This window comes from Musca autumnalis, unplaced genomic scaffold, assembly GCF_047663935.1.
Source record: "Musca autumnalis isolate F117 unplaced genomic scaffold, ASM4766393v1 scaffold_1, whole genome shotgun sequence".
NCBI classification, from domain to species: Eukaryota; Metazoa; Arthropoda; class Insecta; order Diptera; family Muscidae; genus Musca; species Musca autumnalis.
Genome location: NW_027411644.1, coordinates 309,081,880 through 309,330,741, shown reverse-complemented (window position 1 = coordinate 309,330,741; position 248,862 = coordinate 309,081,880). Strand labels below are relative to the sequence as shown.

Here is a 248,862-nt window from a genome sequence, read left to right as displayed (position 1 = left end):
TCTGAAGCAAGTTTAGCGCCAATTTTTAAAAGATAAAAAACATCAATTGGTCAGGTCAATTTTTTAAAGATTTTTAGGAGCAACCGAAATTAACAATAAATGTGGATTTTTTAAAGATTTTCAACAGCAACCAAAATTAAAAATAAACATGAATTTTTAAAGATTTGAGGAGCAAGCAAAATTAGCGATAAACGTGGATTTTTTAAAGATGTTCAACAACACAGAATTAACATTAAAAGTGGATTTTCAAAGATTTTTAGGAGCAACCAAAATTAAAGATAAACGTGGATTTTTTAAAGATTTTTAGGAGCAATCAAAATTAACAATTATTGTGGATTTTTTAAAGATTTTCAACAGCAATCAAAATTAACAATAAACGTGGATTATTTAAAGATTTTAGCAGCAACCAAAATTAACAATTATTGTGGATTTTTTTAAAGATTTTCAACAGCAATCAAAATTAACAATAAACGTGGATTATTTAAAGATCTATAGGAGCGCCCAAAATTAATAAAAAACTTGGATTTTTTTTAAGATTTATAAAAAACGTGGATTTTTTAAAGATTTTCAACAGCAACAAAAATTAACAATAAACGTGGATTTTTTAAAGATTTTCAACAGCAAGCAAAATTAATAATAAACATGGATTTTTTTAAGATTTTCAACAGCAACTAAAATTAACAAAAACATGGATTTTTTAAAGATTTTCAGGAGCAACCAGAATTAACAATTATCGAGGATTTTTTAAAGATTTTCAACAGCAATCAAAATTAAAAATAAACGTGGATTATTTAAAGATTTCTACATCAACCAAAATTAACAATAAAGGTAGATTTTTTAAAGATTTTTAGGGGCAACCAGAATTAACAATAAACGTGAATTTTTTTAAGATGTTTAAGAGCAACCAAGATAACAATAATCGTAGATTTTTTAAGATTTTTAGACCCAACCAAAGATAACAACAAACCTGGATTTTTAAAGGTTTTTAGGACCAACCAAAGATAACAATAATCCTGGATTTTTTAAAGATTTTTAGGACCAACCAAAGATAACAATTATTCTGGATTTTTTAAATATTTTTAGGCCCAACCAAAATTAACAATTACACTATGCAACACTGAAAATGCAAACAACTTCTAGTATGGATTTTTTGAAACCCTAGTTGGGTTTTGTCCTGTCAGATCCAGTTCGGATTTTATGGCCTTATCTAAACCGGGCTAAAACTACACTTTTTTGCATTTATCAGGCCTTCATCTCAGAAAGGAATAGAAATTTGGCCTAGCTGTCTTTAGCAACATTGTAGCCCTAAACTAGTAGAACTTATCTGTTAAACAGACCACCTAAGAAAAACTTCATCTAGGGCATCAAAATCGATAAAATATAGAAAATGTTACATAGCTTCTGGAATTTTGGTCGTTATCAGCTAAACTATTGGGAGTTGAACCAAGTAACCTTTTGCAAAAACCATCCAAATAATGTTTTTAGCAATTTTTCAGAACATTCTGAAACTCTAAAATGCTTATTTCATGTTGCTTCAGCGGTGTAGATTCCTAAAATTTTGCACAAATGTTTCTTATATTAGTGGACAGTGTGGGGCTCAAATTGGGCCACATAGACCCGCGGTTTCCTGTAGCGCTACACATTTTTCAATCGATTTTGATGCAAATTGGTATATTGAATTTTTAGCGGATAGAAAACTTATGTTCAAAATATTTTCAATATAGGTTCGCGTTTTGGAATAGCCCCCACATGCCGGGTTCCTTCATATTGGGTATTTTAAAGGTTAAAGACAAAAATTGCAGCCGATTTTGATGCAAATGTAAATTTTAAGATGTTAGCGAATAAAAAACCTCCTCCCACAAAAGCTGTCAACATAGGTCCACTTCTGGGTGAAGCCCCACAACCCTACACATCTTTTAAGGAGTAAAATGTCAATATTTTATGTTTTCATTTGTATCTATAAAGTTTATTGGTTATTCAGCGGGTCTATACCATTAATTTTGTTAATAATGTATTTCAGATCAAGTTCGTGTCTGCACTGCATTACAATTTTTAACGTATTTTGGTATTTGCACCACAGCATCTAAAAATGTTGCACTATATGTAAATCACCGACATTTAGAGGTCAAAACTATGAAAAATTGCGAGAGGTTTCTTAATTTTACAGAAATTATCACTGATAGAATTAGTGAGTCCATTTCTTCAAAACACAGTCAACAATGGCGTTCATTGTTGCGTTTACCTTCCACTTTTGGAAAATGCAACTGAATGAAATTCCCGAAGTCTTTTTAGAAAATCTTGAATATCTCCAAAGACCGCGCGATACCGCAGCAGTTTTATAGCTTTGAGAACAGAGGAGAATTCAATCTTTCAGATTATATATATCTTAACACGTGAATGTACGGAAATCACTTTTGAAATGTCCACGGAAAATAAAAAATTATAATTTTGAAAACTTAAAAAAAATCACTTCTTTCCGACTAAAATTGCAGCAAAACATTACGGGTTTTTTGCATTTTCTTAAAGTGTAAAATATCATAATTGTTTTGTAAAATATTAAGAAAAATAAATCATGGCATACTGACTTACCACTTGTCCGCGCCACTCCATTTTTTAATGAAATAAAAAATACATTTCTTAAAAAAAAAAAATTAAACAAAAATGCAACTTTAAGTGCATTTTTAAGTCGTTTGGTGGTGTAAACCGGCAAACTGAGTATGGACCATTTGCAGTGGAGTATTTAGCTAACGAATTCAATAAAAGTTTAATTAATTTCATGAACTTTGAAAATCCCTTAAAGTTCCACTAAACTTCCCAAATTTCGCACTGTGCAACAGTTTATTCTCACATTTCTGTTTTCACCACATTATTGAGGTACTTATTAAATCTTCTTAAAGATGACAAAAAAAAAACACGAAATAACAATAATACAAGGCGAATTTAATGCCAAGGTCGGAAACCAAGAAGTTGAAAATATTACGGGAAAATATGGCCTAGGCGAACGAAATGATAGAGGAGACAGACTAGTGCAATTTTGTCAGGAATATTGTATGAAAGTGACCAATACGTATTTTCCCCTACATCCCAGACGGTTATACACCTGGAAATCCCCACAGGACAATGAAAACCAAATTGTGAGAAACCAAATAGACTACATAATAATAAATAAAAGAAATTTAAACCATGTTTATATTATAGCCTTTTGCAGGGTTAACCGGCTCAATGAGGATTTATTTGACGTATACTCAAAGGAATTGACATTTGAAACCCAGTGGGTTTGTTAAATCCGGTTATATATAAACGTACTATTATCCAGCGTTACAAAATGTTCGACCTACCCAGGAGCAGATGTGCCATCGGATCACAACTTACTCGTCGCAAATATACGAATTAAGCTCGCATCAAATCGGACACAACAGCCTCAAAATAAAATGAATTTGAAAAACTTAAAGACTCGGCAACTAAACATGAGCTGCAAACAATATAAATGGACAATTACAACAGTTGAATGAAGAAAATATGCACGCATTGTGGAACAAGGTGAAATATGATATAAACACGACTGCAAAGAACACTCTGGGAAAGCGAACAGAACAGAAGAATGGATTACCGACGAGATTCGAGAACTATGGAATGAGCGAAGCAAGTACAGAAATAAAAACTATGAAAAATACTGGGAGATAAATAAGGAGATACGATCTGCGACCCGAACAGCCAAAAATGCGAATTTGAATGCCAAATGCCAGGAAATTGAATTTCTACAAAGTATACACGATGATTTTAACCTCCACAAGAAGCTAAAGGAAGCCGCCGGAGTATATGGAAAGAAAATAATCAATCCAGTTCTAATTAACAAAAACAATGAAGCTGTATTTGACTTGGAGGGAAGGAAGCAGATATGGGAGGAATATATTACCAATATTTTTACTGATAGCGAACGATCATCTTATGAGGATGTTTCGGAAATTCCAAGAAGAGGGACGCTTATAACGCAGAGCGAAGTAGAACGCGCTATAAAATCATTGAAATACAGAAAGCCTACAGAACCGGACGAAATCCCATCAGAATTACTGAAACTTATTGATTCCAACACCTACTAGTCAACCTTTTTAACTACATATACAACACTGGAAACTAACCAGAAGAATGCCTAAAATCAACCTTCATCGCAATACCCAAGAAAAATAATGCAAAACAATGCAGTGACTTCAGACTCATTAGCTTAATGAGTCATGACTTGAAGATATTTCTAAAGATTATTCATAGTAGAATATACAAAATATGTGAAGCACACATGGGAAATACCCAATTTGGGGGTTTAAAGAAGGAATGGGTACAAGGGAGGCATTATACTGCATCCAAATTATAACACAAAAATTTAGGTATGCCTAGAAAAATGTATTCATGTGTTTTATTGACTACGAAAAAACATTCGATACCGTCAAACACGATAAATTAATGGAAATATTACATGATATAGGAATGCAAGACAATGAACTTATGTGCATAAAAAGTCTCTATTGGAATCAGTCGGCAAGAATTGAAGTAAGTGGAGAACCAACAAAAGAAATTGGCATCTCAAGGTGTGTTAGACAGGGCTGTCTTCTATCGCCCTTACTATTTAATGTATATTCAGAGGAAATATTCCAAGAAACGCTAGAAGAAGAAAACGTCGGAATAAAATTCATGAGAAAATAATTAATAACATAAGGTATGCGGACGATGCCACGTTACTGGCTGGAAGCATATCCGGTCTCCAGAATCTTGTAGAGAAACTTGCACGTGTAAGTGAGAAATATGGCCTTAAAATAAACATGAAGAAGACGAAATATATGGTCATAAGCAGAAAAAATCCCCATGCAGATGTGTCCTTAAAAGTACAAGGTACAGAAATAGAAAGAGTGTGATCTTTTAAATATCTAGGGATACTAATAAACGACCAATGGGATCCCTCGAAAGAGATTAAAAGTCGTATAGAGATGGCGCGAGATGCTTTTTGTAAATACAATAAACTTATCTATATATATAAAAGAGCTTAGTGATGACTGAGTGAGTGAGTGAGTGACTGACAGACTGACTGGCATATCATCGCCCAGACGAAACCGCTGAAGCTAGAAAGCTGAAATTTTGACTGTGGGTTGCTGTTGGTATGTAGGGGTGAGATAAGGCTGGGTTTTTGGAAATTCGACCTAGAAGGGTACGAAAAGTACAAAAAGGTACTAAATATGGTACCCTTTGTATTAGGCAAACGGGAAAAGCTAGAATTCTGAAATTTGGAATGAGCATAACTGATGGAGAGTTAAAAAGATGTACCAAAGGGTTTTTCGAAATTCCACCTCTAAGTGTACGAAAAGTACTAAAAGTTAAAAAATTTAGTACCAGTTGTATATTTTGAACGGATTTAGCTAGAAACTTGGAATTTGGTATGTAAATAAAGGTTGGGAAGTGGTGTTATAAAAGGAAATGGTTTAGGAAATTCGTACTCATGTGTACGAAAACTACTAAATGGTACTAAATTTAGTACAGTTTGGATTGGGGTGAAAGGATAGAGCTGGAAACCTGAAATTTGGAATTAAGATTACTGACGGAGTATAGGATTGAGATATGGGGGTAGTTTTGGAAATTCGTACTTATGTGTACGAAAAGTACTAAATGGTACTAAATTTAGTACAACTTGGATTTGGGTGAACGGATAGAATTCGAAAACTGAAATTTGGAATTAAGATTACTGTTGGCGTGTAGGATTGAGATAGGTTTGGAAATTCGTAAATTATGTGAACGAAAAGTACTAAATGGTACTGTATTTAGTACAACTTGGATTTGGGTTAACGGAAATAGTTGGAAACCTGAAATTTAGGATTAAGATTACTGTTGCAGTGTAGGATTGAGATATGGGGTAGTTTTGGAAATTTGTACTAATGTGTACGAAGAGTACTAAATTTGGTAGAATTTGTAATTGATTGAACGGATAGGTCTGGAAACCTGAAATTAGGAGTTAAGGTTACAGTTGGAGTGTGGGATTGAAGAAGATTTGGAAATTCGTAATTATGGGTATGAAAAGTACTAAATAGTACTAAATTTGGTACAATTTGTATTTGGTGGACGAATAGAGCTGGAATCCTGAAATTTGGCATTAAGATTACTGTTGGAGTGTAGGATTGAAGTGGTTTTAGAAATTAGTACTAATGGGTACTGAAAGTTTTAAATGGTACTAAATTTCGTACAATTTCGATTTGGGTGAAAGGATAGAGCTGGAATCCTGACATTTGGAATTAACATTACTGTTGGACTATAGGATTGAGGTAGTTTTGGAAATTCGTACTTATGGGTACTAAAAGAAAAAAATGGTACTAAATTTGGTATAATTTGTATTTGGTGAACGAATAGAGCTGGAATCCTGAAATTTGGAATTAAGATTAATGTTGGAGTGTAAGATTAAAGTAGTTTTGGAAATTAGTACTTATGGGTACGGAAAGTTTTAAATGGTACTTAATTTCATACAATTTCGATTTGGGTGAACGGATAGAGCTGGAATCCTGAAATTTGGAATTAAGATTACTGTTGGACTGTAGGATTGAGGAAGTTTTGGAAATTCATACTTATGGGTACGAAAAGTACTAAATGGTACTGAATTTGGTACACTTTGGATTTGGATGAACGGATTGCGATGAAATCCTGAAATTTGGAATTAAGATTACTGTTGAGTTGTAGGATTGAGGGAGTTTTGTAAAATTCGTACTTATCGTTATGATAAGAATTAAATTTCGTACAATTTAGATATGGTTGAACGGAGAGAGCTGGAATTCTGAAATTTGGAATTAAAGTTACTGTAAAAGTGAAGAATTGAGGTACTTTTGGAAAATCGTACTTATGGGTACGAAGAATACTAAATGGAACTATGTTTCGTACAATTTGATAATGGACGAACAGATACTGCTTCAATTCTGAGATTTGGAATCAATATTAATGTTGTTATTTTGTATAATTGTCAGTGTAGGGTTGAGACATGTGGTTTCCAAAATACGTACGATAAGTTTACGAAAATTACTTAATGGTAATCAATTTGTTGTTGGGTGTGGGGACGGAGCTGGAATCTGTATTTTTGGAGTTAGGGTGAGTATTGGTGTGTAACATTTGTATATTTACGAAGAGTACTAAAGATGTCTAAATGTTGTATCGGGTGTAGGCACGGGTGGAACTTTAAACTTTGTTTTTAGAGTCACTGTTGGTATGTGGGGTTAAGATATGGAGATGGTTTTGGAAATGCATACTATAAAAGGTAGTAAGTGGTATTGAATCTATCTATATATATAAAAATGGTGTAAAAAATGTATAGTAATTCATAAAATGAGAACGGCTAGGCCGATTTCTGTAAAATTTTTTGTCAGTTATTCGTATTTTCGAGGAGAAGGTCTTTACGGAAGAAAATTTTGGAAAATCTCTCTGGAAAAGTCGGAAAATTGGAAAAATCGAAAATTGAGTTTTTGTATGAAATTTTATTCCTTAATAGCGAGACGAAGTTCGCCGGGTCCGCTAGTAACTTATAAAAGCCATAACATAAACGTAACAACGAAAGTACGTTTTATAAAATGATATGTTTTATAACTGCTATATGGAACAGAAGTTTGGACGCTCAAATCCTCTGATGAAAGAAAATTGGGAGCCTTCGAAGTGTGGATTTACCGGCGAGTACTGAAAATACCATGGACTGCGAAAATTTCTAATGACGAAGTACTAAGAAGGATGAATGTAAGCCGGCAGTTAATAACAACAATAACAAGTAAAAAAGAATCAGTCGGCTTTGCCGACAGAGATATACCCTCAGCCTATGTGAATCGAAATATAAATCTACGGACAGATCGAATGTATTTCGGGTCGTTTTAGAATTTTGTGGCCATTTTGTACTTTGAACTTGCCGACGATAATGTGGATTAGGATTAAAGTTTTGCGGAGGGGCTACTTAAATGAATAGACGACATAGGAAGTGAATCTGATTTTGAGAGCCATATCTTTTTGATATATATTGGTGACACAAGTTATTTCGGTGGGTCATCTTATAACTTTGGACCAGTATGCCAGGAAGCATGGACTTGTCCACAGAAAACATAATATGACTGCAAACAGCAGGACCACAATGAACAGCATCGGCATTAATTTCCAAAGCATCTTCGAAGACCCTAAACTGCATTTCGACACGAATGTTGAACTTTTGTGGGGGAGAAATTTTCGAGCTCTCCAGAGACTACATATAGGGGTTTTTACACCTTTTAAGCTGTTTCCTCAAGAAGTACGGAATTGCCCCTGAAAAAACATTTATCGTCGTAATTGAGGTAGCGAAAGCAATTTGCTTCAACAGAAATCAAAGTGTCTTGACAACAGGTCTTAAAGTGAACCTCTCCGAAATTTTGGAAGGGAGGTACCCGAGGGATTGGACAAATATAGTCCATATTTAAACCTGATCTATATCTGGTAGATGTATTAAGATGTGTAAAGTATGGGCCAAATCGTTAATTCCCTTCAAGAGTTATCGTGCGCACAATTTTTCCGAACATTTTTGAACTTTTGTGGGGGAGGTACCTGAAGGAATAGACCTATTTTGATTATCTTCGAACATAAACTATGTTTGGACAAAATATTACGAAAGCCAAATTTTGGACTGAATCGGCAGATCCGTTCGAGAGTTATTTGCGCTCAAACCATTACATACGGTGTCATAGGGTTTTTTTGAACCTTTCAGGCTATTTTCTCAGGAAATATGGACTTCCTCCAGATTAAACTTGCACCGTCGTATAGAGAGCACTGAATATACATTCAAAATCAAAGCGATTCGAGACCAGTAGTGCGATTCTCTAACTCATTTTTTGAGTTACCGACAATTGTCGGTAAAATTCAAATGCTTATAATTTCGGTAATTACCGATGTTTTTCGGTAAGTTAGCGACGAATAAAAAGTAGTCGCAAAGTTCTACCGATAGCAAGAGTGTTGTCAACTTTTATTTGAACTTTTAATTCATAATTTTGCGTTTTAATTTTACCGATTTTTGTCGGTAACTCAAAAAATGTGTTAGAGAATCGCACTACAGACCCTAAACCGAACTTTTCCGAAATTTTGTGTGGGAGGTACCCGAAGGAGTGGACCTATTGAGACCATATTGGAACCTCATATTGCTCTGGTAGAAAGTTTCCGCTATACAAAGTATGGACCAAATCGGTCTCTCCCTTCAAGAGTTATCGTGCGCATAAACTTTCCAAACATTTTCGAACTTTTGTGGGGGAGGTACCGGTAGGAGTGGACCGATGTAGCTCATCTTCGAACTTAGACTAAGTTTGGCCAAAATATTACGAAAGCCAAAATTTGAACCGAATCGGTTCATCCGTTCGAGAGTTATCGTGCTATCCAGCCAGCAGGACAGACAGACGGACGGACATGGCTAGATCGACTCCAAATTGTCTGAAACACATTTCATCAAAACATACTTGGGGTCTAAAACCATTATTTCGATGAGGCACATGTTCATCGTATCAAAGTGTATATACCCTCTTTAGCCTAAAGGCTGAGGGTATAAAAAGGCGCAAAATAGCATATCTTGGACACGTATTAAGGAACAACAAATACAACATTTTACAAGCAATTTTAAAAGGAAAAATTGATGGAAGGCTTGCTAGAGGAAGAAAAAAAAACATGTTGGCTCAAAAACATCATGGACTGGACAGGTTATACCGACGAAACTGATCTGCTGAATGCACAAGACACAGAGAGCTGGCAACCACTATACAATAACATATGATCTGTTCCTTTACTTCTGAAAATGGTAAAACCGGCAAAAGTAGTAAAAGTTGAAAACTGCTCCCATATGAATTGTATTGTGTCTGAAGTAAAGGAACGCTTTTCGAGTAAAAAGTTGTAAAACTTGAAGATTCTTGAACGTAAAGGAACAGGGCTATAAATATAATGCGATAAATATTAAAAAACAAAATGAATTGTACGATCACTTATATCCGGATAACGGATGAGTAAATAAAGAAGAAATTAAATCTTCGTTGAAAAATATGCTGAAAACGACGTGATGGAGACATTTTACATCAATGGCATGTTCTGAAGAGATGTGTATTATATTCTAGCGAACATTTTTTTTCAAAACGAAACATTAAGAAAAAAATTACAGTTTTTGAGATATAGTTCGAAATGTATATAAATTATGGAATTTTTAGATATATTTTGAAATTTGAGGCAATAAATGTAGTTTTTCGAGTTCATTATTTCTCCGAATATTTTATTCTTGTTCTTACCTACAAATTTGCTTCAGAGGTCAGAAGAAGATTTGCATTGGTTTCAGAGATATAGCCCCGAATTTCTTTAAAAACTCAATATTTAACCATGTTTAGATGGGGCCATAAAATCCGAGCTGGATCTGACACAACAAAACCCAACTAGGGTTTTTTGTCGTTTGGGTCTATACTTTCAAAAAATCCTCAGTTCGAATTGTTTGCACAAGATTACCTTAAAAATGTTGCACAGTGTTATTCTGGATTTTTAAAATATTTTTAGGCCCAACCAAAATTAACAATAAACGCGGATTTTTAAAGACTTTTAGGACCAACCAACGACACCAATAATCCTGGATTTTCTAAAGATTTTTAGGATTTTTTAAAGTCTTTTAGGACCAACCAACGACACCAATAATCCTGGATTTTTTTTTAAAAAAAAATTAGGACCAACCAACGGCACCAATAATCCTGGCTTTTTTAAAAAAATTTAGGACCACCCTAAGATAACAATAATCGTGGATTTTTTAGATTTTAGGCCAAAACAAAGATAACAATAATACTGGATTTTTTTAAGATTTTTAGTACTAACCAAAGATAACAATAATCCTGGATTTTTTAAAGATTTTTAGGACCAACCTAAATTAACAATAAACGTGGATTTTTTAAAGGTTTTTAGCAGGTGGATTTTTTAAAGATTTTTATCACCAACCAAAACTAACAATAAACGTGGATTTTTAAAGATTTTTAGCACCAACCAAAATTAACAATAAACGTGGATTTTTTAAAGATTTTCAACAGCAACCAAAATTAACAATAAACGTGGATTTTTTAAAGATTTTCACCAGCAACCAAAATTAACAATAAACGTGGATTTTTTAAAGATTTTCAACAGCAACCAAAATTAACAATAATCCTGGATTTTTTAAGATTTTTAGGAAAACTCATTTCCAACCTCTCGCATAATTGTCACGCGGTCACATAAGTTTAATATCCATTGCACGCATGCATTGGAACGATTACTTCAGCCACCTTATTATCACCTGTAAAATATGCGTTGGTTGGTGCTGTTGTTTGCAATAAAAGAAGAAGAAGAAAAATAGCATTAGTAGTCATAATTATCATAAAAACAATAGGCGAAGGTGTTAGGTGGCTATGTTTTCTGTTGGTCCCCTTTGTCATTTCATGGTGTTCCATACCAAAATGGAATTTGTTTAGATTGACGTTGTCAAATTTTAGAGCTAATCTTTCCTAACGGCAATAACTGTGCATACAAATATGAAAGATAATTGGCTTACATACATACAAACATATGTAAATACAAAATAAATATTATTTAGGCTACAAGATCAATTAGTAATTGTTTTCAAATATCAAACAATTATAAGCGATTTTGTTCGCTAGCAGAATAGCAATGAAAACAAATTTGCTTGTGTTTCTTTTACAAAGGTTTTTGTTTTGACTTGGGTTGGGTTTCAAATGGTCTGGCAAAGATTTAAGAAAACAAAAGGACATTATCATGACAATGAATATTATGATATGCACAATATACAACATGTGTCCACCTTTTTTAATTTCTCCATTTGACCTAATTCTTGTGGGAAATAATATTGTAATCTAAATCTCATAAACAAATCAGCCCTCATACAATTAGTTTTATTTATTTAAATTTAATTTGTATTTTTTAGTCGTTTATCAAGTGTGATGTTTCAGTCAGTACTGACTGGCGTTGACCTTTTTTGCTCCATTAAACCGTTGACGTTTTGTTTTGTGGTATTTTGTTATTGGCCATTATTCGAGCGGTAAATAGACATTTATGGATGTGTGGTAATTTGAAATACTCATTTTTACACAAATTTGTTTATTTATGAATGGATATAACGTTTTGTCTTTTTGTTGTTATTTGTTTTATATGGTTGGCGTCTAATTAGCATTGAACGCGCACAAACACATGACAATTATTTGCATTCATGTGTCAGTTACATTTTAGATCAAGGATTTAATTTCTTAGATTTTTATTTTTTGGTTGTGGGAATCTATTGTTTTGTTTTAACATCTTTCGAAATGTGTGGTTACATTAATTAACAGTTATGAAATAATTATTTCATAATTTTTTATTAATATTTATTTGTAGTCTAAACATTATGATGTTCAATTAAATTTAGATTGTAATGATAAGGTCAATAATAAAAAAGTTATTAGAACATAATTTATATAATTGACTATTAAATTAGAACTGTCAAAAAACACTCTTGAAGCGAGTAAGCGAACTGGATTTTTTTAAAGATTTTTAGCAGCAACCAGAATCAACAATAAACGTGGATTTCTTAAAGACTTTTAACAGCAACCAAAATCAACAATAAACGTGGATTTATTAAAGATTTTTAAGAGCAACCAAAATCAACAATAAACGTGGATTTTTTAAAGATTTTTAAGAGCAACCAAAATCAACAATAACCGTGGATCTTTTAAAGATTTTTAGCAGCAACCAAAATCAACAATAAACGTGGATCTTTTAAAGATTTTTAGCAGCAACCAAAATCAACAATAAACGTGGATCTTTTAAAGATTTTTAAGAGCAACCAAAATCAACAATAAACGTGGATTGCTTAAAGATTTTTAGCAGCAACCAAAATCAACAATAAACGTGGATTTTTTTAGAGATTTTTAGCAGCAACCAAAATCAAGAATAAACGTGAATTTTTTAAAGATTTTTAGCAGCAACCAAAATTAACAATAAACGTGAATTTTTTAAAGATTTTTAGGAGCAACCGGAATCAACAATAAACGTGGACTTTTTAAAGATTTTTAGGAACAACCGGAATCAACAATAAACGTGGATTTTTTAAAGATTTTTAGGAGCAACCAGAATCAACAATAAACGTGGATTTTTTAAAGATTTTTAGGAGCAACCGGAATCAACAATAAACGTGGACTTTTTTAAGATTTTTAGGAGCAACCGGAATCAACAATAAACGTGGATTTTTTAAAGATTTTTAGGAGCAACCGGAATCAACAATAAACGTGGATTTTTTAAAGATTTTTAGGAGTAACCGGAATCAACAATAAACGTGGATTTTTTAAAGATTTTTAGCAGCAACCAAAATCAACAATAAACGTGGATTTTTTAAAGATTTTTAGCAGCAACCAAAATCAACAATAAACGTGGATTTTTTAAAGATTTTTAACAGCAACCAAAATCAACAATAAACGTGGATTTTTTAAAGATTTTTAGCAGCAACCAAAATCAACAATAAACGTGGATTTTTTAAAGATTTTTAGCAGCAACCAAAATCAACAATAAAGGTGAATTTTTTAAAGATTTTTAGCACCAACCAAAATCAACAATAAACGTGGATTTTTTAAAGATTTTTAGCAGCAACCAAAATCAACAATAAACGTGAATTTTTTAAAGATTTTTAGCAGCAACCAAAATCAACAATAAACGTGGATTTTTTAAAGATTTTTAGCAGCAACCAAAATCAACAATAAACGTGGATTTTTTAAAGATTTTTAGCAGCAACCAAAATCAACAATAAACGTGGATTTTTTAAAGATTTTTAGCAGCAACCAAAATCAACAATAAACGTGGATTTTTTAAAGATTTTTAGCAGCAACCAAAATCAACAATAAACGTGGATTTTTTAAAGATTTTTAGCAGCAACCAAAATCAACAATAAACGTGGATTTTTTAAAGATTTTTAGCAGCAACCAAAATCAGCAATAAACGTGAATTTTTTAAAGATTTTTAGCAGCAACTAAAATTAACAATAAACGTGGATTTTTTAAAGAACAAAGAACAATAAACGTGGATTTTTTAAAGATTTTTAGCAGCAACTAAAATTAACAATAAACGTGGATTTTTTTAAAGATTTTTAGCAGCAACTAAAATTAACAATAAATGTGGATGTTTTAAAGATTTTTAGCAGCAACTAAAATGAACAATAAACGTTGATTTTTTAAAGATTTTTAGGAGCAACCGGAATCAACAATATGTGGATTTTTTAACAATAAACGTTGATTTTGTAAAGCTTTTTACTTCACTTCACCTTTTCGGCAACACTGTTTTGGCGATTTTTCCATAGCATACGTTTAGGCATTTAAATCATTGGCAACACTTTTCTTTTAGAATCCTTATCTTCCCTCTACTCTCCACTCAAATGTTCAACATTTCGAAAATCTTCTTGAAATGCACACTGTAGAACTATCTGGGTATGAAGAAGCTTAAGGGATGCGGACTCTGACAATCGGTCTATAGCCCGATGGGGCTGTATCGCTTGACGTCTTCCAGATGTGTCGAGGGGGCAGTTGGTATGCCAAACGGAACTGTCGAGTAAGCAACACATTATGTTGCTGCACATACGGTAACCTTGTCTCCTGATACAGATGATCAACACTCGTCATCCCGGTATAGGTGCGAAGGGTGTCACTAATGAAAGAAGTTATACGGGTGCTGCATTGTTAAGGACAGATGGCTTTATAGTTGGCCAGTAATACCTTTTTATACCCTCAGCCTTTAGGCTAAGGAGGGTATATACACTTTGATACGATGAAAATGTGCCTCATCGAAATAATGGTTTTAGACCCCAAGTATGTTTGGACGAAATGTGTTTCAGACAATTTGGAGTCGATTGAGCAATGTCCGTTCGTCTATCTGTCTGTCCTGCTGGCTGGAGCGCACGATAACTCTCGAACGGATGAACCGATTCGGTTCAAAATTTGGATTTCGTAATATTTTGCCCAAACTTAGTTTAAGTTCGAAGATGAGGTACATCGGTCCACTCCTTCCGGTACCTCCCCCACAAGAGTTCGAAAATGGTCGGAAAGTTTGTGCGCACGATAACTCTTGAAGGGAGTGACAGATTTGGTCCATACTTTGTATAGCGTACACTTTCTACCAGATTAATATGAGGTTCCAATATGGTCTTAATTGGCCCACTCCTTCGGGTACCCCCCACACAAAGTTTCGGAAAAGTTCAGTTTTTTGGTTTAGCAACTTGTATTCACTGCTCTCCATACGACGGTACAAGTTTCATCAGGGGCAAGTCCATACTTCCTGAGAAAATAGCATAAAAGTAACAAAAACCCCTATGACACCGTGTGAGGTGGTTGGAGTGCAAGATAACTCTCGAACGGATCTGCCGATTCGGTCCAAAATATGGCCTTAGTAATATTTGTAAAAAACATAGTTTAAGTTTGAAGATAAGCCATATCGGTCCACTCCTTCAGGTACCTCCCCCACAAAAGTTCAAAAATGTTCGGAAAAATTATTCGTATGGTAACTCTTGAAGGGAGTGGTCTGTACTTTACACATCCTAATATATCTGCCAGATATAGATCAGGTTCAAATATGGACTATATTTGTCCACTCCATCCGGTACCTCCCACACAAAATTTCGGATAAGTTCACTTTAAGACCTAATATCGAATCACTTTGATTTTTGTTGAAGCAACTTGCATTCGCTGCCTCAATTACGATGGTAAAAGTTTTTTTAGGGGCAAGTCCATACTTCTTGAGCAAACAGCCCGATGAGTGTAAAAACCCTCTATGGCACCATAAGTTGTGGCTGGAGATCAACTTCCATAACGGTCAATGTCGATCCATTCCTTTCAGTATCTCTTTAATCCTAATAAACATTCTTGTCGGTTCAAACGCCCAAAATTTTTAAAACCCCCTAAATACATACGTTTTTTGGGAAAAATTGTTTCAATATACACAGGCTGAGGATATATCTCTGTCGGCAAAGCCGACTGATACTTTTTTATTTCTTCAACCTTATTCTGAATGTAAATTCCCCGTGAGTTTTCACACTCACTCATTAAAGATGAAACGGCAGAGATACAAAACTCATGGGGGTTTTACATTGAAAATAAAGCTTATTACTTGTACCCCACGTAGTCCTCGTGATGACATTGGGTACTTTATTCCCTTTCTGGACTTTGATCTTCAGGGCATGACGATAGTCTGAAGAATATTAAACTGGCTGTCGTAGATAATTCCCAGTATTTATTCGTTTTCGACAGTTGAAATTGCCATGTCTCCAATTTGGATATTAAGCTACCGTTTCACCTGCTTCGTCCATGTAGTATATATGGTTGTTGTTGTAACAGTATTTGCTATGTTGTATGTTCGTTTTTCGGCTTAATCTGGGTTTATATCCAGATCTATGAATGTGGCTGCATCGATGGGGTGTAATCACAAATCTACTGTTGAGTAGGTTTACCAGGATGGTAAAGGTGCATTTCGTTGTGCGAGACTGTGTCCCACGCTAGCAAATGTTTTGCGCGGTATCATCAATCCTTGCCCTATAGGAGTTTAGACGGCTGCAACGTTCTGAGCATAGTTGAGACAAAACTACTCTGGTTTGTCGTGGCCTTTAGCTGCGACAGATGGGGTATATACACCGACCACCACATTCTCAAGATAGTTGTTTATGGAATCTGCGACTGCATCTGTGTTATTGCTATGTAAACCTGCTTGATAGGCAGAATACGGGAGTGGTAGATGTTTAGCAGTTCCAGAGATATCACCCCAGCCTGAGGAACTATGTGTGTTCACTCTACGGGCTTGGACTTCTTGTTCTGAATTACACGTACGAATGGCGTCCACACCTACAAATGATTATCTAACTTTTCAAATTTTGCCAGAGGGTAGTCTGCTCGATGGCCTCAAACAGCGTGGGGTGCTTGACAATACTGAGCACATGGGTTTTCCTCCGTCCCGGCACGGACCAAAAGAATCCCAACACAGAAAAACGATACAAACACAAATATGTGTACACCAAAGTGGCAGCGCTGGCTGAAACACGGGTGTTGTTTGATTTCGGGTCAATTAGGCACCGAAGAACCCGCCGACGTGTTATTGAATATTAAAACAACAACAATCGGATTAAGGCATACTAATAAAAAAATTGCTACAGCTATCCAATAAAAAACGCCACCAATGTTCTATTTTTTTCAATCTTACCTCGGAGTCCATAGTGATTGAATTGCATTTTCACGTCTTTCCCGTGTTTCACTAAGAAATTGAAACAAAATACTTTGAAATTTTGTTTAAATTTGTATATTTGTTTAAATTTGTCATAATGTTGCAGCTAAATTATAAATACACATACATAAATAGACTTACTTTAATAAACATCTCAATGACTTAGAGCACATAATTACTTGTCTATAAATGCATTGTCAAAAAAAAACTTAATATAAGTTAAGTTTATGCTCAAACAAAAAATTACAATGCTTATTTTGGAATGAAATCTAATTAACTAAGTTTAAGTAAATTTGAGACCTGGCATTTGAAAATAGCGCTTCCAACCATTTGTTGTCGCCGTTTTTATGGCCATTCATCAATTTGTTTTGCATATTCATAATCATGTACAGTGTGAAATGACAAGCCGTTACCTTCCGGTTTATGCCAAGAAGGCAGGAGCACCGTACGCCAAAATGTACTGTAACATAAAATGGGAAATTTATTTGTTATTTTTTTAATTTTATTACTCGGCCCGTCACTTCTTACCGTCCTCTAACTAAACCCAAAAATAAACGCCAATTCTTTTTGGGACCAAAATTATAAGGATTTATGTAAACCTTATTTTGCGCTAGGTAACGTTTACGTTCCGACTGATTTATGTGAGCCTCAATGCTGGTTTCTCCACGTGTAATTAGTTTAGCATGCCAGCTGCAAAGTGTACCGAGAGCTATTACCACAGCCACACACATAAATGCCATAAACCATAATGCTCTTCTTCGTGATGCTATGTGAGAGCTGTTCAAGTCATACGATTCTGCTGGTGTGGGTAGGTTATGTTGGGCGGGTAAAAGTATATCTTCATCATATTCATTTAAATGTGTCTGGTGGGGAGGGTTGGGGAAATTGAGATAGAGTCATTAGTAGATTCTGAGGTGATATTTTTAAGAACTTACCACTGGTATAATATGACCACTTAAGTTTAATTTCACTGGTTGTCCCTCCAACGGTTCAGTCTCAGTCCAATTTTCACCATGATCCAGCCATAAATATTTATAAGCAATTTCAACACCAAATATAATTAAAAACAAACAACCCAATGTGGTGTAGAGCATATAGAGGAAAAAGTAACGATGATTTCCGTAACCAACGCAATTGTTAAGCCATGCTACGAAGAAAATATTAATACAAATGAAAATGAGTGCTTGCTTTTGTAATATATGTATATTTTTTAATTGATAATTATTTTTTATGAATACGATTTTAATTTACAAATTTATACTTTTTAATTTTGAGGTTATAAGCGATTATAAGCACTTAAATAATACTGCGCAACAAATGGAGTAATAACGGGCATTTAATTAAAATAGGAGGAGGAGGAGATTTCTTCAAATCCTAGAATTTTAGGTATATAGATGAATATTTAATTTTGAGGTTATGAACTGCAACACTGAAAATGAACAACCTCTAGTATGCATTTATTTAAAGTACATATTGAGACTACACAAAGCCTAGTTGAGTTTTATCCTGTCAGATCCAGTTCGAATTTTAATGCCTCATTTAAACCCGTCTAAAACTACATTTGTCTACATTTATTGGGCCTTTATCTCAGACACGAATAGGAATTTGGCCATGATGTAGTTAGCAATATTGTAGCCCTAAACCAGTAGTTTCGTAAAATATTTTATTCTCGTCCTTATCTACAAATTTGCTTCAGAGGTCAGAAGAAGATTCGCATTGGTTTCTGAGATAAAGCACCGAATTGCTTTAAAAAGTGATTATTTAACCATGTATAGATGGGTCCATAAAATCCAAAATGGATCTGACAAAGCAAAACCCTAATAGGGGTTTTGTCCTTGGGTCTGTACTTTCAAAAAATCCTTAGTTCAAACTGTTTGCACAAGCTTACCTTTAAAATTTTGCACAGTATTACAATTGGAATATGCATTTTATAAAAGAAGCTACTGTGCCAAAACATAACCATGCATAACATGATTCTGTTTTGTCAACACACAAACATAAAAAAGAACTTAAACCATCATAGAACGCATCATCATTGAATGTCAACAATTTATTTTCCCTTTTAAGCAGTTCTGATTTTCCATGTTTCCTATGAAAAAATCAGCATTACATTCTTAAGCATAGTACGATAGTGTGTACTCCCTTTAAGGTATCATTGACCAAACCTCTACTGAAAACCAGTTTTTTATTCTTGAACTTGAACTTGGTGGAAATGTCGACCGACAAACACATTGCCAAATATGGAAAATAACAAAGACTATATAAAAGGCTTAAGCGAATGCAACTCACAAGGATAGTTTATAAAGTAACGTTCAAGAGAAAACAAGTCAACGAAAGCAAAGGCACAGTAGCAATATGAAGGTATGTCTTTTCTCATCAAAGAATCCCAAATGTCATTTTTAATATAAAACTTATTACAATTTTAGTTTCTCATTATTTTTCTAATGCTGATTCAATATATTTGGGCTGCTAGCGTATTATTGCCGCTCACAACAGTTGTTCGTACACCTCAACATGATACAGCCATTGTGGAAAGTTCACGAGTTAATGGTAATTTTGCGTATAGCACTGTAGAAGGACATGCCTATGAAACTTTGACACCATTAATTGGTCATGTGATTGCTCCTGATCCTCTAACTCCAGTTGTGAGTTATGTGTATGTTCAACACTAATCATATTTCCACAGTTATTATAAAATTTATATGGTGGTATAAATAAAAATTATATATGAGTGAACGCAAATAAATGTAAATAAAGAAAAAAAAATAAATAAAAAAGCAAGCACATTTAATTAGGTACTTACGACAATGATGATCCATTTTCAGTATACATTTATTGCACACAGAACAATGATGAGTTCGTGGTGGCTTTGGAGAAATGCATTTCTTGCAAATACCAACAACTTCTTTTAAAGAAGCTCCCTGAAATGGAGGATAAGATGAAGACAAATATTATTTTATTGCTGGTTGCTACTAAGAATTAAAATATTGTTTTCTTTGGATGTTCCTTAAAATTTTTTTAGGTTTATTGACCTCTTAAACAGGGATTACGCTAACTTGGTAAACAATTTTGGTTTCTTCGTCTGTATTTTCCAAACTCTACGGATAGTAGCTACATGAATCAATGCTTATTATTTCAAAAAAAAAAAACGTGGTTATGATACCATAGGATGCGGAAGACGGTTTTAGTACGTGTACTACCCAATGCACTTCGATGAAAGAAAAATACTTTTATTCATACTAACCTCAGGTGGCTCTCCAGCTGGCGTTATCACAGCCATAACATAATGAAATACTACATTCAGCAATAGCCAATTACCAATTATTAAAAGAATAACAGTGGCAGTTTGACTTTTATCCCACCAGAAAGGTAGACCAATCCAATAGGCAATACTAACGACGGCAGTGGTTAACAAGGCAACACCAACAACAAAGAACTGGAATAAGATTACAATCATGTTTAGAAAAGGACCAGTTATGTGGATATCAATTGCTTCCTTACTGGACCCAATAGATGTGTATAGTTGTCAACAATCCAAAACACAGGTTCCATACAGACATCTGTAGCATAGGAAGCATTCATGTGACTATTAACTGTTAACGAATGCCAACAGAGTTTCATGTAGGACCATCGTAATCGGAAATAATTACTGGAAAAGAAGGAAGAACATGGATAGATATTGGCTAACAAAGGAAGAATTTGTAAATTGTAAATAAAACTTACATTAAGCCGACAGTCTTTTTGTGAAATCTCCAGTTTATCCGGCCCATTGTGATGCTAAATTATTTACCTATATTTTTATATTTTATTATTATTTTTATTGTTATTTATACACTGGATCCAGTAACAAAAAGAAATAAACGATGAAAACCTGGAGTCAAAACAAAAACGAATAATAGATGGTCAACGCAACAGCTGATTATGTTTATCTCAAAGTTAAGAGATCGTTTACATCATGGTGTTTATTACACCACTACTAAATCCTGTTGATTTCAACTTCAATTCCTACTCAGCAAAATGTTAGCATCCGCGGATGCAGTTGAAATACCACAAGTGTACAGTACCAATGCCCTTGTAATACATCTTTTTCTATAAACTCACTTATGAATTTTACAAGAGAGAGCGCAGCTAGGATGTACTCCATTTTGCTTTCACAGCACACATCACTCGATTTCGATCCAAATCACGTCTCTTTATGTAGTGCATTTTATTGAATTTAAAGGCATAACTAGTTCAGCTTTCCATATGGACTCCAACTCCACTCCATTAAAAATTTCCGTCTCGTGAATTACCGAAAAATTTTCGCAACCAAGCGCATCTGATTTTGCTTCATCATCCTAAAGGTTTTTTATGTTGGATTCCCATAAATAGTTCTGCTTTCGAAATGGACTCGAACTCCACTCCATTAAAAATTTCCATCTCGTGAATCACCGCAAAAATTTTCGCAACCAAGCGCATCTGATTTTGCTTCATCAACCTAAAGGTTTTTTATGTTGGATTCCCATAAATAGTTCTGCTTTCGAAATGGACTCGAACTCCACTCCATTACAAACTTCCATCTCGTGAATTACCGCAAAAATTTTCGCAACCCATGTTTTTATTATATCTTTATTTTAAAACAAATTCTTAGCATTGCATACAATTTTTTTTTTATTTTTGGAAAAAATGATTTCGCCAGCGGCGGGTAGGGATCAACCAACTCTGTTTTTATAGGGATGATTTTATAGGGTATACCCAGGGCGTGTAAGGTGAAAAAAGTAGAACACATGTATTCTTATGAGAACTACCGAAATACGTCGAGCGTATACTTTTTCTAAGTTGAGAAAGTTTAACTTTGACAGAACGTTATTGTTTGTATGTGTGTGTGTTTTGTATTAAAAAAAAAAAAAAAACAAAAGCCCAACAAAACATGAAATACAATTCATTGCAAAGGAAAATTATTTGTTTTACGAATGAAAACAATTACGTAAGTTTCGGTCGCGGATTTTGTGTTTTAAATGTGATTTGGGACTCAACGTGTTTGGGTAATACGGACCCGTTGTAGAGAGCGTTGTTTTGGTAGGTTGGTGAAATATTTGTATACGTCCCGTCGTTATTAGGTTTAGCAGTGAAGCAACTGCTTATAAATTGTATCCAAAGGAGTACATTTTTCATAACTCCGTGTGGACTACATTGAAGTATATAGTGAAATCATAAAGGCCTGGATGCATAAGTTTTATAGTACGTTTATATATAAACCGGTTTAACAAACGTCAATGCCATTGCTTATATTTCAAATAAATCCTCAAGTTCTTGTAAATTAAATTTGACTTTGAAAGGAGAATAGAATGCTTTTCGATTTCTTTTTTGTATATCTTCTATTAAACGACGTTATAATTTGAGTACGGACACGCTTTTCTAGTAAAAATTCGCTGTGGAACACACATGGTACAAATACACAGGTAGCCGCATCGGCAATTGTTGGTAACATAAGATGTCAAAATTTGACATCAATTCAATGCAATTGACACATTATGTTACCATCAGCTGGCTTGATAATGCTACCTGTATTATTGTACCATGGGAACACAACACTGTTTTAAAATCAAGGAATTTGGCCTTATTTATACGGGGCTCAATTAAAATACATATGTATGTATGTATATATGTGGTCTGTTCCTTTACTTTTGAAAATAGTAAATCCGGCAAAAGTAGTGAAAGTTGCAAACTACCCCCATATGAATTGTATGGTGTCTGAAGTAAAGGAACGCTTTTCGAGTAAAAAGTGGCAAAACTTGAAGATTCTTGCACGTAAAGGAACAGGGCTATGTATATTGCCATTCTTTTTTGTCCAGTTCGTACCTATCAGCTGATTTTTTGTCATATCTCTTTCGTAAATAAAAGATATAAGCGGTAATTTGCCTTTGCGTTCATCTTTAACGCCTTTTACTTTGACTACCTATTCGTTATTTGTCGGGGAACGTTTTCCAGTTTGTTCGGAACGCACAAATTGCTATAAAAATAAAATTTCCTGCAAATAATTAAATTTGTAATAACAAAAACAATAATAATTACAATTAAAAATAATGGATGTTGATGAACAAGCAGATCCCAATGAAGGTGGCGTATAATTATTGGAGCAAATTACAAAGATATGCTATAAATCAAATCACACAATTTGTTTTCTGTAGATACTAACATAAACGAAGCAACAGAAGGAGGAGACCAACATATTGCGTCGCATCCCAATACCAGAGAAATTACTGCCCCAGAACTCCAAAATGAAGTTATTGTTCAAGAAAAAATGTCAAAGGGACCTACCAACATCAATAATTCTGTTGAAGAACAACCCCATAGCCATAAGGAAAATGAAACAGCTGATGGTGTTAGTACTAGCAGAAGCCATACTTTGGATTTGAGTCCCGAAACAGGAGAAGAAGAACAGCAAATAAAAGATGCTGGCATTGATCCGAATTACCCACGAATATTAGTTAGACGTGTAAGTTTACCATCCAACTATGATGCCAATGCAGAAGAACCCTCAGCAATGGAAGAGGATAATGTTGTTAATGGTGGCGATAACGATGAACCATCCATGGTAGTAACTCCACCAAACGTTTTAGATTTATTTCACATTGACCGTGCCGAAGGTGATAGTGATGAAGGAAATGTTGCCGATCGTGCTGAGAATGAGGATTCCAATGGACAACAATCTATGACACAGGACCCTGTTACTAATGGCGAAACTCCACCAAATAATTTACATTTGTATGACCATGCCGAAGGCAGTGAAAATGGGAATATTGCCGATATATCAGATGAGAGAACAGAGGAAACCGTTGCTGATGTTAGTAGTAGCAGAAGCCATAGTTTGGACTTGAATCCCGAAGCTGCTAATGTCCAGCCAGGAGAGGAGGATCAGCAAAATGAACAGCAAATAGAAGACGCAGGCATTGATCCGAATTATCCACGCGTATTAGTTAGACGTGTCTCTCTACCATCCAACAATGATGCCAATGCAGAAGAACCCTTAGCAATGGAAGAGGACAATGCTGTCAATGGTGGCGGCGATAGCGATGAAGAAATTCCACCAAATGTTTTAGATCTACTTCACATTGACCGTGCCGATGGTAATGATGATGGAAATGTTGCCGATCGTGCCGAGGATGAAGATTCGGATATAGGTTCATGGTCAGATGATAATGAAGATGAAGCTGCAATAATTGAAAATCCTAATTTACGAGAATTTAGTAATCATTTTGTTGTCATACGTAATATGATTGCCCAAACAAGACGTAGCATGGCTGAGACTGAGGCCAATATTGGGCCATCTGAGATATTACCTCGCAACATGTTAATGCAACGTTTTCGCCGCATACTCTTCATACTGAACAATCGACGCAGGCGTCTTATACGTTTGGGCATGAATACCCCAGACGAAGAGAACCCTGAAGCAGAAGCTAATGCCGAAATGGAAGCAGCCAATGAGGAAAATGCATCACAACAAAATGAACAGGAAAATAATGCTGAACATAGTCAAAGTGAAGAGGGCAATGAGGAAGACAATATGACAATGGAACAAGAAGAGGAAATGAATGAAAATGCAGTACGTTTTGATACAAATCTTCCGGCAGAGCATTCTTATTTGGGACCGAATATGAATCGTGTTTCTGGTGTCAACTATTTAGATGCCGATCAATATATCAAATTGCGTTTATTTATCCATCAACACGTTTTGTTTCCCGGTGAAGTTCTGCCGTTTATGGTTGATAGTTCCACTACCATAATAGAAGGTGACATAGATGCACAAAATGGCATTCTGTTTGGTGTTTGTTTTCCCACACTGACAAATAACAATGCCGCAAATGCTGAGAGAAAAAATGACCACTTATTGTATGGTGTTACTTGTCAAATTTACGAGTTGGGAACCGATGATCGTGGCAATACATTGATCAAGTCTAGAGCATTGCAGAGATTTGTGACAAAAGTTAATGATTTGACAGTGTAAGTAAGCGGGGGAAATTTTGAGAGAATTCTACTGGCTAATAATCCAAAACATATTTTCCTTTCAGACCGCTTGAATACATAAATTCACATCCCCGCATGAAATGTACGGGTTTTGTTAAAATATTACCCGATATTTATCTACCCGAACCATTGAAACAAATGAATATGGGTTCAATGAATCGTTTTCGAGATAATCCGTCAATGCAAGAATCCTATAGACGTTTTCAGGCCGCCACTACACCTTGGCCGGCCCATGTCTACGAGACCCATAATATGACAACAATTATTGAAAAAGCTCGTACGCAATTGGCGCAGCACAAAATCGACACAATGCCCACAGATCCAACCCAGTTGTCTTATTGGTTAGTGCGTAATTTACATTTGCCGGAGAAAATGTTGAAATCAGTATTCTTGGCTAATACGGTGAATACACGTTTAAAATTAATTGCCAGTACATTTAAGGAGGTGAGATTTTCATGAATAGATTGGGGGTTATTCTGAGTGAAAACTCCCCGTTAGTTTTTGTTTTCAATTTCTCCTTTAATTTGAAAGGGCATAGAGACAAAACTCTCGGGAAGTTTTCATTCAGAATAACCCCCTTTGTGTTTTCTGGAAAGTGAAAATTTTCTTAATTATTTTTAGGAAGCCGTCTACATTTGTCGGACTTGTGGCACCCACATAGCAAATTGTCGAGAATTGTTTGCCATGTCCAAGCATGGAGTTCAATCCCAATATTGTAATTCTGGTATGTATCAATGAGAATGTTTTGTTGATTATGCTAATTATTCGTGTTTGTTTTTTAGCCGGTTATATCCATGAAACCAATACTGTCTATCAGGTTAATCGTCAAAATATTCTGTACAGTGGATCACCATCTACGGAATTCAGTTGGTTTCCGGGGTAAGTAGATTTTGTTAAGTTCCCAAAAAATGGAACCGTTGAGAGTAAACTGAAATATTTATTTTTGGAACAAACCGAATACTCTACCAGTTGGCAAAACAATCGGCTTTTTCCAAAATTTTAATTTTTTTCTAAGTGGACGGCCTTCTGCGGGATTTTTAAGACTTGTCCATAGTAGAGGACACATACAAATCTCGCGCACGGGAACAATTTTTTCTGATTGTAAATTTATTCCAAGTAGCAGAACTTTACACTAGGGAATTTTCGGAAATTCAGAGACCCATATCTCGGGATGCATGGCCTTCCTACCAACGAACTTTATATTTTTGTAATCAGGACGAAAAGATCTACCTGTGGTAAAAGTTTAGATTTTTCCGTCAGCTGGGAGAGTATTCAATTTATGACCATTTTTTCTAATCTCATTCTCATCATTAATTTTTAATTTCTACTTTCCATTTTAATTCATAACCTTTCTTCTTTTATTGTTCCAGCTACCAATGGCACATTATTGTTTGTAAAATATGTGAACATCATCTTGGCTGGGAATTTAAAGCAGTCGAACCAAATCTTATACCCAAACAATTCTTTGGTATCTCATCGGGCAGTGTTCGAATACGTTCGGCCAGCGAGCATGCCGATGATAATGTTCGAGGACAAAATGCTTTTTACAGTTTTATACGCCTCATGAATGCCGGTGTAAATATCGAATGAATGAGGTGGGGCACAGTGAAGCGTTTTTTCCATAAATGTTGGAGACGTTGCTGTAGTTGTTGCATAAGAAGAATCTGACGATCGATCACACACAAGAGTTGCATGTTAGAATTGTTAGGCTAAGGAGCAGAAGAAGGGGGGGAAGTTAGCGAAGGGACAGTTTTCTCCCCCATCATAAGGAAAAATTGTTTCATCTGTGCAGCGTACTTTTTCTTTTGGAAGTGTCGCAACGACATGGAAAAGCATAAACACAGAATAATTCTTTTAAAGAAAAACAAAAACACTAATTGATAAGAAGCTTAACGATTGCAAAGGTCGTTTAATAAAATATTGTTATTTATTATTTTTACAAAAAATTCTAATTTCGAAAATGTTTTGAAAAAATAAGAAATTATTATTAAATTAAATTTTTCACTTGTTCTAATAAGAAAAAAAATCTCCCTATTATTTTTTACATTATTTTTTATTACCGGAAAAGGACATGCATATTTGGATTAGGAAAGGCTTTAGATGCCTTGAGACTGGCATATAGATTTAAATAAAAAAATAATTAAATTAATTAAAATTTAAACAAAACATATTTACCACATGGGTTGAATGTTGTATTCGGTCAAGACCCTATTTCAAAACTAACTACATTATATACTAATTTAACAACAAAATATGTGTAATGAAAAACAAAAAAAAAAAAATAAGAAAATAATAAAATATACATTTGAAATGGAATTATTACAAAAATTAATTTGTGTTATTGTGTAGTTCGCGGTGTCAATTATTTGCGCCAAAATAATAAAAATAGTATAACAAATTTTCAATTGGGGGAGAGGCCATACACCTGGATTTTTTCTGAATTTTCATTAGGTCACTTAGAGAATGATGAGTACCAACGAACGTTCCTGATCGAAATTGTCATAACAAGGTTTAATATGAACGACTCCAGGACAACATAAATACCTAATAAATACCTACCTTACTAAAGAAAACTTATGTTTCATTCACCGAAATAGCAAAAAGAATCGACGACGACTTGTCGACCTAGATGTTTTAGATTTACTTCATATTGATCTTGCCGAAGGTAATGATGTTAGACATGTTGGCGACCGTGCCGAGGATGAATATTCCGATTTAGGTTCATGGTCAGAGGATAATGAAGATGAAGCTGCAATAATTGAAAAATCTAATTTACGAGAATTTAGAAACCATTTTGTTTTCGTACGTAATATGATTGCCCAAACAAGGCGTAGTGTTTCGGCCAGCGGTGGTCAACCCCATATCAAACCTACCAGTGTTCTGAACCTTCAGCTATTAATTTAATTGTAAAAAAGTGTAAATTTTAATACGGAAATATTAGTATTACTAAATTTGCTGTGGGCAACAAAACATGAGTTGTGTTACTATCCATGATCTACCCCTATGATGATATTTGAAGTTTGCAGCGTAAATCAGTAAATGCAAAACCACCTTGAGTGGCCTCTTTTGGAAATTGGACTTTTGTCCAAGAGGTGTATGTAGGACATACCCTAAATAATGGGACATTCCGAGGCCTAAATCTTTCATACCTGTTGCTTGTCATATCATGATCATAAGGACTACCAGCTACTACAATTTCAACGCGATCCGAGAAGAGGACTATACTAGATCGAAGCTTTCGGGTCTTTATGTCAGGCTGTATGGCTTTCTCCACGAAAAATAATTATGGGTTTATTCTGAACGAAACTTCCACGTATTTTTTTCTTTTTGTTGTTTCAACTTAAAGGAGAGAGTGAGAAAACTCACGGGGAATTTACGTTTAAAACAATCCCCTATATCTTTGTAAACAGGACCATTAGAGTTCCTTTAATAAAAATTTCAAAACGTGTGAAAGGTACTCGAAAAATAAATTTAAAGCGGGCCATACACTATCAAATTGGCTTGTCCATTCGATGAACTCCTTCTGTACGTGTGTGCTTGATAAGTGTGTAGCAAAGCATTCAATCAGCCTTCAATCTGCAACAGAAATCTTCAAATTTTCCTCTAAAAAACGAACGAACTTAAATTTTTTATTTCTTCCCAAACACAATGTTTTCTTTTTTCAAAATTTCTTTTTGACAATTTGGAAAATAAACCATATTTATCGGCATGGTAGAACAAGAAAAGGTAGCAGCAATACCCAGCTGACTGAACTGGGCTGTAGTGTTAGTGTCAAATTCCATACGACATTTTATATATTTATTTCTATGTTCGATGTATAATAGGGATATATATTTTTTGAAGAAAAAAATTATTCATCTGAAATAAAAACAATTTCCCATAAAGACTCCTTCATATCAATGACATGTAACCTCCTCCAGGTCCGAACGACATGTCGCACACTAAAACACCACTTATAGAGGCGGTACAATATTTGTTAATATGTGTGGTATTTTATTAAACTTGAAAATAATAATGCCCTAATAAACATGTGCTTTTTGTTTTCAAAAACAAAAGATTGAAACAGCTTCTCTTTTTTCAATGAATTACGAGCGACCCCAAACATTTTGGCAAGAATTCTACTTCCTGCGTGATATTGTGTATTTAGTGGAATGATACGGAAACATTCAAACTGAAAATCTAACCAGTTTTCATTCATGTTTTTCAAAATATTCAATCAAATGTGAAAAATTATTAGTTTTTTAAATTCCAATAATTTATAGACATTTCCTTATTTTGTTTACATTTATATTTGACACTAACGTTCCAAACAAAAACAAATTCCTTTGTGGTTGTTGTTCGAGTTGTATTTGTTGTAGTATTAACTTTACCTTGTATTTATTCTACCATGATTTATCGGATTGATTGGGTTTCATTTTGAAAATCAAAACTATTTTAATATTCCTCAATCCATAAAATACACACACACATTCTCATATTTTGAAAAATGTACACATACTATTACAAACGTTGACATCAAAATTTGACAGTACGGCACACAAAGTTTCGGCTAAATTGGATACTCGGTTCGTATATCATGCTCATCCGTTGCCGGCAAGGTTTTTCGAGTTTTGGGTCATTATCTCAGGATGTAAGGGCTTACAAACGAAATACATTACGGCTGGCTTCCGTATTGTCAATTGCTTTGTATTCGTGCATGAAACTAGGGGTTCTTAAGGCCTGCGTACATAAGCTGCCTTGCCTGCTTACCTTGCTTACTTCTGATAAAAGAATAAAAAAGAAAAGGGCAACCCAGTTCGAAATTTCCTCGGCCTTCTTTATTCTTTTATTTTTATTATGTCAAAAATGAAGCAGGAAAGCAAGGCAATCAGGCAGAGCAGCTTATGTACGCAGGCCTTTAGGCAGAGCAGCTTATGTACGCAGGCCTTTAAATCGAGTTCTATACTAGTCTTATGTCAGACTATGAAAATTTTCGTTGAAAACTCTTTGTCAGTTTCTTCTAATATTTCATTTGCATCCACACACATATATGAAATCAAATGAAAATGTTGATATTTCCGTTGCTTTACATTGGTTTGAGAGTTACGAATTTAAACACAAAGAATAATTTCAGATTACAGAACCTTGTGTACAGAGTTTCACCCCCTTCACACCTCTTGCCTATAAACTCATTTTCACGTACATGAAAATGTTCATAGTCTGGCATAAGACCTAGAGTAATTTTATGAAATTGCAGTAGTGGGGAAATCGATTTAAGAACCCCTAGTTTCAAGCACGAATACCATGGTGGAATAATGCTTGGTTTACATTTACGAAATCCACTCGATTTCAACTGTCAATTCCATTGCTTAAACATCAAATTAAATCCAATTGTTTTCAGATGAGATTTCATTTGACGTATACACAAAGGAATTGACATTTGAAATCGACTTGATTTCGTAAATGTAAATGTACTATAAGAAGGTGTTATATCAAATCATACCAAACGTTAAATTTGATCACAATAATGCATTGTTGTGAATTTCTTGTTTACATTTTGTATGCGATTTTATTCACAATAATGCATTTTGACAACTAATCTGAAAATCAGCTGTTTTTGGCGCTGTACCTTCTTATTGTGCCATGACGAATACTATACTAGAGTAATTTTATGAAATTGCAGTAGTAGGGAAATCGATTTAAGAATCCCTAGTTTCAAGCACGAATACCATGGTGGAATAAGAAGGTGTTACATCAAATCCAACCAAACGTCAAATTTGATCACAATAATGCATTGTTGTGAATTTCTTGTTTACATTTTGTATGCGATTTTATTCACAATAATGCATTTTGACAACTAATCTGAAAATAAGCTGTTTTTGGCGCTGTACCTTCTTCTTGTGCCATGACGAATACAAAGCAACTGACAATACGGAAGTCGGCCTACTTCAATGTGAACAAGACGGCAAGGAGCGCCTTCGGTAAATTTTTCAAAATGATCCCCGAACAGCTCTTAAACGTAACTTAATTGTAAATGTTGTAAGGGAGTTGTTTGATTTTCAAACTGTAATCCTAAAATCCTAATCGTATACTTAATGTTATCGCTGACAAAGTTCTCGTGCTTATGCTATTTTAGAGTTTTTGAACCTTTGTTCAGGAAGTATTATAATCGGGACCATCCATAAAACCTTCAATAAACTGCAAAAAAGTGAAAAATGTTAACTTTTTTTGGGTTAGTTACGCGATATAGTTTTTCCATATAGACCTTCTTGAAGCTTGATGTACACATAGCCCAGAAAGTCTGCGTTCACCTTACTACTTTTCAAAACTGATGCTAAAATTTTAATAAATAGGTAAATGAGATCAGTTTTTCTTTCATAAATATGTTATTGGCACTCTTTAGTACCAGAATAAAAAGAAAAATTCCAGAAAATATATTATTATTGCGAAGATAACGATAAAAAAGTATTACAACTGCTAAATTAGAGCCCCAAAAAGTCTGCGTTCACTTTGTATGTTGCAATAATACCGTTAGTTTTTTTGATTTTTTTTTTTGCAGTTTTTTTCCCATTTTTAATCAATATTAGGTGTGTTCGTTTACTCAAAAATTTGTGCAAATTTGTACAAGTTCAGTAACTTCTTGTAATCGGTTAAGGTCTTTTGCATTGTACTGTAAAGTAAACGAACAACATCCAGTAACAATTTGTACAAATTGTAAGTAAACGAACACCCTAATTGTCACAACTGATCATTCTGTGAGGTCGTTTGCACTCTTAACTTAAAAAAGTAAAGTATTTCAAGAATGGAAAACAAGGGCAAAGAAATTGGCATCGATAAAAGGAAAATTCTAGGTAAATAATGGAAAAAGCCATCGAAATATTGACGAAACTGTAGGTAGAACATATTAGTCTATACATAGAGTGATAATTAACTATGAACAAGCCGTTAAAACCCAGATCTGGGCATTATATAGGAGCCAAAAACCTTACAATCTCAGCAGTATACTTTGAAACGTTATCTTGTTGCAACCAAAATTTCGTAGCTAAGCCAAGTTCTTCTGCATTTTGGTTCAAATTGCGCTTCATGATGTTTAGGTAACCATACTTGTCCATTGTCGATTCAATAAATACAAGTTGGCCCACTCCAGAAGCTGCTACACACCCCCAAACCAAAACAGCACCCTCGCCATTTTTTACAGTGTAAACCAAGATTTTGTTTTTCAGGCGCTGTTCGAGTTTTCTCCAAACAGTTTGAAGTCCTTTTATTGCAAACATATAGAACATGCTTTCGTCCGAAAATATGACTTGATTCCGGAATACTGGAGGCTTGTTTATGTATTCATTAGCAAATTCAATATGCTTCTGCCTGTTCACTAGTGATATGTACGGCTTTCGCCGTTCGACTATACCGTGATATCCAGCTTTATGCAGTATTTTTTTGGATGCCATTTTCACATTTTCAACAATTTTCGAAATAATTATCGGACTGTTTGTTTTAACTATAGGTGTGTACGATAACCCAATAATTTGTACAAATTCGTACAAATTTTTGCTGAATGCTGTTCGATAACAAAATTATCCAGCAAAAGAGAGCGAGTTTGGAGAGATTTTTGGAGAGTTTTGTGACTGAGAACTTGCAAATTTTTGCTGGGAAAATTTAATCACCTGTTCAATGTAAACAACTCGAAATGTTAACATTTTTGCCCAAGAAAATTTCACAATTGCACATTTTTTTAGATTCTAAAGCGTTGTGGATAGGATTAAAGCATTAAATAAGTAAACTGCAATTTTAAAATTTATGTTTTTTTCCATTTGTTTTAAAATATCAAAAGAAACCAAAACAAATTTCAAACATTTTCGGAAACAGCTGACTTTCTTGCAAGTTTTTGCAAAATGCTGTTCGATAACTTTCTGCAATTTTTCTTGCTTGAGAGAGTAAATTTCACTGAGAGAGGTTGCTGGAACTGACTCAGTAATTATTGCTGGGAAAGTTATCGTACACACCTAATATTTATTAAAAATGGGAGAAAACTGCAAAAAAATTTAAAAAAAACTAACGGTATTATTGCAACATTCAAAGTGAACGCAGACTTTTTGGGGCTCTAATTTAGCAGTTGTAACACTTTTTTACCGTTATCTTCGTAATAATAATATATTTTCTTGAATTTTTTTATTTTTTATTCTGGTAGTAAAGAGTCCCAATAACATATTTATGAAAGAAAAACTGATCTCATTTACCTATTTATTAAAGTTTTAGCATCATTTTTGAAAAGTAGTAAGGTGAACGCAGACTTTCTGGCCTATGTGTATGTTTGTAAGATATAGTACGCGGGTACTCAACTTACGGCATTTGAACTGCCTACGAAACTGTGTGGCTGACTTCTGTAACGTCAGTTGCTTTGTTGTCATGAAACATTTCTGATGAAATTAGGCGTTCTTTATTTCATAAGATTTGTTTCATGACAAATCAACTGACGTTTCGAAAGCAAGTATATCAGTGTGAATGCTTTCCAAGACAGACTCGTAGATCAAGAGGTTTCCATTTATGCATTTGGACCTCTTTCTCTAGATCATGAAGATCTCTAATGACGTGCATTGGTGCAAGAAGTCTGTCCACAAGATTGTTCATGATGATAACGCAGGTACTGCATTTTGTTCCAGTACATAGCGCTAACATTTGCATACCACACAAGCACTGCATAGCTTGCAACAGACTGGTCTATTGCTTTATACGACAAGCTGCTGAACAGCGACTTGATAACCTCGTTCCGACTTAAAATTGCTATAATGTCAAATGTTGCACCCAATATCTGTTGGAATCTGTACACCATCAACAAATAAGTCCAGAGGGAGCCTAATTTCCGCAGTTCAAGTGGTGAAAAGGGAGACAGTAGATTTAGCGGTGGATATTTTCATATTCCTCGGATAAACAAAACTGAACGATTAAATATCTATATAACTGTAAGTCAGTTATATAGATATTTAATCGTTCACGTATGTCATTGACGAAAGTCAAGATCGTACAATAGTACAGGTAGAAATGTTCCGAAGATTTTCTTCTTTCTCTCTAAACGTCTTCGACTTCTTATTTCTGGATACCACAAACGGCTGTCAAACACACATATACAGTTGTATAGCTGACTATTCAACGTTTCAAACACGGCTGGAGGGAAGTCTTCTCGATGCCCTTTGTAGTATACAAATCAAATGCCTTTTTATCGATCGTTATCCATCCTTCAAGGTTGTAATCAATTTTATTCCAGCATAAACCTAACAATATTCATATAATAATATGTAGATAATTATAATAAAGTATATATAGAATATATTAAATTTTCATTTTTCATCGTATTCAATGTATAGTACATCTAACATAGGATATAAACCAAAGGCATACTAGTAGATAACATATTTGTGTACGTAGGTATGTATGAATATACTTTAAGTAATTTTTATATATGATATTAGCACGAATGTAGTCACCATACAGGTGATTCAAAACAAAAAAAAAAGTTAATTTATATGTATTTTACAACAAAGTGTTTTCTTTTAGTTAATAACTCATTCAGTCAATTTCTGCTCCAAATAAAAACCAATATAAAATAAAGTCTTCTATGCATTTTTCACATTTTTTTTTTTTTTTGTTAAAGATCAAAGCAAAAATTTGTCACATATAAAATCACTTTCGAAACAACCCGTTTCCATTCTTGTTTCTTCGTTTTTTGTTATGTCGTCTCTACAGTCTATAGATCAGATGAAAAGTAAATACGATTTCTTTTGGGTCAGAAATCACCAACAGTATGTGATATAAATTCATAATTATTTTCCATACTGTGCAGCAAATCAAGACTTTCATCGCGAAAATGTTCCTCAACATGTTCACAAAACGATTCAAATGGTATGGTACTATCGTATAATTTACCACACATTGGACATATTTTATTGGCTTCATCAGCCAAGATTTTTTCTTGTAGAATATTCAAATGATTTGTTGTTGGTGGTGGTGAAGCTTCTTCCGGGTGTTTCTCTAGGACTAAAGGAGTCACACTAGCTATACCTCCCTTGGCTGGTAATTCATTGAAATTATATGAATGATTATTGTGATTTATATATTTGGAATCATTATTTAAACTTTCATCGGTTTCGAGGCTTTTATCAGCCATTTCAGGTTTATGGCTTTTCTTTGCGCAATCAGGGCAGGGTTGTAGAGCTGGAATTATAAAACAAATGAGAGAAAAATTAGTGATAATTGAAAAGAAAATCAGAAATATTTTAGTCTAAGAAAACTATAAACGGAGTACGTCTCGTTTTTGGGTACCTCTCGGAACGGGCTGTAAAGTTTACGCTGATCAAAATAATGTATATACTTTCTCGGGGACATCCAGTAAAATGTCAAGACCCATATCTCGGGAAGTATGGACATCCTCGGTAAAGCTAACCGGTTCAGGTTCCTAAGAACCACAATGGTAAAAATGTCACCTCGATCCGAGAGATGCCCATAAAGAAGGCAGTGGTATTAAAATAAGGCATTTCCGAAAAGTCAAGGCCCATATATCGGGAAGTATGGACTTCCCCATGAAAGCTATAAATCGTTGTGGTCAGGGTCTCAAGGACTACCTATGGTGATGGACTTAAGCCCTAAAAAGAGATCTCTGGATGAAACCGGGAGACAATAATAGTATGACCAAAGAGAAATCACAGGTCATTTGTTTCACCAGGCAACAATATGTTTATGTCTGACGAACGGTGGTATTTCCCAAAAACTCCGAGGGGAGCGTATTTATTCACCGGAGCTCTCAACCACCACTACCTTAGGTTCCCCTAAACCATATTTAAGCTCTCCAGTATAGGATAGAAGTTTCCACTTCTCCTTTAAGCGGCGTTCTAGTAAATAGCTTTACATTCAATTACTTACCAATTCGACTCTCTAGTAAAGCAAATACGGAATTTAATTCCTTTTGTTGTTTCATTGCCTCTTGACGCATTTTTGCCAAATTCTCAATGCATTTCTTTGTTTCGGCATTGAAGTCTTGTTCCTGCGTGGCGCTTGAGCTATCATCATTTAAGTAACCAAAACCCATGGTAACCTCTGAAATTGCTTCTTCATTGGCAGTAGTCATCACTGGTTTATTTGTACAATCACCATCACCATATACCTCCAATGCTTCCCCTTCTTCCAAACTAATATCACGCATATCCGATTCACAGCTTTCGACGGTCTTTTGACGTACATTAGGATTGGGTGAATTAACTGATTTTAAAGTGAATGTTTTTGATCTTATTAGGTTTTGATTCGATAAACCGCCACCACTATTACCACCACGGGGACTTCCCTCATTGGCTGACGCTGTCGCTTGATCGGATGTTTCACTCTCTTTGGCTATTTGTGAAAGTCTTGACCAAAGTTTACGATTTTCCGATGAAACCATATTAATATGGGCCTGCAGTTGTTCATTGAGACGTTGTAATTCGGATACTTGAAGACGTAATTGAAACGTTTCAGCAACTCCACCGCCAGTATTGGAGTTTGTGTTGCAATTGGCATTTTGTGTCAGACGTTCTCTTAGTTTTTGGTTTTCTTCTTCAACATCTTTCAAGAGTTTTTGCTGAAGAATACATCGATCTTTCATAGTATCCAAAGCGACCCGCAGGGCCAAATGTTGCTTTTGTTGTCCATTAACATTGTCCATTGTAAGCGAGTTTGTCGTATTTCTTTAGCCAAAAAGTCCAAGAAGATATTCCAATAGTTTATAAAACATTTGTAAACTGCGTAAAGACGATGAGTTTCCGAAAGAAGAAAAACAAGAAAAACACAAAGAAATACTGGGGCTGGGATACGCAAACCGAAGTGTAGGGTACCATAGATTGAAAGCAATGTTGGCACCATTCGTAAAGGCCTCGGCACATACGGTCCGTTGAGTGTCGCCTTACGCGTCAAAAACAACAACAACCACATGAAAACAGTTAAGTGATGCTAATTTTAATTTTATTGCGGAAATAGCAACTCTAATTGTATTATTTTTTTGTAGAACAAAGTTGAAAAAATCCATTTTTTGTTATATTCTTTTTTATATTTCATAAAATACAACATTTTTGCTTCCTTTGTCCCTTCACTGGCGGACAAATTGTTTTGTTTTGGCAAGTCAGCTGATTGTTTTCTGGTTTTTACTGGGAAGGTGTCTGTTTACTTTTTACAAATTTCTTGCAAAAGAGAATAAAAACTTTTTTGAAATTTTGCCTGTTAGGGCGAAGATCATTTTTTTTAATGATTTTATTAATTTTCTCGTTTAGAGTTAAGCTTAATGATCTGAAATTATTTGCAAGTGAAAAAGGAAAGCCATGGACTCGAACCCACATAGTCACCAAATTACGTTACCTGGTTTCATTGGTGGTAAAGCAAATCTTCGGACGTATCGACTATGTAATGGCTTCTCTGTCCTAGAACTTATCGTTTTTCAAATGCAAATGTGTTTTTATACATTAACGGATATTTGGCCGTTGAAATGTATTTTGAAAAACATATCAAAAAAATGTTGTCACGGCGTGTTAGCGTTCAAAGCCAAAACTCATAACTTCAAAGGCATCGCAAAAAGCGGTTGTTGTGAAGAAAATACATTTCAACGGCCAAATATCCGTTAATGTATAAAAACACATTTGCATTTGAAAAACGATAAGTTCTAGGACAGAGAAGCCATTACATAGTCGATACGTCCGAAGATTTGCTTTACCACCAATGAAACCAGGTAACGTAATTTGGTGACTATGTGGGTTCGAGTCCATGGCTTTCCTTTTTCACTTGCAAATAATTTCAGATCATTAAGCTTAACTCTAAACGAGAAAATTAATAAAATCATTAAAAAAAATGATCTTCGCCCTAACAGGCAAAATTTCAAAAAATAAAAAATAGGCTGAGCCCGGCTGGGATTTGAACCCACGTCCTTGAAAAACATATCAAAAAAATGTTGTCACGGCGTGTTAGCGTTCAAAGCCAAAACTCATAACTTCAAAGGCATCGCAAAAAGCGGTTGTTGTGAAGAAAATACATTTCAACGGCCAAATATCCGTTAATGTATAAAAACACATTTGCATTTGAAAAACGATAAGTTCTAGGACAGAGAAGCCATTACATAGTCGATACGTCCGAAGATTTGCTTTACCACCAATGAAACCAGGTAACGTAATTTGGTGACTATGTGGGTTCGAGTCCATGGCTTTCCTTTTTCACTTGCAAATAATTTCAGATCATTAAGCTTAACTCTAAACGAGAAAATTAATAAAATCAATAAAAACTCCTTACTCTCTGAGAAAGTTCTTGCTGGACAATTCTTGCTGGAAAAGTAACCAGACTCACTAATGGCCATACGGTCCGTTCTACGTCGCGTCACGCGTTAAAAACAACAACCACATGAAAAATGTGTGAGTGATGCCAAGTTTGTTCTTGAAGTTTTCATGTGGTTGTTGTAACGCAAAGCTCAATGCGCCGTATGTGCCCCGGCACCTACAGTCCGTTGTGTGACGCGTTGCGCGTTGAAAACAACAACCATATGAAAAATGTGTAAGTGATGCCAAGTTTGTTCTTGAAGTTTTCTTGGGGTAGTTGTAGAGCAACGCTCAACGCGCCGTATGAGCAGCGGCCTTTAATGGCCCCGGCACATACGGTACGTTGTGCGTCGCGTTACAACAACCACATGACAACTTCAAGAACAAACTTGGCATTACTTACATTTTTTCATGTGGTTGTTGTTTTTAACGCGTGACGCACAACGTACTGTATGTGCCGGGGCCATAAGAGCTCGGCACATGCAATCCATTCTGTGACCCGCTAAGCATTGAAAACAACAACCACATCAAAAATGTGTAAGTTATGCCAAGTTTGTACTTAAACTTTTCATGTGGTTGTTGTAACGCGGCACTCAACGGACCGTATGTGCCGGGACCTTTAGTAGGTAAACTCGGCTTATGGCTTTTTTTGTTATTGTGGCCTATTCTGTCATCTCTCAAAAGCAGTGATGACATTAGCTCTGTTCCTTTACGTTCAAGAATTTTCAAGTTTTACCTCTTTTTACTCGAAAAGCGTTCCTTTACTTCAGATACAATACAATTCATATGGGAGCAGTTTACAACTTTTACTACTTTTGCCGGTTTTGGCATTTTCTGAGGTAAAGGAATAGACCAATTTTTTACTGTTGTTGGCATAATGCACAATCGCTCAGTTGAGAGCCGCGCGAAAAAACTTGGCATCATTTACACTCTATTCACCAAAACAATATCAGCTGTTTCTCGTAGGAATATTTTGTGGGAAACAATGCTTTTCTCGCGTAACATAATAACAAATTGCTTTAAATTTAAAAGAAAACTCTACCAAACGCACAAATATTCTACGGAGGCCAAGAGTCATGGTCTTAAGGTATTGTTTTTTGGTACGGATAAATTTTCCCTGCCCAGTTTGAAAGTGTTACACAAGCATAATCGAAGGTTAGTAACATGATGGCTTCTCTCAATCCGTTTATGAACATAATGCGATTTCTTTATTTGAAGCAATGATAGTTTGGGAGTGGTGACATCTTTCAAGAGTCCGGCAAATTGTGTACGTGTATATGCGGAGCAACAGAAATTGCCACTACATAAATGGCCCATTACACCGGAGCATTGTCAGCCGTTTGATTTGGGAGTTGTGGTGTCATTTGGTCACCTAATACCCACACATATTATAGAAGCATTTCCCTTGTAAGTAGTTTAATGCAATCCCTATTAACAGAGAATAACGATTTGGAATTGTTTGCAGAGGCATGATTAACTTACATGCAAGCTTATTGCCTCGCTGGCGTGGCGCTGCCCCCATTATCTATGCCATTATGAATGGTGATCAGGAAACTGGTGTTAGCATTATGCGTATTGAACCCAAACGTTTTGATGTTGGTGATGTAGGTAGGCAGTTTCACAGTGGGGTGACCAGTTTTAATAACATTATTCTTTTAAATTGTAGGTGTTTGCCCAGCAGAAAGTTAAAATAGAACCAGGTGTATTTATGCCCGAATTACATAAGGAGTTATCGGAAAAAGGTGCAGATCTACTGTGGCAAGTTATATCTGGCTACCCTCAGAGTTTTGAAAACCCCATGAAACAAAATGATCAAGAGGCAACACATGGTAAGTGGATATTTCTTTAAACTGTATGCCGGATATTGAATGATTGTGAAGAGGAAATATGAGCTTTTGGGAAGGGACATTTTTTCTTTCTTTCTTTTCTATGATTACGACAATCTTTTAGTATCTGGCATAAATTTTTGCAATTATGATTTCAGAAAACAACTGTGCCTTCTTTATATTTCAGCTCCCAAAATAACACCGGAAATTTATGAAATCAATTGGAATAACTTAACAGCCCTGCAAGTGTACAATCGTTATCGTGCATTATATAGCTTTAAATCTTTGACATCGAAATTCCAACAAAAGTCTATAGAGTTATTGGAAATAACTTTACCTCCTCAAACGCCTTCATCGGTTAACTCCAGTTCATCACCAGGTTCTTTGTTCTATCATAATAAACGTAAATGCTTGCGGGTACAATGTGCCAATAATACATTCATTGAAGTCCACCGGTTACGTATTGAGGGGAAGAAGGCCATGAGCGCCATGGATTTCAATAATGGATTCCTTAAGAAATTACAGTCGAATGAAATGGAATTTCATTATAATAAAGTTGTTTGTTGCTAGTAAAATTGAAACATCAAAATAACTGTTCTTATAGTAAGTTGCATGTGCCATGGTAAGTAGTTCACATTTAGGAAATTCACTCGATTTCAACTGTCAATTCCATTGCTTAACCGTCAAATGAAATCCAATGGATTTCAGATGAGCTTTCATTTAACATATACGGAAAGGAATTGACAGTTGAATCGAGTGGATTTTAACTTGACAGATCAAAAAATGACCTTGATATGCTTCATTTTGTGTTGCGGAGGGCCATACTTTCCGAGATATGGACATTCAAAGTTACGCAAGTACCATCAAATTGAATTTTTGGTTTGAAAGCCAACCAAGTCAATATTGGTATTATGTTAAAGCCTGGGAAGACTAGATCATAAGTGTTCGTTGGTGGACAGAGTCCAACATCGGTTGGCATGATAAAATTTCCTTTTAAAAGATGCAAGTTTTCGTGGGTAGATACATACGGAACTTTGAAGTCCCGTATATCGGGTATGGTCTTCCGCAACACAAAATGTACCACCTACCACAAAGAGATCAGCGATCAAGCTTTAAACTTGAATTAAGCCAGGTGCCTTTAAACCGGCGTACTTTTTAAGTCGTCCAATATAGATGTAGTTTCATGTCGACTATCCCCAGTCAAGGTGTTTCATAGCAAAAAACATTGTTGCTCTATTCACGCATTATTAATCCCAATCACACCTCTACCACAAGATAAACGTTTTAACAATTTATTTAAACAAAAAAATTACACATTCTTACAATGACCACACTTTAGGCCAAATCATTGGGTTTAACTTCTTTGGAATTTGATGGTTGTTGGGTGGTTTTCTGCAATAGATTCTTCGTAAACCATACGGGACGTGGTTTAGGCATTTCAACAATACGTTTTCCATTTAAAACTTCCGATGGCTGTTCACCACGTTCACCTTCATACAGAACAACAACATCTTGTTCGACGGGATTGAGACCCAATTGTTCTTGAATTTTATCTTGCATTTGTTGTGTCTCCTCACGCACCTTGTTATAACAATGTGGACACAAGTGACCAGCTTCATAATCATGACCACATTGATTGCATGAACGTAAGTGCGTCTTAACACGCAACAATTTCCAATTGTATTCGGGATAACCAAATTTACGATTTAAACGTTTCTCCACAGTACGTCTATGTTTGGGCACAGCCCATAAGATACCATCACCAATGATGTCCTTCAATGAGCGGGAGGGAGTTTGATTGCGGGTGATGCGATCATATGTCGATGGTAGGCCGGCCACAGCTAAGGCTAGGTAGTTGGAAATAGTAGAGAATGAGCATTTTTGTAAGATGACATGTAAAACAGTATCAGTCGGCTTTGCCGACAGAGATATAGCCTCAGCCTATGTGAATTGGAACTTTCATCTACGACAGATCGAATGTATTTAGAGTCTTTTCTGAATTTTGTCTATTTTGGAAGTGGACCACTAGTCATTTTAGTGGGTCATCGTATAAATTTCGGACCAGTCCACGAAAACATAATATCGCTGTAAACAGGACCACAACGGACAGCATAGGTATACATTTCCAAATGATCTTCGAACAGACTCTAAACTGCACTTAGACACAAATGTTGAACTTTTGTGGGGGAGGTATCCTAAGGGGCCGATATGGGCCACGATAAACTAAATTTCAAAAGATATCGTGCATACCATTTTAGTGACATTTTTTTAAATATTGGGGGAAGTACTGGAAGTTGTGGGCCGGTATTGCCCATCTTCGAACTGAAACTAAGTGTGGACAAACAATGACGAAAGCAAACTTTGGACCAAATCGGTTGATCAGTTCGAGAGTTATCGTACTCTCAATCCACACATATGTCACTATAGGGGTTTTTACACCTTTCGGGCTGTTTTCTCAAAAAGCATGGATTTTCCTCTGGAAAAACTGTTACCGTCGTAATTGAGGCAGCGAATGCAAGTTGCTGCAATAAAAATCAAAGTGATTCGAGAGCAGGTTTTAAAGTGAACTTATCCGAAAGTTTGTGTTGGAGGTACATGAAGGAGTGAAGAAGGAGACCATATTTGAACCTGATCTATATCTGGTAGATATGTTAGGATGTGTAAAGTATGGACCAAATCGGTCACTCCCTTCAAGTGTTATGGTGCGAACAATTTGTCCGAACATTTTTTAACTTTTATGGGGAGGGAGGTACCTGAAGGAGTAGGCAGATAAGACTTATCTTCGAACTTAAAATAAGTTTGGACAAAATATAAAAAAAAAATTTTGACCAAACCGAGAGTTATGTGCGCTCCAGCCAGACAGACGGACGGACATGGCTAAATCAACCCCAAATTGTCTGAAACGGATTTCGTCCAAACATACTTGAGGTATAAAACCATTCTTTATATGAGGCACATTTTGTCCGTATGAAAGTGTATATACCCTCGTTAGCATAAATGCTGAGGGTATAAAAATCGATGGTGTTTTTGTTACCTGGAGGCAATGATCCCTGTGGAAATATGGCCGGAAGCAAAGATTCCAATCTTTGCAAGAAGTTTGAGATATATACCGCAAGATTTCGCGACATTTTTATTTAAAATTTTACCGAGTAAAAATAAAAATGCGGCGGCTCGGCTATTACGAAAACAATTGTCTGTCTTCAATTTTCTTTATTTCTGACATTTGGCACTAGAGTGTAGCCAGATTGCAATAGCGACATGGGATGTGCCACATTGTAAAGAATTTTTTTCTGGTATGAACACTTGGATTTATGCTCTCTTTCATTGGTCTGTTCCTTTACTTTTGAAAATGGTAAAACCGGCAAAAGTAGTAAAAGTTCTAAACTGCTCCCATATGAATTGTATGGTCTCAGAAGTAAACGAACGCTTTTCGAGTAAAAAGTGGTAAAACTTGAAGATTCTTGCACGTAAAGGAACAGAGCTCATGTCTGCTTTTAATTGGTCTGTTCCTTTACTTCTGAAAATGGTAAAACCGGCAAAAGTAGTAAAAGTTGAAAACTGCTCCCATATGAATTGTATTGTGTCTCATGGTATAAGTATAGAGGTAGATTTAAATGAAAAAAATCTATAGAACCCTTGTTTTTCCTGAATTCCTAAAACTTCAAAATTAAGCAACAAGTGGGTTTGTTTACAACACCAATTTTGAGCATTTTATAAAAATCGCGAAAAATGAATGAAGGACCAATGTTTCTCCGCATAATCAAGTTGTGGATATGATAAAATGTTTATTTCAATGATAACCTGACGAATTATGTACATACAAATGTTCCAAAAATAATTTTAAAAATCATTGAATTCGATTGTTTTTAAAATTGTTTGACATTTTATTCAAACACCACACACACATACACAGTTTGTGTATATTGTTTTGAAGTTTTAGGAATACTCGAATGAAAAAATTTAAATTGACATAAAGCTTTGGCTAACCTTTCTTATTAAACCATGTTGTGTCTGAAGTAAAGGAACGCTTTTCGAGTAAAAAGTTGTAAAACTTGAAGATTCTTGAACGTAAAGGAACAGGGCTAATGTATGGAATGTCCCAAAAAGCCATGTCTAAAGCGCTCGGCACATACGATGCGTTGAGCGTCGCGGTACAACAACCACATGAAAAAAGTGTAAGTGATGCCAAGTTTTTTGAAAAACAACAATCTGACTGACGCATTAAAGTTAAACATAATTTAACTGTTTTGGGACAACGCGTGTCCCAAAGTGTCACTAAAGCCCTCGGCACATAAGCGCTCGGCACATACGGTCCGTTTAGTGACACGTTGGGACACACGTTGTCCCAAAAACGTTAAATTATGTTTAACTTTAATGCGGCAGCCATATTGTTGCTTTCAAAAAACTTGGGTTCACCTACATTTTTTTCATGTGGTTGTTGTAACGCAACGCTCAACGCACCGTATGTGCCGAGCGCTTAAACGGACCGTATGTGCCGAGGGCTTTAAATACGTATGTAAGCACATACTAATAATCCTGCCTTCCATAGTACAATAATCTAGCCCTGCCTTTTGCTAACCCTGCGTTTACAAATGCCAGTATTGGCAAGACAATAGCAAAAATACAAACCTTTTTCACAAATACATTTATAAATTTTTAAATATGTATAGAGAAAAGTATGAATGTATTGGTGAAAATGGTTTGTAACTTTGCTATTGTCTTGCCAATACTGTCTGTGTGTAAACGCCTAGTAAACTACGGCACATGGTAGAATAAAGTAAAGGTAGGCCACAGCTAACAGCTAATTACAATTTTTTTATTTTTATGGCCTAATCTGTCAAAAGCAGGGTTGGCATTTTATACTGTTTTTGACATTATGCAATCATAAAGGTAGATGCATCGCTGAATTGTTCCAACAAAAAACTTCTGCTGTAACACTATATCGTAAATTGAAAACAAGGACAAAAAATATGTATTCGCGTGGCAAAAAAAATTGTTGATTTTTTATCAAAACTTACGAATGAACGATTTATTAAATATTGATATTAATTTAAATTTGTTCCAAAAGTACGGGAATGTAAAAATTACAATTTTTGTAAAAATTCTGCTGACATTTATCTGCAAATCGGATGCCAGCAATCACGATGTCAGATTAGCCAAACTTGTCAAGTAGAAAATAAGTGTATGGCATTTTTTCACAGTCATAAGTCCCAATTTACATTAGGCGAGTTTACTTGCGGCAATTGTCAGTTTGATGGAGAGAGAGGTGAGGCATATGGTAACCCTTTGCCTCTCAGCCCCCTCTCTCACCTACAAACTGACAATTGCCGCAAGTAAACTCGCCTAATGTAAATTGGGACTAAGTTTGGGAAGAACTTTTGCTATTTTTGGAACACTTTTCCAACAAGAATATTCTGGAGCTTAGCTAAAGAAATGTTTTTTACCAAGGCCTACAGAAGGTCGGCCATTCAGTGTTCTGTTAACAACTTTTGACAACAAACATACTAGATTGTTCATTATTGTGATTTGATTTCCTTTGTATTTTATGTCACAATAATGTATTTGACAGCAAACTAAATAGTCAGGGCTGAGTGTCCGACTGTATAGACTGTGGTTTTTACTCTATATGGCACTAACATATAAAAAGTGAAGCTCTAGGTTCCATATGTTTTTGTAATACGGGATAGCTATGCAGATTATTATTGTACCATGCCATTTGACGTTTATAGCCATGGCTGCAGGGTGGCATTTTTCAGTGATTTTCATACCTGGCCTACCACTACTTTATTGTACCATGCTACGGCAGATGAAAATAAAGAGTACTTGAAGTTTTGTTTATGCCTCTTCGTTCGAGTTTATCATATCTGCATTAAAGATAATAAACGATCCTGATATATGCTCTGTTTCAGAACCTGCAAGAAGCTACTACTTTTCACTACGATAACATTTTTTCCTTCATGTTATCGAAAAAATAGTAAAAATTAGTACGAGGGTGGTTCGGAAACTTCTTAGCCTATTTATAAGAAAGAATAGTTAGTTTTTCAAAAATATTTTTATTTTTCAATATAATCTCCTGAAACTTCAATACACTAACCCCCAGTTTTTGTAAAAATGTTTATTCTTCTCACACGAATTGTCAAATTTTGTAGATCGATTTACTCGCTTTAGCGCAAATGTAGAGCGCTGATTTTTAAATGAGGAATCCTTAATGATATATGGAACGGGTATACGAAAAATTAGATGTGTATGTCATCTGGGGGCTGAGCTATAAATGCCTAAATTATTACGAATATAGACGAACGAACAAAAATAAGTTACAAAAACTGGGGGTTAGTCCAACGCTTTTCTAGCAATTCTATCCCTTGATTAAAATAGTTTTCCTCAAGGTCTTCAAAATAGTGGTTTACAACTCTAATTGCATCTTCATTTGAGGTAAAACGATTTCCAGCAAGGAATTTTTTAGATTTGGGAACAAGTAAAAGTCACTGGGAGCTAAATCAGGAGAATAAGGTCGGTGGTCAAGCAACTCGTACTTTTATTCGTTGATTTTAGCCATTGTTAAAACACTCGTGTGCGCTGGTGCGTTGTCTTGATGACAAATTATTTTTTTGTGTTGTAAGCCAGGACGTTTTTCTCGAATTTGTACATTTAATTGATACAAAAGGTTGCAATAGTACTCTGAATTTATTGTTTTACACTTTTGCAGATAGTCAATCAATAAAATACCTTTGAAGTCCCAAAAAACCGTTGCCATAACTATACCATCCGATTGAATTGTTTTTGCCTTCTTTGGGGCACTTCCTCCAGCTTCAGTCCATTGTTTGGATTGTTCTTTTGTCTCTGGAGTATAGTGGTGGATCCATGTCTCATCAACAGTTATGAAACGACGCTTAAAATCCATTTTATTTCGCTTAAACGATCCAAACAAGCTTGAGAAATGTTCATTCTTATGCGATTTTGATCGACTGTTAACAAATGCGGCACCCATCTTGCAGAAAGCTTTTAATCTGTAGTTCTTCATGCAAAATTAAATGGACTCGATCATTTGAGATACCCATGATATTAGCAATTTCAGGCACTTTTATTCGTCGATCATTTAATACCATATCATGCACTTTGGCTACAATTTCTGTTGTTGTTGCTGTTTTTGGACGTCCACTATGTGGTTCATCTTCAATGCTTGTATACGACCACGTTTAAATTCAGCAACCCAATTTTTTACTGTTGCATATGAAGGAGCACTTTCACCTAATACATTCACCATATCATTATGAATTTCTTGTCCCGATAAACCTTTTTTATGAAAATATTTAATGACAGCAAGCATTTCTAATTTTTCCATTGTAAAAAAATTGCGGATGCGTCTTTTTTGAACACCTGTTTCTATATGAAGGAGTTGCCAGATCGAAACAAAATTTAACATGTGTTCATAACAGAGATGGAAGTTTCCAAAACACTTAACTTTTTTCTGTATATATACCGCGCTTTTTGTCCTAGGCATGGTACAATAATTCTTAGGTAGGCCACAGCTAACAGCTGATTACAATTTTTTTTGTTATGGCTTAATCTGTCAAAACCGTGTTGACATGCAGAGTTGATATTTATTATTGATCAAAAAATTCAACTCTGTTTTGTTTTCATTTCAACATTTCGTTCTTCTTCTTCTTTGTATACTCATCCGTTATCATTCATCAAAACAATTTTGACGTTTTAAGCCATAGCGACAGGGTTGTATTTTTTTTGGCGATTCTCATACCTGGCCTACCTATGAATTATTGTACCATGGTGCTAGGCTAAGAAGTTTCCGAACTGCCCTCGTAGATTCTTGCAGTACTGGAACATACCAAGACATATCTCGAATACTCAAAAGGTCTGTACGATAACTCAAAAGGTCTGTACGATAACTCAAAAGTTTGTACAAACTTGTACAAACTTGTACAAACTTGTACAAACTTGTACAAACTTGTACAAACTTTTACAAAATGCTGTTCGATAACAAAATTGTTCAGTAAAAGAGAAATGAGAAGTGCTTACTAGTAGTTGCAAGAACTTGCAAATACTTTTTACTTGCGAAGTTATCGAAGAGGCCTCCTGACAACATATACGACATTCCACCATGAGATGAGATATAAAGTACGAAAAATGGCCTAATACATTCGGTATGTTGATCGTCATTTTACGCGTCAAAAACAACCAACACGTTAAAAAGTGTAAGTGATGCAAATTTTTTACGTTTTCACGTGGTTGTTGTAATGCTGTTCTCAAGGAAGGCATTGTGCAGAGGCCTTTAAAGAATGAAGAGAGTTAACTTAACTTACGCATTTTTGATGTGGTTTTTGTTTCCAAAACGCTACGCGGCTCACAGCGGGGGCCACAAAGGGCTGTCGTTCAAAGCGACATTCCAACATTTAGGAGCCTAAATACATTCGGTCCGTTTTTTTGAGTTTTCATGTTTTTGTTTTAGGTCGAAACCTATAACTTTGCGTGTTGCGTGTGCGTTCAAATATACAAAAACAAAATGCGTAATGCGTAAAACGATACTCAATGGTCCTACTTTGACGAGGTCTTAAGCGCCAGTATAAACTTACTTTATTTCCTCTCCATTTTATAACAATTTATTCTTTAAAATACTTTTCTCTTAAAAACTTGACAACTGCCACTTAATTTCCGTACAAATTGCAGTCTCACCCTGGGTTATAATTTGATTTTGTTTTGACATTGAATTTCGCAACACATGTTTAAGTCAACTTTGAAATCATCTGTTTAGGTTACGTCAAATTTCATTTACCCCCCAATAGAAAGTTCCTATTTCTTCTTCGTTTAAGATAAATAAATAAGAAATTAAATAATTTGGACAAGAATCCAATTGGAAAATATTTAAAATACCAATGATAAGATAACCAGGCATTGTAAAATTACAACAAGGCAGAGTGTCAGTGAAAATTACTGAAATAAAACCGCTGTGGGCTGTGGATCTATTGGATAACACTACATCAACCAGCTATCAACCAGCTGTAAAAACTGTGTTGTGCGTAGATCAAGGTGAAAAGAAAGACAGAGAAATTGTTGTGCCAAACATAACAACATTGACAGCAAGACAAGAGATCAACGGAGTCGTCTTAACCATTTAAAGAATGCTTTACATTGAAGATTGTTGCTATTAATGGTGAAACAACCTGCCCAATCAAGTACCAAGTTCACATCAACAGGGAATTCGTTAAAATATTCACCACTGTACACGTACGTTTGCGGGAGAGAGGTAAGAGTTAACATTCAAAGCCTCTCTCTCTCTCCATCTCAAGCACGCCACGACGATTGTGTAAATCAATAACCACGGCTTTGATTTTTTGGTAAAGCTTTCTTGGCTAAGGCGCAGGCGCCTCTGCTTCTAAACAAGTTTCATCTGAAGGCTTAGCATTTTAACAGCAGCACACAGTCAACAACAGCCAGCAACTGCAAACTAGCGAGCGAGTTAAACTAAGCTCAGAGGCACTTGCAGCTTAAAACACGAAACACTTTGTTGAAGCTGTTGGAACTAAACGCAACAAAAATTGTCTTTAAGCCATCGTCCCCGGGTTGTCGCTGTGTGTAACCGAAATACAAAAAAATTAAAAGAAATTCAAAAGAAAAAAATATTTAAAATAAACCCAGCGAATCATTAGAGGTCACTAAACTTTTTCTTTAAGTAAAAAGTCCAAAAACGAGTAACCCCAACAAAAAACGAAAACAATTCTTGTGTTTTTAAAGAAAAATTCAAAAATAAAAAAAAGAAAATTTGAATAAAACGCTGCATGTGAGTGCTGTGTAACGTTCGAAAGAAAGTCAGACAAGAAATAACAAGAAACCAAATGAAGTCGTTGTCGTGATTTAAGCAACAAGTGTTTTTTCTTCTTTCTTTAAAATTAAAACAGTGTCCTTATTTTCTTTCCGCCGCCCCACCTTTATAACCATAAACAAAATTCGCAAAATTCACTTACGCAAACCTACCCACAAAGGATAATAATCATTAAAATATCTTAAATTTTTTGAGCAAAGAAATTGTCTAAAACAAAAGTAATCATGGCCTGTTTAAGTACTTCCGGTCGCCAAGGACTGTTTGTGGCAGTCGGTACGCGTCGTTATCACAATCACAAATATCTATGTCAACTTATGCTGCAACCGCAATTGCAGCAACAATCGGGCAATAACAACACCCACAACAACTCCTCGACCACGCGTAGATCATTGAGTAGTGCCACCACCGCAACCACCACCAACAACTTAACTAATAAAACTGGTATTGTTGCCACTACTTCAACAACTTCAAGGTTGTTGAGCTGTAATGCAATAAAAACTTCCGCTTCCTTGTCCAACGCACCAACATCATCGTCGTCATTGCAGCATAACTTTAAACGTTACTATCACGGATTAAAAGATGTTAACCACAATAGTAATGTCTTCAATGTTATGGTAAGTTGCATTCGTTTTTTTTTTTTTGATATGAGAAATAATACCAAAAGGTAGATTAAGTTATTCTTCTGTATTTTTAGAAAGTTAGAGTAGCGAGCTATGGTATGGGTTTAACAAGAAATTGAAATGTGATAAAAAATTCAACACAAAAGGGTTTACATCCGTTCTGATAACCAAACCGTCAAGCAGGACAACTCATGTAGAAATAGTACTGGATGATCTTCTGAACCAGTTCCATTTCAAATAACTCTATTTAAACATAATTTCATAACATCACATATTTCGGAGCCTCATGGTGATTCAGAATGTGATAAAATCACATACTTCAAAGTCGGGCATCATTTTATTTTACTGGCCAAATGGCGGATATTTGAAATATGATAGATGGTAGTAAAAAAATTAGTTCAACGCAAAAACACCTGTTTAGCGTGCTCCTGAAAACGAATATTTTAAGTTATTCTAGAACAAATGCTAATTTTGTATTTTATTTTTTACTCCACTTCTATATTTTATTCAAATTCAATGGAATGAAAGAAGCTTCCAAAGCCAAAAGGGCCAATGCGTTTGTTTCGGAAAAAAATATTTTACACTTGGATTTTAATCCAATTGCTCGAACTTTTTATACCCTCCACCATAGGGTGGGGGTATATTAATACCCTGTTTCACTAAGCCGATTCGAATACAGACTCGTTCGAATTACTACCAAACTCCTGTTGCTCTAGAAAATTTGTGTTTGATTGAAAATAAAACTGAAACATATATTTGAAAAATAAAAAACAGATGTTTATTAGTAGTTCGAACGAGTTTCTATTTGAAACAGGCCATAAGTTTGTCATTCCGTTTATAACTACTCGAAATAATCATTGTAGACCCCACAAACAGCGTGCAATTCTACATCAATATAGCCATGTCCGTCCGTCTGTGGAAATCACTCTAGCGTCCGAACGGATTGACGTAGGTGGATGACATTTTGGGAAAATCTATTATTTGTACGTTGGACTTTTGGTATAGAAAGCGGGCTATGTAAGTCCACGCTTTCGTATAGCCCCCATACAAAACGACGCGTGACGCGGTGGAGGGTATAAAAAATTCGGCCCGACTGAACTTAACGCTTTTTATATCCTCAGCCTTTATGCTAAAGACGGTATTTACACTTTGATACGATCAAAAATGTGCCTCATCGAAATAATGGTTTTAGACCCCAGGTATGTTTGTACGATATCCGTTTCACACAATTTTGAGTAGATCTAGCAATGTCCGTCCGTCTGTCTGTCGGTCTGTCTGGCTGGTGCGCACGATCTCCCCCACAAATGTTCAAAAATTTTCGCAAAACTTGTGCGCACGATAACTCGTGCGTGTAATTTCTACCAAACTTAGATTAGGTTCCAATATGGACTCAATCGGTCCACTCCTTCGGGTACCTCCCACACAAAATTTCGGAAAAGTTCAGTTTAGGACCTGGTCTCGAATCGCTTTGATTTTTGTTTACGCAAGTTGTATTCGCTGTCCTCTATACGACGCTGTAAGTTTCATTAGGGGCAAGTCCATACTTCCTGAGAAAATAGCCTGAAAGTTACAAAAAACCCTATGACACCGTGTGTAGTGGTTGGAGCGCAGGATAACTCTCGAACGGATCTGCCGATTCGGTCCAAAATTTGGCTTTCGTAATATTTTGCCTAAACTTAGTTCAAGTTCAAAGATGGATTATATCGGTCCACTCCTTCCGGTACCTCCCCCTCAGAAGTTCGAAAATGTTCGGAAATTTTGTGCGTACGATAACTCTTGAAGGGAGTCACCGATTTGGTCCATACTTTGCACATTATGAAATTTCTACCAGACTTAGATTTCGGAAAAGTTCAGTTTAGGACCTGCTCTCGAATCGCCTTGGTTTTTGTTGTAACGTCTTGTATTCACGGTCCCCTATACGAAGGTACAAGTTTCCTCAGGGGCGAGTCCATACTTCCTGAAAAAATAGCCTGAAAGTTGAAAAACAAACCCTATGACACCATGTGTATGGGTGGAAGCGCAAGATAATTCTCGAACGGAAATACCGGTTCCGGCCAAAAATTTGGCCTTCGTAATATTGTTTCCAAACTTAGTTTAAGTTCGTAGATAAGCCATATCGGTCCACTCCTTCAGGTACCTACACCACAAAAGTTCAAAAATATTCGGAAACATTGTTGGCACTCTTGATGGGAGTGACCGATTTGGTCCACACTTTACACATTCTCATAATATCTACCAGATATAGATCAGGTTCGAATATGGACTATATTTGTCCACTCCATCCCGTACCTCCCACACAAAATTTTGGATAAGTTCACTTTAAGACCTGCTATTGAATCACTTTGATTTTTGTTGAAGCAACTTACAGTCGCTGTCTCAATTACGATGGTAAAATTTGTTTCAGGGGCAAGTCCATACTTCTTAAGAAAACAGCCCGAATGTTGTAAGAATCCCCTACGGCACCCCCATGGTCTATTCCTTTAAGTACTTTTTCAGCAAAATTTTTGAACTTTAATCCTAATCAAAATTTTTGTCGGTTCTACGAGACCAAAATTTTGAAACCCCCTAAATACATAAGTTTTTTGTGAAAAAAAGTGTTTCAATTTGAACAGGCTGAGGGTATATCTCTGTCGGCAAAGCCGACTGATACTTTTTTACTTGTTCTACTTGTTTTTCTTCATTTTTATATCCTCAACTCTTAGCTTAAAGAGGGTATATCCAAATAATGGCTTGGAAGTATGATTTGACGAAATCCGTTTCAGACTATTTGATGTTGATTAAGCACTGTCTGTCTGGCTATTGCGCACGATAGCTCTCGGACGTATCAACGTATCGTAATATTTCTTCCAGACATAGATCTGTATTGGAATTATGTAACTCATTTTTTGAGTTATCAACAAAAATCGGTATAATTAAAACGCAAAATTGTGAATGAAATGTATCGGTAGGCCATGGCCACAACTTTATTTTGGTTGTTAAAATACCGAACATTTTCGTTAAATACCGAAATTCTCGTGTATTTTCTTAGGCACACTTCACCTTTCACTTAACGCCTCAGGCATTTTGTTCACCGCATTTACTCCCATTTTTTGCGAATACTCGAAAAATAAGCGACAAGTTTCCGATCGGTTTGATTTTTTTCGCAGAGGGTTGTCTTCGGGGCCCCTATTATCGAACATTTTCGTTAAATACCGAAATTCTCGGGTATTTTCTTAGGCACACTTCACCTTTCACTTAACGCTTCAGGCATTTTGTTCACCGCATTTACTCCCATTTTTTGATTTTTTTTCGCAGAGGGTTGTCTTCGAGGCCCCTATTACGGAAATATGTAAACATCGGTTGGAATATTATCGACCAAATTTTAATTAATTTTCGGAAAAGTGCGGTCTAGGATTTTTTTTCTCTAATTGTTTTGACTTTTTTTGCAGAGGGGATTTCTCGCGGACCTATTACAACGTTTCAATTTTTTGGGACATGTCCAAACTTCCTTATATAATGGCATAAAGGCTAAAAAAAACCTGCCGGCACCACTTAAAACGACTGGTGGCACGAAACTTTACACATCGTAAATCTTCTATCAAACGTACCTAAATTTCCAGGAAGGACCATTTCGGACAATACCTCTTTGAGTACCTCCCTCACGGATTTTCGCTTAAGCTCAGTTAAGGGCGGATTGGGGAATGTTTTGAATTTTTTACCGGAGATACTCTTTGTAATCCTGTTTACAAGGATATACTTTTTCGGGGGCAAGTCCGTGCTTCGTGTCATAATGACCCAAAAGCCCAAAAGATCCTACAATGACCAACTAAAATGGTTGGTGGACAGGAAACCTATAGAAAGGAGTTACTCGAACCATCGCTACCTCTATCACAAAAGTAAACAAATTTCGTTTAAATTCAGTTTATTGTCTAGAAATTTTCTTCGCATATAGTCCTTAGGATATAATTGCTTTCGTGGGTAAATCCATGATTCCTGACATAATGTTCCACAACCTTAAAACTCTACAGTGCACATCGGAATATTTATCTCAAAATTAAATCATGTTCCAAGATGGACTATATAGGACTACTCCTTCCGCTACCTCCACTACAAAAGCCCAAAATGTTCACATAAGTTCAGTTTAAGGTCTGCTCCAAAATTGTTTTGAAATTTTCATTGAAGGTAGTCCCTGTGATTCTGATTACAAAGATATAATTTTTTTTCGTGGGCAAGTCCATTTTCTTTGATATAATGATCCAAAATCTCAAAAAAAGGCTACGGTGACCAACCAAAAATGCATGTTTGAGACCTACGGTGACCAACTTAAGTGTCTCGACGCCACGATAACTATCTACTCAGGATTTTGATCCAACCTTTGGACATCGTAATATGTCTCTCAAACTAAAACTCAAATAACTCTTTCCGCTACCATCCTTATTAGACCCGGTCCACACTAGCGTGAATTTCATTAAAAAATTTCATGAAATTAGGCGTTCTTAAGTCGAATTCCCCACTACAGCAATTTTATGATTTTACTCTACTATGGAAGTCGATCTAGAGACTCATAATTTCATGCATATTTTTCAATGAAATCCCTCCAGTGTGGACCGGGACTAAGGTCCAAAATTTTCGACCAAAAGAAGTTTAAGGGTTTTTTTTGAAATGTTCTTCGAAGATAGAAAAAAACATACCCAAAAATATTGGCTTATAAAAAGTTACTTTTCCGTCTAAGTGCATTGTAAAGTCCAATGCTATTCTATTCACTTAATATTTAATTTAAAATCTTTAATTTCAATGCACAACAAATTGCGAAACGAAGTTCACTGGGTCTACTCGTTATTACCGAAAACATTAGCAATGTCATAAAATTAAACATTTAATTAACAAAAAAAAAAAAAAAAAAAAAAACATTTTAATATTTAATAATTGTACATAAAATTTAAAGAATTGGTCATTTAGGTCCAATTTATCTTGTTTACATGAAGCATGTCATGTCATGTTAAGGCCAATCAGATTGATATCTATTTGCCGCTAATTCATCTCCTAAAGGATCTAAAACCGAACATTTATTTGGATCATTGAACAAATATTAATATGATTGCACACTTGTCACTTTAGGGATGTTTGTGGAATCATACACACACTCGCATTTTTATTTGGACATCAGTAGTGGGATTCTGTAACTCATTTTTGCTGTTATCGATAATTGTCGGTAAAATTAAAATGCTTATAATTTCGATAATTAACGAAATTTTTCGGTAAGTTAACGATGAATAAAAAGTAGTCGCTAGCCTCTACCGACACAAACAGTGATGTCAAATTTTCTTTATGTTTTTAGTCATAATTTTGCGATTTAATTTTACCGATTTTTGTCGGTAACAGCAAAAATGAGTTACAGAATCCCACTACAGTAGTGCGATTCACTAACATATTTTTTTGAGTTACCGACAAATATCGGTAAAATTAAAATGCTTATAAATTCGATAATTATCGACATTTTCGGTAAATTAGCGACCGATAGAAAGTAGTCGTAAATTTTTACCGATAGCAACAGTGTTGTCAACTTTTGATTGAACTTTTCATTCATAATTTCGCGTTTTAATTTTACCGACATTTGTCGGTAACTCAAAAATGAGTTAGATAATCGCACTACATGTAACGTTACCCATTTTAAACTCAACACACACTTTTTCAATTTCAAATATCATTTAAACGAGCTCCGAATACATTTTGAAGTCATTTCCTAATAAATATAACACAAAGTTCCGCCAACACCCCAACAACATTTGCTCTTAATCCCATACAATTCATATTAATTTTGAAAATCACATAAAGTAGTTAAGTTCTTGTTTGGAAAATGGAAATCGTTAATCATTTTGGTCACCCAACAACATGCTACCATTCTCTTAAGACAGCGAGCGACTAGCTGCCACAGCTTATTCTAAGAATTTTGTTACCACTGGCGGCATCTATTGCATAATCTGGAGATCATTTGGCTTGGCAGTTTTACATTCAAATTCTGATCACTGTTTAATGCAACCATATCACGGAAAATATTAAGAGTTTTAACCATGAATTGGTATTATGCGAAGCGTGAATACTACTCCATTACAAGAAAACAACAACAGTTTAAGTAGCTGCAACATTAGGTTGATGTGGTGATATTGCTACTTGTGTTCCAAAGAAAAACAAAGTGTCAAGTTGAGACCAAAACGACAAAAATCTAACAACCAAAACATACAATCGTTTTTATTTGTTGGAAAAAATAATTACTTGCATTAATAAAAAATAACAACAAAAATATCTTTACTTTTGGCCCGAAAAATATGCTTAGTTTGGCTGCAGTAAATACTGTCTGCATTAGACAGACAAGTGACAGTCCTCTCTAAACCCCCCAAGTTGTAAAATGTTTGGTTGTGGTGGCTTGTGTATAGGAGCGCGGAGGAAGATATGTATGTGCCGCATAGTTCGTTGCCAGTGCGCCAAAATGAAAGTGAAATTTTCTACCATGACGGCCAAGTTGTAAATGTGGTGAGCTTCTGCTGCTGGCTTTTTCATGTTGTTTTTTTTTTCTTTTTTCTGCCCAAGAAAATCAGTTAACTAATCTGGGAATTTTTGCCATTTTCAAGAATTATTTATTACATGGGAAGTCGTATTTTTGTCTTTTTATTTCATTTTACTTGGCCTCTTTTTCTTTTCTTTTTTTAATAATTGTTTTATTTTCTTTGCTTGGCAAATTCATGGTTTTTGGCGCATTCTTGTTTTTTCTCTTTCGTCGTATTGTGAAATTGAATTGTGTGTTACCGACCTATTACAACGATGAACGAACGGATGATGCGATTTGTTATGCAATTGCAAGTTTGCAATGAAAATAAAAGAAAGTAAAGAAGAAAAGCGAAAAGCTTTGTGAAAACAGCTGATTGCATTTGTTGACATTTTTTTTTGTCTTGTTTACCACTTGTTGTGTTTTCTTTAATTTTTGCAGCTGACATTCAGTTGCTTTTTTCACTGCATTTATATGCAGCACAATGAAACAACGATGAAATTTACGCTAAAATATAAGAAGTGTGATGAAAAATTCAATGTTAGGGGTATGTCTTCTATGGTTTGAGAAAAAGTGCATGCAGTAAGTTCATGTTGCGAACGTTGTTGTTTTCGGATGGAAATTGAAGGATTTATTTAGCAAAATGAAAGGGATTTCCATTCCTATATATCTATGTGTAGGAGGTAACATCTTGGAACATTTCAAAATAATATTTGAAGAGAAGCCTCCCATCTCTCATATCAATAGGTGCACGCCGATTCATATTGGCTCAATGATGTGTAACCCAATTTTTATAGCCAAACCCTAACGGCATGTCCTACGAAACTACTAGAAGATTTTCATGGCTGGAATGCTCACGAAATGTTAGCAGACATTACGTGGAGGGGATTTGCCACCGCCGAAAATTTTGATGTCCTCGTCAGGGATTGGACCACAGACCTTCTGAGTGCAAGGTGGACGTGCTTACCACTGCACCACGGTGACTCCCGTCCTTGAACTGCAATTAAGTGAAAATTTTGAACTTTTGTGGGAGAAATACTCGCAGAAGATGTCCAATATAATCCATCCTCGAAATGGTTTATGTTTGAGAGAAATACTACTTTTGGCTCATTACACTGTGCAACAAAATTCAATTTTTTTCAAAATGATGGGAAAAATCGAATAGATTATGAAAGTAGAGCTAAAAATATGAGACACGTGTATCGGCGTTTTTAAAGTTTACGTCGTAAAGTAACCAAAATAGGCGGAGCAAATTCCGCCCATTTTTAATTTCTTCGAAATATTCGAATTAAGATATCTTGGAATCCTTGCATTTCAGGTATATAATGTCTTTGGCAACTTTACTCAGGAGGGTATGGGGAATATTTTTGATAAAAATGTTAACCCTCATGCGGTTCAATAAAGGGGTCTTTTTTGTCCTTTTTTTGAAAATCTTTCAAAAACTTCTTAAAAATGTGATCGTATCAAATCCAAATATTCTACAAAATTGTTCGCCATAAAATTTTACTATAGGTCTCAGAATACACCAAATCTGTAACTCTTGTCTAATCGCCAGGAATCTCTAAAAATGAAAAACACGTTTTAGGGTTAAAGTCAGACTTCATCTGAGTTTATTCAAAATTGTCCCACAAAACATAATTTTAGAGAGATGATGTCGGAGACAAATATATTCTTCATCAAATTTCATTATGGGTCACCAAAGAAATGAAATGTCTATTTACATTTTATAGCATGAAAATAGCAGTATCAATTTTGCTGAAAAAACATGAAAATATTTCCCATTTTTTTTGATGAAAAATTTTTCCTTCTTTTTTCGAGTTGATACATGGAAATAATATAAAACTTGGTTATAGGTGAAGTGTCAAAGGATGAAAAATTCCACACAAAATTTGACTATGAGTTTCAAAATAAACCATATATCTATGTATACTATTTCCTTAAAAAATTAGATTACAAATTTATATATATTAGGATGAAATTATATATTTTAATTTGGGCTGTTAATTTTACATAAATCCATACTGGATCAAAATCTAGCAAAATCCTTTACTTTTTGGGAATATTGTTAAAGAAAGAAATGTTCCCAAAGTAATTTCATTGTGAGTCTCTGAATAAAAGAAATCCGTAACCATAACGTATAACATTCTTAGCAGCCCTTGTTTTTGGTGTAGGGTTTAGGGCTGTATTTTACAATTTTTAGCCAGATTGTCGTTGTGATTAAGAAATATAAATATTTTTCATCAAAATTTTTCATTTCAATTTTTCAAATTTTTTTCATCAAAAAAAATGGGAAATATTTTCATGTTTTTTCAGCAAAATTGATACTGCTATTTTCATGCTATAAAATGTAAATAGACATTTCATTTCTTTGGTGACCCATAATGAAATTTGATGAAGAATATATTTGTCTCCGACATCATCTCTCTAAAATTATGTTTTGTGGGACAATTTTGAATAAACTCAGATGAAGTCTGACTTTAACCCTAAAACGTGTTTTTCATTTTTAGAGATTCCTGGCGATTAGACAAGAGTTACAGATTTGGTGTATTCTGAGACCTATAGTAAAATTTTATGGCGAACAATTTTGTAGAATATTTGGATTTGATACGATCACATTTTTAAGAAGTTTTTGAAAGATTTTCAAAAAACAGACAAAAAAGACCCCTTTATTGAACCGCATGAGGGTTAACATTTTTATCAAAAATATTCCCCATACCCTCCTGAGTAAAGTTGCCAAAGACACTATATACCTGAAATGCAAGGATTCCAAGATATCTTAATTCGAATATTTCGAAGAAATTAAAAATGGGCGGAACTTCCCCCGCCTATTTTGGTAACTTTCCGACGTAAACTTTAAAAACGCCGATACACATGTCTCATATTTTTGGCTCTACTTTCATAATCTACTCGATTTTCCTTGTCATTTTTTTGTTGTCGCACATTGTTATCTCAGGAAGTATGGACTTAATGACGAAAAAACTGTATCATTGTAATCAGGACCAAATGTACTGTACTATCATTGGTTAACATTTTTAACATTTTTTTTTTAAGTGAAAATTTTGAATTCCTGTGAGTCGTTACCCGAGGGAGCTGTACGATATAAGCCGTAAACTTTATTGAAGTTTTGAGTTTTCCTGCTTAATCTGGATGTGATTAATTTCCAGATTAGGAATGGGTTGTAACCACAAAGCTACTGGAACTAGTTGAGTACGTTTGGCAACATCTACCGCATGTTGTTTTGCACGTTGTCATCAATTGCACTAGTTGATAAAAACTTTGGTTTGTTGTTGTTGTAGTAGCAGCATGAAACCTACGTAGAAGCATTTGATGCTGGGTTGGTAGCCGCTGGCCGAAACACTGGTTTCGGGTCAATCCGGTAAGAAAGAACCCGCTGCCGTGGGATTGGTTTGTCGTGGCAGCTGACGCTTTTCAGCTGAAAAAGTTGGTGGTTTTACTTCGAGGAACGCATTCATACCATGGTTGCTTATGACATCTGCAACTGCATCCGTATGAATGCTATTTATTGATATTTACAAATATATAATATATATTTATCTAGTGGGTTCTATCTTGTAACGTTGGACTTATCTTTGTAGATCATGAATATTATCCTTGACCTGCCTAAGTGGGTTGAGCCTATCCGCCATATGGTGATTTGGGATGGCTCTCACAGTAACACCCGAGCAAGTACCTCAAAGAAAGCATATGATTATGTCGTTGTACTGGAAGAATCTTTTCCCACTTCTTGTAGATGGTCCACTGAAGAAATGACATTCTGACAAGTTTGAATATTTTTCCATCGTGTTGCACTTATATTAGCGGACCAAACTGGGGCCGCATAGCTTATCACAGACCGACCTATCTCGTTATATGTGGTCAACAAGGTTTCTGTATCTGCACTACAAGTGCTGCCGGCTAGAGACTTGAGGGCCTTGTCGCACATAGCTGGGGCATGCGCGGGCGACTTGAACATGCAGTCGAATGTGACCCCTTGATTTTTTGGGCTGTTTGTGGTCGGAATTCTGCTACCATCGAGCATGACATTCAGCTCTGTTCTCACCTCTGCCGCCCATGTGGTGAACAGACTTGTCGTAGACTTGATGGCGGATATTTATTTGCCTAATCGTCGCGAGAAAGCGGTGGTAATGTTGATCAATTAGATTTTCATTAAGGTTGTTTTAACTCAAAGGGAAAAATCGATGTCGGATTTTTTTGGGGAACAACCCCCACTCCCTAAAGAGTCCAATTTTATTAGATTTCAATATAGTTAAAGTTTGAGCACAATCGGAATATGTTAACACGTGTCACTGGGGCCTCGAAGTTTCCATAGTAATTTGTATGGGGCCAAAAACGAATTTTAACAAAATCGCTCTACAGACCGAACAAAATTTACCAGTTCTTTGTTGTGGCTAAAAAACTAATCCTACAATAAACTGTGAAAATCGGCACGCATTTTAATATTAGCTTTATAAAGGGCCCATGGAAACTTTTAGGCCCCGGTGGCACGTGTTAACATATTCCGATTGTGCTTAAACTTTGGCAATCTTAAAAACCGACGAAATTTAAAACTTCAGCAGCCAAAAAATATTCGACATCAATTTTTTAAAACCACCAAAGTGTTCAGCCTTTCACAAATGACATCAGGGAAGCTACCTGACGCCATGATCGTACAATCACCAACATACGTTACGATGTCAATGCCGTCTGGAGGGAGTCATTTGAAAGGAGAGATAAAGGTTAAATATTTTCAAACTTGCCAGAGGGTTGTCTGCTCCATGTCCTCAAACAGCATTGAGTCGAGTGCCACCATCTCCAATCTAGAGGATGTGGAATACAGGAAAGGTAGAGGAAAACAGTTCCCAAGATATCACCCCATCTTAGGGAACTGCCTGTTTTACTTTACGGTATTAGGTTACTTGTTCCTGAATTCCACGTACGACTGGCTTCCACATATATTATTGATTATCCAACGTTTCAAACTTGGCCTCAAACAGGTTGGAGGCTTGACAGTATCGAATGCTTTTGATAAGTCAAGCGTCACCATCAGGGTTCTATCACACGACTTGCTCTGTTTGAGTCTTCGGCTAATATGAGTGGAGATTGTGTGCAGCGCTGTTATCGTGCTGTGCTGCTTACAGAATCCATGCTAATGATCGGCAACTGGATAGCTCTTTCTCTTTCGAAGGACTAAAGCCTCAAGAGTCTTTTCTACGAAACCGCATCCCGTCCTTAATATTTTTAAGCTACTCTGTTTAAGTCATAAAATTTGTTATTTTAACATAAAATGTAGTATACAGCCCTAAGGTCGGAAGACTCGGCATTAAAAATAGAAAATAAATAAATTGAAATTGAAACCGGTCTGTACGATTTACCTTTGCTGACATCCTTATGTGGCTGCGGTAGCGGGAGAACGCTGCTCATTTTTCAGAATTCGATAACGATGGGGTGGCTAGCGAAAGGTTGAGAACTTTGGGGATATACTTGCACTCTATTCCCGGCTCATCCAACTGCTTCAGCATTATAATGGAAATTTCATCAGGGCTAAACGCTTTGGATGATTTAGCGTTCTCGATGACATTCGGCAGGAAGAGATCTAATGCGACGCAGTACTTTTCTCTTCGCCCTGCGACTCCCGGGCTGATCGAGAAACTGCTAAAAACTCTACGAAACTAGGCCAATTTACCATAATTGATGAAAGTGCAGCGTTCAGAGGTGAGCTTTCGAGCGTTGGAGACAATTATGTATAGGGAGATGGATTGTACGAGGGCTGCTCACAAAGTTTTTGGCCTAATAATTAAAACGCGAATATTTATCATCAAAAATTGTTTTGTTTTGTTTTCTAAAGTATGACTTGTACACTTTTGCAAGCGCTCAAACCTGTTGTCGAAGCACTTTTCCCACACCGATTGAGGCACCTCCAAAACATGGTTTTTGAACGCTTCGATAGTATCTTCTGACGAAGAAAAACGTTGAAAACGCATTTTTTCTTGATGTGCGATAATAAATTGGTATATGGCGACTGACCGATCAATTCCACGTTTTGTCCGGTCAAAAAAGCGCTGGTTTGAATCGATGTGTGAGATCTGGCATTGTTATGGTACGCAATACTTGTTCGTTTTCCGAAGACTTCAGGCAAACAAAAAGTCTGTACGATAACCCAAAAATGTGTACAAATTCTTACAAACTTTTACTGAATGCTGTTGCAGAGCTGAGCAAAATCGAGAGAGACTCTTGAGGCTTTTAAGAGAGAATTAATATTTAATTTTTCTTGATGTTTCATCACTTATTTCAAAATTTTTTAAACATTAATGTTGTCTAAAATCGTCCACAATGTAAATTATTAAAAAATGTAAATAAAAAATTGCATAAACTTTTAATTGTTTATGGTTCACAAAAAACTAAGAGTACGTTTTCACCATTTGCCTGTGTGCTAGCACACAGGCGTGCTCACCCCTACTGTTGGATAACAAAATTATTCAGCAAACTAGAGCGAGTTTGGAGAGATTTTTGGAGAGTTCTGTGACTGAGAACTTGCAAATTTTTGCTGGGAAAATTTGTCACTTAAAAATTTGTAAGTTCACCTGTTCAATGTAAACAACTTGATATGTTAACATTAAGTCTGTCTGGTTCCTTTTCCAGCAAGAATTGTCCAGCAAGAACTTTCTCAGAGAGTAAGGAGTTTTTATTCTCTTTCGCAAGAAAATTGTAAAAAGTAAACAGACACCTTCCCAGCAAAAAACCAGCCAGCAATCAGCTGACTTGCCAAAACAGAACAATTTGTCCGCCAATGAAGGAACCAAAGGAAGCAAAAATTTTGTATTTTATTTAAAAAAAGAAAATTACACAAAAAAGGAATTTTTCAACTTTGCAACTTTGTTCTCCGAAAAAACAATACAATTAAGGTAGAGTTACATTAGGCAAATATTTGCTCCAGCGACCGGCAGTGTGCGCTTACTGAGAGAAAGTGAGCATAAATTCAATGTATTATTAACACTCACTTGGTCTCATTAAGCGCGCAATGCCGGTCGCTGGAGCAAATATTTGCCTAGTGTGACCTTACCTTTAGACTTGTAAGAAAAGCTACTTAACTCGTGTATGATTTTTAAATTTTGTAGTTGTTTTAAAGCAAGCACAAAGTCAATATTGCCATGAAAACTAAAGTTTAGGTGTTTTTCGTTCGCAATCATTTTCTTTCGACATAGTGAAAAAGGCCCTCAGGTTTGCTATTTCCAAAAAAATTTAATTTTCCACTTTGCAACTTTGTTCTACAAAAAAATAATACAATTAGACTTGCTATTCCCGCAATAGATTTTTTTAATTTTCATAAACATAAATCAACGAATATTAAAAACAGACGATTGATTGTTTTCAGGAAGAAGAAGAGTTACAAGTTCTTGCTAGAAGAAATTTGTTCAGCAAGGATTTGTAAACTCTCAGTAAAAGAACTGTCAAAATGTCTCTCTCGAATCGCTCTCTTTTGCTGACTTTTTGTGATAACAGACGACTTCCAGCAACAATTAGTACAAATTGTTACAAATTTTAGGGAAACCAGACAGACCTCTTCTTTTTGACTAAAAAAATTTCACAATTTCACATTTTTTTAGATTTTAGAGCGTTGTGGATAGGATTACTGCTTCAAATAAGTCAAATGCAATTTTAAAATTTATGTTTTTGTTCCATTTGATTTAAAATATCTAAAGAAACAAAACCAATTTTCATACATTTTCGGAAACAGCTGACTTTCTGCAACTTTTCTTGCTTGAGAGAGTAAAATTCACTGAGAGAGGTTGCTGGAACTGACTGAGTAAATATTGCAGCGAAAGATATCGTACACACCTAAATTGTGGTGCATCACCCATAATTTACCGTTCTACGATGATAAAGCGGAATAGTCGCCACATGCTCAGTTCTGTCGAACAGACGACCATTTGCTTCGAAGTGCTTATTCCAAGAACAACTTTTGTTGGATTTTGCTCGTCTTCGAGATACACACTGCCGATTGCTGTCTTGTTTCGGAGTCATACGAATAGAACCACGATTTGTCATCTGTGACGATCTTATAAACGTCGCTTGAAGCACCGCGATCGTATTTTTTTACAATTTCTTTGCACAAATCGACACGATCCTTTTTTAGAACGATTGTCAAATTGTGTTGGATCCAACGAAAACAAACCTTTTTTACGAACAGGTGTTCATGTAATATCGAATGTATGTCGGTGGAAGAAATGGCCAAGGATGCCTTTATCTCAAACTAAAGAAAGTCCCAACAAATAATGTTCAAATAGAATTCCTCGCTGCTTAGGAATTTTTTAATTCAAATTACAGCGCACTTACATCAAGCAATATTTAAGGCAATTGGCAGCTCCCAACAAATAATGTTCAAATAGAATTCCTCGTTGCTTAGGAATTTATTTATTTTAACATCAAGCTACATATATTTATTGCAATTGCCAACTCGTGTTTTAGGTGCCACTTGGTTTAATGCGTTCGCAACTGTAAGGCCGATTTCACCTTGAGGGTTGGTTATATGGAAAACCTTCTCTAACCACAATATGTATAGCTTAGCTTACCTAGAGTATAACAACAAATACTAAAAATAAATTTTTATTGCCCACTTTTGCAAAAAAAAAAAAAACTGTAAAGGAAATTAATGTAAAATGGAAAATTTTGCCTGCTGTACGAAGCTTGTGAATGTTAATGGCCTTTTTAGTTGTTTGTAATTGTTAGACATACATTATGAGCGATGATACCTCGAGAGTATTTGGAGCATAAGTTAAAATGTCAATATAAAAAAAAAAAAAATAAATATGGCCACTGTATTTTTTATGATTTTGTTTTTGGCATTTTTCCTGTTTTCAATGTAATGTTTTGCATTTGCAGGGGGCTATTAATTAATGGACAAAGTTAAGTACTCTAGAAACTGACCTAAGTACACTTTATAACAAACGCACAACAGATAGGAGGGCCAATTACTGCAAATTCATTTTAAATGTTTTACTAAATTAATAATTAAAAATCCACACTTGCCGCGTGCACTGGCACTACTTGGGCTTGTTTGTGAGATGATAATGTACAAGTGACCGGCCATTTGTTTGACCTTAACATTTAATTGCACTTTCCAAGACACAAAAAAATCAAGTCAACTTTTTCCAAAAAACAGGTTAGTTTTTGGCCTGTAGGTTATGTGCGATTTTTTGTTTCAAAGTTAGACAAGGTCAGGGACAAATGTTGGAAAGTTTGAGAAGTTTTCTTTTATTAGATTTTAATTGGGAATAGATGGAGAAACGGTTGTAGAGGAGTTATGTACATATGTGAGCCGCTCAGTGCACACTTCGACTAACTCCACTTTTTGAAAAATTTGAGATTTTAGTGTCAAAGCCTTTGATATCGCCATATCTATTTATAATTATAATATCTTTCCTGAATAATAAAGATGAGCACCTTTAAATAACAAGTTTTTATTGACCACTGAATAATATGCATTTTTTTCAGTGCACACTTCGATTAACTCCACATTCAAATGTAGCTCTGCTCGCAACGTGTACATTTTTACATGCAATGCTCTTTCGGCTTTTGTTGAAACCATAGATGATGGCCTTTAGAAAATTATGACGTATATAACATACATTTTTGACGTATATTACATACGTCGGGAACGTCGTAAACCTAGCCATGAAGAATGACGCTAACATAAAGCTAACATGAATTAATTACAAATATTATTTTATAACCGAACTGCCAACATTAATTTTTATGTAAAACCAGTAATATATGTGTACAAAACTAAGTTTTTCGTTAATAAAAAAATTCAAGACCTAACTTTATTACTTTTTTCAGTGCACACTTCGATTAACTCCACCATTACCACAACATTACTAACGATTGTTTGTTGACTATTGTTTTTATTTTATTTTATATACCGTTAGATGAAAGCTATACCTGCTATTATGCATTCTACATTATATATTTGAATCCATATTATCAGGGGAATTTTAAAAAACAATATACATTTCACCATTGCTTATCTCAACTTTTTGTTTTATGGAGTTAGTCGAAGTGTGCTCTGAACGCCTCATGTGACTCAATTGAGCTCTCCTAGTCTGAACCCATCCATGATGCAATTACTTACTTTACTTACTTACTTAGCTGGCCCATTACAGAACATTTGTTCTATAGGCCGAACTAAGAAAAGATCTCCGATTCTCTTTGTTTAGTGCTTCGCTTTCTGGAATACCGCGCCTTGTCATCTCTTCATCCACTTGTTTGCGCCATCTATTCTTTGGCCTGCCAATTTTGCGTGCAGCGACAAGCGGTTCGTATTTACACGCCTTTTTAGCGGGTTCATCATCGCTCATTCTTATGATATGGTCTAGCCAACGCAATCGTTGCATCTCAATTCGTTTAACTACATTGATGTCGTTGTATAGCAGATACAGCTAGTGGTTCATACGACGTCGATATTCACCGTTAACGCAGATTGGTCCGTAGATCTTTCGAAGAATTTTTCTCTCAAACGCACCAAGCACTGCCTTATCTGCTTGCGCAAGTACCCAAGCTTCGGAACCATACATCAGCACGGGTAGTATCAGTGTTTTGTAAAGCATTATTTTTGTTTGACGAGACGTGGCTTTGTTTTTAAACTGCTTACTTAAACCAAAGTAGCATCTGTTGGCCAATACAATTCTTCTTTTTAGTTCACAACTGATGTCGTTTGTTATGTTTACGGAGGTGCCGAGGTAGACACAAGTCTTTTACTACCTCAATATTATAAGAACCAACTTCCACAGTCGGTCCGAGCTCAATGGACGCATTGCGCGTCGACACCATCAACTTGGTCTTCTCACCGTTTACCGCCAGACCCACTTTAGCAGATCCTTCGACCTTTATAAAGGTATCTGTTACTTCTTTTACTGATCGTCCCATGATGTCTATATCATCAGCATAAGCAAGTAACATGTGACTATTGGTGTATAATGTGCCACTTCTTTTGACGTTTGCCTCTCGTATAACCTTTTCCAGCAGGATGTTGAAGAGATCACACGAAATGCTGTCTCCTTCTCTGAAACCTCTTTTTGTACCAAACTCTTCGGAGAGGTTCTTTCCTATTTTAACTCGTTTCAGTCAAAGTCATTTTACAAAGCCGGGTGAGCTTTGCGGGGATACCAAATACAGACATGGCTTGGAATACCTTTGAACACAGCAGGCTGTCGAAGGCTGCTTTATAATCGACAAAAAGGTGGTAGGTGTCGATCTGCATCTCTTGGGTCTTCTCCAGGATTTGCCGCAGGGTAAATATCTGGTCAATGGTGGACTTGCCAGGTCTAAAGCCGCATTGGTATGGTCCAATTATCTCGTTGACCATAGGCTTTAGTCGTTCGCACAATATCCCTGACACGATATTGTAGGCAATAGGGAGTAGACTTATGCCCCTACAGTTAGAGCATACAGTCTTATCTCCCTTCTTGTGGACGTGGCACAAGATACTCAGGTTCCAATCGTTGGGTACTCGTTCTTCCTGCCAGATGGCGCTAACTAGCTGATGAATACACCTTATCAGCGTGTCGCCTCCGGTTTTGAACATCTCGGCTGGTAAGCCATCGGCCCATGCTGCCTTATTATTCGTCAGCCGATTTATTGCTGTCCTTACCTCTTCTTGGCCGGGCGGTATACATTCAATACCATCTTCTGGGATTGGATCTGTGGTATCTACGTCGACTTCGCTACTATCGGATACCAAAAGTTTGGAAACATGTTTTTCCATATCCCGAGCACACTATCTGTATCAGTTACCAGGTTACCTTGCTGGTCTCTATGGGAGGATGTGCCAGTGTCAAAGCCATCACTTTGATGTTTCACTCTTTGATAGAATTTTCGGACTTCATTCTGGCTCCTGTACATCTCTGCATTCTCCCGCTTATCCATCTCTCTCTTTTTCCTGCGGAAAAGACGTTTCTCCTCTCTCCTTTTCTCCCGATATCACTCTCGTGCGCTATGCGTTGCTACTGATTGTAAATTAGCTCTATATGCCGCATTTTTCTCTTCGGTAGCAGCACGACACTCCTGATCATACCATGGATTCCTTGCTGGAGGTCTCTGGTATCCAAGTATGGATCTTGCGGCTGTTTGCATGGAGTGGGCAATACTTTGCCATTGCGCTGATATGTTATCGGGATGAGGAGTGCTTTGATTAAGCAATTGGGCTAGTTGAGTGGAATATGCTGTGGCTATCTGTTGTGTTTGCAGCTTACCGATGTCTAACTTTCGTCTTCGTACTTTGTTTGCTACGTTTAACCGGGTGCGTACCTTTGCTGCAACTAGGTAATGGTCCGAGTCTATGTTTGCTCCTCGGAACGAGCGCACATCCAACACACTCGATGAATGTCTTCCATCTATTACAACGTGATCAATTTGATTTCTTGTTTTCTGATCTGAAGACAACCAGGTGCCCTTATGAATATCGAAATGATTAAATCTGGTACTGCTAACTACCATGTTTTTTTGCAGCTGCAAAGTCTATCAGTCTCATACCATTGTCAGATGTTTCACTGTGGAGACTGAATTTCCCGACTGTTGGGCCAAAGATATTCTCCTTTCCAATTTTGGCATTAAAATCACCTAGAATGATTTTAATGTCATGGGCAGGGCAACGGTCATATGTTTCTTCTAAGCGCTCGTAAAATATATCTTTGGTATGTTCGTCCTTTTCTTCCGTGGGAGCATGAGCGCAAATAAAGCTAATGTTGAAGAATTTTGCTTTTATTCGAATTGCAGCAAGTCTTTCATTCACTGGGGTGAAGCTGGATACAAGATGTTCTAGTCACCGACTAACCGCGAATCCGCAACCAAACTCATGCTTTACGTAATGGCAGCTATAATATAGTGCGTCACCTTTAGGTTTTGTTGTGACGCCTTTCCCTATGCATCGTATTTCCTGTATGGCAGTAATATCGGCCTTGTACTTTTCAAGTACGTCTGCCAATGCGAAGACTGCAACTTCTCTATAAAGAGTGCGATCATTCCAGGTGCAGATTCGCAGATCATGGTCCTTAAAACGTTTGCGGGGTTCGTCAACTTTAGAGGGGGTTGTTTTTCTTTTCTTTCGTTTTTTCATACTAGGCTGTTTTTTCTAGGGGAGGGTTACTAACCCGACGCCCAAACCCAAGTTTTTAACGTTCTTTAGGGTGAACGCGCGGCACATGTTAGCTCACTACCTTTAACTTGGGATGAAAGAGGGACCAAGATAAATCCTGGGCTTTGTCATGTTAAAACCGGTCAGGACCGTTGCTTGGTATCTTCCATCCCCTACGTTACCTATTTCCACAATAAAATCCACAATAAAATTGTTTTTAATTTTCACAAACATAAGCTTTGTTCCCGTACTTTTTAATAGCAAAACTCGTAAAAGAGAGAACGAGAGAAACATTGTTTTCACACAAAAGTTTTTTCAAAAAGTTCGGGAACGCAAAACGTCAAAAAAGCTGGAACAAATGTCAAAGTCGGCGAACCAGCCAATCAGACGCCGGCATCCATGTTACTATTTTTTACACATTCAAATTTGTCGAGTAAAATGTTTTTAAAGAGAGTGTCATTCAGCACCGTTTTTGTTTAAGGAGAAGTAAACATTTTACAACTTTTTTGTGTACGGGAACGCGCTATCGGGAAAAATGTGAAAAAGTCGTAAAAATTGTAAAAACTTTTTAGTTCTGGAACAAAGCTATAAATCACCGAATAATTAAAAACAGCTGATTGATAGTTTTCAGGAAGAAGAAAACTTACAAGTGCTTGCTAGAAGAAATTTGTCCAGCAAGAATTTGCAAACTCTCAGTAAAAGAACTGTCAACATGTCTCTCTCGATTGGCTCTCGTTTGCTGGCTTTTGGTGTTAACAGCATTGATGTCAACGCCTGAACGTTGTCGTAACAACAGAGAATAACAAATTCAAATGAGAGCTGTGTCAGTCGTTGTTTAACAAAGGGACATCACACTCCTATAAATTCTCTCTCATTTATTTTGGACACCAATGGTTAACAGACGACTTCCAAGCAACAATTGGTATAAATTGTTACAAGTTGTAGGGTAACCAGACAGACCTTATATTTCATGGGATTTTTTTTATGTTTCTGCAGATTTTGCAATAAGGAACGTCTGTAATGAGCTCAATATCTGGGCAATTAAAGGTGATGTGGTCCATAGTTTGGACGTAACCACAATCACATCTGTCTGAGCTGGTTATGTTAATTCGGTGGAAACAATGAATTTGATAGATTGTGTGAAATCAGCTTGTCTTATGGCTTTACCTTATGTATTGCATCATGTCTGAACCAATCTAAAAGTTCGTCTCAAAGATTCTTTGTTATAACCTGATATCTAGGATGTCGAAAAAATCTGCCCGTCGATAATCCCACCTGAGAAAGTAAACAATTTAATTAAATTTAAGTTTTAAAATTTTCAAAAAATATAATAATAAAAAAACAAATAATTTTTTTATATATTTCCTACATATTAATCAAGGCCCATTCCGCCAAAGAAACTGCAAAAAAATGAAGACATCAAAACTGAAAACAAAAAATTTTATTGTTGAATTAAAACAAAAATACCTACAAAATGCAGGCAGACTGCTGGCATACCTTCAACGTGACTGCTGTCATAACTTTCTCAAAAACGTATGGTAAGCTTCCAAAAAAAGCTCAAGTAGCCAAAACATTGTTGTAGTTGACACCACTTAACAACGAAAATATTTCGTTTGTGCTGTTTTGGCCAATTGTTATGCGCTGTGGCGTCGTTTTTCTACTGCTTCTCTTCTTCTTCTTCAGCTGGCCACTTTTCGGTATTTTTATTATTATTCATAATATGTTGATAACGAATGTTTAAATACAGCTCAATAGACCCCCTCCTCCTCCTCACCAAAAGAGTACCTTGTTATTGTTTTTTGATTCGTGTGGTGGAATCCAAAGTTAAATCACAAAAAAATAAATAAAATTAAATGAATCCATCCAACAGCCACTATTCAATTCCCGCTTCCATCTATCAACACTAAACAATAAATAAACGCAAATAGAAAGCGCACGTCCGCCGCAGTTGCGCATAACTAGCAGCTGAAACTCAACTCTAAGAAGCAGGCAAGGCAGCAAGCAGTACATAAAGAAATCCACACAACAACAACTGACTTGGATTCAATGAACGTTGGTTGTAGCCGTGCTGTGGTGGTAACATTAGGCGTTTTATAAATATAAACCCCACCTTCCCCCATTCCCCGACTTTCTTCAACGTTCTCTACCCCAAAAAAAAGTAAGGTGGCTAGTTGCCAGCCAGCCGCCCATTCACACCAGCAATAAATAATCAAAAAAAGTTTAAACAATGTTTGTTTTTTCGTTAATAAGTCTAGCTTACCCAAAGTTTGACTACAGAAACACCGCTTTCTTAGTTTGTTGTTGGAGAGGTCACCTGTCTTTCTTTGTTTACTTTTATTAGAAATCCCATCTCCCCGTTTTGGGGGTCGGCACAAATCCACCTTAAGAAAATAAATAACAAAACAATGACAAATTAATGTCATTGTTAAATTTCTATTTCGATTTCATTCATTGTTTTAAGCTAAGCGGCCATTGATAATGGATACCAGAAATAGAGAATTTGTAGGAAATTTGTAATGTTGCTGTGTTAACATCAAATATTGGAATTGTAGCTGTTATTTTTTTCGGAGAATTAGTTTGGAATCATTTGATGTCATTTTACACCATATCACTTTAAGATGAACGAATATGTGAACCGAAAAGGCTAATATTAATATTTACATATGTTCCCACAACATCCCCGAAGGGACAAGTGAGCTTTTTATACCCTCAGCATTAATGCTAACGAAGGTATAAACACTTTCATACGGGCAAAATGTGCTTCTTCGAAATAATGGTTTTAGACTCCAAGTATTTGCAGTTGATTTAGCCATGTCCGTCCGTCTGTCTAGCTGGCTGGCTGGAGCGCATGATAACTCGCGAACGGATTAACCGATTTGGTCTAAAATTTGGCGCACGATAACTCTTGAAGGAAGTAACCGATAACTCTTGAAGGTCCATACTTTGCAAATCGTGAAATGTCTACCAGACTTAGATGAGGTTCCAATATGGACTCAATCGGTCCACCCCTCCGGGTACCTCCCACACAAAATTTCGGAAAAGTTCCGTTTAGGACCATCTCTCGAATCGCTTTGATTTTTGTTTTAGCAACTTGTATTCACTGCCCCAATACGACGGTACAAGTTTCATTAGGTGCAAGTCCATACTTCCTGAGAAAATAGCATGAAAGTTGCAAAAAATACCTATGACACCGTGTGTGGTGGTTGGAGCGCAAGATAACACTAGAACGGATCTGCAGATTCGGTCCAACATTTAGCCTTAGTAATATTTTGTCCAAACATAGTTTAAGTTCGAAGATAAGCCATATCGGTCCACTCCTTCAGGTACCTCCCCCACAAAAGTTCAAAAATGTTCGGAAAAATTGTTCGTACGGTAACTCTTGAATGGAGTGGCCGAATCGGTCCATACTTTACACATCCAAATATATCTACCAGATATAGATCAGGTTCAAATATGGACTATATTTGTCCACTCCATCCGGTACCTCCCACACAAAATTTCGGATAAGTTCACTTTAAGGCCTGCAATCGAATTACTTTGATTTTTGTTGAAGCAACTTGCATTCGCTTCCTCAATTACGATGGTAAAATTTTTTTAGGGGCAAGTCTATACTTCTTGAGCAAACAGCCCGAAGGTTGTAAAAACCCTCTATGGCACCATAGTGGCTGGAGATCCACTTCCATAATGGTCAATGTCGATCCATTCCTTTTAGTATCTCCTCCGCAAAACTTTTGATCTTTAATCCTAATCAACATTTTTGTCGGTTCAAACGCCCAAAATTTTTAAAACCCCCTAAATTCATCCGTTTTTTGGGGAAAAAATTGTTTCAATATACACAGGCTGAAGGTATATCTCTGTCGGCACTGCCGACTGATACTTTTTTACTTGTTAATTTTCACAAACATAAATCAACGAAAAATTAAAATTAGATGATTGATTGTTTTCAGGAAGAAGAAGAGTTGGAAGTGGTTGCAAGAAGAAATTTGTCCAGCAAGAATTTGCAAACTCTCAGTAAAAGAACTGTCAAAATGTCCCTCTCTCGAATCGCTCTCTTTTGCTGACTTGTTTGTTAACAGAAGGTTTCCAGCAACAATTGGTACAAATTATTACAAACTTTAGGGTAACCATACGGACTTCTTTACATACATATGTTCCCACAACATCCCCGAAGGGACAAGCGAGATTTCACCCATATCAATGAGTGTACACCGATTCATATTGCCATGATATGGCCTTACAATCTGATATGGCCTGTCAGAAAGTGTGCCTTTGTGTTTACTTTGATATTGTTTCCCTCACGACTTTTCGTTAGGTAGCAGCAGGTCGTACATTATAACCGCAACACTGCTTATTACTGACACAACACCACAATATTATAAAAGGTTTACGACGTTTACTACTTTTTATACGTTTTATACAAGTATATGGTGTTTCCGACGTGCACAACATTTTGACAGTCGCAAACCTAAAATTCAGATCATACCGCTTACGACACCACTTGGAGAGAAGTTTTTCATGGCTGGAATACTTAGGAAATTCAAGCCAAAATTACTCTGAGGGGCTTTGCCACCGCCGAAAATTTTGATGTTCTGTTGTTGTAGTAGTATTTGATATATTCGTTTATACCCGCCACCATAATAGGGTGGGTATAATTAAATTTGTCATTCCGTTTGTACAACATCGAAATATTCATCGGAGATCCTATAAAATTTGAAATTTGATATGTAGTCATCATTTGGGGTATACAACTTTCCATATGAAATTTGTCGGTATAGGTCCACGCCTTCATATAGCCCCAATAGAACGGTACTACCCGATTTTCGGTATTTTGAGGGTTTTAGCCTCATTATCACAACGAAATGGCTGAATTTTGGTACTTAGTCTTCGTTAGGGGTATAAAACGTTCCCCCAGAAATTTGTCGGTATAGGTCCACGCCTTCATATAGTCCCCGCAAAACGATACCTCCCGATTTTCGGTATTTTGAAGGTTGTGGCCTCAATATTCTACCGAAATGGCTGAGATTTCGTATTTGGTCTTCATTTGGGGTATTAAACGTTCCGTATGAAATTGTTCGGTATAGGTCCACGTCTTCATATAACCCCATAGAACGTACCTCCCAATTTTCGGTGTTTTGAAGGTTGTGGTATCAATATTCCTCAGATATGGCTGAAGTTCGGTATTTTTTCTTCGTTGTGGGAATAACACTTTCACCCAAAAACTTGTCGGTGCACGTACACGCCTTAGTATAGCCCCCATAGAATGGTACCTCCCAATATCCGGTATTTTGAAGGTTCGGGCCTCAATATTCCACCGAAATGGCTGAAATTAGCTATTTAGTCTTCATTTTGGGCACTAAACGTTCCACCAGAAATTTGTCGACATAGGTCCACGCCTTCATATAGCTCCCATAGAACGGTACCACCCGATTTTCGGTATTTTGAAGGTTTTAACCGTATTATCACACCGAAATAGCTGAATGTTGGTACTTAGTTTTCCTTTGGGAATATACAACTTTCTCACAGAAATTTGTCGGTATAGTTCCACGCCTTCATATAACCCCCATAGAACGGTTCCTCCCGATTTTCGGTATTTTAAAGGTTGTGGCCACAGCAACCCACCGAAATGGCTGAAATTTGGTATTTAGTCTTTGTTGAAAGTTAACGCCTTTCTGACTGAAATTCGTCGGTATAGGTTCACGTTTAAATATAGCCCCCATAGAACGCTACCTCCCGATTTTCGTAATACTGAAAGTTGTGACGTCAATATCCCACCGAAAAACTGAAATTTGTTATTTAGTCTTCCATGGGGTTATAAAATATTCCAGAATAGAATTATCAGTATAGGTCCGCGGGTTCCTATATCCCCCATAGAAGCGTACCTCTTTATTTTCGGTATTTTGAAGGTTTTACCGAAATATCGGAAATTTGGTATTTAGACTTTTTTGAGTCTAAAAACTGTCGCCAGAAATTTGTAGGTATAGATCGACGTTTTGATATAGCCTCCATAGAACGGTACCGCCCGAATTTCGGTTTTTTTAAGGTTAGCCACATTGTTTTACCGAACTTGCTGAAATTTAGTATTTAGTATTCTTCACAAAACGAAAGGAAACTAATTGTTTCATTTTACTTCAATACTACTCGTGGTGGAGGGTATGGCCGAACTTAAAGCCGATCTTGCTTCTTCTGCTTAATCTGGATCTGGGTCTCTCTCCAGTTCTAGGAATATGGCTGTTACGATGGGTTGTAACAATAAAGCTAGCGGAGGAAGAAACACTAAACAACCAAATTCAATTCTCAGCAGTGCTATGGGGCGTATACCGCTTGCCGTTACTGATACGCTACCCATGAAGAGTGATTATTTTTATGGGTAAAATAGACTTCTACCAAAATTCACTCACAACAAGTAAAAAAGTTGTTGTTGTAACAGTGTTTTTTATATGTTTGTACGTTAATGTTCTGCTTAATCTGGCTCTGGCTTTATATCCAGATCTAGGAATGTGGCTGCATCGATGGGGTGTAATCACAAATCTACTGGAGTTAGTTGAGTAGGTTTAGCAGCATTGTTGAAAAGGTGCAGATCCTATGCCGCATGTTGTGCAGATGTTTTGCACGGTGTTATCGATCCTAGCCCTATAGAAATTCAGACTATTCAGAAATTCAGAATACCCTACCCATTTTTACTTTGGCAAGGGTATTTGCGAATGTTGACGTGACGTGTCGTCCAGAGGTTTTACATGTTTCTCGCATTGACGGCTCAAACTACGGTGCACCATTGCACGGAAGTAATGTCATGCGTCGTCCTGTGCTTCTTTGGGATTACCTAGAGAGTCCCAAAAGAGTGGTTGTCCAATTTGAAGATCCTCTGCATTGGTTCCACTTCCTTCTTGAGGTCTATCTTTCTCCACAAAAAGTATCCGGCCAGACGTCGTAGTAGAAAACCGGTAGTAATTACTTCTATACAAATTGGAATAATTCGCCCAGTGCGTGATAGGCACGATCCGTGAATAAGGAGAAAGTAACACATGATCCATCATTGATGAGTCTAATTACAACAATTACAGGGTCGTATCTTTCTCACTGCTGGAAGCAAGATCTATTTACCTATTCCGCTCTGGAGCAGGTGAACGGCAACCTATTTTTGTGTGAAAGTGCCCACGATAAGATTGTAAATATCTGTTATGGTGTGGATAGTTGATTATTCAATTCTCTACTCCACCTGCGGTACCAGAATAGGGACCTCGGGTTGGATCTCGTAACCGAGTTACTTCCAGTTTCATTTGACCGGGAGACTGGTAGACCCCTCATGCAGATGGTCCACTGATGACAGAAGGAGGCACCCTGTTGTAGTTCTCAGCAGGGGGGAGGGCGTTCTGACCGGTTTCAATATTGTTTCATCGCGTTGCACTTTTGTTCGGGGACCACACAGGAGCCGCAAAGCTTGCCACAGACCTACGTATCGCTTTATATGTTGTCAACAAGGTTTCCTTGTACCTCAAGTACCTCCGATTTGGGACTTGAGGACCATGTTCCTAAATTTCAGCTTGTCGCCTATAGCTGTGGCATGCGCGGACTACGTGGGCATAATGTCGAATGTTACCCCAAGAATCAATCAGCCTTTCACGAATGACATTAGGAAGGTAAATTACGCTAAGATCGTAAAATCAAAGTAGTCGGGAGCGGGTTTGATTGCGGAAAAAGTATAGATTAAATACATAGTTCCGGAGCTATCACAAAACTTTTGGGGAATTCCCTGATCTACCCTACGGCGCTTCGACTTTTTGTTCCTGAATTGCACCTACAAAGCCTTTCTCATAAGTCGAGCGCCACAAACAATGTATAATATTTGTGAAAATGGCGTGCAGCGCTGTTTTAGGAACTCATGCTGCGTAAGGAACCCATGGTGATGGGATTGCTATTTCTGACACGTGGAAGGATTAAAGCCTCAAGGGTCTTTGCCACGGGTTACAACAAAAAATGTGTGAAAATGGGAACCCATGCTGCGTAAGGAAACCATGGTGATGATCGACAACTGGATATCTATTTCTGACGCCGGAGAAGATTAAAGCCTCAACGGTCTTTGCTATTGCCGACAAAAGCGGAATCGGCCTGTACGATTCACCTTTAATGGCATCCTTTTCTGGCTTCTGTAGCGGCACCACCCTGGCCATTTTCCAGACTTCGGGATTGATGTGGGGAACTAGCGATAACATTCCTAAGTTATTCGACTGCCGGCAGATGCAGCTATTTTAGCATTATCATGGAGATGCAGTCAGGGCCTAACACTTTGGATGCTTTGGCGTTGTTAATGGCATCTTCCATTGTAAAATGTTGTGGTTCCTTATTGACAGGAAGTGATCTAATCCGACTTAGTACTTTCGGCAAATTGTCGGTTAAAAAAACTTTCGCAGCTCTACGGATCAGTCAGCGTAACGTCGTCAAACGTGACTTTCCCTTCATTCGAGAGTGATTTATCTAATTCGGGCTCCAATGCTGCAATTCTTCAGATGATCTAGCAACTTGTTCCGCTAATGTTCACCGATTAACATATTGAGTTCCAGTGCCAGTTGCCTTACTCGGGGATGACTGGGGTATTAGTCGACGCTCACTCAAAAACAATGTTCAAGACCTCAAAAAAAAAAAAAAAAAAAAAAAAAAAACTGCCGTTGTGCCAGATAACATTGATGCCGTGCGTGAACTGATAATGCAAGATCGTCATTTGACACACCGTGACTTAAAGGCATTCTTGGGCATTTCTTCCCCCCAGCATACATTCGATATTCCGTGTCCGTAAATAAGGTTTGTTCTCGTTGGATCCTGCACAATTGACAATAGCTCAAAAAAGGCTCGTATAGATTGGTGCAAATACATTTTAACAAGTAAAAAAAGTATCAGTCGGCTTGGCTGACAGAGATATACCCTCAGCATATGTGTATTGAAACACTTATTTCCAAAAAAAAGATTATCTATTTAGGGGGTTTTCAGAATTCTGGGTGTATAAACCGACAAAAACATGGATTTGGATTAAAGCTTAAATGTTTTGCGGTGGAGGTACCTAACAGAATGAACCGATATAGTCAATTTGGAAGTGGGTTTTATTTTGGGAGGCATTCCAGTTGTCATAATTTAGAGCCTTTGGACCCTTATGTCATGAAACATGCTATTGACTACGAAAAACATAATATCGCTGTAAAAAGATCCACTAGGAGTACCTTCTTTAAAAATTTCCAAATGATCCTCGCACAAAAATGTTGAGCATTTGTGTAGGTGGTATCCCAAGGAGTGTACCGATAGGGTCACTTTTGAACATAAACTAAGTTTGGACAAAGTATTTCGAGATCCAAATTTTGAACCAAATCGGTTCCTCCGTTTAAGAGATATCGCGCGCACCTTTTAGCTAATATTTCGAACTTTTGTGGGGAGGTACCGGAAGGAGAGGACCTATAAGCACCACCTTCGAATTTCATCTAATATTCGAAAAAATATTACGATATGCAAAGTGTGGACCAAAGCAGTATTCGGTTCCAGAGTTGTCGTGCGCACCAGCCACTCACTACACATGCTGGCCGTAGGGGTTTTTGTACAGCTTTCCGGTTATTTTCTCAAAAAGTATGGACTTGCCACTCAAAAAACTTGTGCCATAGGCGGAACATGTTCAAGAAAAATCAAAAGGATTCGAGAGCATGTCATAAACTGCACTTTTCCGAAATTGTGTGTGGGAGGAACCTGAGGAACCTTCAATTTTCATCTAATATTCGAAAAAATATTACGATGTGCAAAGTATGGATCAATTCAGATACTGCCTTGGAGAGTTATAGTGCTCACCATCATAGCGAAAAGTTTTGAACTTTTGTGGGAAGGTACAAGAAGGAGTGGATCGATATGTTTCAATTTTGCCCAAAATATTACGACTGTCAAATCACCATACATGGTGAAATAACGGGATTTTACAGCTTTCGGGCCATTTTCTCGGGAAGTATGGACTTGCCCCTGAAAAACTTGTACCGTCGTAATGGGGGCGGCGAATACAAGTTGCTACAACAAAAATTAAGACGATTCGAGAGAAGGTCTTAAACTTCACTTAATCCGAATTTTGTGTGGGAGGTACCCGAAGGAGTGATCCAATATTGTCCATATTCGAACCAAATAATACGATGCCGAAACCTTGGATCCAATCGATTGCTCCCTTCGAGAGTTATCGTTCACACCATTTTCCAGAAAAAATTAGAACTTTTATGGGGGAGGAACCCGAAGTAGTGGGCTTCGAAGTAAATGGTCGCCTGTTTCTTCGGCTAACCTGACCATGTGGTGACTATTCGGCGTGATCAACGTAGGATGATTAATTTTGAGCGGTATACTACAATTTATTTTCCTGAATTCTTCGGAGAAATTCAAAGAAGTAATAAGAGAAGACGAATAATTGGCAAAGCGAGCTCTCACACATCGATTAAAACCAGGGCCTTTTTGGTCATACAAAACGTGGAATTGATGGGTTATCCGCCGTATAGCTTAAGACCAAAACTGCCTGAAGGTGTTTTCCGATGGTTTTGCGATGTACTAAAGAGTTGTCAATTATTGTCTTGGCTAAAATTTTTGTCTTTCTGTTGGCTCGAAAATCTGGCTTAGCTGCTATATGTCAAAATATCAAAAAAAAATAAAAAAAACTGGATAAAAAACTTCCTCAAAATCCTGGGGCTTGATGTTCACCGTAGACATATGGTTTAGTGCACTTTTTTGCTCAGTATAACCCCAAGAATCAGAAACCAGGCGCCCGTTTACAGTTTGTTCCTTCAATACAAATCGCCCCGGCCTAATGTACACCGCCTTACACTCAGAAGGTCTGTGGTTCGATTCCTAGGCCAGTCAACATCAACATTTTCAACGGTGACAAATTATCCCTCAGTAATGTTGGCGACATTTCCTGAGTATTTCAGCCATGTAAAACTTCTCTACAAGTGGTGTCGAAAGACATGCCGTTCAGACTCGGCGATAAACAGTAGGTCCCATATCATTCAGCTAATCTGAATCGGGGTGCACTCATTGATATGGGAGAAGTCTCCCTTGACCCTTCTGGAATGATTGTTGAACAATTATATATTTTTATACCCTCAGCCTTTAGGCTAAAGAGGGTATTTACACTTTGATACGACCAAAAATGTGCCTCATCGAAATAATGGTTTAAGACCCCAAGTATGTTTGTACGATATTCGTTTCAGACAATTTTGAGTTCATCTAGCAATGTCCGTCCGTCTGTCTGTCTGTCTGACAGGCTGGTGGGCACGATAACTCTCGAACGGATCAATCGATTCGGTTCAAATTTTGGGTATCGAAATATTTTGTCCAGATTCGATTTAAGTTCGAAGATGGGCTATATAGGTCCACTCCTTCAGGTACCTCCCCCACAAATGTTCAAAAATTATCGCAAAACTTGTGCGCACGATAACTCTTGTAGGGAATAACCGATTTGGTCTATACTTTGCGCATCGTGTAATTTCTACCAAACTTATATGAGGTTCTAATATGGACTCAATCGGTCCACTCCTTCGGGTACCTCCCACACCAAATTTCGGAAAAGTTCAGTTTAGGACCTGGTATCGAATCGCTTTGATTTTTGTTTACGCAAGTTGTATTCGCTGTCCTCTATACGACGTTGTAAGTTTCATTAGGGGCAAGTCCATACTTCCTGAGAAAATAGCCTTAAAGTTACAAAAAGCCCTATGACACCGTGTGTAGTGGTTGGAGCGCAAGATAACTCTCGAACGGATCTGCCGATTCGGTCCAAAATTTGGCTTTCGTAATATTTTGTCCAAACTTAGTTCAAGTTCAAAGATGGACTATATCGGTCCACTCCTTCCGGTACCTCCCCCACAAAAGTTCGAAAATATTCGGAAAAATTGTGCGCACGATAACTCTTGATGGAAGTAACCGATTTGGTCCATACTTTGCACATTATGAAATTTCTACCAGACTAAGATCAGGTTCCAATATTGACTCAATCGGTAAACTCCTTCGAGTACCTCCCACACAACATTTCGGAAAAGTTCAGTTTAGGACCTGCTCTCGAATCGCCTTGGTTTTTGTTGTAACATCTTGTATTCACTGCCCCCTATACGATGGTACACGTTTTGTCAGGGGCAAGTCCATACTTCCTAAAAAAATAGCCTGAAAGTTGAAAAACAAACCCTATGACACCATGTTTATGGATGGAAGCGCCAGATAATTCTCGAACGGAAATGCCGATTACGGCCAAAATTTGGTCTTCATAATATTGTTTCCAAACTTACTTTAAGTTTGTAGATAAGCCATATCGGTCCACTCCCTCAGGTACCTACCCCACAAAAGTTCGAAAATATTCGGAAAAATTGTGCGCACGATAACTCTTGATGGGAGTGACCGATTTGGTCCATATTCTCATGATATCTACCAGATATAGATCAGGTTCGAATATGGACTATATTTGTCCACTCCATCCCGTACCTCCCTCACAAAATTTTGGATAAGTTCACTTTAAGACCTGCTATTGAATCACTTTGATTTTTGTTGAAACAACTTGCATTCGCTGCCTCAATTACGATGGTAAAAGTTGTTTCGGGGACATGTCCATACTTCTTGAGAAAACAGTCCGATGGGTGTAAAAAACCCCTATGGGACCCCCTATGGTCTATGTCGGTCCTTTCCTTTAAGTACCTTTTCCGCAAAATGTTTGAACTTTAATCATAATCAACATTTTTGTCGGTTCACGACCAAAGTTTGAAACCCCTAAATACATAAGTTTTTTGTCAAAAAAGTGTTTCAATTTGCACAGGCTGAGGGTATATCTCTGTCGGCAAAGCCGACTGATACATTTTTACTTGTTTTCGTTGCATTGTGAATTTTCCTATTTTAAATCCAGCATAACCTTTCATTACAGAATACTTTTATTTAGGAAATACATGCACAACAGGTGTCATTCATTGTCCGTCCCCTTGTCGGTCTATTTCCATTATGACCTAACCCAAAAGTAAAAAAAACAATAAAAACTTGTCTTTTGTATTTAATTGGCGTTGTAAATCTTGTTTAACTAAAATCTGGTTATCCACAGAGTACTTCTTTGATTTCCCACGGAGGCTGCTTTAATGAACTCAACCACATATTTTTTATAATACTTTGTTTCTTATTTTGGTTCGACTGTGTGAGTGTCTTTCATCTCTAGATTTTTATTAAACATTTAAATTTCACTTTTTTCGAAGATTTTTTGTTTTTGTTTTTTTTTACCAAAAACAATGATTGGCATTTTCGGGTTTCGGCTCTTCAACATCTTTTTTGTTTTGTATATCTGGTTGACCTTTTTTCCACGCTTCAACAATTTTGGATATGATATGACAGTCGGTTGGCCGTTATAAAAAAATTCAATGAATTCATTGATTCCAGCATGCTCATCTCTAAAAAAAGTAAGATTGGTTGGAGGTTAAAGGCGTGTCAATTATGGCATCCCGTACATATTACATTTGTTGGCATATTGGACAAATGTTATTTGCCAACATGTTGGCTTGTCTTCAGGTTGTATTGGATTTTTGTTTGTGGTAATCGATGCTTTGATGTTACTGTTTTGTTATTTTGTTCATCTTGATTATCAATGAATGACCTGTCTTGTCTCCATTTAAGTTACAAACATCTCGATAGGCTCGTATCATGTCATAAGATCTACACATTTAGTAAAATACCTCCACTCAGACCACGTAAATCGGCTTTACAGTTTGTTTGTTATTTTCCCTATTTTGTTTTTTTTGTTACTAATTTATGGTTATTTGTTGTTTTGACTCGATTGTTGTTGCTGTTGTTGTAATTTTCTACGCATTAACACTTTAATGTGAATTGGATTAACTACCAAATACCAAATCAGCCTTTACGAAATATTCTTCACATGCCAACCAACAAAGCCCAGCTATTGCCCAACTCTTAGGTTTTCGTTTGTTTATTTTGTTGTTTTTTTTTTCTTCTTTCTTGTTGTTGTATTGTTGACACCGTTTGTGTTTTGTTGTGCATAATCAAATAATGGTTGCTTAGCCATTTGGCTTAGCGGGATTTAGTTGGCTGGATGAATGGAATATGTACGAACGAACCTGTGTTCCCAATTTGCATTAAAGAAATCAAAAGTGAAACGCGCCATTTCAACTGTCAAGTTTATGTTAATCAGATATTAACGATGGCCAAAATAATGCGACAAGTGCGATAAATATTATTATGCCATAATAATTGAAAATAGAAAATTTTGATATTTATTTTTTTTTTTTAATTTCTCTTTCAAGATATAGTGATGCTGATAATTTAGTAGAATTCAATTCCATGATTTCAACTTAAGTAAAATTATGAATGAAATCCACACATTTTACATGGACATAAGTACGTATACGTTTTGACATAACTTATACGCCGACAGGCTTAAGTATTTTGCAATATGATGTGCTAGCTTTCTTATAACCTTTTTAACTTTGCGGTGCAGAGTTTTATTTGCTAAGAATTCTGTAATAAACTTAGACTTGATCCACGGTAGCTATGGGTTCTATAATACGTTGAATATATTGCAATATGCCTCCATCTAGTTGGTCTTTCTTCTCTCCCAGCTTTGTGTCCGAGAAGGCCAGGCTAATAAAACTTGTATAGGTAATCGGATGTCTGGCATTCTGGTCTTGGAAAATATGTTACAACGTTCGCTTTGATTGTGTCTTAAATTTTGATTTAATTAAATATATACAGGTCCAAAATCACAATATCTGATAAAATCCATATATTGAGTTCATTAAGAATATAGACGAAATAACCACTTGTATAAATTTATTTGTACAGTGAAACTTCTCTATAAGGAACAGCTTATAATAATTGTTTACAATAAGTTTTTCAATGAAACAAAATTTTAATTTCTCCACAATAGAGTAGATCTAGCAATGTCCGTCCGTCCGTCTGTCTGTCTGTCTGTCTGTCTGGCAGGCTGGTGCGCACGATAACTCTCGAACGGATCAATCGATTCGGTTCAAATTTTGGGTATCGAAATATTTTGTCCAGATTCGATTTAAGTTCGAAGATGGGCCATATAGGTACACTCCTTCAGGTACCTCCCCCACAAATGTTCAAAAATTGTCGCAAAACTTGTGCGAGCGATAACTCTTGTAGGGAATAACCGATTTGGTCCATACTTTGCCCAACGTGTAATTTCTACCAAAATTAGATGATGTTCCAATATGGACTCAATCGGTCCACTCCTTCGGGTACCTCCCACACAAAATTTCGGAAAAGTTCAGTTTAGGATCTGGTCTCGAATCGCTTTGATTTTTGTTTACGCAAGTTGTATTCGCTGTCCTCTATACGACGCTGTAAGCCTGAGAGTTACAAAAAGCGCTATGACACCGTGTGTAGTGGTTGGAGCGCAAGATAACTCTCGAACGGATCTGCCGATTCGGTCCAAAATTTGGCTTTCGTAATATTTTGACCAAACTTAGTTCAAGTTCAAAGATATCGGTCCACTCCTTCCGGTACCTCCCCCACAAAAGTTCGAAAATGTTCGGAAAATTTGTGCGTACGATAACTCTTGAAGGGAGTAACCGATTTGGTCCATACTTTGCACATTATGAAATTTCTACCAGACTTAGATGAGGTTCCAATATGGACTCAATCGGTAAACTCCTTCGAGTACCTCCCACACAAAATTTCGGAAAAGTTCAGTTTCGCCTTGGTTTTTGTTGTAACATCTTGTATTCACTGTCCCCTATACGAAGGTACAAGTTTCCTCATGGGCAAGTCCATACTTCCTGAAAAAATAGCCTGAAAGTTGAAAACAAACCCTATGACACCATGTTTATGGGTGGAAGCGCAAGATAATTCTCGAACGGAAAAATTGTGCGCATGATAACTCTTGATGGGAGTGACAGATTTTGTCCATACTTTACACATTCTCATAATACCTACCAAATATAGATCAGGTTCAAATATGAACTATGTATATTTGTCCAATCCATCCCGTACCTCCCACACAAAATTTTGCATAAGTTCACTTTAAGACCTGCTATTGAATCACTTTGATTTTTGTTGAAGCAACTTACATTCGCTGCCTCAATTACGATGGTACAAGTTGTTTCAGGGGCAAGTCCATACTTCTTGAGAAATAAGCCCGAAGGGTGTAAAAAACCCCTATGGCACCCCCATGGTCTATGTCGGTCCATTCCTTTAAGTACCTTCTCCTCAAAATTTTTGAACTTTAATCCTAATCAACATTTTTTGTCGGTTCATACGACCAAAATTTTGAAACCTCCTAAATACATACGTTTTTTGTAAAAAGAGTTTCAATTTGCACAGGCTAAGGGTATATCTCTGTCGGCAAAGCCGACTGATACTTTTTTACTTGTTTTCTGGCACAACGGCGGTTTTTGGACGACCGCCACGACCTTCGTTTTTTTGGCGATTGTCGGTCCCAATTGAATTCATTAAACAAGTTTTTCATAGTGCTATAGGATGGCCCTTTATCGATATACAAAAATTTTATTTGATCGATCCACTCTTGCCGTGATTATCCACGTCGAAAGTTGTGAAAAATGATCGGACGAAAATGTCCACAAGTAAATTCCATTTTTTGGCAAAGTGATTTTTACAGTGTTTTTTCAAGTCACTTTAAATAACACAACACACACGGTGCTCTTGAACCAACTTTAAATGAAAGGTGGTGGCACCTGGGAAGTTTTTGCGGATGCTGAATCTAAAATTTTTTTTTTGGCACAACGGCGGTTTTTGGACGACCCCCACGACCTTCGTTTTTTTTGGCGATTGTCGTCCTCAATTGAATTCATTAAACACGTTTTTCATAGTGCTATAGGATGGCCCTTTATCGATATACAAAAATTTTATTTGATCGATCCACTCTTGCCGTGATTATCCACGTCGAAAGTTGTGAAAAATGATCGGACGAAAATGTTCACAAGTAAATTCCATTTTTTTGGCAAAGTGATTTTTACAGTGTTTTTTCAAGTCACTTTAAATAACACAACACACACGGAGCGCTTTTTAAATAAATCGCGATTCATTTGAGATATATTAGTTTAAGATGGGAAATTGCAGTCATGACCTTGTTTTATAAGGAGACGATACTGTCAGTAAATTGTCAAAATTTGAACTTCTTCTCAAGAATGATAAAACCTACGAAAACATCATAAATGACAATGTTGTAGAGATTTTTCTCTGCTACAACATTTTCTTTAGTTCCTTTTTGATAGGACATGCGGTTTCCTAGCAAAATCGTAAAACCCTTAAAGAAGCTTTCCGGCGATTTTTTGTAGATGTCTTACTGCAACTCATCGCATATACATCATTTCTGATGAAATTTGTGATGACTGGATTCTGGTTCGGGCATTTTACTGTCAGTATTCCATTCTTCACTTCCGTACATAAAGACTGACATGTATGCTGGTTAATATACTGGTACTGAATTGAAAAGTGGATCGATTTCTAATTTCACAAATTATAATTAATTAATTACCAACATTTTATGGCAACAGCAAATTGATGAATTTAGAAGATTTTCTTTATTTTTTGGACTTTGGCAGCTTTTTAACCTCTTCTAAAAGTTTGTAAAAATGAATTCAATTTATGGACACAATTTATGAATTTGATTTGATAGTGTCATATCGGAACTTACCTCAATTTATTTTTTCTTAATCTATCTTTTTTCCTTTTATCGGTTGTATATTTCTAGCCGAGGTATTATTTCCCAGCAAAATGTTCGATGCCAAAGATGCCATTCAATCATGGGTGCAAGTGATCTGGCATGTCATCTTTTTAGTATCTTCATCGATGAATTTTATATGAGCGTGGACCCCAAAAGATGCTATTCATTTTTTGGATCCAAAGCATGTCATTTACACCAATGCACGATGGCACAGTGGTCCCACTTGTATGGAAAAGAGTGCCAAAAATAGTTCTAATACAGCTACCGCCTCCAAATTTTAAACATAGGTTTACAACAAGCCAAAAAGATAGAATACCATTTTTAGTGGATACAGGTCCACATTTCGGTATAGCTCCCATAGAAAGGTACCGCCCGATTTGTGGTATTTTGACGATTTTGGCCAAATTAACCAACCGATTTGGATGTTATTTTGCATTTTGGGTTCTGAGTGAATAAACTACAACCCTGCAAAAAATATTCAATGTAGGTCCACGTTTAGGTATAGCCGCCATATAAATGTACCCTCAGATTTTCGGTATTTTGACAATTTTAGCGAAATTTTCCAACTGATTTGGCTGTAATTTGGCATTTTGAGTTATGAGTGAACCAAATACCTCTATGCAAAAAATGGTCAATATCGGTCTACGTTTAGGTATAGCCCCCATATAAAGGTACCTCCCGATTTTCGGAATTTTGACGATTTTACCCACATTTTCCAACCGATTTGGCTGTAATTTTGCATTTTGAATTCTGAGTGAACAAAATACCTCCTTGCCAAAAATGTTCAGTATAGGTTCATGTTTAGGAATAGCTCCCATATAAACTTACCTCCCGATTTTCGGAATTTTGACGATTTTACGGGCGTGGTATAAGAGGTTTAACATAGCGGGTGGCAGATGGGGGCAGCTGGACTTTTTTTAGTCGTAAACTAAAGACTTTTCCCTGCATTCTAAAAAAAATTTCGAAACTCACAAATGCTCACAACATTAGTAAAACTCAACCTGCATTAATAGTAATTATATTAAAAATAGCAGAAAAAGTCATTTATTAAGAATTTATTTTTAATGAAGTTAGAAAACGAATTATGAATTTGTTTTTTCGTAAAAATATTACCAATGCCATCGCCTATAAGCTTCATTTTGAAAATTGCACATTTACCTCTCCAATTTTTTATAATTTTACTCATAACCTACGAATGCTTTGCGGATGTATTTTTCGTTTTTAAGGGCTCACATACAAATCACAACTTCTTCGACTTAACTTGGCGTATAACCGCTGTTAATTTACAAAAATAAGGCTGAATGTCAAAAATTTGATATGTTTAGAGAATATTTATTTCAATCGCAATAAAATTTGTCGCCATCACTTTTTCGATTTTTGTCCACGGGCGTAACCACTGTGGATGGGGCCAATGGCAGGTTTTCGAGGCAACAAATCACTGGGGCAAGCTAGACCTTCCAAATTTTGTACGGATGTTTATAATGGGCTTAGAAACTAATATGCCAAATTCGGTTCATATCGGTTCATATATACATATAGCTCCCGTATATATGTTCGCCCGATTTCAAGCAATTTATGGACCAAACACGCAAATTCCGCCCAATTTTTATGCGATTTGGAAAATACCACGGAATAAGGACTACATATAAGTTTGCCAAGTTATATTGAAATTGGTTCAGATTTTGATATTGCTCCCATATATATATTCTCGCCCGATTTTAGGTATTTGGGCACCAATCCCGCTATGTATATCCAATCTTGATGAAATTTGAAATGTGTGACGGATTTTGGTCTTTAAACATTTTTGACAAATCATATTGAAATGGGTTCAGAATTGGATATAGCTCCCATATATATGTTCGCCCGATTTCAGGCAAATGATTGACCAAGCATGCTAATTCCATCAAATTACAATAAAATTTGGAAAATGTTACGGAATTCGGGCTACAAATAAGTGTGTCAAGTTATATTGAAATCGGTTCAGATATAGAAATAGCTCCCTTATATACACATGTTCAAATTTCATGGTTTTGTCTGTGGTATGTTATAAGTTAATAAAAAAGGTTCCAAATTTAGTAAAAATCGCCTAAGATTCCGCCACAAAAGCCAAGTTTGTCTGCGATACCTTAGAAATTATATATTATTATATACGTCTATTAAATTTTTCCGAAATCCAATTGATAACATCAATGGGTTCCTGATTATTCTCCAACCAAAACATAAAAATGTCCATATTTTTTAATTTTATTACGACATCTGAAATCAGATTTTTATGAAAAGGCGCAGCTAGGCGCAGCTAATTTTTTCACAAAATGATAGTACACATTAATACCTTTCACCACATATATATAACATCCTAGATCTACCTAGATCTCAAAAGTTATACTCCAGAGAACACATGGATAACAAAGCAAAATACTCCAAAAAAGACATAACATCATAACTCAAAAATACATTTACCACACATAACATTTTTATTATTTGTTAACACTATCTTATTTTACATAGCCATTGAAGTGCTTTCCATGTTTAAAAAATATAAAAATGTTGAAATGTTCTTTTTGGCGCCTAAAATGCTTTCACTACTTATTTATAATGAATGTCGGAAAAATATGTATAAGAAAATATGTCACCATTGCCAGATCAGTATGTCGCAATGTGATGTTACCAGATTGATTTATTTGTAATTTTTAGTGATTCAGAGTGTTGGCAATCGAAATCCGTTATTATTTCTTTCAAATTGTTCACTTCAAAAATTGACTTTTTGCCTCGAAAACCTGCTATTGGCCCCATCGTGCAATGCTTTGGCATGCCATTTCCACCAAGCAATACAAACACAATGTGTAGTGGCTGGTGCTCATGACAAATTTTGAACCCTATACTGCCTTGGTCCAAACTTTGCATAACGTAATATTTCTGTGAATCTTAGATACAGTTCGCAGTTAGATACAGATGCTGCTTATCGATCCACTCCTTTCGGAGGTAAACAAAAATTTGCAAAATGGAACGGGCGATACCTCTTGAACGGAACGACCGATTTGATCCGAATTTGAATCTCGTACTAATGTGTCAAAATTTAGTTAAAGTTCGAAAACTGTCCATATCGGTCCACTGGTTATGCTACCTCCCACACAAAAGCTAAACATTTTTGTCTATGTGCAGTTTAAGGTCTGTTCAATTACTTACTTACTTAGCTGGCCCATTACAGAACATTTGTTCCATAGGCCGAACTAAGAAAAGATCTCCATTTCTCTCTATTTGTTGCTTCGCACTCTGGAATACCGCGCCTTTGCATCTCATCATCCACTTGTTTGCGCCATTGGCCTGCCAATTCTGCGTGCACCGCCAAGCGGTCCGTATTTATACGCCTTTTTAGCGGGTTCATCATCGCTAATTCTTATGATATGGCCTAGCCAACGCAATCGCTGCATCTCGATACGTTTAACAATATTGATGTCGTTATAAGCAGATACAGCTGGACGTCGATATTCACCGTCAACGCAGATTGGTCCGTAGATCTTTCGAAGAATTTTTCTCTCAACACACACCAAGCACTGCCATGTCTGCTTGCGCAAGTACCCAGGCTTCGGAGCCATACATCAGCACGGGTAGTATCAGTGTTTTGTAGAGCGTTATTTTTGTTTGACGAGATGTGGCTTTGCTTCTAAACTGCTTACTTAAACCAAAGTAGCATCAGTTGGCCAATACAATTCTTCTTTTTATTTCACAACTGATGTCGTTTGTTGTGTTTACGGAGGTGCCGAGGTAGACGAAGTCTTTTACTACCTCAATATTATAGGAACCAACTTCCATCAACTTGGTCTTCTCACCGTTTACCGCCAGACCCACTTTAGCAGATTCTCCTTCGACCTTCATAAAGGTATCAGTTACTTCTTTTACTGATCGGCCCATGATGTCTATATCATCAGCATAAGCAAGTAACATGTGACTATTGGTGTAGATTGTGCCACTTCTTTTGACGTTTGCCCCTCGTATAACCTTTTCCAGCAGGATGTCTAAGAGATCACACGAAAGACTGTCTCCTTGTCTGAAACCTCTTTTGGTACCAAACTCTTCAGAGAGGTTCTTTCCTATTTTAACTGAGGACCTAGTGTCAGTTAAAGTCATTTTACAAAGCCGGATGAGCTTTGCGGGGTTACCAAATTCAGACATGGCTTGGAATACCTTTGAACGCAGCGGGCTGTCGAAGGCTGCTTTATAATCGACAAAAAGGTGGTAGGTGTCGATCTGCATCTCTTGGATCTTCTCCAGGATTTGGACTTGCCAGGTCTAAAGCCGCATTGGTATGGTCCAATTATCTCGTTGACCATAGGCTTTAGTCGTTCGCACAATATCGCACGTTTCTCCTCTCTCCTTTTCTCTCTGTATCTCTCTCGTGCGCTACGCGTTGCTGCGGATTGTAAAGTAGCCCTATATGCCGCATTTTTCTCTTCGGTGGCAGCACGACACTCCTGATCATACCATGGATTCCTTGGTGGAGGTCTCTGGTATCCAAGTATGGATTTTGCGGCTGTTTGCATGGAGTGGGCAATGATTTGCCATTGCGCTGATATGTTATCGGGATGAGGAGTGCTTTGATTAAGCAATTGGGCTAGTTGAGTGGAATATGCTGTGGCTATCTGTTGTGATTGCAGCTTACCGATGTCTAACTTGCGTGTTGTATCTGTTCGTACTTTGTTTGTTACGTTTAAGCGGGTGCGTACCTTTGCTGCAACAAGGTAGTGGTCCGAATCAATGTTTGCGCCTCGGAACTATCGTACATCCAACACGCTCGATGAATGTCTTCCGTCTATCACAACATGATCAATTTGATTTATTGTTTTCTGATCTGGAGACAGCCAGGTGCCCTTATGAATATCGAGATGATTAAATCTGGTACTGCTAACTACCACGTTTTTTGCAGCTGCAAAGTCTATCAGCCTCATACCATTGTCAGATGTTTCACTGTGGAGACTGAATTTCCCGACTGGGCCAAAGATATTCTCCTTTCCAATTTTGGCATTAAAATCGCCTAGAATGATTTTAATGTCATGGGCAGGTCAACGGTCATATGTTTCTTCTAAGCGCTCGTAAAATATATCTTTGGTCTGTTCGTCCTTTTCTTCAGTGGGAGCATGAGCGCAAATAAAGCTGATGTTGAAGAATTTAGCTTTTATTCGAATTGCAGCAAGTCTTTTATTCACTGGGGTGAAGCTTCATACCAGATGTTTTAGCCTCCGACTAACTACGAATCCGCAACCAAACTTATGCTTTACGTCATGGCAGCTATAATACAGTACGTCAACTTTAGGTGTTGTTGCGACGCCTTTCCCAATCCATCGTATTTCCTGTATGGTAGTAATATCGGCCTTGTGCTTTTCAAGTACATCTGCCAATGCGAAGACTGCACCTTCTCTATAAAGAGTTCGAACATTCCAGGTGCAGATTCGCAGATCATGGTCCTTAAAACGTTTGCGTGGTTTGTCAACTTTAGAGGGGTTTGTTTTTCTTTTCTTTCGTTTTTTCATAGTAGGCTGTTTTTTCTAGGGGAGGGTTACTAACCCGACGCCCAAACCCAAGTTTTTAACGTTCTTATGGGTAAACGCGCGGCACATGTTAGCTCACTACCTTTAACGGGTGTTAAAGGCAGTTCCCCAGGTGACACCACGGGAAGGTCAGTGTCCACTTGAGATGAAAGAGGGACCAAGATAAATCCTTGTCTTTGCCATGTTAAAATCGGGCAGGACCGTTCCTTGGTATCTTCCATCCCCTACGTCACCCAAATAAACTCTAATTAATTTGATTAATCGAGCTTTATGGCCTAAGGAGATTCTATTGAAAAATTGATATCTAGCGAAGTCCTACACATCAACCGCTATGCGACGATCGTTTCGTTAAATGGTTAGGTTAACTTTATCGGCCATATTATACATATGTTGTGGTTGCTAGACAATTTTCGTTATTTGGAGCCCCCTATTTATACGTACAACATCGCAAATTTGCATTTGTGAATTTTAAATTAAAGCTTTTTATTTCCAAAGACGAGTCTTTTCTAGAACTCATTTTTTCAATATTACATCATATTACAATCGACAGCTTTTTTCCATCGTATTGTAGTATGTCTTTCATACCGAATGATTTTATGTGGATTTTGTTTTAGAACGCTAAGACGTCAGCATCATTTTCTGTTGGTTGGTGACGATCCAGTGACTCTAGTTGAAAGAGAACGGAAAGAAATCTATCCTCAAAAGTGCCAAAGGGCCTATACAGTATGTCATTACTTATACGCTCCTTATATTATTGTTCTTAAGTTGGGTGCATATCATAAATTTTGAATGACAATTATGTTAATTTTTTTGACAATAAATTATCCATAAATCTGTTAAATAGAATTAAAAAAATTGCTCGTTTAAAGACAAGATTTTAATATAAAAATGATTAATAAGATATGATGTGTTTTACTTTTCAAAACAAAGTATAAAGTAAATCAACTATAGTGGAAAGAGAACGAAAATAAATCAATCTTCCGCAGTGCTAAAGGGGTATACAATTTGTCGTTACTTATACGCTCCTTATATTATTCAGCAAAAGATTAAAATGACAGTTTGTTCAAATTTTGAGTTAAATTTTCCGCAATCAAAATTGAAAAAAAAAACAACTACAAATTCTTTTGTTTCAAGTATATGGTTCGTAGCAAGCCTTTCAACAAATGTCACCTAAATCTCAACAAAATATTTGTCTCGTAATGATAGCACATTATGAAAGACTCTTAAATATGAATTTTGTTAAAATTCCATTCGATTCAGATTTTCAAATCTGATCACTAATTAACTTCGCCATTTGGCATAATCTATCTATTGTTGCCATAGTTAAAAACGCCAAGCCTATGCTAAAAGTTATTCAAATTCATTTGACCTTTTTTGTGCAAAATTCAATAGGCCTACTTATGAATGCCACATGCCAAAAATCGGCAATTATTGAAACACCTTAAGCGGTTACTAAAGCGCACACACAAATTTGTGGTAGACTAGAAAAGATTTCATTAAAATAGGAAGATATTTTTCAAGCAGCTTGGCAAACCCGAAAGTCGTCGTACACACACAACGACCAGTGTTACGTTTTATTGTCTTGCGCAACAAACTGGGATATGGAACAGGCCTCACAGGTTTCACATCCAAGTTGTCACAAAAGAAGACTGGGGCAAATGTAAAATGTTACATATTTACAACAATGTAGCTATGCAGCTAGCCAAACCGCCAGCCAGCCAGCTAGGCAGGTGCTTGGTGATGGCACCACCACCACCATGGATTGCCTTGTAACAATCCAATCGATCGATATTAACATATTTTCGATTTGAATTTACGATCACTTTATTTATTTATTGTGGCCAATTTTGTTTTTGTTACAATATGTCCACATGTTGCTGGTGCTGTTGTTGTTGTGGCGAAGAATTATGAACGAACCGAAAGATGGGCCTGCTTAAACCTCAGGGCTAAAAGTAAAATCTTAACATAAATATTTTTTGGGTTACAATCATTTTTACATTTTTTTTTTGGTAATTTTAGTTATTTTCTTTTATGAAAGAAAACCAGTTTATGATCGCACGGTCAGTTTTGTTGTTGTTTGTTTGTGGCAGCAGGTTCCTACTCTCTGCCACTAAGTACAAATGTGTGTGTGTTGGTGATAGGTGTTGCCTGTTACTTAAATTTGTAATTGGGTCAGCAAGACCACAATTTTGAACTAAAACTGACATCAATATGAGAAAACCGACATAAAAATCCAAATCCAGTTAAATATTAAGGAAAACCAAACCATAAATAAGGTTAAGACAGGTGCAAGACTTACATATCTGCGGTTATTGTTTGCTGTAGGATTTTGTCATCACCAAAAAGGTTTTTTCTTTCAATAAATTCCATTGAATTTGAATGAAATATAATCATAGACAAATATTAAATAAAATATTGGCATAATTTTTAGGCCTTCGCGGCATGAATTCTACGAAGGTCATATGGAAATGTAGGCTTAATTATTTATTATAATTTTATTATAATTAGATCATCATGTTATGCAATTATTTGAATTAATAATTATTTGTATTTTTTTTTTCTATTTTTAGGTAAGCAATGAATAAGTATGATATTCAAAAGAGATCAGAGTAAGCCCAGTTCCCTAATCTTAACTCACTTAGCGCCGAGATTTTTTTTTGCGCGAAAACTTAAAATTTTATACGAACATGATAATTATTAAACTTTTTAAGGATTTTTTAATACATTACCTTTTTCTCTATACAATACTACAATACTATAACAAAATGCAAAAAAAAACACACACAAAAATTTGGGAACATATGCGAGTTTTACGACAATTTTTGCAACCATTTTTTGTGGCGTTTAAACGACCAGTGGCTTTATGTGGGTTAAAGGTAAATATCATTTTCGCAGGTGGAAGAAAACATATGGGACATTCCAGCGAAAATATTTAGGGGTTTCCGGATTTGGTATCATAAACAGTGGTCCCTATTACTTCACATCAAAAAACCATTGTCTTTCTTTTATTGCATACCCCTTGGGCGGGATTTTTGGAACATTTGAGTCATTACCGCGAGAAATATGGAGAAGAAAACTATAGCGTTTTTACAAAGACCACGAAACCAACTAAAACATTAGAGGTCCGGCCAAACCGAAGTTTTTATACACTCCACCATAAAATATTCTTAATTAAAATGGAATAATTAGTTTCATTTTCTGTCCACAATTTTATATGGGGGCTATATACAAGTGTAGATCTATGTTGACAATTTTTCATTGAAAAAGTTGTTTGACAGCAAGGAACCTAAAATGTCAAATTACGGGTAGTTCCGCCAAAACATGTTGCCAAAAACCCTGAAAATACCGAAGGGAACATAAATTATCAAATTACGGGTAGATCAGTAAAAATGTAGGCAAAACCCTCAAAATGCCGAAAACAGGGAGGTACTATATACTAATAACTAAGCAAAGGCTATACATAGTCGGGACGGGACCAACTATGTGATACCCCACATTAACATTTATTTTAGGAAGGTGCTAAAATTATTCGGCACTCTGTCTTATAATACCTAATGACTTAAGGCTAACTGAAGTTAAATAATTAAATTCGAACTCTTGAAATCAAGGTCCTACAGAAAACTCAATTAAAATTACCCATAAGAACGATATAAATTAGTAACAAGTAAAAAGTCGTGGATAGATACACCAATTGTCTTAATTATCAAATCTAATCTAAAAAATTTGTTCAGTCAGGTGACTGACAGGGACTATATCAAAGTGTCAACCTATCTTTATAATTTTTGGAGGAAAAGTTTTGTAACTGCAGAGAACCTCAGAAGTCAAATTAGATTGAGGGTATTTCCATCAAACAATGTAGATCCTCAAAATGCCGAAAATCGGGAGGTACCGTTACATAGGAGCTATACGAAAAGATGGACCTATGTGGACGAATTTAAGTGAAGAAGTTTCGTGATCACTGAAAATTCAAATGTCAAATTATAGCTAGTTCGATTAAAAATTGTTGCTAAAATTCTCAAAATACCAAAATCGGGAGGTATGGGGGCTATACCACACCATGGACCTATGTTGGCGATGTTCGGTGGAGTAGTTTGATGACCACTGAGAACCTCAAATGTCAATCTACAGCTTGTTCGGGTGAAAATTGTAGCTAAAATTCTCAAAATACCGAAAACCGGGAGGTACCATTCTATGGGGGCTATACCAAACCATGGACCTATGTTGGCGATGTTCAGTGGAGAAGTTTGATGACCACTGAGAACCTCAAATGTCAATTTACAGCTAGTTCGGGTGAAAACTGTAGCTAAAATTCTCAAAATACCGAAAATCGGGAGGTACCGTTATATGGAGGCTATACTAAAACATGGACCTATGCCCATATCCATTGGAATATAAGTTTGTTGATCACTAGGAACCCTAAATGTCAAATTATAACTAATTCGGTTTGAAAATGTGACTAAAAACTTCAAAATACCTCAAATCGGGAGGTACCATTATATGGGGGCTATATCAAAACGTGGACCGATATAGCCCATCATCGAACTTGACCTGCCTGCAAACAAAAGAAACAAAATTTCAGCGTCCTATCTCAATTTTTGTAGATGCTAGAGTGATTACCACAGACGGACGGACATGCGGCTCAGAATTTTACGCTGATCAAGAATATATATACTTTATACGGTCGCAAATGAGTATTTCAATGCGTTACAAACGGAAAAACAAACTTAATGTACCCTCCATACTATGGTGGAGGGTATAAAAAGCAAAAAACAAACCCCTTTAAAGTTGACGACACCCGCAAACGTTTTAAGGACCATGATCTGCTAAACTGCACCTGGAATGTTCGCACTCTTTATAGAGAAGGTGCAGTTTACGCGCTGTACTTGAAAAGTACAAGGTCAATATACCTGTCATACAGGAAATACGATGGATTGGGAAAGACGTCACAACAACACCTAAAAGTGACGCACTGTATTATAGCTGCCATGACACAAAGCATGAGTTTGGTTGCGAATTTGTAGTTAATCGGAGGTTAAAGCATCTGGTCTCCAGTTTCACCCCAGCTTTATTTGCGCTCATGCTCCCACTGAAGACAAGGACGAACATACCAAAGATATATTTTATAAGCGCTTAGAAGACACATATGACCGTTGTCCTGCCCATGACATTAAAATTATTCTAGGCGATTTTAATGAAAAAATTGGGAAGGAGAATATCTTTGGCCAACAGTCGGGAAATTCAGTCTCCAATGGTATGAGGCTGATAGACTTTGCGGCTGCAAGAAACATGGTAGTTAGCAGTACCAGATTTAAGCATCTCGATATTCATAAGGGCACTTGGCTGTCATCAAATCAAAGAACAAGAAATCAAATTGATCACGTTGTGATAGATGGAAGACATGCATCAAGCGTGTTGGATGTACGATCGTTCCCAGGTGCAAACATAGATTCGGACCTCTACCATGTTGCAGCAAAGGTACGTACCCGTCTAAACGTTGCAAATAAAGCGCGAACAGACACAACACGGAAGTTGGACATCGTTAAGCTGCAAACACAACAGATAGCCACAGCATATTCCACTCAACTGGCCCAATTGCTTAATGAAAGCACTCCTCGTACCGATAACATATCAGCACAATGTACAGTGACCCCACTTGTATGGGAAGGTGGAACAAAAATATTTATAATCGTCGGATCAATCTGATTTTTTCAGTATATACTAAAAATAAGTAAAAAATACTTTAGCCAAAAAATCATCAATATGGGTCCAGTTTTTCCTATAGCCCCCATGTAGCGGGACCACCCGATTTCAGGTATTTTTAAGCTTTTATCTACATTTTCGGCCCTAATTGGCTGTACTTTGGTATTTGGGGTTCCCAACGGTCAAAAACCTTCTGCGCTAAAACTTGTGGTCTTAGGTCCAGGTTTCGGTATAGCTCTCATATTACGATACCTCCCAATTTCAGGTATTTTAAAGATATTATCAAAATTTTCGGCCCGAATTGGTTGTAATTTGCCATTTGGAGTTCTCAATGATAAAAAACCTTCTGCGCCAAAAATTGTGGTCTTAGGTCCAGGTTTCGGTATAGCCCTTATATTACGGTACCTCCCTATTTCAGTTATTTTGAGGTTTTTATCTACATTTCCGGTTCGAATTGGTTGTAATTTGCTATTTGGAGTTCTTAGTGGTCAAAAAACGTATCCGACGTATCCAAACATATTTCTAACATAAATTTTTCTGCGTGTAGTTATTTATTTACCAACCAACAATTGTTCTTCTTATAGAAGACAAACAGGTCTTCTAATAGAAGACAAACAGATCCTCTTTTAGAAAATCAATAGATCTGCTTATACACTATTAGCAGCTAATTTAATAGAAGACCAACACAACATGTCCTCCAGTAGAAGACCAGCAGGTTTTTTCTATATAAAAGACCTACAGGTCTTCGTAGAAGACCAGCATATTTTCTTACAGAAGACCAACTCATCTTCTTATTCAAGATCAACCTGTATTCCCTTAAAAGACCTTTAGGTCTTCTTGTAAAAGGGCATTATGTCTTCATATAGAAAACCATCAGGTCTTCTTAAATTAGACTTCTAAAAGAAAACCAATAGGACGTTTTATATAAGGCCTATTGGTCTCTATCTTCTCTGCCAAGATTTGGAATAAATCAAAATAAAAGCAACAATCGTAAAGAAAAAAAAAATGCCATACATTTTTCTACAGTTAATTGATATTTCAAACATAACCGAATGTGATCTTATGCTTTTTCCCACTGGACATTCATAATTAAAACGCTAAATGTTACTATTTGATTTGGCATTTACACGCTCTGGTTCGGTTTTTAGAAGCCAACAATGGCTGCCCGCCAATAACGGTTAAAAACGACGAAATGGCAACAACAATGAAAGTATTTGCAAAAAAACACTTTCACCTTTTTTACGTTAATGTTTAGCCGTTAACAAATTTGTTAAGAAAGAAAAATATTAACAAAAACCAACAAAAAGCAACAACAATAACTACAATAACAGATAAAATGCTGTAAGAAGTTTAAACGTAAAAAAGAAACATAATATTTTATGACATAAATATGGAGATGAAGATGAGGATGACGATGATACCGATGGTCTTGAAAAGCGTCTTTATTGAAGACTCTTCAAATGACATAAAAATCAAAAAGAGAAAAAAAAAATAAACGATGAAGCATCTGAGGTTTGTTTCCAAAAAATGTAAATTTTGATGATATAATCAAAACGATTCTTTGAAAGTTATGTCATAATGTTCCAGGCATAAATTATTGGTAATTTATTTATGTATATTCGGTGATGATTGGTTAAAACAGATAAGGTGAGGTGTTTGTAAAATATATAATATATAATTGTTCCGCAAACATCCCAGGCGGGACAGAGGAGACTTCTCTCATATCAATGAGTGCACCCCGATTCATATTAAGCTCAATGCTATGGGACCTACTGTTCATCGCCGAGTCCGAACGGCGTGTCTAAGACACCACTTGTAGAGAAGTTTTACAAGGCTGAAATACTCAGAAAATGTCGCCAACATTACTGAGGGGTATTTTGCCACCGTTGAAAAGAGTTTGATGTTGACTGGCCGGGGAATCGAACCCACGACCTTCAGCGTGCAAGGCGGCTGTGCGTACCATTGCACCACGGTGTAAAATATATGTGGCAATACAAAATAGATAAGGAGTGTCATGTGGTCAATGTCACATTCCTTTGAACTCGTTTGCCAATTCGTGAAACTATTTTTCCCAAGTTTTTTTTTCTAAAATTTTCTCGTGCCTCTGTGAATGATTCTCTGAGTACAGACTTAATTTTCCACAAAGACATACAGGACCCTTCTGCAGATAAATTTATTTCTTATGGTGGGGACAAATGAAACTGGGTTCACAGAAACTTATCTGTGGAAACGCCGGTTCAAATGCCTGGTAGCAGCTTTTCTTCGAGTTACATATGTTTCCCACACAGTTTGGCTTAATCGCGTTAAACGATTCTCATATAGATTCGGCTTCATTGTGTTTCTGCCTTTAGTGAATGATAAGTGATTTTCCTTTTGAACTAAACCCCATTTCGTCCTCACCATTTACCACTCGATCAATTTATCAGGTCAAAGATTACATTAAAAAATAATAACTTTTAATAATAACAAAAAAATATTATTATGTTATTTTCCAACAACAAGTGCACTGCTCTTGTGTGTTGTGGCTGCTGCATACATTTCCTGATATGAATATTGCCGTTGCCGCTGACTAAACCCCAATCTCTCATAGACTTCACAAGTTTATGGCATATCAAGAAAAAACCCCAAATGAAAACAAAGCGAAACGAAGAAAACGTAAAACTTATCAAATCTAATAGCTGTAGTTGTCTGTTTGTTTTGTTGACGGCAAGTCGGTGTTTGGTTTTTTCTTATTTTCTTTCTTGCCTGCTCGTTTTGGCTGCACGTACGCTTGAAAAACGGTTAAGAGCATTAACTGCTGGTGCTGGTGGTGGCGAGTGCAATAACATTGCGGTAATTTGTGGCACGCGCGTCACTATCGCCGCTCCACAGTTGTTGTTGCAGTTATTGTTTTTGTGTGCCGAAGTTGAAACGTTTGTTTTCAAAGTATGCCTGCTGCAAGCCGCCGTTTTCTTCTTTTTCTTCGTCTTGGGTTCAAACAGCAGGAGCTTTAACTGTAAACACAACTTCCAAAGTTTGCTGAATCATTGCCACAGCCGCCGTAACACCTGCATGTGTGCGTGGAGTATTTAAAAAAGGAGAAAAAATGAAAGAAAGAAAAAACCGTCACGTCACACGGCATTTAGAAGCGGGCGGAGAGAGGAAAGAAAGAGTTGTCATGCTTCTCTTCATCGACGTCATCAACAAACGCCAACAACCGCAACGTGATCTTAACTTCTTTCTTTCCCACCATCACCACCAGCATTTTTACACAAACTCAAAACAAACGGATAAAAAACTGAAGTTTAATGGAATATTAACACCCAACCAAATTAAGAAAACAAAAACAATGAACAACAATTGTTGTTGTCAACGCAATGTCGACATGCCATACTGCCCTGCACAATGGGTCAAGTTCAATAATATGAGGAAAGGGAAGCGACATGTTAAAAACCAGTAAGAAAAGGATCAAAGTCGGGCGGGGCCGACTATATGATACCCTACACCACTGTGAATATGTAAAATATAAATCGGAGAAAATCGGGGAAAATCGTTAAAATACCTAAAATCGGGAGATACCGTTATATGGGGGCTACAAAAAAACATGGACCTATCTTAACAATTTTAAGTAGCGAAATTTCGTGGCCACTGGGAACCACATATGTAAAATTTCAGCTAGTTCAAGCAAAAAATGTGGCTAAGATCCCTAAAATACCTTAAATCGGGAGGTATCGTTATATGGGGACTATACCGAACCGTGGACCTATCTTGACAATTTTTAGTGGAGCAATTTCGCGGCCATTGAGAACCTCAAATGTAAAATTTCAGCTAGTTTGGGCAAAAAATGTGGCTATGATCCATAAAATACCTTAAATCGGGAGGTATCGTTATATGGGGACTATACCGAACCGTGGACCTATCTTGACAATTTTTATTGGAGCAATTTCGCGGCCATTGGGAACCTCAAATGTAAAATTTCAACTGGTTTTTGCAACAAATGCGGCTAAGATCCTTAAAATACCTTAAATCGGGAGGTACCGTTATATGGGGGCTACACCAAAACTTGGACCGATATAGCCCATCTTCGAACTTCATCTTCCGACGGCTAAAAAATGGTATTCCCCAATTTTCAGCGAAATCGGTCAACAAATGCGACCTGTATGTTGCGAACGGACGGACGGACGGACATGCATAAATCGACTCAGAAAGTGATTCTATGTATATCCCTAGAATGAACTATGGGTCTATCTCGCTTCCTTTTGTATGTTACATACAAATGCACTAACACATAACACCCCTTACCACATAGTGGTGTAGGGTATAAAAAAGGTTTTATTAGATACGAACAAGTAAAAAAGTATCAGTTGGCTTTGCCGACAAAGATATACCCTCAGCCTATGTGAATTAAAAATACCGGCTACAAAACCAAAATCCTTTTCCCCAAAAATTAGGTATTAAGGAGGTTTTCAGTATTTTGTAGTTCTTTTTGGAAATTTTACCTTGTCGACAAAAATGTGGTCTTAACTCTAGTTTAGTAAAAACTCTCAGATTTTTCTGAAATTTCTTGCAGAGGTAGATATTGTTGCGCTGATCACGGAAATGTATAATTTTCTTGGGGGACGGACCCGTTTACCCGGTTATTGGATCCGAAAGTTCGGGTACAAAACCCGGGTTAGACCCGCCTCTACTGAATCGATTGCTACAAAATGGGTATCATTGGAAATACCTATCTAACAAGTGGTCATATGATGGAGTTAGTTTCAGGTTGTCAGGTGATATAACCCAAAAGAAAGGAATGCGCCCTACAGAACCGAGTTCTCAATATTCTAAGAGTCATATCTGTGGATCCAGAAAAGGTATTACAAAATATAGTACCATTTTGGAAAGGTGAAAGTGCGAGCTATAATCTGACATACATTAAGCGGGCACCCACAACGGGCCCATTTTCGACTTTTTGAGGGGTTTATGGAAAAATCATTTTGAAGCAATCGGTTCAGTAGAGCCGGGTCTAACCCGGGTTTTGTACCCGGACTTTCGGGTCCAATAACCGGGTAACCGGATCCGTCTCCCAAGAAAATTCTACATTCCCATGATCAGCGCAACAATATCTACCTCTGGAAAAATTTTCAAAAAAATCGGAGAGTTATTACTAAGCTAGAGTTGTTCCAAAATGTGGAATAAAATTAATGCTCAAAAATGTTGGGGAGAAGGTACTTAAGGAATTGATCGATAAAGTCCATTTTGGAAGTGGATCTTATTTTGGGAGTCTTTTTTTTTCGATATACAGTAGAATCGATCGATAATTCGTACCTCGATAATTTGTAACAAACTGCCAGTCGCTGGAAGCCATTTCCTTCGCATTGTAACCCCGCTAATTCGAAATCCTCGATCATTCGTAGAAAATTATTATTATTTAAGTTCTAGTGTATATATTGCCTCTACTAGTCACTTCAGTTGAAACACTTTGTCAGGAAGCTTGGACTTGCCCACGAAAAACATAATATCGCTGTAAATAGGACCACAATGAGTAGCATCGGTATACATTTCCAAAGGAACTGGACTTAAACAAAAATCTAGAACTTTTCTAGGCGAGGTACCCTAAGGAGGAGACCGATATGGACCATTTTCGAAGTTAAACTAAATTTGGACAAAATATTAGGAGATCCAAAGTTTGGAACAAATCGGTTGCTCCGTAGCGATATAGAGTGCACCATTTTAGGGTTTTTTTTTCTTAATCTTTGACGGAAAGGTACTTGTACAGTCTTAATGGGGGCAGCGAATACTAGTTGCTACAACACAAATCAAAGCGATTCGAGTGCAGAACTTATATTGAACATATCCGAAATTTTGTGTGGGAGGTACCTGATGGAGTGGACCGATAGAGTCCATATTGGAACCTCATCTGGTAGAAGTTTCACAATGTGTAAAGCATGGACCAAATCGGTTACTCCCTTCAAAAGTTATCGTGCGCACAATTTTTCCGAACATTTTTTAACTTTTGTGGGGGAGGTAGCGGAAGGAATTTACCGATATGGCCCCTCTTTGAACTTAAACTAAGTTAGCACAAAATAGTACGAAGATCAAATTTTGGACCAAATCGGTTTATCAGTTCGAAAGTTATATTGCAATTCAGCCACCACACATGGTGCCATAGGGTTTTTTACAACTTTCGGGCCATTTTGCCCCTAAAACAACTTGTACCGTCGTATTGGGGGCAGCAAATACAGGTTGTTGCAACAGAAATCAAAGCGATTCGAGAGCAGGCCTTAAACTTAACTTTCTCGAAGTATTGTGTGAGAGATTCCCGAAGGAGTGGACCTATAGAGTCCATATTGGAACCTCATCTATGTCTGGTAGAAATTTCACGATGTGTAAAGTATGGTTACTCCTTTCATAACCTTGCGCACAAATTTTCTGAACATTTTTTAACTTTAGTGGTGGAGGTATCTGAAGAAGTGAACCGATATGGCTCATCTTGGAACATAAACTAAGCTTGGAAAAATTATTACGAAGGACAAATTTTGGATCAAGTCGTTGCATCCGTTCGAGAATTATTGTGCGCTCCAGCAAGCCAGACACACGAAAATGGTTAAATCGACTCCAAATTGAAACGGATTTCGTCCAAACATTCTTGGGGTCTAAAACCATTATTTCGATGCTGAGGGTAAAACAAACTTCAAGCCTCAGGGTCCGATTTATCAGTAGGAAAATTGAGTCCTTGGGGGTGGGTTAAAGTTCCTTTTTTTAATGCCCTTGGAGCTTAACTTTGTTTTTCTAGGGCAACAAACTCTTCTCGAGTCTTTTTCAGGTGTCTAATGTAACAAAATCAGTAATCGGGGATCAATGCCAGTTCCTGTAATTTTGTAGTCGATTTGGTTCTGTCCGCTCGTATGTCTGGTTGGCTGGTGTGCAGTAAAACTCTCGAATAGATCAACAGTTTTGGTTCGTAAAACTTTGTCCATGCATAGACATTTTTCGGAAATGAATAAAATCGTAAACTCGCCTCTACAGTTATGATGTGAACAATTTTAGCGAACATTTTTGAACTTTTGTGGTGAAGGTACCTATCCGATAGAGTGGACGGAGTCGGATACCATCCTGTAAAAATGTTCGCTAAATTGTACACATCATAATTCTAGAAGTGAGTTAACGATTTTGTTCAGTTAGAATATGATCAGATACGAATATGGATGATAACGGTCCACTACTTCAGATATTTTACACAAAAACTCAAAATTTTTTACAATAGTTCAGTTTAAGGACATGTCTCGGATCGTTTTGAAATATAACGCAAATTGTTGTCCTCTAGACCCCTATTACCACGGTACAATCTTGTTTCGGGGGTAAGTCTATACTTCCTGTGATAATGGCCTAAGAGCTCTAAAACAAGTAAGTGCGTATCAGTCAGCTGTGCTGACGGAGAAATACCCTCAGCCACTGACCAAGAAAAACAAACAAAACCAAACCAAACACAATAATTATGCCGTATATAAAATATATTGATTTTATATCACGAGTTTGCTTTAAAATCTGTAGGTACCATGTTACGGGCTTATACCAAATCATTGACATATACCAAACAGTTTTGGCAACCAAACTTCCTCATAAAGGACTTAAAATATTAAATTATGTTAAAAAAAACTTTGAAAGAAATTTTTGAAAAAGTGTTAGAGTTATCTTGCGCAATATCCGACAGGGTTTTGAAGCTTTTGGGCCATTATCTTAGGAAGTATTGACTTACTCCGGAACAAAATGTACCGTTGTAAATGAGGCCGCCCCAACAATCTACTGAAAAATAGCCAAAACGATGCGAGAGGAGCTTCACTTTATCCGAATTTTGTGTGGGAGGTAACCGAAGGAATGAACCGATATAGTCTATATTTCCATCCCATACTGGACTGGATGAAATAATACAATGCGCAAAGCCTGCATCAATCAAAAACTCCCTGCGAGGATTATATTGCGGATTTGCCATTTTGGTTGGTACAGTCAGGGTTTCTTGGAGCTTTTAGGCCAATGTCTCAGGAATTATTGACTTACTCCGGCAAAAAATTGTACAGTCGTAAAGCGAGCCACAAAAAAAAAATTACTGGTAAAAATTTTCAAAACGATCCGTGAGGAGCTCTTAAGCTTCACTTTATCCAAATTTTGTGTGGGAGGTACTCGAATACAATCCATATTCCAACCTAATACATGACTGGATAAAATAATACGATGTGCAAAGCCTGCACCAATCAGAAATTCCTTGCGAGGATTATCTTGCGGATTTGCCATTTTGGTTGGTGTCGTCAGGGTTTCTAGGAGCTTTTACGCCAATATCTCAGGGACTTCCGCAAGAAATAAATTGTACCGTCATAAAGGGAGCCGCAAGGAAAACTTACTGAACAAAATTGCAAAACCATCCGAGAGGAGCCCTTAAACTTCACTTTATCCGAATTTTGTGTGGGAGGTACCCGAAGGAGTGGACAGATATAGTTCATATTCGAACCAGATGTATATCTGGAAGGAATAATACGATGTGCAAAGTTTTGACCCTTCGAGAGTTATCGTTCAGACCATTTTACAGAAAATTGTTGAACTTTTGTGGGGGAAGTACCAGAAGGAGTGGACCAATATGGCCCATCTTTAAACTTAAGTTTGGACAAAATATTACGATACCCAACATTAGGTTCGAATCGGTTGAACTGTTCAAGAGTTATCGTGCGCACAAGCCAGACAGACAGGCATTTTTCGTATCAAAGTGTATATACCCTTCTAGCCTAAAGGCTGAGGGTATAATTACCTGCAGTCCCTAACTAAAATTACTGATGAGTTACGAATTTAGTATCCGATATGTTCGAACTTTCGTACATCGTAAAATTTCTTCCAAAGTACCTAAAGTTCCACGAAGATCAATATCAGATAATACATTTGGGTACCTACCTCTGCCGGCTTTATCTTACAGGCTGAACCATCTTCATTTCGTTGCTTATTCGCTATAGGATTAATCATGTCCTCCTTTTATAACGGCTTTACCTTTCTGGCCTTGGTCATATACTCCTTCCAACGTCGAAGAAAATCATCCTCCTCTGGCTCTTTGGCTTTAATGGCAACAGTTGGCTCTAATTCTCTCCTTCTCGGTTTTGCAATAAGGCTCGTTCATTCTCGTGGGCAACTTCATGACTCAAATAATTCTGAAGGAATAAAAATTCAATTAAATTCATTTTAGTAGACCGATCGTAACTCCTCCGACACTCTAGCCAGTCCCACTTGAATTGCCCATTTCCAGCTTTGTCTGCCGGTTTCATCTTCCATGCTGAATCATATTCATTTTGTTGTTTCTTCTCTCAGGTATTATCACTTCCTCTAACGGGTTCATCTTCTCCTTCTCACGTCGAAGAAAGTCGTCCTTCTTTGGCACTTTGACTTTAATGGCAACAGGTTCTTTAATTCTGTCCTTATAGGTGTTTAATTTTTCTTCTTGTGAGATTTGCATTCTGTGCGACGTCTCTCCGTTGCCATCTTTATAGTCTCTCGCCTGTATTTTTACTTTAATTTCGTTGGCCTCGCTACCACGATGCGCCTTCCCCATAGCCGTCACCGCGGCGTTACGTTGCAGTCGCTCATCGTTCAATACGGCTCCTCCACTTATCTCTTCGTACCTCGGCCCTCCTTTTTCACCTTTACATCTTTAACCTAAAGGACTAGTAGCATATCAAATTGAGTGCGACGGCAACTTCAACTATTGCTTATTCATGTTTTATCCAGTCAATTTGAAGAGTCTTATTCATGACCCGCAATTTTGTCGTCCCTTGCTTAGATTTTTCCAACTCCTATTGCAGGATTTCTCTTTAACGGACCTTCTCACGTTCTCGTTCCTCCCATGACATAACTATATCGGATTTTTTTTTAAATTCAATTTCTCGCAACTTAATCTTCTTAGTAATCGATTGTAGTATTCTCTTCCTTTACGATGTTATTTTCTGTTGCCCACTTCGATTATGCAGCTTTCTGACGTCATTCTCAAATCCCTTCATGGTACTCTTTAGACTGGGTTTCATTAATATCTTCAATTGTCCAGACTAAGAAGTCGCTCTGACGCAGTATGATTAAAGGTAAGGTCGTTCACATTGGGCAAATATTTGACAAAAAGTAACAAAAGTGATCCATCAATGATTTTCTTAAAAATATCTTTCTTCGTCTTTTTTCAAGGTCATCTACATTTATCAAGAATTTTGTTTTAAACATGGGTCTAATTACCTCCCAAAGTATTCTTCGTTTCCTGTAATTCCATCTATGTGTACATTTTTGGACTATTTTCAACTAAACTTTACCACCCCAAGGTGCTTTCAAATAAATATTTGATCCATAAAGAAAGCATTAACTTGGTGGAAAAATAATCACACCTTACCGTTAATTTAAAATGTCTGCCTACATGTGTGTGTGTTTTCTATCTGTGCACCGTTCGTTACACAGGTTTTTTGTCTTATTTTTAGTTTCTTTTATAAAACATTTTCTTGATGTTTCTTTGCTTCTTTGTTTTTATTACGTTTTCGTCGTTGAAAAAAAAAAAAACTTTTACTTTCATTTGGAATTTCTTGAAGAAGAAAATACCAATTCAATGAGACGATTGCCAAGACAATGTGGTGAGAGTATGAGAGAAAGAGGCAAGTTAAGTAGTAGGTATTTATAACATGGGAAACTGAATGACTTTTGTTTATACTCTCTTAAAGGAAATTCTTACCACATTGTGGTGAATATGGAGATCGACAACTTCATTATTATGTAATAAAAATGAAATAAGAGTAACATAATTGACGGCATTTTTACATTAGAGCTTTTTATTGATTTAACCCCCATTAGGACTTGTTCAAAGTATACGAAATGGATTCCACATTATAAATCTACTGGATTTACTAAATCCAGTTACATGTAAACGCACTGTAAGAACGAGTTATAAAGATGAACATCGTAAATTGTAATTAATTCAAAATCCTTAAGATGTAGAATGTATACCAAATTTAATTGCCATAACCGAAAGTCGTCTTCGATTTTAAGACTTTTCAAGGCAAAAGTCGACTAAAGAGATAACCCAAAGATGGACCTAACTATCCTTACCTCAGACGGAAGTTAACTTCATCTTTAAACAAATGTTGGCATTAAAATGTCCTATCTCATCCTATCCCATGGTAATATATGTTTGTTTTTCTGTGAGTTTCGATTTCAATACCATTTTCTTCAACTGAAATCTTAGACGATGAGATGAGCACTTAATAAGGCATAAATGTATTTCTTCACATCAATACCTTCTATTGATAATGTCAAACATATACCATTATTGTGTTTGCCAATAATTTGGCTCCATGAATTGACTATTGGCCGGTAACAATGACCCACAACAATTTCACGGTCTTTTATTATTAATCTTGGCAAAAACTTAAAATCAAATTTTTATTACAATATTTCAATACTATATGGAATATTATGCAATTGCCGTTCGGTAATTGCATATCACAAAAAACAAAACAACTACAACAAATAAAAATAATTGTCGTATTAAAGAAAATTTCAATATTGTTCGAAATTGAAATTCAATTTCAACGCACAATAACCAATAAGTGTTTTTTAACCGATGAAAATTAACAATGAATTTTTTCGCCATAAAGGCCATCCATCCGGCCGTCAAGCGACAAACGAACACAAAAACCAAGCAGACGCAGGAAACAAAAACTGCATAAAAATTACCTATAATTTTATAGTATTTTCGTCGACATCGATGCAAATATGAAATTATGGCAAAAATACATTGATTTAATCATCGTAATAATAGATTGAATGCTAGTTTTTATTAGTCTGCATTGGTAATGATCGAAAGACAAATTTTACTCTTGACCACAAGTGAAGAGAAACAATGTTAAAATTAATGATATTGAAGATTTTTGGGTTGCGGGAGAAGGTATGCGTATTGCGGGGAATGATAGACTTAAAAACACCTGCTTACATAGGCTTTTAAAAAGGTAATGTTTTGTCATGAATTGTTCTCGATTTGCACCCAAAAGGTACCAGCAACGGGATTCTGTAACTTTTTTTGCCATTACCAACAAAAATCGGTAAAATTTTAACGCAAAAATTATGAATGGAAAGTTAAAGGGTTAGCGGCAACTTTTTTTTTGGTAACTTACCGACAAATTTCTTTAATTATCGAAATTATAAGCAACTAAAAAATTCCTATCATCGATAATTGTCGGTAATTCTGTCGTTAACTAGTTACAGAATTGCACTGCAGATCGAACCCTGGTCAAAAAACAACTAAAAACTGTTTCCTACAAACCTAATAGAGGAAACAAGATAACAATTTGATTCTATTTTTCGCTTAATGGTATAAATCCGCCCCTTTTACAGGAGAATTCTATTACAGGCATTACATCCGATACTTATAATGTAGATAAGAGTTCAGAAACTTCACGGTGTGGTGGGTAATGTTGCTTTCATAAGCCGTGAATAGTTACCATCAAAATAAATTGTTTTCAGGAGAAGAACTTCAAAGTAAATATTACAGCCATTAAGTAGAAACAATTGAAAGTCTTCTTGGCATCAAACTTCTATGAAGCCTTGCTGGAAAAAGGTAGTGGATTTTCAGGAACGCGTGCTCAGAGTTCTGAAGTATCTATCTAGACTGGTTTTAACTCAAAGGGAAAAAATCCATGTTGAATTTTTTATGCGGCACCCTCCTAAAATGTTTAGTTTTGTTAAAAATAAAGATTGCCAATGTTTGAGCTCAATCAGAATATGTAAACACGTGCCACTGGGGCATCAAAGTATATGCTAATATTAAAATCCGAGCCCATTTTCACTATTTTTGTAGGATTAGTTTTTTAGCCACTACTAAGAACTGGTAAAGTGTTTTCATCTATTGAACAATAAATGGGGTCTGTAGAACGATTTCGTGCAAATTCGCCTTTGGCCCCATACAAATTAGTGCGGAAACTTCAAGGCCCCAGTGGCACGTAATCGTAATCTTAATTTTTAACAAAACTGAACATTTTAGGAGGGTGCCGCATAAAAAATACTGACATCGATTTTTAAAACCACTCTAATCTATACTAATGATCATAACACATTCTTTGTCCTCCCGATACTCTCGGGCATTGAAGATGTCATTACCTGGAGAACGAGAACGCCGCATGCTAAGTTCATAATAGCCCCGTTCCCGTACATTTTAATGGTAAAAGTTGAAAAGAGCAAACTGTCAAAAATGATTTCCATATACAAATTTGTTCAAAACTTACGCAAAAATGGTACGCAAAATGTCAAAAACAGAAATAAATAACAAAGTTCACGTACCAGCCAATCAAAGGTCAGCAGACATGTTACATTTTTTTGCTCGCCCAAATGGGTGATGTAAAAAGTTTCTAAAGATAATGTTATTCCGCGCCATTTTTGTTTAAAGAGGGGTATCGGTTGGCTTTGCCGACAGAGATATTCTTTGTGAAGTGAAACTTTCATCTGTAGATAGGTCAAATATTGGCCTCAAAACCAAAATCCTTTCCTTGAAAATTATGTATTCAGGGGGTTCTCCGTATTGTTTGACCCTTTTTGACGTATGGACTTTCCGACAATAATTTATCTATTCAATACATACGACGGCCACCAGTCATTTCGGTTGCTCACCGGAATAATGGACTTGCCACCGAAAAACACAATGTCACCGTAAACAGGACTTTTTGAACTTTTGTGAGGAAGCTACCCTGGGCAGATATACTCCATTTTTAACTATTAGGAGTTGCAAGGTTTGGACCAAATCGGTTGCTCAGTTTAAGAGATATCACGAGTACTATATTAGACAATAAATTTGAACATTTGTAGGGGAGATACCGAAAGGAGTGGACCGATAAGCACCATCTTCGAACATTACCTAATATTGGAAGAAACATTTTTAAACACGCAAAGTATCTGATTCGAGTTTGTCGTTCGCACTTTTTACAGCATTCGGGAAATTTGCTAAAGAAGTATGGACTTGTTCCTGAAAAAAATCTACCGTCGCACAGAGGGGAAACATAGGCCTAAAGTTGCTCAAAACACAAAATATGAAAATCGTTTTTTATGAAAAAAATGTTGATAAACGGCAGCCAGACCCTTTTCTGCATTTGCTATAACCATCCTCGTCTTTGTAAGATTAACCAATCCAATGCAGCAGTCGATTGAACTCAGCCGTACTGAAAACAAAAAGTAAATTTTCGAAAACTAAGAAATTAGGTGAACATTAAAATGACATTATTTTCGCGAAAATTTATATTTTTCAAGATTTATTGTTTTTGTACAGTCTCCGAACAAGATTAGCATTTAGAATTTTCAGATTGATTTTACATCTTTGCTCTTTAATAATGGTGATACATATCCTCTTTATGAAAATTTTTTATTATAATTTTTTTTTGAAAAAGTCTATTTCCCCGTCGTTTCCCGACAATAGTTTCTTCTAATGTGTTATGCGCTTGAGTCTCAAATATCAGATTCAATCATAAAAAATTGCGCATATTTGCGCCATTCCGAAAAAATCTAATTTTTCTCAACTAAAATATGAAATATTTTTATATGGAATTGCAAGGTTTACTAACACTAAATTTTGCTCCGCCTTATATCCGGGGCTCTTATTTATCAGACTAACCCAACACCTATCAAATATGCTTGCATTATTCAGAAACATTCACGGCTTTTCTCATGTGAATTGAGAAAAATTTAATTTAAGTTTCAAAAAATAAAATTTGGAATGAAATATATGTATATGGGACTATAGATACATCTGTACCGATTTGTTTGAAAATTGGCTCAATGTTTTTTTAGGCTAGTTCAGGTTGCATATGTAAAATTTCAGTGATTTTGGTGCATTTTTATCTCATATCAGATGCGAATATATATGGAAGCTGCATCCAAATCTGGACCGATTTTCATTATTTTCTGTAGGATTAATCCTTGTACAGAAGATATGCTTTGTGCAAAATTGTATATCAATCCGACCATAAATGAGCTTTCTAGGGCCTTTGATCAACTTTTAACACAAATTTCCCCTCTGTGCGTCGTAACTGGGGCCGCATACACAACATGTTACCAACATTTAAAAACGATCCCAGACGAGTCCTTAGGGAGATACTCGAAAGAGTGGGCTGATGTAGCCCATATTCGGACATAATCCGAGTCTGTAAGAAATAATACGATGTAGTGTGAGGTATATGATTGACATATGAATGTTTTTTTTTGGAAATGTGTACTGTAAACGTACGAAAAGTACGAAATGGTATTGAATTTGGTATTGGGTGAATTTATGGTTCAGGAATTAAAAAATTTCGAAAGGGGATCACTGTTGATGTGCCGGAAGGAAGTCGTTTTGGTTACGAGTACTACAAGTGCCAGTGAAAAGTACAAAATGGTACTAAATTTGGTAATTCGTGTAGGGATAAAGCTGAAATTTTGAAATATTGGGTGAAACGAGCTGGAGCTGGAATTTTTAAATTTGGAATATAAATCACCTTTGGTGTGTATACTAAAGTGCACGAATAGCACAAAATGATACCAAATTTGGTATTGTGTGATATAATAGAGCTGGAATTCTGAAATTTGGTATTAGGGTCACTGTTGATGTGTAGGATTGAGATAGAGAGATCGCTTTAGAAATGCGTACTAAAAGCGTAGGAAAAGTACAAAATATGGTACCAATTTGGTATTGAATGAAGAATAAGCTGAACATTTTGAAATTTAGTGTTAGTTTCACATATGATGTGTAGGGTTCAAAAAAGCAGGTCGCATTACACATGGGAACTATAAGGGTACAAAAATAACTAAACGTTATTAGGTTAGGTTAGGTTAGGAATTTTGAAATTTAGTATTAGGGTTATTGTTTTGTGTTGTGTTGGGTTGAGATAGTGAGATACCATTGGAAAAGCGTACGTTAAGTGTTTGGTCCAATTTAGTATTGGATGAAGGGATATAGCTAGTATTTTTAAAATTTATGGCCTGTTTCACTAAGACTATGAAGATTCGAATACAAATTCGACCAAACTTCCGTTTTCTTGTAATTGTTTTTATATTCAATTAAACAAACATTTCCTATAACAACAGGAGTTTGGTAGTAATTCGAACGAATATGAATTCGAATCGTATTGGAGAAACATGCCATTAGTATTAGGGCCATCTATGATATGTTTTTTATCGGTTATAAAAGAGGAAAGTACTAAGTGGCACTTAATTTGGTATTGGATGGAAGGACTGAAAATCTACCTCACCGAAATAATGGTTTAGGACCCATGTATGTTGGGAATAGATCCGTTTCAAACAAGTTTGTTTGGCTAGCTGGAGCGCACGATATGTATACAAAATTCGAAGATGGGCAAATCGATTTTTTCAACTTTTTTGGATTTCAAATTTTCAATTTTTTTGGACCTCGTATTATTTATTCCTGACATAAATAACGTTCAAATATAGACTGTATCAGTCTACTCCTCTGGCTACCACCAACACAAAATTTCAAAAATTTTCACAAAAGTGAAGTTTAAGAATAGCTGCGGAACGTTGTGACATTTTTACAGCGGGTAGCTTTCTTGGCTCTATTACGACGAGATTTTTTATTACAAGATAACTCTTGAAGGGAGTTACCCGATTTGGTTGAACCTTTGCGCATCATAATATTTTGTTCAAACTAGGATCAAGTTCGAAGATGGTTTATATGGGTCCAATACTTCGGGTATCACCCTACAAAAGTTCAGAAAATCTCCCTAAAATAATACACACTATAACTCATGAATAAAGTAACCTATCTGGTCCAATCATTAATATTTCTTCCAGACATAGGGTCGAATATGGGCTATATCGGTCCACTGCTTCGGTTACCTCGCACACAAAATTTCTAAAATGTTCCCAAAAATGCAGTTTAAGAACAGCTGTGGGATCATTTTGACATCGCTAGCTGTATTACGACGGGAGCTATTATTACAAAATAAATCACAAAGGGAGTTCCCGATTTGGTTCAAACTTTTCATTTCGTAATATTTTGTACAAACAAGGATCAAGTTCGAAGATGGGTTACTTCGGTACAATCCCACACAAAATTTTAAAACTTTTACGAAAAAACTTCAGTTTAAGATCATGCCTCAGATTGTTCTGAAAAAAAAAAAATGTTAAAAATGTTCGTTTATGTGCAGCTTTAGACCTGTTCAAGGATTTGACTTCCATCGAAGTTAGTCCTTGAGATTCTGATTACAACGAAATAATTTTTACATGCTTTCGGACGTATTAGCCCTTCCTGAGATATGGGTTCCGAAATGTCTCAATAATTAGGGACATCACTGCATAAGCCTCTGACACTAATGTTTATAGTATTATTTGTGGTCTTTATTATATTGCTGTGGTTTTACTCTCCACATTTATCTCGATAATGGCGCGAACTTTTCAAAAACCCAGTCATAGGCTCAGGGGATATATTTTATCGGCAATACCGACCGATTATTTTGTACTCGTTTTTTTAGACTTCCGTCTTTCCATTTTTTTTTTTTTTTTTTGCTGAAAAAGTCTTTTCTTTTGTACCGTTAGTCTCTAGGCTAAGGTTAAGATCAGATCCGGTTCAGGCAATTTGTAGCCGAGTTATCCATCTGACTTGCTGTTTTGTTCAAAAATATACACTTCTTAGAATTTTTCCAAACTTAGATCAAGTTCAAATATTGATTTGATGTACACAATCCTTCGTGTAAGCGCAGTTTAAATGCTGTTTGATGGTCGTTTTGAAATCTTAACCGCAGAAAGTTCTTCTACCATAATTGCTCAAAAACCTATACGGCTACCCACTAAAATAAGTAAGGTCTAATATTTGTTCAATCGTAATATTTGTTCCAAATTTGCTCTTAGTATATTCATATCGTCACCATAAATGCCCGAAGACGTAACCGACATGAAAATCGAAATTCGTTTTTTTTTTTCACGTAATCTGATACATAAAGCTAAATAATGCTCTGGCAATATTTCAAGCTTTTACGTTCAAAAACAACGATCCTATTCAAGAAATGGCATTTCGGAAAATAGGATAATATTGCAGCTTTTGTTGTAATGGAGATCTCAAAACTAAGCAATTCAGCGGTTTTGGTTTCACTACTTATTCTCCTTCGTATATGATCAATTTTGTGGGTTACGTCTTCGGGCATTTATGGTGACGATATGCTTTACACACCTTTCGTTCGTAAATGCTTAGTATCCATTTCATCGTCTATGTCACTTATAACCATAGTTTAAATCTAAAATATTTCTATACACCCAGAATTTCCTCATACATTGATTGAGTGAAATATTTCGATTCCAATTGTTTGTTATTGCTGTTTGATATTGTTAAATAACTTTGTTAATAGTTGGCAATTAGTTAACTTCTTTCTACATTGTTTACTTACATATGTGCTACAACAACAGCAACAAAACCTAAATAAAATAAACAACAACAATATTACATCAACATTGCTAACCGATCTATTGACTGACTGGCGACTGGCAATCCTTCCGCATACCACGACCAGCCTCAATCGTAGTAGCCGGAGCAGCGGTAACAGCAGTAACAACTTGAAATTGTTGTTATTGTTGCTATCGATGATGTTTTGCAAAAAAGAAAAAAAATTTCAATGAAATTTGAGAGTGAATCAACCAAAAAATCATAGAAATTACAACAACAATAAGAAATTAAAGTTTAATATAAAAGCCATGGTGGTGTATAAGAGGCCAGGCGCGGTGGATTAATTTTGTTTACTTTGTGGCTCGTATTTTCGTGTAAATTGAAAGTGATTTTTTGCTGTATTTTTGCCAAAATCGATTTCAAACGAAATGCATTCATTTTGACATATGTTGTGGCCAGAGCCATGATGTCTATCGACAAGTATGTGCTGCTGCTGCGACTTTTGCTGTCCAGTTCACTCTCCAGTTGTTTGCAATGTTTTTTTTCTTTGGCAATATTTGTTTGTTTTGATTAGAAATTGGGGTGTAAAAAAAAAAAAAAAAAAAAAATATGAAGAGTGGAAAAAAATTGTTTTATAGGTGACTTTTTTAAAAGGTATTTGTATGTGAACAAAAACACGGCACTCATCCACATTCAATTGAATTGAACTGTCCGCATTAATTGCTCTTCATCATTTAGGTCATTTGGTTTTAATATCATCAATTCAGTATAATTATTTTATATATATATATATATATATTTTAATTTGTTTTAACACTTTTAAGCAACACTTTATTATGATTGTTGCCAAAGGCATTTCATTTGCATTCCACAATGGTTTGTTTGAATAGGGTTTTTTGAAACAGTCAGACCCGAAGTGTCATAAATATTGGCTTGGAGTCGAATTAAGATCTCGAGCAACATTGGCTCATTTCCACTGGTTTTATTTGGATTGGTCCCATTTAATCTTCCATTAGGATGAATTTGTCCCATCGAAATAATGGTTTAAGGCCCACCTATGTTAAGACCACAACCGTTTTAGACAATTTGGATTCGATCTAGCCATGTCCGTCCGTCTGGTCACCATAACATTCGAAGTGCAATATTTGATTAAATGCAGTTTTGAGGACTTTTCCAAAATTTGTTTTATGATTGAAAGTATTTTGTGACCCAAACCTCACAACAAAGAAACAATGCTGCCACCGACTAAAATGACCGATGAGCACGATAACTAACGAATTAACTATTCGATTTGTTCGAAACATTGCAAATCGGAATATTTCTTACATTCATCCAGTTGCATGAAGGTCTATCGAACAACTTCAACGGGTAGCTCCCTTACAAAAATCGAAACTTTCGCTAAGTGCAGTTTAAGGGCTGTCCGAGGATTGTTGTGGAATTTTTATTGCAAGTATTCCTTGTTGTTGCAACAGTGTTTTATTTTATGTTTGTACGTTAGTTGTCTGTTTTATTTGGCTCTGGGTCTATTTCCTGCGCTTGAAATGCGGCTGCTTCGATAAGATGTAACCACAAATCTGCTGGAATTACTCGTAGTTGAGTAGGTATGGCAGAGCAAATGAAAATGTGCAGTTTGTCGTGTGGTCATGTGCCGCATTCTGTACAGATGTTTTGTACAATGTCTTCGATCCTTGCCATATGGGAATTCAGACGGCTGGACCATCCAGAGGGTAGTTAAGCCAAAACTACTCTGGTTTGTCGTGGCAGCGATAGATGGGGATGTTGATAAGACATCAGCGTCTGCATCCATGTAAATGCTATTTAAACCTGCTTGATATTCTGGTTAATCTGGAGGATGTCTCTTCTAACGTTGGACCTCTCTTTTTAGATCACTCCTGACATGCCTGGGTTGGGGGTCCTATCCACCATTTGGTGATTAGAATGCCTCTCGCGGTAATACCCGAACAAGTACTGCCATTGTGTGTTGTACCGGAAGAATCTTTGTCTCCTCATGTAGATGCTCCACTGTCCTTTTCGTCCTTTATTTTAAGAGCCGCTATAAGAGTACCACAAGACGACGTTTTTCAGCTTCGAAATGTTCTGCAAAAATGTCGCTCAGAAAATTTTAGGTATGGCTCTTATTGACAAAATATCTCAAAAATAAGCTAAAGCAATAGTGAACAAAGATATAACGCTAATTCCTGACGGCTTACAGGGTCTCTAGCAAAAACTTAATTACGCCATAACGCGGAAGTTCGGCTCACGGCGGATCTGTCCTTAGGGGTTCTTAATATACTCACCAAGGACATCCCCAAAAGGAATTATCTCTTCCCCAGACTTTCACCTCTATTTTGTTGCATAGTGTTATCCAACGATTCAGACTTGGTAGGAGGATTGTCTGCTCGATGTGCTCAAACAGAGTGTCTTGACAGTATCATAGGCTTTTGATAAGTCAAGCGCCAACATCACTGTTCTATCATATGGATCTGGTTGAGTCCTCGACTAATATGTGTGGAGATGACGGGCAAAGCTCTTGTCGTGCTCTGCTGCTTACGGAACCCATGCTGACGATCAGCTATTTCCAATGCTTGGGAGGACAAAAGCCTCAAGGGCCTTTGCTACGGGTTCACCTTTGCTGGCATACTTCACCCGGCTTCAGTAGCGGAACCACCCTTCCCTTTTTCCAGACTTCGAGAACGATGTGAGTGGCTATTGACAGGTTATCCAGCTGTTTCAGTATTACTACCGTGATTCCATCAGGGCCCAACGCTTTGGATGATTTAGCGTTCCTGATGGCATTCGCAACATCATCCATTGTAAATTGTGGTGGTTCATCCTCGACAGGGAGAGATCTAATACGACGTAGTACTCTTCTCTTGGCCCCGTCTCTCCCGGGCTGCTCGACAAACTGTCGACTGAAATAACTTGATCACCCTTTTCGCATCAGTCCGCTTACGTCGCCAAACGTGACTGAGTTCCTTTCTTCCTTCTTCCGATGGTTCGTGAGTGGCTTAACCGCTGCCCACAATTCACTTATTCCGGTTCCAATGTTGCATATCTTCAAATGATTTAACCACTTGTTCCGCTTATGCTCACCGACGAACCTTTCAACTTCCAGTGTCAGCTCTCTGGGGTTGGCACGACGAAGCTCATCACGCTCATTTACTAATCCCGTCGCCCCTGCCGGGAAGTTTGGTCTTACTTCGGGTATTCGACCAGTAGGTATATGGCGAACGGCTGCGTCAGCGAGAGCAGAACGTCCTCGGGCAAACATACGAAAGTTTGACGAAACTGCGTTCATAGGTGATGAAACCCATCTGGTTATAAATCCCAGATTATTGTCTGCTCGAGCCACCCGAAACCCTTTCAAATCGGTGATTATTATTCCCTCGAACCTCCAAAATATTTTCAAAATACGCCACTATTCTTTCCTCGAGTCACCAAATTCTTTTCCACTAGCCACCAAGATACCTTCCAAAATCGTTGATTATTGCCTCAAGTCTCCCAAAACCTATCAAAATTGGCGAATATTCCACCATCTTGCCACCCAAAAACGGATCAACCGTTTCGGTCCAAAATATGGTCCTTGCAATGATGATGAGCCATATCGGTCCACTCCGTATTGTCACCATAACATTCGAATTGAAATATTTGATTAAGTGCAGTAAAGTAGTTTGTGACCCAAACCTATCCACCATATGGTGATTAGAATGGCTCTCGCAGTAACACCCGAGCAAGTACTGCAACGTTGCTGTGCCGGAAGAATCTTTGTCTCCTCATGTAGGTGGTCCACTGAAGACATGAGGAGGCTCACTGTCGCAGTTCCCAGGGCGGCATTCTGACAGGTTTGAATATTTTTCCATCGCGTTGCTTTTATATTCGCGGACCATACTAGCGCGGCATAGCTTACCACAGACCGAGCTATCCGCTATATCTGGTCAATAAGGTTTCTTTATCTGCACCCCAAGCCGGCTAGGGACTTGAGGATCTAAGTTTGTAGCAGATAGCTGTGGCATGCGCGGACGACATGAACATACTGATGAAACCCTTGTGGTTATAAATCCCAGTTTATTGTCCGCTTGAGCCACCCGAAACCCTTTCAAATCGGTGATTATTATTCCCTCGAGCCACCAAAAACTTTTCAAAATACACCACTACTGTTTCCTCGAGCCAACAAAATCTTTTCATAATACACCACTATTGTTTCCACGAGCCACCAAGATACCTTCCAAAATCGATGTTTACTGCCTCAAGTCTCCCAAAACCTGTCAAAATCGGCGAATATTCCCCCATCTTACCACCCAAAAACGGTCAAAAGCGGATCAACCGTTTCGGTCCAACATATGGCCCTTGCAATGATGATGAGCCATATCGGTCAACTCCTTCCGATACCTCCCCCACAAAAATTCAAAAATTTTCCAAAAATAATACTTGAACGGAGTACCAATTCGGTCCTTAGTGAATTTGTATCAGACATAGATGAGGTTACAAAATGGACGCTATCGGTCCACTACTTCGGGTACTTCCCACACAAAATTTCGGAAGGAGGAAATTTCGGAATTGTTCAGTTTAAGATCTGCTCTCGGATCGCTTTGATTTTGTTGTAACAACTTGTATTAGCTGCCCTGAGAAAATATTCCTGAGAAAATACCCCGAAAGCTGTAAAAACCCTCCATTGCACCATGTGTAGTTGCTGGAGAGCACGATAACTCTCGAACTTAGTTAAGTTTGAAGAGGGGCAATATCGGTGTACACCTTTTAGTACCTCCCCCCTAAAGTTAAAAAAAGATCACTAAAATGGTACCGATTAACCGATTTTGTCCAACATTTGAATCTCCCAATATTTTGTCCAAATTTAGTTTTACTTCTAAAATAGTCCATAGGGAACTTCTCCTTAGGTTACTTCCCCCAAAAAAGTTCAACATTTTTGTTTAAGTGCAGTTTAGGGTCCGTTCGAAGATACTTTGGAAATGTATATCAATGCTACTCCTTGTGGTCCTGTTTACAGCGATATTATGTTTTTCGTGGGCAAGCCTATGCTTCCTGACATAGTGTTCCAAAAGCTCTACGTTATACCAACTGAAATGACTGGAGGGCGCGATATCTAACGAAAAGAAATGATTCCGAAAATAAGATCCACATTCAAAATGAACTATAGCGATCCATCCAATTCCATTTCCAAAATAGACTATAGATCCATTCCTTCCTGCCCAACACTTTTCTGCTTTAATCCTTATCCACATTTTTTGTCGGCAAGGTCACATTTCCAACAAGGGCCACACAATTCTGAAACCCCCCTAAATATATATTTTTAGGGAAGATAATTTTGTTTTATTTAATTGTTGTCTTATTAGGACGAATGTCATTTATTTGTGAGACTTTTATTTAATTGAATAAATTGAGCTTATCATGACCTAAGGAGTTTTGTATTGAAAAAGTGATATCTAGCGAAGTCCACACACATACAGCCAATATGCTACGATCGTAGCTACGAAAGTTTTAATTTATATAGGCTGAGGATATATCCCTGTCGGCAAAGCTAACTGATTTTTTTCTTATTCGTGTGCAGGTCTGTACTTCCTGACATAATTCTTAAACCATAAAATGACTGATGATGAGCATGATACCATACGAACTTTGTATCCGATTTTTTCCGAAGCTTTGTGAAGAGTAATCATACTTCCAAACGTACATCAACTCCCAAGAAGGTCTCTATCGGACAACTCCTTCGTGTTTATCCTTCACAAAGGTTACAAATGTTCGCAAAAGTGCAGTTTAAGGGTTGTTCGTACATAGTACATCAAGTTCGAAGAAGGTCTATATCGGACAACACCTTCGAACATTGCGCCAGTCACTTGCACTGTATTCAATTTTTAAATTTAGTCCCTAATTCACAGCTATTATTTAATGTTTTTATACCCTCCACCATAGGATGGGGGTATATTAAGTTTGTCACTACGTTTGTAACTACTCGAAATAATCATTGTAGACCCCACAAAGTATATATATTCTTGATCAGCGTGCAATTCTACATCGATATAGCCATGTCCGTCCGTCTGTCCGTCTGTCCGTCTGTGGAAATCACTCTAGCGTCCGAACGGATTGACGTAGGTTGATGAAATTTTGGGAAAATAAGTTATATTTACGTAGGACTTTTGGTATTGAAAGCGGGCTATATAGGTCCACGCTTTCGTATAGCCCCCATACAAAATGACGCGTGACGCGCCGTCGTTTTAAGGAATTTTTAAGATATTTGGCCCAATTTACCACCGAATTGGTTGTAATTTGGTACTTTGTGTCTCCAGAGGCCAAAAAATATTCCTACCAAAGTTGGGTTATATAGGTCCACGTTTTGGTATAGCCCCCATATAAGGCCCCATATAAAGTACGCGTCATTTTAATATATTTCGAATGTATTAGACCCATTTGACCACAGAATTGGTTGTAATTTGGTATTTTGTGTCTTCAGAGGCCAGAAAACATTCCTACCAAAGTTGGGTTATATAGGTCCATGTTTTGGTATAGCCCCCATATAAGGCCCCATATAAAGTACGCGTCATTTTAATATATTTTGAATGTATTAGTCCCATTTGACCACAGAATTGGTTGTAATTTGGTATTTTGTGTTTCCAGAGGCTAAGTAACATTTCTACCATAAAATGTTCATATAGGTCCACGTGTTGATATAGCCCCCATAATACAATATCTCCCGATTTTCGATATTTTGAACGTTTTAACCTCATTATCACACCGAGATGGCTGAAATTTGGTATTTAGTCTTCTTTAGGCGTATAAAACTTTCCCCCAGAAAGTTTTAGGTATAGGCCCACGCCATCATATAGCCCCCATAGAACGGTACCCTCAGAATTTCGGTATTTTGAAGGTTGTGGCCACATTAATCCACCGAAATGGCTGAAATTTGTGGTGGAGGGTATAAAAAGTTCGGCCTGATCGAACTTAACGCTTTTCTTACTTGTTTTTTTTACATTTATTTACTCATGTTTATGTCCATCGCACGGGTAGGTATGTTCCCCACAATTGCTTTGGTCGAATTCCATGTTGTTGTTGTTGCTGTTGATGTTAGTTGTACATACATCAAAAACAATGCGTTTGAAATGCTAACAACAATGTGAACATGGATTCCCCACATTAATTAGACATGATTTTATTTGGACGATTGGTTCGCTGGTTGGTTGGTTGGTAGGTTGATTGGGTTGGTTGGTGGTTGGCCTGGTCTGGCCTGGCCTCACCAACTAACCAGTCAGTGCGTTATTGCTTCAATTGTTGATTGTTTAGTTAGATGGGTTTATTGCTTTGTGAATGGATGATATCGATCGATGTTATTGCTTGTTATGCCGATATTTCAGTTGTTTGCTGTTGTTGTTGTTCAAATAAGCCATGCTGCCAGCAACACACGTACAAACAACGATTGCTGATGGGTTCAAATGCTAACAACTGGTGCTACTATTGATGGTGCACTATCCATGCCATTGATACGACGACCTACCCGTATTCTCAATCACGATGCTACTAGCTGTGGTGTCGTTGTTGTTGGTGCTGTTGTTGTTCATGATGTTAAACATCGTTAAGTGGAGCTGTTTTGTATTGTTGTTGTTGTTGATGTTGTTAAGTGTGAGTGTGATGGGTTTTGCACAACATAAATTTACATTAGTTTTTATATGGGAAGGCCGCCTCCCGCAATTTATAGATTGTCAATTTAATTGCTTAGCGTAAATATTGAAATGGAGAAGAAGGGGAGGACTCACCTGCTTCAGCAATGCAGTGTTTAGTGCGTACATAAATGTTCACACTTCTGAAGATGTGTAGAAGAGTTAGGTTTGAGAGATGGATGGATGGTTAAGTGTGTTTGTATTGATTATGTTAACACAAGAACATGTTGTTCATAATTGGTATTGATGATAACCACTTCATATCACCTGTTATTATCTTCGGAATGAGGTACAGTGTTTAAAAAGGAAAGCAATTAATGCATGTACAGCGTTCGATTACCACGTCAGCCAACATTACATTTTCAAAAATACTCCTCAGCTCATTGTTGTCGACATTTCTTAAGTATTTCAGCCACGGATAAATTCTCTAGAAGTGGTGTATTAAGAAATACCGTTCGCAACAGTTGTGCCAATCTAGTTCAATTGAACGCTAGTTCACTATGAATGTGAACTGCGATGAGTGATTTCATACGTTCGTTTGTATGAAATCACTCATAAGTTAAGCAACTAGGATGGTGAACTAGGGACCTCCCCAGCAAAGCAAATGTCGGAAGTCCGACACATCTGAACAATTTCAGAAGCAAACCCGTTCAGATTTCGTTCAGATTTCTATACGATTTTTCATAGGGGAATTTGTTTAGATTTCGTTCCGAATTCGCACCGAATGTGGGAAGTAAATTTCCCTTCGAATATACCAATGTTTTACTTCCGATTTCGGAGAAATCGGTTTAGAGAATAGTTCCCTAATTTAAAAAATAATAATAATTTTCGTAGGTGACAAAATAACGTTCGGAAAGCATTCAGTGTACATTTTTGACGTTTATAGAGTAGATATTACAACGGCGGGCCAAATTATTCCACATACATATTTAGTCTACACGAAAAAATTCCATAATCCTTCCTATATTGCACGAACGTCACTTGGATTAAAACGTCATCCAGGTGATGATCTTGCGATATAGGAATGAATGAAGGTATGGAGAATAAAAATAGGACTAACTAGTAAAACATGATCACAAGGACTACTCGCCAATAAATTGTCAACACCGTCTGAGAAATGACCTCAAAGTGGTCTTAAGTGCAAAGGGTTGAAATTTTGTGAAAGATGTATCTAAAGAAATAGGTCGACATAGTTTATCTTAGAACGTGATCTAAGATTGAAGTCATCACCCCCTCAATATTTATCGTGTTCACCTGCCGTTTGTAAAAAAATATTATTTGTAAAAAAATTGTCTCGTTTTATTCAGAGTCACAGGTAATGTCATCTGTTCTCGAATAGTCTTCAAACTTGACTTAAGGGAAAATTTTGATATTTCGTGGGGGTGTACTCAAAGGAGTTGTTCGATTTAGTTCATCTTAGAAAATTATTTATGTAGTTTTGAGATAAACATTACGATGTAGAAACGTTGGAATAATGTGAGTCATTCCCTTCAATAGTTATCGTGCTTACAAGCCAGAAAAATATAGTTGTATTCAGAATCACATGGATCATCTTTGATGAAAATTTCACAATATTCCTCGAACAGCCCCTAAACTGAACTTATGTAAACATTTTGAACTTATGGGAGGGAGGTATGGGAAGGTGTTGTCCGATATAGTTCATCTTTGAACTTGATTTTAACAATATTCACTTCTTTCGATAATTAGCGTTGTAATCAACAAGTTTAGTTCGTTCCCGTAGAATGTTCAAAGTGATTCGCGAACAGGCCTTAAACTGCACTGAAGTGAAAAACTTTTCTGAGTGAAGCAGTCGAATGTGTTGCCCGAAATATGTATACCTTCATGGAACTTTATGTATGTTTGGAAGAAGTTGTACCATAAGTTTCGGCCGAATCGTATACTCAACGTAAGTAATTGAGCTTAATGGTTGGTGTCGGTAATGTTTTTAAGACCTTCTTCGCTATTTTATCAGGAAGCATGGAAGTGCCCACGAAAAAATAATGACTACCGTTGTTAAAAATTCCAAAACTATGCTCGAACACTCCTTAAACTGTAATAACTGTTCCACAAAAATACCTGAAGGGACAAGGGAGACTTCTCTCAATGAGTGGACCTATATTCATGTTACGAACCTACTTTTTCGCCGATTCGGAACGGCGTGCCTTTAGACACCTACAATACAAATAAGTTTTACATGAAATACTTTTGCTAGAAGTACTAAAGTTGACTTTTACTCCAAATAAGTTTTTTTGCCCATTCCGACGTCTGTATTATCCGACCATCGCCAAAATCAATCCGAACCCCAATGTTGGTGATTAAAATTGCAACCTGTAGCGTGATTACAAGGTTCAGATGCACAGATGGACGGGCACACCTAGGCATAGGCCACTCATTTTTAATCGTGGCGCAGTATGTAGCGTCTGTGCCTACAATCAGCAGCAGGCAAAGTCCAAATGTGGAGTGTTACGATTAACGGGTTATTCCCCAGCAACACACCCTTTCTCGGAAATAAGATACAATTGTGAAAAATGTTGCAGTAATAATGGGTATACCCTAATTTTCCTTATCTTTAATCCGCATCATCATCAGAGATGGAAAGATGGCTCAGATCTTCAACTTTTTCGCTAGGCTAAAAACATAAGTGTATGTCATATACCCCACAGTTGCTGATGGGTAATCTCTATGTTGCGACCCTATTACATCACTCTTTTTGCAGCATAATAATTCCAGGTTTGTACTTTCCAAGTATAACCGCCAATGTGAGGAATTTTCACACAGTTTGCAGCTTACAATCAGATATGCTCAGGTACTTCATATTAGGGGGCTTTCGTTGATTTGTTCAGTAGTTTTAAAGATTTTATTGATAAATGCGTTTTATTCTTGGTCTAGAAATAGGGTTAGAGAGGCCTATCGTATCACTTTGCAATTGTTTCTATACAATGATACATTTTTATACCCTCAGCATTTATGCCAACGAGGGTTTATACACTTTCATACTGGCAAAATGTGCCTCATCGAAATAACGGTTTAGACCCAAAGTATGTTTGGACGAAATCTGTTTCAGAAAATTTGGAGTTGATTTAGCCATGTTCGTCCGTCTGTCTGGTTGGCTGTGGCGCACGATAACTCTCGAACGGATCAACCGATTCGGTCCAAAATTTGGCTATCGTAATTTTTTGTCCCAACTTGGTTTAAGTTCGATGATGGGTTATATCGATACACTCCTTCCGGTACCTCCCCCACAAAAGTTCGAAAATGTTCGGAAAATTTGTGTGCACGATAACTCCTGAAGGGAGTGACCGATTTGATCCCTACTTTGCACATCGTGAAATTTCAACTAGACTTAGATGGGGTTCCAATATGGACTTAATCGGTGCACTTCTTCGGGTACCTCCCACACAAAACTTCGGAAAAGTTCAGTTTTGGACCTGCTCTCTAATCGCTTTGATTTTTGTTGTAGCAACTTGTATGCACTTTCCCCATACGACGGTACAAGTTTAATCAGGGGCAAGTTCGTACTTTCTGACAAAATAACCTAAAAGTTGCAAAAAAACCCTATGACACCGTGTGTAGTGGTTGAAACGCAAGATAACTCTCGAACGGATCTGCAGTTTCGGTCCAAATTTTCGCCTTCGTAATATTTTGTCCAAACATAGGACATATGGCTCCACTCCTTCAGGTACGTCCCCCACAAAAGTTCGAAAATGTTCGGAAAAATTGTGCGCACGATAACTCTTGAAGGGAGTGACCGATTTGGTCCATGTGTAAAGACACATCCTAACATATCTACCAAATATAGATCCGGTTCGAATATGGACTATATTTGTTAATTAATTCAGGGGCAAGTCCATTCTTTTTGTGAAAACCTTCCGAACTGTGTAAAAAATCCCCATGACACCATATGTAGTGGCTGGGGAGCACTGTAACTCTCGAACTGATCAACCGATTTGGTCCAATATGTATTTGGGCTTCGTCATATTTTGTGCAAACTTATTTTCAGTTCGAAGATGGGCAATACCGGTCTACAACTTCCGGTACTTCCCCCTAATATTATAAAATGTCACTAAAATGGTATGCACTATATCTCTTGAACGGGGCAAGTAATTTGGTCCAAACTTTGGATCTCCTAATATTTTGTCCAAATTTAGTTTAACTTCTAAAATGGTCCATATCGGTTCTCTCCGTAAGGTACATCCCTCACAAAACATCAACTTTTGTGTCTAAGTGCAGTTTAGGGTCTGTTCGAAGTGGGCCTGTTTACAGCGATATTATGTTTTCCGTGGACATGTCATTGACTAGTGGGCGCGATATCTATCGAAAAGATATTACTCCTAAACATTCGATCTGTCCATAGATGAAAGTTTCAATGCATATAGGCTGAGGATATATATCTGTTGGCAAAGCCGACTGATACTTTTTATACCCTCCACCATATGGAGGGTATAATTAAATTTGTCATTCCGTTTGTAACACATCGAAATATTCGTCGGAGACCCTATAAAGTATATATATTATTGATCAGCATAAATGTCGATTTGACCATGTCCGTCTGTCCGTCCGTCCGTCTGTCTGTCTGTTGAAATCAAGATACAGCTAGCAATTTTAAAGATTAAGAGTCAAAATTTGGTGCAGAAGTTTTTATTACTTGCAGGATGGTTGGTATTGAAATTGGGATATATCGGTCCACTTTTTGATATATCCCCCATAAAACGGTACCTCCCGATTTTCGGTATTTTTAAGGCTTTATCTTCATTATCTTACTAAAATGGCTGAAATTTGGTACGTAGTCTTCTTTAGGGGTATAAAACTTTCCCCCAGTATTTTGTCGGTATCAGTCCACACCTTCATATAGCCCCCATAGAACCGTACCTCCCGATTTTCGGTATTTTTAAGGCTTTATCTTCATTATCTTACTAAAATGGCTGAAATTTGGTACGTAGTCTTCTTTAGGGGTATAAAACTTTCCCCCAGTATTTTGTCGGTATCAGTCCACACCTTCATATAGCCCCCATAGAACCGTACCTCCCGATTTTCGGTATTTTGAAGGTTTTAGCTTCAATATCACACCGAAATGGCTGAAATTTGGTACTTAGTCCAAGTTGGTGGTATAAAACTTTCCCCCAGAACTTTGTCGGTATCGGTTCATGCCTTCATATAGTCCCCATAGAACGGTACCTCCTGATTTTTGGTATTTTGAACGTTGTGGTCTCAATATTCCACCGAAATTTAGTATTTAGACTTCGTTGGGGGTACTCAAACTTCCCCTTTAAATTTATCGGTATAGGTCCACGCCTTCATATAGCCCCCATGGAAAGGTACCTTCCGATTTTTCGTATTTTGAAGGTTGTGTCTTCAATATTCCACCAAAATGGCTTAAATTTGGTATTTAGTCTTCAATGTGATATAAAACTGTTCGCCAGAAATATGTACAGCTCCACGATTTCATATTGCCCCCTTTTTGACTAAAATTCGTCGGTATAGATCCACGTTTCGATATAGCCCCCATAGAACGGTACCTCCGGATTTTCGTAATACTGAAGATTGTGACGTCAATATCCAACCGAAATGGCTGAAATTCGTTATTTCGTCTTCCAAGAGTTATAAAATATTCCAGAAGAATATTATCAGTATAGGTCCACGTCTTCCTATCTCCCCATAGAAGCTTACTTCTTGATTTTCGGTATTTTTTAAGTTTTAGCCACATTCTCTTACCGAAATATAGGAAATTTGGTATTTAGTCTTCTTTGAGCCTAAAAACTTTCCGTCAGAAATTCATCGGTATAGATCGACGTTTTGAATTTTTGGGTGTATTTGCTTATTCTGTCAGAATTACCATAACTGAATATGCAACAGGTTGTACTGTTTATTTGATATTTTGGATCATTAACTAAAAACGCGAAAAATGAATAAGAGGCTAAGTTTTCTTTACAGAGTCAGCTTCTGTATATGTTCAAAAGTGAGTTTCATCACAATTTTTTAATAAATACAAATAATAAATGTTGTAATAACAGTTTTCATTTCGACTGAATTATAATATTTATAAAATATTTTGTAAAATTTTTCAAAACCATACACATACATACACAATTTGTGTATACTGATTTGAAAGAATAAGCAAACCAATAGAAAAAATTGTTGTTTGCTATGCCCTACCTTGTAATGATTCTACCATGATTTTTAATAATAAATAGTCGAGTTTTCATTATTAGGCCGGAAACTTTTCTGAGACTATTTTGTATAAAAAATATATTTTTGGTACATACATAAGGCAATAATAGAGAATTAATCGTTCGTTCGTTGATTTCTTTCTTCTTAAAACTTGCAAAACAAACTATTTTTAATATATTTTTTTTGTTTTTGAATTATTAATTTTCAGTATTTAAATTAATTTTTATTTTAATTCTTTCAGGTAAGTTTTCAAAATTCTTTCGGAAATTCCCAAAATGTCAATGACCGACTTGGTAAGCTATTTGAAATTCTAAATGTGTTTAACGTAATGTGACGCATGTGGTGTTTATCTGTAAGGTTGAAACTTGATCAGCGTTCAATAACGATTCGATTGATAACAAGTGGCAATATTCAACTGTCAACTAACTGATATTTTTAGCTAACACGTGTCAAAATTGTAAGAGTGACAAATAAATGTTAAAAATTATTCGAATTCCGAAACTAAATTTTCACGTTTTGTGGTAAAAATGTAATTTAAATTTTACTTCAAAAGGTCAATGTCAGTGTGAAGAACGGGTTCTTCTTTAGATTCATATCGGAGTTCCATGTTTACTATTCTACTGGTAAATCTGGTATATTTTCAAAGTATTTACACATTTAGTTAGTATATGTTTAATTATTTAAATTCAAGTATTAGTATTCAACTAGTATCCAATAAGAGTTCATAATTTGATTTCTTATTGCAGTTATGACGTCAGTGATAGATTTATTTAAACCATTTAGTCATTCATTAATTGCTAAGTGCAGACTATGGCTAGTTTTGTTATTATTAATAGATTATTAAGTAACTTGAATTTGTCAAAGAGGACGACGACAACGTTTGACAATGAATTTATGCTTGAAACGTGCAAAAATGTTTAATGACTCTCGACAAATAAAAAAAAAACAACAACTCTTTCGTTATCGATTAAAAATTTGCACAAAAACCAAATAGACTCAAAACGAAGGCAGCAAACAATCTGGCATGCAGTGAGTGCAACATAAAAAAGAAAAAGAAATTATTACACATTTCGACAATACACTTATTTATGATGGTGATGATTATACAATATTGCATAAAATTTATATTAAATAAACTCTAAAATATGTGTGCAAAATAATGCAATACAGTACGGTCCGCATAATTGCAACTTTTTAGAAATTAAAAAAAGAAATAAGTGACATAGCTAAAGGATCTTAGAATGTGTTGAATTTATGTTGTTCTCAGATGATCCATTGGGATAGTATCGCAGGTAAATGAAGCAACATTTGGCTCAATAAAAAAGAAATGGCAATTACTTTTCTTATATCAATGAATGCAATGCGATTAGCAAAGTTTGAAAGGGCCACCACTTTTAGATAAGGTATGAAATAAAATATCGTGTAAGAAGAAATATCTTAGGAAGTTAGTGGAAATATGTTTTTAACAGCAGTCGGCATTATTGGATATATGTCTCGTTGGATATGGTCAAAATTATTAATGAAATGTTCTAGCCTGGTATTTAACCCATGCCATTCTATGAACAATGTAGCCTTTAGGGTACATCACAAAGTAACAAAAAACTTTGCATTTGAATCCACGTGACCAAATCAACTCTACTTAGAGCCAACTGTCCATTCCCGTTTCCCAAGTAATCGCACACACGAGCTTAAATACCAAATATAAATACCTAATGAATCCCATCACAATTTTAATGTTAACGTAATTTACGATTTTCTTTTCGTACACTTTTTGCCCCCAAAAAAATATTGAACAATAATTTTAGAAAACTAACCGGAATCGTCGTAACATTACGACGTTTTATGAATGTGAAATTGAATTTGTGTGCATGTTGTTGTTGTTGCTGTTGCTGCCAAAGAAATTAACAACAACAGAAAGGAGAGAGGTATTAACAAAACGAACCAAAAATACCAAACCAATTCAATTATTATGGATAAGTGTTACTAAAGTTATATTGTTGTGATACGCCTGCGCAAAAACATAGACCTGTTAGTATATTCATACATGTTTACCCAGCACACCAAATGTTAAGATTTTGGATCAAAAGGAACACGAAAACTGCGATTTGGGTCTCCCATAGGGGATCTCATTTAAGCAGACCTTAAGAGGTCTTGTATAGAATAGTGAAGAATCTCTATAGAAAATTCTATACTGAAGAAGAGGTTTTATATTCTACAGAAGCCACCTATAGAGGTCTTCTATTTTATGGAAGAGCCCTAAGGAGGTTTTATATTCAATGGAACAGTCCTACGGAGGCTTTATATTCTATGAAAGAGTCATACGGAGGTATTCTATTCCATAGAAGTTTGCTACGGAGGACTTATATTCGATAGAAGACTCCTACAGATGTCATATATACTATAAAAGACTCCTACGGAGGTCTTCTATACTATAGATGACTCATACAGAGGTCTTCTATACTATGGAAGACACCTATGGAGGCCTTGTATACTATAGAAGACTCATACGGAGGTTTTGTATACTATAGAAGACTCATACGGAGGTCTTCTATACTAAAGAAGACTCCTACGGAGGTCTTCTATACTAAGGAAGACTCCTACGGAGGTCTTCTATATATACTATTCTACAGAAGCCACCTACAGAGGTCTTCTATTTTATGGACGAGCCCTACGGAGGTCTTTTATACTACAGAAGACTCCTACAGAGCTCTTCTATACTAAAGAAGACTCCTACGGAGGTCTTCTATACTATAGAAGACTCCTACGGAGGTCTTTTATACTACAGAAGACTCATACGGAGGTCTTTTATACTAAAGAAGACTCATACGGAGGTCTTGTATGGATAAGTGTTACTAAAGTTATATTGTTGTGATACGCCTGCGCAAAAACATAGACCTGTTAGTATATTCATACATGTTTACCCAGCACACCAAATTTTAAGATTTTGGATCAAAAGGAACACGAAAACTGCGATTTGGGTCTCCCATAGGGGATCTCATTTAAGCAGACCTTAAGAGGTCTTGTATAGAATAGTGAAGAATCTCTATAGAAAATTCTATACTGAAGAAGAGGTTTTATATTCTACAGAAGCCACCTATAGAGGTCTTCTATTTTATGGAAGAGCCCTAAGGAGGTTTTATATTCAATGGAACAGTCCTACGGAGGCTTTATATTCTATGAAAGAGTCATACGGAGGTATTCTATTCCATAGAAGTTTGCTACGGAGGACTTATATTCGATAGAAGACTCCTACAGATGTCATATATACTATAAAAGACTCCTACGGAGGTCTTCTATACTATAGATGACTCATACAGAGGTCTTCTATACTATGGAAGACACCTATTTTTTTTTTTTTTTTTTTTTTTTTTTGGTCGGGGAAAAAATCATCGAAAGACTCTGGCTACCTGGTTTATGATTTCGCCAGTTGTGCGAGACTTTAACACGCTAAAATAACCCCTTTACTCTGATCCACCATCCCTGCGGTACCGCCGTACAGGCATTTCGTCGCAGGGGGGAATGTTCTATAGAACACTTCTATTTGTTATTCTTCTTCGAATATCGTCTTGCCTCCGTAATTCCAATATTATTGTCTTTACGTACTCACATACATACTCCCAATTGCTTAGAGACGTCATCATAATTTCGATTATGTTTTCTACACATATCTCACTACCAACTTGCCGCTCTAGATTTGTCCTCTCTTCACTGAATCGCGGGCACAGAAAGAAAACGTGGTATGGGTCTTCTATATGTTCCACGCAGCAGGGACAATCAGGGGAGCAGTCAAGTCCAAAACGGTATAAATAGGACCTGAAACAGCCATGTCCGGAGAGAAATTGAGTGAGATAGAAGTTTACATCTCCATGTCGCCTATTTGACCATGTGTCCACATTTCTTATCAGAGAATACGTCCATCTGCCTTTTGTAGATGCTGACCACCTACTTTGCCAGTCGGTAATGCTACGTCTTCTTGCGACGTCGGATTCATTATCTATTTCCTGTGAGCTTCTTGAGTTGTATACGTATTCTGATTCTCTTGCAAGAATATCTATGGGAATCATAGCTGCGATAACATAGGCTGCATCGTCAGAAACAGTCCTATATGCACAGCATACACGTAGTGCTGCCAGTCTGTATACTGTACCAATCTTTTCGTAATAAGTGGCATACCTCAAGGATTTCGCCCATATTGGTGCTGCATAAAGAATAATATTTTTGGTAACTCCTGCCAGAATTTTTCTCTTTAAGTATCTCGGACCTCTTGTGTTTGGCATTATACGGCACAGCGCTTTACAAGTGTTTCCGGCTTTCGCCTTTACGTAATTCAAATGCTCCTTGAAAGATAAACGATTGTCTATAATAACGCCTAGGTATTTCAGGCTTTCTGCTGTTGTGATTGTATATTCTCCGATTTGAATATTTATCCTTTCTACAGTTCTGCGGCTTGTAATTAATACAGCTTCCGTTTTTTGATCGGCTAATGCTAGGCCTTGTGAACACAGCCACGATTTAACCAACTGTATGCTGACTTCTGAGACATTTTTTGCTTCTTCGGTTGTTTTTGCAACTATAACTAGCGCAATATCATCTGCAAATCCAATAATATTTGCTCTCTCTGGGAGTTTTAGCTTTAAGACACCATCATACATTACGTTCCACAGAAGAGGTCCAAGAACAGATCCTTGTGGTACTCCTCCTGATATTCGGTATTCTTTTAAACCCTCCTCAGTTTGGTATATTAGTATTCTGTTGCGGAAGTAGTCCTGGAGTATAGCCACAAGATATGCCGGGACGTTTAACCGTCTCAGAGCGTTTATAATATTCTCCCAGTTAGATGTGTTAAAGGCATTTTTAACATCTAGTGTTATGACAACACAATACTCTTTTTTCCAGCTTTGGCCATTTATTGCTTCCCTTGCGATATCTGTTACCATTTTTATTGCATCGATCGTGGATCTTTTTTTTCTGAAGCCAAATTGGCTTTCAGATAAGCCCTTTGCACGTTCTATGTACTCTTCAAGTCTGTCGCGGATAATGCTCTCAAGGAGTTTTCCGCATGTATCTATCATACATAGCGGGCGGTATGATGAAGGATTTTCCAAGGGCTTGCCGTTTTTGGGCAATAGGACTAGTCTTTGCCTTTTCCATAACGATGGAAAGGATCCATATTCTAAGCAGGAGTTCAGTAATTTAAGCATTTGTTCTCCACAGCAACTTATAATCTCTTTTAGAACGTAGTTGGGAATTCCATCGAGACCAGGCGCTTTAGAGTCATCGAATTTAGAGACGGCAATATTTATCTCCGCTGGTGTAACCGGGGGGTGGGCAAAATGTCCCCCAGGGTCAAAAGTTGCCCATGATGTTACAGCTTGGTGAGGAAAAAGGTGATTCACAATGTTATCTAATGTTTTAGCATCCGTAGGTGTACTTGAGCCGAAGCATTTCAGTTTCTTAGTCACAATCTTGTACGCGAGTCCAAACGGCTGGGATTCTACATCATCGCAAATAGCGAGAAAACACGATCTTTTGCTTGCATGAATTGCTTTTTGGAGGGCTTTCTTCTTCATCTTGAGAACCTGTCTATACGCTTCATTGTCTTCTCTATCACGAGTTCTTACAAAACGTCTTCTCGCACGAAGACACTCTTTACGTAGTTCAGCTATTTCAGCGTTCCACCAATATACTGGGGCTTTGTTGACACCCCTCTTCCTTTTTTGCATCGATGCGTTGCATGCTTGTGTTGCTCGAAGAATAAGCTCTTCCGCCATATTTTCGGGGGTTCCCTGCAGTTCTGTGTCTTCCATACATAGCGCAAATATGTCTTTATCAAATGAGCCTTTTTTCCAACCAGATATTTCAGGCGTTTGAACCGATCTTCTTACTGTTGTCGCGTCATTACGATTAATGATTATAGCCTGATGATCACTATAAGTGAACATATCACTGATTTGCCAGTTAAACTGATTGAAGATGTTAGTACTGACAAACGCAATGTCGATTATGGAACTCCCACCATTTCGACTGAATGTTGGATTACTCCCTGAATTCAAAATTTCCACATCTAATTGGGCAAAGGATTCTAACAATATTCGGCCCCTTTCATTTGTTCTAGGGCAACCCCACTCTGTGGCCCAGGCATTAAAATCGCCCGCTATCAAAATGGACCCTCTGGATGCGGCATCATTTGTTAAGTCAGTTATAATTCTTCTGTAATCTTCAATATCATATCTTGGTGGTATGTAGCAGCTGTAGACTGTTAATCCGGCGAAAGTAGCGCGGACAAAACCAGTTGCAGAATTCAAAGCATTTTGTATTGGTTTGTTTAAGGACCAGATCGAGGTTGTGCCGGACTTATCACATAACCAATTTGCTGAGCTTATGTTCTTGTAGGGCTCGCTGATAATTGCTAGATCGACCTCTAGTTCCCGAACTGTCTGTTTTAACAAATCTTGGGCAGCTTCACAATGATTTAAATTTAATTGTATAAATTTCATTAAGATCCTCTAAGTTGGCGTAGAGCTTCCTTGTATTTCGGACACACAGTCGACCCAGTGATGTGGCTACGATCTGTTGATGGTTCATTGCATAGCATACACTTGGGGGGGTTTTTACAATTAGCAACCTTGTGACCCGCTTCTCCACAGCAAATGCAGCGACCTGAGTTGTCGTTCGGGTTTTTACATCTAACTGCTGTATGACCAAAGTCCAGACATTTATAACACCTCATTGGTGTCAATTTTTCACGTATTCGACAATCCGCCCATCCAATACGTAGTATTCTTTTCTTTAAAAGAATATTCGCTAGCAACGAGCTTACGGAAACTGTAGCAGTTTGTGTGCCTCTATATGCTTTTCGTAGTGATTTTATTGCAGATGCTTGCAATGCTTTAAAATCGTCCGAAACGTCGCTGATAGCCTGGAGAATATCATCTCTATTAGACACCCCATCTATATCTTTAATTTCCAGTTGTACTTCCTGGGTTAAGGCACGAACTTCAGCGGTTGGGCCTAAGACTTCTTCAATGGCTTCTCTAAAGTCATTTGTGTTCTGGTGTGCTGGTTTATTTAGTTCTAACAATAGCTCACCCTTCTCTGTCTTCCGAATTGTCTTCACATTTTTGCCTAACGCAGCCAGCTTTGCTTCACTTTTCACTTGCTTCAGAATGTCTGAATATGAGGAATCTCCACATGTTTTAATTATTAAAGCATCTGGTTTACTTGGTTTCCTTTTCCTTCTAGATCTTGTTTGAACTTTATTCCATGCTGCCGCATTTTGTACGGTATCGGATTTTCCCACATTTTCGTTGATTGTCTCTTCTATTGTCTTTACAGAATCTGGCTCTTGAATTTTAGGTACTACTTCTTTTTTCTTTTTTGTCCTATTCTCCTTCGGGCTTTGGGTCTTGGGGCCTCTTTTCAACGCAGGTGTTGTTGGGGTTCCTGGTTGTTTAGGCTTAATCCATGCTTCGGTTTGGGTCTGCTTATTGTCTAACTGGCCCATTTGACGTTTTTCAGCTTCCTTATTCATATCATCGGCTACTTTTAAATATATTGCCTGTATCTCTCTCATCATAGATTGGATATCTTTGTGGATGTTATTTTTCGATTTGACAAATTCATCCAGCTGAGCTATTTTCCTTCCGAGCCTCCTTAGATTTTCACTTCCAGGACTTTTGTTTTTAGGCGCTTCTTCGCCTGAATTATTAGTCGGTGTCGCCATCACAATCACCGAACTCCTTTCTAATGGGGAATTTACACCTCCCGTGTTTTCGACTCGTAGACCCGAGCATCTTCCCAGTGGGGTTTCTTCAACCTCTATATTTGTTCTCCTTGTTTCTTGATTTGCTTCGTTCATTTTAGGTTTCGTGGTCCCAACTCAAAGCCGCTATCGCCGCTCGTAAAATGTGCAGTCACGTAAAGATCCCATGGGTCCCTATTCCTAGGTCCATGCGAGGGTTGACGGGAGACCCTTATGAGATCTCCCGTTCAGAGCCAGATCCGTGTTAATCGGGAATGTACATCCGAACCTACACTGCCAACTTAATGGGACGAGCATTGAACGTACTTTGAGACTTGCCAGATTTTAACGGGAGGGAGGCAGCTGTGGCATTAGCCTGAAAGCCATTTCTGTAAGGTTTCACCCCGACATACTCAGGTTCCAGAATACCACAGCCGTCAGCCCAGGGTTCATCAATTCCAAATCGTAGTCCAGTAATGCCATAATCAAGATCGTGCTGGCTTGATCTTGATGCCTTTCGGCAGGGATTTGTTTTCTTCTTTGTGTAGGTTTTGACTAGGGAAAACCATGGAGTCGTCACCTCCTTTCCAAACCTCTCATGAGGTGTGCCCATATGGTGGAATACTTAATTGTGGGCGGTATTCATTCGCCCCGACACAGGGTTTCACAGAGCACCTGTACCATTTTGGTACGCTCTCCACACCTGCCAAAACTAGGGTCCGCGGGGTCGTTACTCCCGTTATCCTCTTCAGAGAATACCCTTGCGGGAGGAAGACACCTATGGAGGCCTTGTATACTATAGAAGACTCATACGGAGGTTTTGTATACTATAGAAGACTCATACGGAGGTCTTCTATACTAAAGAAGACTCCTACGGAGGTCTTCTATACTAAGGAAGACTCCTACGGAGGTCTTCTATATATACTATTCTACAGAAGCCACCTACAGAGGTCTTCTATTTTATGGACGAGCCCTACGGAGGTCTTTTATACTACAGAAGACTCCTACAGAGCTCTTCTATACTAAAGAAGACTCCTACGGAGGTCTTCTATACTATAGAAGACTCCTACGGAGGTCTTTTATACTACAGAAGACTCATACGGAGGTCTTTTATACTAAAGAAGACTCATACGGAGGTCTTCTATACTATAGAAGACTCCTACGGAGGTCTTCTATACTATAGAAGACTCCTACGGAGGTCTTCTATACTAAAGAAGACCCCTACGGCGGTCTTCTATACTAAAGAAGACTCATACGGAGGTCTTCTATACTAAAGAAGACCCCTACGGCGGTCTTCTATACTAAAGAAGACTCCTACGGAGGTCTTCTACACTAAAGAAGACTCCTACGGAGGTCTTCTATACTATGGAAGACCCCTACGGTGGTCTCGTATACTATAGAAGACTCCTACGGAGGTCTTCTATACTATAGAAGACTCCTACGTAGGTCTACTATAGTAAAGAAGACTCCTACGGAGGTCTTCTATAATAAAGAAGACTCATACGGAGGTCTTCTATACTAAAAAAGACTCCTACGGAGGTCTTCTATAATAAAGAAGACTCCTACGGAGGTCTTCTATACTATAGAAGACTCCTACGTAGGTCTACTATACTAAAGAAGACTCCTACGGAGGTCTTCTATACTAAAGAAGACCCCTACGGCGGTCTTCTATACTAAAGAAGACTCATACGGAGGTCTTCTATACTATAGAAGACTCATACGGAGGTCTTCTATACTAAAGAAGACTCCTACGGAGGTCTTATACACTAAAGAAGACTCCTACGGAGGTCTTATACACTAAAGAAGACTCCTACGGAGGTCTTCTATACTAAGGAAGACTCCTACGAGGTCTTCTATACTAAAGAAGACACCTATGGAGGTCTTCTATACTATAGAATACGCCTATGGAGCTCTTGTATACTATAGAAGACTCCTATGGAGGCCTCCTATACTAAAGAAGACTCATACGGAGGTCTTCTATACTAAAGAAGACTCCTACGGAGGTCTTCTGTACTAAAGAAGACTCCTACGAAGGTCTTCTATACTATAGAAGACTCCTACGGAGGTCTTCTATACTAAAGAAGACTCCTACGGAGGTCTTCTATACTAAAGAAGACTCCTACGGAGGTCTTCTATACTAAAAAAGACTCCTACGGAGGTCTTCTATACTAAAGGAAACTCATACGTAGGTCTACTGTACTGAAGAAGACTCCTACGGAGGTCTTCTAAACTAAAGAAGACTCCTACGGAGGTCGTCTAAACTATAGAAGACTCCTACGGAGGTCGTCTATACTATAGAAGGCTCCTACGGAGGTCGTCTATACTATAGAAGGCTCCTACGGAAGTCTTCTATACTAAAGAAGACTCCTACGGAGGTCTTCTATACTAAAGAAGTCTCCTACGAAGGTCTTCTACACTAAAGAAGACTCCAACGGAGGTCTTCTATACTAAGGAAGACTCCTACGAGGTCTTCTATACTAAAGAAGACACCTATGGAGGTCTTCTATACTATAGAATACTCCTATGGAGGCCTCCTATACTAAAGAAGACTCATACGGAGGTCTTCTGTACTAAAGAAGACTCCTACGAAGGTCTTCTATACTAAAGAAGTCTCCTACGAAGGTCTTCTATACTAAAGAAGTCTCCTACGGAGGTCTTCTATACTAAAGAAGACTCCTACGGAGGTCTTCTATATTAAAGAAGACTCCTACGGAGGTCTTCTATAGTAAAGAAGATTCCTACGGAGGTCTTCTATACTAAAGAAGACTCCTACGGAGGTCTTCTATACTAAAAAAGACTCCTACGGAGGTCTTCTATACTAAGGGAAACTCATACGTAGGTCTACTATACTAAAGAAGACTCCTACGGAGGTCTTCTAAGCTAAAGAAGACTCCTACGGAGGTCGTCTAAACTATAGAAGACTCCTACGGAGGTCGTCTATACTATAGAAGGCTCCTACGGAGGTCTTCTATACTAAAGAAGACTCCTACGGAGGTCTTCTATACTAAAGAAGACTCCTACGGAGGTCTTCTATACTAAAGAAGACTCCTACGGAGGTCTTCTATACTAAAGAAGTCTCCTACGAAGGTCTTCTACACTAAAGAAGACTCCTACGAAGGTCTTCTATACTAAGGAAGACTCCTACGAGGTCTTCTATACTAAAGAAGACACCTATGGAGGTCTTCTATACTATAGAATACGCCTATGGAGCTCTTGTATACTATAGAAGACTCCTATGGAGGCCTCCTATACTAAAGAAGACTCATACGGAGGTCTTCTATACTAAAGAAGACTCCTACGGAGGTCTTCTGTACTAAAGAAGACTCCTACGAAGGTCTTCTATACTAAAGAAGTCTCCTACGAAGGTCTTCTATACTAAAGAAGTCTCCTACGGAGGTCTTCTATACTAAAGAAGATTCCTACGGAGGTCTTCTATATTAAAGAAGATTCCTACGGAGGTCTTCTATACTAAAGAAGACTCCTACGGAGGTCTTCTATATTAAAGAAGATTCCTACGGAGGTGTTATAAACTAAAGAAGACTCCTACGGAGGTCTTCTATACTAAAGAAGACTCCTACGGAGGTCTTCTATACTAAAGAAGACTCCTACGGAGGTCTTCTATACTAAAGAAGACTCCTACGGAGGTCTTCTATACTAAAAAAGACTCCTACGGAGGTCTTCTATACTAAAGAAGACTCCTACGGAGGTCTTCTATACTAAAAAAGACTCGTACGGAGGTCTTCTATACTAAAGGAAACTCATACGTAGGTCTACTATACTAAAGAAGACTCCTACGGAGGTCTTCTAAACTAAAGAAGACTCCTACGGAGGTCGTCTAAACTATAGAAGACTCCTACGGAGGTCGTCTATACTATAGAAGGCTCCTACGGAGGCCTTCTATACTAAAGAAGACTCCTACGGAGGTCTTCTACACAAAAGAAGACTCCTACGGAGGTCTTCTATACTAAGGAAGACTCCTACGAGGTCTTCTATACTAAAGAAGACACCTATGGAGGTCTTCTATACTATAGAATACGCCTATGGAGCTCTTGTATACTATAGAAGACTCCTATGGAGGCCTCCTATACTAAAGAAGACTCATACGGAGGTCTTCTATACTAAAGAAGACTCCTACGGAGGTCTTCTGTACTAAAGAAGACTCCTACGAAGGTCTTCTATACTAAAGAAGTCTCCTACGAAGGTCTTCTATACTAAAGAAGTCTCCTACGGAGGTCTTCCATACTAAAGAAGACTCCTACGGAGGTCTTCTATATTAAAGAAGACTCCTACGGAGGTCTTCTATACTATAGAAGGCTCCTACGGAGGTCTTATAGAAGGCTCCTATAGAGGTCTATAGAAGGCTCCTATGGAGCTCTTGTATACTAAAGAAGATTCCTACGGAGGTCTTCTATACTAAAGAAGATTCCTACGGAGGTCTTCTATATTTAAGAAGACTCCTACGGAGGTCTTCTATACTAAAGAAGACTCCTACGGAGGTCTTCTATACTAAAGAAGACTCCTACGGAGGTCTTCTATACTAAAGAAGACTCCTACGAAGGTCTTCTATACTAAAGAAGACCTCCGTAGTGGTCTTCAATAGACCCGTTATTATGACACTTATTTATCTCCCGATTGAACTTACCCATACAAAATTTATTAATTTCCCATATAACGGTGCCAATCGATTCTTGATAATATCTGTACCAATTTCGTGTCAATTTACCACCATCACTATCTTATTATTGTTGCAGCAGCATGTAAATAGGTTTCGAACTAATTATTGTTGGCTTTAAAGATAAATTGGCCACCAACACAATAGCCGACTTCATTACACAGTATTAACTGTTTCTTTAAAGACACAGACACACATACATACATTATTTCTTCTAATACCAATAAGTTTTTTCTTCGAGGTATTATTTTCAAGTGTTTTGTGAGGCACTCAAAATATGTTTTCTTTCTATCTTTGACTTCTTTTCAATTTCTTTGAATATTTATAGACCATCAATACATCATCGTCATCATCACCTCCATAATAATACTCATAATAATAATGTTGGTTTGGAATTTTATACTACGAACATTGAATAAATGAATGAATAACGGCTTTGCCGTCAAAAAAGTATATTTTGGCTTGATGGGTCGCTTATATGTTCGTTAATTTTATTTTTAACTCATTCAAAGTGAGTATGTATGTCGGAGAGTATAAGCCGTCCAGGTAGTTGTTGTTGTGCCCCTACCGTAGAGAAGAGTTTCAAACAAATATACGGCTGCGAACTACTTTCCCTTTTTGCTGTTATGTCAGCAATAACAATAATACTACTTACTGACGGCTCTCATCGACGAAACGACCAACCAACCGACCGACCGACCATTATGGTCAAACAATGGTCGATTTTAGTAAATATTTATTTATTTTTTCTCATTTCTTCTTTTACCATTTCTTTTATTCTCCTTTTTGAAATATCTTCTGCCCATACACACACCACATTTACATGCGTATTTATCGAGTTTATATTCATTCAAAGTATTATATTTTGGTATTATTGCCAAAAAAAGAAACATAAAAACTATTTTGCATTTTTAACCATTTTTTTTGTTTGGCATGTGTGTTTGCGTTGGTAAACCTTGCCAAAGATGGTGCTAATTACGAGGTACAATCCATAAATATGTAAAAAAATATGACTCACATGGGAATGATTTTTAGGGAAAATTGAAATTAGGAAAGAAATATAAAATCCAAGGGCTGTGGATACACATGCACAAATATGAAAATGTTTGTGAAAAACTAAATTGATACTGCCATTCTCAGCGTGAATATTTTGTACTCTTAAAGAAGACCAAGTACCACATTTCGGCTATTTCAGTTGGATAATGTGGCAACAAAAAATCGGGTTGTACGGTCCAATGGGGGCTATGCCAAATTGTGGACCTGTAACGATAATTTTCTGCAGTTATTTTTTGTATCCCCACTCAAACCTATATACAGTCGGACCTCAGTTATCCGTAATGGTCGGGATTTGAGATAGTACGAATAATTGATTTTCCCGGATAATGGAGCCACACAAAGAGAAGAGATATTATTGGAACAATCATATTCTAAGAACAAAACAGTGTATTTTAAAAATCTGAAAATATATATTGTTGTTTCAACCATATATTTTTTATTAGGGAACATGATGACACAAAATATATTGTTGCGCCAACAATACATATTTTAAGAATTTTAAAATACACTATTTTGTTCTTAGAATATGATTGTTCCAACAATATTTTTTCTCTGCGTGCACACGGTTTTTTAATAAAAAATATGCGTTCTTGCAAGTATTTATAAATAAATAGAATTAGGAATTTAATGCGAAGTTTAAAATATTGAAACTGTTCTAAAATAATTCGTTTTTGTCCATTGAAATATGGTCGAATAAATTCAAATTCCGGGATCATAAAAATTTTCACAGTTAATCGGTGTGAAATTAACAAAAATTTCTATGTGTTCCTTTCCCGGATAATGTAGCTTTACGTATAATCGATTCCCGGATAATCGAGGTTCGACTGTACCAATTTGCACCCATATTCATATGTAGGATAATAATCCTAATCCAACAGCCCATTTTCAATACCAAACGTTATAGGAGTAATATAAACGTCTGTACCAAATTATTTCGACTTAGTATTTTATGCTGACCCTTATGTGTTACAAACAGAATGACAAATTTAATCACATCCTTCATCTTATGGTGTAGGGTATAAAAATAAAGATTTTTTATTTTTATTTAAAAAAATTCATTTGGTAATATTAATTGTGTCTGGTTACCTTCAAGTTCTTGCTAGAAGAAATTTCTCCAACAAAAACTTACAAGTTTTCAATGAAGAACAGAGAGTTAATAGAGAACGAGTTAGTTAATAGACAACTTTCTGTAACAATTTATACAAATTGTTGCAAACTTTTGAGTAACCTATTTTCGGGAACTTTGTGACGAAATATGATGTGGCTATCTCTTGTGATTACAGCTTACCGATATCCAACTTTCGTGTCGTGTCTGTTCGTACTTTATTTGCTACATTTAATCAGGTACTTACCTTTGTTGCCTCATGGCATTGCTCCGAGTCCATGTTTGTTTCATCCAGCTCGCTCGAAGGATCTTTTCCAGCTATTTTGGTCTGGTGACAGTCATGTGTCCTCTATGAATGTCGAGATGCTTAAATCTGGAATTGCTAACTAAATGTTTTTGACGCTGTAAAGTCTACCAGCCTTATTCCGTTGACAGATGTTACATTATGGAGACTGAATTTTCCGACTGCTGGACCAAAGATATTCTCCTTTCCAATTTTGGTATCAAATTCGCCTTGATTTTTAAATATTTTTTTATAATCGTGGATTTGTTAAAAATATTTTTTCAATAATTTTGGATTTTTTAAAAATATTTTCCAATAACCGCGAATTTTTTAAAAATATTTTTCCAATAATCGTGAATTTTTTAAAAATATTTTTCCAATAATCGCGAATTTTTTAAAAACATATTTCCAATAGTTGTAAATTTTTTTAAATATTTTTTTTTATTATTTCTTGATTTTGTTTGGCTCAAGGTCAGAAAATAAAAACAATAAATTTTGTTTTTTATTTTATTTTTATTTTTCCAATATTTCGACCTTCTCCGAAGGTCGTCATCAGGGAATTTAAAATTTTAATTTTCTATCCTTAACGACAATATGGACATCCTATTTCGGACACGAGAGTATATTTTATCGTGGTTTTCAAAAATATATTTCCAGCAATCGAGAATTTTTATTTTTTTAATAATCGTGGATTTTTTAGAAATATTTTTCCAATACTCGTGAATTTTTTAAAAAATATTTTCGTGGATTCTTTATCAAATATTTTTGTGGATTTTTTAAAAATGTTTTTCCAATACTCGTGTATTTTTTAAAAATATTTTCGTGGATTCTTTAAAAATATTTTTGTTGATTTTTTATTTTATTTTTTTATAATTCATGAATATTTTCATAATCGTGGATTTTTTAAAAAAATTTTTTTCATAATCGTGGATTTTTTAAAAATATGTTTTTCATAATCGTGGATTTTTTAAAAATATTTTTTCATAATCGTGGATTTTTTAAAAATATTTTTTCATAATCGTGGATTTTTTAAAAATATTTTTTCATAATCGTGGATTTTTTTAAAAATATTTTTTCATAATCGTGGATTTTTTAAATTTTTTTCATAATCGTGGATTTTTTTAAAAATATTTTTTTCCTAATCGTGGATTTTTTTAAAAATATTTTTTTCCTAATCGTGGATTTTTTTAAAAATATTTTTTTCCTAATCGTGGATTTTTTTAAAAATATTTTTTTCCTAATCGTGGATTTTTTTAAAAATATTTTTTTCCTAATCGTGGATTTTTTTAAAAATATTTTTTTCCTAATCGTGGATTTTTTTAAAAATATTTTTTTCCTAATCGTGGATTTTTTTAAAAATATTTTTTAAATAATCGTGGATTTTTTAAAAATATTTTTTAAATAATCGTGGATTTTTTAAAAATATTTTTTAAATAATCGTGTATTTTTAAAAATATTTTTTAAATAATCGTGGATTTTTTAAAAATATTTTTTAAATAATCGTGGATTTTTAAAAATATTTTTTAAATAATCGTGTATTTTTAAAAATATTTTTTAAATAATCGTGGATTTTTAAAAATATTTTTTAAATAATCGTGGATTTTTAAAAATATTTTTTAAATAATCGTGGATTTTTAAAAATATTTTTTAAATAATCGTGGATTTTTAAAAAAATATTTTTTAAATAATCGTGGATTTTTAAAAATATTTTTTAAATAATCGTGGATTTTTTTAAAAATATTTTTTAAATTATCGTAGATTTTTTAAAAATATTTTTTAAATAATCGTAGATTTTTTAAAAATATTTTTTAAATAATCGTAGATTTTTTAAAAATATTTTTTAAATAATCGTGGATTTTTTTAAAAATATTTTTTAAATAATCGTGGATTTTTTTAAAAATATTTTTTAAATTATCGTAGATTTTTTAAAAATATTTTTTAAATAAACGTAGATTTTTTAAAAATATTTTTTAAATAATCTTAACTTTTTTTTAATAATCGTGTATTTTTTAATAAAATTTTTCCAATACTAAATTTTTTAAAAAAAATTTCGTGCATTTTTTAATAATATTTTTCCTATACTGAATTTTTTAATAATATTTTCGTGGATTTTTCAAAAAAAGTTCATTCAGTTTAGGGCCTGCTCTCGAATCGCTTTGATTTTTGTTGTAGCAACTTATATGCACTGCCCCCCATACGACGGTACAAGTTTCATCAGGGGCAAGTCCATACTTCCTGAGAAAATAGCCTGACAGGTGCAAAAAAAACCCTATGACACCGTGTGTAGTGGTTGGAGCGGAACGGATCTCGAACGGATCTGTCCCGTTTCGGTCCAAAATGTGGCCTTCCTAATATTTTGTGCAAACTTAGTTTAAGTTCGAAGATAAGCCATATCGGTCCACTCCTTCAGGTACCGCACCACCAAAATTTAAAAACTGTTCTGAAAAAATATAACTCTTGATGAGAGTGACAGATTTGGTCCATACTTTACACATCCTAATATATCTACCAGATATAGGTCAGGTTCGAATATGGACTATATTTGTCCACTCCGTCGGGTACCTCCCACACACATTTTTGGATAAATTCACTTTAAGACCTGCTCTTGGATCACTTTGATTTTTGTTGAAGCGACTTGCATTGGCTGCCTCAATTACGACAGTAAACGTTTTTTCAAGGGCAAGTCCATACTTCTTGAGAAAAAAGCCCGAAACTTGTAAAAACCCCCTATGGCACCATATGTAGTGACTGGAGAGCTCGAAGCGAATACTGCGTTCGTCCACACTTTGGATATCGAAGTATTTGTTCGAATATTAGATGAAATTCGAAGGTGGAAGGAGTGGACCTTCCGATTCCTCCCCCACAAAAGTTCGAAAATATTCGCTAAAATGGTACTCTAAATATTGTCGAAACTCAGTTTAAAAAAGCCCTGTCTATCGATATCCCCGACAATTTTTGCGTTTTAATCCTATCCATATTGTGTTGAAAACCCCTAAATATGTAAGTATTTCAATCCGTCGGCAATGTCGACTGATACTTTTTTACTTGTTAAATATTTTTTTCCAATTATCGTGGATTTTTTTCAAATCTTTCCAATAATCATGGATTTTTTAATTTTATGTTGCCAATAAAAGCAGATTTAAATTTTTAAATAGAAAAAAATATAAAAAGGGCTTTAGTAATCGCAGTCGGTGCGGAATCTTTCACCGAATCGAACGAAAATACGCTTTTTCGTTATCAGGACAATATTCCGCACATGGCACTGGCGTGGTATTTTTTGGTTATAGCCCTAATGTGGCCTATGTCGAAACCTAATAAATGAATAAATGGTTATTACAAAATTACGCTCCATTATCCATTATCATTCTACCCTCATACCTTAATTAAGCAAAGCAAAACAATTATATTTTAAATTTCCAACTGACGATGTACGTTTTCATTTTCGTTTTAGGCCACTTTAAAAATTGTTAATCGTTCTCTACTTATCACATTTCTATTATTTCTAAGAAAGGGCCTATTGTTTTGTTGGTTATTATCGTATTACACATGTGCGTGTCATTCATGGGGTGAAAATAAATAAAGTTTTAACGCATACAAATCGAAGCAAGCACACACACAAATATATAATTATTATAATTATTATTTTGTAAGATTTAAGCGAAATGATTACCGTTGTAACTGTTGTAAACATTAGATTAGCATAGGGACGGCAATTATATTTCAAAGCCCAGTGGTGCTTACGTCAGCGTAAAAGAGATAATTAGGGCAATTAGTCTCAATTAATTGTTGTTGTTAGTCTAATTTTGAGTTTTGGTTATCATTTTGAGGGGCTTGGGATTAATAAAAAAGTATAGCGAGAAAAATAATGCCTACAGTTGTAATAAGTTTCAGATCGATATATCGCAACTTGCCTTAAGATTTTCCCATATATGTTAAAATTTTTCTTCTTCTCAACATTTGTAACCGTTTTTTTTTAAATTTCACATACACTAAAGTTTCTCTTTTTCCAAAATAATACGAGTTTGTTTACTTCTTACATGTCGCTGCCTCCTCTACACGTGTTGCTAATTGGTTGCAGGACTTCTTCTTGTTTTTTGGCATTGGTTACAAGGTCATCTAAAAAACAAAAGAGGGAGAAGACGACAACAAACTTTAATTTAGCGGACAACTTTCATGTCTACACTGCGTTCACACAAGCGTAGCCTCAACCAAAAACCGGTAGTTTTCAATTCACTCATCACTTTGGCTTCACATTCCCCCCAAAAAGGGCATAACCATATTTGGGTGTTTATTGACAGAGAAAAACCGGTATTGTTTTTGTCGGAGAATCGCGCGAGTACCTTGCATTGTTTATGGCATTCTTTGGCCAAGTTTACAGCTTGTGTTTTGATTACATTTTTCTCTGCTTTAAAAAAAGATGAAATATTTTTATAATTGATGGTTGCTGCAGCCATTCCAAGTGATTGATGCATTGGATCCTAGGAGATTGCGAAAACTGCAAGATGGGTGTTCGAAGGCGATGGGAATTTGGTATTGTTTTATTTGAGAGTAAGAATTAAAATAAAATAGATTGTGAATAAAGTTATCCACACGTGTTCGTGTCCATATTTTTGTGGATAAAATAATTATCCACTTTTGTGGATAAAATAATAAACCACGTTTGTGGATAAAATAATAAACCACGTTTGTGGATAAAATAATAAACCACGTTTGTGGATAAAATAATTATCCACTTTTGTGGATAAAATAATAAACCACGTTTGTGGATAAAATAATAAACCACGTTTGTGGATAATGTAATAAGCCACCTTTGTGGTTAACATAATTATCCACGTTTGTGGATAAAATAATAAGCCACGTTTGTGGTTAAAATAATTATCCACGTTTGTGGTTAAAATAATTATCCACGTTTGTGGTTAAAATAATAAGCCACGTTTGTGGTTAAAATAATTATCCACGTTTGTGGATAAAATAATAAGCCACGTTTGTGGATAAAATAATTAGCCACTTTTGTGGTTAAAATAATTATCCACGTTTGTGGATAAAATAATAAGCCACGTTTGTGGTTAAAATAATTATCCACGTTTGTGGTTAAAATAATTATCCACGTTTGTGGATAAAGTAATAAGCCACGTTTGTGGATAAAATAATTATCCACGTTTGTGCATAAAATAATTATCCACGTTTGTGGATAAAATAATTATCCACATTTGTGGATGAAGTAATTAGCCACGTTTGTGGATAAAATAATTATTCACATTTGTGGATAAAGTAATAAGCCACGCTTGTGGATAAAATAATTATCCACGTTGTTGATAAATTATTATCCACACTTGTGGATAAAATAATTATCAACGTTGTTGATAAATTATTATCCACGTTCTTGATAAATTATTATCCGCACTTGTGGATAAAACAATTATCCAAATTTGTGGATAAAATAATTATCCACGTTTGTTGATAAAATAATTATCAACGTTTGTGGATATATTATTATCCACATTTGTGGATAAAATAATTATCCACGTTTGTGGATATATTATTATCCACATTTGTGGATAAAATAATTATTCACGTTTGTGGATATATTATTATCCACATTTGTGGATAAAATAATTATCCACGTTTGTGGATAAAATTGGATACAATTATTATCCACATTTGTTTATAAAATAATTATCCACATTTGTGGATAAAATATTTATCCACATTTGTGTATAGAATAATTATCCACATTTGTGGATAAAATAATTATCCACATTTGTGGATAAAATAATTATCCACATTTGTGGATAAAATAATTATCCACGTTTGTGGATAAAGTAATAAGCCACGTTTGTGGATAAAACAATTATCAAAGTTTGTGGATAAAATAATTTTCCACGTTTGTTGATAAATTATTATCAACATTTGTGGACAAAATAATTATCCACGCTTGGACAAAATATTTATCAACATTATTGGATACAATAGTTATCCACTTTTGTGGATAAAGTAATAAGCCACGTTTGTGGATAAAATAATTTTCCATGTTTATGGATAAAATAATTTTCCACGTTTGTGGATAAAATAATTTTCCACGTTTGTGGATAAAATAATTATCCACATTTGTGGATAAAATAATTATCCACATCTGTGTATACAATAATTATCAACGATTGTTGATGAACTATTATTCATATTTGTGGATAAAATAATTATCTACGTTTGTGGATAAAATAATTTTCCACGTTTGTGGATAAAATAATTATCCGCGTTTGTGGATAAAATAATTTTCCACGTTTGTGGATAAAATAATTATCCACGTTTGTGGATAAAATGATTATCCACGCTTGTGGATAAATTATTATCCACGTTAGTGGATAAATTATTATTCACGTTAGTGGATAAATTATTATCAACGTTAGTGGATAAAATAATTATCTGCTTTTGTAGATAATATAATTATCCACTTTGAGGATAAAATAATTATCCACGTTTGTGGATAAAATAATTATCCACGTTTGTGGATAAAATAATTGTCCACGTTTGTGTATAAAATAATTATTAAAATTTTGTGGAAAAGATAATTATCCACGTGTGTGGATAAGATAATTATCCACATTTTTGTAGAGGCCACGTGTGTGAATAAGATAATTATCCAAGTTGTGGAGATATTATTATCCACAAACAAGGAAATAATTATCCACGTTTGTTGATAAACTATTATCCGCATTTTTATACCCTCAGCCTTTAGGCTATGAAGGGTATATACACTTTCATACGGGCAAAATGTGCCTCATCGAAATAATGGTTTTAGACCCCAAGTATGTTTGGACGAAATGTGTTTCAGACAATTTGGAGTAGATTGAGCAATGTCCGTCCGTCTGTCTGTCTGTCTGTCTGGCTGGCTGGAGCGCACGATAACTCTCGAAGGGATGAACCGATTCGGTTCAAATTTTGGCTTTCGTAATATTTTGTCCAAACTTAGTTTAAGTTCGAAGATGAGCTATATCGGTCCACTCCTTCCGGTACCTCCCCCACAAAAGTTCGAAAATGTTCGGAAAATTTGTACGCACGATAACTCTTGAAGGGTGTAACCGATTTGGTCAATACTTTGCCCATCGTGGAGCGTGTACCAGACTTAGATCAGGTTTTAATATGGACTCAATCGGTCCACTCCGTCGGGTACCTCCCACACAAAATTTTGCAAAAGTTCAGTTTAGGAACATCTCTCGAATCGCTTTGATTTTTGCTTTAGCAACTTGTATTCACTGTCCTCCATACGACGGTATAAGTTTCATCAGGGGCAAGTCCATACTTCCTGAGAAAATAGCCAGAAAGTTGCAAAAAACCCCTATGATACCGTGTGAGGAGGTTGGAGGGCAAAATAACTCTCGAACAGGTCTGCCGATTCGGTCCAAAGTTTGGCCTTAGTAATATTTTGTCCAAACATAGTTTAAGTTCGAAGATAAGCCATATCGGTCCACTCCTTCAGGTACCTCCCCCACAAAAGTTCAAAAATGTTCGGAAAAATTGTGCGTACGATAACTCTTGAAGAGAGTGGCCGAATTGGTCCATACTTTACACATCCTAATATATCTACCAGATATAGATCAGGTTCAAATATGGACTATATTTGTTCACTCCATCCGGTACCTCCCACTCAAAATTTCGGATACATGTTCACTTTAAGACCTGCTTTCGAATCACTTTGATTTTTGTTGAAGCAACTTGCATTGCTGCCTCAATTGCGATGGTAAAAGTTGTTTCAGGGGTAAGTTCATACTTCTTGAGCAAACATCCCTGAAGTTCTAAAAAACCCCTATGGTACCATATGTAGTGGCTGGAGATCCATTCTTTTTAGTATCTCCTCCGCAAAACTTTTGATATTAAATCCTAATCAACATTTTTGTCAGTTCAAACGCCCAAAATTTTTAAAACTCCCTAAATACATGCGTTTTTTGGAAAAAAATTGTTTCAATATACACAGGCTGAGGGTATATCTCTGTCGGCAAAGCCGACTGATACTTTTTTACTTGTTGGATAAAATATTTATCAACATTTGTGGATAAAATAATTATCCACATTTGTCGATATAATAATTATCCATGTTTGTGGATAGAATAATTATCCACATTTGTCGAAATAATAATTATCCAAATTTGTGGATAAAATATTTATCCACATTTGTGGATACAATATTTATCCACATTTGTGGATACAATATTTATCCACATTTGTGGATAAAAAAATTATACACGTTTGTGGATAAAATAATTATCCACATTTGTGGATAAAATAATTATCCACATTTGTAGATATAATAATTATCCACATTTGTAGATAAAATAAGTATCCACATTTGTGGATAGAATACATATGTAAATAAAAGTTGTTGTCCAAATTTGTGGATAAATTTTTTATCCATTTTATCCATTTTTAATATTGACTATGTGTTGTTTACATTTCGCTTCGCTGCTCAAACATGTCTTAGAATTTCCAAACAAAAGACTTCCAAACAAACTTCGCTGCTGTGATGTACAAATAGTTTACACCTTTTGTAAACAAAATTACACAGAATTACTAAACATTGTCATTTAGATAATGATATGAGTAATGGATTTAAAGTTATTTGATTGAATAGCGTCCATGACTTTTATGTTGTAAACATAAAATTAAACTGCGCCACAGCATCCCTGTCACATAAACTCTATTTATCCACAACTTACCCTCAATTTAAGCCACTTTAGCTATTACTCTTCTCAATCCCGCCTGAGCATGTACAGTAGCTAACAAAATTGATTAAATAAATATTTACATATGGTTGTCAAAACAAATATTCATTGAATTTACATTTATTTGAGTGTTGAATGGATAGACACACACATTTTTTGTAAACATCTTTTTTGTCTGTTTATAGATGTTTATATAATAATCAACAACAAGACATGGTCATCTACGTCTTTAGAGAATTATGTAATTTTGTTGTGCTGCTATTTGAATTTGGTTTATTGGTTTTGTTGTCGCCATCATGTTGTAGAACAACATATTATTTCAATTCATTTCATCCGAGCACAACAGTCTATGGAAGCATGGCGATGACAAACGATCGTCATCATCATCAATATGCATAACGCCTTCCTTTTCGATGAACTACACTTTAATAAACGTACGACGACTACTGGCTATTTGTCCAACATTGTTGTCATCGTCAGGGCCAGATAGCACCCTACTCCTCTCCCTTAGTCTCCATTGCACATCACACTTGTGGTCAATATTTGGTCTTTTATGGTAGTTTAGTGTCTTGAGTAGCATTTCGAATTGTTGACTTATCATATTTGCAACGGCATTCAAGACGAAATATTAGATTCTCTAGTAATGCTAAAGAAACTTACGACAGTTGAGAAGATAAAGTAAATATTTTTCTTTATAATCAAAGATTTTATTTTTTTTTCTTTTATGTTGGCATTTATGTTATGTATAACAGCAGAAGGCTTCTGAAGTTTTCTCTATAGTAATAAAAGGCCTCTGAGGACTTTTGTATAGTAAGAGAAGGCCTCTGAAGTCTTCTGTATAGCAACAGAAGGCCCCTGAGGTCTTCTGTATAGCAAGAGAAGGCCTCTGAGGTCTTCGGTATAGCAACAGAAGGCCTCTGAGGTCTTTTGTATAGCAACAAAAGGCATCTGAGGTCTTCTGTATATCAACAGAAGGTCTCTGAGGTCTTCTGTATAGCAACAAAAGGCCTCTGAGGTCTTCTGTATAGCAACAGAAGGCCTCCAAGGTCTTCTGTATAGCAAAAGAAGGCATCCGATATCTTCTATAGAATAGACGACCTCAGTTGAGGTCTTCTATAGAATAGACGACCTCAGTTGAGGTCTTCTATAGAATAGACGACCTCAGTTGAGGTCTTCTATAGAATAGACGACCTCAGTTGAGGTCTTCTATAGAATAGACGACCTCAGTTGAGGTCTTCTATAGAATAGACGACCTCAGTTGAGGTCTTCTATAGAATAGACGACCTCAGTTGAGGTCTTCTAAAGAATAGACGACCTCAGTTGAGGTCTTCTATAGAATAGACGACCTCAGTTGAGGTCTTCTATAGAATAGACGACCTCAGTTGAGGTCTTCTATAGAATAGACGACCTCAGTTGAGGTCTTCTATAGAATAGACGACCTCAGTTGAGGTCTTCTATAGAATAGACGACCTCAGTTGAGGTCTTCTATAGACCTCAGTTGAGGTCCTCTATAGAATAGACGACCTCAGTTGAGGTCTTCTATAGAATAGACGACCTCAGTTGAGGTCTTCTATAGAATAGACGACCTCAGTTGAGGTCTTCTATAGAATAGACGACCTCAGTTGAGGTCTTCTATAGAATAGACGACCTCAGTTGAGGTCTTCTATAGAATAGACGACCTCAGTTGAGGTCTTCTATAGAATAGACGACCTCAGTTGAGGTCTTCTATAGAATAGACGACCTCAGTTGAGGTCTTCTATAGAATAGACGACCTCAGTTGAGGTCTTCTATAGAATAGACGACCTCAGTTGAGGTCTTCTATAGAATAGACGACCTCAGTTGAGGTCTTCTATAGAATAGACGACCTCAGTTGAGGTCTTCTATAGAATAGACGACCTCAGTTGAGGTCTTCTATAGAATAGACGACCTCAGTTGAGGTCTTCTATAGAATAGACGACCTCAGTTGAGGTCTTCTATAGAATAGACGACCTCAGTTGAGGTCTTCTATAGAATAGACGACCTCAGTTGAGGTCTTCTATAGAATAGACGACCTCAGTTGAGGTCTTCTATAGAATAGACGACCTCAGTTGAGGTCTTCTATAGAATAGACGACCTCAGTTGAGGTCTTCTATAGAATAGACGACCTCAGTTGAGGTCTTCTATAGAATAGACGACCTCAGTTGAGGTCTTCTATAGAATAGACGACCTCAGTTGAGGTCTTCTATAGAATAGACGACCTCAGTTGAGGTCTTCTATAGAATAGTCGACCTCAGTTGAGGTCTTCTATAGAATAGACGACCTCAGTTGAGGTCTTCTATAGAATAGACGACCTCAGTTGAGGTCTTCTATAGAATAGACGACCTCAGTTGAGGTCTTCTATAGAATAGACGACCTCAGTTGAGGTCTTCTATAGAATAGACGACCTCAGTTGAGGTCTTCTATAGAATAGACGACCTCAGTTGAGGTCTTCTATAGAATAGACGACCTCAGTTGAGGTCTTCTATAGAATAGACGACCTCAGTTGAGGTCTTCTATAGATTAGAGGACCTTCTTCATAGATGTCTTCTATGGGACAGACTCTTAAGACTGTCATCTGTGTTTTTTGTTCAGTTCCGGGATGTTGCCCACCCATCAGCTGCTGGCAATAATAGTGGTATTTTGTCCAAACTTAGTTTAAGTTCGAAGATGGGTTATATCGGTCCACTCCTTCCGGTACCTCCCCCACAAAAGTTCGAAAATGTTCGGAAAATTTGTGCGCACTATAACTTTTAAAGGGAGTAACCGATTTGGTCCATACTTTGCACATCGTGAAATTTCTACCAGACTTAGATGAGGTTGGACTCACTCGGCCCACTCTTTCGGGTACCTCCCACACACAATTTTGTAAAAGTTTAGTTTAGGACCTACTCTCGATTTGATTGTTGTAACAACTTGTACTTACTGCACCCATACAAGGGTACAAGTTTCATCAGGGCATGTCCTTGCTTCCTGAGAAAATAGCCTTAAAGGTGCAAAAAAACCCTATGACACCATGTGTAGTTGTTGGAGCTCAAGAAAAATCTTGAACGGATCTGCCGATTCGCTCCAAAATAAGATCCACTTTCATAATAGACTATGTCGGTCCATTCCGTCAAGTGCCTCCTCCGCAACTCTTTTGAACTTTAATTCTAATTCAAATTTTTGTCGGCAAGTTCAAATGTCCTAAAAGGGCCACACAATTCAGAAAAGACCCTAAATATATTCGATTTGTACATCGATGAAAGTTTCAATTCACATAGGCTGAGGGTATACCTCTGTCGGCAAAGCCGACTGATACTTTTTTACTTGTTTTAGTAAAAGTTCGTATATCCATGAGATATTGAATTGTGGAGGGACTGATGTCGATCGTTGCATAGCCTCCTTACCACAGCTAGGACTTGACTACTATGTATATTACTCGTTGGCGCTCCCAGGTGTCAACGAGGCTCTGTTCCAATCTCGGAAAGATAATTTCGTAATACGTCACTAACCATTATTTTTGTTTTCCGCCAACCAAGAATATCTTTATATTAATTGCCGTCACACCACCTGATTATAAACGCTTAGCAGACCTCTCCTCTTTACCTCCCCCTAAATTTGAGTAATTTGTTAATTTACACACATTTGCCAAACAAATAATTTGGTAATTTGTTGCAATTGGATTTTTATGTGTGCCGTTTCTTTGTTACCACCTTTTTTAATGCCAGCTGAGGCGAGTGGTGTTAGACAGACACGCGTCAATGCCGTTTGAAGATTGTCGGCTAGGCAGAATGTGTGTTTCTTCTGTATGTGTCTTTCCGACAATTGGAATTATTATTTGAGACGAAAAAAGTCATTTATTTTAACCAAGATACCGACACATGCGACAGGTAACTTCGTACTTCCACATAGATCCAACCAAACTACCAAGGTGTTCCACAACTTAGTGAACGAGACAAGAGCAAATAATGATTGAAATGTTAACTACCAAAACAACAGAGGATTGTGGCATAACCCCCTAATGTTGTCACTCTCTCGCCCTCCTCGCTCTCCCTATTCATTGCTGTAAGTTGGGGGATAATTGCAGCAATTGTAAAGTTGTTAAGTGGCATTTAAACGAAACACAATTATTTTAAGTCATCGTCGTCCCCATAGACAATATGTGTTTTGCAGGGGATTCTTCTTAAAGTTTTTATTTTTTTATTATTTGGTTTTTTGTGGTCTCTTTTCTTCCCTGCATTCAAACACAAATACAAATGTATGTATATTGGCAAAGAATGAGTTATTTTGTAATTAGTTTTAGTTTAACATTTTTGTAGTTTCATGCCTCATTGTTTGTTATTGCATTCAATAGCCGCTACATAGATGGCAGTGTTAATGCAAAAATAAGTAATTTTTTAAACATAAAATTTTGCAGTTATTAAATACAAATTATAGATTATGTTATTTTCTTCACATACATTGTTTTTTTATTGTTGTAAATTTAATGTTAATGTTTTCTTTATTTTGGTTTCGTTGCAGTTGAATTCCAACAAAACATCGACAACAACACACACCAAGCCAAAATGCACAAATGGCAAAACGAATTGCCGCCGTTACAGCTCCGTCCACACCCAACAACCGGCTGGACCTGTTCGCGAAATCCAAATAGATCCTTACATCATTATGGACGATGAGCTGAAATATTTCTATGAAGACATTAGAGATGTAAGTATGCACATTTTGTGGTTTATAAATATTATAATAATATAATCAATAATTACCATAAACAATATGTCATTGAAATATTCTTACCAAAAATTGTCGAATTAGGCCCATGTTTTGGAACTGTCCCCACAGAAAGGTAATTCCCAAACGAATAACCAGAAATCGGTATTTGGAATTCTCAATAAATAGCAAACCTCCCTAACGAAAATAGTTGACTTAGGTCAATGTTTTGGTATAACCACCATACCGACAGATTTCTGACGGTTTGAAGAGTTTAGATATATTTTTCAACCGAATCAGCTGTAGTTCGGTATTCGATTGTACCCTCAGCTGTTAGACCGATTTGGTCCAAAATTTGTCCTTCCTAATATTTTGTTCAAACTTAGTTTAAGTTCGAACATGAATCATATTGGTCAACTCCTTCGGACACCTCCCCCCACAAAAGTTCAAGACTTTTTGCAAAAATGGTGCCCGCGATAACTCTCGGAGGCAGATGCCGATTTGGTCCATACTACGAAATATAGATCAGATTCGAATATAGACTATATCAGTGCATTCGCTGCCCTATTACGAAGTTACAAGTTTTTCTAAGAAAAAGCTTTAAAACGCCCTACGCCATGTCGGACCACTTCTTCGAATACCTTCTCGGCAACACTTGGAACCTTAGTATTCTATGTCAGTCCTTACGAAAGGATATAGAAATTTCAAACATTGACGATAAGGAGTAACTAAGACATTTACAACTGTCGCAAACGATTCTGTCAAAGTCGGTCTGGCAGTGCACCGACAAAAGGGCATGTTGATGACATCAACGCGAATGACGTTGGTAATCAAGCGATCCGGATTGACTCCAGGAACTACATATTGCCGTTCGTCGTTATTTCTATACCCTCAGCATTTATGCTGACGAGGGTATATACACTTTCATACGGGCAAAATGTACCAGACTAAAATAAGGTTTCAATATGGACTCAATCGGTTCACTCCATCGGGTACCTCGCACACAAAATTTCGGAAATGTTCAGTTTAGGACCACCTCTCGAATCGCTTTGATTTTTGTTTTAGCAACTATTATTCACTGCCCCCCATACGACGGTACAAGTTTAATCAGGGGCAAGTCCATACTTCCTGAGAAAATAGCCTGAAAGTTGCAAAAAAACCCCTATGACACCGTGTGAGGTGGTTGGGGCGGATCTGCCGATTCGGTCAAAAATTTTGCCTTAGCAATATTTTGTCCAAACATAGTTTAAGTTCGAAGATAAGCCATATCGATCCACTCCTTCAGGTACCTCCCCCACAAAAGTTCAAAAATGTTCGGAACATTTTTTCGTACGGTAACTCTTGGAGGGAGTGGCCGAATTGGTCCATACTTTACACTTCTAATATATTTACTAGATATAGATCAGGTTCAAATAAGGACTATATTTGTCCACTCCATCCGGTACCTCCCACACAAAATTTCGGATAAGTTCACTTTAAGACCTGCTATCTAATCACATTGATTTTTGTTGAAGCTACATGCATTCGCTGCCTCAATAACGATGGTAAAAGTTTTTTCAGGGGCAAGTCCAACTTCTTGAGCAAACAGCCCGAAGGGTGTAAAGGCCCCCTATGGCACCATATGTAGTGGCTGGAAATCCACTTCCATAATGGTCAATGTAGATCCATTCCTTTTAGTATCTCCTCCGCAAAATGTTGATCTTTAATGCTAATCCACATTTTTGTCGGTTCAAACGCCCAAAATTTTTAAAAAAAATTGTTTCAATATACACAGGCTGAGGGTATATCTCTGTCTTGTTATATCGTTATTTTCTTATCGACCGTAGGTCGGTGTAGGTGAAATGCATCAGATTTCGTTAATGGAAGTGTTCAGGCCTGATCCCCAGTGAGTCTTCGCCGTTGTCGGATTATGAACTTCCCCCGCAATCTCCCCAACTGCAGTACCAGCCGCAGTCTTTAACACCGCATATTGTTGTTCCAGTTCCCGACAATGTAACATTCCTATAGTTTAACTGTGATGGTCTTCGTGGAAAGATCAATGAGATTTGATTTTTGTGAGTCAGAGAAGTATAATGGTCGCAGCGATTCAAGCTAATGCTGAACAACACCAGTAGTTTTCAGAGTTGTGATGGATACAACGTACGTAGCTCGACTTTAGTGACCCTTGCTTTGAGTGCATGGGGGTGGCGGAAAAGTGTGTAATCGCCGAGATAGAACTGCTAAATGTGTAAGTATTACTCGCCAATTAATAGTTGTGTCCATTATTCGCTCGAACGCAGGCCACTGTTGGAAGGTGGTAACCGCCTGGTCCTAGGAGATTTTAATGCGCATCATGATATATGACATTCAGCCCTAGGCTATGACCAGAAAGGCATGGCGTAGCTGCATATTTTGCATCCACCAGGATTGGAGGAGGCTACCATAGTTCGCCTCACACATCCATTGTATCACCTGGTGTGACGAATGACATGACATGGCAACCCGTAATTTCAATTGGTTCGGATCATCTCCTTCTCCTCATCACCATCAATAGATCACCCGACTTCATAACCTCTGAACACCGTACTTTCCTTAACCATGGGAAAACCAATTTGCATGAATTCAGAGAATTCCCCAACCAATGCTCCAAATAACTGCCAAATCTCTCTAATGTTCGGGCAGCAGAGAGGAATTTCCGTGAGTTTTGTCTTTCCGCCGTTTTAGTAAAAAAAAAACTCACGCGGAATTTTCGTTCAGAATAACCCCAATCATCACTGCTACAACCGCTCGCCATATTCCTGTCAGTGAAATACCTGAATTCAGACCTAATTTCCTGTCAAAGGCAACAGCTTTAGCAAATGTGAGTGCTATGCTTCGTCATACCAAACCTAGCGACCTCAGAGTCAGAGAACTGACTGAATGGAAGTCAGTATATTAGACAGTGAACACAAGCGGCTAGAGGTATTAGAAGTAGTAAATTGTGGACAACGGTTAAGGAGTTATTGAACCCTGGTAAAAAGGATAATACGACATCTGACATGTTTAACGGCGTGGTTGTGACAGATCCGAATAGATTTGCGAGATAGTTTAGTCGCGAAGAGGAGTGTTTTACGTTGTTTGCGATCTCTTTCAGGCCACAATAGTGCGGCAGATGTTATCCGAGACGTAAAATCCTCCAAAGCGCCTGTTCATGGCAGAATTTCAATGGGTGAACCAGAAGTCGAGTATCTGAGTAAGGCGTGAGCAAGGAGCAACCTATCGTCAGCCACCTTATTAGTTACAGAAGCCTAGGAAATTTTCAGGTTGCTCCCGATACTGAAACCGGGCTAGGATGCCAGCAATGTTGAATTTTTGTCACCAGTAACAAGTGTACTTGAGGCGTTACCCCTTACCAGTATCAGATTGCGTTATTCAGTTGAGGATCATCAACACGGGTTCCGCGTTTTCGGTCATCGACACGGCTTCCGGAAACAGTATAGTAGCACTGCACGTCATTTTCACACATATTAGTCTAGGTCCCAATCAGAAAAGACTGTGACACAGAACATTGATGGTAGTTTTGGACCTGACTAAAACTTTTTTTGGAGAATGTCGAGAATACTACACTCCGACCGTGCTTGAAACGTTGAGTCAACAGCTAACTATATGTGTGGTCGCCAGTTATATGTGGAAACAAGAAGTCCGTCCAAACGCCCTAGAGCGGAACAAGGAGTTCCTAAGGAGGGGGTGATCTACAATTCCATGTCCTTCCGACGGCATTGCAATAATTACGTACACAGATGATTGTACGCTCATGGCGTCAGTTCCCACCGTTGATAACATTTCTGTCAGGCTGAACACCAATCTTATTGAGCATGTTGAGTTCTTCCACGCGGGGACTATGAAAATACCCGCCACTAAATCAACAGCCACATTGATCTCTAAATGAACTGTGGAAATGAAAGTGCACGTCGATTGGTCAATAATTCCGACCACTATCTACCCCTGGGTGTTACATTTGACAGCGTATACAAGTCGTCCGCGTATGCCACAGCTATCTGTGATGAGATGAGAAGTATGAGCATGGTGCCCCGGACCAGGCATGCCAGGAAAGATTTTCATGGTCTAGAGAGGGAGATAATTAATAGGCTTTTCAGGCAGGTTTGAGGGTTATTCATATTGATGTAGCCGAGCCTATAAGAGCTTATCTTATGAATACCGTCTTCGTACATCTTTCACCATCCGTAACAGAGGAAGAATAACACCTGCCTAGACAAGCTAGATTTGTTTTGGCACACCTGAGCTCCGTCTCAATTCTTACACAGAAAAAATACTGTATTGTAGGAATAGTGTTCATAAAGTCTTGCCAAATTCCTGCATTTCATGAACGCCTTTCATAAAGCAGAAAATACTGGTTTCTTCTGAGAGATTGAAAAAAAAAACAATTTTGGCGAGTTGTTTTGTTTTTATTGACTAACAACCACCAAACACCACCAACCAAACCAGAGACAAATTTTGCTGCTTTTTATTAATGCTTTTATTTTGTATTGTTATAATTTACCGTTTCTTCTAATGATTTTCACTGCAGTTATCGCCTTGTGAGCATAGCAGAACAATATGAACCACATGTACAAACATGTTGAGCCTGTCAGCACTAGGTTGTGATATTAGATGTTGCCTTTATATTAAAGAAATTAAAAAAATTGGATATGCAAACTATATCGTACAGTTAATCACTTTGTTTTTTCGACTCCAAACGCACTGTAGTTGTTTGGTTTTCAGTTAACTAACAACAATTGTTGAGACAGTGGTAGTTTAGTTTGTGTTGTTGTGGTTTGTTGATACAGTTTCATTGTGTTGGTGAGACGATGGTGGGGGTTGTGTTGTGGCTTGTTGATAGTGTCAATGTGATGGTGAGACCATTCAAATGAAAACGAGAACAAAATTTATAGCCTTTACCATACAAGAGAGGAAATATGAGAGCAAATAAGGGGAATATAGGGAAAATAGAAAAGTGATTTTGCATCTCATGAAAATCTTACATATTTTTGAAAAAATAGTGGCCATCGTATGGATATAACAAGTAAAAAAAGTATCAGTCGGCTTTGCCGACAGAGATATACCCTCAGCCTGTGTATATTGAAACAATTTTTTCCCCAAAATACGTATGTATTTAGGGGGTTTAAAAGTTTTTGGGCCTTTGAACAGACAAAAATGTTGATTAGGATTAAAGATCAAAAGTTTTGCGGAGGAGATACTAAAAGGAATGTATTGACATTGACCATTATGGATGTGGATCTCCAGCCAAAACATATGGTGCCATAGGGGGTTTTTACACTCATCGGGATGTTTGCTCAAGAAGTATGGACTTGCCCCTAAAAAACTTTTACCATCGTAAATGAGGCTGCGAATGCAAGTTGCTTCAAAAAAATTCAAAGTGATTCGATATCAGGTCTTAAAGTGAACTTATCCGAAAATTTTGCGTAGGAGGTACCGGATGGAGTGGACAAATATAGTCCATATTTGAAACTGATCTATATCTGGTAGATATATTAGGATGTGTAAAGTATAGACCAATTCGGCCACTCCCTTCAAGAGTTACCGTACGAACAATTTTTCCGAACATTTTTGAACTTTTGTGGGGAAGGTACCTGAAGGAGTGGACCGATATGGCTTATCTTCAAACTTAAACTATGTTTGGACAAAATATTACTAAGGCCATATTTTGGACCGAATCGGCAGATTCGTTCGAGAGTTATCTTGCGCTCCAACCACCTCACACGGTGTCATAGGGGTTTTTTTTGCAACTTTCATGCTATTTTCTCAGGAAGTATGGACTTGCCCCTGATAAAACTTGTACCGTCGTATGGAGGGCAGTGAATACAAGTTGCTAAAACAAAAATCAAAGCGATTCGAGAGATGGCCCTAAACTGAACTTTTCTCAAATTTTGTGTGGGAGGTACCCGAAGGAGTGGACCTATTAAGACCATATTAGAACCTCATATTACTCTGGTAGAAAGATTACGCTATACAAAGTATGGACCAAATCGGTCACTCCCTTCAAGAGTTATCGTGCGCACAAACTTTCCGAACATTTTCGAACTTTTGTGGGGGAGGAATCGGAAGGAGTGGACCGACGTAGCTCATCTTCGAACTTAAACTAAGTTTGGGCAAAATAATACGAAAGCCAAAATTTGAACCGAATCGGTTCATCCGTTCAAGAGTTATCGTGCGCTCCAGCCAGCAGGACAGACAGACAGACGGACAGACAGACGGACGGACATGACTAGATCGACTCCAAATTGTCTGAAACACATTTCGTCCAAACATACTTGGGGTCTAAAACCATTATTTCGATGAGGCACATTTTCATCGTATCAAAGTGTATATACCCTCCTTAGCCTAAAGGCTGAGGGTATAAAAAACTGCACATGTATCTTATGTGAGGTACCTGTACAGTATGAAAAAACTACATAACGAACGAAAATGTGTAAAAATTCTTGAAATATTTTTTTCGGTGTACTGGACCGGGAATTATGATACAACGCAGAATATCTGCCCAGCATGCAGCAACAGGCCGTCTTTTCTGAACTTGACATTGGAAGTAGAACCGAAACAACCACGTTGGAAACTAAAACTTTGGGTTGTGAACGATTTCATTAATAAAACTCACTCACCCTATTTTTAAATGTTTTAAATATTCACTTATAAGACGCTTACAACTTTCTTTAAAATCGATTCATCTCTGGTCTCCAATTCATCTCAGAACATAGTGTTCCAAATTAGATAAGCAGAGCAAATGATTGCATACATCCAGAAAATGAGGCCAATAGTTTGGTGTGGGTTGTAGAGGCCCTTGGAAACAAGTAAAAAAGTATCAGTCGGCTTTTCCCGGCATAAATATACGCTCGAATGTATTTAGGGCCTTTTCAGAAATTTGTGACCCTTTTTGGACATTTGAACTTGCCGACAAAAATGTGGATTAGGATTAAAGTTCAAAAGTGTAGCGGAGGAGGTACTTGAAGGAATGTACCAACATAGTCCATTATGGAAGTGGATCTTATTTTGGTAGTCATATCTTTTCGATAGATATCGCACCCACTATTGGGTCATCGTATAACATTTGACCAGTATGCCAGGAAGGATGGACTTGTCCACGGAAAAAATAATATCGCTGTAAACAGGACCACAGCGAACAGCATCGGTATACATTTCCAAAGGATCTTCGAACATACCCTTAAATGCATTTAGACACATATGTTGAACTTTTGTGGGGTAGGTAGCCCTAAGGAGAGGACCGATAAGGGCCATTTTAGAAGTTAAACTAAATGTTGACAAAATATTAGGAGATCAAAAGTTTAGACCAAATAAGTTGCCCCGTTCAAGAGATATCGTGCATACCATTTTAGTAAAACTTTTAATTTTTTACCGTTGTGGACCGTTTTGCCCATCTTCGAATTTAAAATAAGTTTGGACAAAATATGACGAAGGCCAAATGTTGGACCACATCGCTTGCACTGTCGTCGAACTTGTATGGAAAGTGCGGCCAAAAATACTTCCTGTGCAGATATCAATACGAAAATTTCAGTAAAGGGTAGTTTAGCAACACAAATAAAAAGAAGCAAAATCAACATAGGTCCAACTTTAGGTATAGCCGCCATAGAACGGTACCTCCTGATTTCTGACATTTTGTTGGTCTTGACCACATATTTCAGTGAAATTGTCTAAAATTTGACTATCGGTATTCCCTAGTGTTAAAAAACCTTTTTGAATTGGGTCCACGTGTGGATAGGGTCCCCATGTAATGGTACCCAGCAAAACTTCGGATCCGTTAGTCATTATGTAACCCATTACAAAGTAATGTAAACAAAAATAATTTAAATTACTCCTCATTAAGTTATGAGTACGGTGGCACAGATCTAGTGTGCCCGACTACAAATCAGAGTGTTGTGTGTTCAAAGCTCACCGCTGGCCGGGTACCTAGTCATTCTAGTGGTCATAGAATAACTAGTAATTCAGTGCGACATGCCCTTGTTAAAATAATGGGTTAGTAGGGGATTTGTAAGTAGTTACGGCTGCCAAAATCCCTTACAAAACCCATTATTTTGGGAGGATTTTTTTTGCTGGGTACCGCCCGATTTTTGGAATTATGAAGTTTTTATAAAAATTATTAATTCGAAATGGCCGAAATGCCACTTAATCTTTCCTGGAGGTAGGCTGCCCCCAGAAAATTGTCGATTAATGTTGGTCCACCCTTTGATGTGGTCTCCATAAATCGGTACCGCCTAATATTCGGTATTTTTAGGCCGTACTAATCAATCAAAATGGCTGAAATTTCCAAATTTTACATTAAGGACCACATTTTGACGCATCCTTCATATAACTTAACCCCACAATTTTTCCTTTTTTATACATAATGTATCACCTGCACATTTGAAAAAATGACAAAAACAAAGTAATTCGAGAGCAGATCTTAAAGTGAACTTTTTCGAAATTTTGTGTGGGAGGTACCCGAAGGAGTGGACAAATGCAGTCCATATTCGAATCTAATCTACATCCGGTAGATATATTTGGATGTGTAAAGAAAGTATGGACCAAATCGGTCACTCCCTCTAAGAGTTATCGTGCGCAAAATTTGTCCGAACCGTTTTGAACCTTTGTGGGGGAGGTACCTGAAGGAGTGGAGCGATATAGCGTATTTTCTAACTTAAACTGAGTTTGTACAAAAAATTACGAAGGCCAAATTTTGGACCGAATCGGCAGATCCGTTTTAGAGTTATCTTGCACTCAAACTACTACACACACTTAAAATTTATTTCGTGTTAAAGGGGATTTTTTTGAAACTTTCAGGCTACTTTCTGAGGAAGTATGGACTTGCCCCTGATGAAACAAATACCGTCGTATGAAGGGCAGTGAATACATGTTGCTACAGCAAAAATCAAAGCGATTTGAGAGCAGGTCCTAAACTGCACTTTTCCGAAATTTTGTTTGGGAGGTACCCGGAACCTCATCTAAGTCTGGAACCTCGTCTAAGTCTGGTATAAATTTCACGATATGCAAAGTATGGACCAAATCGGTAACTCCCTTCAAGCGTTATCGTGCGCACAAATTTTCCGAACATTTTCGAACTTTTGTGGGGGAGGTACCAGAAGGAGTGGACCGATATAACCCATCTTCGAACTTAAACTAAGTTTGGACAAAATATTACGAAATTTTGGACATAATCGGTTAATCCGTTCGAGAGTTATCGTGCGCTCCAGCCAGCCAGACAGACATTGCTAAATCGACTCCAAATTGTCTGAAACGGATTTCTGAAAGTGTATACCCTCGTTAGCATAAATGCTGAGGGTATAAAAATGTCTTCAATCGGTCTGCACCTTTATATGGGGTCAAATCAAAATGTGGACCTATGTTGGCAATTTTTGAAGTAGAAGTTTTATACCACTGTAACCAAATGTCGAATTACAGATAGTTCGGTCGAAAATCCTCAAAATACCGAAAATCGGGAGGAACCGTTATATGGGGTCTGTATCAAAACATGAACATATGTTCACAGTTTTTCGTGGAGATGTTTTGTGATCACTATGGACCTCAAAGCAAAAATTACAATTAGTTCGGTCAAAATATGTAGCTAAAATTTTCAAAATACCGAAAATCGGAAGATACCGTTTTGGGGGGTGTACCAAAACGTGGACCAGTTTTGGTGGAGATGTTTTGTGATGACTAGGAACTTTAACTGTCAAAGTACAAGTAGTTCGGTTAAATTTTTTAGCTGAAATCCTCAAAATACTGTAAATCGGGAGGTACCGTTATATGGGGGCTATACTAAAACATGGGCCGATATAGCCCATCTTCGGACTTGACCTGCCTATGAAAAAAAGACAATCGGGTGTAACATTATTGTGGACGCTAGAGTGATTACAGACGGACGGAAAGACGGACATTGATATTTCGACTCAGAATTTTATCCTGATTAAGAATATATGTACTTTATAGGGTCGCAAATGTATATTTCAATGCTTTATAAACGGAAAAACAAACTTAATATACCCTCCATACTATGGTGGAGGGTATACAAATGAAGCTAATAGTTTGATGTGGGTTTCAGACGTCCTTGAAAATGAAATAGTTTGCACCGTGAGTGCAGCCACGTTTCATGTTAAATCTTACTGACATTATATAGTTTTAGGGACCGACCTGCTCCGATCTTTGTTTAATTTTTAACATGCTATTTATGTTCTACTTTACCCTCTCTCTCTCTCTATTTTCAGTTACTTTCACAAGGCACAACTCAAATGGAACTGGACACCATTGCCAATTATTATATTGATGGTCAGGGTAAAGCCTTAAGGCCCATGATAACACTGCTGATGTCCAAAGCCATAAATTATCATTTAAACAAAGAATCAAGGTAAGCCGATCCTGTCGACCAACGACATCAATGGAAATTCATAATTTTATTTTGTTAAGCTATGAGACCCTGGAATTTTATTGCAATTTTAAAAGCTTCTGATATTTTTGGTTAAAAGTAATTGAGCACAACATTGGCGGCGATACGTGATGCAGCTACTGCTACTGTTGTTGCTGCTGCTGGCCGTTATGTGATTTTATGTTCGCTCAGTGCGATAAAATCACACAAAACAATTGCATGAAATCGATTTTAATTTTGTTTTTTAAATATTCACAGACAGTGGAGGAGTTTTTTGTTGGTTTATTAAATGTGGTAAATATGGGAAATGGTTCATCTCATGTTTAATTGAGTTGATAGTCTCTTGAATTGATTCTTCTCTTTAAAAGATATTGAAAGGCATATAAGCTTTTTTAATCAATTATGATATCTTTGCGAACTATTTCTTATTGCAAATAATGAACAGTTTCAGTTGTTTTACTTATTTATTATCTTTATATTAATATTATTACAACACACTGCATAAAATGAACTAAAAACTCGCTCATGTGTAAATCATATCTTGATAGTTGTGAAATAAGCTTAAAATTTATTTCGTTACAATTCACAGCATACCAAATAAATAAATGCCAAATAAAGACTTTGGCAATTATTTTAATTAGTGCCAAAAATTTACCAAAAATAATTAAAAAGCGAACATTTTAAATTATTTTGATAATTGGAAAAAAATCCCACTGTAAATGATGAACAGTCTGTGTCAGACTCTTATTATCGAATCGCTTGTTATTGGTCATTATTAACAATTCACATAAATCATTGCATCAGGACGGACAATTGCAATTGTTGTTCAAAGAAATACACGCATTCTTCTCTTCCTCCCTATAAATCTGAAATCTGTAACTCGGTAATTAGTTGCCACAATTATTGGTACTCCACACACAGCTCACATCTGTTATTAACCCAATTTTTTGTAAATTATTTCACTTGTAATGTTGTTGCGGTGCAATAAAATAAATTTTGCAATGAATTGATGCGACCTGTAAACTGTTATTTTCTTTCCATTTGATTTATTTTTAATCGTTAAATTTTCCTTCTCTTATTTCTTCTCTTTTGTTTTACAGGGAACTTTTGGATAAACAACGACAAATTGCCATGTTCTCTGAAATGGTGCACTCAGCCAGTTTGGTGCATGACGATGTCATTGATCAGTCTGATTTTCGTCGTGGTAAACCCAGTGTTAATGTTTTATGGAATCATAAAAAGGTATGTATTTTTTACACAAATATATTTAATTTTTTTCATTACATTTTATACAAAAAGTAAAATGTCTGTTCCAAAACCTACAAGAAGCTACTATTTTTTACTACAATAAAAATGTTTCCTTTATGATATCGAAAAAATAGTAAAAATAAGTAGATTCGTCTGGAACAGACCAAAAAATTATCGGTTGGATGTCTCAACTTAAACAAGTAAAAAGGTATCATTCGGCTTTGCCGACAGATATATAGCCTCAGCCTGTGTGGATTGAAATATTTTTTCCAAAGAAAACTTATGTATTTAGAGGGGTTTTCCAAATGTTGGGCGTATAAGCCGAAAAAATATGGGTAGGATTAAAGGTCAAACATTTGCGGGGATATCGATAGATAGGGCTTTTTACCATACTAACCTACAAAAAAACATAATATCGCTGTAAAAAGGGTCACTAGGAAAACCTTTGGTAAAAATGTCCAATGGATCCACGAACTGACACTTAACCAAACAAAAATGTTGAACATTTTTGTGGGTGGTACCCACACAGATATGGACAGATATGGCCAAATTTGAAAATAAAATATGTTAGTTTCGACTATATTTAGAGATCCAACGTTTGGACCGATTCGGGAGCTATGAGATATCGTGGGTACCATTTTTGCGAATAATTTTCAGAAGAAGTGGACCTATAAGCACCATCTTCGAATTACATCTACTATTCGAAGAAATATTACACTATACAAAGTGTGGACTAACGCGGTATTCAATTCGAGCTCTCCAGCCACTACATATGGTGCCATAGGGGTTTTTTACAACTTTCGGGCTGTTTTCTCAAGAAGTATAGACTTTTCCTTGAAAAACTGTTATTGTCGTAATTGAGGCAGCGAATGTGAGTTGCTTCAATAACAAGTAAAAAAGGAATGGATCGACATTGACCATTATGGAAGTGGATCTCCAGCCACAACATATGGTGCCATAGGGGGTTTTTACTCCCTTCGGGCTGTTTGTTTAAGAAGTATGGACTTGCCCCTGAAAAAAAATTTACCATCGTGAGGCAGCGAATGCAAGTTGCTTCAACAAAAATCAAAGTGATTCGATTGCAGGTCTTAAAGTGAACTTATCCGAAATTTTGTGTCGGAAGTACCGGATGGAGTGGACAAATACAGTCCATAATGAACCTGATCTATATCTGATAGATATATTAGGATGTGTAATGTATGAACCAATTCTGCCACTCCCTTCAAGAGTTACCGTACGAACATTTTTGAACTTTTGTGGGGGAGGTACATGAAGGAGTGGACCGATATGGTTTATCTTCGAACTTAAACTATGTTTGGACAAAATATTACTAAGGCCAAATTTTGGACCGTTCGAGAGTTATCTTGCGCTTCAACCACCTCACACGGTGTCATAGGGTTTTTTTGCACCTTTTAGACTATTTTTTTCAGGAAGTATGGACTTGCCCCTGATGAAACTTGTACCGTCGTATGGAGGACAGTGAATACAAGTTGTTACAACAAAAATCAAAGCGATTCGAGAGCAGGTCCTAAACTGAACTTTTCCGAAATTTTGTGTGGGAGGTACCCGAAGGAGTGGACCGGTTGAGTCCATATTGAAACCTAATCTAGTCTCGTAGAAATTTCACGATGTACAAAGTATGTACTTCAAGAGTTATCGTGCTCACAAATTTTCGAATATTTTCGAACTATTGTGGGAGAGGTAGCGGAAGGAGTGGACCGACATAACCCATCTTCGAACTTAAACTAAGTTTGGGCAAAATATAACGAAAGCCAAATTTTGGACCGAATCGGTTGATCCGTTCGAGAGTTATGGTGCGCTCCAGCCAGACAGATAGACGGACGGACATGGCTAAATCAACTCCAAATTGTCTGAGACACATTTCGTCCAAACATACTTGGGGTCTAAAACCATTATTTCGATGAAACACATTTTGCCCGTATGGGTATAAAAATTTACCACGCCCATTTTTTTAATATGTTATATGTTTGAAAATTAATTTGCGAGACAATGGTGGTTGTGTCTCCGACCTTAAGTACTTATTTGCAACCTTAAAACCTGACCACACCTACTTTTTTTAAATCTATATAAATAAAAATCAAATGTCATTTGTTGGTAATTGCATCGGTTGACGAAGGCTGGACCGATTTGGATACTTTTTTTAGATGTTCGTCATAGTCCAACTTAGTTTTTTTTACGGAAAGAAAAATTGACCGGCGAAGTTTATCTAGGTGGGCGACACTTATAGAGGTTATAACTCAGCATTTATGCTAAGGAGGGTATATACACTTTCATACGGACAAAATGTGCCCCATCGAAATAATGGTTTTAGACCCCAAGTATGTTTGGACAAAATTCGTTTCAGACAATTTGGAGTTGACTTAGCAATTTCAATCCGTCTGTCTGGCTGGAGCGCACGATAACTTCCGAACCGATCAAACGATTTGGTCCAAAATTTGGCCTTTGTTTAAGAGTTTAAGTTCGAAGATGTACCATATCGGTCCACACCTTGCGGTACCTCCCCCACAAAAGTTCGAACATTTTCGGACAATTTATGCGCACGATTACTCTTGAAGGGAGTAACCGATTTGATCCATACTTTGCACATGGACTCAATTGGTCCACTCCTTCGGGTACCTCCCACACAAAATTTCGAAAAGTTCAGTTTAGGGCCTGTTGTCCAATCGTGTTGATTTTTATACCCTCAGCATTTATACATATGGGCATATACACTTTCATATGGGCAAAATGTGCCACATCGAAATAATGGTTTTAGACCCCAAGTATTTTTGGACGAAATCCGTTTCAGACAATTTAGAGTTGATTTAGCCATGTCCGTCCGTCTGTCTGTCTAGCTGGCTGGAGCGCACGATAACTCTCGAACGGATAAACCAATTCGTTCCAAAAATTAGCATTTCGTAATATTTTGTCCAAACTTAGTTTAAGTTCGAAGGTGGGCTATATCGGTCCACTCCTTTTGGTACCTCCCCCACAAAAGTTCGAAAATGTTCGGAAAAGTTGTGCGCACGATAGCTCTTGAAGGGAGTAACGGATTTGGTCCATACCTTGCATATCGTGAAATTTCTACTATACTTAGATGAGGTCCTAATATGGACACCTACCACTCAAAATTTCGGAAAAATTCAGTTTAGGGCCTGCTTTCCAATCGCTTAGATTTTTGTTGTAACAACTTTACGACGGTATAAGTTTCATCAGGGGCATGGCCATACTTCCAGAGAAAATAGCCCGAAAGTTGCAAAAAACCCCTATGAGACCGTGTGTAGTGGTTGAAGCGCAAGATAACTATCGAACGAATCTGCCGAATGGGTTCAAAATTTGGCCTTCGTAATATATTGTTCAAACAAAAGTTCACGACCGATTTGGTCCATACTTTATACATCCTAATATATCTATCAGATATAGATCAGGTTCGAATATGGACTATATTTATCCACTCCTTCGGGTATCTCCCACACAAAATTTCGTATAAGTTCACTTTAAGACCTGCTCTTGAATTCGCTGCTTCTATTACGACGGTAAAAGTTTTTTCAGTGGCAAGTCCATACTTCTTGAGAAAACTGCCCGAAAGTTATAAAAAACCGCTATGGCATCATATTGTTACGGAAGTAGGTTTAACTAATCTCCGTGTGGACGTTGTTTTACCCCCCAGTGTTCGTTTCAGATTACGTTTCTACAATGCTGTATTTACTTTATTACACTTATTCGGAACCGACTTTAAAACACAACTAACTCGACGTTGCTGACTCCACCTGTATTTATCCCAAAATCTCCCTGGTAACACCTCGAATCTGTGCAACGAACACACAGACGCACATTCACACTAAGCGAACAACCATACTCACATACATGGGCGAAGATCAATACAAGTGGACAAGAAAGCTAAAGTAAGAACTAGAATGATGAAGAGAATTCTACATGGTAGTTGTTGTTGCTTAAATAAAGTAACTGCGTAATAAAACTTTACGTTACAATTCAAATTTGGCCTTCGTCATATTTTGTCCAAATTTAATTTCAGTTTGAAGATGGGCAATGATCCACAACTTCCGATACTTCCCCACTATATTGAAATGTCACTAAACACTTGAACGGCGCAACCAATTTGGACCAAACTTTGGCAACCAATTTGGTCCAAATTTAGTTTAACTTCTAAAATGACAGATATCGATCTTCTCCTTTCAGTACCTCCCCCACAAGAGTTCAACATTTGTGTCTAAGTTCAGTTTAGGGTCTGTTCGAAATTTCTTTGGAAATGTATACCGATGCTGTTCGTTGTGATCCTGTTTATAGCCATATTATGTTTTCCGTGGACTTGTCCATGCTTCCTGGCATACTGGTCCAAAAATTATACGATAACCCACTGAAATGACTAGTGCGCAATATTTATCGAAAAGATATGACTCCCAAAATAAGATCCACTTCCATAATGAACCAATTCGCTCCATTCATTTAAGAACCCCTCCGCAACACTTTTGGACTTTAATCCTAATCTAAATTTTTGTCGGCAAGTTCAAATATCCAAAAAGAGACACAAAATTCTGAAAAGGCTCTGAATACATTCAATCTGTCCGTAGATTAAAGTTTCACTTCACATATACTGAGGGTATATCTCTGTCGGCAAAGCCGACTGATACTTTTTTACTTGTTCGTGGATTCATACATATCAGGGATGTAGTCAGAAATGCATTTCGGCACCATTTCGGGCCGCCCAATGGACAAAATATGAACCTTTGAGAGTAAAATATACAAAAAAATGTCTAAAAATTTACCATTTCGGAGGGTGCTCGGGCCACCCCCTGGCTACGTCGCACTATGTCGCTAGTTCATATTAACTGTGGCCAAAAATAGAAGGAGTTCTCGTAGGTGCATCAATTTTGGTACACGTACTTATTATTGACATACAATCTCCAGGACAAAAATCTGGGATGGTCGGTCCACGTTTTGATATAGCCCCCCCCCCCCCATAGAACGGTACCACCCGATTATCGGTATTTTTAAAGTTTTAGTCACAATGACCAACCGAAATTACTGAAATTTGGTGGTTAGTCTTCGGCAGAGGTACGAAACATTTCAACAGAGAATTTTGGGTGTAGGTCCACATTTTGATGTAGCCCCCATAGAACGGTACCTCCCGATTATCGGTATTTTGAAGCTTTTCGCATCATTATTACACCAAAATTGCTGAAATTTGGTACTTAGTCTTCGTTGGGGGTATACAACTTTCACCTTGTAATTTGTCGGTATAGGTCTACGCCTTCATATAGCCCCCATAGGACGGTACCTTCAGATTTTCGGTATTTTGGAGGTTTTAGCCTCACACCAAAATGGCTTAAAATTGGTTTATAACTTCTATCTGTCGGTAAAGGTCCTAGTCTTCATATAGCCCCTATAGAACCGTACCTTCCCTTTACGCAGCCTAGAGCATAAGGAAAAACATTTTACTGTTTTTTAATGCGTTTTTGTCACACTTAAACCACTATTACTTAGCCATTTGTTAACCGATTTTTAAAATCTATGGCTTGTTCGAAAGGCATTACTCTCCCCTTTATAATAAAAAACAGTGTGTGCAAATCGGTTGTGGAAAAAAGAAGTAATGTCTGTTTAAAGTTGAAAATCCAAGAAAGTTTATTTTTTACTACATTTCGACACCTCCAAATAATAGTATGCTAAGTCTAAAAAGTGAGTTTTGCAGGAGAAGCTCTCAAAGTTTGGAAATTTTTTTGAACTTCAGTACTATGCTAAGTCAATATTTGTTTATAACTTCTTTTCGGATTGACCGATCATTACCAAAATTAGACAGAATTTAAGTTAAAGGACGTTCGACACCTCCAAATAATAGTTTGCTAATTCTGAAAAGCGAGTTTTGCAGGACAAGCTCTAAAAGTTTGGAAATTTCTTTGACCTTCAGTACTATGCTAAGTAAATATTTGTTTATAACTTCTGTTCGGATTGTCCGATCATTACCAAAATTTGACAGAATTTAAGTTAAAGGGCGTTAAATATAAAAATGTAAAGAACTTGAAAACATGCTAAGTCGACTTAGCATACTATTGTTTGGAGGCGTCGATTTATCGTTATAAAATAAAAACCCGAAGTGACCCGAAGAAACCAAAGGTATTTTCGTCTTCTATGGATTCCCACAAAACCGAATTTGTGCATCAGAAATCCTGCAAAAAAATTTTGTCCACTTTTGTATCACAGTGTTATTGATTACACTGCTCAACAAAATTGAAAAAGTTGAATGTTTCAACCGAAGTTGTTGTTGTTTCTAAATGAAATCGGCGAGCTATTTTCAAATCTGGCCACGGTTTTTCTCCATCAGCTTTTGTTCTTGAGATATAGCTCAAAATCGGTTTTTACGAGTTTTACCCAGAATTTCGTTATTTTCGGATACAAACAAATAATTTTTTGCGGGTTTTTCGACGCTAATATATTAAGAAGATGTTGTACGCTCGATAAAAAACGTTTTTTGAAATAATTATGGCGAGTATTTATCAAAAAATATAGAAAACATACGATGAATCTTGTAAAAATTGCATATTTTGGGTACTTTAAGCTGTAATTACGTCATCGGGGGAAGTCATAGAAGCTTCATATGGCATTCCGGATATGCTCAGGGTGTCTGCTATATAGTCCTGTATTCAAATATTTAATATAAAGTTCATAGCGCCCACGATTCGCCCATAACCTAAAAATCGTCACATCAACAAATTTGTATTCCGAAGTACTTGATTTTGACCATTTTTGGGCACGGTCGTGACACTGTGCGTCGGTGATACATATGTACATATGTATATGTGAGATTCACCATGCAACTTGCAGTCGTCCGAATGTTGCCCTCGCTTTGTTTAGTGCCTTCACTACATTTTTAGCTATCGGCATATTCATAGCGCCCACGATTCGCACATAACCTAAAAATCGTCATGAAGACTGCCATTGAAAAGTAAATGGCATATTTGGTAATGATATCACAGGTAAATGATTTCCCTTTAGCAGTCTTCATGACGATTTTTAGGTTATGTGCGAATCGTGGGCGCTATGAACTTTATATTAAATATTTGAATACAGGACTATATAACAGACACCCTGAGCATATCCGGAATGCCATATGAAGCTTCTATGACTTCCCCCGATGACGTAATTACAGCTTAAAGTACTCAAAATATGCAATTTTTACAAGATTCATCGTACGTTTTCTATATTTTTTGATAAATACTCGCCATAATTATTTCAAAAAACGTTTTTTATCGAGCGTACAACATCTTCTTAATATATTAGCGTCGAAAAACCCGCAAAAAATATTTGTTTGTATCCGAAAATAACGAAATTCTGGGTAAAACTCGTAAAAACGGATTTTGAGCTATATCTCAAGAACAAGAGCTGATGGAGAAAAACCGTGACCAGATTTGAAAATAGCTCGCCGATTTCATTTAGAAACAACAACAACAACTTCGGTTGAAACAAAAGTCGTGTTGACCAGTGTTATTATTATTATTTTTTATTTATTATAGAATGTATCTTGTTGAAATAAATCGTATTATGTATATTAATCACCAAAACATAAGATTGTGTACAAGTAAATTAACAAAAATTGGCTGACAATGTGAATGCTATAGCATTCACGTCATTTTGCATCGGAATGCCGTGAACGTGTTAAGTATAAGAATTTTCTTTAAAAACTTTTTTTGACCTATTGATGTTCAAAAACGGTCCATTGTTTCGTAAAAAATGGAATTTTTAATTTCGCTGTTCCCCATTTTTTTTTTAGTTTTTATATTTTTTAAGTCTCTCGTTTTTAAGCAATATTATTACGTAGTTAATAAGCCCACAAAAATATATCGGTTCATTCGTTTTCGCGCTATAGCCAATACCGCAAAACGCTTTGTTAAAAAGGGGGTAATCCCTGAGTTCACAAAATCGATGTACTAAGTACCACAGACTTGTGTAGCTGTAACCACCATATGATCACTACTTACTTCAAAACAAAATTAAATCCATGTTTATTACATCCAAAGCAACTCTAAAAATTTATTTTAGGACGCTAAATTACTTCAAATATTAAAATATTGCAGCATAATACAAGTTATTAATTTTAGTAAAATAATTACAAAAATACACATTTCCAACAATTATCGGATTTGAACCTTCAAATGGACAAAACTACTTGACAAATCAATACCATAGTTCAAATTCGTTCAAATTGAAATGATTACTATAAATTCACATCAACAAATTTGTATTCCGAAGTACTTGATTTTGACCATTTTTGGGCACGGTCGTGACACTGTGCGTCGGTGATACATATGTACATATGTATATGTGAGATTCACCATGCAACTTGCAGTCGTCCGAATGTTGCCCTCGCTTTGTTTAGTGCCTTCACTACATTTTTAGCTATCGGCATATTCAATTGCTTGGCCTTGAAGGTTGATGTTTTCTGTACAGTTTGGTTCTTATCCAGGTCTTCTATTGGTCTGGCCTACACAACTACTATTTGCTCTGGTCACCTCTTAGAATGCTTTCAATTTGCCACTGTCTTCTGGCAGTGGTTGGGCTGAATTATCTTTATCATGTTTCGCGTCTTTCAGTAGTGCGATTCTCCGACTCATTTTTTCGGTTGCCGGCAAAGATCGCTAAAATTAAAATGCTTATAATTTCGGTAATTAATTACATTATTCGGTAAATTAGCGACCAGTAAAACGTAGTCGTAAAGTTCTACCGATAGCAATAGTGTTGTCAACTATTATTTGAACTTTTCATTTAAAATTTTGCGTTTTAATGTTACCGATTTTTGTCGATAACTGAAAAAAATTAGTTAGAGAATCGCACTACAAATATGTTAAATCTGCTAAATCTGTGACTTGACACTGTGGCGTATACATGTTGTCATTAATTATACGTTATGTGGGCCTACTGTTATATTATTTATTAAATACGTATTAAATACGTAGTCTTAAAATGTACATATATCCCTACATACAAAGTAATTCAATAGTGTTTCTTGCCAAAAGAAAAATCAAAAGATAATCCAACTTAAAAAAATTCCATGTATGAACATTTGCATGGCCAATTATGACCTACGATAAGGCATAAGAACAACAACGATCAAGAGATATGAATGAATGCATTATTTCCAGTTAAAATAAAACGGTCATATTAAATTTCATTGCTATCTTTGCCAAAAGAACCTTCAACTTAAAGTTATGTTTAAAGCGAGTCGTTTCTTTTTTCTGCCAAAAAACTTTACCAACGAACACTTACAAAATATTAAACACCTTTTTATGCATTAAAGTTTCTTAGCTCACGTGTTCATGCTAGGGTAAATTTTATTCTTGTTGTTGCTGCTGATGTTGTTGTTGTGATAACAAGATAAACCGAAAATTGTAAAAACCAATAAATGTTTATGGGCCATATTAATTGCCATGATAAATGACTGACAATTAACATGAATGGCCTTTTCATGCCGATGGAAGTGCTGATAATTTAATACTTTTTTATTTAAAAATATTCGTTACAGTTATCCTACAATCATAAAAAAGTGATTTTCGAACAATTTCCGTTTACATTAATTATTATTTTTGTTTTTCTTCTCTTTCTTTCCTTTCTGAAACAGGTTACAATGGCCGGCGATTATATTCTGGCAGTGGCTTCAATTATGGTTGCCCGTTTAAAATCCGATGATGTCACAATAGTAATGAGTCAGGTGAGCTTTTTTTAATATTTCGTTAATACTAAATAATCAAAATTGAGATTATAATGAATGACATATTTATTGTTGGGCAAGATCGAAAACAATAAATAATTGTTATTATATGTGTTTAAATGACTTATATCTCAAGTAAGAATCGTACAGGAATTAAGATTAAATTTATTATCGACGTTTCTTGGTCGTTCTTCGATATGAATACGTAATGCAGAATTTCACGTAAGAAAATGTTAAGAAAAAAGTAAAACATCAACGCATAAATTTGATGCAGAACAATGTAAAACTTCTCTGCAAGTGGTGTCTTAGAGGTAGTTTACACTATCTATCAATATCTACCCACGAAGACAATGTGGAGACGTAATTTTATTACATTTTTGCTGGTGTGGACGCACAAAGTAAATGGCGTAAGGAAAATCCCCAATATTGCACATATTAGCGACTATATAATGATTGAAAATTTCATGTCATATGACATTTACATATAGTGTAAACTTCCCCTATAGAACACGCCCATCGGACTCGGCGATAAATTGCAGGTCCCATAACATTGAGCTAATATGAATCGGGGTGCACTCATTGATATGAGAGAAGTCTCCCTTGTCCCTTCCGGGATGTGTCTAGAACAATTATTATTATGTTATTTATATTATTTAGAAGACCAGAAGATCTTATGAAGATTATTAGGAGGTCTTCCAAAAGATACCGAATGGAAAATAAGAAGATTTTCCTATAGAAAGAGATCTTCTTAAAGAACACCAAATGGAAAACCACAGGGCCTTCTGATGGGAGACCAGCTAACATTTCTATAGAAGCCCAGACGGTCTACCACAGAAGGTAATATTAACTTCTTATAGAAAACCAGAAGGTCTTCCAATAGAAGATCATCTTGTCTTGTTATAGAAAACCAGAAGCTCTTCTGGTGGTTTCCTACCACATGGTAGGGAAATCCAGAAGGCCTTCTTCTAGAAAACCAGAAGGTCTTTTGATAGCAGACTAGATGATCTTCTTATACCAGAAGGTCCTCCTAAAGAAGACCAGAAGGTGTTCTGATAGATTACCACAAGGTCTTCCTATAGAAGACCAGAATGACTTCAGACAGAAGACTAGATGGACTTCTTAGAGAGAGAATGATCCCTTATTGAAGAGAAAATGACTTAATCAGAACGTCTTCTTATAGAAGATCGAAAGGTCTTCTGGTAGAAGGCAGTAAGGTATTTTTACAAAAGCACATAAAGTATTCTCATAGACCAGAAGGTCTTATAGACCAGAACAAGTTCATAAGGTCTTCTAATAGAAGAACATAATGTGTTACTATAGAAGACAAATTTTCTTATAGATGACCAGAAGGTTTTCTTATAGACGATCAGAAGGTGTTCTAATAGAAGAACAGAATATGCTTATAGAAGACCAGCAGGTTTTCTCATAGAAGACCAGGAGGTCATATTATAGAAGTCAAGAAAGTCGTCTTATTGGGGGCCTGAAGGACTTCTTATAGAAGCCCAGAAAGTCTTCTTATAGACGTCCAGAAGGCCTGCTTATTGGGACCTAAAGGTCGTCTTATAGAAGACCAAAGGTATTTTTATTGAGGTCTGGAAGGTCTTCTTATAGAAGACAAGAAGGCCTTCTTATAAAAACCAGAAGGTCTGAAGACCAGAAAGCCTTCTTATGGAAGTCCAAAAGGCAGTGTTATTGAGGCCTCAAGGTCATCTTATAGAAGACCACAAGGATATCTTATAGAAGACCACAAGGTCTTCTTATAGAGGATCATAAGGTCTTCTTATAGAAGACCACAAGATCTTCTTATAGAAGACCATAAGGTCATCTTATAGAAGACCATAAGGTCTTCTTATAAAAGACCATAAGGTCTTCTTATAGAAGGCCACAAGGTCTTCTTAGAGAAGACCATAAGGTCTTCTTAGAGAAGACCATAAGGTCTTCTTAGAGAAGACCATAAGGTCTTCTTATAGAAGGCCACAAGGTTGTCTTACAGAAGACCACAAGGTCGCCTTACAGAAGACCACAAGGTCTTCTTATAGAAGACCACAAGGTCATTTTATAGAAGACCACAAGGTCATCTTATATAAGACAAGAAGTTCATCTTATATAAGACCACAAGGTCGTCTTATTATATAAGACAAGAAGTTCATCTTATAGAAGACAAGAAGGTCGTCTTATAGAAGACCAGAGGGTCGTCTTATACAAGAACACAAGGTCGTCTTATAGAATACCACAAGGTCGTCTTATAGAAGACCACAGGGTCGTCTTATAGAAGACCACAAGGTCGTCTTATAGAAGACCACAGGGTCGTCTTATAGAAGACCACAAGGTCGTCTTATAGAAGACCACAAGGTCGTCTTATAGAATACCACAAGGTCGTCTTATAGAAGACCACAAGGTCGTCTTATAGAAGACCACAAGGTCGTCTTATAGAAGACCACAAGGTCGTCTTATAGAATACCACAAGGTCGTCTTATAGAAGACCACAAGGTCGTCTTATAGAAGACCACAAGGTCGTCTTATAGAAGACCACAAGGTCGTCTTATAGAAGACCACAAGATCGTCTTATAGAAGACCACAAGGTCGTCTTATAGAAGACCACAAGGTCGTCTTATAGAAGACTAGAAGGTCGTCTTATAGAAGACCAGAAGGTCGTCTTATAGAAGACCTGAAGCTCGTCTTATAGAAGACCAGAAGGTCGTCTTATAGAAGACCAGAAGGTCGTCTTATAGAAGACCAGAAGGTCGTCTTATAGAAGACCAGAAGGCCGTCTTATAGAAGACCAGAAGGTCGTCTTATAAAAGACCACAAGGTCGTCTTATAGAAGACCAGAAGGTCGTATTATAAAAGACCACAAGGTCGTCTTATAGAAGACAAGAAGGTCATCTTATAGAAGACAAGAAGGTCGTCTTATAGAAGACCACAAGGTCGTCCTATAGAAGACCACAAGGTCGTCTTATAGAAGACCACAAGGTCGTCTTATAGAAGTCCACAAGGTCGTCTTATAGAAGACCACAAGGTCGTCTTATAGAAGACCACAAGGTCGTCTTATAGAAGACCACAAGGTCGTCCTATAGAAGACCACAAGGTCGTCTTATAGAAGACCACAAGGTCGTCTTATAGAAGACCACAAGGTCGTCTTATAGAAGACCACAAGGTCGTCTTATAGAAGACCACAAGGTCGTCTTATAGAAGACCAGAAGGTCGTCTTATAGAAGACCAGAAGGTCGTCTTATAGAAGACCAGAAGGTCGTCTTATAGAAGACCAGAAGGTCGTCTTATAGAAGATCAGAAGGTCGTCTTATAGAAGACCAGAAGGTCGTCTTATAGAAGACCAGAAGGTCGTCTTATAGAAGACCAGAAGGTCGTCTTATACAAGATCACAAGGTCGTCTTATACAAGATCACAAGGTCGTCTTATAGAAGACCAGAAGGTCGTCTTATAGAAGACCAGAAGGTCCTCTTATAGAAGACAAGAAGGTCGTCTTATAAAAGATCACAAGGTCGTCTTATAGAAGACCAGAAGGTCGTCTTATAGAAGACCAGAAGGTCGTCTTATAGAAGACCAGAAGGTCGTCTTATAGAAGACCAGAAGGTCGTCTTTTAGAAGACCAGAAGGTCGTCTTTTAGAAGACCAGAAGGTCGTCTTATAGAAGACCAGAAGGTCGTCTTATAGAAGACCAGAAGGTCGTCTTATAGAAGACCACAAGGTCGTTTTATAGAAGACCACAAGGTCGTTTTATAGAATACCACAAGGTCGTCTTATAGAAGACCACAAGGTCGTCTTATAGAAGACCACAAGGTCGTCTTATAGAAGACCACAAGGTCGTCTTATAGAAGACAAGAAGGTCGTCTTATAGAAGACCAGAAGGTCGTCTTATAGAAGACCAGAAGGTCGTCTTATAGAAGACCAGAAGAGCGTCTTATAGAAGACCAGAAGGTCGTCTTATAGAAGACCAGAAGGTCGTCTTATAGAAGACCAGAAGGTCGTCTTATAGAAGACCAGAAGGTCGTCTTATAGAAGACCAGAAGGTCGTCTTATAGAAGACCAGAAGGTCGTCTTATAGAAGACCAGAAGGTCGTCTTATAGAAGACCAGAACGTCGTCTTATAGAAGACCAGAAGGTCGTCTTATAGAAGACCAGAAGGTCGTCTTATAGATGACCAGAAGGTCGTCTTATAGAAGACCAGAAGGTCGTCTTATAGAAGACCAGGAGGTCGTCTTATAGAAGACCAGAAGGTCGTCTTATAGAAGACCAGAAGGTCGTCTTATAGAAGACCAGAAGGTCGTCTTATAGAAGACCAGAAGGTCGTCTTATAGAAGACCACAAGGTCGTCCTTTAGTAGACAACAAGTTCGTCTTATAGTAGACCAGAAGATGGTCTTATAGAAGACCAGAAGGTCGTCTTATAGAAGACCACAAGGTCGTCTTATAGTAGACCACAAGGTCGTCTTATAGAAGACCACAAGGTCGTCTTATAGAAGACCACAAGGTCGTCTTATAGAAGACCACAAGGTCGTCTTATAGAAGACCACAAGGTCGTCTTATAGAAGACCACAAGGTCGTTTTTCAGACGACTAAAAAGTCGTCTTATACAAGACCAAAAAGTCGTCTTATACAAGACCACAAAGTCGTCTTATAGGAGACTACAAGGTCGTCTTATAGAGGACCACAAGGTCGTCTTATATAAGACCACAAGGTCATCTTATAGAAGACCACAAGGTCGTCTTATAGAAGAACAGAAGGTCGTCTTATAGAAGACCAGAAGGTCGTCTTATAAAAGACCAGAAGGTCGTCATATAGAAGACCAGAAGGTCGTCATATAGAAGACCAGAAGGTCGCCTTATAGAAGACCAGAAGGTCGTCGTATAGAAGACCAGAAGGTCGTCTTATAGAAGACCAGAAGGTCGTCGTATAGAAGACCAGAAGGTCGTCGTATAGAAGACCACAAGGTCGTCGTATAGAAGACCACAAGGTCGTCGTATAGAAGACCTCAAGGTCGTCGTATAGAAGACCTCAAGGTCTTTCTAATAGAAAACCGAAAGGTCTTCAAAGAGACGGCCATGAATTTTCTTTTCTATGGATAGAAGACCAGATGGCCTTCTGATAGAAGACCGGAGGTTCTTCCAATATGCGACCCGAAGATCGTTCTATAAAAGACCAGAAGTTCTTCCGATAGGTGACCAAAAGGTTTTCTCATAGATAAACAGAAGGTCTTCTTATAGAAGACCAAACGATATCCTTATGGTAGCAGGTCAGTTGGTCTTTTTACGAAAGATCAGAATATCCTCCTATAGAAGAAGGTCTTCCTAAAGGAGACCAAATGATCTTATTGAAGACCAAGATGTATTCTTTTGGAAGAGCAGAGGGTCTTCTGGTAGGAGACCGGCAGGTGTTCTTATAAAAAAACCAAACGGGTCCAAAGACCTTCCAAAAGGTCATCCGATAGAAGACCAGAAGATCTTTTAGAAAACCAGGAAGACTAATATGAGACCAGAAGCTCGTTCTATAGAAGATCAGAAGGTCTTCTGATCGGATACCAAAATATCTTCTTTAGAACACCAGAAGGTCTTCTGATCGGAAAACAGAAATTCTTCTTATAAAAGACCAGAAGGTCTTCTTATAGAAGACCAAATGCTATTCGTAGAGAAGAAGGTCAGTTGGTCTTCTTACGGAACCTTCTGATAGGAGACCAAAGACCAGAACATCATTCTATTAAAGACCGAAAGGTCCTCTTATAGAAGACCAGAATATCTTACAGAGGACTTCCTACGGAAGAAGGTCAGTTGGTCTTCTAATAGCAGACAGAAAACCAAAAGCTCTTTATTTTGAAGACCACAAGCAATTCTTATAGAAGACCAGAAGGCCTTCTCATAGAAGACCAGTGGGTCATTTAATTGTATTCTTGTTGATAGGAGACCAGAAGGTCTTCTGATGCCCTTCTTGTAGAAGACCATAAGTTCATCTTACAGTACACGATAAGGGCTTCTTATATAGGACTAGAAGGTCGCCTTATGGAAGACCAGAAGGTTTCTTATAGAATACTTGAGGGTCTTCTACAGAAAATTGTTATTCCTTATCGCGTTTCATAAGAAAATCTTAAGGTCTTCAATATGAAGATAGGCTGGATTTTCTGCAAAATGACTATCTGCTGTTTTTTTCTGTTGTTCGTTTAAGAGACATATTGGTCCTCTATTAAGCAGAATGGGATTGTAGAATTTATCACTTTAAACTGTAAACCCATTTGCGGTATAGTGTACATTTTAAGTTACAACATTTCGTTAACACACAACAGAGTTATGGTAAGCTAACCTAACCACAGAAACTCCCAGCCTACTACTACTGCTATCTGTCAGAACATTAATTTACCGCAATAAACAACGAAGAAGAAGAACAAGAAGAAGGAAACTAAACAACAAACTTACAAAATCAGGAAGTTAAAAAGCGTCTGCAAAATATTTGTGTAAGGTCATGCATATTAAAGGCTTACGGACGGACGACTACAGGGAACTGATTGTTGTGCTTGTTGTGGTTTTAAATGCGTAGGTAGGCTCACATCTAGCCAGGTACGCTTGGCTGTAAGGATTGTATTTTGTTTTTGGTTGCAACTCCATTGTTTGCAAATTCATGCACGTTGGCATGTTGTTGTGGTTTGCGGAGGGGGGACAAAACTATGGCGTAACCTTGAAAGTAGAACAAAATACATAATTCCTGCAAATACAAATTAAGAACCTGGGGGGATTTCTTTTTTAATGAATGTGCGAAAGGGTAGTCACAGAGGGCGAAGCGGTATTTTGTTTGAGAATTGTAACAAACCGGCTACAATTTAGGCCGACATTTTGTTTTTCATTTTGAAACTTTACTTCCCCGTCCTCCTCAAGGCTTCTATGACTTACACCATGTGGTCCATAATGAACATTAGTAACTGAAATTTCTATCACCCCATTTCAAATTCCCCCTTTTCCCAGACTTCCCCTTTTATAAAAAATCCCCCCAAATATTGTGTGTGCTACACATTATCTCTGAAATTGATTGGCAGCTGAGCAGTAAAAGACACGCGAAAATATATTAAAAAACTAAATTAATAAAAATGCCAAGCACGTAGCCAATTCCAAATGCTGTGGTTTAGGTCTTTAACCACTTGTCCCGTTTATACGCCGTTTGGTTATGGTCAACGTTTTGTTTCAACAAGGGTGTGTCAAACTATTTCCCTGCTAATGGAGGTGTTATTTATTTTCTCTGCAGAATTAAGGTCCACTGACATTTGTCATTATATCTTACTCAAGTACTCATCAGCATCTCTGATTACATTAGCAGTCTTCGCTCACTGGGCGTCGCTTGTATTTAACTATGAATTTGTTAAAGAAGACGCACCCTAATAATCAGCGTTGTCAATGCTATTTTAATAGCCAAAAGGCTTGTGGTGCGAAATACCCCAAACCCTCAAACAAAGTAAATAAAACAGGTGAAGAAGAAGATGAAGAAGAAGCGACACCTACCTACCAGTTTGTTTTTAATATTTCACATTTAAAGTTGTAAAAGAAGGCTTACATAATCTAAGCCCATATTATGGTGGGCCAACCAACCATCGAACCAAGCACCAACGCCGTTTGTTGTGAATTTCTTTTCATCTATGCCAAAAACCAAAAAAATTCCAAATACATGCCCTGGCATTAAAATACGATTCAACATTTTTATGGTTAGGTATTGCCAAACTATAGCTGCTGCGGCCACTGGCGCTGCCATCATACCATAGTTAATGAATGAGTAAATTCGACAGTTCAACTGACTGGCTGTCTGTCTATTTTGTTATTTTCCCCGTTTTGACAAGAAAGTGTGATTGGTGCGTGTGATTACTAATCAGTTTCCGCATTAGTTGTTGTTGTAAATAATTGTATATCATTTGTTGTTTTTAAATTGGGAAGAGTGAATCGTTATCTTTAATCGTTCGTTTTTAGTAAAGATGCCTTGACGTCGTGTGTTCGGTGTTTACATGACAAATTGTCAATTCTTTGAAATTCCTCAAATAATGCCAATTGTTAAATCTTTATTATTCAGGGTCATTTGCATATATTCGCATTGAAAATATTTCACACTAACCCGTGTACGGGATGAGATTGGCTGTTATTAACTTTTTATACCCTCAGCATTTAAGCTAACGAGGGTATATACACTTTCATACAGGCAAAATGTTCCTCATTGAAATAATGGTTTTAGACCCCAAGTATGTTTGGACGAAATCTGTTTCAGACAATTTGGATTTAATTTAGCCATGTTCGTCCGTCTGTCTGGCTGGCTGGTGCGCACGATAACTCTCGAAGGAATCAATCGGTTCGGTCCAAAATTAGGATTTTGTAATATTTTGTCCAAACTTATTTAAAGTTCGAAGATGGGTTATATCAGTCCACTTCTTCCGGTACCTCCCCCACAAAAGTTCGAAAATGTTCGGAAAATTTGTGAGCACGATAACTCTTGAATGTAGTAACCGATTTGATCCATACTTTGCACATCATGATATTTCCATTAGGTGAGGTTCCAATATGGACTCAATCGGTCCACTCCTTCGGGTACTTCCGACACAAAATTTCGGAAAAGTTTAGTTTAAGACCAGCTTTCGAATTGCTTTGATTTTTGTTGTAACAACTTGTATTCGTTATATTTTTGCCAAAATTAGTTTAAGTTAGAAGATGGGTTATATAAGCAACTTGCATACGCTGCCTCAATTACGACGGTAAACGTTTTTTTTTTCAGGGCTAAGTCCATACTCCTTGAGAAAACAGCGCGAAAGGTGCAAAAAACCTCTATGGCACCATTGTAGTGGCTGGAGAGCACGATTACTCTCGAACTGATCAACCGATTTGGTCCAAAATTTGGCCTTCGTCATATTTTGTTCAAACTTAGTTTCACTTCGAAGATGCCGGTACTTCCCCCCCCCCTCCCAATATTTTAAAAATTGCACTAAAATGGTATCCGCCACATCTTTTGAACGGGGAAACCAAATTGGTCCAAACTTTGGACCTATCGCTTCAAACGTAGTCAACAAGGTTTCTTTATCTGCGCCCCAAGTGTTGCCGGCTAGGGACTTGAGGACGTTGTTTCAACATTTCACTTTATCGCAGATAGCTGTGGCATGCGAGGACGACGTGAAAGTGGTGTCGAATGTGACCCCTACAATTTTGGGTCAGTTTGTGGTCGGAATTCTGCTACCATCGATCCTGATATTCAACTCTCTTCTATACTGCGCCGTCCATATGGTGAACAGTGTGACCGTCGATTTAGTGGCGAATATCTGCATATTCCTCGCGTGGAAAAAGGTGGTAAGATTGGTTAAATAGGAGTTCAGTCTCTCACAGATGTCATCAGGGTAGGTACCTGACGGCAGGATCGTATAATTAACTGCATACGTTACGATCTCAATGCCGTCTGGAGGATGCGGAATACAGGAAAGGTAGAGTTTAAATAGTTCCGTGGATATCACCCATCCTTGGGGAACTCCCTGTTTTACTCTACGGGGCTTGGATTTCTTGTTCCTGAACTCCACCGACGACTGGCGACCACACACATAGTTGATTATCCAACGTTTCAGACATGGCCGGAGGGTTGTCTGCTCGATGTCCTTAAACAGCGTTGAGTGCCTGACTATATCATAGGCTTTTGATAAGTCAAGCGCCACCATCACTGTTCTATCAAACGGCCGATCCAGGTTGAGTCCTCGACAAATATGTGTGGAGATGGCGTGAAGCGCTGTTGTCATGTTGTGCTGCTTACGGAATCCATGCTGATGATCGGCAACTTGATAGATATTTCTAATGCTTGGAAGGACTAAGGCCTCAAGGGTCTTCGCTACAGGTGACAAACACGTAATCGGCCTGTACGATTCACCATTGCTGGCATCCTTGCCTGGCTTCAGTAGCGGGACCACCCTGCCAATTTTCCAGACTTCGGGAACAATAAGGTGGCTAGCGACAGGTTGAGAACTTTAGTGAGATACTCCACTTGTTGACCACGTATAAAGCGATAGGTCGGTCTGTGGTAAGCTATTCGGCGCCAGTTTGGTCCCCGAATTGGTCAGAACTCCGCCCTGAGAACAGCAACAGGGTACCTCCTCAAATCTACAGTGGACCATCTACATAAGGAGGCAAAGATTCTTCCAGAACAGCAACATAATGAGATGCTATCCTTGCAATACTTGCTTGGGATGGGTACTTGCCATCACAATCACCATCTGCTGGCCATCGATACACCCAGACATATCAGAAAGGATATTCATGCTCTAGAGACGGAGGTCCAGCAATATAGGAGAGAACCTCTAGATCAACAGGCATCAAGAGGACACAGTTGCCAAGGCCATAAGCTATTATTGTGTGAATGCAGTCATCGGAGTACATCCCCCACCTATCGCAGCTGAAGAGCGTCAGCTGCCACGACAAACCAGAGTAGTTTTGGCTCAATTACGATAGGGATATTGCAGTCGCCTAAATTCCTATTGGGCGGGAGGAATTGATCGCACCGTGCGAGATATCTGCCAAGTATGCGGCATGGGCCCGCACGATGCTAAGCACCTATTCAACTGCCCCGCCATACCTACTCATCTAACTCCAGTGGATCTGTGGTTACATCCCATCGAAGTAGCCACTTTCCTGGAACTGGAGATAGACCCAGAACCAGATTGAACAGGAGAACGAACATACAAATATAATAATAAAACTCTGTTACAACAACAACAACTTTGGACCTCCCAATCTTTTGTCCAAATTTAGTTTAACTTCTAAAAAGGCCCATATCGGACCTGTCCTTAGGGTACCTCCCCCACAAAAGTTCAACATTTGTGTTAAAATGCAGTTTAGAGTCTGTTCGAAGATCCTTTGGAAATGCTGTTCGTTGTGGTTCTGTTTTAAATATAATATTTCCGTGGACATGTCCATGCTTCCTGACATACTTGTCCAAAAGTTAACGATGACCCACTGGCCCACTAGTAATGGGCGCGATATCTATCGAAAATATAGGACTCACAAAATAAGATCCACTTCCATAGTGGACCAAGTCGGTCCATTCCTTTAAGTACCTCCTCCGCAAAACTTTTGAATTTTAATCCTAATCCACATTTTTGTCGTCAAGCTTAAATGACAAAAAGGGCGACATAATTCGAAAAAACTTTAAATGCATTCGATCTGTCCGTAGATGAACGTTTAAATTAACATAGGAAAGACCTTGTGTCTTCCATAATCATAAGACCATTTGGACTTCTACAAGAAGACCTATTTCGGTCTTCCATAAGAAACACATTTGGTCTTCCATAGCATGACTATTTGGTATTTTGGACAGTCTTTCTGGTCTTCTCCAAAAATATCTTTTGATGTTCTATATGAAGACAGTTGGGTCTCTATAAGAGGCCTTTCTGGTCTTCTTTGAAAAGACATTTTAAAAAGAGCTTTTTCTTATTCTATATGAATACCTTTTGGGCTTCAATAAAGAATATTTTGGCCTTCTAAAAGAAGATCTTCTGGCCTTTTATAAGAAGATCGTCTCGTCCACTACGGTCTTCTATAAGAAGGCCTTTTGAAAATTTTTAGCTAGACCTTATGGCCCCTTTAAATTAAAACTTTTGGCCTTCATTAGAAGACCTTCTGTCCTTCTATAAGAAAACCTTCTGGCCTTTTATAAGAAAATTTCTGACCTTTTATAAGAAAATCTTCTAATCCATACATAAAGTCTTCTGGGTTTCCGCAAGAAGACTTACTGGCCTTCTATACAAACATGCGTACGTGTATGGGGGTCCTGCTGAGGTTGAGTTGCTGAACATATACAACCCGCCGATAAATATCTGTACTCAAGGTTATAGGCCCAACATTAACCCGCGTTTGGAAGGTCTTGGGGGACTTTAATGTTAAACATAAGTTGTGGAATTCGGTCCTCGGAAACGACCTGACTAAAAAGAACCTCTGGCCTTCTACAAAAAGACTTTCTGACCTTCTGGTTTTAAAAAATAAGACCTTCTGCACTTCTATAAGAAGACCATCTGGTCAACCTATAAGAAGACCTATAGACCTTCTATAAGGAGACCATCCGGATAGCTGTAAGAATATTTTTCTTCCTTCTATAAGAAAACGTTTTGGCCTTCTAAAATAATACGTTTTGGCTTTCTATAAGAAGACCTTTTGGTTTTCTGCAAAAAACATTTTGGCCTTCTCAAAGAAGACCTTCTGGCATTCTGTAAGAAGATCGTCTGGCCCTCTACGGCCTTCTATAAGAAGGCCTTCTGACATTCTTTAAATAAATCGTCTATCCTTCCTAAGACCTTCAATCCTTCTATAAGAAGGGTAAAGTCTTCTGGGCCTCCGCAAAATATAAGAAGATCATATCTTCTGACATTCTTTAAATAAACCTTTGGACCTTCCTAAGAAAATCTTCAATCCTTCTTCTTCTGGGCCTCCGCAAAGTGACTAAATTTCCCGTGAATTTTCTCACTCTCTCTTTTAGGGGAGTTTTCGTTCAGAATAAACCCCATTATTTCCAGGCATATATCGGATTCGAATATGGACTATATTGGTCCACTCCTTCGGGTACCGCCCACACAAAATTCGGAAAAAGTGAAGTTTAAGAGCTCATATCGGATCCTTTTGATCTTTTTTCAGCAGGTTGTGCTTCTGGTCAACAGCTCGTCTCGGATCGTTTTGAATTGTTTCCAGAAACTTCTTCTTGCATGCTCTTTTAAGACGGTTCAAGTGCATACTGCCTGGAATAATTATTCAAAATCTCCAAAATAACCTGCCGGCACCAACTAAACTGGGTAGACCGTATTATTTCTTACAGCCTCGAATTATGGCCGAATATTGTCTACATCGGACCACTCTTTCGAGAACCTCTCACACAAAGTTTGAAAAGAGTGCAGTTTAAGGACTTGTCTGTGATAGTTTTGGCAACATGTTGTGTATGGAGCCCTAGTTACATCGGTACACTTTTTTGGGGGCAAGTCCATACTCCATGAATAATTGGTCCAAAAACTCAAAAAAACCCTATAGACCTCAGTTCGCTTCTTTTCTCCAGGTCCCAGGCTGATGGTGTATTTCTGTATTTCTAAAAAGGCCACTCTAACATATGCCCCAAACATATTTTGCAGCAAACATATATTTGTTTGCAAGCAGTCCCAAACAAAACAAATGTTTGGGTCCTACAAACAAATTATATGCTTGGCTGCAAACAAATTATATGTTTGGATACAAACAAATTATATGTTTGGGTGCAAACAAATTGTATGTTTGGGTGCAAACAAATACAAACCCAAAAGCCACAAACAAAAAAACAAACACGTGCACCAGTGGGCCCTTTCTGAGAGCAAGGGAGCGTAAATGTCAATGTGAAACACATTGAAATGTATGCTTACTTGCTATCAGCAAGCGCTCACTGGAAATCTCTAACATATACACACATTTATAAATGGTGGTGTTTTATTGAAAAGCATAGAAAAAAGCAAAAGCACAGCAGACACATAGGTACATAAAAAATTCCAAAGAAAGACAAAACAGACTTTAATAAAAGAAAAAACTGAATGAAATAATGAAAAGTCGCACCTTTAAAAAGGAAAAAAAATATATAGAAACTTCGTTGAACGCTTCTCCTTAGCGGGAAATCGGCATCTGTAATGTAATAAATAGGTACATCCATATTTTAAATATACCTATATAATATATAGGCATAACTTTGACTTTAGACGGTTTTTACTGGTCTTACAGAAAAAATCCATAATTGAAATAATTGAAGATGATGACAGGAGACCTATGCCCTGATTTAAATAAACATCTAAAACGCACGTATGGAAAACAATATGTTAACCGGACAAAAGGAAGTGGTTATTCGGAAGGCAACGCTCGTCCCGATATTGTTAATTTTTCCAAGAGAAAGAACGAACGGAAATGTTCAAAATTTGAGGCGTTGATACGAAAACGTGTAAGTGGTCAAAATTCACGTCGTTCTAGTACAAAGATGTATTCTTTAAATACGGATACGATTAGGCTGTAAATTTGCAGAAGATGGTCTGGTCAATCAACCCATGGTTTAATAGAGATCAACTGATTGTAATAATCGAATAGGTCCAGACAAAAACGCAAATTTTCTGTATTGGTTTGGATTATACAAAAAGACAGGAAATCCTACAGTCACTGCGAGCATTGGCTTTTGATCATAGCAGTATAATCTTTTTTAAACTTGATATCAAAGACGAGTAGCAGATTCTACCATAGAGAAGTCCGACAGTGAGGCAGTGAATCCTCCTCAGATGTATACACAAAGGCTAAAAGTTTCAAGAAAGAAATTTCAACACCTGCAAGACTTAAAACGCTTAATTCCAAGTGATTGTCATTACTTTTATGACAATATTCCTTATGACAATTAAAAGTTACATTTAAACTGTTACAGATCACTTAATTTATATGAACTATATTCTGTCAATAAATTGACTTAAATACAACAATAAATATAATATTCCAGATTTAATATCGTATAATACAATTGAAATTATAAGTAATTATAGTGATGGTTGGAATAAACAGTTCACCTAATTGTGGTCCATTGAAATATCAACGTCAAGACTGGGAATTGAACCCAACACCGTCAGATGGCTAGTTTAAAGTTCGCTTAACCGCGTAGGCCAATAAACCAGTCCTAATTTGTTTATAATTTTTCATTTATACTAGTTTCTTCAAATGTATACTCAATAAATTGTAGGTTACGTCTTTTAGTATTTCAGAAAAATACAATACCAAAAGACGTAACCCACACAGCTTCTAACATTCTGGAAAAAAATGTAATTTTTTTCAAAAAATATATTTCTTCTCTGTCTTAAAACACGATAGTAAAATTTTTCGATATTTTATAACACCGTTTTCATTTTATAAAGTTTTTTGCTTCTCCTGTAAAGTTTTATTTTTGTGGGTTACGTCTTCCGGCATTTATGGTGACGATATGTATATAAGTATGTATGTATGTATGTATGTATATGAAAAATAAGTAAGAACGGCGTTAAGTTCGGCCGGGCCGAACTCGTTATACCCTCCACCACGAGTTGTATTGAAGTAAAATGGAAAAATTAGTTTCAATTCATGTATGAAGAGGACTTAATACAAAATTTCAGCAATTTCGGGAAAACAATGTGAGGCACCGTTCTATCGGGGGTATTTCAAAACGTCGATCTATACCGACAAATATCTGACGGAAAGTTTTTAGACTCAAAGAAAATTCAATACCAAGCCACAATCTTCAAAATACCGAACATCGGGAGGTACCTTTCCATGAGCGCTATATGAAGGCTCGGACCTATACCGGCAAATTTAAAGGGGAAGTTTGAGTAGCCCCGACCAAGTCTAAATACCAAATTTCAGCCATATCGGAGTAAAATTGAGGCCCAATCTTTAAAATATCGAAAATCGGGAGGTACCGTTGTATGGGGACTATATGAAGGCGTGGACCTATACGAAAAATTTATACCAAATTTCAGCCATTTCGGAGGAAAAATGACGGACACGGTTAAATCGACATAGAATTTTATGCTGATCAATAATATATATACTTTATAGGGTCTCCGACGAATATTTCGACGTGTTACAAACGGAATGACAAATTTAATTATACCCTCCATATAGTGTAGGGTATAAAAATGTATTGATGTAATTACCAATATTAAATAAGATTTCTTCCTTGTCCAATAAAATATTTCCATTCACCTTTTTGATTCAATTATATAATGTATTGGACATTTAATTTACTAAAAAACACAATTTGTTTAAGAAAAGAAAAAAAAACACTGATTTATTCACTCACTTTACCATCTTTAATTAACGATTGTCTCTAGAACACTGAAGAAAAAAGATTAATACCATTTTTTTCTTTTCCTCTTCGCTTGCTACGTTGGTTAACAACATCAAAGCACGAAACACACTTGTTTTACGCATACACATCGCAAAACTTCTGCGTCTCCTATTACACCATACACACAGCTCTTTATTATAAACCGGCATTCCGCAGCCGCGAGAGCCTTGTTGTTACTCTCTTTGACAAACATCCTCTCCGCACCCATGAAAATATGTTCTAACATAAAAAATATGTTGGCAGCCAAACATATAAAATTGAGATATTTGTTTGGACCCAAACAAATATTTGTTTGGATCCAAACATATTTCTAACATATAATTTTCTGCGTGTACTTTTTTAATTGTTTTCATCGGCATTTGATGTTTAAATTTTTTAGAATAAAGAAAGGTAGCATATAGTCGACCCCGCCTGACTTTGGTCCTATCCTTACTCGTCCTAGTTGAGCTTGTGTGTCCTATATGGCTTATAAGTACTTTTGTGGCTAGGCTAACCGTTTTTGAGAACGAATACGATTTTTTTCACAAATCCTACCTCTCCCCGTTGGTAGAACAAAGAAAGTAGAGTAATTACTACCACAAATACAACTCAACAGCAAGCACAAATGCAATTGTTATTGTTTGTAACGTTATTGTCACCGGTACATGTAAACAAAACAAAGAAATGTCTATAAATTATTGGAATTTATAAAACTAATATTTTTCACATTCGATTGAATATTTTGAAGATTCTATAAGAGGTGTTATAGTGTGCGGCACGTTGTTCGGACTTGGAAGAGGTTACATATCATTGATATGAAGAAGTCTTTACGGGAAATAGTTTTTTTCTGAATGATATATTTTTTCCTCAAAAAATATATATCCCTAATGTATGTACATCGAAAATAGAAATAAAAATAGAAAATGTCGTATGGAATTTGACACTAACATTACAGCCCAGTTCAGTCAGCTGGGTATTGATCTTACCCTATATTGTCCTACCATGCCTCACCAACAAAAATTCAGTTTTATGGGAATTTCTGATATTTCAATGTCTATTTTGACTATTAATTTTCTATTTCTTTTGGCGGTAGAGGCACATGTTGGTTCAAATCTAGCACTATGTTAAAGATTATTCATGTAAACACATTCGCAATTTTGTTTTATTTATTTTAAACGTCCTTCCCCTTTAATAAATTCCAAACATTATACCCAAAACATCTTGAACAAAAAATATTTTTAAAATTTTCAAATCTTTTGCACAATAGATTTTTATGATATTTACCTAAACTATTATCTAAACGACGACATGCATGCATGCAAAATGGTTCGGATGTAGACAAAAACACACATCTATGCTGTTTTACTAACTATTTGTCTTGCCTTGTTTTTTTTTTTTTCATTTTTTGGCAGCAGCATTGCCTAAAAGTGTCAATGTCAATTAACAGTCATTATTTTCATTTCGAAAAGAAAAAAATCTCTCATTCAATACACAAAAATATATCCGGCATATGACTGGCTAAACTGAACTGAATGACCATTTTCGTAGTCTTCGATTTGTTGAAAATTGAATTTCCAAATAAAATTTCTATTGAACAGAAATTACCTCTTCTCTGCAATTGTTTTACTTCTAATTAATTTGTCCTTGCAAACCAAACAAAAAAGTATTGTGAAGAGTAAATAAAAAAAGTCTTGGGTTGGAATTGAAATTTTGAGGAGGGTAAATGACTGGTTGCGTTTTTTGAGAGGGGAAGAGAATTGAAAAAAGCCTTTACTAGAAATTGACATTTTGAGCAGGGTAAATGACTGGTTGTGGGTTTGTGAGGGGGAAGTTGGTGTGTTTTTACAGACTGTTTGTGTTTTATTGCACATTTGTTCAATATCTATGAAATATTGATATTGACAGGGCAATGTGTTAGTACGTAGGAACATGCATATGTATGCAGGTTTGATATGTCAGGCCTTTTAAGTTCCTGTGGTGTATTTGAATCTCTTTTTGATGGTAATTGGTTTTTAGTTATGGGTTTTTTAAATTGATTTTTATTGGAATATGTGCTGAAATTGCAATGGTTTTAGAAGTAGCACATGGAAGACTGGGGTAGACTAACGACTAAGTCCACCGTCATAATTACTATTTAAATAATAATCCAAGGTCATGAGAAGTATAATGTTTCTACCCTACATTAGCCCTGAAACCTTTTCCTTACTCTTGAAAACTCGCAAATTCTATTTTTTTCAAAACTCTAACAGGCAAACATTAATTTCAAGGTTTTCATTACTTCAAAATTCAATGTTACTTCTGGCCAACAACAACTCAACCAACAATAACCACAAATTAGGCATGTAAACTGAATTCTTATTGTCGACAATAGAATTTGTTGCAAACTGCAAGTTGAAACAAACAATGCAGAAAATTTACTGCTTTAAACAAAATCATAGCCATGTTAATTAAACAATTAATGACACGCCACAATGGCTTGTTAAACGAATTAAAATTGTAAAAAGGTTAAAACGCAACTTTAGTTCACTCATCCATCCTCAATCAACCCTCCATCCAACACTACTAAAATGTTAATATGAAGTACATGCACCTACCAAGCAAGACCCCCAAACACTCCTCTTCCCTCAACCCCATTCAACACCGCAAAGTAATAAAACCCACACTAAATGTTGTTATTTCCGATTTTTGGAGGTCCACAAGCATTTTTGCTTTGTTGGTTTTTGTTTTTGGCTGGCGGCGTCTACGTGTCTTGACTTCAAACCTCCGCGTCTCCGTAAATTAAAGAACCGTTTATTTTATGTTTTAGTTGTTTTCCTTCTGCAAATCTTTAATTTGTTGCTTTTGTTATTAAAATTACCTTTTTCTTCTTCTTCTTCTTTTGTTTCGTCTCTTTGCAGATTTTAACGGATTTGGTACAAGGTGAATTCATGCAGTTGGGTTCAAGGGAAACTGAAAACGAACGTTTTGCCCACTATTTGACAAAGACATACAGGAAAACGGCTTCACTGATAGCCAACACATTGAAGGCGGTAAGTAAAATCAATAACCAAAGCAATCAAAAGTGCAATGAAGCGTTAAAAATTTGATGAATACAACATTTTTTTTTTTTTCAAAATTATAATAACAATGAAGAAACATTACTTCGATGTACCTTAACCTGATAATAATGCACGCATGCAATTTATCGTTACAATACAGTCGGATTTTCCCGAATAATGGAGGCAATGCGTTTATGCAGTTTTTGAACATATTTTTAAGTAAAAATGGCATAATATTGTACAATAATATGAAAATCTGCAATTTTTATAAAAGTTGTTACGGTAATCCACCAAATTTTAGAAGGACACATAATATCATCATCATCAGATTCATCTGAGTTGACTTTGTCCCATGGTTTTTGTGATACCATAAATACACAAATTGTGTAATACGGCAGAATTTCCAGTTTTCGTTTTTTACCTTTTGTTTGCTTAATCAAATTAATTGGAAAGTGTGTTTTTACTCCCGGGTAATGAAGTTTATAACGAAAAATAGAAGAAATGGAATAAGTCCAACATTTCTTTTCTATCACGGATAATGGAGGTTCCCGGATAATCGATTCACGGATAATCGAGGTTCAACTGTATTTTGTTTTAATTGTAATCTATTTAACGAGGGTGGTATGGTAGGTTTTAGCAAAAAGAGAATAAAACGTTAAATTCACCTGAGAGGTCCTCGCGTATCTCTTGGAAGTAAAGATTATAAAGAGATATATTTTTTGTTCCCGACACACAGTGGATCAGAATCGTTTTCATTTCGTTCATGGTCAAAATTCTATAACTTTTGAACGAATAGAAATATTTTTATAAAGCTTTTTTTTTTGTTCGACAGACACCACAATCAGCTTTCTGGTCAATTTCGTCCTAGTAGATTTCATTTGCATCTACTAGGGTCAGGGTTTCTTGGAACATTTTGTCCAATATCTCAGGAAGTATGGACTTGCGCAAGAACCTGCTGAACAGATTTTCAATACTTCACTATATCCGAAGCAGTGGACCGATATAGTCTTCGAACTAAAACTAAGTTTGGACAACATATTACGATACCCAAAATTTTGTTCGAATCGGTGAGATCGGTTCGACAGTTATCGGGCGCACCAGCCAGCCAGGCAGACGGACAGACATGGCTAAATGGACTCCAAATTGTCTGAAACAAATTTCGTCCAAACATAATTGGGGTCTAAAACCGTTATTTCGATAAGGCACATTTTTTATACTAGGCCGGGGCAATTTGTATGGAAGGAAAAAAGTGATAGTGGGCGCCTGGAGTTTCTGATTCTTGGGATTGTACAGAGCAAAAAGTCCACTACACCATATGTCTACGGTGAAAATCGAGCCCCCGGATTTTGACTTGATATTTTTTTCAAGGATATTTTGGCCAAACCATATCTCAGAAACTTGATCTATGCTGAAAATTTCCCTTTGCGTTCTTAGTACACTCACCAAGGGCTATCATCTCCAAAAGGAAATTTCCACCCACTGACTTTGAGTCAAATTTTGTAGCACAGTGTAATTTATCGATATTATCCGAAAAATGTGCACATTCTCGGGGCCATAACTGCCTGAAGGAGCGTTCCAATGCTTTTGCTGTTTACTAGAGAGTTCCTAATTATTGTTTTGGCTACAATTTTTGTCTTTGTGTTGGATCGAAAATCTCAGTGGTTTGGCTGTTACATATATGCCAAAATATCCAAAAATCCTTGAAAAAAAAAACTTCAAGTCAAAATCCGGGGGCTCGATTTTCACCGTAGACTTATGGTCTAGTGGACTTTTTTGCTCAGTACAATTCCAATAATCAGAAAATACAGGCGCCCGTGGTGGTGTTCAAATCGCTCCACCCTAGTATATACACTTTCATACGAGCAAAATGTGGCTCAGCGAAATAATGGTTTTAGACCCCAAGTATGTTTGGACGGAATGTGTTTCAGACAATTTGGAGTTGATTTAGCAATGTCCGCCCGTCTGTCTGGCTGGTTGGCTAGTGCGCACGATAACGGATCAACCGATTCGGTTCAAAATTTGGCTTTCGTTATATTTTGTCCAAACTTAGTTTAAGTTCGAAGATGAGCTATATCGGTCCACACCTTCCGGTACCTCCCCCACAAAAGTTCCAAAATGTTCGGAAAATTTGTGGGCATGATAACTCTTAAAGGGAGTAACCGATTTGGTCCATACTTTGCACATCGTGAAATTTCTACCAGACTTAGATGAGGTTCCAACATGGACTCAATCGATCCACGCCTTCGGGTACCTCCCACACAAAATTTCGGATAAGTTCAGTTTAGGGCCTGCTCTCGAATCGCTTTGATTTTTGTTGTAGCAACTTGTAGTCACTGCCCCCTATACGACGGTACAAGTTTCCTCAGGGGCAAGTCCATACTTCCTGAGAAAATAACCTGAAAATTGGAAAAAATCCCTTTGACACCGTGTGTAATGGTTGGAGCGCAAGATAACTCTCGAAGGGATCTTCCGATTCGGTCCAAACATACTTTAAGTTCGAAGATAAGCCATATAGGTCCACTCCTTCAGGTAAATCTCCAACAAAAGTTCAAAAATGTTCGGAAACATTTTTCATACGGTAACTTTTGAAGGGAGTGGCCGAATTGGTTCATACTTTACACATCCAAATATATCTACCACATATAGATCAGGTTCAAATATGGACTATATTTGTCCACTCCATCCGGTACCTCCCACACAAAATTTCGGAGAAGTTCACTTTAAGGCCTGGAATCGAATCACTTTGATTTTTGTTGAAGCAACTTGCATTCGCTGCCTCAATTACGATGGTAAAATTTTTTTCAGGGACAAGTCCATACTTCTTGAGCAAACAGCCCGAAGGGTGTAAAAACCCCCTATGGCACCATATGTAGTGGCTGGATATTCACTTCCATAATGGTCAATGTCGATCCATTCCGTTAAGTATCCCCTCCGCAAAACTTTCATCCATACATCCAAAATTTTTATATACGTTTTTTGGGAAAAAATTGTTTCAATATACACAGGCTGAGGGTATATCTCTGTCGGCAAAGCTGACTGATACTTTTTTTACTTGTTTCTTATGAAAGGGTATATACCCTCATTGGCCTAAAGGTTGCGGGTATAATAAATAAAACGTTAAATTCACCAATGGGTGGAAAGACCTCTAGCGTATCTTTTGGATATGCTTGCCGTCTTCAGTTGTCCATAAAAAACCCTAAAGAGGACTTCTGCTGTTTAAGAAGTACACCAAGAGGTCCTCTTTTGTCTATAGAAGACCTCAAGAGGACTTCTGTTGCCCAAGGGACACCTCAACAGGTCTTCTGTTGTCTATAGAAGACTTCTTGCGGACTTCTGTTGTCTATGGAAGACCTCCAGAATTTGTCTGCTGTTTATAGAGGACCTCACAATGTGTTCAGTTGTTTATAGAACACCTCAAAAAGTCTTCTGTGGTCTATATAACTCTCCTGCTATCTATAGAAGACTTCACAATGTCTTCAGTTGTCTATAGAAAACCTCACGATGTTTTCTGTTATTTATAGAATACCTCAAATAGTCTTATTTTGTCTATAGAATACCTCAAAAGTTCTTCGTTTGTAACTGAGGTGTGTCGTCTATTGTCTATAGAAGACATCAACATATCTTCGGTTGTCTATAGCAAGACATTAAAAGGTCCTTTGTTGCCCGTAGAAGACCTCAAGAGGTATTCTGTTTTTTATAGATCTCAAAAGGCTTTCAAGTGGTTTTCTGTTGCTAAAGAATGTCTTAAGAGGTCTTCTGATTTCTATGGAAGACCTCAAGAGGTATTTTGTTCTCTATAGAGGATTTCAAGGGGTCTTCTGTCTGGTCTTAGAATATCTCAAGACGTCTTCTGTTGTCTATGGGACACCTTAGCAGGACTTCTGTTGTCTATAGAAGATTTCTTGTGGTTTCCTGTTTTCTATAGAAGACCTCAAAAGGTATTCTGTTTTTTTATATATCTCAAAAGGCTTTCAAGTGGTTTTCTGTTGCTAAAGAATGTCTTAAGAGGTCTTCTGATTTCTATAGAAGACCTCAAGAGGTATTTTGTTCTCTATAGAGGATTTCAAGGGGTCTTCTGTCTGGTCTTAGAATACCTCAAGAGGTCTTCTGTTGCCTATGGGACACCTCAACAGGACTTCTGTTGTCTATAGAAGACTTCTTGTGGTCTTCTGTTGTCTATGCAAGAACTCAAGAATTTGTCTGCTGTTTATAGAGAACCTCACAATGTTTTCAGTTGTTTATAGAAGACCTCAAAAAGTCTTCTGTGGTCTATATAATTCTCCTGCTATCTATAGAAGACTTCACAATGTCTTCAGTTGTCTATAGAAGACCTCACGATCTTTTCAGTTATTTATAGAATACCTCAAATAGTCTTATTTTGTCTATAGAAAACCTCAAAAGTTCTTCGTTTGTCCATAAAATACCTCAGGGTGTCGTCTATTGTCTATAGAAGACATCAACATATCTTCGGTTGTCTATAGCAAGACCTTAAAACGTCCTCTGTTGCCCGTAGAAGACCTCAAGAGGTATTCTGTTTTTATAGATCTCAAAAGGCTTTCAAGAGGTTTTCTGTTGCTAAAGAATGTCTTAAGAGGTCTTCTGATTTCTTTAGAAGACCTTAAGAGGTCTTTTGTTCTCTATAGAGGATTTCAAGGGGTCTTCTGTCTGGTCTTAGAATACCTCAAGAGGTCAGATGCAGTCTACAGAAGACGGAAAAGGTCTTCTGCTGTCTGCAGAATGCTGAAGAGTACTTTTGTTGTGTACCGAAGACCTCAAAAGCCCCTTTGTTGTCTATACAAGACCTCAGGAGGTTTTCTGTTGTTCATAAAAGGCTTCAAGAAGTCTTCTGTCTGCAGAAGACCTCAAGTGGTCTCTGTTGACTATAGAAAACCTCAAGAAGTCGTATGTTGGCTATAGAAGACCTTGTCCCCGAAATAAATTGTATTCCCTTAATAGGGATCGCGAAGACAATCTGTTGTAAAAAATTACAAAGCGATCAGAAACACATTTGCGAACAATTTTCATAGTCTCTATTCGAAGCTGATCTATGTATCGAAGAAAAGTTTTAAACGTATGGGAGGGGTTGCTGTATCGAACATGAGTTTGGACAAAATATTACGTGATGTAAAGTTGGGACCAAATCGGTATTCTTAGTTTGAATTGTGGGACAAGTGTCCTGTAACGGGCCACCTAAGCCTGTTTGGAAAGTATTTATTATAGATTTATTTGTATTATAGTATTTACATGATATCGGGGCGTATAACTATTGTCACAATGTATACGCCACGGGGTTTAGTTAGTAATATATTTCAAAAAGGGGGTTACCAGAATGAAATCTGCTGCTTTAAAGTCCATTTTGAACTATAGGCATTAAAAACACCACTTCGGACTAATACACCATGCCACGAAGTCTCATGCGTCTAGTTGATCTAAATTGAAAAATACTAAAGCATTGCATCATCCTACTTCTGTCCCTTTTCCTTTAATATGCTATTACTATACCCTATTCTCCTTTTCCATTTTTGTTGACACATTAATTATTTTAAAATAACTTCTAATACCATATCTGTACACTTCTCTCTTTCAATTTTTCAGACGGCTGTCATTGCTGATGCCGATGATAACCTCAAGGAATTGGCATTCCAATATGGTCGTAATATTGGTTTGGCTTTTCAATTGGTCGATGATATGTTGGACTTTGTATCATCAACCGAAACAATGGGTAAACCTGCCGCTGCCGATTTAAAACTGGGTCTTGCAACGGCTCCCGTTTTATTTGCCTGCGAAAAGGTAAGTCAAAAGAAATAAAAAATCAATGTTAATTTTACAGACATACACACAAAAACCACATGAGTTTATTTTTACTCGGAGTTAAGTTAATCATTGAGAAATTTATGCACGTTCCAGTGGGGTATTGTATTTATGGCTAACTGATAGCTCTGCTGATGTCTTTAGTTAGCTGTGTTTTTGAAATTTATTGTATCGTAGTTGAGAGGTGCAATGTATTAAGACTTCCTTATTTGTCTAAGGCACGAGACTGTTGCTGGCAAATGAAATAAAAAAGTCAGTCAGACAGTGGTTAAGGTGATTAATTGGTTTGGAGTGGAGTTATTGGTATATACCTTATTCAAAACTTATGTACAAATTTATTTGTACAACACATTTGCAATCATGTATGTAACACGGAGTCTTTGCAAAAAATCTTTAACAACAGCGCCCTTGACCGTTATTTAAAACTGAGTGAAGAAGTAAATAAGTGTTGCCAAAAGTTGTATATACATCTCCCATAACCACTATATACTTCTTCCCATTTATGGTGTTATATAAACTATGTATTTTTAATATTATTACTTTAAAATATTAAATTTATTTATCTGTTTATTTGAACTTTTTCATGTACAACAAATACAAGAAACAGGTGCCTTCACAACATGTTATCTTCGTCTCTTCTTTTGCGACAATTTCATTATTTTGGCATAATTTATCAAAAATTTGAAATGCAAGTCATATCCGTTTGACAGACGAAAACAAAATCAAACTAAATAACAACTATATATTTACTTGTAGTTTACTATTATTATCAACATCATCATCCAAAGTCATCGTTGCTGTTGTCGTTATTATTGCAAATTTACAATAGCATAACATAACATCAACAAAATAGGCAAACGCTTTGTCATTTCAAAATTTATTCACACACTGGGAATACACACATTTCGGCACATTTTTGGCCAATTACATTTCATTTGTCTGCGCCTTATTGTCTTTTATAGTTGTTGGAATTTTGTTTGTGTTTTGTTTCTCCTCCCCCAAAACAGCAATGACTTTGCATACCAAATTGTTTAGTCAGTTTTTTTTAGCAATAGTGTTGAATTTAAAAATGTGTATTTTTTTGAATGAAATAGTGTCACACACAACCGATTATTGCATTTTGGAATGGGGAATACCATTTTGTTGCTGTGCAATTTGTTAAAATTGTAGTTTTTTTAACAATTATTTATTTTGGAACATCATGGTGTATAACTATTGTCATAACGTATACGCCATTGATCACAAACAAATTCTAGGAATGAATTGTTTGGCATTTGGCAATACAATTAGGGTTACAGGACGTTGTTATTTACATATCTGCAACTGTAAACTCCAATTCTAAAAATTGCTTAAAATAATATTATATATTACAAATAAAAAAGTATCAGTCGGCTTAGCCGACAGAGATATACCCTCAGCCTGTTTAATTTGAAACACTTTATTCCCAAAAATAGTATTTAAGTGGTTTTCAAAGTTTTGGGCGGTTCATACTCACAAAAATGTGGATTAGGATTAAAGTTCAAAAGGATTGCTGAGGAGGTACATAAAGGACTGGACCGACAATAGTCCATTATGTAAGTGGATATTATTTTGGGAGTTATATATTTTCGATTGATATCGCGCCCACTAGTTATTTCAGTGGGTCATCGTATAACTTTTGGACCAGTATTCCAGGAAGCATGGACTAGTCCACAGAAAACATAATATCGCTTTAAACTGGACCACAATGAACAGCATCGGTATACATTTTCAAAGGATCTTCGAACAGACCGTAAACTGCACTTAGACACAAATGTTGAAATTTTGTGGGGGGTACCCTAAGGAGAGGGCCGATATGGGCCATTACCATTTTAGTGATCTTTTTTTAAAAATTGGGGGAAGTACCGGATGTTGTGGACCGGTATTGCCCATCTTGGAACTGAAGCTAAGTTTGAACAAAGTTTGACGAAGGCCAAATTTTGGACCAAATCTGTTGATCAGTTCGAGAGCTATCGTGCTCTCCAGCCACTACATATGGTGCCATAGGGGGTTTTACGCCTTTCGGGCTGTTTTCTCAAGAACTATGGACTTGCCCCTGAAAAAAACGTTTACCGTCATAATTAAGGCAGCTAATGCAAGTAGCTTCAACAAAAATCAAAGTTATTCGAGCGCAGGTCTTAAAGTGAACTTATGCGAAATTTTGGGTGAGAGGTACCCGACGTAGAGGATGGAAGATACCAAGGAACGGCCCTGACCGGTTTTAACATGGCAAAGCCCAGGATTTATCGTGGTCCCTCTTTCACCTCAAGTGGACACTGACCTCCCCGTGGTGTCACGTGGGGAACTGCCTTTAACACCCGTTAAAGGTAGTGAGCTAACATGTGCCGCACGTTCACCCATAAGAACGTTAAAAACATGGGTTTGGGCGTCGGGTTAGTAACCCTCCCCTAGAAAAAAACAGCTTACTATGAAAAAACGAAAGAAAAGAAAAACAAACCCCTCTAAAGTTGACGAACCCCGCAAACGTTTTAACGACCATGATCTGCGAATCTGCACCTGGAATGTTCGCACTCTTTATAGAGAAGGTGCAGGTACAACGCCGATATTACTGCCATACAGGAAATACGATGGAATGGGAAAGGCGTCACAAGCATGAGTTCGGTTGCGGATTCGTAGTTAGTCGGAGGCTAAAACATCTGGTATCAAGCTTCACCCCAGTGAATGAAAGACTTGCTGCAATTCGAATAAAAGCTAAATTCTTCAACATCAGCTTTATTTGCGCTCATGCTCCCACTGAAGAAAAGGACGAACAGACCAAAGATATATTTTACGAGCGCTTAGAAGAAACATATGACCGTTGCCCTGCCCATGACATTAAAATCATTCTAGGCGATTTTAATGCCAAAATTTGAAAGGAGAATATCTTTGGCCCAACAGTCGGGAAATTCAGTCTCCACAGTGAAACATCTGACAATGGTATGAGGCTGATAGACTTTGCAGCTGCAAAAAACATGGTAGTTAGCAGTACCAGATTTAATCATCTCGATATTCATAAGGGCACCTGGCTGTCTCCAGATCAGAAGACAAGAAATCAAATTTATCATGTTGTGATAGATGGAACACATTCATCGAGCGTGTTGGATGTACGATCGTTCCGAGGCGCAAACATTGATTCGGACCACTACCTTGTTTTAGCAAAGGTACGCACCCGCTTAAACGTAGCGACGTAGCAAAGTACGAACAGACACAGCACGAAAGTTAGACATCGGTAAGCTGCAATCACAGCAGATAGCCACAGCATATTCCACTCAAACTAGCCCAATTGCTTAATCAAAGCACTCCTTATCCCGATAACGTATCAGCGCAATGGCAAAGCATTGCCAACTCCATGCAAACAGCCGCAAAATCCATACTTGTTTACCAGAGACCTCCACCAAGGAATCCATGGTATGATCAGGAGTGTCTTGATGCCACCGAAGAGAAAAATGCGGCATATAGGGCTACTTTACAATCCGTAGCAACGCGTAGCGCACGAGAGAGATACAGGGAGAAAAGGAGAGAGGAGAAACGTCTTTTCCGCAGGAAAAAACGAGAGGTGGAAAAGCGGGAGTGTGAAAAAATCGAGATGTACAGGAGAGTCAAAGAGTCAAGCATCAAACTGATGGCTTTGGTACAGGCACATCCTCCTGTAGAGACCAGCAAGGTAATTTGGTAACTGATACAGATAGTGTACTCAGGATATGGAAAGAACATTTTTCAAAATTGTTGGTATCCCATAGCAGCGAAGACGACGAAGATACCACAGTCCCAATCCCAGAAGATGGTATTGAATGTATGCCGCCCAGCCAAGATGAGGTAAAGACAGCAATAAATCGGCTGAAGAATAATAAGGCAGCAGGTGCCGATGGCTTACCAGCCGAGCTGTTTAAAACCGGAGGAGACACGCTGATAAAGTGTATTCATCAGCTAGTTAGCACCATCTGGCAGGATGAACGAGTACCCGACGATTGGAACCTGAGTATCCTGTGCCCCGTCCACAAGAAGGGAGATAAGACTGTATGCTCTAACTATAGGGGCATAAGTCTAATCCCTGTTGCCTACAAGATCGTGTCAGGGATATTGTGTGAACGACTAAAGCCTTTGGTCAACGAGATAATTGGGCCATACCAATGCGGCTTTAGACCTGGCAAGTCCACCATTGACCAGATATTTACCCTGCGGCAAATCCTGGAGAAGACCCAAGAGCTGCAGATCGACATCTACCACCTTTTTGTCGATTATAAAGCAGCCTTCGAGAGCCCGCTGCGTTCAAAGGTATTCCAAGCCATGTCTGAATTTGGTATCCCCGCAAAGTCCATCCGGCTCTGTAAAATGACTTTAACTGACACGAGGTCCTCAATTAAAATAGGAAAGAACCTCTCTGAAGAGTTTGGTACCAAAAGAGGTTTCATACAAGGAGACAGCCTTTCGTGTGATCTCTTCAACATCCTGCTGGAAACGGTTATACGAGAGGCAAACGTCAAAAGAAGTGGCACAATCTACACCAATAGCCACATGTTACTTGCTTATGCTGATGATATAGACATCATGGGCGATCAGTAAAAGAACTGATACCTTTATGAAGGTCGAAGGAGAATCTGCTAAAGTGGGTCTGGCCGTAAACGGTGAGAAGACCAAGTTGATGGTGTCGACGCGCAATGCGTCCATTGTGCTCGGACCGACTGTGGAAGTTGGTTCCTATAATATTGAGGTAGTAAAAGACTTCGTCTACCTCGGCACCTCCGTAAACACAAGAAACGACATCAGTTGTGAAATAAAAAGAAGAATTGTATTGGCCAGCAGATGCTACTTTGGTTTAAGTAAGCAGTTTAAAAACAAAGCCACATCTCGTCAAACAAAAATAACGCTCTACAAAACACTGATACTACCCGTGCTGATGTATGGCTCCGAAGCCTGGGCACTTGCGCAAGCAGACATGGTGCTTGGTGTGTTTGAGAGAAAAATTCTTCGAAAGATCTACGGACCAATCAGCGTTGACGGTGAATATCGACGTCGCATGAACCACGAGCTGTATCTGCTATACAACGACATCAATATTGTTAAACGTATCGAGATGCAGCGATTGCGTTGGCTAGGCCATATAATAAGAATGAACGATGATGAACCCGCCAAAAAGCGTATAAATACGGACCGCTTGGGGGTGCACGGAGAATTGACAGGCCAACGAATAGATGGCGCAAACAGGTGGATGAGATGAAAAGGCGCGGTATTCCAGAGTGCGAAGCAACAAATAGAGAGAAATGGAGATCTTTTCTTAGTTCGGCCTATGGAACAAATGTTCTGTAATGGGCCAGTTAAGTAAGTAAGTTACCCGAAGTAGTGGACAAATATAGTCCATATTCGAACCTGATCTATATCTGGAAGCAGGGGACCGACATAACCCATCTTCGAACTTAAACTAAGTTTGGACAAAATATTACGAATGCCAAATTTTGGACGGAATAGGTTGATTCGTTCGAGAGTTATCGTGTGCTCCAGCCAGACAGACAGATGGACGGACATGGCTAAATCAACTCCAAATTGTCTGAAACGGATTTGGATCCAAACGGATGTGTCTTTTTAAGGCAAAAGGTCATTTTTAGAGTGAACTTTGAATTAATTCTCTTTCGAGTCGAGCTGTTATGACCTGAGAGCTACATTGAAAAATTAGGTATCCGCCGAAGCATTTATAAAAGCTAGTTCCCAAGCTTAGCCTTCGTACACCCACTGAAATAACAATCTAATATTCCTGATGATCGGTCTAACCACCCATGAAACGTAGCATAATGGTTGAATGTGTGGGGCATCGGTGGATTCCTAATTTTTCAATGTACCTCTTAGGTCATAACGGTTCGACTCGGAAGAGAATTAATTGAAATTATTTTTATTTCGGGGTTATTTGACAAATGTTCTGTAAAAAAATGAATTTCACATTTCTCTGGACTTAAATGCCTACATATCCAACCATTCATCCATCCGTCCATCCATTGCATTCAGACATTTAAACAACCATCATCGCCCTAGCCAACTACACGCAATTCATCCATCTTTCAATATTTACGTGTTTGACATGCACAATTATTGATAGCATTATTTAATGATTAAGTCATAGTCACTGAGGAGGAGTGCGCCAAGTTAAAATACAAAGTTGATAATCCAAACGAATCCCTCCGTCTCACTACCTCTATTGATATAAGTTTTCGATATTTTATCAATCAATAAATTGGCAACATTACAAAAAAAACCAACAACAGCAACAAAATAAATAATTCGCAACTTTTGTGCAACTATTATTATCGTTATTTGCACAAAGTTAGGCTTGACACGTATCCGACAAATTGTAATTGAATTCGTAATGAAGATGGGGAGAAAAAAAACAGCAACAAGAAAACAAACTGAAACTGGCTACCACAATATACCCCGCCATGGCATCACATGGCTTTTTTATAAGCAAGCTATGAAAACTTGGCATACAAATGTTCTATGAAAAGCCGGAAAGTAGTTATGTCGTCTATTTGTCAATGGAAGTGAAATGAATCCATCATCATTATGAGCCACAACAGCACAGCCATGACTTTAGTGGCATCATCCAGGAATTTCATTTATTCCATAGGAGTTTGGTATGCTAAGCCATAGTTATTTGATTATGACAGAGGGAGAAGAAAAATGCGGGGGATGAAAATGGTGTTGATGTGCACGTGTCATGCATTTATATGCAGTCGATAGTCAATGCAACAATGCCTAGATCTACCATCACCACCATCATCATCGTCGTCGTTATTACTTACCATCAAATGGAATGCGTCAATTTGTTGTTGTTTGGCATTTCCAAATAGCTCAGCCTTCTGACTGTCTGAGTAGCTGCTAATACTGTTGTATGTATTCATTATCATCGGGAGCAATAATGAAGCATTGGAATTACTGCGTCTATGATTGCCGCTGCCGTTTGTGATTGTCTACAAAAGTGATAAATGTTGGCAAAAAGAGTGAAGATTGAATGATAACATTCCTACACACCATGGCAGGGAATCTGATATGTAATCCATTATAAAAAGTCAAGTACTACATAAAGACCTTGAAGGAAATGCGTTGACATTACGTGTCATAACTGATTTTTAAGTGATTGTCGGTAGTAAATAATGATAATAAATAGTTTGAATTTAAGGATATAGAAAACTGACCCAAGCTTATCCATATATACTAAATTCATAGCAAGATATATACATGTGTGGTCCATACAACATTTTTACATATCACGGATCTACGCTATCAAGTTGCTTATATTTTATTCTTTCTTCAAAAGTATTTTCATAATGGTCACTGCTTTTTTACCGCAACTGTACGTATGCAGAAGTAAATACAATGGATTTAACTTGGGCCATGGATTCAGATTCAATAAATTCACAATTCTGTAATTAATGCTCAGTCGTATACTTCACACTCGTATCTTAGGCGGTGATGCGCACAATGTTTCGTTAGCGGACAAAAACAAACAAATTGAGAACAATCCCTATAGGATATTCCTGAAAGAATTTTGTCGATGTATAGCATTGCTAAAAAATATAACTGTTGTTATATCCTCAGCCAATAGGCTTACGAGTGTACATACACTTTGACCCTTCGAAATAATCGAAAGAAAAACTTACAAACATATCATATGCTGTTACAACAACAAAAAAACTGATGGACTAAAATGAGTCTCCAGCTGAATAATTAGTCGATGGCGTCCTGATTCCGACCACTAACTACGCCAACATATTGGCTGTAACTTTCGGTGTTTAAGTCGTCCGCGTTTTGTTTGTTTGGTATGAAAATGCTAGCGCTACGCAGTGGAAGAATATTCAAACCTGTCAAACTGGATGACACCAGTGGACCAATGGACAATCCCACGGCAGCGGGTTCTCTGTACCGGATTAACCCGGGACCACGCAACATCAGCGTTCCGGTCAGCGGCTGCCACCTCAGTGTACATGTGTTTGTATTTGTTTCGTTTTTCTGTGGTGGGAGCGGCATATCCCGGAATGTCTGCCCCGGATTCTTTTGGTCCGCGCCGGGACGGAGGAAAATCCAGGACCAATATCTTTGTGCTAGGTTTGTCACATCCGCATCTTCACCCATATCCAATCTTCGGTGAGATGCAATAGATGTCAGGAGTGGGCGCATTTAAGGGGTTGATCTGGACTTGCCTACGTGAGGGACTACGATAGGGACTATGTTGCTGCATGCTGCGCGAACACCGCCCCCAGTGAGTCGTCGTCGTCAGATTACAAAACTCCTTCGTCGTCGGATCACGAAACTCCCCCGCAGTCCCCCCAACAGCAGCCGCACGCTGCATCCTTTCCAGAAAATGCATCCTTTTTGCAATTTAATTGCAATGGGCTCCGAGATAAGATCGATGAAATAGTCGACTTTATGAATCGGAAGAAGATGAAGGTCGCGGCGGTGCAGGAAACCATGCTGAACAGCTCAGTACGTTGTGATGGTTACAACGTAATAAGGAAGGATCGCACCAGATGTGGAGGTGGGGGATTAGCTTACCTTTTGCACCAGTCTGTTCAATACAGACCTATCTCGCTTGAGCCTGCCTCTAACGACCCGTACTTGGAATGTATGGGGGTAGCACTCAGGTGTAGATTTGCCGAGATAGAGTTGCTGAACGTATACATCCCACCGAGAAATAGCTGTACCACAGATTATAAGCCTGACATTAGCCCGCTTTTGGAAGGTCATAATCGTCTGGTCCTGGGGGACTTCAATGCGTATCATGAGATGTGGCATTCGGCCCTCGGAAACGACCAGAGGGGTACAGCGCTGGCTGTATAGCCTGATACCTCTACGTTTTGCTCGGTCAATGAGGACGCCCCTACCAGAATTAGAGGAGCGTTTCACAGTTCGCCAGCCATAACCATCGTGTCAACTGGTCTGACAAATGACGTCACCTGGCAACCCGTCATTTCCCGATTTCATCACCTCTGAACGCCGCACATTCGTCAATCATGGGAAAGCCGATTGGCCGAGTTTCAGAGAGTTCAACAATCACCGCTTCAGAGAATTGCCCAATCCTTCTGATGTTCGGGTAGCGGAAAGGACGTTCCGAGAGATCATCAATGCTACGGCCGCTCGCCATATACTTGCTGGTCGAATATCCGAAGTAAGAACAAATTTCTCAGCAGAGGCGACGGGATTAGCAAATGAGCGTGATGATCTTCGTAGAACCAAACCCGACGACCCCAGAGTTAGGGAGCTGTCACTGGAAGTTAACAGGCTGGTCGGCGAACATAAGCGGAACAAGTGATTAAATCGTCTGAAGAGTTGCAACATTGGAGCCGGTGTAAGTAAATTGTGGGCAACGGGTAAGTCACTCTCGAACCCCGGGAGGAGGGATGACAGGACCTCAGTCACGTTTGGTGACGTTACGTTGACTGACCCGAAGAGGTGTGCAAGTTACTTCAATCGACTGTTTGTCGAGCACTCCAAGAGTGACAGGGCGAAGAGAAGAGTATTACGTCGCATCAGATCTCTTCCTGCCGAGGATGAACCACCTCAGTTTACAATGGATGATGTTGCGAATGCTATCATTAACGCTAAATCATCCAAAGCGTTGGGCCCTGACGGAATTTCCATGGTAATGTTGAAACAGCTGGATGAGCCCGGAGTGGAGTATCTCACTAAAGTTCTCAACCTGTCGCTAGGCTGAAAAATGGGCAGGGTGGTCCCGCTACTAAAGCCAGCAAAGGTGAATCGTACTGGCCGATTTCGCTTTTGTCACCTGTAGCGAAGACCCTTGAGGCCTTAGTCCTCCCCAGTATTAGAAATAGCTATCAAGTTGCCGATCATCAGCATGGATTCCGTAAGCAGCACAGCACGACAACAGCGCTGCACGTCACCACCACATATATTTGTCGAGGACTCAACCAGGAGCGGCCGTGTGATAGAACAGTGATGGTGGTGCTTGACTTATCAAAAGCCTCTGATACTGTCAAGCACTCCACGCTGTTCGAGGACATCGAGCAGACAACCGGCCAAGTCTGAAACGTTGGATAATCAACTATATGTGTGGACGCCAGGCGTATGTGGAATTGAGGAACAAGAACTCCAAGCCCCGTAGAGTGAAACAGGGAGTTCCCCAAGGAGGGGTGATATCTTCGGAACTGTTTAACCTCTACATTTCCTGTATTCCGCCCCCTCCAGACGGCATTGAGATCGTAAGGTATGCGGTACCTACCCTGATGGCATCTGTGAGAGACTGAAATCATATTTAACCGATCTTACCAAATTTTTCCACGCGAGGAATATGAAGATATCCGCCACATGGATGGCGCAGTATATAAGAGAGTTGAATATCAGGGTCGATGGTAGCAGAATTCCGACCACAAACTGCCCCAAAATTCTAGGGGTCACATTCGACACCACTTTTACGTCATCCGCGCATGCCACAGATATCTGCAATAAACTGAAATGTAGGAACAAGGTCCTCAAGTCCCTAGCCGGCAGCACTGGGGGTGCAGATAAAGAAACCTTGTTGACCACGTATAAAGCAATAGGTCGGTCTGTGGTAAGCTATGCGGCGCCAGTTTGGTCCCCGAATTTATGTGACACGCAGTGGGATAAGATTCAAATTTGTCAGGACGCCGCCATGAGAACAGCGACAGGGTGCCACCTCAAATCTACGGTGGACCATCTACATGAGGAGGCAAAGATTCTTCCAGTACGGCAACATAATGAGATGCTATCGTTGCAGTACTTCTCGGGTGTTACCGTGAGAGCCATCTCAATCATCATCTGCTGGCCACCGATATACCCAGGCATATTAAGAAGGATATTCATGCTCTAGAGACGGAGGTCCAACAATATAGGAGAGAACTTCTAGATCAACAGGCATATCAGGCAGGTTTGAACAGCATTCACACGGACACAGTTGCTAAGGCCAATTATAGTGTGAATGCAGTCATCGGAGTACATCCCTCATCTATCGCAGCTGAAGAGCGTCAGCTGCCACGACAAACCAGAGTAGTTTTGACTCAATTACGCTCGGGATATTGCAGTCGCCTAAATTCTTATTGGGCGAGAATAGATCGCACCGTAGAAGACATCTGCCCAGTATGCGGCATGGGCCCGCACGATACTAAGCACCTATTCAACTGCCCCGCCAAACCTACTCATCTAACTCCAGTGGATCTGTGGTTACATCCCATCGAAGTAGCCACCTTCCTGGAACTGGAGATAGACCCAGAGCCAGATTGAACAGGAGAACGAACATACAAACATAATAATAAAACACTGTTACAACAACAACAGTGGACCATTAGAAGATTTTAGCGGTGCATCAATTCAACAAAATGTTGTCGATGCAGTACCTGATTGGGTATTAACGCCGTGAGCATACCTGCCACAATTTAGTGGATAGGCTTCCCCCAACCAGGCACGTCAGGAGGATATTCAAGATCTAGTGAGAGAGATTCGGAAGTAGAAACGAGAACCTCTAAACCAACGTGGTATCAGGCAGGTACGAATAGCGCTGGCAGTACAAATGTCATTTAAGCAATCTGTTCATAGTACATTTAGGTCCACCACTCCTGTTATTGTTTTTTCTTTGTACAGCCATAGGCTAAGGGTATTTAGTTTTCTTTAAAGCCTTTTTCGGTTGATCTTTGTTTTTTTTTCAAGTCAATCCCCGCGCTACAATGGTATGCAGGCCCGTCTTGGACATTGAATGTCCAAATTTTTCAGTAGTGGGAGAAAACCCATTAGCATTAGTTGGACATGCTGCTTGGAATCGACAATAAAAAGGAGCTCCTATATAATTGAGTTGATATGAATCGGGGTGCACTCACAGATATTAGAGAAGTCCCCGTAGTCCCTTTGGAATGTCTATGGCAATAGAAACTAAGAGTTCCTAGAGTTTGTCATGGTAAAACCGATCAGAACCGTTGCTTCGTATCTTCAATCACATTTTTAATTTATATTGGATCCTTAATGATATTGTCCATATCATCCTGAGGCAAAATATTTCATATTCTCCATGTTCATGCCCTGTTGCAGAACCTGAAAGAATTCAAGTTTTAAAATTTTTACAGTTTTTTCTTTATAAATTTGAAAAGTGCATAATGTTGTAGTTTTCTTTAATTAATTAGTTTTTTAATAAAATTTTAATTATTTTTTATTTTCGTCTTCCTTTTTGCAGTACCCCGAATTGAATCCCATGATTATGCGTCGCTTTAGCGAGCCCGGTGATGTTGAACGTGCCTTTGAATTGGTCCATAAATCACATGGTTTGGAACAAACACGATTTTTGGCCAAAAAACATTGCATTGAGGCGATACGATTGGCTCAGGAATTGACCGAATCACCCTACCAAAAGGGTTTGCAGGTTGTTGCGGATTTAGTTATTAATCGTATGAAATAATTAGGACTTTAATTTAATTTCCACAAAAAAACAACAAAACCAATCATGTTCATACACATACCATTTGAAAACAAAAAAATCAAATCAACCAATCACAAAACAACACCCTTTGCACGATTCAGAACAAAACAGAAAATTCTAATTATTTAAAACTAATGAACGGGAAGAATGGGTAATTTAAAACAAATTTACAAATTAAAACAAACAAAACAAAAAAGGGAATGCAATAATTTATAAAACAATTTTTTATACATATAAATGTTATATAAAACAAACAAACAAAATAAATGTAAAATTTTCAATTTAAATAATAATAAATTTTAATTGTACAAACATAATACAAACAAAATCTACAACATATAAATCCCAAATGTAAGAAAAACGTAGAAAACAAGAAGCTATACATCAATGCTGAGGCTTTTTGGCCAACCAATTGATGTATACGCACGCATCCTCTACACATGTTTGTATGTATGAATGTTATACATAATAACAAAAAACCAGAAAAAAAAACAAATGTAGTTTTAAGATTCTTTGTTGACATTTTTATTGTAAATAATTTATAAATTACAAAATAAAATTATGAAAAAAAATAAAATCCCAATAAAGGAAATTGAATGAAAATCTAAATAAATCTTAAAAAAATAAATAAAATGTATTTAAAATGCAAATACTACTTATCGACAACAAATTATTGAAATAATACACGTATGTAAATACAGACAGGCGACTATGAATGAATGAAGCCAAGTAACTATTATGTTTACATTTTTGTTGTTATTTAAATTTGTACAACGAATAAATAGAAAAAAAAAACAAACCCAAGACAGACAGAAAGACCGCCACACACCTGTATATTTGCAACATTTTTTTATTTAAAAAGACCGAAACAAATAAAAATAATACAAATAAAATGTTAACCCCATTTATAGTCAATACATTTTAATGATATTATTTAATGAAAAAAATAATGATTTAATATTATAAAATCTACGAAATCACACAAACAAACAAAAAAATCTAAATAAAACCATTTGATGTTCATATAATTTTTTGTTGTTATATATTTTTTAATGTTAATGAAAATGTTATACCATGAAAATAATGTTTAAATAGGATAAATATATAAAAACAAAATTAAGAAAAAAAACATACAAAATTGGTTTGCTGTTAGTCGTCTTTAGTGTATAAATCTTTCGAAACAGTACAAGTTCGTGACATTTTTAAATATTTATGAGTGGAAAAGTTAGTGTGTTGAACATAACACGACACTATTTATAAAAAAAAAACTATTTTCAACAAGCATCCCTTAGAAAAGTCCTCCCCGGTGCTTTTTACCACAATAATATGGCTTGGTATTAGGGATAGGTAAGTCGACCTTTGAATAACACTGTGTGTAATTTTTTGAGTCATGTTTTATTAACCATATTCTGACTCCACAGTGTGATAGAACACAAAAAACGCCGTTTTTTCGTATCTCATCAACTTTCGCGGTTATAGGCTTCCAAAGGTTTGAGGCTTTGATGTAAAAAGGGTAATTTAGTCAGGACTATATCTTCCAAACCATTAGCAAATTTGAATTCATCTCAGAGGCAAAGTTGTAGCTCATGTCTTAGAGAACAAAAATTGTGAACACATATAATCCATCAAACTTCATCTGCAAGGTCAAAATCGCCACAGTAAAAAATTTTTTAAAATTTTTCTCAAGTTTTGTTATACAGCTATCAAACCTTAGATGTCAATAAACATCTTTCTAGAATATACGAACTCTGTTGAAACGAATCTTAATGGTCAAAATAGCAAAACAATTTCGATTTTTATCCTCTTTTCCCGGCTTCTGCTTCATATAATCAATAAACAACTTCCTGGAAGATACGAAATGTCTATGAGATCTGAGGTACATTTCTGTAGTTGGTTGTTTGCTTCAAATTTGATCGGTTTGATAGCTGTATAACAAAACTTGAGAAAAATTTTAAAAGAAATTTGACTATGGCGATTTTGACCTTGCAGATGAAGTTTGATCGATTATATGTGTTCACAATTTTTGATCTTTAAGACAAGAGCTAAAACTTTGCCTCTGAGATGAATTTAAATTTCCTAACGGTTTGGAAGATATAGTCCTGACTAAATGACCCTTTTTACATCAAAGCCTCAAACCTTTGGAAGCCAATAACCACGAAAGTTGATGAGATACGAAAAAACTGCGAGACACGTGTCTTCCCTTTTTTGGTCTAAAAATTTTAGTAGACTTTTGTCTGAAGGGAAAATCGCAGAATCGATTATCTTATGATCGATTTTCGAGTTTGCCCATAGATTGTTGACTTGGCGGCAAATAGCCGATTATAATCGAGTTTCTGCGGTTATGAAAAAATGGAAAGTCGAGTTTTAAGACAATTTAAATAATACTTACTTACTTACTTAGAGGTAGTTTACACTATCTATCAATGTCATATGACACGAAATTAAAACATTCCATATCTAACCACGCAGGCAATGTGGAGACGTTATTTTATTACAATTTTGCTGGTGTAGACGCACAAAGTAAATGGCGCAAGGAAAATCCCCAATATTGCACATATTAGCGACTATATAATGATGGAAAATTTCATGTCATATGACATTTACATATAGTGTAAACTACCCCTTAGCTGGCCCATTACAGAACATTTGTTCCATAGACCGAACTAAGAAAAGTTCTCCAATCCTCTCTGTTTTTCGCTTCGTTTTTGGGAATACCGCACCTTTTCATTTCTTCATCCACTTGTATGCTCCATCGAAGCTTAGGCCTGCCGATTCTGCGTGCACCGACATGTGGCGTGTATTCATAAGCCCTTTTAGCGGGTTCAACATCGCTCATTCTTATGATATGGCCTAGCCAACGCAATCGTTGCATCTCGATACGTTTAACTATATTCATGTCTTTGTATAGCTGATATAGCTCGTGGTTCATACTACGTCGATATTTACCGTCAACGCAAATCGGCCCGTAGATCTTTCGAAGAATTTTTTTCTCAAACGCGTCAAGCTCTGCCTTATCTGCTTGCGCAAGTACCCAGGCTTCGGAGCCATACATCAGCACGGGTAGTATCAGTGTTTTGTAGAGCGTTATTTTTGTTTGACGAGATGTGGCTTTGTTTTTATACCCTCAGCCTTTAGGCTAAGGAGGGTATATACACTTTGATACGATGAAAATGTGCCTCATCGAAATAATGGTTTTAGACCCCAAGTATGTTTGGACGAAATGTGTTTCAGACAATTTGAAGTCGATCTAGCCATGTCCGTCCGTCTGTCTGTCTGTCCTGCTGGCTGGAGCGCACGATAACTCTCGAACGGATGAACCGATTCGGTTCAAATTTTGGCTTTCGTAATATTTTGCCCAAACTTGGTTTAAGTTCGAAGATGAGGTACATCGGTCCACTCCTTCCGGTACCTCCCCCACAAAAGTTCGAAAATGTTCGGAAAGTTTGTGCGCACGATAACTCTTGAAGGGAGTAATCGATTTAGTCCATATTTTGTATATCGTAAACTTTGTACCAGGGTTAGATAAGGTTCCAATATGGACTCGATTAGTTCACACCCTCGGGTACCTCCCACACAAAATTTCGGAAAAGTTCGGTTCAGGGCCTGATCTAGAAGCGCTTTGATTTTTGTTGTAGCAACTTGTATTCGCCGCCCCCTATACGACGGTGCAAGTTTCATCTGGAGGAAGCCCATACTTCCTGAGAAAATAGTATGTAATGGTTTGAGCGCAAATAACTCTCGAACGGATCTGCCGATTCAGTCCAAAATTTGGCATTCGTAATATTTTGTCCAAACATAGTTTACGTTCGAAGATAATCCAAATCGGTCCATTCGTTCAGGTACCTCCCCCACAAAAGTTCAAAAATATTCGGAAAAATTGCGCGCACGACAACTCTTGAATTGAGTGAACGATTTGGTCCATACTTTAAGACCTGCTCTCGAGACACTTTGATTTCTGTTGAAGCAACTTGCATTCGCTACCTCAATTACGACGATAAATGTTTTTTCAGGGGCAAGTCCGTACTTCTTGAGAAAACAGCCCGAAAGGTGTAAAACCCCTATGTAGTTGCTGGAGAGAACGAGAACTTCTTCCCCGTAGGGTACCTCCCCCACAAAAATTCAACATTCGTGTAGATATGCAGTTTAGGGTCTCTTCGAAGATGCTTTGGAAATGAATGTGGATACTGTTCATTGTATTCCTGCTGTTTACAGTCTTATTCAGCCCTATTCTGAACATTCCCATGGGAACTGTTTCCCATGGGAGCGAAATTTCCCATTCACACGTTTTCCATATTCTCAACGACGTGGGAACAGCAAATGATGGGAGCTGGAATTTCGAAATTCGAAATCAGTTACACCAAATTATTATAGCATACTTTTGGGGGGATGTAATTTTGTTTTGTAATACAAAATGCCTATTTGCATTGAATTCGCGGTTTTTGAATTAGATTAGCAAAGCACAACTCACTTAATTCAACAACCGTGCATTGATTTATGGATTTTTTAAGTGAATGGAGTCAACGATGTGTGGTGTTGTTCTAATAAGCACATTTTCTTCAGAATTTGCGAATTGGTGTAAGCATTTTTTTAATTAGTAGGCAAACATAAGTTTTGTGTATAAAGTAATAGGAACTTTTTAAATTTGCAACTAATTTAAAAATTGTATGTTGATTCGGAATAATTTTAGTTAGGGGTTTAACGCGTATATCGCTAGTTTTACTTATTCCTAATGATCGCTAGAACTCGTATTTTGCATTATTTTAAAAAAAATTCTAAAAGAAAAATTCGGATATTTTTCTCGATTGTTACATATTTCAGAAAACGTATCTCAAAAAAATAAATAAAATACGTTTTTGATTGAATCTAAAACTAAAACACATGCCCTTGCAAAATTTCAAGCTTCTACGTTCAAAAATAACGATCCTATTCAAGAAAAGGCATTTCGGAAAATGGAATAGCATTGCAATAATTTAGCATATATGTATGTACGTTTGTGTGATAGTTGTCGTGTCGTTGAGGAGACTAATACGTTTTCAATAGAACGTTAGTCGTCTGATTTATAAAACCGGAAGATTATATTACGAAAATGAATACAAGTTGTAAAGATTGTATGTATTATGGTTATTTTCCAATATATTTTAATAATTAATTAATTCTCTTTCGAGTTGAGCTGTTAGGCCTTTAGAGATACATTGAAAAATTAGGAGTCTACCGAAGTCCCACGCATCCAACCATTACACTACGTTTTATCGGTGTAAAACATGTTAGATTCTTGCAGGTTTTTGTATCATATAAGAATATGCAAAATCCGAAGTCTACTAATGGCATATTTTACAGTACATTTTGTATGCTTTTATTAAGCAAACACATGGCGATTATAAATATTTGCAATAATTTTGTCGTGTAGATGTCTTAAAATATGAAATTTCATAAAAATATGAAATTTCTTGAAAATTTTTTTCAAACTCCCACACTGTTTGCTGGGGAGATTTTTCCCACAAAAAGACACAAAATTCTCCCACAATTCAAGATAGAGAATGTATACTTTTTTCCCATGGGAACAAATTCCCAATTCGAACATCATTCAGAATGAGGGGAGATGGGAAATGGGAAAAAAACTCCCACAAAATTTTATTCAGAATACGAAAATGTGGGAATGGGAAAAAATTCCCAACTCCCATGCGTTCAGAATAGGGCTGATTATGTTTTTCGTGGACAAGTCAATGCTTCCTGGTATACTGGTAAAAAAAAAATTTTAGGATGACCCACTGAAATGTGCCCAATATGTATCAAAAAGATATGACTCTCAAAATCAGATCCACTTCCTATGTCGACTATTCCTTTAAGTAGCCCGCCGCTCCGCAAAACTTCAATCCTAACCCACATTATCGTCGGCAAGTTCAAAGCTACAAAATGACCACAAAATTCTGAAAAGACCCGAAATATATTCGATCAGTCCGTAGATTAATATTTCAATTCACATAGGCTGAGGGTATATCTCTGTCGGCAAAGCCGACTGATACTTTTTTTACTTGTTAACCTGCAAAGCGTTCCTTAACCCAAAAAATGGTAAAACTGGCAGCAATTTTTAAGAGAGTGAGAGAGGAGAGAGCACTTGTGCCTTTCTTTTCTACCTCAGGCTACCTGACAAATTTCTGCAGTTAAAAAATGGTAGAACTGATTTTTCGACTTCTATTTGACGATTATTTCACAAATAGACGAAAAACAGAAGAAAAAGTCGAACGCTGAGAAAACTAAATTAAAAACTGTGAAATAAAAGACGAAAATTGATTTTTTTATGTTTCCTTTTGGCATTGCTACCAGATCTACCATTTTCCGTTCCTTTACTTTTCTGTAATGCGATTCTCTAACTCATTTTTTGAGTTACCGACAAATGTCGGTAAAATTAAAGCGCAAAAATTATGAATGAAAAGTTCAAATAAAAGTTACAGTGTTGTCAACTACTATCGGTAGAACTTTACGACTCTTTTTCTTTTCGTAGCTAACTTACCGAAAAATATCGTTAATTACCGAATTTTTAATCATTTTTGTCGGTAACTCAAAAAATTAGAGAATCGCACTACTGGTAAAAATGTTCATGAGAGAGCAATTTTGACACTTTTCTCTTTTACCACTTTTACCATTGAAAAAGTAAAGAGTTTATAAGTAAATATCAAGTTTGTTTTGACGTGTTTTTTGCGATTTTTATCTTCCTGAAGATGCAATTCATTGAATTGCGAAATATCGAAGAATAAAGAAATAATTACGTAAAAAACAGACCTCGAGCTTGAATTAATTCCCAACTTATTAATGGAACAAAGCTTAGTCCCAATTTACATTAGGCGAGTTTACTTGCGGCAATTGCCAGTTTGTGGGTGAGAGAGGGTGTTGAGAGGCAAAGGGTTACCATATACCTCACCTCTCTCTCCATCAAACTGACAATTGCCGCAAGTAAACTCGCCTAATGTAAATTGGGACTTATATTGGTTGGTATTAGGGATAGATAAGTCGACCTTTGATTAATCGACTTTTTGCATTCAAACATCTCTAAAATTCGTAGTAGACTTTTGTCTGGAGAGAAAATCGCATAATCGATTAGCTTATGATCGATTTTCGAGTTTGCCCATAGATTGTTGACTTGGCGTTGAATAGCCGATTATAATCGAGTTTCTGCGGTTATGAAAAAATCGAAAGTCGAGTTTTAATACAATTGAAATAATAGCCACATCGAAAAATCGCATTTTTAAGTGGGGCACACACGATCAGTTTTGACTGTGTTTTGCTCAAATAATCGGTTGCTTGCAAAATATTTTGTGGTTGATGGACAGTTTGACATTTATCGACATTTCCGAAAAATGGACAGTCAAAACTGATCTCGTTTTAGTTTTAGACCAAAATCGAAAATTCGAAAAATCGATTATTGTTTTCCATTACCTATCCCTAGTTGGTATCGTGACTCGGGTTGGGTCTCTTAACCACTGGTGTGTGGTTTCTCCACTGACCTAACTCCCTTCAACGTGTTTTTGTTTATTGGAGAAGGGTTGGCCTCCATCGAATCCACACACCCAGGGGATTGGTGGCAGAGACTCCCGTTGAAAAGGCTGTGGATGTCGCAGGTGATTGTTATCCACTTGAACATCGTGCATCGACTTACGATAAGCCCTTTTTTCTTTAGCTATTCCATTTGCGACACTAGTTGGGGCTGCGGGAACACTCTTGATTAATTTGAATATCAAGCTTGCTTCTTTTTCTGCTTAATATGTCTTTGGGTCTATCTCCAGTTTTAGGAATGTGAGTGCTTCGATCGGATGTAACCACATATCTACTGGAGTTAGTTGAGTATGTTTGGCTGGGCAGTTGAAAAGGTGTTTTGTGTCGTGCGGGCCCATGCCACATACTGGGCAGATGTCTTGCACGGCGCGGTCGATTTCCGCCCAATAAGAATATAGGCGACTGCAATATCCCGAGCATAGTTGAGCCAAAACTACTCTAGCTTGTCGTGGCAGCTGACGCTCCTCAGCTGCAATAGATGGGGGATGCATTTCGAGGACTTTAGTCACACTATAATTGCTTAAGGCCTTGGCAACTGCATTCGTGTAAATACTATTTAAACCTGCTTGATATGCTTGTTGATCTAGAGGTTCTCTCCTGTATCGTTGGACCTCTCCTTCTAGAGCATGGATATCCTTCCTGATCTGCCTGTATGTGTCGGGCCTACCCACTAGTTGGTGATTGGGATGGCTCACACGGTAACATCCAAGCAGATACTGCAACGAAAGTATCTCATTGTGTTGCTTTACTGGAAGAATCTTTGCGGCCTCATGTAGATGGTCCACTGAAAATTTAAGGAGGCACCCTGTTGCTGTTCTCAGGACGGCATTCTGGCAAGTTTGAATATTTTTCTAATTCGTATCACATAATCACGGGGACCAGACTGGCGCCGCATAGCTTACCACAGACCGACCTATCGCGTTATATGTGGTCAACAAGGTTTCTTTATCGGCACCCCAAGTGCTGCCGGCTAAGGACTTGAGGACCTTGTTCCTACTTTTCAGTTTGTCGCAGATAGCTGTGGCGTGGGCGCACGACGTGAAAGTAGTGTCGAATGTGACCCCTAAAATTTTGGGGCAGTTTGTGCTCGAAATGCTGCTTCCGTCGACCACGACATTCAATTCTCTTCCAAACTGCGCTGTCCATGTGGTGAACAGGGTAACTGTTGGAAAAGATGTCATTAGAATAGGTACCCGACGCCAGGATCGTGCAATCATCCACATACGTTACGATCTCGATGCCGTCTGGAGGGGGCGGAATACAGGAGAGGTTGAGGTTAAACAGTTCCGGAGATATCACCCCACCTTAGGGAACTCCCTGTTTCACTCTACGGGGTTTGGACTTCTTGTTCCTGAATTCCACGTACGACTGGCGTCCACACATAATTGACTATCCAACGTTTCAAGCTTGGCCGGAGGGTTGTCTGCTCAATGTCCTCAAACAGCGTGGAGTGCCTGACAGTATCAAAGGCTTTTGATAAGTCAAGCGCCGCCATCACTGTTCTATCGCACGGCCGTCTCGGGTTAGTCCTTGACAAATATGTGTGGTAATGGCGTGCAGCGCAGTTGTCGTGCTGTGCTTCTTACGGAATCCATGCTGATGATCGGCAACTTGATAGCTATGTCTAATACTGGGGAAGACTAAGGCCTCAAGGGTCTTTGCTATGGGCGACAAAAGCGAAATCGGCCTGTACGATTCACTTTTGCTGGCATCCTTGCCGGGCTTCCGTAGTGGGACTACCTGCCCATTTTCCAGACGTCGGGAACAATGAGGGTGGATAGCGACAAGTTGAGAACTTTATTGAAATACTCCACTCCCGACTCATCCAGCTGCTTCAGCATTGCCATGGAGATTCCATCAGTGTCCAACGCTTTGGATGACTTAGCGTTCCTGATGGCATTGGCAACATCATCCATTCTCTTCGCCCTGTCACTCTCGGGGTGCTCGACAAACTGTCGATTGAAATAACTTGCGCACCTCTTCGGGTCAGTCCGTAACGTCACCAAACGTGACTGAGGTCCTATCCTCCCTTCTTCCAGGGTTCCAGAGTGACTTAACCGTTGCCCACAATTCACCCATACCGGCTCCAATGTTGCAACTCTTCAGATGATTTAACCACTTGTTCCGCGTATGCTCGTCGACCAGCCTGTTAACCTTCAGTGTCAGCTCCCTGACTTTGGGGTCATTGGGGTTGGTTCGACGAAGCTCATCACGCTCATTTGCTAATCCCGTCGCCTCTGCTGGGAAGTTTCGTCTTACTTCGGGTATTCGACCAGCAGGGATATGGCGAGCGGCTGCAGCAGTGATGATGTCTTGGAACGTCCTTTCAGCTACCCGAACATCAGAAGGATTGGGGAGTTCTCTGAAGCGGTGATTGGTGAACTCTCTGAAACCCGGCCAATCAGCTTTCTTATGATTGACGAATTTGCACCGTTCAGAGGTAATGAAATCGGGTGGTCTGCTAATGGAGATAATTATGGGGAGATGGTCTGATCCAAGGGAAATGACGGGTTGCCAGCTAACGTCAATTGTCAGGCCAGGTGACACGATGGTTATGTCTGGCGAGCTGTGACACTCTCCTCTAATTCTGGTAGGGGCGTCCTCATTGACCGTGCAAAACGTAGAGCTGTCAATCTGCTCTGCCAGCGCTGTACCTCTCTGGTCGTTTCCGAGGGCCGAATGTCACATCTTATGATGCGCATTAAAGTCTCCCAGGACCAGACGATTATGACCTTCCAAAAGCGGGCTAATGTTAGGCACGTAATCTGAGATACAGCTATTTCTCGGCGGGATGTATACGTTCAGCAACTCTATCTCGGCAGTTCCACACCTGACTGCTACCCCTATACATTCCATGTACGGGTCATTAGAGACAGGCTCAAGCGAGATAGGTCTGTATTGGACAGACTGGTGCAATAGGAAAGCTAATCCCCCACCTCCACTTCTGGTGCGATCTTTCCTTAGAACATTGTAACCATCACAATGTTGTAAGCTACAGTTGTTGTTGAGCTTGGTTTCTTGCACCGCAGCGACCTTGATGTTCTTCCGACTCATGAAATCTACTATTTCCTCGATCTTACCTCGGAGTCCATTGCAATTAAATTGCAAAAAGGATGCTTTCTCTGTGATTGGGACAACAACGGCTGGTGTTAAAGGCTGCGTGTGCGGTTGTTGTCGATGGGACTGCGGGAGAGTTTCGTAGTCAGACGACGAGGGATTTTCGTAATCCGACGACGTCTCACTGGGGACTGTGTTCACGCAGCATGCAGCAACATAGTCCCACGTGGACAAGTCCAGAGCAACCCCTTAGATGCACCCACTCCTGACATCTATTGCATCTCACCGAAGGTTGGATGTGGGTGAAGATGCGGATGTAACAAACTGAGCACAGATATATTAGTCCTGGGTTTTCCTCCGTCCCGGCATGGACCAAAAGAATTCGGGGCAGGCATTCCGGGATATGCTGCTCCCAACACAGAAAAACGAAAGAAATACAAACATATGTGCACTGAGGTGGCAGTCCCTGGCCGGAACGATGATTTTGTGTTGTTCCGGGTCAATCCGGTACGTTCGTTCAGTTATCAGGTTCTGCTTCCTCTGTATCCAGACTCAAAAATTCAGCAACCTGGACTGATTGCGTCCATAAAGAATCAGGAGACAGGTGAGTGGGGTTAGCCGGGCAGCTAAACAAATGCAGTGTTATGTGTGGTCCTAATCCAAATGCCGGGCATGTGTTGGGTTTCGTGACATCAATTCGGGCGCAATACAAATTGAGACGGCTGCATCGTTCGGATCTTAACTGGGGTAAAATCACTCGTGTTTGCCTTGGCAGCTGGCATTCTTCTGCTGCGATGGATGGTGGGTGTTCCCCAAGTACGGCATTCACACTGCATCTCCGTACTGCCTGCCTTCGTCTTCCCATGAAGATGACCCACTGGTGTCGTGAGGAGGCACCCTGTTGCAGTCCTCTGGGCGGCGTTCTGACAGGTTTCAATATTTTTTCCATCGCGTTTCAATTATATTTTCAGGCCATACTGGCGTCGGCATAGCTTATCACATACCAACCTAGCGCGTTATATGTGGTCAACAAGGTTTCTTCATCTGCACTCCAAGTGTTGCCTGCTAGGGACTTGAAAGGGGTTAACATGAACGGCAATTCCCCGTGAATTTGTTCACTTTCTCCCATAAGTTGCAACGGCGGAAAAACAAAACTCACGGTGAAATTTCATTCATGATAACACCCGAAATACTTGTTCCTACGCTCAGCTCGTCGCATATAGGACGACATGAACATGCTGTCGAATGGGAGCCCTAAAAACTTTCCATGTGGTGAACAGAGTGGCCGTAGATATAGTTGGGGATATTTGCATATTCTTCGAGTGGAAAAACTGTGGTAAGATCAGTCAAATAGAAGTTATGTCTTTCACAAATGACATCAGGAAAGACACCTCCAAGACCGTCTGGAGGGCGCGGAATACAGGATAGCTAGAGGTTAAAAAGTTCCGGCGATATCACCCCACCTTGGGGAATGAACTCCCTGTTTCACTCTACGGGGTTTGGACTTCTTGTTCCTGAATTCCACGGACGACTGGCGTCCACACATATAATTGATTATTCAACGTTTCAGACTCGGCCGAAGAGTTGTATGCTCAATATCGTTGAGTGCCTGACAGTATCAAAGGCTTTTGAAAATTTAAGCGCCACCATCACTGTTCTATCACACAGCTAATTCTGGTGTGGAGATGACATGCAGCGCTGTTGTCGTGCTGTGCTGCTTACGAAATCCATGCTGATGATCGGCAACTGAATAGCTATTTCTGACGCTGGGGAGGACTAAGGCCTCAAGGGTCATTGATACGGGCGACAAAAGCGAAACCGGCCTGTACAATTCACTTTTAGTGTCATCCTTGCCTGGCTTTGGTAGCGGGGCCACCCTGCCCATTTTCCAGACTTCGGGCTAGAGACAGGTTGAGCACTTTAGTGAAATAGTCCACTCCCGGCTCATCCAGCTGTTACAGCATTACCATGAAGATTCCATCAGGGCCCAACACTTTGGGTGATTTAGCGTTTCTGATGGCATTCGCAATTCATTTGCTAATCTCGTCGCCTCTGCTGGGAAGTTTGGTTGCACTTCGGGTATTCAAATGTGAATGACGAATGGGCGGTGTTCAGATATGATGAAAATAGGCGGTCTGCTAATGGAAACAATTATGGGGAGATGGTCTGATCCAAGATAAATTACGGGTTGCCAGGTAACGGCAGACCAGGTGACACGATTGTTATGTCTGGTGAACTGTGACACTATCCTCTATTTCTGGTAGGGGCGTTATCATTGACCGTGCAAAACGTAGAGTTATCAATCTGCTCAGTCAACGAGAAAAATCGGTAAAATAAAATCGCAAAATTATGAATGAAAAGTTCAAATAAAAGTTGACATCACTCTTGCCATCGGTAGAACTTTACGACTGCTTTTTATTTGTCGCTAACTTACCGAAAAACATCGTTAATTACCGAAAATATATGGATGTTAATTTTACCGATATTTGTCGGTAACTAAAAAAATGAGTTAAAGAATTGCACTACTGATAGGCTTGGATTTCTGGATTTTGTCTTGTAACGTATGTAGGGCGTGGACTATAGGAAAAGTTAAGGTCCCGGAGATATCAAATCTTCTTGGGAAACTTCCTGTTTACCTCTACGGAGCTTCGACTTGTTGTTCCTGCTAATCGACAAATGTATGGCTGTTACTGACGCTGGAGAAGAGTCAAACCGTTAAGCGTCCTTACTAAGGCCGTCATCAGACAATCTGCTTTTTCACATGTATGACATCAGCTGTTCTGTATATTAGTATACCCAAAGTGACAACGTACATGTGAAAAAGCAGAAGGTCTGATGGCCGCATAAGCGAGACAAAATTGAAATCGGTCTGTACTTCGGGAACGGTGAGTACGATGGTGCAACACTGCTGACGATCTAGTCGCTATTTCCACTTGTGTTCCCTCACTATCCAGTTGAATTCCATTGTCAGTACATTAGAAGGATTGGGCTGTTCTCTGAAGCTGTGTAGTGATTGGTAAATACTCTGAAGTTAGATTTGCCGTTTTTAATGAAAGTGTTCAGAATCGGTAGATGGAGACGATTATAGGGAGATTGTCTGGCCCAAGCTATATGGCAAACCACCTAATAACGCTAAAATAATGGGAAAGTTTCATATGAAAGTTTCAGGGTGTGGTTTAAGAGTTGTTAACTTACCGAAAATTTTCGTTAATTTCCGAAATTATTAACATTTTTATTTAGCGATATTTGTCGGTAACTCGAAAAATTTTTCACAGAATTCCACTACAGATATTGAAAAAAACTACAACCCTTTACGAATTGAGCTTGTGCTGCATTCTGACTATTTTTCTATCTTTCAATATTTGTATCGACATTAACATATTCATTAAAATTACTTATTTTCTTTGATTAAAAAAAAAAATCAAAAGACATTTGTTGATTGTTGTTATTTTTTTCATTTACCATTGTTATTTATTGTAAATTATTTTAGTATTTTTATTATTTTGCTATTGTTCCTTCCCTCTCAACACTTCATTTCAGAAAGTACCTTAACATGACATAACAAATCGAAATGAAACGAAATAAAACCATTTCTTTTTGGATAACTTTTTGTAAAATTAAATACCTAGAATTAGAAAAAGTATTTGATGATTTGATATGTCAATAAAGTGAAAAAAGTACAATATAAATTGTGTTTTAATTAATGACAGGCAAAGTATTCATTGAAATAGAAAAAATCCACAAAGCATAATTTTAACTGAGTAGTGGGATCAAAGATCAAATTTTCGTTTTTTGGATTTTTCTCAAAAACTGTAAGTCAAAAAAGTGTCACAAGCAAAAGCTCTATGCTATAAAATCCTATATAAGATCGAACCCTATCATTCTTGAGAAGTCGACACTTTAAAAGTCGCAGTATAGCTGATATGTTAAATGATATAGGGTCATTAGGTGTTTGGCGTTATTATTTGAAATTCTTCAATTTCAGTGGTGTAGTGTAAGTTGGCAACACACTAGTTGTCCATGTAATTTGGTCGACCAACATAGAATTTTTGTGATAATATAAACTCACAGCATACTTTTAGGATGAAGAAAAGAATTGAGCAAAATATGCTCGTTTTGCAACACTGGTTGATACTCGCACATACAGGCATGTCACAGATTCCGATCGGAATGGTTTCAATTCCGTAATTTCATTTCGATCGTTTTTGTTTTAGCTTCTTCAGATTCCGATCGATTTGATGAATTTCGAAAATCGTATTATTTAGTATAAATATGGCAACATTAAAGGAATTAAAAGAAACAAAACAAAAACATATGATTGGAAAACAGTGTAGAAGTGGAAATTGTGAAAAAATTCTGTTGAAAGAAAGTTTGTTTGTGCGAAAATAAAGTTAATTTTTATTGGAATTTCAATTTTTCTATTGTTACTTTCATCGAGGCACAAAGTAATAAACGTAAAATTGAAAAATACCTTGTTTGAGTTCTTTCTTCTTTTGCTTTCTTTTATCATTTATCATTCGTAATGCCAGATTGTTTATTTTTTACAAATTTACAACATAAAATGATGTGGCGATACTCTTTGTTAATAATTGGTTTCGTTTATTGAGAAATAATGAAAATGTGCGAATTTTTTGAATAAAATGATAAAAAATATGAAATTAAATGTGATTTTGTTTATAAAACAATATTTTTATTATTTGTAAGTGCTTTTGGAGTGTTTTAAAGTGACATGTTTCCAAAGAAATACAATTCCACTTGAGAAACCAAAAGTGGTTTCATTCCGAAAAAATTGTTCGTTTTTCGGTTTCTGAAGAAGCTAAATACGGAATCAATTCCACTTTCGATCGGAATTTGTTTCTTTGACATGCCTGATAGTCTGTTATTTATAAAGAAACCTGTAACGAAAAGATAAAAGTAGGGCGGAACCGAATATATAATAACCTACCACACAACGATTTCAATATAATTTGGAGAAAGTTTTCTAAAATGTTTTTTCCAAAATTTATCAATATTAGAGAAACGATGTTTATGGTGCGTCAAATACCTGAAATCGGCCGAACATATGTATTTATTAGACTGGTTTTAACTTAAAGGAAAAAAATAGATGTCGGATTTTTTTTAATCGGCACCCTACTAAAATTTTTAGTTTTGTTAAAAATTAAGATTGCCTAAGTAAGGCCCTCAAAGTTTCCATGGGCCCTTTATATAGCTAATATTAAAATCTGACCCGATCTTCAACATTTATTGTAGGATTACTTGTTTAGCCACTACAAAGAACTGGTAAACTGTTTTCACCGATTGGACAATTAATGTGGTCTGTATAGTGCCCTATGACACCATATGTAGTGGCTGGAAAACACGATAACTCTCGAACTGATCAACAGATATTGGCAGATATTGGCCTTCGTCATATTTTGTCCAAACTTAGTTTCGGTTTGAAGGTGGGCAATACCGGTCCAAAATTTCCGGTACTTCCTCCCAATATTAAAAAAAATGTCACTAAAATTGTAGGCACGATACCACTTGAACCAACCAATTTGGTCCAAACTTTGTATATCCTAATACTATGTCCTAATTTACTTTATCGTCTAGAATGGCCCATATCGGTCCTCTCCTTAGGGTACCCCCCACAAAAGTTCAACATTTGTGTCTAAGTGCAGTTTAGGGTCTGTTCGAAGATCCTTTGGAAAAGTATACCGATGCTGTTTGTTGTGGTCCTGCTTACAGCCATATTATATTTTCCGTGGACAAGTCCATGTTTCCTGGCATTCTGGTACAAATATTATACGATAATGGACTATGTCAGTCCATTCCTTCAAGTACCTCCTCCGCAACACTTTTGAACCTTATTCCTAATCCACGGCAAGTTCAAATTTCCAAAAAGGGCCACAAAATTCTGAAAAGACCCTAAACACATTCGATTGGTCCGTAGATGAAAGTTTCAATTCAAATAGGCTGAGGGGTATATCTCTGTCGGCAAAGCCGATTGATACTTTTTTACTTGTTGATCTTAATTCTCCAGTCGGTTTATGGCGGCATTTACCTCGTCTTGGCCGGGCCGTATACATTCATTACAATCTTCTGGGATAGGATCTGTGGTATCTTCGTGGCCTTCGCTACTACTATCAGTTACCAAATTACCTTGCTGGTCTTTACAGGACGTAGGGGATGCAATATACCAAGGAACGGTCTTGACCGGCTTTAACATGGCAAAGCCCAGAATTTATCTTGGTCCCTCTTTCATCTCAAGTGGACACTGACCTCCCCGTAGTGTCACCTGGGGTAGCTGTCTTTAACACCGGTTAAAGGTAGTGAACTAAAATGTGCCGCGCGTTCACCCATAAGAAAGCAGCCTGCTATGAAAAAACAAAAGAAAAGAAAAACAAACCCCTCTAAAGTTGACCTCGCAAACGTTTTAAGGACCATGATCTGCGAATCTGCACCTGGAATGTTCGCACTCTTTATAGAGAATGTGCAGTTTACGCATTGGCAGATGTACCTAAAAAGTACAAGGCCGACATTACTGCCATACAGGAAATACGGTGGAACAGGAAAGGCGTCACAACAACACCTGTAGGTGACGCACTGTATTATAGCTGCCATGACACAAAGCATGTGTTTGGTTGCGGTTTTGTAGTTGGTCGGAGGTTAAAACACCTGGTGTCCAGCTTCACACCAGTGAATGAAAGACTTGCTACAATTCGAATAAAAGCAAATTCTTCAGCATCAGCTTTATTTGCGCTCATGCTCCCACTGAAGACAAGGGCGAACTGACTAGGGATACGCAGTGAATTGCAATAATCGATTTTTCGATTATTCGGTTAGTGAAAAACTTAAAACTCGATTTTCGGTTAGTCGATTATTTCAGAGTGTTCTAAAAGTCGACTTTCGATTAATCGTTAACCGCCGATTATAATCCGATTATAATCCACCATTTTCGTTCAGGCGATCCGTGATGGTTATATGTATAAAAAAGTACCGTCGATTACGCGGTTTTAGCACACCCAATAGTCAACACGACTAATAGTTGACCACGATTAATAGCCGACCACGAATAATAATAGACTACGACTAATGGTTGACTACGAATAATAGTTGACTCCGTCTTCCGAAAGTCGACTAAGAATAATCGATTATCCGGTTTTCGCACAGTCAATAGTCGACTACGACTTTTGGAAATTTTACGGTTAATAATCGATTAACCGAAATCGATTTTACGTATCCCTAGAACTGACCAAAAATATATTTTATGAGCGCTTAGAAGAAACATATGACCGTTGTCCTGCCCATGACATTAAAATTATCCTAGGCGATTTTAATGCCAAAATTGGAAAGGAAAATATCTTTGGCCCAGCAGTCGGAAAACTCAGTCTCCACAGTGAAACATCCGACAATGGTATGAGGCTGATAGACTTCGCAGCGACAAAAAACATCCATAAGGTCACCTGGCTGTCTCCAGATCAGAAAACAAGAAATCGAAATAATCACGTTGTGATAGATGGAAGACATTCATCGAGCGTGTTGGATGTGCGTTCGTTCCGAGGAGCAAACATAGACTCGGACCACTACCTTGTTGCAGCAAAGATACGCACCCGGTTGAACGTAGCAAACAAAGTACGAACAGACACAACACGAAAGTTAGACATCGGTAAGCTGCAATCACAACAGATAGCCACAGCATATTCCACTCAACTAGCCCAATTGCTTAATCAAAGCACTCCTTATCCCGATAACGTATCAGCGCAATGACAAAGTATTGCCCACTCCATGCAAACAGCCGCAAAATCCATACTTGGATATCAGAGACCTCCACCAAGGAATCCATGGTATGATGAGGAGTGTCGTGCTGCTAGGGTTACTTTACAATCCGTAGCAACGCGTAGCGCACGAGAAAGATATCGGGAGAAAAGGAGAGAGGAGAAACGTCTTTTCCGCAGGAAAAAGAGGGAGATGGAAAAGCGGGAGTGTGAAAAGATCGAGATGTACAGGAACCAGAATGAAGTCCGAAAATTCTACCAAAGAGTCAAGCATCAAACTGATGGCTTTGATGCAGGCACATCCTCCTGTAGAGACCAGCAAGGTAATCTGGTAACAGATACAGATAGCGTGCTAGGAATATGGAAAGAGCATTTTTCCAAACTGTTGGTATCCAATCCCACAAGATGGTATTGAATGTATACCACCCGGCCAAGATGAGGTAAAGACAGCAATGAACCGGCTGAAGAATAATAAGGCAGCAGGGGAAGATGGTTTACCAGCCGAGCTGTTCAAAACCGGAGGCGACAAGCTGATAAGATGTATTCATCAGCTAGTTAGCGCCATCTGGCAGGAAGAACGCGTACCCGATGATTGGAACCTGAGCATCCTGTGTCCCGTCCATAAGAAGGGAGATACGACTGTATGCTCTAACTATAGGGGCATAAGTCTACTCCCTATTGCCTACAAGATCGTGTCAGGGATATTGTGCGAACGACTAAAGCCTATTGTCAACGAGATAATTGGACCATACCAATGCGGCTTTAGACCTGGCAAGTCCACCATTGACCAGATATTTACCCTGCGGCAAATCTTGGAGAAGACCCAAGAGATGCAGATCGACACCTACCACCTTTTTGTCAATTATAAAGCAGCCGTCGACAGCCCGCTGCGTTCAAAGGTATTCCAAGCCATGTCTGAATTTGGTATCCCCGCAAAGCTCATCCGGCTTTGTAAAATGACTTTGACTGACACGAGATCCTCTCCGAAGTGTTTTGCACCAAAAGAGGTTTCAGGCAAGGAGACATCCTTTCGTGTGATTTCTTCAACATCGTGCTGGAAAAGTTTATACCAGAGGCAAACGTCAAAAGAAGTGGCAGAATCTACACCAATATCCACATATTACATGCTTATGCTGATGATATAGACATCATGGGACGATCAGTAAAAGAAGTAACCGATACCTTTATGAAGGTCAAAGGAGAAGCTGCTAAAGTGGGTCTGGCGGTAAACGGTGAGAAGACCAAGTTGATGGTGTCGACGCGCAATGCGTCCATTGAGATCGGACTAACTGTTGAAGTTGCTTCCTATAATTTTGAGGTAGTAAAAGACTTCGTTCACCTCCGTAAACACAACAAACGACATCAGTTGTGAAATAAAAAGAAGAATTGTATTGGCCAACAGATGCTACTTTGACTTAAGTAAGCAGCTTAAAAACAAAGCCACATCTCGTCAAACAAAAATAACGCTCTACAAAACACTGATACTACCCGTGCTGAGCAGACATGGCAGTGCTCGGTGTGTTTGAGAGAAAAATTCTTCGAAAGATCTACGGACCAATCTGTGTTGACGGTGAAAATCGACGTCGCATGAACCACGAGCTGTATCTGCTATACAAAGACATGAATATAGTTAAAAGTATCGAGATGCAGCGATTGCGTTGGCTAGGCCATATCATAAGAATGAGCGAAGATGTACCCGCTAAAAAGGCGTATAAATACGGACCGCTTGGCAGTGCACGCAGAATTGGCAGACCAAGGAACAGATGGCGCAAACAAGTGGATGCAGAGATGAAAAGGCGCGGAATTCCAATGATAAGAATGGAGATCTTTTCTTAGTTCGGCCTATGGAACAAATGTTCTGTAATGGACCAGCTAAGTAAATAAGTAAATCTTTACAGGATGATGTGCCTGTATCAAAGCCATCAGTTTGATGTTTCACTCTTTGGTAAACTTTTCGTACTTCATTCTGGCTCCTATACATCTCGATTTTTTCACACTCTCGCTTTTCCATTTCTCTCTTTTTCCTCAGAAAAATGCATTTCTCTCCTCTCTGCTTTTCCCCCGATAACTTTTTATTTATGCCACGTTTTTCAGTTGTAATTGCAGCATACCGATGTGCTACTTTTGTTCGTACCCTATTTGCTACGTTTAATCGGATACGTACCTTTGGTTTAACAAGGTGGTGGCCGAGTCTATGTTTACTCTTCGGAACGATCGTACACCCAACAAGCACGATGAATGTCTTCTATCTATAACAACGTGATCAATTTGATTCCTTTGTTTTGGTCTGGAGACAGCCAGGTGCGCTTATTAAAGCCTCATTCCATTGTCAGATATTTGACTGTGGATACTGAATTTCCTGACAGTTGGTCCAAAGATTTTGGCATTAAAATCGCTTAGAATAATTTTAATGTCAGCGCTCGTAAAATATAATATATCTTTGGTCTGTTCGTGCTTGTCTTTGGCTGGGGCGTGGACGCAGATAAAAGTGATATTAAAAATTGTAGTTTTTATCCGAATTGTAGCGAGCGTAAAACGGGAGAGCGGATGTTTTAAACTGCGACTAACTACAAATCCCAAACCAAGATCGTGCTTTTTATCATGAAAACTCATGACAGTACTACTGTGCGTCACCTTTAGGTATTGTTTTGAAGCCTTTCCCAATCTATCTTATTTCCATCCCGTGTGCCAGTGTGTAAATTGCACCTCTGTTAAGAATCCCAACATTCCAAGCGCATATTCGCATATCATGGTCTCTAAAACGAACAAAGGCAAATTATTGGTTGAATTCTTAATATTTCTTTGATTTTTAAAATCATGCATTTAAAGTTCAAATAATTATCCACACTCAAAAGTAGAAGAAAAAAATTAATCAGATCCATTTCCACTCGAAATGACTTTACTTTTGGAAGAAAAAAAAAAAAAAAAAAAAAAAAAAAAAAACAACAAACAGAAAAATATCAACGACAAAAAAAAGGGTAGGAGTTTTGAAACAATCAACAACCTCACCGTTAACCCATAAACTTAGTTACGCTAAATGAAAATAAAATCATGTTTTTAACGCGTTCTCAGGTACGTTTGTTGTTGTTGATTTCTCCCTCCTGTTTTTTCGTACATATTTCACAAAAGTGGGCCAACAAATTTAGTTTGCCATCAGCAAATGTTGTGCAAGGATCTACGCCGCCCTCACAACGTTTTCTGTTGAGAGTTTATTGTTGTTTCAAGTTATGCCTAGCTTACTGCGAACGTCCGTCCCCCTCAATATGGTAAATATTGTCGTAGTCATGACATGTTGGGCTTTACTTTTTGTCGCCGAAGAGTGGATGTGGGAGGGGGGACGGGGATTGCCATAAAGAATTGTAAGCCATGTCAAAACAAAATCCTATGGCGTTAGTTTTGTCATGTTGACATAACATAATTCTCCGGTGAAGTAATGTTAATTTTGAGTTCGTTCCCCATTTTGGAATTAATTGAATATTGGTGGGGTAACGTTTTATGGATTTTCAATTGTTAATTCAAATTTTGGTTTGCGATAGCATAATGTAAATATGTATTCAATATATTTTTTGGGGAACATTTGTATAACACCAGAGTAGATCACGAAGTTTGTAGTTAAATAGTTGTTGAGCTATAATGTGGAAATAGGATGTCAAAAGGAATATGAATATAAGAGGCATGCCTAAAGTTGTCGTCTAAGACAAAAAAAACCCTTATTTCGTTGACGACTGTTTCACAGACACTGTCTGCTATTTGTCATTAAAGACAATTTCATTTGCCTCGCCCTGTGCCAATTGTTTGTTTTTATTAAATTACACTGTGACACAAATTGGAACTCAAAGTCTGGGGGGTGGAAAATTTCTTTTGGAGATGAAAGCCCTTGATGAGTATACTAAGAACCCAAAAGGAAATTTTCGCCATAGGTCAAGTTTCTAAGATATCGCGCGATGAAGTTTTTGATTTTTTCCCTATAATACTTGGGAAAATAGCTACATATCTCTGTTTGGCGTTGCTGTAGCATCGTTTTGAGGTGACATGTCTTCAGTCAAATCGTTTGGCGAATCTTTTTTTACAACATTTCATTCTTCTTACTCGATGCCTTTCATGTCCTTTTCGTCCTTTACTTCTTGAACCGTAGTGAAAGTACCACAAGATGAGATTTTTCAGCATCTAAATATTCTACAAAAATGTTGATCAGAAGATTTTAGGTACGGTTCTCTTTGACAACTAATCGATTTTTTCCCGTTTTTGTAGTCATTTTTTATATTTATTCGGATTTGGTTCAGAATTAAACTATGTTTTGTTTTTCTGTATATTCGTTATTGGTTATGTATAGGTATGTAGACATAACAATTGGTTATTGCTTATGTAGACATCTGGGGTCCTTCTGAGATATTTGCCACAAATAGCTCTTGTAATGATGAACACGTTAATAACAAATTTTCTTGGAGGATAGATCCGGTTATCTCAGTTTTTGAACCGGATATTCCGACATTATAACCGATCTTTGAACCGGTTTTAAGTAGCCAATTAAATTTATATGTGTACCATTAAAAAGCTTATAGAGCTGTCAATCAAATTAAATTAATTAGCTTATGAAAACTTTGTTAGTTGAAGTTCTAGAACAAAAAACCCGTTTTCTTAAACCGTTTTTAACCAAAAATATCAGTACACGCAAATGTGGAGATCAAAGGCTGGAGGGCGAACAGTTCTTTTTGGGGATGAAAGTCGATGAGGATAATATTACGGACCCGGAAGGACAGTTATGCCGTAATATTTCAGAAGCATCCCAGATGTCTACATAAGCAATATCCAATTGATTGTCTACATACCTATACATAACCAATAACGAATATACAGAAAAACAAAACATAGTTTAATTCTGAACCAAGTCCGAATAAATAACAAAAATGACAATGAAAACGATACAAAATCGATTAGTTGTCAAAGAGAACGGTACCTAAAATCTTCTGATCAATATTTTTGTAGAATATTTGGATGCTGAAAAATCTAATCTTGTGGTACTTTCACTACGGTTCAAGAAATAAAGGACGAAAAGGACATGAAAGGCATTGAGTTAGACAAATGAAATGTTCTACAAAAAGATTCGCCAATCGATTTGACATGTCACCTCAAAACGATGATACAACAACGTCAAACAGAGATATGTAGCTATTTTCCCAAGTATTATAGGGAAAAAATCAAAAACTTCATCGCGCGATATCTCAGAAACTTGACCTATGGCGAAAATTTTCTTTTGGGTTCTTAGTATACTCATCAAGGGCTTTCATCTCCAAATGAAATTGTCCACCCCCAAAAATGCTGCTGCACAGTGTTATAAAACACATTATATCCAAAAATTTTAAATATAAAGCTCCCTTATGTTCTGTAAGCCACCACTTTATTCGAGCTTTGCCACGCCCCGCTTCATAGCGCAGCCGACTGAGGCGGCGATCTCTCTTTATTTATGGATTCTGCAAAAAGATAGTCACTAATATATTCTAAAATATTAGCATATTTCAGAAGCGTCATTTTGGGATTTTCACATTTCAACCTAAATACATGTATTCAAATAATTATTTATAATTACAAATAATAATGTAATTATAAATAATAAGTAATTTAATTTACATATTATAACTTACCGTTTTAAAATAGTTATAGCACATTGTATAAATAAAACAAGTAAAAAAGTATCAGTCGACAGAGATATACCCTCAGCCTGTGCGGATTGAAATACTTTTTACACAAAAAAAAAAATTATGTATTTAGGGGATTTTCAAAATGTTGGGCGTATACCGACAAAAGTATGGATAGGATTAAAGCTCAAAAATTTGCGGGGATATCGATAGATAGAGTTTTTTTTATCACACTAGCCTACGCAAAACATAATATCGCTGTAAACATGGCCACTAGGAAAACCTTCGTTAAAAATATCCAAAGGATCCTCGAACAGACCCTTAAAAAATGTTAAACATTTGTGTGGGTGGTACCACAGGGATTGGACAGATAGGGCCCGAATTTGAACATAAACTAAGTTTCGACAATATTTAGAGATCCAAAGTTTGGACCAAATCGATTGCTACATCTATGAAAAATCGCGCGTACAATTTTAGCGACAATTTTCGAACTTTTGTGTGGGAGGTACCGGAAGGAGTGGACCTATAAGGACCACCTTCGAATTTCATCTAATATTCGAAGAAATATTACAATATCCAAAGTGTGGACAAACGCAGTATCCGGTTCGAGCTCTCCAGCCTCTACATATGGTGCCATTGGGTTTTTTTTAAACTTTCGGACTGTTTTCATAAGAAGAATGGACTTGCCTCTGAAAATACTTTTACTGTCGTAATTGAGGCTGCGAATGCAAGTTGCTTCAACAAAAACCAAAGTGATTCGAGAGCAGGTCTTAAAGTTAATTTATCCAAAATTTTGTGTGGGAGGTTCCCGAAGGAGTGGACAAATATAGTCCATATTCGAACCTGATCTATTAGGATGTGTAAAGTGAGTACCAAATGGGCCCATCAAGAGTTATCGTACGCACAATTTTTCCGAAAATTGTTGAGCTTTTGTGGGGAGTGGACCGATATGGCTAATCTTCGAACTTAAACTAAGTTTGCACAAAATATTACGAAGGCCACATTTTGGACCGAATCGGCAGATCCGTTCGAGAGTTATCTTGCGCTCCAAACACTACACACGGTGGCATAGGGTTTTTTTTGTGCCTTTCAGGCTATTTTCTCAGGAAGTATGGACTTGCCCCAGATGAAACCTGTAATGTCGTATGGGGGGCAGTGAATACAAGTTGCTACAACAAAAATCAAATCGATTCGAAAGCAGGGCATAAACTGAACTTTTCCAAATTTTGTGTGGGAGGTACCCGATGGAGTGGACCGATTAAGTCCATATTGGAACCTCATCTAAGTCTGGTAGAAATGTTACGATGTGCAAAAATATGCACCAAATCGGTTACTTCCTTTAAGAGTTATCGTGCGCACAAATTTTCCGAACATTTCCGAACTTTTGTGGGGGAGGTACCGGAAGGAGTGGACCGATATAACCCATCTTCGAACTTAAACTAAGTTTGAACAAAATATTGCGAAAGCCAAATTTTGGACCAAATCGGTTTATCCGTTCGAGAGTTATCGTGCGCACCAGCCAGACAGACGGACGGACATTGCTAAATCGACTCCAAATTGTCTGAAACACATTTCGTCCAAACATACTTGGGGTCTAAACCCATTGTTTCTATGAAGCACATTTTGCCCGTAAGAAAGTGTATATACCCTCGTTAGCATAAATGCTGAGAGTATAAAAACAGCTAAAATCTTGACGCGTTTCCCACATTTTATGATTTTTTATACCCTCAGCCTTTAGGCTAAAGAGGGTATTTACACTTTGATACGACCAAAAATGTGCCTCATAGAAATAATGGTCTTAGACCCCAAGTATGTTTGTACGATATCCGTTTCAGACAATTTTGAGTAGATCTAGCAATGTCCGTCCGTCTGTCTGTCTGTCTGTCCGTCTGTCTGTCTGTCTGGCTGGCTGGTGCGCACGATAACTCTCGAACGGATCAATCGATTCGGTTCAAATTGTGGGTATCGAAATATTTTGTCCAGATTCGATTTAAGTTCGAAGATGGGCCATATAGGTCCACTCCTTCAGGTACCTCCCCCACAAATGTTCAAAAATTGTCGCGAAACTTGTGCGCACGATAACTCTCGAAGGGAGTAACCGATTTGATCCATACATTGCACGTCGTGAAATTTCTACCAGACTAAGATGAGGTTCCAATATGGACTCAATCGGTCCACTCCTTCGGGTACCTCCCACACAAAATTTCGGAAAAGTTCAGTTTAGGACCTGGTCTCGAATCGCTTTGATTTTTGTTTACGCAAGTTGTATTCGCTGTCCTCTATACGACGCTGTAAGTTTCATTAGGGGCAAGTACATACTTCCTGAGAAAATAGCCTGAAAGTTACAAAAAACCCTATGACACCGTGTGTAGTGGTTGGAGCGCAACATAACTCTCGAACGGATCTGCCGATTCGGTCCAAAGTTTGGCTTTCGTAATATTTTGTCCAAACTTAGTTCAAGTTCAAAGATGGATTATTTCGGTCCACTCCTTTCGGAACCTCCCCCACAAAAGTTCGAAAATGTTCCGAAAATTTGTGCGTACGATAACTCTTGATGGGAGTAAACGATTTGGTCCATACTTTGCACATTATGAAATTTCTACCAGACTTAGATGAGGTTCTAATATGGACTAAATCGGTACACTCCTTCGAGTACCTCCCACACAAAATTTCGGAAAAGTTCAGTTTAGGACCAGCTCTCGAATCGCCTTGGTTTTTGTTGTAACATCTTGTATTCACTGTCCCCTATACGAAGGTACAAGTTTCCTCAGGGGCAAGTCAATACTTCCTGAAAAAATAACCTGAAAGTTGAAAAACAAACACTATGACACCAAGTTTATGGGTGGAAGCGCAAGATAATTCTCGAACGGAAATGCCGATTCCAGCCAAAATTTGGCCTTCGTGATATTGTTTCTAAACATAGTTTAAGTTGGTAGATAAGCCATATCGGTCCACTCCTTCAGGGACCTACCCCACAAAAGTTCAAAAATATTCGGAAAAATTGTGCGCACGATAACTCTTGATGGGAGTGACCGATTTGGTCCATACTTTACACATTCTCATAATATCTACCAGATATAGATCAGGTTCGACTATATTTGTCCACTCCATCCCGTACCTCCCACACAAAATTTTGGATAAGTTCACTTTAAGACCTGCTATTGAATCACTTTGATTTTTGTTGAAGCAACTTACATTCGCTGCCTCAATTACGATGGTAAAAGTTGATTCGGGGTCAAGTCCATACTTCTTGAGAAAACAGCCCGAAGGGTGTAAAAACCCCCTATGGCACCCCCATGGTCCATGTCGGTCCATTCCTTTAAGTACCTTTTCCGCAAAATTTTTGAACTTTAATCCTAATCAACATTTTTGTCGGTTCATACGACCAAAATTTTGAAACCCCCTAAATACATAAGCTTTTTGTGAAAAAAGTGTTTCAATTTGCACAGGCTGAGGGTATATCTCTGTCGGCAAAGCCGACTGATACTTTTTTACTTGTTAATATTACATTTATTACAAATTTAAAATTTGATATTAAATATGCATATACTAGAAAAATGCCCGCAGGAAGACGCATCGTTGTCTGACCCCCTTAGATATTGATATTTCATCAGTTAGTCGCCATTTACTTCTATCCGGGCTTTCTGATTCCAGTACAGGTTTTGTATGCATCTTATTTCTTTTTCTTCAATACCAATGTCTCTCAGAATAGTCATTAATTTATCGTGCTGGAAGTTGTCAAAAGCCTTTTCATGCGCAATGAAACATATAAAAACGTCCTTTTGCATATCTCTACATTTCTGAACAAGTACTTGATGCAGAGAAGGGCTTCTCGGGTACCCATAGCCTCTTTGAACCCAAATTGAGAGTTTCCCATAGCAGCTTCACATTTGGCATATATCCGTTTATGGATAATTTTAAGAAACAATTTTAGAATGTGGCATATCAAGCTAATAAGTATGTAGTCGCAACACTTTTTTGCATTTTATTTTTTTGCTATTGCAATAAAGGTTGAGATTAGCCAATCATATGGATTTTGTCCTGTATTATATATGTGATTAAATAATTCCACTGTCAATAGTATATTATTTCCATGTATTAATTTCATTATTTCTGAGGAGATTTCGTCGGGCCCTGTTGCTTTCTTGTCTTTTTGAGACTTTAGAGCTTGTTCAACTTCAGATCTCGTAATGGGGGTTCCAGTGACGTCAGCATTCAAGTCGGTTATATTTTTTGATCGATTTTCATCTGTGAACATTTGTTTAATATATCTTTTCCATAAATCCTTTTTTCAGTTGCTTCGAAGATCGGCTGGTTATTTTCATTTACGAGAATTGCTGGAGCTATTTTTCTGTAAATTCCTGCCGTTTCTTTCAACTTTTTATGTAGGTCGAAGTCAATTATAAAACGTTGTCTATGAAATTTAATTATTTTTTTTATTTTTCTTATACATTTTAAATGAAAATTGCATTTAAAAAAAAAAACAATTAAATTTTAAAAACGGACATAACTTCCAATGGGATGGGTAGTCGGACATAGCTCCCAACAATTTTGGGTCTTACACTCCGTTTCATTTCAAATTTTTATTTGTTACTTACTTACTTAGCTGGCCCATTACAGAACATTCGTTCCATAGACCGAACTAAGAAAAGATCTTCAATTCTCTCTGTTTAGTGCTTCGCTTTCTGGAATACCGCGCCTTGTCATCTCTTCGTCCACTTGTTGGCGCTATCTATTTTTTGTCCTGCCAATTCTGCGTGCACCGCCATGTGGCTCGAATTTGTACGCCTTTTTAGCGGGTTCATCATCGCTCATTCCTGTTATATGGCCTAGCCAACGCAATCGCTGCATCTCGATACGTTTAACTATATTGATGTCGTTGTATAGCAGATACAGCTCGTGGTTCATACGACGTCGATATTCAACGACAACGCAGATTGGTCCGTAGATCTTTCGAAGAATTGTTCTCTCAAACACGCCAAGCACTGGCTTCGAAACCAGCGTAAAGCGTTATTTTTGTTTGACGAGTTGTGGCTTTGTTTTTAAAGTGCTTACTTAAGCCAAAGTAGCATCTGTTGGCCAATACAATTCTTCTTTTTATTTCACAACTGATGCCGTTTGTTGTGTTTACGGCGGTGCCGAGGTATACGAAGTATTTTACTACCTCAAAATTATAGGAACCAACTTCAACAGTTGGTCCGAACTCAATGGATGCATTGCGCGTCGGCCACTTGGTCCTCTCGCCGTTTACTTCCACACCCACTTTAGCAGATTCTCCTTCGACCTTCATAAAGGTATCGGTTACTTCTTTTACTGATCGTCCCATGATGTCTATATCATCAGCATAAGCAAGTAACATGTGGCTACTGGTACTGGATTGTGCCACTTATTTTGACGTTTGCCTCTCGTATAACCTTTTCTAGCAGGATGTTGAAAAGATCACACGAAAGGCTGTCTCCTTGCCTGAAACCTCTTTTGGCACAAAACTGTTCGGAGAGATTATTTTCCTATTTTAACTGAGGACCTCGTGTTAGTTAGAGTCATTTTACAAAGCCGAATGAGCTTTGCGCGGATAACAATTTCAGACATTGCTTGGAATACCTTTGAACGTAGCGGGCTGTCGAGTGCTGCTTTATAATCGACAAAAAGGTGGTAGGTGTCGATCTCCATCTCTTGGGTCTTCTCCAAGATTTGCCGCAGAGTAAATATCTGGTCAATGGTGGACTTGCCAGGTCTAAAGCCGCATTGGTATGGTCCAATTATTTCGTTGACTATGGGCTTTAGTCGTTCGCACAATATCCCTGACACTATTTTGCAAGCGATAGGGAGAAGACTTATGCCCCTATAGATGGAACATAGAGTTTTATCTCCTTTCTTATAGACGGGACACAGGATGCTCAAGTTCCAATCGTGGGGTACGCGTTCTTCTTGCCAGATGGAGCTAACTAGCTGATGCATACACCTCATCAGCGCGTCGCCTCCGGTTTTAAACAGCTCGGCTGGTAAGCCATTGGCTCCAGATGCTTTATTATTCTTCAGCCGGTTGATTGCTGTTTTTACCTCATCTTGGCCGGGTGGTATACATTCAGTACCATCTTCTGGGATTGGATCTGTGGTATTTTCGTCGACTTCGCTACCAAAAGTTTGGAAAAAGGCTCTTTCCATATCCTTAGCACACTATCTGTATCAGTTACCAGATTACATCCTCTCTACAGGAGGATGTGCCAGTTCCAAAGCCATCAGTTTGATGTTTCACTCTTTAGTAGAATTTTCGGACTTCATTCTGTCTCCTGTACATCTCGAATTGTTCACACTCCCGCTTTTCCATCTCTCTCTTTTTCCTGCGGAAAAGACGTTCCTCCTCTCTCCTTTTCGACACTCCTGGTCATACCATGGATTCCTTGGTGGAGGTCCCTGGTATTCAACTATTGATTTTGCGGCTCTTTGCATG

At 37.4% G+C, this 248,862-nt stretch overlaps 6 protein-coding genes across 7 annotated transcripts; 3 read left to right on the top strand and 3 right to left on the bottom strand.

Moving 5' to 3' along the window:
• Positions 1 to 17,312: 17,312 nt before the first annotated feature.
• Positions 17,313 to 22,650, bottom strand: LOC141389925 (palmitoyltransferase ZDHHC16). The gene is made up of 7 exons (XM_073962188.1): positions 20,977 to 22,650; positions 20,755 to 20,902; positions 20,498 to 20,689; positions 20,057 to 20,174; positions 18,189 to 18,400; positions 17,782 to 18,116; positions 17,313 to 17,713 (listed from the first exon to the last, which is right to left on the bottom strand). The coding sequence occupies exons 1-7, from the start codon at positions 21,021 to 21,023 to the stop codon at positions 17,599 to 17,601; spliced, it is 1,167 nt and encodes a 388-aa protein (XP_073818289.1). The 5' UTR covers positions 21,024 to 22,650; the 3' UTR covers positions 17,313 to 17,598.
• A 279-nt stretch (positions 22,651 to 22,929) lies between these two features.
• On the top strand, positions 22,930 to 27,588 carry ohgt (E3 ubiquitin ligase component cereblon). Of its 2 annotated transcripts, none has more exons than XM_073962163.1 (6): positions 22,930 to 23,352; positions 23,424 to 25,236; positions 25,305 to 25,704; positions 25,882 to 25,984; positions 26,043 to 26,139; positions 26,631 to 27,588. In XM_073962163.1, exons 1-6 carry the CDS (start codon positions 23,319 to 23,321, stop codon positions 26,848 to 26,850), a joined length of 2,667 nt encoding a protein of 888 aa, XP_073818264.1. In that variant the 5' UTR covers positions 22,930 to 23,318; the 3' UTR covers positions 26,851 to 27,588. The 2 variants fall into 2 exon arrangements, 1 of the variants encoding a protein (XP_073818264.1); XR_012409219.1 differs by having other exon boundaries at positions 23,191 to 23,352; positions 26,043 to 26,274; positions 26,416 to 27,588.
• A 6,862-nt stretch (positions 27,589 to 34,450) lies between these two features.
• On the bottom strand, positions 34,451 to 37,111 carry spn-F (C2H2-type zinc binding domain-containing protein spindle-F). Its single transcript, XM_073962162.1, has 2 exons — positions 36,154 to 37,111; positions 34,451 to 35,448 (listed from the first exon to the last, which is right to left on the bottom strand). Exons 1-2 carry the CDS (start codon positions 36,926 to 36,928, stop codon positions 35,021 to 35,023), a joined length of 1,203 nt encoding a protein of 400 aa, XP_073818263.1. The 5' UTR covers positions 36,929 to 37,111; the 3' UTR covers positions 34,451 to 35,020.
• Positions 37,112 to 39,468: 2,357 nt separating this feature from the next.
• On the top strand, positions 39,469 to 40,973 carry LOC141391424 (methionyl-tRNA formyltransferase, mitochondrial). Its single transcript, XM_073964319.1, has 5 exons — positions 39,469 to 39,713; positions 39,777 to 39,965; positions 40,024 to 40,162; positions 40,225 to 40,387; positions 40,572 to 40,973. The coding sequence occupies exons 1-5, from the start codon at positions 39,544 to 39,546 to the stop codon at positions 40,952 to 40,954; spliced, it is 1,044 nt and encodes a 347-aa protein (XP_073820420.1). The 5' UTR covers positions 39,469 to 39,543; the 3' UTR covers positions 40,955 to 40,973.
• Positions 40,974 to 41,662: 689 nt separating this feature from the next.
• mRpL32 (mitochondrial ribosomal protein L32) lies at positions 41,663 to 43,610 on the bottom strand. The gene is made up of 2 exons (XM_073964318.1): positions 43,419 to 43,610; positions 41,663 to 42,231 (listed from the first exon to the last, which is right to left on the bottom strand). The coding sequence occupies exons 1-2, from the start codon at positions 43,510 to 43,512 to the stop codon at positions 41,720 to 41,722; spliced, it is 606 nt and encodes a 201-aa protein (XP_073820419.1). The 5' UTR covers positions 43,513 to 43,610; the 3' UTR covers positions 41,663 to 41,719.
• Positions 43,611 to 49,118: 5,508 nt separating this feature from the next.
• Positions 49,119 to 222,895, top strand: qless (decaprenyl diphosphate synthase subunit 1 qless). The gene is made up of 8 exons (XM_073962187.1): positions 49,119 to 50,833; positions 159,733 to 159,918; positions 170,148 to 170,287; positions 171,406 to 171,547; positions 181,185 to 181,274; positions 200,014 to 200,145; positions 205,750 to 205,944; positions 218,168 to 222,895. Exons 1-8 carry the CDS (start codon positions 50,444 to 50,446, stop codon positions 218,387 to 218,389), a joined length of 1,497 nt encoding a protein of 498 aa, XP_073818288.1. The 5' UTR covers positions 49,119 to 50,443; the 3' UTR covers positions 218,390 to 222,895.
• Positions 222,896 to 248,862: the final 25,967 nt, after the last annotated feature.

What these genes read in the sequence shown, in the direction of transcription:
- LOC141389925 (XM_073962188.1), bottom strand. Translation starts at nt 21,023, where the DNA reads ATGGGCCGGATAAACTGGAGATTTCACAAAAAGACTGTCGGCTTAAT. An exon ending in ATACACATCTATTGGGTCCA is followed by an intron (nt 20,690 to 20,754) that starts GTAAGGAAGCAA and finishes ATCTTATTCCAG; the next exon opens with TTCTTTGTTGTTGGTGTTGC. An exon ending in TTGGGTTTAGTTAGAGGACG is followed by an intron (nt 17,714 to 17,781) that starts GTAAGAAGTGAC and finishes TTTATGTTACAG; the next exon opens with TACATTTTGGCGTACGGTGC.
- ohgt (XM_073962163.1), top strand. Translation starts at nt 23,319, where the DNA reads ATGGATGTTGATGAACAAGCAGATCCCAATGAAG. An exon ending in ACAAGCAGATCCCAATGAAG is followed by an intron (nt 23,353 to 23,423) that starts GTGGCGTATAAT and finishes TGTTTTCTGTAG; the next exon opens with ATACTAACATAAACGAAGCA. An exon ending in TTGCCAGTACATTTAAGGAG is followed by an intron (nt 25,705 to 25,881) that starts GTGAGATTTTCA and finishes AATTATTTTTAG; the next exon opens with GAAGCCGTCTACATTTGTCG.
- spn-F (XM_073962162.1), bottom strand. Translation starts at nt 36,928, where the DNA reads ATGGACAATGTTAATGGACAACAAAAGCAACATTTGGCCCTGCGGGTC. An exon ending in TTTACTAGAGAGTCGAATTG is followed by an intron (nt 35,449 to 36,153) that starts GTAAGTAATTGA and finishes TTATAATTCCAG; the next exon opens with CTCTACAACCCTGCCCTGAT.
- LOC141391424 (XM_073964319.1), top strand. Translation starts at nt 39,544, where the DNA reads ATGCTTTTCTCGCGTAACATAATAACAAATTGCTTTAAATTTAAAAGA. An exon ending in TTACACAAGCATAATCGAAG is followed by an intron (nt 39,714 to 39,776) that starts GTTAGTAACATG and finishes CTTTATTTGAAG; the next exon opens with CAATGATAGTTTGGGAGTGG. An exon ending in TGATCAAGAGGCAACACATG is followed by an intron (nt 40,388 to 40,571) that starts GTAAGTGGATAT and finishes TTTATATTTCAG; the next exon opens with CTCCCAAAATAACACCGGAA.
- mRpL32 (XM_073964318.1), bottom strand. Translation starts at nt 43,512, where the DNA reads ATGTCGCGAAATCTTGCGGTATATATCTCAAACTTCTTGCAAAGATTG. An exon ending in ACAGGGATCATTGCCTCCAG is followed by an intron (nt 42,232 to 43,418) that starts GTAACAAAAACA and finishes CCAACTACCTAG; the next exon opens with CCTTAGCTGTGGCCGGCCTA.
- qless (XM_073962187.1), top strand. Translation starts at nt 50,444, where the DNA reads ATGGCCTGTTTAAGTACTTCCGGTCGCCAAGGACTGTTTGTGGCAGTC. An exon ending in TTTTATGGAATCATAAAAAG is followed by an intron (nt 171,548 to 181,184) that starts GTATGTATTTTT and finishes TTTCTGAAACAG; the next exon opens with GTTACAATGGCCGGCGATTA. An exon ending in TAGCCAACACATTGAAGGCG is followed by an intron (nt 200,146 to 205,749) that starts GTAAGTAAAATC and finishes TCAATTTTTCAG; the next exon opens with ACGGCTGTCATTGCTGATGC.